At 42.8% G+C, this 288358-nt stretch overlaps 5 protein-coding genes across 16 annotated transcripts in view; 2 read left to right on the top strand and 3 right to left on the bottom strand.

Moving 5' to 3' along the window:
- Positions 1–378, bottom strand: part of LOC106583663 (E3 ubiquitin-protein ligase Itchy) — a 39189-nt gene extending 38811 nt beyond the window's left edge. The window contains exon 1 of one of the 2 annotated variants that reach the window (XM_014168119.3): positions 230–378. The gene's annotated coding sequence lies outside the window, so the exon portion shown is untranslated. The remainder of the gene's footprint in view (positions 1–229) is intronic. The other variant, XM_014168118.3, reaches the window with a different exon arrangement.
- A 3341-nt stretch (positions 379–3719) lies between these two features.
- necab3 (N-terminal EF-hand calcium binding protein 3) lies at positions 3720–60635 on the top strand. The gene is made up of 13 exons (XM_014168117.3): positions 3720–4013; positions 18884–18908; positions 27612–27720; positions 29893–29918; positions 33821–33918; positions 44192–44328; positions 50417–50538; positions 50904–50983; positions 52130–52183; positions 56319–56431; positions 57146–57223; positions 58339–58430; positions 59041–60635. Exons 1-13 carry the CDS (start codon positions 3897–3899, stop codon positions 59067–59069), a joined length of 1080 nt encoding a protein of 359 aa, XP_014023592.1. The 5' UTR covers positions 3720–3896; the 3' UTR covers positions 59070–60635.
- A 23156-nt stretch (positions 60636–83791) lies between these two features.
- Positions 83792–155736, bottom strand: LOC106583659 (CBFA2/RUNX1 partner transcriptional co-repressor 2). 7 transcript variants are annotated; one of them, XM_014168107.3, is made up of 12 exons: positions 155508–155736; positions 122836–123013; positions 110022–110192; positions 109178–109419; positions 108403–108492; positions 101639–101835; positions 100682–100935; positions 90777–90862; positions 89317–89569; positions 88258–88326; positions 87719–87909; positions 83792–87375 (listed from the first exon to the last, which is right to left on the bottom strand). In XM_014168107.3, exons 2-12 carry the CDS (start codon positions 122897–122899, stop codon positions 87055–87057), a joined length of 1938 nt encoding a protein of 645 aa, XP_014023582.1. In that variant the 5' UTR covers positions 122900–123013; positions 155508–155736; the 3' UTR covers positions 83792–87054. The 7 variants fall into 7 exon arrangements, with proteins under 7 accessions (XP_014023582.1, XP_014023581.1, XP_045561140.1 ...); XM_014168106.3 differs by lacking the exon at positions 155508–155736 and adding an exon at positions 139956–140443; XM_045705184.2 differs by lacking the exons at positions 122836–123013; positions 155508–155736 and adding exons at positions 114653–114835; positions 139956–140443.
- Positions 155737–170128: 14392 nt separating this feature from the next.
- Positions 170129–240951, top strand: LOC106583661 (alpha-1-syntrophin). Its single transcript, XM_014168116.3, has 8 exons — positions 170129–170492; positions 189099–189284; positions 227315–227507; positions 231149–231338; positions 233900–234030; positions 235722–235918; positions 237130–237317; positions 238114–240951. Exons 1-8 carry the CDS (start codon positions 170210–170212, stop codon positions 238204–238206), a joined length of 1461 nt encoding a protein of 486 aa, XP_014023591.2. The 5' UTR covers positions 170129–170209; the 3' UTR covers positions 238207–240951.
- Positions 240952–284532: 43581 nt separating this feature from the next.
- LOC106583657 (TOX high mobility group box family member 2) overlaps positions 284533–288358 on the bottom strand; it is a 227539-nt gene continuing 223713 nt past the window's right edge. For all 5 annotated transcript variants that reach the window (XM_045705771.2, XM_045705770.2, XM_014168098.3 and 2 more), the window contains one exon: positions 284533–286471. In XM_045705771.2, coding sequence (XP_045561727.1) covers positions 286429–286471 — 43 coding nt within the window. In that variant the 3' untranslated portion in view covers positions 284533–286428. The remainder of the gene's footprint in view (positions 286472–288358) is intronic.

Below are 288358 nucleotides of genomic sequence, written 5' to 3'. Positions count from 1 at the left end.
AGTTTCACAACATAAAACAATCATTAGTTAACTACACTCTTGATGTGGATAACTATCTTAATAATTAACTACTTGGTCAGTAGGGTGTGTCGTGAAGAATGAATTGCTCGCTTTGAATATCGATGTCACGAAGGTGAGCTAGCTAACGTTATCTACCCTATCTAACCATCTACGGATATCTTTGAAAATGGACAATTCCTCCATATAAAACGATTGGATTACACCTTACCCATATCAGAGGGAAGCAAATGTTTCTGTAAATGTCCTTCTTACGCCCACCAAGGAATATGGATGGTAAACAACGTCTCAGGAAAAACTAAGAAGCTGTATGACAAGTACCACTCAGTCTGAACTTCTTCCGGACCGTGTCATGTGACGCGGCGTCTAGAAACATACCACAGACAGAAGGGGTAACCCATAGACGTCACGGTGGCTATAAAACGGAAGGTTCCGTTAAGAACGTTTTCTCATCACCAAATATGGTACTGAGAGGAAGTCCAGTCGCGAGTACTGGTAAACTGATGATGGTATTAGGTGAAACTGGGCCGTCATTGTGCTACTTTTCTCATCTATGAAACATCTGATCTCAATGCACAATGACTACGTTTTATAGACATGACACTTTGCCAAAGTTTAAAACAATTGCGTTGTTTATGAGTGCAACGTCGAATTGAGTTTCTGCATATGCGCACTTCACAGATAAGGCGTTCCCCTTCTGAAATATGCAAATATATAATTCAACGCGCCAATGGGATCTCGCTAGCTTGTGCTTGGCTCTGCCCACCTCCTTACCCGTTTTCCCACTATGCTTCATTTGCTTCCACTGTAAACGACACAGGTTGACTATCTTGGATTAGTTATAAATGTCTTTGACGTAATAGGCCAAGTATATAGACAGAAATAGTAATGGCGTTTTTTTGTAGGCATTTACTCCGCCATGGTTCTTTGGACTATGCTATGAGTAAAATTAATGGCGTTTTTGTAGTGTCTTTAGATAAACGCAAAAAATAAGGTCTGTGGTAAACACAGGCTTATGAGATCTTAAAGGTTTTGTTCTTTGAGATTATCTTCAACAGCTAATGACGCTTTCAGAATTTGTAAAATGTTTTTGTAATAATAAAAACATAAACGACAAAGCCTTCATAATTCATAAAGGTAATGTTATCTGACTGCTATTATCTCATAGAACAAAACGTATAAGATCTCCTAAGCCTGTGTTCACCTCAGACCTTATTTTTGGAGTTAATTCCAAAACTTTATGGTAACTTATTTCAGGGTTTTAGGAGTACAAGCTGGCCTGTTCTATTGCATGTTATGTAAGGGGTGCGTTCGACATTGCATCCGACTTTAAAGGAGAGTTGGGACTGAATGATCTACAAATCACCTTGCACCCTAAATAACTATTCAATATTTTTGTCAATCAGTCAGTCACAATTTACCCATGATACATCAAGGTTTTGATGCTCTCGAGCACCAATCATTTCAAGAAATTTGAGATTCCCTCCCAAAATATAAATACCAAAAAATATTTTGATACATGGAAACAAAATGTTGTGGGAGATTTTAAAAAGTGAGTGACAGGGCACAGACCATAGTTTTAGCCAGAGTTTCCCCTGGGACTAGGGGTGAACATGTAAAATGTATAAAAGAGCTTTTGTCACCGAAAGTCTAGTGCAGAGTTTGTGAGGTGTTTGCTGTGCAAGTGTATTTGTATGAGAGCAATCATTTTAAGGGCTGTCTTGAAGATTATTGTTTGGTGATCAATTGTACTAAGAATGTAGGCTATGTGTTGAGCTTGATCATTAGTGTTAGTTTATTAAAGATTGACCATATTCACTGTTATCTATATTAAACACTTTTTCACTCTTATCTCCCCATTGTTTTGTAGCGACCTTTAACCTAACACCTAGTGACCTTGTCAAGAGGTTCGGACCTCTTGGTGTAGCAGTTAAGGTGTTGGCTAGACAGTTGCTTGACCTGGGTTTGAGTCCTGGTTGGGGCTACCCCCTGAATTCACTACATTGGTGCCAGAAGCAGGATGGTGCCTGTGACATCATTGGAGAGGCTTGTTCACGAGAAGGATTTGGTATAGAGAAGAGTGGGGACACGTTCTGCCAAAGGGAGGGGGTAATGTTTTTAATGTATCCTTTATTTAACTAGGCAAGTAAGTTAAGAACAAATTCTTATTTACAATGACGGCCTACCCCGGCCAAACCTGGACAACGCTGGGCCAATTGTGTGCCCCCCTATAGGACTCCCAATCACGGCCGGATGCGATACACTGAGATGCAGTGCCTTAGAACGCTGCTCCACTCAGTAGCCCGAGTAATGTAGCAACCTTAACCCAAAACATAATGATCTCGTCATGAGGTCAGGACCTCTTGGTTTAAAAGGTTAAGGTGTTAGCTTGAGAGTCGCCGGACCTGGGTTTGAATAACAGTCGGGGCTACCCCCGAATTTGCTGCAGCATTATTAGCTACCCTTACAAAAAAGATTGCAGTCAGAGTCCTGCAATTACTACGTCCAAAATAATGTTTTTTTTACTGCCCTAATTTTGCAGTGTAACTGCAGTTACAGTGCAGTATAACTGCACTTCAACTGCAGTGCACTGCAGTTATTCTGCAATAACTGCATCCAAAAGACCACAGTTACTGCACCTTTACTGCTGTTTCAAAACTGCAATCTTTTTTTAAGGGTATAGCAAAGATTTTTATAACTAACGAAAGATAGCCTGTCGTTTCCAATGGGAACAAATTAGATCCTATTGGCGCGTTCTAGCATATATTTGCATATTTCCGTTAGGGAACGCCTACTCTGTGAAGTGCGCGTGTGGAATAACTAAATTCGCCCTTGCATTCCTTCTAAACAATGCAATATTTTTTTTTACTTTGGCAAAGTGTAACATCTACAAAACTTTCTCCACTCTGTTTTGTGTAACAGAAAACTGTATTGAGATCAAACGTTTATTTGGCACGGGGTGGCAGGTAGCCTAGTTGTTAGAGTGTTGGGCCAGTAACCAAAAGGTTGCTGGATCAAATCCTTGAGCTGACAAGGTAAGAATCTGTTGTTCTGCCCCTGAGCAAGGCAGTTAACCCACTGTTCACCAGTAGGCCATCATTGTATATAAGAATTTGTTCTTAACTGATTTGCCTAGTTAAATAAAGGTCAACTAATTAATCAATGAGAACATTTGCATAATGTTGACCAAAATCCTTCTTGCTCCGTCTTCTCATACTGTTGGCCATTGGGCTTCCTCTCATCACCAAATTTGGTTGTGAGTGGAAATGTCAACCGGATGCTTATATTTTTACGTCCAGTGAAATATCTGGCTCATTGTTCTGTGGGCATAGTCTATCATCACCAGCAGATGGCAATGTCAGGCACAATACATTGCTGATTCACCTTTATAAGGGGAAGTGAAATAAGTGAAATACATGTACATGCATTTTCTTTATTTTCAAGAAAATCTGTGTTTTGAGGCGAAATATACAATTCATATTTAAATAAATGTAACCTATATGTAGAAGTAGTCCTAATTGTATTCCCATCCAACATCTGCACTGTAGGTTTATCAATTGTATTCTCTACTTTTGTTTGATATCGCCTGATTCTACTATTTTATAAGATTTATCTTGTAAAATAATGTTAATGCGCCACTTGGTATTTTTTCCTTCTCTTGCCTAGGAGGGATGCTCAACGAAGACACTGGCCAATCAGCTCTCGAGAAGGTGGGTTACCTACCGCAGAAAGTTGCAGAGCGACATCACTGTTGGAGCACGGTTGCTTCGGTTTGACAGCACAGGGCGACACTTTTGAACACCCCACACATTTTCAAGCTAGTAAAAGAAGCAGGTGTGTACAAGTCCGCTATACAACATCTTCCAAATTATTCAGAGATGTTGGCGTGCACGGAGATGATCACCATGTGCCTTCAGTCGGCAAAACAGAAGCATCTTCGCGCTCAGCAGCAGCCACTGCGTAGCCACGTTAATGGACTTCCAATTTTCAAAGATGTAAGTAATCACGTCTTAAGTAATCACGTCTTCGCGCTGATTGTTTCTGACAGCAGTGCGCGGGCCTATCAAGAAATTGAAATAATTTATTTACCTAGGAATGGTGTATATTCATTTAGGCTACAAGCATCTATATTTAGAAAGAAGGTAGCTAAATATTTATAGTTGCCCATTTCACATACACAATACAGAGCAATATTGTAAGCATGCATAACAACTATTGGGAATAATTTAACTGTGTGTGTGTGTGTGTGTGTGTGTGTGTGTGTGTGTGTGTGTGTGTGTGTGTGTGTGTGTGTGTGTGTGTGTGTGTGCGTGCGTGTGTGAGAGAGAGAGACTGTGTGTGTGTTTGAGGGATATAGGGAGAGGTACAGCTGCTGCCTCTGCATGATAAATTAAGCCTTCTCAGCTGGAGTGATCATGGGTCTGCTGTGGGGACCCCCCCCCCCCCCCTCCCCCTCCGCACACACACACACACACACACACACACACACACACACACACACACACACACCCCCCCCCCCTGTGGTAGGACAGAAAAGACTTGAGGCCAGTGTGTATAGTACAGTACTTTGCTGCAGAGATATTAGTGGTGCTCGGGTCAGCTGTTTGATTTTCTTGTTGTTGCCTGATTTAGATTTGTTTCTGCTTATACTGTAATTTCCAAAATTTTGGTAAGCTATTTGTAAGTCAACTTGTCTATAATTATATACTTGCAGCTTCTCTTCTGTCAATATATATATTGCTCTAGAACAGCATTTCCCAAACTGGGTCCTGACCTAGAATACTTAATAAACCCTTGCTCAACAGAATAATGTCATAAATCGATAGAACGAATGCTTCAATCAAAGGTGCTTCTTTAGGAATCGGGGATAAAATGCACTAATTAAAACAAAAAACTGAAAATGTCCAAATGACATCAGTTTGATCAGGTTGTAAGGAAATAGAAAGCTGTAAAAATGACCCAACATGTTTCTAAGCTTTCAGTTCGGCTTGGGTGCATATTTTATGTGGTTGAAATACTGTCAGCTTTTATGATGCTGATAAAACCATCTCTACAGACAGTATCTAACTGCACATTCACATTCTCTCAAGATGCTGAAAGAAATAAATCATATTTTTTCCACTTCATTTGGTGTAGGCCTATCATTTCACTGCAATAACTGTTTAATTCTGGAGGAGTTAATATTAAAGGCTATGTGAGAGGTTATAGGACTACATTCTGTGTCCAGATTTCAGTTTCCATTTAACCCATCTGAACAGTAGGCTACAGTTCCCTGAAGTGCCATAGGCCTATTTAAACTCCTCTTCTTGTGACTGTCAAATTTGTATAGCACCTCACTGCTATCATCCTCTTTTACCACATCACCAAAACTTTCCCTAATCCTAGGCTACTTTTCTGTCCCTACCTACACTTTAACTCTCCATTTTGCAGCTTTTCTCTTATTGAATTAATCTCTGACATTGTCCTTTTTGCCTCCGTGGATCGATCAACCCACCCTCCACCCACCCACCCTTCATCCACACAATATTACATGACCCTAAACCCACCTGCCCTGCGGATATAACCGCGGGGACTGCGGGTTATGAGTCAACCCACCCATCACTACCAGTGTGTACAGTACAGTGCGTTGCTACAGAGACCTGCAAGCTAACCCATTTCTCTAGTCCCTACCCATCACACCCAGGTTGGTTGTCATTAGTGATGGGGGGGAAAAAATCTATAGTTACATATCAGGATATTATTTTTGACAATATTGCAATATTATTTTTGTGCTAGTCGGCTGTACCTGCGCCAAAACTCCAGTATTTTTCCTTCTATAGCTTGTTCTCCATCTGCTTTTTAAATGGTGAGCCAACATGTTTTTACCACTTATTTCCATGACTGATTAAAACTTGTTTTCTCATGGCTCTCTCTTGACTCTGCAGCAGACATGGTGAGCGATATGTTTGTAACTTTGAATCGCAATAAAATATCAGTGTCTGTAATATCTTTTAGGTTTTATACACAACATTCGGAAAGTATTCAGACCCCTTGACTTTTTCCACATTTTGTAATGTTAACAGCCCTATCCTAAAATTGATTAAATATTTTTTTCCCCCCAACATACCTTTTTTTCTACACAAAATACCTCATAATGACAAAGCATAATGACAAAGCAACAGGAATTCAGACATTTTTGCAAATGTATTAAAAACAGAAATTTCACATTTACTTAAGTATTCGGACCCTTTACTCAGTACTTTGTTGAAGCACATTTGGCAGTGATTACAGCCTCAAATCTTCTTGGGAATGAGGCTACAAGCTTGGTACACCTGTATTTGGGGAGTTTCTTCCATTCTTCTCTGCAGATCCTATCCATTCTTCTGCTGCACAGAAATGTTCAGGTCTCTCCAGAGATGTTCGATCGGGTTCAAGTCCGGGCTCTGGCTGGGCCACTCAAGGACATTGACACTTGTCCCGAAGCCTCTTCTGCATTGTCTTGGCTGTGTGCTTAGGGTCGTTGTCCAGTTGGAAGGTGAACCTTCACCCCAGTCTGAGGTCCTGAGCACTCTGGAGGAGGTTTTCATCAAGGATCTCTCTGCACTTTGCTCCTTTCATCTTTCCCTCGATCCTGACTAGTCTCCCAGCCCATGCCACTGAAAAACATCCCCACAGCATGACTGTAGGGATGGTGCCAGGTTTCCTCCAGACGTGATGCTTGGCATTCTGGCCAAAGAGTTCGATCTTGGTTTCATCAGACCAGAGAATATTGTTTCTCATGCTCTGAGAGTCCTTTAGGTGCCTTTTGTAAAACTCCAAGCAGGCTGTCATGTGCCTTTTACTGAGGAGTTGCTTCCGTCTAGCCACTCTACAATAAAGGCCTGATTGGTGGAGTGCTGCAGAGATGGTTGTCCTTCTGGAAGGTTCTCACATCTCCACAGAGGAACTCGGGAGCTCTGTCAGAGTGACCATCAGGTTCTTGGTCACCTCCCTGACCAAGGCCATTCCCCGATTTGCTCAGTTTGGCTGGGCGGCCAGCTCTAGGAAGAGTCTTGGTGGTTCCAAACTTATTCCATTTAAGAATGATGGAGGCCACTGTGTTCTTTCCAAATCATGCCCAATCAATTGAATTTACCTCAGGTAGATTCCAATAAAGTTGTAGAAACATCTCAAGGATGATCAATGGAAACAGAATGCACCTGAGCTCAGTTTCGAGTCTCATAGTGAAGGGTCTGAATACTTATGTAAATAAGGTACAGTTGAAGTCGGAAGTTTACATACACCTTAGCCAAATACATTTAAATTCAGTTTTTCACAATTCCTGACATTTAATCCCAGTAAAAATTCCCTGTCTTAGGTCAGTTAGGATCACCACTTTATTTTAAGAATGTGAAATGTCAGAATAATAGTAGAGAGAATGATTTATTTCAGGTTTTATTTCTTTCATCACATTCCCAGTGGGTCAGAAGTTTACATACACTCAATTAGTATTTGGTAGCGTTGCCTTTAAATTGTTTAACTTGGGTCAAACGTTTCGGGTAGCCTTCCACAAGCTTCCCACAATAAGTTTGGTGAATTTTGGCCCATTCCTCCTGACAGAGCTGGTGTAACTGAGTCAGGTTTGTAGGCCTCCTTGCTCGCACACGCTTTTTCAGTTCTATGGGATTTGAGGTAAGGGCTTTGTGATGGCCACTCCAATACCTTGACTTTGTTTTCCTTAAGCCATTTTTCCACAACTTTGGAAGTATGCTTGGGGTCATTGTCCATTTGGAAGATCCATTTGCGACCAAGCTTTAACTTCCTGACTGATGTCTTGAGATGTTGCTTCAATTTATCCACATAATTTTCCTGCCTCATGATGCCATCTATTTTGTGAAGTGCACCAGTCCCTCCTGCAGCAAAGCACCCCCACAACATGATGCTGCCACCCCCGTGCTTCACGGATGGGATGGTGTTCTTCGACTTGCAAGCATCCCCCTTTTTCTTCCAAACACAACGATGGTCAATATGGCCAAACAGTTCTATTTTTGTTTCATCAGACCAGAGGACATTTCTCCAAAAAGTACGATCTTTGTCCACATTTGCAGTCTGGCTTTTTTATGGCGGTTTTGGAACAGTGGCTTCTTCCTTGCTGAGCGGCCTTTCAGGTTATGTCGATATAGGACTCGTTTTACTGTGGATATAGATACTTTTGTACCGGTTTCCTCCAGCATCTTCACAAGGTCCTTTGCTGTTGTTCTGGGATTGATTTGCACTATTCGCACCAAAGTACGTTCATTTCTAGGAGACAGGACGCGTCTCCTACCTGAGCGGTATGACAGCTGCGTGGTCCTCTGGTGTTAGTACGCAAGTATAATCGTTTGTACAGATGAACATGGTACCTTCAGGCGTATTGAAATTGCTCCCAAGGTTGAACTAGACTTGAGTTCCTTTGATTTTCCCATGATGTCAAGCAAAGAGTCACTAAGTTTGAAGGTAGTCCTTGAAATACATCCACAGGTACACCTCCAATTGACTCAAATTATGCCAATTAGCCTATCAGAAGCTTCTAAAGCCATGACATCATTTTCTGGAATTTTCCAAGCTGTTTAAAGACACAGTCAACTTAGTGTATGTAAACTTCTGACCAAATGGAATTGTGATACAGTGAATTATAAGTGAAATAATCTGTCTGTAAACAATTTTTGGAAAAATTACTTGCCAAAACTATAGTTTGTTAACAAGAAATTTGTGGTGTGGTTGAAAAACGTGTTTTAATTAATGACTCCAACCTAAGTGTATGTAAACTTCCGACTTCAACTGTATTTCAGTTTTACATTTTTTATAAATTCGTAGAAATGTATAAAAAAGTTTTTCGCTTTGCCATTATGGGGTATTGTGTGTAGGTTGATGACAAACATTTTTATTTAATCAATTTTAGAATATGGCTGTAATGTAACGAAATGTGGAAAAAGGGAAGGGGTCTGAGTACTTTCCGAATGCACTGTATTTATGTTGTTGTTGAAGGAACACTGCTTCCATTGAGTGTCAACAACTCTGACAATCCCTTTGTACCTACTGTAGGTATGCATGAAAAGCTGTTTCAGGCAGAGCTTGACACAATCACAGATTTGAAGCAATTATGGAAAAGCTCCCTAGGAAGACAGCTAAAATCCCAAAATATCCCTTTAAATACTAACAAACTGAAGCATCATAGTGTTTTCTATTGTCTGACAATCATGCATCCCTTGTTGGTTTGATTGTGAAAAGCTGTTTCTGCAGAGCTTGACACAAACTGAGATTTGAAGCAATTATGGAAAAGCTCCCTTGAAAGACTTGTGTTTACATCGGCTTGTAGAGTAACCTTGAGTACTAACACACTGAAGCTAGGGGTGTCTATTGTGTCGGTTGTACTGCATTGTTTGTTGGTTTGTTGGTTTTTGATTGGTGGTTGGTTGGTTGGTTTTATTTGTTTGTTTGTTTCAGGATCATTACAATGAGTCAGCATCTGTTCATTTGTGGATATCTTATTGATATACTGTAACACACTGACGTTCTGAGGTTTCTAACGTCTAGTTTTTATTGGATTCCTTGTTAGTTTCTTTGTTTGTTTCATCACAGTGAGTCGGGATGGGTTCATCGTGGATCATATCTTATTTATGTGACAGCAGCAATGCACTAACCTCAGGAAGAGTAATGCATGCAGATAAATAAAAATCTATTACCTTTGCCTTCATCTCCTTGTTTAAATTGCAGCTCAGAAGATACATTTATTGAGATGCATGCACTCCTGAGTCCTACCTGATAATACATACTGATGAACTTAATGAATGAGAAATAGATTTTCTATCACCCTCGAGAGATAAACAACCCAAACAGTGTGAGAGAATGTTTGGCTAATTAATTAGGTTGATATGTGGGTGAGCTGATATGAATATATTACAAGTCTAAATCGTTCTGAGGTATTTTTCCCTTGGAAATGTGTCATCTTATATGGCATTAGAAAAAGTTAGCCTGTAATGTAGCCAAGGTTTATAAGTGGGTGAGCGAGCTACAATATGAAGTATTACAGTAACAAGCTAAATAGTTTCAAGATATGTTGGCATATACTGTATTTTTCCCTTGGCATCATACAAAAGTCACAGTCTATGATAGCAATTTGAATTCATGGGAGTGTGAAGCTGTGCATAATGAAATTCTTGTTTGTTATCTGAACACAACGCGGTAGGCCAGACATAATCACGGTCTAAACTCCAATCTGAACACAAGGCTGCAGGCCGACCATAATCACAGTCTAAACTCCAATCTGAACACAGTAGGATACACCCTTAGATCTCAACTGCTTAAATTAAGCAGAAGTAGATGGAGAAGGATGACGCTTCAAAAGGTTTCTCATCTGAAGGTTGTCTTCTTCATTGACTGTGTATAGAATATGGGAGGTGTGGGTGTGTGTGTTTCCTTCCACTGAAAAACAATATGAGACAGTGAAGGAGTTCATCCTCATTCACTTACGGTGAAGGAGATCATCCTCAAGTCACTTGGGGACCTATTTAGACTCTTCCAACCTGAGGTATAACCTGATGCCAGTCTCCTCCTCCTCCTAACCTGATGCCAGTCGTCTCCTCCTCCTAACCTGATGCCAGTCTCCTCCTAACCTGATGCCAGTCTCCTCCTCCTCCTAACCTGATGCCAGTCTCCTCCTCCTCCTAACCTGATGCCAGTCTCCTCCTCCTCCTAACCTGATGCCAGTCTCCTCCTCCTAACCCGATGCCAGTCTCCTCCTCCTCCTAACCTGATGCCAGTCTCCTCCTCCTAACCTGATGCCAGTCTCCTCCTCCTAACCTGATGCCAGTCTCCTCCTCCTCCTAACCTGATGCCAGTCTCCTCCTCCTAACCTGATGCCAGTCTCCTCCTCCTCCTAACCTGATGCCAGTCTCCTCCTCCTCCTAACCTGATGCCAGTCTCCTCTTCCTCCTAACCTGATGCCAGTCATCTCCTCCTCCTAACCTGATGCCAGTCTCCTCTTCCTCCTAACCTGATGCCAGTCTCCTCCTCCTCCTAACCTGATGCCAGTCGTCTCCTCCTCCTAACCTGATGCCAGTCTCCTCTTCCTCCTAACCTGATGCCAGTCGTCTCCTCCTCCTAACCTGATGCCAGTCTCCTCTTCCTCCTAACCTGATGCCAGTCGTCTCCTCCTCCTAACCTGATGCCAGTCGTCTCCTCCTCCTAACCTGATGCCAGTCTCCTCTTCCTCCTAACCTGATGCCAGTCTCCTCTTCCTCCTAACCTGATGCCAGTCTCCTCTTCCTCCTAACCTGATGCCAGTCTCCTCCTCCTAACCTGATGCCAGTCTCCTCCTCCTCCTAACCTGATGCCAGTCTCCTCTTCCTCCTAACCTGATGCCAGTCTCCTCTTCCTCCTAACCTGATGCCAGTCTCCTCTTCCTCCTAACCTGATGCCAGTCTCCTCCTCCTCCTAAATTGAGGCCAGTCTCCTCCTCCTCCTAACCTGAGGCAGGCCGGTCTCCTCCTCCTCCTAACCTGAGGCAGGCCGGTCTCCTCCTCCTCCTAACCTGAGGCAGGCCGGTCTCCTCCTCCTCCTAACCTGAGGCAGGCCGGTCTCCTCCTCCTCCTAACCTGAGGCAGGCCGGTCTCCTCCTCCTCCTAACCTGAGGCAGGCCGGTCTCCTCCTCCTCCTAACCTGAGGCAGGCCGGTCTCCTCCTCCTCCTAACCTGAGGCAGGCCGGTCTCCTCCTCCTCCTAACCTGAGGCAGGCCGGCCTCCTCCTCCTCCTAACCTGAGGCAGGCCGGCCTCCTCCTCCTCCTAACCTGAGGCAGGCCGGCCTCCTCCTCCTCCTAACCTGAGGCAGGCCGGCCTCCTCCTCCTCCTAACCTGAGGCAGGCCGGCCTCCTCCTCCTCCTAACCTGAGGCAGGCCGGCCTCCTCCTCCTCCTAACCTGAGGCAGGCCGGCCTCCTCCTCCTCCTAACCTGAGGCAGGCCGGCCTCCTCCTCCTCCTAACCTGAGGCAGGCCGGCCTCCTCCTCCTCCTAACCTGAGGCAGGCCGGCCTCCTCCTCCTCCTAACCTGAGGCAGGCCGGCCTCCTCCTCCTCCTAACCTGAGGCAGGCCGGCCTCCTCCTCCTCCTAACCTGAGGCAGGCCGGCCTCCTCCTCCTCCTAACCTGAGGCAGGCCGGCCTCCTCCTCCTCCTAACCTGAGGCAGGCCGGCCTCCTCCTCCTCCTAACCTGAGGCAGGCCGGCCTCCTCCTCCTCCTAACCTGAGGCAGGCCGGCCTCCTCCTCCTCCTAACCTGAGGCAGGCCGGCCTCCTCCTCCTCCTAACCTGAGGCCGGCCGGTCTCCTCCTAACCTGAGGCCGGCCGGCCTCCTCCTAACCTGAGGCCGGCCGGTCTCCTCCTAACCTGAGGCCGGCCGGTCTCCTCCTAACCTGAGGCCGGCCGGTCTCCTCCTAACCTGAGGCCGGCCGGTCTCCTCCTAACCTGAGGCCGGCCGGTCTCCTCCTAACCTGAGGCCGGCCGGTCTCCTCCTCCTCCTAACCTGAGGCCGGCCGGTCTCCTCCTCCTAACCTGAGGCCGGGCCGTCTCCTCCTCCTAACCTGAGGCCGGCCGGCCTCCTCCTCCTAACCTGAGGCCGGCCGGCCTCCTCCTCCTAACCTGAGGCCGGCCGGCCTCCTCCTCCTAACCTGAGGCCGGCCGGCCTCCTCCTCCTAACCTGAGGCCGGCCAGCCTCCTCCTCCTAACCTGAGGCCGGCCAGCCTCCTCCTCCTAACCTGAGGCCTGCCAGTCTCCTCCTCCTAAGCTGAGGCCAGTCTCCTCCTCCTAAACTGAGGCCAGTCTCCTACTCCTTATAGAAAACCGTGTCAAAAGGACACATGGTTCTTACTGGCTTAACACCTGCTGACGTGCCATCTGAAACAGAGACGCTCTGGAAAGCAAGGCTGACCTTTATCTGCACATTTTAAATGATGCATTATCCTCTCAGAACACTGGAGTAAAATGCGGGGCTGTGCAACTTAGACAATCTCAGAGCTGTCTAGGAGCAAATGCCAAGTAGATCATGTTTAGACAGATAGGAGAATGTGTGGGGCCTGTTATATTTAATAGGCTTCTTTCATACATTTTCTTTCAATCCTGAGGTAGTAGACAGGAAACTGCATTTCAGCTGACGGCAATATACACGTGTTCCTTTCACTATCAAGTTTTCATTGAAGCGTAAAAATATGTCTTCAGATCCCAATTCCTTGTGTCATCTTTCATTCAGACAAGCAAAAAGGATAATGGGAATGTATTTCGATCATAGTAAACACAAGAGCAAGACTTATCGGCCAGTCAAGTCTAATCAAACCAAATTTCATTTGTCAGATGCGCCGAATACAACAGGTGTAGTAGACCTTACCATGAAATGTTTACTTACAAGCCCTTAAAACCTCTTAAAGATCTCCACAGATCGGTGTCCCACCCTCGGGATGGTTGAGCAAATGTGCGCTAATGTGATTAGCATAACGTTGTAAGTAAGGAAGGCACAGTGATGCCAAAACATTGGTAAATACCCATTAAATTGCTGGGAGTTTATACATGGAGTGTGCGACTTTCTTTATTTTGATAGTTTATAGTTGGAAGAAAATTTCCCAGGACATAGACATATCTTCTGTGGGCAGAAGGCTTAAATTCTTGTTAATCTAGCTGCACTGTCCAATTTACAGTAGCTATTACAGTGAAAACATACCATGCTATTGTTTTGAGGAGAGTGCACAGTTATGTACTTGAAAATGTATATACAGACCAATTAGTCATATTTGGGCAGACTTGATACAACATTTTGAACAGAAATACAATGGTTAATTTGATCAGTCTAAAACTTTGCACATACACTGCTGCCATCGCCATAATATAAATTGCACCTAAGTCAGATAATGGCCTTTCTTTTGCATTTGAAAGATGGAACAAAAAAACTTTTTTTTCCCCTTTGTATTATATTTTACCAGATCTAATGTGTTATGTTTTCCTACATTAATTTCACTTTCATTTCCACAAACTTCAAAGTGTTTCCTTTCAAATGGTATCAAGAATATGCATTTTAGTGAAAATGGAAAGAAAGGCGTCCGATCCTTAAGAGGTTTTAACCAACAATGCAGGTTTAAGAATATAGAGTTAGGAAAATATTTACTAAATAAAGTAAAAAATAAAATTAAAAAGTAACACAATAAAATAACAATAACGAGGCAATATACAGGGAGTACCGGTACCGAGTCAATGTGCGGAGGTACAGGTTAGTCGAGATAATTTGTACATGTAGGTAGGGGTAAAGTGACTATGCATAGATAATAAACAGCGAGTAGTAACAGTGTAAAAACAAGGGGGGTGTCAGTGAAAATAGTCCGGGTGGCCATTTGCTTAATTATTCAGCAGTCTTATGGCTTGGGGGTAGAAACTGTTAAGGAGCCTTTTGGACCTAGACTTGGCACTCCAGTATTGCTAGCCGTGCGGTAGCAGAGAGAATAGTCAATGACTTGGGTGACTGGAATCTTTGACAATTTTTTTGGGCCTTCTTCTGACATCGCCTAGTATAGAAGTCCAGGATGGCAGGAAGCTTTGCCCCAGCGATATACTGGGCTGTACGCACTACCCTCTGTAGCGCCTTACGATTGGATGCCGAGCTGTTGCCATACCAGGCGGTGATGCAACCTGTCAGGATGCTCTCGATGGTGCAGCTGTAGAACCTTTTGAGGATTTGGGGACCCATGCCAAATCTTTCCACTCTCCTGAGGGGGAAAAGGCATTGTCGTGCCCTCTTCACAACTGTCTTGGCGTGTTTGGACCATGATAGTTTGTTGATGTGGACACCAATGAACTCTCGACCCCCTCCAATACAGCCCCGTCGATGTGAATGGGGGCGTGTTCTGATCCAGTTGCAGAGGGAGGTGTTTAGTCCCAGGGTCCTTAGCTTAGTAATGAACTGGGCACTATGGTGTTGATCGCTGAGCTCTAGTCAATAAACGGCATTCTCACATAGGTGTTCCTTTTGTCTAGGTGGGAAAGGGCAGTGTAGAGTGCGATTGAGATTGCATCATCTGTGGATCTGTTGGGGCGGTATGCAAATTGGAGTGGGTCTAGGGTTTCTGGGATGATCGTGTGGATGTGAGCGATGACCAGCCTTTCAAAGCACTTCATGGCTACCGACGTGAGTGCTAAGCTTTCTAGGGTGCAGGGACTATGGTGGTCCGCTTGAAACATGTACAGTACCAGTCAAAAGTTTGGACACACCTACTCATTTCAGGGTTTTTCTTTATTTTTGACTATTTTCTACATTGTAGAATGATAGTGAAGACATCAAAACTATGAAATAACACATATGGAATCAAAATATTTTATATTTGAGATTCTTCAAAGTAGCCACCCTTTGCCTTGATGAGTTTTTTGCACACTCTTGGCATTCTCTTGGCATTCTCTCTTGCTCACATCGGCTACAGAGAGCGTGATCACACAGCCATCCAGAACAGCTGGTGCTCTCATGCATGCTTCAGTGTAGCTTGCCTCGAAGCAAACATAAAAGGCATTTAGCCGTTCTGGTAGGCTCGTGTCATTGGGCTGCTCGCGGCTGGGTTTCCCTTTGTAGCCCGTAGTAGTTTGCAAGCACTGCCACATCCGACGAGCATCAGAGCCGGTGGAGTAGGATTCAACCTTAATCCTGTATTGACGCTTTGACTGTTTGATGGTTCGTCTGAGGGCATAGCGGGATTACTTATAAATGTCTGGATTAGAGTCCCGCTCCTTGAAAGCGGCAGCTCTAGCCTTTAGCTCGGTGAGAATGTTCCCTGTAATCCATGGCTTCTGGATTGGATATGTACGTATGGTCACTGAGGGGATGACATCGTCGATGTACTTATTGATGAAGCCGTTGACTGAGGTGGTATACTCCTCAATGCCATTGGATGAATCCAAGAACATATTACAGTCTGCGCTAGCAAAACTATCCTGTAGTTTAGCATCCGCGTCATCTGACCACTTCCGTATTGAGTGAGTCACTGGTACTTCCTGATTTTAGTTTTTGCTTGTAAGCAGGAATCAGGAGGATAGAATTATGGTCAGATTTGCCAAATCGTAGGCGAGGGAGAGCTTTGTATGCGTCTCTGTGTGTGGAGTAAAGGTGGTCTAAAGTGTTTTCCTCTGGTTGCACATGTGACATGCTGGTGTAAATTAGGTAAAACTTATTTAAATTTGCCTGCATTACAGTGCCGCTTCGGAATGAGCATTTTCTTGTTTGCTTATGGCCTTATACAGCTCATTGAGTGCGGTCTTAGTGCCAGCATTGGTTTGTGGTGGTAAATAGACGGCTACGAAAAATATAGATGAAAATCCTCTTGGTAGATAGTGTGGTCTACAGCTTATCATGAGGTATTCTACCTCAGGCGAGCATTACCTTGAGACTTCCTTAATATTAGACATTGCGCACCAGCTGTTTTTGACAAACACCACCACCCCTCATCTTACCGGACGTAGCTGGTCTATCCTGCCGATGCACGGAAAACTCTGCCAACTGCCACGACTCTGTGAAACATAAGATATTACAGTTTTTAATGTCCCGTTGGTAGGATAGTCTCGAACGGATCTCATCCAGTTTATTTTTCAGTGATTGCATGTTGGCTAATAGAACGGATTGTAGAGGCGGGTTACCCACTCGCCAACGAGTTCTCACAAAGCACCCGGATCTCCGCCCCCTGTATCTTTGTCTTTTCATCATGCGAATGTCGGGGATTTGGGCCTGGCATAGGAGAAACAGTATATCCTTCGCATCGGACTCATTAAAGAAAAAGTCTTTGTCCAGTTTGAGGTGAGTAATTGCTGTCTTGACATCCAGAACCTATTTTTGGTCATAAGATACGGTAGCAGCAACATTATGTACAAAATAAGTTACAATGCGAAAAAACACACAAAATAGCACAATTGGTTTTAAGCCCGTAAAACGGCAGCCATCCCCTCCTGCGCCATTATGATCTGACATCCGTCCAAAGTAGAACAAATTAGTGTTTGATTATTGTTCATACTATTTGACATGATCAACTGGTCTGGGGCTATATACGTTACAAATAGACATTGACAGCAGGGGGCATAGTTAAAAACCCTGAGCTTGTTGACTTCTGAAAGGTGATAGTCCACAAAGCATCTCAGAAAAGGTCCTAGGAATCCTATTAAAACCTGTTTTAATACTACGAAAACTCCCAGCTCAGAGTAGGTTTTAGAATGATGTTAAGACACTGCTAAAACTCAAACTCTCAGCCAGAAGTAAAATCAATTCATAAAAGTTTATCTTAGCTGGTAATCGCAACAATTTGAGGTAATGAAAAGATAATGATGATCATTGACATTGTTGCAAATTATGGGGAATAACCAATAGCGAGGAGGCTTCGCCAGCTTTGAACTCTACTGCACACTTCAGACAAACGCAGGGAATGTGACTGTACATCAAATGTTGCAAAGGTAAAATGTTTGATCAAATTTTCACCTGATATGATCACTTTGCCTACTATTAATTATTGCCTAATTTTTGACCTGACATTATCACTTTGCCAAATTTTTATTATTGTGCCTAATATGTTGGCATGAATAACCTTCTTCTTTTTTTTTTTTTTGCAATTCTGATGGTTGTAAAAAGTGGATATTTTTTGATAATATTAGCATTATATGAACACACTCGTCACTCCTGTTTAAGAACTCTAAATCGCTTTGGCACAGCAAGTATCAAGTCACTTGCCGATAATGTTACATTAAATGTTTGAAAGGGCTATCATTTTCATCGAAAACAATTAAAGTTAACATGGACCTCTAAATGCCTTCAATTGACCAATTTTTATAGGCATACCAACGTCATATTTAGCTCCAAAGCAATAACTTGAAGTAGCATGATATAGGTTAATTAAGTAATTGAAAGAAAAATATGTGATTATTTAGTAGCCCAGTGGTTATAAGCATGGCTATTTGGGCATATCATGTGAAATCAGGCCTCGTGAAATCATTACCAAAAGCGAAAGAGAAACTGTTGCATGTACAGATGTCGGATCTTAATTTGAGCCAGTTTGCTACAGCAGGATTTTAATGCTGCAGCAACAGGAAATGTGAATTATTATGTGGATTATAGTTCATGGACATTTTTGTATGGGTTGACACATTTGACACAAGTCGGAAATGTCAGAGTGGAAATTACACACTTCAGAAGCCTTTTTAAACCTCAAATACACTACACGTTTTAAATGTCCTGCATTTCAGGAAAGTTCTCCTGCAACAGTGGCGCAGGAACCACTGACATAAAAAAATGTATCATGTCACTTGCTGTTAACTCTTAACTGGTTAGGACAGCTCACGAGGTGTTCTAAGTGTCTGTCGACAAGGTGTGACTATTATGCCTAAAATGGCTTTATGTATAGCTTTTATTTCTACCCATAAGAGTAGGAGTAGAATGTCTCTACTCTCAGCACTTATGATCAATTGTCTACTCTGAGGCGCTTTGTGGACACAGCCCCTGATGTCTAAGGCCATTAGTTTTCATTTATCCCAAGTGATGGAGAAATCAGTTTGAGGATGAGCAATTGCTTGCCAAATGTAATGGATTGAGTTAGTTTTGATTTGTTCACAAGGTAATCCTATGAGTATGACTAAATGCCTAGACAAGTGGATGTACACATTTCTCTGTATGCTTGTTTCCTTGTTACGGTACCTCATTCAAAAAGGATTGGAATAGCCTGCCTATGAAATGCTCTATGGGCATAAAAGATGACCACAGCTCCTGGGAACTGTCTTTTTGATGAATTACCCTGATTTGAAATAGCTTTTAGAGAAAGCCTATTGTGATGCTTTTTAAAAGCTCTACCTAAAATGTTTCCCTTTTTATTTCAGATTTTCCGCCGTGCTGACAAGAATGGTGAGTATACAACAACTCTACTTGTCAAGCGATGATTCATTTTGTCTCATGTGAATGTGTTGTTTTCTCATTCACCCTATTCCATTTCTAAAGTATCGCCCTCACACAGGATACCATTTATGGGGGAATATGCAGTTGTTATTATGTTTTGTTCAATCAAAGAGCCAAATGACTCACATGAAGGAAACAAGTGAGCCTCAAGTGAGGCTTTTCTCTCTTCATACTTCAGTGCGTCCCACTTTCCTTGCCCAATTAAAACCCTGGCAAGGAGGAGGAATATTGCTTTGACTGCAGAAAATGTGTTTTGGAAACAGTGTAGGCTACAGTAGCTTACTGCCAGACATTCAGTTGAGTTGGTACAGAAACCAATCAATTGGAATGGAAGTCTATTCTCATGATGTCATTTGAATAAAGGTTTTGATTTCATATGTAGAGCCGACTTCTCTCCATGAAATACTGATTGGTGAACAATTACTGGTAATCCAATCAAAGCTAGTCCAATCATAGCTAATCCATTCATAACCCAGGAGTGTTTCCTGGCCAGGTCACATGATCAGGGAAAGACTTCTGGGCTCTATCTCAATTAGTCTTTCCATGACTCCTCACATCCTATCTCCTAACCTCCTTCTCAGCCATATGGAAAAGAAGATTCAAGGTCCCGCCCCTCGAACCTTCTTCTTCAATATGTTTTGAAACTTGACAGTTTGGTCTGGGATGCTATTGAATATATTGATGCTGCAGTATTAACTATAGTAAATGGGCAATGGATATTGGTTTTTCTTAATTTTTTACTATTTTCTGCATTGTAGAATACTAGTGAAGACATCAAAACTATTAAATAACACATGGAATCATGTAGTAACCAAAAAAGTGTTAAACAAATCTAAATATATTTTATATTTGAGATTCTTCAAAGTAGCCACCCCTTACCTTGATGACAGCGTTGCACACTTTTGACATTCTCTCAACCAGCTTTTCCAACTGTCTTGAAGGAGTTCCCACATATGCCGAGCACTTGTTGGATACATTTCCTTCACTCTGTGGTCCAACTCATCCCAAACCATCTCAATTGTGTTGAGGTCGGGTGATTGTGGAGGCCAGGTCATGAGATGCAGCACTCCATCACTCTCCTTCTTGGCCCTTACACGGCCTGGAGGTTGAAAAACAAATGATAGTGGGACTAAGTGCAAACCAGATGGGATGGCGTATTGCTGCAGAATGCTGTGGTAGCCATGCTGGTTAAGTGTGCCTTGAATTCTAAATAAATCACTGACAGTGTCACCAGCAAAGCACCATCACACCTCCTCTTCCATGCTTCATGGTGGAAACCACACATGCGGAGATCATCAGCTCACCTACTCTGTATCTCACAAAGACACTGCGGTTGGAACCAAAAATCTAAAATTTGGACTCATCAGACCAAAAGACAGATTTCCGCCAGTCTAATGTCCATTGCTCGTGTTTCTTGGCCCTTTCACATCTCTTCTTCTTATTGGTGTCCTTTTGTACTGGTGTCTTTGCAGCAATTTGACCATGAAGGCCTGATTTACACAGTCTCCTCTGAACAGTTGATGTTGAGATGTGTCTGTTACTTGAACTATGTGAAGCATTTATTTTGGCTGCAATTTCTAAGGCAGTTAACTCTAATGAACTTATCCTCTGCAGCAGAGGTAACTCTGGGTCTTCCTTTCCTGTGGCGGTTCTCATGAGAGCCAGTTTCATTATAGCGCTTGATGGTTTTTGCAACTGCACAAGTTCTAAACATTTTCCAGATTGACTGACCTTCATGTCTTAAAGTAATAATGGACTGTCATTTCTCTTTGCTTATTTGAGCTGTTCTTGCCATAATATGGACTTGGTCTTTTACCAAATAGGGCTATCTTCTGTATACCACCCCTACCTTGTCACAACACAACTGATTGGCTCAAATGCATTAAGAAGGATTTTTTTTAAACTTTTAACAAGGTACACCTGTTAATTGAAATCCATTCCAGGTGACTACCTCATGAAGCTGGTAGAGAGAATGCCAAGAGTGTGCAAAGCTGTCATCAAGGCAAATAGTGGCTACTTTGAAGAATCTCAAATTGAGGTCGACCGATTAATCGGAATGGCCGATTAATTAGGGCCGATTTCAAGGTTTCATAACAATCTGTAATCAGTATTTTTGGCCACCGATTTGCCGATGAATTATTTTTTTACACCTTTTATTTAACTAAGCAAGTCAGATTAAGAGCACATTCTTATTTTCAATGACGGTCTAGGAACAGGGTTAACTGCCTTGTTCAGTGGCAGAAGAACAGATTTTTACCTTGTCACCTCGGGGATTCGTTTTTGCAACCTTCTGGTTACTAGTCCAACGCTCTAACCACCTGCCTTACATTGCACTCCACGAGGAGCCTGCATGGCAGGCTGACTACCTGTTACGCGAGGGCAGCAAGAAGCCAAGGTAAGTTGCTAGCTAGCATTAAACTTATCTTATAAAAAACTATCAATCTTAACATAATCACTAGTTAACTACACATGGTTGATGATATTACTAGTTTATCTAACGTCCTGCATTGCATATAATCGATGCGGTGCCTGTTAATTTCTCATCGAATCACAGCCTACTTCGACAAACGGGTGATGATTTAACAAGCGCATTTGCGAAAAAAGCACTGTCGTTGCACCAATGTACCTAACCATAAACATCAATGCCTTTCTTTAAAATCAATACACAAGTATATATTTTTAAACCTGCGTATTTAGTTAATATTGCCTGCTAACATGAATTTGTGTCACTTCTCTTGCGTTCCGTGCAAGCAGTCAGGGTATATACAGCAGTTTGGGCCGCCTGGCTCGTTGCGAACTGTGTGAAGTCCATTTATTCCTATAAAGGCCGTAATTCATTTGCCAGAATTGTACATAATTATGACATAACATTGAAGGTTGTGCAATGTAACAGGAATATTTAGACTTAGGGATGCCTCCCGTTAGATAAAATACGGAACGGTTCCGTATTTCACTGAAATAATAAACGTTTCGTTTTCGAAATGATAGTTTCCGGATTCGACCATATTAATGACCAAAGGCTCGTATTTCTGTGTGTTATTACGTTATAATTAAGTCTATGATTTGATATTTGATAGAGCAGTCTGACTGAGCGACGGTAGGCAGCAGCAGGCTTGTAAGCATTCATTCAAACAGCACATTCGTGCATTTGCCAGCAGCTCTTAGCAATTCTTCAAGCATTGCGCTGTTTATGACTTCAAGCCTATCAACCCCCGAGATTAGGCTGGTGTAACCGATGTGAAATGGCTAGCTAGTTAGCGGGTGCGCGATAATAGTGTTTCAAACGTCACTCGCTCTGAGACTTGGGAGTGGTTGTTCCCCTTGCTCTACATGGGTAACGCTGCTTCGAGGGTGGCTGTTGTTGATGTGTTCCTGGTTCGAGCCCAGGTAGGAGCGAGGAGAGGGATGGAAGGTATACTGTTACACTGGCAATACTAAAGTGCCTATAAGAACATCCAATAGTTAAAGGTATATGAAATACATATCGTATAGAGAGAAATAGTCCTATAATAACTACAACCTAAAACTTCTTACCTGGGAATATTGAAGACTCGTGTTAAAAGGAACCACCAACTTTCATATGTTCTCATGTTCTGAGCAAGGAACTTAAACGTTAGCTTTTTTACATGGCACATATTGCACTTTTACTTTCTTCTCCAACACTTTGTTTTTGCATTATTTAAACCAAATTGAACATGTTTCATTATTAATTTGAGGCTAAATTGATAGTATTTATGTATTATATTAAGTTAAAATAAGTGTTCATTCAGTATTGTTGTAATTGTCATTATTACAAATAAAAAAATAGTCTGATTAATCGGTATCGGCTTTTTTGGTCGTCCAATAATCGGGATCGGCGTTGAAAAATCATAATCGGTCGACCTCTAATCTCAATTATTAAATATATTTTGATTTGTTAGTATGTTTGAGTGCACATTTAGCCCACTGCTTAAATTATTTGCTCGTAACACTTACATTTCACTCAGAATGCCGAATATTCAATCAATTAATAACATTTATTTTATTACGTCCTTTTTACATCAGCAGTTGTCACAAAGTGCTATACAGATACCCAGCCTAAAACCCGAATGAGAAAGCAATGCAGATGCAGAAGCACAGTGGCTAGGAAATACTCCCTAGAAGGCAGGAACCTAGGAAGAAACCTAGAAAGGAACCAGGCTCGAGGGGTGGCAAGTCCTCTTCTGGCTGTGCAGGGTGGAGATTTCTTCCGGAGATTTGTCTGTTCAAGTGAGTGGCGTCGAAATGTATCATTATTTCTCACTGTCAGAGGATGAATGTCTTATGGACTCTGCAACAGTGGCGCTCCCTGCTTGGCCTTGAAGACTGTTGTCTGTAGGAGTATGCTGAGGTTACGCCTAGACGCTGATCATGCGTCAGTTTTAGCATTTTAGGATTGGGCTGGGGAAGCTGCTCCTAGATCAGTATGTAGGGGAAACTTCACAGCCGAAGCGTTGACTGTATGTCTCCCATAGGTTTTATCACATAACACAATCAGCTGGGTCAACTAATAGCTGTCATCCGCCTATTCGATTGGTTGTCTTTTCGTCAATAAAATTACAACAACATGTCAATCTGGATGTCCTTATGAAGACTTTCCCTCACATCTCCAAACATAGCAATGATGTAATATAATGAGACATGAGTAAATTGATGAGTAAATTGAATGGTGGGAGGAATGAGTCAGGACAATATTATTCGAAAGCTACTTCTCTGCTATGCCACATGTTCCTGCTCTGCAAAGTGACATCTTATTACTTTGGCCAGATTCACCAGTCCACCAGATGCTAACCTCAACTCGATCTCTGTCTCTGTCCCTCTCCCCTTCTCTCTCTCGCTCTCTCCCCTTCCTTCTTTCTCTCTCTCTCTCCATTCTACCTTTTCTCTCCCTTTCGCTCCCTCTCTCTCTTATCCCCCTCTTTCTTCGTCTCTTTCCTCTCTCTTTTCACAGTTGACAGACTTTCAGCGAGGCTTACTGGTACTGTTGTTGGGCACGCTTTGTGGGCATCTGTTGATGTAATCTGACAGGGCAGATTGGAGGGAGGGTGAATGTATAGCCGTTGGAAAGTAGCGAGAGGAGGAGAGTGGTCAGGCTTGATAGGCATCGTTCTGACTAAGATGGAGCTTGAGTCACTCCCTGATTAGCTGGAGGCTAAAGTGACAGGACAGTTAAATCATAGCTCATATTGGACCAGGATTTTTTCCTAACCATATTTAGGGCCAGGAGGTTTTCCTAACCGTGGTCAGGTCAAGTGGCCAGGAAACACTCCTATCATGTATACTGTAGGTTTCATAAATTGACAAGAAGGGCACTGTTAATTTAAGCACAATCAAGCCATGACAGGTGTAATATTATCATCTTACAATGAGTGTTACACAATGTTCCAAAGGCCTTGTGTTAGTTCCTGTATCACTGATGTAATTAAATATAATGAAAGTTAAAATGGTGCCAAGTCAGAGTAAGAGAGTATGAACTGCATAGAATACAGTGAAAGCTAAGGCAATGGTCTACAGATCCAGTCACAAGGGATTGCTGTCTTCTTCTGTCAAGTAAGGTACATTCCTATTGAGGACTTTCATCCCACAACAGGCTACTCAATCGCTTTTCCTTCATTCTGACACATCAGTAATAATGGATGAAATAAGCCGTAGTCATGGCAATAATATGCTCCTCTAGGTCGTCCTGGAACGACCTAGAAGAGCAACACATTTTAGTAAGCCATTTTAACTCAGAACTGTCAGAGAAGTGAACAAGCTCCCAGTAGTCACCATTAGGCTGCCAAAGAGCAAGGCATCAAATCTGGTGGCTTGACAGCGAAACCTGAGAGGTCTCCAATCCCCTCATCGAAATGAAAGAAGGTCAGAGTCAGATGATGAAGGCACATCTATATTATCTACAACAACATGTACGAGAACAAGCTCTCCTAGAACAACATGTACTAGAACAACATGTACTAGAACAACATGTACTGGAACAACATGTACTGGAACAACATGTACTGGAACAACATGTACTGGAACAACATGTACTGGAACAACATCTCCTAGAACAACATCTCCTACAACATCATCTCCTGGAACAACATGTACTGGAACAACATGTACTGGAACAACATGTACTGGAACAACATGTACTGGAACAACATGTACTGGAACAACATCTCCTAGAACAACATCTCCTACAACATCTCCTAGAACAACATGTCCTAGAACAACATCTCCTAGAACAACATCTCCTAGAACAACATCTCCTGGAACAACATGTACTGGAACAACATCTCCTAGAACAACATGTACTGGAACAACATGTCCTGGAACAACATGTACTGGAACAACATGTCCTGGAACAACATGTACTAGAACAACATGTACTGGAACAACATGTACTGGAACAACATGTCCTAGAACAACATGTACTGGAACAACATGTACTAGAACAACATGTCCTAGAACAACATGTACTGGAACAACATGTACTGGAACAACATGTACTGGAACATGTCCTAGAACAACATGTACTAGAACATGTCCTAGAACAACATGTACTGGAACTGGAACAACATGTCCTGGAACAACATGTCCTGGAACAACATGTCCTGGAACAACATGTCCTGGAACAACATGTACTGGAACAACATGGACTGGAACTGGAACAACATGTACTAGAACAACATGTCCTAGAACAACATGTACTGGAACAATATCTCCTGGAACAACATCTCCTAGAACAACATGTACTGGAACAATATCTCCTGGAACAACATGTACTGGAACAATATCTCCTGGAACAACATCTCCTAGAACAACATGTACTAGAACATGTCCTAGAACAACATGTACTGGAACTGGAACAACGTGTACTGGAACTGGAACAACATGTACTGGAACAACATGTCCTGGAACAACATGTACTGGAACAACATGTACTGGAACTGGAACAACATGTACTGGAACAACATCTACTGGAACAACATGTACTAGAACAACATGTAGTGAAACAACATGTACTGGAACAACATGTAGTAAAACAACATGTACTAGAACAATATCTCCTAGAACAACATCTACTGGAACAACATGAACTGGAACAACATCTACTGGAACTGCAACAACATCTACTGGAACAACATCTACTAGAACAACATCTACTAGATCATCATGAACTGGAACAACATGTACTGGAACAACATGTACTAGATTAAGTGTGTTTCCTATTATTTGATCCTGTTTTTGAAACCTAGCCACCTGTGACTGACATTTTGAAAAAAATAACTATAAAAGAGTGCAGACAGCCTCCCATTGTTTTCTAGATCAAGCATCACAATGTTGTACCGTATTTCCTGCATATCTACTTCGTATTATAAACCCTTGCCTGTTCTTCTTACTGCTGATCTGCACAAAGCCACTGACTGCATCAGATAGGACCGTGTTGAACAAAGAACCTTTTCATTATGTAAAAATGTCCCTCTTCCTATTACCACAACGAAGTTGTAAGCGATGACTTTGAATCTGTTTGATGCAGCTTGTATAAGTGTATTAGCCATTTGGTTGGGTCGTCGTTAGCTATTTCAGGTGAAAGGAGGTCGCGGTAAAGGCCTTGCATCGTCCTCCCAGCCAGTGCATTACAAATTCAGAACAGCCATAATGAGGTCTGAGCCGGAGCCCGGCCAAACAGATGGTCCTCAAATTTGCCCTTGAAATGAGGCGAATCAACTGGCTGGAACTTCTGGCACATTGAATTATATTCATTGTTACCTTGTCGTGTGCAATTTGGCCAGATTGGCCTGATTATTTGGGCAGTTTGCTGGAAAGCAGCTCTGACTGAGTTCTTTTTGATTGTTTGGATCATAGACATAGAATGATTCTGACTTCTATGGTTTGGGTATGGTTTGCCGTTTCAAATTTTGAGTCACAAATGGCATTCTATTCCATAGTGCATTACTTTTGACCAGAGCTTTATAGGTCCTGGTCAAAAGTAGTGCACTATATAGGAAACCGGGTGCCATTTGGGACATAACCAAAGTGTTATAAATCTGCTGATGACTTCCTTCTGTCCTTCAGCACGCCAGGTCTGGCCAACCAACGTTTGTCTGTCTAGTTCTCCTGCCAAGCGACAGATTGACACCAGGAACATGTTTGTCACAAATCAGACAACTAAGGGCACTAAGGCAACTAAGGGCACTAAGCTCTTCCTGTGCCTCCTGCTAGTGCTTAGTACTAAATGTAACAAACATCAACAACTGCCACTTGTGGTTTTATTCAGCAAAGTCATTGAATGCGTCCCAAATGGCACCCTATTCTCTCTATAGTGCACTACTTTTGACCAGTGCCCATATGACTGGGTGCCATGTGGGACAAAGCAATTGAAGCTATGATGTAGGCCAGTTCTATTTCTTCCAGACCTGGGTTCAAATAGTATTTGTTTTATATCAAATACTTTAAGCTGCACTTGATTGAGCTTGCATGTATGGAACCAATGGGAACCCAAACCATCTGGCTCTCAAAGCAGGACCATTAAACAGTCAAAGTATTTGAAAGACAACAAATACTATTTAAACCCTGGTTTGATTTCCTTTGGCCATGTGTCTCAGTCAAGGATGCACAGTAAACTGTGGTCTTGTGTTGTCTTTTCAGATGACGGGAAACTGTCGTTTGATGAGTTCAATGCTTATTTTGCCGACGGGATTCTCACCACTGAGGAGTTGCAGGAGCTCTTCTACTCCATAGATGGAAGGCAGAATAAGTATGTTCCCTCTCTGCAACATGGTTTGTAACATGGTTTGTAACATGGTTTGTAACATTGATTAGATTAAAGGCACACACAGCAGAGGCACATTTACAATTCCTGAACATGCAGTCTCCTTGTATGCTCGACCAAGTGTTTTGCAGAACTAAGCAACAACAGAGTAGATGGTGGATAATCAGAATCAATGCGATATTGTGTAATTTACCATGCATAGACCACATCAGATTTTTTTATGCTGTGTTCTACTTCACACGGCACTTACAATCCTTTTTTTGCAATCAAAGAAATCCCTCACTTGGTAATGACAACATGTAAAAGACTGTTGAGCATCAGTGTCATATAGCAACAACAACAGAGACAGTTGTTGTTGCTATATTTTGTAGTATACAAATTCAAATGTGTTACAATAATCGCTACATAAGTAGCTAAAGCTAGTTAAGGGGAAGTACAGGATTTTACAACTTGATGTTAAATGTCCCCTCACCCTGAAAGAAGTCTATGGGCCAGTAGAAACTGTATTCCATTCACTTCCATTGATTGTTAACTTGTGGTGGCTAAAGTTAGCTGAAGTTTGTTTAAAGAAAACTGAACCATGAATTACAGTTTCTCCTGGCCTACAGAGTACTTTTAGGGTGAGGAACCATCTAATATCAAGTTGTAAATCCTGAACTTCCCCTTAAAAAGCCTTTCTCTCCTGAAGTGGCAAACGTTTAACGTTCCATTGTTTAAGCCTGTTGACTTGATTGCCTTTGGCAGAATGGAAATGTAGATTCATTGAGCACTTAACAACTTGCTCCCCCAACGTGAACTATTTCACATTATAACATTTAAATGTCACGTCCTGACCATAGAGAGCTCTTATTTTCTATGGGAGAGTAGGTCAGGGCGTGACTGGGGGGTTTTATCTAGTTTATTTATTTCTCTGTTGGGTTCTAGTTTCTTTTTTCTATGTTGGAGTTATTGTATGATTCCCAATTAGAGGCAGCTGGTCATCGTTGTCTCTAATTGGGGATCATATTTAAGTAGTTGTTTTTCCCACCGGTGTTTGTGGGATATTATTTTGAGTTAGTGCATGTTGCACCTCTCGTCACGGTTTGTTGTTTTTATTTATAGTTTATAGTATGTCTTGCATAGTTTCACATATTAATAAAGATGTGGAACGATACTCACGCTGCGCCTTGGTCCTTCTCTACACACGAACGTGACATTAAAGTCCAAGCAAGCCCTTGTTATGGAGATTAGCTTGTCCATCAAAGTCCCTGCAGCTTAGATGAACAAATAGAGAAACACAAACAGAACACTCCCCGCAAACAAGGCCAGGATTCTCCCAGACTTCTCTCAAAGTAATGAACACTTCTGAACATTCTGTTCAATTTTGGGATTATGTTAATGCTTATGTTAATGAACACACAGCTGGAATGCCAAGGACATCTTCCCGCCACAGTGAAGATCAGTGTTACTCTTCTAGTGAAAACACATTAGCAGCTACAAGCTAATTCCCCTTGAAGTGACAAAGGGCATCGCAGCTTTCAAAAGGGCGGATTTTAGCATCAACGATGATAAATTACAGCGGAAGGTAATAGGTGTAATGCAGGTTGCACATTCCAATTACACAAGTCATTAACCAGGTTTACTTTTGCTCTTAATTTGGCCGTCCAAGCCGAGCCAATAAAAGGCTAGTAAATGCCAGCAGGGAAGATGCTTTTATAGGTGCATATATTAGGCTAATACTTAATGACAGCATGTTAAGTGGTTGTCTTTTAGGCGGTTGTTTCTGCCCAGCCATCCATTTCAGCCTAGAGAATTCTGACTTGAATAGTTCAAATATTGTTCAACAATGTTGGCTCCAATTAACATGGCAATTGCATTTCCAGAGAGGGGTTTACATTTCTTTAATCGAAGCCTGTGGGCTTCAATCAGACACTATGAGTGAAAAAGTGTGTGAGGTGAATTAATCGTATTCCTAGGATGAACAAGGATTCTGTTTTTCCAAGATGATTAGGAAGAAAGCATTGTAATTGGCACATTTTATCTAACTTTTATTGAGCTTATTAATTCCTGACAGTTTTACAGTACATGGGGTTTATGGCACCCGACATGCTTCCATGACTTAAATGATTCAATTAACTCTCTTTCTTTCCCCACTTTTTCTTTTCTGCTACATTGTAGCAACCTAGACACCGACAAGCTTTCAGGTGAGTGTTGGCCTATCCTTTCTTCACATTAACCCTGCAATCTCCCCAACATGCTTCCAGTTAAGCATTGGTCTCACCTGCGGAGCTTTGTGCTCAACCATGCTATGTCAGTATCTTATTGTTGTGATAGGCTGTCAAAACATTAGCATAATCTTCCTTGTTATCGTCATCACATCACCATTCCCATCTTCACCATCCTCATCATCGCCGATCATCATCTGTTATTATCAGTCTGGGTATAAACTGTAACCTGACAGACATCTAGATCTTCAGCTTATGGAGGTGAGTGGCAGATGGTCTGGAAAGCCAAGGAATAGTACAAAGACATGTAAACACTCACTTCCGAGAATAAATCTGCTGCATAATTTATTGAATGGCAAAAGCGTCAGTCAGTGCAGCAGCTTGACGTCAGGGGGAAGTTAACTATCTCTCATCACTGTAAGTGCCTTCGCTGCGTCATCTTGGAGTTAGTCCAATGGACATCGGTCAATGTCTGCTTCATAGGTGAAGGAAATCCAGGGCACTCTTCGATTGGTGAAAGTTAAAATGTCCTGATTCATTTGACATTACCATGGTCAAGTATGACTACAGTTGACATTACCATGGTCAAGTATGACTACAGTTGGAATTACCATGGTCAAGTATGACTACAGTTGACATTACCATGGTCAAGTATGACTACAGTTGACATTACCATGGTCAAGTATGACTACAGTTGGAATTACCATGGTCAAGTATGACTACAGTTGACATTACCATGGTCAAGTATGACTACAGTTGGAATTACCATGGTCAAGTATGACTACAGTTGACATTACCATGGTCAAGGACTACAGTTGGAATTACCATGGTCAAGTATGACTACAGTTGGAATTACCATGGTCAAGTATGACTACAGTTGGAATTACCATGGTCAAGTATGACTACAGTTGTCATTACCATGGTCATGTATGAGTACAGTTGTCATTACCATGGTCATGTATGAGTACAGTTGTCATTTCCATGGTCATGTATGAGTACAGTTGACATTACCATTGTCAAGTGTGACTACAGTTGGCGCACTGACACACTTTATTAAGCGTTTTGGCTTAAAGGTCGACTTTGGGCAAAAATGCAAAAAATAAACTGCATGACTGATCAATGCACCATAATACCAGGTCATTTAATGCTTAAAAACGAATTGTATGAATAAGATATTTGGCTACAGAAGTGCCATTTCTTACCAATCTCTACAGCTTCTGTCCAAAAACAAATCATGTCAACACAAAGGACGTCAACACATATTTTTATGTAACTAGGCAAGTCAGTTAAGAACAAATTCTTATTTACAATGATGGCCTCCTCCTGCCAAACCCGGACGACACTGGGCCATTTGTGCGCCACCCTATGGGACTCCCAATAACGGACGGATGTGATACAGCCTGGAATTGAACCAGGGTCTGTAGTGACGCCTCTAGCACTGAGATGCATAGACAAGTACAGTGAAATGTCTTGCAAATTCAAATCCCAACAATGCAATAATCAATAACAATATATTACTAGGGAAAAAAACACGAGAAATGGGAAGATGTATGAAGAACACAATAACTAAGTAAGCATACTATATTTACAATGTGCAGGGATACTGGAGTGATGGAGGTAGATATGTATGGGATAAGGGGACTACGCATCAAGGTATAAGATAAAAGCTCAGCGTATGGGTTTATGTGAGTGGGTGTTTGTAGAGTCAGTATAAATGTACGTGCATGTTGTGTGAGTGAGCAAATCATGGAGTGTGAGTGTGTAGGACCTGTGAGTGTGCGTAGAGACAAAAATAAAAAGGTCAATGAGGATACAAGATTGAGTCAGGTAGTCCATGTAGCTATTTTGTTAGCTATTTATCAGTGTTATTGCTTGGGAATTGAAGCTGTTCAAGAGCCTGTTTGTGCCAGACTTGATGCACCGGTACCGCTTGCCGTGCGGAAGCAGAGAGAATAGTCTGACTTGGGTGGTTGGAGTCTTTAACGGTTTTCCGGGCCTTCCTACCACACCACCTGACATAGATGTCCTGGATGGCAGGGAGCTCGGCCCCAGTAATGTACTGGGCTTTCCCCACCACACTCTCTAGTGCCATGCAATTAAAGACGGTGCTATCGCCGTACCAGGCAGTGATGCAGCCAGTCAATATGCTCTCAATGGTCCAGCTGTAGACCTTTTAAAGATTTGAGGGCCCATGACAAACTTTTTCAACCTCCTGAGGGCAAAGAGGCCTTCTTCACGACTGTGTGTGCGTATTTAGACCATTTTAAGTCTTTAGTGATTTTGATACAGAGGAACTTGAAGCTGTCTACCTGCTCCACTGCAGCCCCGTCGATGTGAACTGGGGCGTGCTTGCTCCTTCGTTTCCTGTAGTACACGATCAGCTCTTTGGTCTTGCTGACATTGAGGGAGAGGTTGAAGCACACACCCCTGTGGAGCCCCTGTGTTAAGGGTCAGCGTGCCAGAGGTGATTTTGCCTACCCTCACCACCTGGGGTCGGCCCGTCAGGAAGTCCAGGATCCAGTTGCAGAGGGAGGTGTTCAGACCCAGAGTCCTATGCTTGGTGACGAGCTTGGAAGGGACAATGGTGTTGAACGCTGAGCTGTAGTCCATGAACAGCATTCTCACATAGGTATTCCTCTTATCTGGATGGGTGAGGGCAGTGTGGAGAGCAATTGAGATTGCGTCATCTATGGATCTGTTGGGGCAGTATGCAAATTGAAGTGGGTCTAGGGTTTCTGGGATGATGGTATTGATGTGAGCCATGACCAGCCTCTCAAAGCACTTCATGATTACAGATGTGAGTGCTACAGGGCGATAGTCATTGTGGCATGAAGCCTTAGAGTTCTTGGAAACAGGCATGATGGTGGTCACCTTATAACATGTAGGGATTACAGACTGGGACAAGGAGAGGTTGAAAATGACTGTGAATACGCCTGCCAGCTGTTCTGCATATCCTCTGAGAACGGCCCGCGGCCTTGCGTGGGTTGACCTGATTTAAAGATCTTTTTCACCTCGGTCTCGAAGAGCGAGATCACCAAATCATCTGGGTCGGTGACGGCACTCACACCCAGTATGCTGTTGTTGTCAATGCATGCATAAAATGCATTGAGTTTGTCTGGTAGAGAGGCATCGTTGGGCAGATCACAGTTGGGTCTTCCTTTGTAATCCGTAATGGACTGTAGCCCCTGCCACTTGAGGCAGGCGTCGGAGACTGTGTAATATGATACCACTTTATTGCTATATTGTCCTTTTGCTCGTTTGATGACTCTTCAGAGTTGTAGCGGGACTTCTTGTGCTTATTCCTGTCCTTGGCCATAGCCTCAGGGTTGTCTACGAAAGCTCTGTATGTGGTAGCCCTGTCCTTTAATTTAGCTCCAACCTCAGTGTTAATCCAGGGCTTTTGATTGGGGAAGCAGTGAACCCTCACGGCGGGGACAACGTCGTCGATACTGGCTAGCTAAAGTGGCTAGCTTTGCTAATGAACTAACTACGTCGGCAGTGGCGCCCATGACCAGATTGACACATTGACGAACCACCAACGGCGCACACCACATTTCTGTTTGAAAATGTAGATGAGGGGCGAGCTTGGACAGTTTTTCGTGACCAAAGTCAAGCTTAAATTACTTTCCGACTTTATAAGAGGTTATAACATTTTATCCAATCAATGTCTACTCTTGTGTTTCAGAATGTACCATCTATTTGGTTCTTTGATCAGTCAATACATTTTTCAGAGACAGAGCAAAGATGTCATTATCAGGGAAAGCTCTTGCGATATCATGCACATTAGATATTCAACTGAATTTTAGGTTTATACCGCACTGTACAGTATAAGAAACTGGTGAGTCTATGTTAAATAAACAAATGTGGTTTGCTTATTTCAGATTACTTTGCTCAACACTTGGGGGAGTATATGAATGTCCTCTCTGCTCTGGAAACCCTAAACGTCGCCATCTTGAAGGCCATGGACAAAACTAAAGAGGTAAGCCTTTGTGTGAACTATTTTGAGACATCATACCCATCCATGCTCAAGGGTTACTGTCAAATGGATGAGTGAATGCAATAATACTTTGAAAATATACCCTTCTTTCCTCTGCACCTTCAAGTAATCACTGATGTAACAGGATTGCATAGGTGAAAGCAAGAGTTCACAGCTTGGTGACTGTGGACTACAGAATATACTCTGTACCTACAGTACTTAGTGAAAGTACCCCATATCTTTTCAAGTACTGTGGTGGCAGCATCACGTTATCGGTATGCTTGTCACCTGCAGGGACTGGGGACTTTGTCAGGTTCAAAATAAATATGAAAGGAGCATAGCCCAGATAAAAAGTGAGAGAGAATCCTACCTCAGTCTTCTGAATACCTGACGCTGGGATAGTTTTTTTATTTTTCAGAGGGACAATACACACATTGTAATGCCAAAGACACACCAGAATGGCTTTCCAAGAGGTGTTGAGTGTTCCTGAATAGTCTCAGACCCGACTTAAATCTGCGTGAAAATCAGCGACAAGGTTTGAATATTGCTGTCCATCAATGATTCCCTACCAAATGTACTGATCTTGAGCAATTCTGACAAAAACAATATGTTGCTCTAAGATTTGTGCAAATTTGGTAGAATCTTATTCAAAATGATTGACAGCTGTAATGGCTTCCGACGGTGCCACCACCAAGTATTAACTCTTGGGTGTGAAGACATACGCAATTAAGATATCTTCGTTTTTTATTTTTCATAAATGTTCTATAATTTGGCTTTTACTTTGGAAGTGTGGAGTAGCTTGTGTAGATCAATAAGGAAAAAAATGAATTTAATCAATATTTTAAATTTAATTTTAAGGCAGCAAAATATGAACTGTGCAAAGGGTGTGTAGACTTTCATTAGGCACTGTATGTTTTGTATTATGAACTGTAAATGCTACACAGTCCATTGAATGGGAGCTATAGAATATATTTTATAGGGTATAGATAAAGCCTGCTGAATATACCTTATGTAGAATATACCTTACGATATAGGCATCAGAATATACCTTATGTAGAATATACAGTGCATTCGGGAAGTATTCAGACCCCTTCCCTTTTTCTGCATTTTGTTACGTTACAGCCTTATTCTAGAATGTATTAAATAAAACATTTTCCTCATACATTTTTGCAAATGAATTAAAAAAAATAAAAAACGGAAATACCTTACTTACATAAGTATTCAGACCCTTTGCTATGAGACTCGAAATTGAGCTCAGGCACATCCTATTTCCATTGATCATGCTTGAGATGTTCCTACAATTTGATTGGAGTCTACCTGTGGTAAATTCAATTGATTGGACATGATTTGGAAAGGCACACACCTGTCTATATACTGTACCTTAAGATATAGGCTACAAAATATACCCTACCTATGTTATGTATTAACAGTAAATACTCCACAGTCCATGGACTAGGGGCTAGTTTCCCTCCATTCAGCTGATTCATGACTTTGAGACGAAAGGGCTCCTCTGCACAGATGGAGGCAATCTAGTGTGCCTCATAAAAACGATGAGTCAAGCAACAATATTGGTGTAGGAATAGTACAGCCAAGCATATTTGCATTCATTAGCATCATATTATGGTCTATATTATGCTTTTTTTATAGCTGAGACATTTTATCGAGCTTCCCGAGCCCATACAGGAACATTGGGAAGCTGGCTAGCTAACTGTAGAGTTTTGCAGTGCACAGTCAGCCCTTCCCATTGTGGCTAAAGAGGGAAAATGTAAAAGGAATTGTATGGCCAAGTGCTTGATGGGATTCCTAAGTCACTCATTGTAGCAAATGTACACTGCTCAAAAAAATAAAGGGAACACTTAAACAACACAATGTAACTCCAAGTCAATCACACTTCTGTGAAATCAAACTGTCCACTTAGGAAGCAACACTGATGGACAACAAATTTCACATGCTGTTGTGCAAATGGAATAGACAACAGTTGGAAATTATAGGCAATTAGCAAGACACCCCCAATAAAGGAGTGGTTCTGCAGGTGGACACCACAGACCACTTCTCAGTTCCTATGCTTCCTGGCTGATGTTTTGGTCACTTTTGAATGCTGGCGGTGCTTTCACTCTAGTGGTAGCATGAGACGGAGTCTACAACCCACACAAGTGGCTCAGGTAGTGCAGCTCATCCAAGATGGCACATCAATGCGAGCTGTGGCAAGAAGGTTTGCTGTGTCTGTCAGCGTAGTGTCCAGAGCATGGAGGCGCTACCAGGAGACAGGCCAGTACATCAGGAGACGTGGAGGAGGCTGTAGGAGGGCAGCAACCCAGCAGCAGGACCGCTACCTCCGCCTTTGTGCAAGGAGGAGCAGGAGAAGCACTGCCAGAGCCCTGCAAAATGACCTCCAGCAGGCCACAAATGTGCATGTGTCTGCTCAAAGGGTCAGAAACAGACTCCATGAGGGTGGTATGAGGGCCTGACGTCCACAGGTGGGGGTTGTGCTTACAGCCCAACACCGTGCAGGACGTTTGGCATTTGCCAGAGAACACCAAGATTGGCAAATTCGCCACTGGTGCCCTGTGCTCTTCACAGATGAAAGCAGGTTCACACTGAGCACGTGACAGACGTGACAGAGTCTGGAAACGCCGCGGAGAACGTTCTGCTGCCTGCAACATTTTCCAGTATGACCGGTTTGGCGGTGGGTCAGTCATGGTGTGGGGTGGCATTTCTTTGGGGGGCCGCACAACCCTCCATGTGCTCGCCAGAGGTAGCCTGACTGCCATTAGGTACCGAGATGAGATCCTCAGACCCCTTGTGAGACCATATGCTGGTGCGGTTGGCCCTGGGTTCCTCCTAATGCAAGACAATGCTAGACCTCATGTGGCTGGAGTGTGTCAGCAGTTCCTGCAAGAGGAAGGCATTGATGCTATGGACTGGTCCGCCCGTTCCCCGGACCTGAATCCAATTGAGCACATCTGGGACATCATGTCTCGCTCCATCCACCAACGCCACGTTGCACCACAGACTGTCCAGGAGTTGGCGGATGCTTTAGTCCAGGTCTGGGAGGAGATCCCTCAGGAGACCATCCGCCACCTCATCAGGAGCATGCCCAGGCGTTGTAGGGAGGTCATACAGGCACGTGGAGGCCACACACACTACTGAGCCTAATTTTGATTTGTTTTAAGGACATTACATCAAAGTTGGATCAGCCTGTAGTGTGGTTTTCCACTTTAATTTTGAGTGTGACTCCAAATCCAGACCTCCATGGGTTGATAAATTGGATTTCCATTGATTATTTTTGTGTGATTTTGTTGTCAGCACATTCAACTATGTAAAGAAAAAAGTATTTAATAAGATTATTTCTTTCATTCAGATCTAGGATGTGTTTTTTAAGTGTTCCCTTTATTTTTTTGAGCAGTATATATACACTGAAAACAAATATAAACGCAACATGCAACAATTTCGAAGATTTTACTAAGTTACAGTTCATATAAGGTAATCAGTCAGTTGAAATAAATTCATTAGACACTAATCTATGGATTTCACGTGACTGGGAAAACAGATATATATATCTGTTGGTCACAGGTATCTTTAAAAAAAAGGTAGGAGTGTGGATCAGAAAATCAGTCAGTACCTGGTATGACCACCATTTGCCTCATGCAGCGTGACAGCTCTCCTTCGCATAGAGTTGATCAGGCTGTTGGCGGGAACAAGAACAAGGTGTCGTACAGGTCGATCCAGATCGTCCCAAACATGCTCAATGGGTGACATGTCTGGTGAGTATGCAGACCATGGAAGAACTGGTACATTTTCAGCTTTCAGGAATTGTGTAGAGATCCTTGACACATGGGGCCGTGCATTATGATGCTGAAACATGAGGTGATGGCGGCGGATGAATGGCACGACAATGGGTCTCAGGATCTTGTCACGGTATCTCTGCATTCAAATTGCCATAGATGAAATGCAATTGTGTCCGTAGCTTATGCCTGCCTATACCATAACCCTACTGTCACCATGGGGCACTCTGTTCATGATGCAATACATGCTGTCTGCCATCTGCCCGGTACAGTTGAAACTGGGATTCATCCATGAAGAGCACACTTCTCCAGCGTGCCAGTGGCCCTCTAAGGTGAGCATTTGCCAACTGAAGTCAGTTACGACGCCGAACTGCAGTCAGGTCAAGACCCTGGTGATTATGCCGAGCACGTAGATGAGCTTGCCTGAGACAGTTTCTGACAGTTTGTGCAGGCATTTTTCAGTTGTGCAAACCCACAGTTTCATCAGCTGTCCAGGTGGCTGGTCTGACACAATCCCGCAGGTGAATAAGGTGGATGTGGAGGTCCTGGGCTGGTATGGATACACGTGGTCTGCGTTTGTGAGGCCGGTTGGACATACTGCCAAATTCTCTAAAATGATGTTGGAGGTGGCTTATGGTAGAGAAATGAACATTCAATTCTCTGGCAACAGCTCTGGTAGACATTCCTGTAGTCAGCATGCCAATTGCACTCTCCTTCAACTTGAGACATCTGTGGCATTGTGATGTGAAAAAACTGCACATTTTAGAGTGGCTGTTTATTGACCCCAGCACAAGGTGCACCTGTGTAATGATCATGCTGTTTAATTAGCTTCTTGATATGCCACACCTGTCAGGTAGATGGGTTTTCTTGGCAAATGAGAAATGCTCACTAACAGGCATGTAAACAAATTTGTACACAACATTTGAGAGAAATAAGCTTTTTGTGGATATGGAACTGTTCTGGGATCTTTTATTTCAGCTCATGAAACATGGGACCAACACTTCACATGCTGCGTTTTATATTTTTGTTTAGTGTATATCTCCCCCACACACAATTTTACCACTGCACATTGTCAGTGTTTCGGTCAGGTTTCCTTCATGATACACCAGAGGTTAGACAGTGCCTTCAGAAAGTATTCACACCCCTTGACTTTTTCCACATTTTGTTATGTTACAAAGTGGGATTAAAATGGATTTATTGTCATTTTTTTGTCAACGATCTACACAAAATGTCGAACTGGAAGAAAAATTCTAACGTTTGTTAAAATATACACTACCGTTCAAAAGTTTGGGGTCACTTAGAAATGCCCTTGTTTCTGAAAGAAAAGCAAATATTTCGTCCATTAAAATAACATGAAATTGATCAGAATTACAGTGTAAACATTGTTAATGTTGTAAATTACTATTGTAGCTGGAAACTGAAGATTTTTTTATGGAATATCTACATAGGCGTACAGAGGAGGCCCATTATCAGCAACCATCACTCCTGTGTTCCAATGGCACGTTGTGTTAGCTGGTCCAAGTTTAGAATTTTAAAAGGCTAATTGATCATCAGAAAACCCTTTTGCAATTATGTTAGCACAGCTGAAAACTGTAGTTCTGATTAAAGAAGCAATAAAACTGGCCTTCTTTAGACTAGTTGAGTATCATTACATTTACATTTTAGTCATTTAGCAGATGCTCTTATCCAGAGCGACTTACAGTAGTGAATGCATACATTTCATAAACATTTTTTTGTGTTTTTTTTCCATACTGGTCCCCCGTGGGTATCGAACCCACAACCCTGGCGTTGCAAACACCATGCTCTACCAACTGAGCCACACGGGACCTCTTGGAGCATCAGCATTTGTGGGTTCGATTACAGGCTCAAAATGGAACAAAAAACTTACTTCTGAAACTTTTCAGTCTATTCTTGTTCTGAGAAATGAAGGCTATTCCTTGTGAGAAATTGCCAAGAAACTGAAGGGCTCGTACAACACTGTGTACTACTCCCTTCACAGAACAGCGCAAACTGGCTCTAACCAGAATAGAAAGAGGAGTGGGAGCCTCCGGTGCACAACTGAGCAAGAGGACAAGTATATTAGTGTGTCTAGTTTGAGAAACAGACGCCTCACAGGTCCTCAACTGGCAGCTTCATTAAATAGTACTGCAAAACACCAGTCTCAACGTCAACAGTGAAGAGGCGACTCCGGGAAGAAAAAGCCATATCTCAGACTGGACAATAAAAATAAAAGATTAAGAAGGGCAAAAGAACACAGACACTGGACAGAAGAACTCTGCCTAGAAGGCCGGCATCCCGGAGACGCCTCTTCACTGTTGACGTTGAGACTGGTGTTTTGCGGGTATTATTTAATGAAGCTGCCAGTTGAGGACTTGTGAGGCGTCTGTTTCTCAAATGTGCTTTTCTTTCAAAAACAAGGACATTTCTAAGTGACCCCAAACTTTTGAACGGTAGTGTATATAAAAAATAAAACACTAAAATACAGTATCTTGATTAGATACTGTAAGCATTCAACACCCAATACATGTTAGAATCATCTTCGGCAGCAATTATAGCTGTGAGTCTTTCTGAGTAAGTCTCTAAGAGCTTGCCACAGCTGGATTGTGCAACATTTGCTCATTATTCTTTCCTAAATTATTCAAGCTCTGTCAAATTGGTTGTTGATCATTGCTAGGCAACCATTTTCAGGTCTTCCCATAGATTTTCAAGCCGATTTAAGTCAAAACTGTAACTCTGCTACTCCGGAACATTCTCTGTCTTCTTGGTAAGCAACTCTAGTGTAGATTTGGCCTTGTGTTTTTGGTTATTTTCCTGCTGAAAGGTGAATTAATCTCCCAGTGTATCACACCAGCCTTCGCTTTGGCTCCCCCTTCTGTCCAGCTCAGGCGTTCGGCGTCGCCTGCCTTCTAGCTTCTGCCGAACCTGCTACTGGTAAACGCCCTTCACTCTACTAGTATTTCCTGAGTACTTTATTATTTTGCACTTTGGGTTTCGTCCCGGTTTAATGTATAGTGCTTTAATAAATTTCAGTAGTTCTAAACCTGAGACTGCCTCCTTCCTACTCCTCTCTACACATGTGACACAGTGTCTGGTGGAAAGCAGAATGAACTAGGATTTTGCCTGTGCTTAGCTCAATTCCGTTTCTTGTTTCATCCTGAAAAAAATATATGCATATTCTTGGTACCATTTGAAAGGAAACACTTTGAAGTTTGAGGAAATGTGAATTGAATGTTGGAGAATATAACACAATAGATCTGGTAGAAGAAAATACAAAGAAAAAAACGAAAATAAATTCTACCACCATCTTTGAAACGCAAGAGAAAGGTCACAGTTCTAGCCATCACTCTGGTTGTAATTCCGATAGTGTCCACAAGAAGGTAGCAGTGTATGTGCAAAGTTTCAGATGGATAACTTGAAGTATGAGTGAACTACAAGACTTTTAGTGTGAAGCAAATCGTGAAGGAGACATTCGCATTCATATTACATTTTTCTGCAAGAATATCATCAAATCTATATACTTCGACTTTGATTTAGCTTTCCAAGTATTAGTAGCCATATTATAAGTTCAACATTTGCAAAACAACCAGTTTTCATAACTCTGAATATCCTTGTAATTTTTGTCCAAAATGAAAAGGCATGCTGTCGTACAAGGTTAGCAGCTACATTTTACGATATATACATGGTTTCCGGATACTTCCGTAAAGCCCAGCTCATTGGCTATCTAGCTAGCTTTGTTAGACCCCGGTTGGTGCTTATTTGACAAAGATAGTCGTTCAAGTGATGGCCGCCCGCGTCATCGGCGTGCCATGAAGGCGTCGCTCTCTGACCAAATATGGTGTCCTATAGGATATACTGCACCCCTAATGATATAGCGAAGTCTTGTTACCTTCTAGGATCTCTGAGGAATACATACGAACGTGATTTGACTCGTTGAAACAACGTTTAGGGTGAGATTTTCACAGATTCCTTTCTTTGCATATTGAACAAGTGGAAATACAAAATCAATTGTGCATGCTATATGGACCTTTTTAGGATATGAAAAGTGATTTTATCTAACAAAACAACACTTCATGTTATCTCTGGGACCCTTTGGATGATAAATCAGAGCAAGATTTCAGAATGTAAGTACACATTTCACCTTCCGAGGTGAATTTATCAAACCTATCGCGGTGAAAAAAGTGTTTTGTTGTTAGGAGCTCTCCTCAAACAATAGCATGGCATTTTTTCACAGTAATAGCTAGTGTAAATTGGACAGTGCGGTTATATTAACAAGAATTTAAGCTTTCAGCCGATATAAGACACTTATATGTACCGAAATATTTTGTTTCTCTAAAAACTGCGATCTTGACATAATGCGCTGCATGATTTTCAACTGTCTCGTTGACGCGACGCCGATCCTTAATGATGACAAGCATACCCATAACATGATGAAGCCACCACAATGCTTGAGGGTAGGCAATAACACATACGCCACACTGACCCTCAACACAGGGGCCCCTCAAGGGTGGGTGCTTAGTCCCTTCCGGTACTCCCTGTTCACCCAAGACTACATGGCTGTGCATGACTCCATCAACATCATTAAGTTTGCAGATGCACGACGGTGGTAGGCCTGATAACCGATGATGATGAGACCAGCTACAGGGATCACTGCTCGACTGAGGGACCTTACAGATAATTGGATGTGTGGGGTACAGAGATGAGGTAGTCATTCAAAAATCATGAGTCCATGCAACTTATTATGTGACCTGTTAAGCACATTACTCTTGAACGTGTTTAGGCTTGCCATAACAAAGGGGTTGAATACTTATTGACTTGACATTTTAGTTTTTAACTTTTAACTAATATGTAAAAATATCAAAAACCATAATTCCACTTTGACATTATGGGGTATTGTGTGTAGACCAGTTACAAAACAAATCTAAATGTAATCAATTTTAAATTCAGGCTGTAACACAACAAAATGTGGAAAGAATCAAGGGGTGTGAATAGTTTCTGAAGGCACTGTAACTGGCCTTACATTTCACTGATATCTTCATATGACCGCCAGCTATATGTTTTTGGCTTTATATTGTTAATTATTGCATACACGTTTTATACAGATAGGAATAGGTGAGAAACAAAGTAGACCTACCTTGGTTCGTAAAGGACATTAAAAACTCCAATGCGCTACAAGGTGCCTTTTCTTTCAGTTTCCTATTTATTATCCTTATGGTTGATATTATCCAAAAATAAAAATGTGAAGACCATGACAAAAATAAACATGTTGGACGAGCCTTGGAGTCTGGGATCTAAAGATCATAGTCATTTGGTTGAATCTATTGTAACACTTTATTTCAAGGTGTGACTATACATTTCTTACAAACCACAATTCATTCATTTTGTTCACCATTTGTAAGCTGTTGTAAATTATTGTTATTTGTCAATGTATTTTTTTACATTAGTAAGTAACTGTTTTATTTAGGCTACAAACAATTTTATGAGTGAGATCAGATTTCAATGATTAACCAACTGTACAATAATAAAGATAAGACTTTTATAATCAGACATTAAAAGAAAGTCTTATCGAATCTACCTCAAGAAGATACCTTTTTTATTTATTTTCTTATCTGTGATGGAAACCTATATTAGCCAGCCCAGGAATCAGTGAAGCACATCAGTGAAGGAAGGAGAAAATTCAGCTATCCCTGTTAGAAAAAGAGTGCTTTTACTGCATAATTATGCACCCTGTCACAATTAAAGCCCCATTCATTCATGCACTTTCTTATTCACTGTCAGAAGGAAACCCATAGAGGTTTTCGCTAGCGATTGTTAGCAGCTGTAGTCTGTCATAAATGTTATCACCAAGGCCCTAGACTAGAATTCCCCCATGGTATTAATCTACAGTAGCAAGGGCAGCCTCCTAAATTGCACGCTATTCACCATATAGGGCACTACTTTTGACCAAGGCTCATAGGGCTCTGGTCAAAAGTAGTGCACTATGTAGGGAATAGCGTGCCTTTTGGGACGCTGCCAGGTTGTCATTGTACATTCTAGTGTGGTGCTCCACTACAATTACTCCATTAACCATCCTGCACCATTCCTCTAGGTCGGCTTAAATTACAGTCTTGTTACGACGGGTCTCCCGCTAGTTAAAGATGGAATATATATATATTTTTTTTTAAATGAAAAACGTTCAATATTTGAAATGGCTAAGAATCATGCATGCTGTGAAACATAGGGATTGAATTGGAGTAAAACATCTTATGAGCTTTCGCCCTTATCTATAGCTCTTAGAATTAATTTGGGTTTTCCGAATAAAGGTTGCCAACCTGTTCCCTCTCGCTCCCTTTCTCTTACTCACCTCCTGTGTCTCCCCACCCCTGCTCCCCTCTCCCCCACCTTTCCCTCCTTATCCTCTCTGCCCACTCCCATCCCACTCTTCTACCCCCTCTCTCCCACCCCACCTACTCTCCTCTATCCCCACCTCCTCTCCCCCATCTCTCCCTCGTTAGGAGTACCAGGGCTCCTCTGTGCTGGGACAGTTTGTGACCCGCTTCATGCTGAGGGAGACCTCCAGCCAGCTGCTCTCTCTTCAAATGTCCCTGCAGTGTGCCATGGAGGCTGTGGAGGAGCAAAGCAGCCCTGCGCCGTGAGTCACTAGTGCTCAACACACCGAAAGACTATGGCAGCACAATACTACTGAATACCCAGTCTCAAATACACAACAGCACCTCAGGAATCAACACCACACCAGCTGCACCTCACTACTAAAAAAATGGTGGAATTACCTCACCTCTCAACACCATCCCAGCCACAAACTCACTACTAAATAATTCTGTAGCGGTATTGTTAGCGAGGGGCAGCGCATGGTGAAGGCTCACCACCTCATTACTAAATTCTATGGCACCACCTCATTACTAAATACTTTGGCACCACCTCATTACTAAATACTATGGCATCACCTCATTACTAAATACTATGGCACCACCTCATTACTAAATACTATGACACCACCTCATTACTAAATTCTATGGCACCACCTCATTACTAAATACTATGGCACCACCTCATTACTAAATACTATGGCACCACCTCATTACTAAATACTATGGCACCACCTCATTACTAAATACTATGGCATCACCTCATTACTAAATACCATTGCACCACCTCATTACTAAATACTATGGCACCGCCTCATTACTAAATACCATGGCACCACCTCATTTACTAAATACTATGGCACCACCTCATTTACTAAATACTATGGCACCACCTCATTACTAAATACTATGGCACCACCTCATGACTAAATACTGTGGCACCACCTCATTACTAAACACTATGGCACCACCTCATTACTAAATACTATGGCACCACCTCATTACTAAATACTATGGCACCACCTCATTACTAAATACTATGGCACCACCTCACCACTAAATACTATGGCACCACCTCACTACTAAACATTATGGCACTACCTAATTTCTAAAAATTATGGAACCACCTCATTACTAAATACTTTTGTCCTCCTTTCTGTTCGTCTGTGGTAGTCCTCTACGTGCTGCAGTGCCCTTTGGGGCTGCTAACTGGCCCAGCAGTAGAAGTGTCCCAGTCATACACTCCCTCTGCTCTGTCAGCGGGACAGGCAGGCACACAGAGTCTTAACCTGCTGGAGAAAACAATGTTTCTCCATCCATCTACTCTGTCACACAAATGCACACACAGAGACACCCACAGACTCAGATGCACATACACACACACACACACACACACACACACACACACACACACACACACACACACACACACACACACACACACACACACACACACACACACACAATTTACTCTGTTGCACACATACATAAACACACACACTTCATCTATGAATGGTTAGGGTCAGCCCTGAGCAGTCAACACCATGTCCTACACTTCCCAGGGGGATAATTACAATGTTGGGCTTGTCATTTGGAATTGGAACTATCCACAAAATCGCTTTCACCCTTCTTTGTTGTGTTTTGGTTGGACCAATGTACTGCTGCCTACTGTCTACTGCCTACTGCTGCTACTGCTGCTACCGTCTACTGCTGCTACCGCCTACTGCTTCTGCCGTCTACTGCTGCTGCCGTCTACTGCTGCTGCCGTCTACTGCTGCTACCGTCTACTGCTGCTACAGTCTACTACTGCTACAGTCTACTACTGCTACCGTCTACTGCTGCTGCCGCCTACTGCTGCTGCCGCCTACTGCTGCTACCGTCTACTGCATGCAACCGCCTACTACTGCTACAGTCTACTACTGCTACAGTCTACTACTGCTACCGTCTACTGCTGCTGCCGTCTACTGCTGCTACCGTCTACTGCTGCTACCATCTACCGTCTACTGCTGCTACCATCTACCGTCGACTGCTGCTACCATCTACTGTCTACTGCTGCTACCGTCTACTGCTGCTGCCGTCTACTGCTGCTACCGTTTACTGCTGCTACCATCTACCGTCTACTGCTGCTACCGTCTACTGCTGCTGCCGTCTACTGCTGCTACCGTCTACTGCTGCTGCCGTCTACTGCTGCTACTGTCTACTGCTGCTGCCGTCTACTGCTGCTACCGTCTACTGTCTACTGCTCCTGCCGTCTACTGCTCCTGCCGTCTACTGCTGCTGCCGTCTAATGCTGCTACCGTCTACTGCTGCTACCGCCTACTGCTGCTACCGCCTACTGCTGCTACCATCTACTGTCTACTGCTGCTGCCGTCTACTGTCTACTGCCGTCTACTGTCTACTGCTGCTGCCGTCTACTGCTGCTACCGTCTACTGCTGCTGCCGTCTACTGCTGCTGCCGTCTACTGCTGCTACCGTCTACTGCTGCTACCGTCTACTGCTGCTACCGTCTACTGTCTACTGCTGCTACCGTCTACTGCTGCTGCCGTCTACTACTGCTACCGTCTACTGCTGCTGCCGTCTACTGCTGCTACCGTCTACTGCTGCTGCCGTCTACTGCTGCTGCCGTCTACTGCTGCTGCCGTCTACTGCTGCTACCGTCTACTGCTGCTACCGTCTACTGCTGCTGCCGTCTACTGCTGCTGCCGTCTGTCTACTGCTGCTACCGCCTACTGCTGCTACAGTCTGTCTACTACTGCTGCCGTCTGTCTACTGCTGCTACTGCCTACTGCTGCTACCGCCTACTGCTGCTACCGCCTACTGCTGCTACCGTCTACTGCTGCTACCGTCTACTGCTGCTACAGTCTGTCTACTGCTGCTACAGTCTGTCTACTGCTGCTACAGTCTGTCTACTGCTACCGCCTACTACTGCTACCGTCTACTGCTGCTACCATCTACTGTCTACTGCTGCTACCGTCTACTGCTGCTACCGTCTACCGTCTATTGCCGCTACCGCCTACTGCTGCTACTGCTGCTGCCGTCTACTGCTGCTACCGCCTACTGCTGCTACAGTCTGTCTACTGCTGCTACAGTCTGTCTACTGCTGCTACAGTCTGTCTACTGCTGCTACCGTCTACTGCTGCTACCGCCTACTGCTGCTACCGCCTACTGCTGCTACCGTCTACTGCTGCTACCGTCTACTGCTGCTACCGCCTACTGCTGCTACCGCCTACTACTGCTACAGTCTACTACTGCTACAGTCTACTACAGTCTACTGCTGCTACCGTCTACTGCTGCTGCCGCCTACTGCTGCTGCCGCCTACTGCTGCTGCCGCCTACTACTGCTACAGTCTACTACTGCTACCGTCTACTGCTGCTGCCGTCTACTACTGCTACAGTCTACTACTGCTACCGTCTACTGCTGCTGCCGTCTACTGCTGCTACCGTCTACTGCTGCTACCATCTACTGTCTACTGCTGCTACCGTCTACTGCTGCTACCGTCTACTGCTGCTGCCGTCTACTGCTGCTACCGTCTACTGCTGCTACCATCTACCGTCTACTGCTGCTACCATCTACTGTCTACTGCTGCTACCGTCTATTGCTGCTACCGTCTACTGCTGCTGCCGTCTACTGCTGCTACCGTCTACTGTCTACTGCTGCTGCCGTCTACTGCTGCTAACGTCTACTGTCTACTGCTCCTGCCGTCTACTGTCTACTGCCGTCTACTGTCTACTGCTGCTGCCGTCTACTGCTGCTACCGTCTACTGCTGCTGCCGTCTACTGCTGCTACTGTCTACTGTCTACTGCTGCTACCGTCTACTGCTGCTACCGTCTACTGCTGCTACCGTCTACTGTCTACTGCTGCTACCGTCTACTGCTGCTACCGTCTACTGCTGCTGCCGTCTACTGCTGCTGCCGTCTACTGCTGCTGCCGTCTACTGCTGCTGCCGTCTACTGCTGCTGCCGTCTGTCTACTGCTGCTACCGCCTACTGCTGCTACAGTCTGTCTACTACTGCTGCCGTCTGTCTACTGCTGCTGCTGCCTACTGCTGCTACCGCCTACTGCTGCTACCGCCTACTGCTGCTACCGTCTACTGCTGCTACCGTCTACTGCTGCTACAGTCTGTCTACTGCTGCTACAGTCTGTCTACTGCTGCTACAGTCTGTCTACTGCTACCGCCTACTACTGCTACCGTCTACTGCTGCTACCATCTACTGTCTACTGCTGCTACCGTCTACTGCTGCTACCGTCTACCGTCTATTGCCGCTACCGCCTACTGCTGCTACTGCTGCTGCCGTCTACTGCTGCTACCGCCTACTGCTGCTACAGTCTGTCTACTGCTGCTACAGTCTGTCTACTGCTGATACAGTCTGTCTACTCCTGCTACCGTCTACTGCTGCTACCGCCTACTGCTGCTACCGCCTACTGCTGCTGCCGTCTACTGCTGCTACAGTCTGTCTACTGCTGCTACCGTCTACTGCTGCTACCGTCTACTGCTGCTACCGCCTACTGCTGCTACCGCCTACTACTGCTACAGTCTACTACTGCTACAGTCTACTACAGTCTACTGCTGCTACCGTCTACTGCTGCTGCCGCCTACTGCTGCTGCCGCCTACTGCTGCTGCCGCCTACTACTGCTACAGTCTACTACTGCTACCGTCTACTGCTGCTGCCGTCTACTACTGCTACAGTCTACTACTGCTACCGTCTACTGCTGCTGCCGTCTACTGCTGCTACCGTCTACTGCTGCTACCATCTACTGTCTACTGCTGCTACCGTCTACTGCTGCTACCGTCTACTGCTGCTGCCGTCTACTGCTGCTACCGTCTACTGCTGCTACCATCTACCGTCTACTGCTGCTACCATCTACTGTCTACTGCTGCTACCGTCTACTGCTGCTACCGTCTACTGCTGCTGCCGTCTACTGCTGCTACCGTCTACTGTCTACTGCTGCTGCCGTCTACTGCTGCTACCGTCTACTGTCTACTGCTGCTGCCGTCTACTGTCTACTGCCGTCTACTGTCTACTGCTGCTGCCGTCTACTGCTGCTACCGTCTACTGCTGCTGCCGTCTACTGCTGCTGCTGCCGTCTACTGCTGCTGCCATCTACTGCTGCTACCGTCTACTGCTGCTACCGCCTACTGCTGCTACCGCCTACTGCTGCTACCATCTACTGTCTACTGCTGCTGCCATCTACTGTCTACTGCCGTCTACTGTCTACTGCTGCTGCCGTCTACTGCTGCTACCGTCTACTGCTGCTACCGTCTACTGCTGCTGCCGTCTACTGCTGCTGCCGTCTACTGCTGCTGCCGTCTACTGCTGCTACCGTCTACTGCTGCTACCGCCTACTGCTGCTACCGCCTACTGCTGCTACCGTCTACTGCTGCTACCGTCTACTGCTGCTACCGTCTACTGCTGCTACCGTCTGTCTACTGCTGCTACAGTCTGTCTACTGCTACCGCCTACTACTGCTACCGTCTACTGCTGCTACCATCTACTGTCTACTGCTGCTACTGTCTACTGCTGCTACTGTCTACTGCTGCTACTGTCTACTGCTGCTACCGTCTATTGCCGCTACCGCCTACTGCTGCTACTGTTGCTGCGTCTACTGCTGCTACCGCCTACTGCTGCTGCCGTCTGTCTACTGCTGCTACCATCTACTGCTGCTACAGTCTGTCTACTGCTGCTACAGTCTATCTACTGCTGCTACCATCTACTGCTGCTACCATCTACTGCTGCTACCATCTACTGCTGCTACCATCTACTGCTGCTGCCGCCTACTGCTGCTACCATCTACTGCTGCTACAGTCTGTCTACTGCTGCTACCATCTACTGCTGCTACCATCTACTGCTGCTACCATCTACTGCTGCTACCATCTACTGCTGCTGCCGTCTACTGCTGCTACAGTCTGTCTACTGCTGTTACCGTCTACTACTGATACCGTCTACTGCTGCTACCGTCTACTGCTGCTACCGTCTACTGCTGCTACCATCTACTGCTGCTACCGCCTACTGCTGCTACCATCTACTGTCTACTGCTGCTACCGTCTACTGCTGCTACCGCCTACTACTGCTACAGTCTACTACTGCTAGCGTCTACTGCTGCTACCGTCTACTACTGCCTACTGTCTACCTTCTACTACCTACCTTCTACCGCCTACTTTCTACCACCTACTTTCTACTGCCTGCCTTCTACCATCATCATTCTCCACTATTCTCTTCTTCTCTGAATGTTATTCCTCCTCTCTTCGTCCCCTGTGACCAGTGCCATCCCTCCCTTTCTCACCTCTCTGACAGTTACACCATTTGTTTTGATGTTTATTCCTCTTCCTTTTCTGGTTCTGTCTGTTTTCAGGAGAGAGGTGAAGGTGGTGGAGCATCCCTCGGCGCAGAGGAACAGCAGGCGATGTGGCCGCAAGGTTCAGAAGAACATGTGCCTCTCCCCCACTGACCCCTACTCAGGCATTCTCACTACAGGTAATACCAATGCTTAATCCACACAATCCTGTGTGGCTCAGTTGGTAAGAGTGTGGCTGTTACATACGCCTCATGGAGGAGGGAACACAACACCCTGCTACATCTCAACTCCCGTGGAGTGAAAAAGTAGCAACGCCAGGGTTGTGAGTTTGATTCCCGCCGGTGTCAATAATACAAAAAAAAATTGCACTCACTGTTGTAAGTTGATATAAACAAACGTCTGCTAAATTATGTTGTTGTGGTTATTGAAAAGTAAAAATGCTATTTTAGGTTAGGGGTTTGGGAAAATAAGATTTTGAATGGGAATATATTTTTACTCCCCAGAAAATCATGACAAGTAACAAAAACGTGTGTGTGTTTCTTAGGATTGACCATGGAGACTGATGACCAGTGGTGCTCCCAGATCACCAGGCTCCAGTTGCTATTGGACAAGCTGGAGTGGCAGGTACTGGACTGTCCTGGGGATATCTCATCCTGACAACCTGAATACCTCTTGCTCTAATGCTCTCTGCTGCTCATTCCTTTAACCGGTTCTTGGCATATGTTCTCTCTCACTCACAACTTTAAATCCCTATGCTCTCTGTATCTCCTGTTCTATGTCTGTCTGTCATCCTTTTACTCCCTAAGCCCTTTCTTTCGCCTGCCTGCCTATCTGAATGACTGTCTCATTTGTCAATCAAGAGGAACCTGTACTGCAATATCAGAGCAATTCATAACCTGCAGCACGTCCTGTAGTGCAATATCAATCGTCACCTCACAGCCTCTCATTCCCTTTGCAGTGAGCTATATCACCTTTAGGTTCAACTTCATACTCTAATTTAATATGATAGCTTATATTGCTCTATTTCTCATGATTGAATGGAAATAGAGGGTTCTAAATGTACGGGCAGGGGTTGAAATAAACTGTAGTCAGAATGTGTGTCAATGATACAATGTATTGGATAATTATATTATATACCGTGCATGAGATAATTATATTCTAGTCAGACCTAGGTTCAAGTAGTATTTGTTTTCTTTCAGATAGTTTGAGCGTTTGATTGAGCCACATGGGTGTGGCTTACACTTTTGGGACTTTTCCATTGGTTCAATTCCATCATGAAAGCTCAGTCAAGCAGAGCTAAAGTATTTAAAAGAAAACACACGGGCCTCCAGAGTGGCACAGCGGTCTAAGGCACTGCAACGCCTTGCTTGAAGCATCACTACAGACCTGGGTTCGATCCCAGGCTGTGTCACAACCGGCCGTGACTGGGAGTCCCATAGGGCAGCGCACAATTGGCCCAGTGTCGTCCAGGTTAGGGAAGGGTTGTGGTGGGCCGGGCGCCTGCAGTCTGGGTTAAGCAGGCGGGTGTTAAGAAGTGCGGTTTGCTTGGGTCATGTTTTGTAGGACGCATGACTCAACCTTCACCTCCCGAGCCTGTTGGGGAGTTGCAGCAATGGGACAAGATCAAAATTGGGGAGAAAAAAAGGAGTAAAATACACAACAACAAAATAATATAACACCCACTTCTTGAACTCGGGTCTGATTCAAGTCCTGGTCAATATGAGTTTGAGCTTTTCCCATTATAAGTAGGTTTTTAACTTTTTTTTTCAGAGTCCAAAATTGGAACCCCTGAAAGAAGATACGATGGCCAGTACATATAAATCTGTGAGTGATGATTGTTGTTACTCTAAATTCGATTCAGTTCAATACAACTTCATTAATACCCTTAGGGGCACCTTGGGCCACAGGGTGTCATTGGAGTTTAACAGCACAGTTATCCAATGAAAGTACACTTTAAAAGTTAAATGTTTTTTTGAAGTCAGGGTAACTCAGGATTTTAAGTTGACATGTTTTTTTACAGTGAGTGCTACAGTTTCACTGTTCCATTTTCTATGATCCATCTTGTTTTTGATTTTCAAAGCGGAACGCACAACGCGCAACCAAATGAATTCACATAGCATCCGCCCCTGGGTGACTGTACTCAGAAAACCTCCAGACTTTCAATTTCATCATTCACACATTGAGCTTCCCCTCACAGGCACAAAAAAACACTTCCCCATCTGCTCCTCAAACCTGCGTCTGTCTTTGTAGCAGCCCAGCTGTTGCCTATAGCTCAGCTGTAGAAGCTCAGAGGAGTGTTTGATGTCGTCCCTCAAACACCTTACTGTTCTTGTCTTTCTTGCACCAACACTCATCTTTTCTTACTAGCACTGATTTAGCTGATAGCTGCTTTTTGAAAGATAAGACTGATATGTTTGTCTTACCTACCTACTGTATGTTGAAGCCTAATTTATACCTTATATATGTACGCAATGCAAGAAGGCAATTAGCTACTCAAAATGTCAATCTTGTGTACTTGCTTCGATGTATAAATTGCAGGCCTGCACACATCTACCTATATGTTGCTAGGCAAATATGCGCCATTGCCATTTTACATAGCTAATTGAAGTTATTGCGTTGTGTACTCTGTAGGGTATAAATAAGGCTTACATGGATAGTGTGACATTTTGGCAATTTTAGCCCTTTGTTCTACTGACAAAGTCAATTATCCTAGCCCTTTTTACTACATATCCAGAGTCAACTAACCTAGCCATTTTTACTACATACCCAGAGTCAATTAACCTAGCCCTTTTTACTACATATCCAGAGTCAACTAACCTAGCCCTTTTTACTACATACCCAGAGTCAACTAACCTAGCCCTTTTTACTACATACCCAGAGTCAAATAACCTAGCCCTTTTTACTACATACCCAGTCAATTAACCTAGACCTTTTTACTACATACCCAGAGTCAACTAACCTAGCCCTTTTTACTACACACCCAGAGTCAAATAACCTAGCCCTTTTTACTACATACCTAGAGTCAATTAACCTAGCCCTTTTTACTACATACCCAGAGTCAATTAACCTAGCCCTTTTTACTACATACCCAGAGTCAATTAACCTAGCCCTTTTTACTACATATCCAGAGTCAATTAACCTAGCCCTTTTTACTACATACCCAGAGTCAACTAACCTAGCCCTTTTTACTACATACCCAGAGTCAATTAACCTAGCCCTTTTTACTACATACCTAGAGTCAATTAACCTAGCCCTTTTTACTACATACCCAGAGTCAATTAACCTAGTCCTTTTTACTACATACCCAGAGTCAATTAACCTAGCCCTTTTTACTACATACCCAGAGTCAAATAACCTAGCCCTTTTTACTACATACCCAGAGTCAATTAACCTAGCCCTTTTTACTACATATCCAGAGTCAACTAACCTAGCCCTTTTTACTACATACCCAGAGTCAACTAACCTAGCCCTTTTTACTACATATCCAGAGTCAATTAACCTAGCCCTTTTTACTACATATCCAGAGTCAACTAACCTAGCCCTTTTTACTACATACCCAGAGTCAACTAACCTAGCCCTTTTTACTACATATCCAGAGTCAATTAACCTAGCCCTTTTTACTACATATCCAGAGTCAACTAACCTAGCCCTTTTTACTACATACCCAGAGTCAATTAACCTAGCCCTTTTTACTACATACCTAGAGTCAATTAACCTAGCCCTTTTTACTACATACCCAGAGTCAATTAACCTAGCCCTTTTTACTACATACCCAGAGTCAATTAACCTAGCCCTTTTTACTACATACCCAGAGTCAATTAACCTAGCACTTTTTACTAGATAGCCAGAGTCAACTAACCTAGCCCTTTTTACTACATACCCAGAGTCAACTAACCTAGCCCTTTTTACTACATACCTAGAGTCAATTATCCTAGCCCTTTTTACTACATACCTAGAGTCAATTAACCTAGCCCTTTTTACTACATATCCAGAGTCAACTAACCTAGCCCTTTTTACTACATACCCAGAGTCAATTAACCTAGCCCTTTTTACTACATACCCAGAGTCAATTAACCTAGCACTTTTTACTAGATAGCCAGAGTCAACTAACCTAGCCCTTTTTACTACATACCCAGAGTCAACTAACCTAGCCCTTTTTACTACATACCCAGAGTCAATTAACCTAGCCCTTTTTACTACATACCCAGAGTCAATTAACCTAGACCTTTTTACTACATACCCAGAGTCAACTAACCTAGCCCTTTTTACTACATACCCAGTCAATTAACCTAGACCTTTTTACTACATATCCAGAGTCAATTAACCTAGCCCTTTTTACTACATACCCAGTCAATTAACCTAGACCTTTTTACTACATACCCAGAGTCAATTAACCTAGACCTTTTTACTACATATCCAGAGTCAACTAACCTAGCCCTTTTTACTACATACCCAGAGTCAATTAACCTAGACCTTTTTACTACATACCCAGAGTCAAATAACCTAGCCCTTTTTACTACATACCCAGAGTCAATTAACCTAGCCCTTTTTACTACATACCCAGAGTCAAATAACCTAGACCTTTTTACTACATACCCAGTCAATTAACCTAGACCTTTTTACTACATACCCAGAGTCAATTAACCTAGACCTTTTTACTACATACCCAGAGTCAATTAACCTAGACCTTTTTACTACATATCCAGAGTCAACTAACCTAGCCCTTTTTACTACATACCCAGAGTCAATTAACCTAGACCTTTTTACTACATACCCAGAGTCAATTAACCTAGCCCTTTTTACTACATATCCAGAGTCAATTAACCTAGCCCTTTTTACTACATATCCAGAGTCAATTAACCTAGCCCTTTTTACTACATACCCAGAGTCAGATGAACTCATGGATACCATTTTTATGTCTCTGCGTGCAGTATGAAGGAAATTTAAGCTAGTTTCTAGAGGCATTTCTAACTAATAGCTGATGATCGTGGACTACAGAAAAAAAGGAGGGCCGAACAGGCCCCCATTAACATCGACAAGGCTGTAGTGGAGTTGGTTGAGAGTTTCAAGTTCCTTGGTGTCCACATCACCAACAAACTAACATGGTCCAAACACACCAAGACATTTGTGAAGAGGGCACGACAATGCCTTTTCCCCCTCAGGAGTCTGAAAAGATTTGGCATGGGTCCCCAGATCCTCAAAAAGTTCTACAGCTTCACCATCGAGAGCATCCTGACCGGTTGCATCACCACCTGGTATCGCAACTGCTCGGCATCCGACCGTAAGGCGCTACAGAGGGTAGTGTGTACGGCCCAGTACATCACTGGGGCCAAGCTTTCTGCCATCCAGGTCCTATATACTAGGCAGTGTCAGAGGAAGGCCCTAAAAATTGTCAAAGATTCCAACAACCGTAGTCAAAGACAGTTCTCTCTGCTACCGCACGGCAAGCGGTACCGGAGCGCCAAGTCTAGGTCCAAAAGGCTCCTTAACAGCTTCTACCCCCAAGCGATAATACTGCTGAACAATTAATCAAATGGCCACCCAGACAAATTACATTAACCCCCCCCCCCCCCCCCCCCCCCCCTTTGGTTTTACACTGCTGCTACTCGCTGTTTATTATCTATACATAGTCACTTTACCCCTACAAATTACCTCGACTAACCAACCTGTACCCCCACATTGACTCGGTACCAGTACCCCCCTGTATATAGCCTCATTATTGTTATTTTATCGTGTTAATTTTTATAAAACAATTTACTTTAGTTTATTTTGTCATTAACTCTATTTCTTGAACTGTCTTGTTAGTTAAGGGCTTGTAAGTAAGCATTTCACGGTAAGGTCTAAACCTGTTTGTATTTGGCGCATGTGACAAATAACATTTGATTTGAATTTGATTTAATAAGAGCGTCTACCAAATGTATGTAAATGATGTGTTTCCTTGTGGCGTCCGTGCCAACAGAACATCCTGCTGGTGCAGAGGCAGATGATGGCGACGGAGGAGGACCTCGAGGAGTTCCAGAGGGTACTCAAGAGCTACGTGGACGCCACATCCAACCACAGCGACAACTTGCAGTAAGTGAAATCAAAGTGCTAGAGAGTTACCTGGCTTAGATCCCAAAGCACAGTGGCTTGGCACAGGGCAGTGCAGGGCATGCGACTCGCCGCCGGGTGATTCACCTGACCTGGCCTGTAAAAATGAAACTAAGGCCCAGAGTTTTTATTTTAAATGTATCCTTTATTTAACTAGGCAAGTCAGTTAAGAACATATTCTTATTTACAATGACGGCCTACCCCGGCGATGCTGGGCCAATTGCATGCCGCCCTATGGGACTCCCAATCACGGCCAGATGTGATACAGCCCGGAATTGAACCAAGGACTGTAGTGACGCCTCTTGCACTGAGATGCAGTGCCTTAGACCGCTGTGCCACTTGGGAGCCCAGTTCTTCCTGGTTCTTCCTGGTCAGATCACATTGGCAGGAAAAGCCTATTCCTAGATGATAGAAAATGTGTCATCAATGAGATTGTTCTATTTGCTTTCCCACTATGGGATTCCTAAGAATTAGTTAAATGTACATTTTCAAAGGAAATATTAATTGATTGATTTTTCTGTTCATTTAAAAGAAAACAGACACAGTTATGCATCATGATGGATTTGTGCCCATTTAATGCAAATTAGATCTTATTGCTTTGGCCTGATTGACTAACTCTACCAGATGCTAATTTCAACTCTCTCGGTCTCGTTCTGTCTCTCTCTCCTCTCTCTCCTCCCTCCCGCTCTCTGTCAGTGTGTCTATCCAGAAGCTCCCAGGGAAGTCGTGCTTCATAATATATGAGTTTTGGCAGGATCGTATCTCCTGGATGAGGTGGGTCTGTAGTGTGTGTGTGTGACGCTGGAAAGTGGCTCATTTCTTTCCTCTGCTGATGATGAGCAGATGTCTCATCTCTAATATCATGATACACACGCAACCTGTTTCTCAGAGTTGATTTAAACACACGCAACCTGTTTCTCAGGGTTGATTTAAACACACGCAACCTGTTTCTCAGAGTTGATTTAAACACACACAACCTGTTTCTCAGGGTTGATTTAAACACACCAACCTGTTTCTCAGAGTTGATTTAAACACACCAACCTGTTTCTCAGAGTTGATTTAAACACACCAACCTGTTTCTCAGAGTTGATTTAAACACACCAACCTGTTTCTCAGGGTTGATTTAAACACACACAACCTGTTTCTCAGAGTTGATTTAAACACACCAACCTGTTTCTCAGGGTTGATTTAAACACACCAACCTGTTTCTCAGAGTTGATTTAAACACACACAACCTGTTTCTCAGGGTTGATTTAAACACACCAACCTGTTTCTCAGAGTTGATTTAAACACACCAACCTGTTTCTCAGGGTTGATTTAAACACACCAACCTGTTTCTCAGAGTTGATTTAAACACACACAACCTGTTTCTCAGGGTTGATTTAAACACACGCAACCTGTTTCTCAGGGTTGATTTAAACACACGCAACCTGTTTCTCAGGGTTGATTTAAACACACACAACCTGTTTCTCAGAGTTGATTTAAACACACCAACCTGTTTCTCAGAGTTGATTTAAACACACCAACCTGTTTCTCAGAGTTGATTTAAACACACCAACCTGTTTCTCAGGGTTGATTTAAACACACCAACCTGTTTCTCAGAGTTGATTTAAACACACCAATATGTACAGGGTAGATCAGACTCTGACACAGTCATATTTGTTCAATATCTTAACATTCAGTGTTATTACATTCTAATTCTCATAAATGCATGTGCATATATTTAGTGCAAAGAGACTAGGAATATCAATCCAAACATATTAGTTGTATTGTGTAATGTGGTTTACTAACCAAGCCTTTCTCCTATTGGACATTGATAATAATAGTGATTATGTCTTACTGTCATGTCACAGGTCTATTGATTGTTGCTGTGTTCCTGTCCTCCCTAGCTACCTGCAGTCCGATGCCAGTAAGAATTTCCAGCGCTGTGTCATTGATATGCTGGAGGATCCCAAGCTTGTGTCTACCATGCTGCTCCCAGGTGTGTGTGTGTGTGTGTGTGTGTGTGTGTGTGTGTGTGTGTGTGTGTGTGTGTGTGTGTGTGTGTGTGTGTGTGTGTGTGTGTGTGTGTGTGTGGTGTGTGTGTGTGTGTGTGTGTGTGTGTGTGTGTGTGTGTGTGTGTGTGTTTCAATCTATACCTACCTATAAGTACAGTGTCACTTGTGGTTTCTTGAAAATGTATGCTTTGCACATTATTGCTCACCCCGCCAAAAAATACATACACATCTAAAATGTTGCATTGTGGCAAGTACATAATTTCACACTGGTAGTTGAGCGATTTACAGTGGCTTATGAAAATACAAAATAATGATTTTGAGAGAGCAGTTTAAGCCATCCTAAAGGGAACACAACTTACCTTCTATGGATACGTACCAGAAAGCAGACCTGGGTCCAAATACTATATAAAATCCTTCAAATACTTTTAGCATTTGCTTTAGCCCGCCTGGAGAGCCAGGGTTTTGCAAATATTCTATTGGTTACATTGTGCCAGGCAAGCTCAATCAAGCCGAGCAAAAGTATTTGAACCCAGATTTGCTAGAAATGACATGTTATTTATCCCCAACTCAAACAGAACTCTCTTTTTCCCCTAGCATCCTGGTGGATCATGACTAACAACTAACAACAGAACACCATATCTCCCGCTCGCCCCCACACACAACACAACCCCAAGACAAGAGATTCAAAAGGCATCCAAGTGTTTCTGTGCGGACACAGAACACTGCGTTACTACAGTGTCGTTCTGCAACATATTTCTTATGTACCGTCAACTAATACTGGTCATTACCATAATGTGCTGTTTCTCAACAACAAAAAAAGGGTGCGAGGAAAAGCATCCAAATGTATAGACATGAAAGCGATTCTTTGCATTGTAAAAGCCAATGGCGCCGCTTTTGAAGCTCTCACTCCGATACCATGTTATAATCGATCACGTGGCTTGAATGAAATGATTCTAGTTTAGTCAGTGCATTTTCATTCCTGACAGCGATGGAGACACATACAGTTACTGCAATGTGATACACTACATGCTTTTTAATGACTACTTGCTATAACTTGCTTACACTTCAGTAGAATGTGAAGAGAACGACTGGAGCTCGCCATTTAAAATGCATGCAGACCAATGTTTGACCGAGCCTCAGAAATTAGTTGCTTTGCATTCTCAATGCGTAACCTACAGATAATTTATTTCGTGAGATAGGAGCCAATATGTGATGTGTTTCAAATGCTGAATGGTTCCTACTCTAGTCGGGGGGGGTAGTTGCACCCTGCTGCTGTCTTATTGTTACATAAGGGACCCCTTGCAATGGAATCTTTCTATTGTTAGGTTTTCTAGTGGTTTGAGTTACGTTGCCTGTCTTTAAAGGACTTTGTCCCAGATAATTAACCTGTTTAAAGAAAGTATGTATCTATTAAGCCTATAAAGGAGGATACTTTGCAATGACATTTCTTTGTGTGTCACCTTCAAGACATAGCTATCATAGGACTGTACCTTCAAGACATAGCTATCATAGGACTGCACCTTCAAGACATAGCTATCATAGGACTGTACCTTCAAGACATAGCTATCATAGGACTGCACCTTCAAGACATAGCTATCATAGGACTGCACCTTCAAGACATAGCTATCATAGGACTGCACCTTCAAGACATAGCTATCATAGGACTGTACCTTCAAGACATAGCTATCATAGGACTGCACCTTCAAGACATAGCTATCATAGGACTGTACCTTCAAGACATAGCTATCATAGGACTGTACCTTCAAGACATAGCTATCATAGGACTGTACCTTCAAGACATAGCTATCATAGGACTGTACCTTCAAGACATAGCTATCATAGGACTGCACCTTCAAGACATAGCTATCATAGGACTGCACCTTCAAGACATAGCTATCATAGGACTGCACCTACAAGACATAGCTATCATAGGACTGCACCTTCAAGACATAGCTATCATAGGACTGCACCTTCAAGACATAGCTATCATAGGACTGTACCTTCAAGACATAGCTATCATAGGACTGTACTTTTCCCCCTATCTTTCCATAGTTTACTTTATTTAAGAGAATAGTAAGAGAATCAGTCATGTGCAGATGGATGTGTTGTCATTGTGCTTTTGTTAATGAAGTATCTTTTCCATTTAGAAATTCAACATATTCACTTTAATAAAAGTCAATGGCCAGTCAGCTTACTCGACTCTGTTTTGAATTTATAGGTGTACAGGTAAGAACACAAAAGGGTTCTTCAAAGGGTTCTCCCATGGGCATAGAACTCATTTTTTCTAAGTGTGTACTGTCAATGAAATGTTATTACTTCAAACCTATTCACTACAAAGTATTTTAAAGTCCACTAGATCTGCAAAAGATAACACATTTAGCAACTTAATTTCATGAGGTTTTGGCTTGCGTCGAGCAAAGCACTTTCTTCCTATTTTGTCAACTTCTCGACAAAAAAAAACGATTCATCTTAGCCCCATGAATAATGGTTTCTTAGACACGGGTGACAAGACAGAGAAAGAAGCAACTCCCTTTGCATAGAAATGAAGATGGCTGGGAAAGAGCTCGACAAAACCCCCTGTCTCGACTTGACAGTGAAATTAGTGTAAGTGTCTCTCTGTTGCAATCATCGTCAAGTGCTTGACCCTGAGAGGCGGTGTGGTTATTGAGTCTAATATATGGTATATGGAGAGATGCTTGAGGAGATTGATTGAGCGCAAACCTGTAGGACCGGTTTCCCAGACACAGATTAAGAAGATGAAGAATGTTCAATAGAGATTCTCCATTCTACATGCTTTTTACTCCATCCGTCCCATAGAGATACGATACTACGAGGTGCTTTTTACTCCATCCGTCCCATAGAGATACGATACTACGAGGTGCTTTTTACTCCATCCGTCCCATAGAGACACGATACTACGAGGTGCTTTTTACTCCATCCGTCCCATAGAGATACGATACTACGAGGTGCTTTTTACTCCATCCGTCCCATAGAGACACGATACTACGAGGTGCTTTTTACTCCATCCGTCCCATAGAGATACGATACTACGAGGTGCTTTTTACTCCATCCGTCCCATAGAGATACGATACTACGAGGTGCTTTTTACTCCATCCGTCCCATAGAGATACGATACTACGAGGTGCTTTTTACTCCATCCGTCCCATAGAGATACGATACTACGAGGTGCTTTTTACTCCATCCGTCCCATAGAGATACGATACTACGAGGTGCTTTTTACTCCATCCGTCCCATAGAGATACGATACTACGAGGTGCTTTTTACTCCATCCGTCCCATAGAGATACGATACTACGAGGTGCTTTTTACTCCATCTGTCCCATAGAGATACGATACTACGAGGTGCTTTTTACTCCATCCGTCACATAGAGATACGATACTACGAGGGACGGGTTTTCCGGACACAGATGAAGCCTAGTCCTGGATTAAAAAGCAAACTTTTTCCTCTTTTTAGCATTAGGCTCATTGTGTGCATACCTTTGCTGAGATCATATGCTTTGTGTGTGTGCGTGCGTGCGTGCGTGCGTGCGTGCGTGCGTGCGTGCGTGCGTACTGTAGGCATGTGAAGTAGGATCATAATGTTAGAAACCTATGCTGTACTACAAAGGCAAAACATAATAACTAGGAATTTGGTGAAAAATCTTTGACCTGTTGTAATGATCAGGTATATTATCTGATTAATGTGGTATTAAGTTTCCTGACACAAGAACAAACCAGTTGATCAGAACATATCATGGAGTATCAGAAATTGCTATCTGTCTAGACAGAAAAAGACTGTAGTCTTTTTGTTAGTGTATTTTGCCTTCTGTAGGGCAGTATTGGGCATTCAGAATGCAGGTTGTCCTTCGATATCGTGATGTTGCTCCACAATTACTCCACAATAACCTGTAGAGTGTAGTTAATCACGGCCCTTAGATTTCCTCTACATAACAGGTTAATCCTCCACAATCATAACTAGCATTTCTGTACTTTAAATTATACACTTACAATGTCAATCATTTCTACTACATCAGTTGGATCTGCCAGCTTGGTTTGTGTATTTTGAGTCCTAGCCAATGGTCGTGATCACCTGTTAAGAGCAGCATTTTTCACAACAATACATTTATTCATACAACTCAACAAGATGAATAAAATCAAATGCGTCTTTGTTCTCTGACTATTCTCATTTCTATGACTACATGTATTCGGTTTCATACCAGGCAACATGCACTGCGTGCACAATTATTAGGCAAATTGTATTCCTCAGGATTCATTTTATTATTGAACAAACACAATGCTCTCAGTCAATCCAAAATGTTATTGAACCTCAAACCTGAATGTTTAACAAAGGAAAAGTGAGTTTTGTCTTTCTCAGGGAAAAATAAGTGTGCACAATTATTAGGCAACTATTAGTGTGCAGAATTATTAGGCAACTAAATTACAAAAATAATTTATCTCAACTCACTTGTTTATTCTCAATTTTTAGAATAAGTGTAACAGATAAGTAACACAAAATGACAATTTTATAACATTTTTGGCCTTTCAAAAATATTCAGTGACCAATATAGCCACCCTTATTTTCAATAAATGCCATGAGCCTTCCATCCATGGAGTCTGTCAGTTTCTTGATCTGTTCACGATCAATTGCTGTAGCAGCAACCACAGCCTCCCAAATGCTGTTCAAAAAGGTGTATTGTCTTCCATCACTGTAAATCTCATGTTTGAGAAGGGCCCACAAGTTCTCAATAGGATTTAAGTCAGGTGAGGAAGGGGGCCAGGTCATTATTCAGGCATCTTTGAGGCCCTTGCTGGTTGCCAAGCAGTGGAGTACTTGGATGCATGTGATGGAGCATTGTCCTGCATAAAGATCATGGCCTTCTAGAATGCTGAGGACTTCTTCCTGTACCACTGTTTGATGAAATAATCTTCCAGAAACTGGCAGTAGGTTTGGGAGTTGAGTTTCAGTCCATCTTCAACCCGAAAAGGTCCAACTACCTCATCCTCAATGATAGCAGCCCATACCAGTACCCCTCCTTCACCTTGCTGGCACCTGACTCAAAGTGGTGCCCTGTGTCCATTACTGATCCAGCCACGGGCCCATCCATTTGGTCCATCAAGAGTCACTTTCATTTCATCTGTCCATAAAACCTTTGAAAAATCTGTCTTCAGGTATTTATTTGCCCAATCTTGACGCTTCAACTTGTGAATCTTATTCAGTGGTGGTCTTGTTTCAGTCTTCTTGACCTTGGCCATGTCTCTGAGCACTTGACACCTTGTACTTCTGAACACTCCAGGTAGGTTGCAGTTCTGGAATACGGTGGCACTGGAGGATAATGGGTTCCTGGTAGTTTGACATTTAATTATTCTCAAGTCTTTTGCAGTTAATTTGCGCCTTTTCTTCCCCATGCGTTTTTTGCGCCCCAGTTGACTATTCGCAACAAAACGTTTGAATGTCCGGTGGTCACACGTCAATAGTTTATCTATTTAAAGAGTGTCGCATCCGTCTGAAAGGCATTTTACATTTTGGGTTTTTCAGTGTCAGTTAAATTTCTTTTTTGGCCCATTTTACCTGAGGTAATGAGGCTGCCTAACAATTATGCACACCTTGATATAAGGTGTTATTCACTTTCGCCACACCCTCCCTCATTACACAAATACATATCACCTGAAAATGATTAAATCCAATAAGCATTCAAGTTTATATGGTTTGGAGTTGGAAAATTTGAATAGAAACAATGATAAGATCAGAATACTCACTTGCCTAATAATTGTGCATGCAGTGTAATGGCACATCCACAGATGTACCGAAAACGGTTGTCTCATGATTAAAAGAGTTGCCTCATGATTAATAGAGTTGAGTCGTGATTAAAGCAGTTGTCTCTTGACTAAAATTGGGTTTTGAAATGAACCTACTCCATTTTTGTTTACATTTTAGTCATTTAGCAGAAGCTCTTATCCAGAGCAACTTATAGAAGCAGTTCGGGTTAAGTGCCTTGCTCAAGGACAAGACTCAAGTGAAGCATATGGTTGCACCTCATCTGGTTCTCAGTCACATTTCCTAATGAGGAGGATTAAAACCAAGGCTAAATAGTTTCAGCCACCCTTTAAATCGATGTCTATACATTTAAATCCAGATTTGTACATTTTCCATACAATGTGCTTGTAACGGTCGTCGTATGGAGTAGACCAAGGCGCAGCGGGTTGAGTGCTCATATTTACATATTTACTTTACATATTTACTTTAAAGAAATACACAACATAGAAAAACCATAAAAATACAAAACATAGAACAATACCCAAAAACCCAGGAACACATAAAATAAACACCCCTCTTACATAAGAACATATCCCAACAAACCCCGAACCACATAAAACAAACACCCCCTGCCACGTCCTGACCAAACTACAATAACAAATAACCCCTTTACTGGTCAGGACGTGACAGTGCAATGCTGTACAGTTTATAATACAGCTTCAGAAATAAAACATGAATAAAGAGAAGAACAACCGGTAAAAAAAAATGAAGTACAGTATGAATAAAATACACATCTAACATAAAAGTATGAAGAAAATACACACTTCTTAACATAACAGTATGAATAAAATACACACTTCTGAATAACAGTTGCAAACTTGAGCAGATAAGAACAATACATATTGAAGGGTTAGAAAGGATGGTCTAAATAAGGCCATTGTAACGGTCATCGTATATAGTGGACCAAGGCGCAGCGGGTTGAGTGCTCATATTAACTTTTATTAGAACACTTACAAAACAAAACAAGAAAACGAACGCACAGTATTACAGGCTAAACACAGCAGTGCAAAAACAACTTCCCACAAAGGACAGGTGAAAACAGGGCTACCTAAGTATGACTCCCAATCAGCAACAACGATGTACAGCTGTTCCTGATTGAGAGCCATACCAGGCCAACACAAAGAAATACACAACAGAGACAGAGCATAGAAATACAAAACATAGAACATAACCAAAAACCCCAGAATACTCTTAACAAACACCCCTCTCCATAAACACATATCCCAACAAACCCCGAACCACATAAAACAAATACCCCCTGCCACGTCCTGACCAAACTACAATAACAAATAACCCCTTTACTGGTCAGGACGTGACAGCCATGGGGAATAAAACACATATAGAACAGATGAAATACAGATTCAAAGAAGGATAACAGCTTACAGAAGATTAGGAATGTACATTTACTGTATGGGAAAATGTAGGGGAGAATCCTAATTCCATTTTAAGGATTTGCCTTGTTCATATTGGCAGTTGGATGTGACTCAAATCCACATTTTTTTGCATATCCGATTCGAATCTGTTCTTTTTCCTGTAGTCTGAACAGCCAAAAAGCACATGGAATCGGACATTTCATGCCATATTTTAAACCATCTTCATAGCTGGTTTTAGGACATACAAATCTGATTCCTGGCCATGCGACTTGTGTATAAACAGTCAAATCTGATTTATTTGCCCTCAAGTGGTTTTTAGACTGATATTTGACATACATTATCTTGTTGCTTGCTAGCTACTCTGCTGACAGTTTTACAGGAACATGATTAGCTTGTTAATTGTTAACAAACAAATGAGTGAATGTGCTAGAAAGCTGAACAGTTACCTAGCTAGCTGGTTGACTGCCTTGGCTAGCCAAAAATGACTTGTTTATAAAAGTTGGATCATCTTATCCTTTGAGGCTTTAAAAGTGTTCCTACACTATGATTTTGAACATTCAAAGCAACTGGGAAACATCTGGGAAACTGGGAAACATCCATGACAGGCGTTGTTGTCACCTTAGCATCGGGACTTGGCATTTGGTCCCAATTTGGTTACTTGTAACTTGCTGTTTGTACCGTCAGTATTCCAAAAAGGATTTGAAAAACAAAACTGACTGGAGCATTAAGGCCTACAGTTGGAACAAGGTTTTAATCTCCCATTGAGAACAATGCATGGCTAACTTAAATGTTGACCTAAGTGGCAGTAAGGATTCAACCCTTAGTCAACCATTGGCATCAATGTGCAGCAAACTGAAAATAAAAGCGATGTGGATGCCTCTCAACAGAATCAGAAAGGATAGTCTGAATAGGCTATTCGCTAGTCTCTACACTCTTGAAAAAAGGGTTATGAAAGGATTCTTTGGCTGTCCCCATAGGAGAACCCTTTTTGGTTCTAGGCTGAACCCTTTTTAGTTTGAGGTAGAACTATTTTGGTTTCTATGTAGAACCTTCTGGGGAAAGGGTTCTACATGGAACCCAATAGGGTTCTACCTGGAACCAAAATGGGTTCTTCAAAGGGTTTTCCTATGGGGACAGCCGAAGAACCCTTTTAGGTTGGGGACAGCCGGGGGACAGCCGAAGAACCCTTTTAGGTTCTAGATAGAACAAAATGTTGCTAACAGTATAGGATTCTCTATGTTCGTGCCCTAGTAAATCATTTTGAATTACCTCAAAGATACAGCAGGGATTTCTCTTGTTCTCTCTTCTTGCCTTTGAGAGACTACAGCAGCGTTTCCCAAACTCGGTCCTGGGGCTCCCCCTGGGTGCACATTTTGTTTTTTGCCCTAAAACTACACAGTTGATTCAAATAATCAAAGCTTGATGATTAATTGGTTATATGAATCAGCTGTGTAGTGCTTGGGCAAAAACCAAAACGTGCACCCTTTGGATTCCTGAGGACTGAGTTTGGGATACACTGGACTAGAGGGAGTTACTCTGCTCTACAGAAATAACTCAGTAACATAAATACCAATCCACTCATTATTCTTCGAGAACTCTGAGACTCAAGATAATATTTGTGTATTAGGTTGTGAATCATTCCAATATTCCAGTAGTGTACTTATTGCTTGGTTTATTATTATTTGAAACTGAATGCTTAATACATTGGGATTGTGTTGCTTTGGTTAATAAGCAATACAATGGGATTGTGTTGCTTTGGTTACTAAGCAATACATTGAACTTGTGTTGCTTTGGTTAATAAGCAATACATTGGGATTGTGTTGCTTTGGTTACTAAGCAATAAATTGGGATTGTGTTGCTTTGGTTACTAAGCAATACATTGGGATTGTGTTGCTTTGGTATACAGCTTTCCTTCCCTTAGCCATTGTCGAAAAGACACAGTTACAGATTAGAGTAACACTTTATTTAAAGCCGACAGGTATAATGATGTATTACTAGTTATAGGGATGTATGATTACAGTATCAACCAATAGGTATAATGATGTATTACTAGTTATAGGCATGTATGATTACAGTATCAACCAATAGGTATAATGATTTATTACTAGTTATAAGAGCCTGTTCAATGGCTGTATTAAACCAGAATCATTGAGATAATACGACAACATACTTATAACAAGGCTTACAGTGCATCATAACCGCATTATAATGAATTATACTGCTCGGCTTCAAGTTAAGTGTTATCCATATTGGTACTGTCCAATGTACACAATATTTAGTTGTCTATAGGGAGGAGTGTTGCCAATAGAGCTGTTACCTAAAGGTGATTCAGTACAATGGGTCCATCGAGGGAGTTGTTTCTTGGAAGAGCAGCGTACACGGTCCTTTATCTTCGCTTTCCGAGAACACTATGGCACTAATAGAGTTCTTCTCTTCATTGAAACAGCTGACCTTGCTGCTACCTTGTTCCTGATGGGAAAAAGACAAGCCTTCATTTCTGAATGCCATGCCAAGGGGTCAAGGGTGAGGGCTCGCAAAAATGTCCCATTTCGTCTCTCTCTATCTCTGTACGTACCGCCATCCCTGACGCCCAACACGGAAAGAACAAACATTTTGAGACAAAAGAATTTATCATCAGTAGAGGGGAGAGAGAAATACAGAGCATTGTATCATCCGACACACCATGCTTGACTTGCTTTATTTTCCATTTTCTATCAATTCCTTTCAGTCGTAACCTTAAAGCAAATGAACTTGTCAAGGTGTCACATTGTGAAAACCTATTTACACACACAACAATAGGAGAGAGAGAGTTGGATGTAAGTGTTGGTCCAACAGGATTCCGAAACTAATGTACTCTCTTTCTCTCTATATGACGAACATGAAGGGATACCCATAGTGTATCTGTGTTCAGTATATGTATCTACAGATGTGTCTGTTAATACGTTACTTTTCAACGGTAAATCATTAATGTGACAATGTCTTTCGCAGACAAAGCCAAGCGCCAAGTTTGTTTGCATTCATCTACAGTTTCAAGTCTGTTTTTGCGCATGTCACAGCACAGCGTGCCACACTCGCCTGGGTCAAAATCATTTTACCTGCATTAAATGTAATTAAAAAATGCCACGCGTCCTCATCATCACCAGGGAAATTACACAATTTTGGATTGTGACCCAGGCAAATGTGGCAATACTAACAATAACCAATGTAATGAAATGTGCCCTAAAATATTTCTGAAATTTACCCCCTGACATTACACTTTTTTTAAATTGTGATGCAGTGCAGGGACACTTTGTAACCGACAAATCAGCCCAATCAGAAGTAGCTACTATAACAAAGGTGCCAATATTGCTACACAAGAACATAATCGGCTGTAAACCCACCTCTCTTTGTAGGATATAACCTTTTGAAAATGCTCGGTGGGTCAATTAGAAGCTAAAATGTCCTTGAAAATACTGAGTCACACTGGGTGCATCCCAAATGGCATCCTATTCCCTTAATAATGTACTACTTTTGACCACGGCCCATAGGGAATAGGGTGCCATTTGGGGCGTAACCACAATGACAGATTAATCTGGGACCTAGTTGGATAATGTGTCTAGTAGCTTGCTCGAAAAGGCTGACACCCCTTTAATTGTCTCATCTAGAAGTAAATCCCAATGCGATGTCTTATCCATATCATGCCTTGCTCCTATTCCCCCAACGGGATTAAAACCCTATTACTGCAGAGAACACACATTGTTTAAATATGTCCCTCTAATTGTTGCACCAAAGGCTTACAATAGCAGCAGGTTGAATTTTACTGTCATGAATCTTGCCCTGGAAGCAGAACTGAGTGATTTCTGCTTGATTGGCCAGGGTTATGTTTACAATGTGATTTTATGACTTTGTGGCTGTACCAGCTAGTGACCACTCTGCAGAGCTGCCTCCAGTACATGAGTCATCCCATTAAGAGCCAACCTGCCTGATGGGGGATTTAATGTGTTCTTAGCTGCTGGCTAAGAAATTATAAGAGTTTGTTGTTTCTTTAACCATAATCCTCTGTTAAAGCAAACTTTACATTTACATAAGCCTGACGTACAGATGTCATAAGAGGTCATACCAAGTGATGTGTCAATACAACTGCATGACCATCCTCATGATGATGATGATGATGTTCATTATAATCAGGATAATCAGGATATAACCATGCTATTAGGTGATTAGATGGCGCCGGAGGAGAAGGCAGACATTTTACGTGCCCCCAAACTATTATGTTTTTTTGTTTGTTTATAACATATTTTTTTACTCTTTTTGTACATAATGTTGCCGCTACCGTCTCTTCTGACTGAAAATAACTCATAGACATCAGGACTGTGATTACTCACCACGGACTAGCAGAATCCTTTTTCTTCTTTCACGACTCTGACGAGCCCGAGGCGGAGGATATACGGCTCCCTCGGGAACAGGCCCTGACCCCAGTGATCTGCGTGAAGAGAAGGCAGAGAAAGAGAGGCCGGAGAGCGGGCTGCCTTCTGAGAAGTTGGAGGTATTGAATAAACCCCCACTTCCCTCAATTCTGTTAGCAAACATGCAGTCTTCAGACAATAAAATTAATGAGTTACTGGGAAGATTTAACAATCAATGGGACATTAAAAACTGTAACATTTTATGCTTCACGGAGTCGTGGCTGAACGACAACAATATCAACATACAGCTGGCTGGTTATACGATGTACCGGCAGGATAGAGCAACAGCGTCTGGTAAGACAAGGGGCGGCGGTCTATGTATTTTTGTAAACAACAGCTGGTGCACGATATCTTAGGAAGTCTCAAGCTACTGCTCGCCTGAGGTAGAGTTTCTCATGAACTTAAATCAGTTTTACCAAATTTCTATCAGCATGTTAAATGTGCAACCAGAGGGAAAAGAACTCCCGAAAATCTATACTCCGCACACAGAGATGCATACAAAGCTCTCCCTCGCCCTCCATTTGGCAAACCTGACCATAATTCCATCCTCCTGATTCCTGCTTACAAGCAAAAATTAAAGCAGGAAGCACCAGTGACTAGATCAATTTAAAAAAGGGGTCAGATGAAGCAGATGCTAAGCTACAGGACTGTTTTGCGAGCACAGACTGGAATATGTTCTTGGATTCCTCCAATGGCATTGAGGAGTACACCACATCTGACATTGGCTTCATCAATAAGTGCATCGATGAAGTCGTCCCCACAGTGACCGTACGTACATACCCCAACCAGAAGCCATGGATTACAGGCAGCATCCACACTGAGCTAAAGGCTAGAGCTGCCGCTTTCAAGGAGTGTGACTCTAACATGTAAACTTATAAGAAATCCAGCTATGCCCTCTGACAAACATCAAACAGGCAAAGCATCAATACAGGACTAAGATCGAATTGTACAACACCGTCTCTGATGTGCGACGGATGTGGCAGGGCCTGCAAACCATTACAGACCACAAAGTGAAGCACAGCCAAGAGCTGCCCAGTGACACGAGCCTACCGGATGAGCTGAACTACTTCTATGCTCGCTTCGAGGCAAATAACACTGAAACTTGCATGAGAGCACCAGCTGTACCGGAAGACTGTGTGATCACTCTCTCCACAGCCGGTGTGAGTAAGACCTTTAGACAGGTCAACATTCACAAGGCCGCAGGGCCAGACGGATTACCAGGACGTGTACTGCGAGCATGCGCTGACCAACAAGCGTCTTCACTGACATTTTCCACCTCTCCCTGTCCGAGTCTGTAATACCAACATGTTTGAAGCAGACCACGATAGTGACTGTGCCCAAGAACACTAAGGTAACCTGCCTAAATGACTACTGATTCGTAGCACTCACGTCTGTAGCCATGAAGTGCTTTGGAAGGCTGGTCATGGCTCACATCAAAACCATTATCCCAGAAACCCTAAACCCACTCCAATTTGCATACCGCCGCAACAGATTCACAGATGATGCAGTTTCTATTGCACTCCACACTTTCCTTTCCCACCTGGACAAAAGGAACACCTATGTGAGAATGCTATTCATTGACTACAGCTCAGCGTTCAACACCATAGTGCCCTCAAAACTCATCAATAAGTTAAGGACCTTGGGACTAAACACCTCCCTCTGCAACTGGATCCTGGACTTCCTGACGGGCCTCCCCCAGGTATTAAGGTTAGGTAACAACACATCTGCCACGCTAATCCTCAACACATGGGCCCCTCAGGGGTGCGTGCTCAGCCCCCTCCTGTACTCCCTGTTCACTCATGACTGCACGGACAGGCACGACTTCAACACCGCCATTAAATTTGCCAATGACACAACAGTGGTAGGCCTGATCACCGACAACAACGAGACAGCCTATAGGGAGGAGGTCAGAGACCTGGCCGTGTGGTGCCAGGAAAACAACCTCTCCCTGATCAAGACAAAGGAGACGATTGTGGACTACAGCACAAGGAGGACCGAGCACGCCCCCATTCGCATCGACGGGGCTGCAGTGGAGCAGGTTGAGAGCTTCAAGTTCCTTGGCATCCACATCACCAACAAACTAACATGGTCCAAGCACACCATGATAGTCGTGAAGCGGGCACGACAAAACCTGTCGTGTCTTTGGCATCATTAAAACTGAAGACGTATTTATCAAATAACTCTCTGTAATTATTATTATGTGATTAACCTGATTAATCATGTAACTGTAATTAACTAGGAAGTTGGGGCACAAAGGAAAATATTCAGATTACAAAGTTATAATTTTCCTAATATAACTTTCAGATATTTTTATATCTGATCAATTAGTCTTCAAATTAATTAATTATTATTTACCTCACGTTAGTCTCATTCCAAACGTCGTAAATTGTTGGTTATCTGCACGAACCCAGTCTTCACTATGAGTCATCCATGCATCAATTGTCTTAACCTCTATGGGCTAGTCCCACCTACTCAACAGCCAGTGTAATCCCGTGGCGCGTTATTCAAATACCTAAAAAATGCAAAAACTTCAATTTTTCAAAAATATGACTATTTTACACCATTTTAAAGACAAGACTCTCATTAATCTAACCACACTGTCCGATTTCAAAAAGGCTTTACAACGAAAGCAAAACATTAGATTATGTCAGCAGAGTACCCAGCCAGAAATAATCAGACACCCATTTTTCAAGCTAGCATATAATGTCACGTAAACCCAGAAGACAGCTAAATGCAGCACTAACCTTTGATGATCTTCATCAGATGACACACCTAGGACATTATGTTATACAATACATGCATGTTTTGTTCAATCAAGTTCATATTTATATCAAAAACCAGCTTTTTACGTTAGCATGTGACGTTCAGGACTAGCATACCCCCCGCAAACTTCCGATGAATTTACTAAATTACTCACGATAAACGTTCACAAAAAGCATAACAATTTTTTAAAGAATTATAGATACAGAACTCCTCTATGCACTCGATATGTCCGATTTTAAAATAGCTTTTCGGTGAAAGCACATTTTGCAATATTCTAAGTAGATAGCCCGGCATCACAGGGCTAGCTATTTAGACACCCAGCAAGTTTAGCACTCACCAAAGTCAGATTTACTATAAGAAAAATGTTATTACCTTTGGTGTTCTTCATCAGAATGCACTCCCAGGACTTCTACTTCAATAACAAATGTTGGTTTGGTCCCAAATAATCCATAGTTATATCCAAATAGCGGCGTTTTGTTTGTGCGTTCAAGACACTATCCGAAAGGGTAAATAAGGGTTACGAGCATGGCGCATTTCGTGACAAAAAAATTCTAAATATTCCATTACCGTACTTCAAAGCATGTCAACCGCTGTTTAAAATCAATTTTTATGCCATTTTTCTCGTAAAAAAGCGAATCTGCATTTAGGTAAACAGACGAAGGAAAATAAAGCATGGGGTCGACTCGGGCACGCGCCTAAGCCCATAGTACTCTGATCGGCCACTTGCCAAAAGCGATAATGTGTTTCAGCCAGAGGCTGCCTCGATATCGTTCAGCTTTTTCCCAGGCTCTGAGAGCCTATGGGAGCCGTGGGAAGTGTCACGTTAGAGCAAAGATCCTCAGTCTTCAATAAAAAGAGCCAAGATGAACAAGGTCGAAAGGCCACTTCCCATATAGAATCCTCTCAGGTTTTTGCCTGCCATATGAGTTCTGTTATACTCACAGACACCATTCAAACAGTTTTAGAAACTTTAGGGTGTTTTCTATCCAAAGCCAATAATTATATGCATATTCTAGTTACTGGGCAGGAGTAGTAACCAGATTAAATCGGGTACGTTTTTTATCCGGCCGTGTCAATACTGCCCCCTAGCCCTAACAGGTTAAAGTAATTTATTTACTAACTAGGTAATTCACAGAAATGCATAACAAACAGTAGATATGGTACAAAGAAATGATAGAGGATTGTGCCCTAGTGGGCAAAACAGGCATGGCGGCTTCTTAGACAAAAGGGGAGTGGGGGTCAGCTGAGAAGGCACTACAGAGTTGATAATTATAACAATTGAAATGCTAATCCTTTGCACATGAACGCTCACTCATTCGGGAATAATTGCAATCAATATATATATTTACGCTCAGTGTGTCGTCGGGATCTCTGTTGAAAAGTTTGTTTCTGTTGGAGAGTCTGTCCGCCCTCTCTCTCTCTCTCTCTCTCTCTCTCTGTCGTGGTTAGAATGGATAGTTCAGAGTAACATTCATTCATGTCGTTATAGAATAGCTGTTTCGGCGGTTGTCGGTCTTCGCGTTCAATGATACCGAATTCCTAGCTGCAGACTAGTAATTAATATCAAAGACTTGTGTCGGTATCGATAGTCTAAGAGTTTAACCACGTGGTATGGTTAAAAGTTCAGCAAGAGAAATGCATGGTCTCAAACCTTGGCCCTCTCATTATCGAGGTAAGCTGGTCTGGTGATAGAAAACCTAGGTGCGGGTTTTATTCGGAACATCGAAAAGGCTGTCTCATGACACCAGGTCCTGTCTGTGCCCCTGGGGGCGTGCCAAGGACTTAGTGATACTTTAAACAGAAATACAATTCTCTCACATTAACATCATTACATAGCATCCCATCATCTCACAAATAGCTTCATCCTTATTCATTCATTTTATACAACCATTAGATGTAAGTCTCATATCTGAGCCTCTTCTATAAACTTGGTTATGGTAATGTAGGCGTATTGTCTCTCCTGAGTTTCACAAAATTGTACCAAATGGACCAGTTCATAGCTGGATTCTTCACCAATCTTTTATACCTTCTCCAGAACATAAATGTCGTTCGGTTCTCCAGTTCTGTGAGGTGGAAGAAATTCCTTTGTTTTCTCTATGAAAACTCACTCTCTCTCTATACTGTGGCCATGAGGAGATAGTCTCCTCCAGGAATTTACGACCTCTCTGACCACAGCAGCCTGGGTGTAGGAGATAGAGGGAGATGGTGCAGAGGTAGGGGGATGGTGCTCGCTGTGTCCAAAGAGGGCAACGTCATGACACCTATTACCTCTCAGGAGACTGAAAAGTTTTGGCAAGGGTCCTCAGATTCTCAAAAGGTTCTACAGCTGCACCATCGAGAGCATCCTGACTGGTTCCATCACCGCCTGGTATGGCAACTGCTCAGCCTCCGACCGCAAGGCACTACAGAGGGTAGTGCGAACGGCCCAGTACATCACTGGGGCCAAGCGTCCTGCCATCCAGGACCTCTATACCAAGCGGTGTCAGAGGAAGGCCCCAAAAATTGTCAAAGACTCCAGCCAGCCTTGTCATAGACTGTTCTCTCTGCTACCACATGGCAAGCGGTACCGGAGCGCCAAGTCTAGGTCCAAAAGGCTTCTAAACAGCTTCTACCCCTAAGCCATAAGACTCTTGAACATCTAGTCAAATGGCTACCCAGACTATTTGCATTGCCCCCCCGTCTCCACACCACTGCCACTCTCTGTTGTCATCTATGCATAGTACATACTACCTCAACTAACCGGTGCCCCCGCACATTGACTCTGTACCGGCACCCCCCTGTTTTTACTGCTGCTCTTTAATTACTTGTTACTTTTATCTCTTATTCTTATCCGTATTTTTGATTAAGGGCACGTAAGTAAGCATTTCACTGTAAGGTCTACACCTGTTGTATTCGGCGCATGTGTCTAATACAATTTGATTTTATTAGAATAGCATTCCTTAAAGGGATACTTTGGGAGTTAGGCAACGAGACTCTTTACCTACTTCCCAGTCAGATGAACTTTTGGATACCATTTTCATGTCTCTTTCTCCCATATGGAGGATGTTAGAGGTAGTTTCACAAGCCAATGCTAACTAGCGCTAGCACAATGACTGAATATCTATGGGTATCTGCCAGCATACAGATACCCATGTTCATCTGACTCTGGGGAATTAGATAAAGGGCCTCATTGCCAAAATCCTGAAGTATCCCCATCAAGTATGGCCAACAGGCCAAAACCATAAGGTTAGCCTGCCAACAAGCCAAAACCTTAAAGGAATATTTCAGGATTTTGGTAATGAGGCCCTTTTCCCCAGAGTCAGATGAACAATGTGGATATCATTTTTATGTCTCTGTGTCCAGTATGAAGGAAGTTAGAGGTTGTTTCGCAATCCAAGGCTAACTAGCATTAGCACAATGACTGGAAATCTATGGGTATCTACTAGCATGCTAACAACTTCTGTCCGTAGCGTCCGAACAGTTTGGGCTACACACTAATGTGCAAAGGTGAGACTCTCACGAACACGTACATGTCGGTTGTTTTGCTCTAGGATGACCCACAGGCCTCACAAGACCCGCCTTAAGGTACCACAGTACCAGCTGAAAAACATTATGTAAGTATATATGGAGACAAATGTTTCCTGGTCTTTGTTACATCTCTCAGATACAGGACAGACACTTCAGAACAAACTTCAGAACAAACTTCCTTTAAATGTTTTTCTATGTAGTGAATCTGTTATTCAATGTGTTTGTATGGGCTAATAGCAGTAAGGCCATCTAAAAATTGTAATTCAATTATATGTAAATATATTTTTTTGATACTTCAAGGGGTCTTAAAATGTAAAATCAAATAGCAAAATAATCCTTGTTATGGCTTTCTTAAAACATGTGGCTTTGTAGAACCCCCCCGGCTTAGACAGGGTTTAGAGTGTTGAGTGCCAAAAATAAGGGATTAAATACATGTTTTTAAAAAATCATGATCTTTCTTATATGTCTGATATATAGGACAGACAATTCAAAACAAACTTCCTTTAGATTTTTTTATCTGTTGTTCAATGTACTGCATATGTTGTCCAATTTGTTTGTACAGGCTAATAGCAATATTTAAAAAAAAAAATCACCTTTATTTTACCAGGTAGGACAGTTGAGAACAAGTTCTCATTTACAACTGCGACCTGGCCAAGATAAAGCAAAGCAGCAATCAACAACAACACAGAGTTACACGTGGGATAAACAAAAGTACAGTCAATAACACAATAGAAAAATCTATACACAGTGCGTGCAAATAGAGTAAGGAGGTAAGATAGAGGTGCAGATGATGATGTGCAAGTAGAAATACTGGTGTGCAAAAGAACACAAAAAAAGTAAATAAAAACAATATGGGGATGAGGTAGGTAGTTGGATGGGCTATTTACAGATGGGCTGTGTACAGCTGCAGCGATCAGTAAGCTGCTCAGATAGCTGATGCTTAAAGTTAGTGAGGGAGATAGAAGTCTCCAACTTCAGTGAGTTTTGCAATTCGTTCCAGTCATTGGCAGAGGAGAACTGTAAGGAAAGGCGGCCAAAGAGGTGTTGGCTTTGGGGATGACCAGTGAGGTATACCTGCTGGAGCGTGTGCTATGGGTGGGTGTTGTTATGGTGACCAGTGAGCTGAGATAAGGCGGAGCTTTACCTCGCAAATAGATGACCAGTGAGCCAGTGGGTCAGGCGACGAATATGTAGCGAGGGCCAGCCAACGAGAGCAGACAGGTCACAGTGGTGGGTAGTATATGGGGTTTTGGAGACAAAACGGTTGACACTGTGATAGACTGCATCCAGTTTGCTGAGTAGAGTGTTGGAGGCTATTTTGTAGATGACATCGCCGAAGTCGAGGATCGGTAGGATGGTCAGTTTTACGAGGGTATGTTTGGCAGCATGAGTGAAGGAGGCTTTGTTGCGAAATAGGAAGCCGATTCTAGATTTCATTTTGGATTGGAGATGTTTAATGTGAGTCTGGAAGGAGAGTTTAAGGTCTAACCAGACACCTAGGTATTTGTAGTTGTCCACATATTCTAAGTCAGAACCGTCTAGAGTAGTGATGCTGGACGGGCGGGCAGTGATCGGTTGAAGAGCATGCATTTAGTTTTACTTGCATTTAAGAGCAGTTGGAGGCCACGGAAGGAGAGTTGTATGGCATTGAAGCTCATCTGGAGGTTAGTTAACACAGTGTCCAACGAAGGGCCAGAGGTATACAGAATGTTGTCATCTGCGTAGAGGTGGATCAAAGAATCACCAGCAGCGAGAGCGACATCATTGATGTCTACAGAGAAGAGAGTCGGCCCGAGAATTGGACCCTGTGGCAGCCACATAGAGATGGCCAGAGGTCCGGACAACAGGCCCTCCGATTTGACATACTGAACTCTATCGGAGAAGTAGTTGGTGAAACAAGCGAGGCAATCATTTGAGAAAGCAAGGCTGTTGAGTCTGCCAATAAGAATGTTGTGATTGACAGAGTCGAAAGCCTTGGCCAGGTCGATGAATACGGCTGACCAGTAATGTCTCTTATCGATGGCGGTTATGATATCGTTTAGGACCTTGAGCGGTGCTGAGGTGCACCCATGACCAGCTCTGAAACCAGATTGCATAGCGGAGAAGGTACGGTGAGATTCGAAATGGTTGGTAATCTGTTTGTTAACTTGGCTTTCAAAGACCTTAGAAAGGCAGGGTAGAATAGATATTGGTCTGTAGCAGTTTGGGTCTAGAGTGTCTCTCCCTTTGAAGAGGGGGATGACCGCGGCAGCTTTCCAATCTATGGGAATCTCAGATGATAAGAGAGGTTGAACAGGCTAGTAATAGGGCTTGCAACAATTTCGGCTGATAGTTTTAGAAAGAGAGGGTCCAGATTGTCTAGCCCGGCTGATTTGTAGGGGTCCAGATTTTGCAGCTCTTTCTGAACATCAGCTATCTGGATTTGGGTGAAGGAGAAATGGTGGGGTCTTTGGCGGGTTGCTGTGGAGGGTGCCGGGAAGTTGACCGGGGTAGGGGTAGCCAGGTGGAAAGCATGGCCAGCCGTAGAGAAATGCTTATTGAAATTCTCAATTATAGTGGATTTATCGGTGGTAACAGTGTTTCCTAGCCTCAGAGCAGTGGGTAGCTGGGAGGAGGTGCTCTTATTCTCCATGGACTTTACAGTGTCCCAGAACTTTTTTGAGTTTGTACTACAGGATGCAAGAATGGATGCAAGAGGGACACTTGGTCTACATGCGCCTCCCCTCTTACCACAGGCTCGTTGATTATAGCAATAATCACAACATAGTTAAATAAAGGTTAAATAAAAAAAATATTCAGTGGTGTCCTGTTCTTCCGTATGTGAGGGAACACCACAAACACTGTGTTGAGCCAAAATGATATCTAGACATGGGTAGTCTGAGCTCCAATTAATACATTTGCAAACATTTCTAAAAACCTGTTTTTTCTTTTGTCATTATGGGGTATTGTGTGTAGATTGATGAGGGGAAAAAAACGATTTAATACATTTTAGATTAAGGCTGTAACGTAACAAAATGTGGAAAAAGTCAAGGGGTCTGAATACTTTCCGAACGCATTTTATATGAGGGGAACACCAGTAAACACTGTGTTCAGCCAAAATGATATCCAGACATGGGTAGTCTGAGCTCCAATTGTTCTTGTATTAAATATACATAATAAAAATAAACAATTGTTATGACTAGTGTTTTGTATTATTTACTGTCAGTTTTGCATCTTATTGCTGAACATATCCTTGCTTTTAGCTGTATTTCTGTAATTCTACATATCTGATGGATGGTTTTGAGTAAGGAGGGAAGGTGGGGTTGGAAGGGGTTTTGAGATTGTATTTTTATATTGCATTACATCAATCTCCAACTATCCCTTAGAAATCAACTTCATGTATTTGCATGCATATACAGTATATTACTGTACCATATGTTTGTATTGTTGGACTATTTTATGCAACAAAAAAACAAGTCATATAATAATTGAAAACAACTGTCAATATCTTCAATGAACTGAATTGAAATGAATTTTCTTTGAACTGTGTTGAAATGGAATTGCCCCAAACCTATCTACTGTGGATTGAATTGTGTGGAAGTGTTTTACTACTACCTGCTGGTGTACTATGGTATTGTCATAAAGTCCCTCCAACGTGTTAACCTCCACCTTTGCATATGAATCCCTGATCACAGTCAATATCAAGGACTAGTAAATATGTATGGAACTCAGAGATGCAAAGCAGACTGCACTATGCATAGCAGAATAGGAAAAGAAAGAACATCTTCCAAATAAATGATTCTCAGGAGAAAGGACCTCGATCCTTCACTTGCCGTTTTGCACCTTTTCACTAAAGGTGCATCTTTCATATTTTATAGTGAGTGGATCAATGTTTCACTGCATTACCAAGATATACAGGCTCTAATAGGTGTGATATCCAGGCTCCAATAGGTGTGGATACTGTATATAACCCAACAGGCTCTAATAGGTGTGGATACTGTATATAACCCAACAGGCTCTAATAGGTGTGGATACTGTATATAACCCAACAGGCTCCAATAGGTGTGGATACTGTATATAACCCAACAGGCTCCAATAGGTGTGGATACTGTATATAACCCAACAGGCTCCAATAGGTGTGGATACTGTATATAACCCAACAGGCTCTAATAGGTGTGGATACTGTATATAACCCAACAGGCTCCAATAGGTGTGGATACTGTATATAACCCAACAGGCTCTAATAGGTGTGGATACTGTATATAACCCAACAGGCTCTAATAGGTGTGGATACTGTATATAACCCAACAGGCTCTAATAGGTGTGGATACTGTATATAACCCAACAGGCTCCAATAGGTGTGGATACTGTATATAACCCAACAGGCTCTAATAGGTGTGGATACTGTATATAACCCAACAGGCTCTAATAGGTGTGGATACTGTATATAACCCAACAGGCTCCAATAGGTGTGGATACTGTATATAACCCAACAGGCTCTAATAGGTGTGGATACTGTATATAACCCAACAGGCTCTAATAGGTGTGGATACTGTATATAACCCAACAGGCTCTAATAGGTGTGGATACTGTATATAACCCAACAGGCTCCAATAGGTGTGGATACTGTATATAACCCAACAGGCTCTAATAGGGGTGGATACTGTATATAACCCAACAGGCTCTAATAGGGGTGGATACTGTATATAACCCAACAGGCTCCAATAGGTGTGGATACTGTATATAACCCAACAGGCTCCAATAGGTGTGGATACTGTATATAACCCAACAGGCTCTAATAGGTGTGGATACTGTATATAACCCAACAGGCTCTAATAGGTGTGGATACTGTATATAACCCAACAGGCTCTAATAGGTGTGGATACTGTATATAACCCAACAGGCTCCAATAGGTGTGGATACTGTATATAACCCAACAGGTTCTAATAGGTGTGGATACTGTATATAACCCAACAGGCTCTAATAGGTGTGGATACTGTATATAACCCAACGGCATTGATGGAGTTAAGATACACTGAAGCCAACCTTGCAGCACTCATATTAAGCCTACATGTCCTTGCAATTGCCTAGCAACGAATTTGTGAGCGAGAAGTGGATGTTTGACTCACTTATTTCTATAAGGTTACATTCGATTAGACTGAAGTTAATTCATAAAACCCTTTAATGTATTTTATGTTATTTCTTGGTTCACTTCTACCTAGAATTGAATCATAACCAAAACGTACGGCATAATCTCTTTGTATAACCCAATGGCTGGGTCATTTTAACAATGTGGTAAATGAATAATGGATACCATCCTCAAAACGATAAGCAAGACAGACCACATTTCATGGTCTCATGGTCTGGATGTGGACCGCCATTTGATTTTCACTGATGTAGGCTGTATTAGTTGGCTTGCAGGAGAGCTCCTCGGGCATCCCGAGTGGCGCAGTGGTCTAAGGCACTGCATGGCAGTGCTTGAGGCGTCACTACAGATCTGGGTTCGATCCTAGGCTGTGTCATAGCTGTCCGCAACCAGGAGACCCATGAGGCGGCACACAATTGGCCCAGCGTTGTCCTGGTTAGGGGAGGGTTTGACCGGCCGGGATGTTCTTGTCCTATCGTGCACTAGCGACTCCTGTAGCGGGCTGGGCGCATGCATGCTGACACAGTCACCAGGTGTATGGTGTTTCCTCTGACACATTGGTGTGGCTGGCTTCTGGGTTAAGCGAGCAGTGTCTCAAGAAGCAGTGCGGCTTGGCAGGGTCGTGTTTCAGAGGATGCATGGCTCTCGCCTTTCGCCTCTCCTGAGTCCGTACGGGAGTGTTGCAGCAATGGGACAAGACTAACTACCAATTGGGGAGAAAAAGGAGTGCTCCTCGGTACCCTGGATTCTATATGCTAGAAAATACAATTATGATATAACTAGATCCATTTTGTCACTTGCCCTTAGTACACAACACTTGTTAACTAGGTTCTTTTTCACTATTAGTAAGCATTTTGGATCTATAGGTTTAAGCCAGGGTTCTATAGACTAGCAGAATACATGACTTAAGAAATGATGTTTACCACCTGCAGTGTTTAAAGAAGGTGAAGAAGGTATAGGGAAAGCTTGAAACTTATTTTGGTTTTAGCATTTGTCAACATCACATCACCTCGGTAGTTATAGCGCGATAGAAATGTAAGGTTTTCCGATTGACCCAACATATGCAAAGTTGACCGTGAATGCCGTCTCTGCTAACACGTGACTGTTACCTTTAAATTTCAATCACTCTGTAATGTTGATACGAATTGAATTATACTTTTTTTTTTTATAGTACTGCAGACTTGGAATATGAACACATGGTAAAGAATTTGAACCTAAGAGGTGTGTGTGTGTGGATGCATTACTCCTGCACTGTGTCTGTCTCTGTGGTCCTCGATCTAGGAACGTGGTCAACTCTAAGGAAAACAAATGCAAAATGTGCTATTAATATGAAACGCTACTACACTAATTTAACTATATTTCTGATAAAAGACCACAAGCTAGACATTTGAGTAATGTTGTCTTTATTTCAATATTATACTTCATTCTAAGATTTATTTTCACATGAAGTTATGCTCAAAACAAACGATGTGTTTCAGAAGGAAAATGTAGCTCACAAAATAAAGGCCTTCTTTCTAATAATCTGACAATGAACAACACCAGAATCATCTCCATGGTAACAGATATTAAATTAGTGAAAGGATCCTCTCGAAATGCTTGACTTCATCTAATGCTGAAAAGGTATTTATATATAATAATTCAATGTTCTGTTCATACATATACTCCTGAGATTCAGAGAGAGGGCAAGAAAAGAGTCACTCAATATGTTGAACTTTGAACTTTTCCCAGATTTAAAGAGGAAAGCAAAAAACAATAGGCTACTTAAATATGTTACTATCTTTATGTATGTTTATTCTATACCTCCTATATATCGCTGTGTTATTCATTTTTTTATTAATGAATTGTCAAATGCCCCAGAGAAATAAATTAATCAAATTCTTTTGTCATTTCGCTGGCGCTATTATCTAGAGCGACTTAGAATAATGAGGCATACATTTTCATACTTTTCTGTACTGGTCCCCCATGGAAATCAAACCCACAAACACCACGCTCTATCAACTGAGCAACATGGGAATACAATTGCATAGTTGCATTTGATTTGATTTTACTGTAACTACTACAGTATTTTATGATGGAAAACCGGTGCAAACCTCACAGCGATGTTAGCTCTAAAGTAAACTTGCCCAGAATTGTACAACGGGTGACATGAAGCTTAGCAATGCTGTGGTAGTCAACTGCAAATGGCCGAAAGTCTGTAGAAGTTTGCTGTTGTGCATTTTCATCTTTATACTATCTTACATTTGTATTCTGTAACTCTGGGTGTGGCTGGATGGCTGATATTGAAGATAGATGATATACGCATCATAGAACAAGACAAGTGTTTCTGTATATTTATTCTGTGAACAACAACGGACAGTTACAGGAAATGACACACTTGTTAGTGATTGAAAACTTTGGTGATGCATAACAGCTTGTAAATACCTGAACACTTTGTATTTTTATATTGCTCTGAAATTAGTCATAATGCTTTATTTTACAATGTCGAGCGACAGTTTTGACCGAAGCGTACATACAGTTGGAGTCGTAAGTTTACATACATTTAGGTTGGAGTTATTAAAACTAGTTTTTCAACCACTCCACAAATTTCTTGTTAACAAACTATAGTTTTGGCAAGTCGGTTAGGACATCTACTTTGTGCATGACACATGTAATTTTTCCAACAATTCTTTACAGTCAGATTATTCCAGTGGGTCAGAAGTTTCCATACACTAAGTTGACTGTGCCTTTAAACAGCTTGGAAAATTCCAGAAAATGATGTCATGGCTTTAGAAGCTTCTGATAGGCTAATTGACATCATTTGAGTCAATTGGAGGTGTACCTGTGGATGTATTTCAAGGCCTACCTTCAAACTCAATGCCTCTTTGCTTGACATCATGGGAAAATCAAAGGAAATCAGCCAAGAACTCAGAAAAAGAATTGTAGACCTCCACAAGTCTGGTTCATCCTTGGGAGCAATATCCAATCTCCTGAAGGTACCACATTTATCTGTACAAACAATAGTATGCAAGTATAAACACCATGGGACCACGCAGCCATCATACCGCTCAGGAAGGAGACGCGTTCTGTCTCCTAGAGATTAACGTACTTTGGTGCAAAAAGTGCAAATCAATCCCAGAACATCAGCAAGGGACCTTGTGAAGATGCTGGAGGAAGCAGGTACAAAAGTATCTATATCCACAGTAAAATGAGTCATATATCGACATAACCTGAAAGGTCACTCAGCAAGGAAGAAGCCACTGCTCCAAAACCGCCATAAAAAAGCCAGACTACGGTTTGCAACTGCACATGGGGACAAAGATGGTACTTTTAGGAGAAATGTCCTCTGATCTGATGAAACAAAAATAGAACTGTTTGGCCATAATGACCATTGTTATTTTTGGAGGAAAAAGGGGGAGGATTGCAAGCCGAAGAACACCATCCCACACGTAAAGCACGGGGGTGGCAGCATCATGTTGTGGGGGTGCTTTGCTGCAGGAGGGTCTGGTACACTTCACAAAATAGATGGTTACAGGAGGAATGAAAATGATGTGGTTATATTGAAGCAACATCTCAAGACATCAGTCAGGAAGTTAAAGCTTGGTCGCAAATGGGTCTTCCAAATGGACAATGACCCCCAAGGATATTTCCAAAGCTGTGGAAAAATGGCTTAAGGACACCAAAGTCAAGGTATTGGAGTGGCCATCACAACGCCCTGACCTCAATCCTATATAAAATCTGTGGGCAGAACTTAAAAAGCGTGTGCGAGCAAGGAGGCCTACAAACCTGACTCAGTTACACCAGCGCTATCTGGAGGAATGGCCCAAAATTCACCCAACTTATTGTGGGAAGCTTGTGGAAGGCTACCTGGAATGTTTGACCCAAGTTAAACCATTTAAAGGCAATGCTACCAAATACTGATTATGTATGTAAACTTCTGACCCACTGGAAATGTGATGAAAGAAATAAAAGCTGAAATAAATCAATCATTATCTCTACTATTATTTTGACATTTCACATTCTTCAAATAAAGTGGTGATCCTAACTGACCTAAAACAGGGATTTTTTACTAGGATTAAATGTCAGGAATTGTGAAAAACTGAGTTTAAATGTATTTGGCTAAGGTGTATGTAAACTTCCGACTTCAACTGTATGCACACTCAAAAGAGGAACCTGACGAATAACTTGTGCGAGCAAGAAAAGTAGGACAGCTATACTGTACATACAAACAGGATTGTGGAGGTGACTTTGCGATCATGTCACCTCCAAAATGTATTTCCAGACGTGAGATGCTCTAGACCTGGTACTGTTTATTACACTGTCAACACCGACCCATAACCCTCTTTTCTGTAGAGCTGGTACTGTTTACTACACTGTCAACACCGACCCATAACCCTCTTTTCTGTAGAGCTGGTACTGTTTACTACACTGTCAACACCGACCCATAACCCTCTTTTCTGTAGAGCTGGTACTGTTTATTACACTGTCAACACCGACCCATAACCCTCTTTTCTGTAGAGCTGGTACTGTTTATTACACTGTCAACACCAACCCATAACCCTCTTTTCTGTAGAGCTGGTACTGTTTATTACACTGTCAACACCGACCCATAACCCTCTTTTCTTTAGACCTGGTACTGTTTACTACACTGTCAACACCGACCCATAACCCTCTTTTCTGTAGAGCTGGTACTGTTTATTACACTGTCAACACCAACCCATAACCCTCTTTTCTTTAGACCTGGTACTGTTTATTACACTGTCAACACCGACCCATAACCCTCTTTTCTCTTAGCTTTATATACACAATGGTAAACTAGGAAATATGCAGTGAGTACTTCGACCATCACTCACCCTCGTGGGTATAAAAGACCATTCCAAAACTCATACACACCCCCCCCCCCCCCCCCCCACTGTCCCCTTAAAAAAAAGCTGGGTCTGAAGTCCGTCCTCAGTTGTCTCAACTCTACTGGGGATTGAGATTTTGGATGAAGCGAAACAAGTGTCCATCTGTCAGGTAGATTGTCTATTTGTCCAACTGTTGAAGATGGATCCTCCAAGTCCCAAAGCAGATGAGTCTGTCTTCTGCCCACCATTACCAAAGCAAACCCCTCCCAATCTGTCCTCTTTCTTTGTAACATGACTGGTGACATCAGTGACCTCATTTCCTCCTCCGCTCACTCAATGTCTGTGACATCACTTCCTGTCCATGATGTCACTTCCTTGGCTAAATTAAGGTTGGTGTCCAGAGCTGAGGGTCAAGTCTTAAAAACAGCTTTCTTCCCTTGTCTCCTCCCCCTTGCAACCGCTAACTTAAAGATACCTTTAGAACCTAAATAGCCAACTGCTAACCTAGATACCTTTAGAACCTGAAGAGCCAAACGCTAACCTAAAGATAGCCGACGGGTGACAGCCAAACGATAGAACAATGGAAACCAGCACCTTTCACCGTCAGCAGTTCAAGAGGAACGGGAAACAAAGAAAGGAAGCCATTTTGGGGCATACAGTCCTGGTGTCCATTTAAACAGTCAGGAACAACAGAATGGAACGAAACTGGGAAGGGAGGCCATCTTGAGAGCCAGTATCACTGGTCCTAGTCCTGGCTTTTACTGCCCGTTGGTCTCTAGCACTAATGTGGGAGTGGATGGGGTGGAGGAACGAGAGGCGACCGACCCCTTCTCCCCCCCGGGGCTGGCAGTGGTTGGTACGCTCTCGGGAGCCTTGGCTCCTGCGGTAACAGCGGCGGCGGCTGCAGCGGCCCTGGCAGCTGTGATGGCGGACACGGGCTTGGGCTGGGTCTGCAGGCCGGGGCTGCAGATGAGGTGGTGGCGCTCCCAGTCCTTGTGCTGGCAGAAGGAGCCGCAGTAGCGCGCCGCATTGCAGCCGCTGCACGTCTCGCTGGCCTTGCGACCACAGTTCCAGCAACACTGAGGGGGAGAGAGAGAGGGAGATGGAGAGTTTAGTAGAACTAAATAATATACTATGGCTATGCACGTCTGTGTATGTGTAGTGTAAACTACGTGCAGGGGGAGAGAGTTAAGTTCACTAATACGAGAAGTGTGTGTGTGTGCGTGTGTGGGGCAGGGACAGAGTTAAGTATACTGGGGGAGTAGTAGGTAAATACCACAGTAGTGTATCTACATGTCCTGCAGCTTTGACTATTATTCATATGTGCTCACTATGACTCTCACTATGACTCTCACTATGACTCTCACTTCACAGTATGTGTGTATACAGCGATGTACTTATCTAGTAATATATCCTCCATACCTCGCTTGAGTCCTCCTGCTCATTGATGACCTGGATGGCGTCCTCTGTGGCCTTCCTCTTGGCTTCGGACAGTGTCTTCTCCATCTTGGCCCGCTCGGACGCGATCATCTCGAAGGCCTTGTGCTCTGCCTCGGCCACTGCTTTCTGGACCTCGTCCATGGCCTGGCGCTTCACCTCGTTCACCGCCTCCTCTGTGTGGGAAAGAAGGGCGGCGGATTATATTGTTGTGGTACGTTCAGGTTATAGTAGAGACTTTGTAAGAGATCTTTGCATAAAATATTGTTAAATAATGTTTTTTAATGAGTGTGATAGAGAGAATGAGAGAGAGGAGGGAGAGAGAAGAAGAACACACACACACACACAGCCTCACACACATGCGCAGACACACACGCAGACACGTGCACACACACACAGACAGACACACAGACAGACACGCACACACGCACACACACACAGGCACACACACAGGCACAGACACGCACAGACAGACAGGCACAGACAAGCAAGTAAACACACACCACTGTTGTACAAGGCCTTACCAGCTTTTCTCCAGATCTCATCAGGCACGTAGCCCGAGCCTGGTCGCGGCGCAAAGTCTCTCTGGGATTCTGTGGCATGGAAAGAAGAGAGAGAAGAGAGGAGAGAGAGAGGGGAGAGAATTAGATTAGCATCATCCTCTATTTACTTAAAATACACAATCTCCCTCAATAGCTAGCCCCACCAAATTAAAACTTTCCCAGTTGTCCAACTGAACTGAATAGCTGGGCAGCTTGAATAGTGAGTACAATGGCTAGCACAGAGGGGCCAACAACCAAGCTGTAGCTACATACTGTCTGTTCTCTCTCTCTCTCTTCATCCCTCTGTTTTCTCTCCCTCTCTTCTCTGTCTATACTGCTCAATACCTGGTGCCCATGCCCAAGTTCTGTGATGCCCAGGCTGCATTTGGGCTGTGTACACTGTGGCCAGGCACACTGCTGAGCACACAGATGGTGCTCCGGCTGGGCTGTGGGCAGCCAGATTTGGGTCTTACAGGACGGCCTTCTGTGGCCGATCTGGACAGAGCAGCGCTGACACCTGTCTGGGGGCCACGGGGCAGCATGAGCCCCAGAGAGACGAGCGCTGAGAGATAAACACTGCCAGCAAGGCTGTGCTTGCATCCCAAATGGCACCCTATTCCCTACATAGTGCACTACTGTTGACCAGAACCCTATGGAACCCCGTCAACTGCGTTGCATTTCATAGGGAATAGGGCACCATTTGGGAAGCGTCCTGTCGGTGGCTAAGATCTAAATGTCTCAGTAGTAGTGTTGATGGGTGTAATTCTGCAGATGAACACAAGATGGCAGCCTATATGGTGACTATGTGAGGGCTCAGTAGCTGGTGGCAGTTGCTTCAGTTCAGCAGCTCACCATCAAGGGGACTACTAATTGCTATCACTTATCCCTTGATTGATTCGACAGGACTCACATATGACAAGATACACACCTGATCAACAAATCTATATAAAAGGACAAATCCTAAGGTGAGAAATGAACTTAACTTCTCATCCACAGTTTGATATCATAAGAGTTATAATGTAAAGATAAAATACCACCCACCACTGCTGAGTCCCTCGGTTGTGTGGGGGCTGTGGGTCTTGGAGAAGGGGGCGGGCACCGCTGCTGTGCGGGGGCTGTGGGTCTTGGAGAAGGGGGTGGGCACGATGGCGGCCCCTCCCTTGCGGGGGTCTTCCTGCTCGCTGGAGCGCCGCCGCCAGTAGTTGAGCTCCTCACGGTCCGACTCCTGACAGCGCCGCAGCACAGCCACCGACCGCCGCGTCTTCTCCACCATCTCAACAATGCAGTTCAACACCTAGGAGACGAGAGAGAGGGAGAGACGAGAGGGAGACAAGAGGGAGAGGAGAGAGCGAAGAAGAGACATTTCGAGGAAATTCAATTAGAATTCTTAATTGTTTTTCCTTTTAAAACTGCTCAGATACTGTGCAACTAAATATTAATATTGATAGCACATTTCTGCAGATACATGCATGGCCAGTAACAATGATTTGATTTGGTTTATAATTGTCTTAGTCTGAGTACATGATGAGTCTCAACACATATTGCCGAGAATGAGATATATATAAAAACATTTGCTTTATACAAAACAAAACATTAAAAACACCTTCCTAATATTGAGTTGCACCCCACTTTTGCCCTCAGAATAGACTCAATTGGTCGAGGCATGAACGCTACAAAGTGTCGAAAGTGTTCCACAAGGATGCTGGCCCATGTTGACTCCAATGCTTCTCACAGTTGTATCAAGTTGGCTGGATGTCCTTTGGGTGGTGGACCATTCTTGGTGCTGACAGAGAGGGCTGCCGTGCTTCTAGTTCTTAGGAAACTTTGCAGTATTATTTTTTTAATGTATTATTTCTTACATTATTAGCCCAGAAAATGTTTATAAGCATTTCGCGGCACCCGCAATAACATCTGCTAAACATGTGTATGTGACCAATAAAATTTGATTTGATCTGTTGAGCGTGAAAACCCCAGCAGCGCTGCAGTTCTTTACTCAAACCGGTGTACCTGGCACCTACTACCATACCCCGTTCAGAGGCAGTTCAATCTTTTGTCTTACCCATTCACCCTCTGAATGGCACATACACAATCCATGTCTCAAGGTAAAAAAATGTGTCTTCAACTTGTCTCCCCCCCTTCATTTACACTGATTGAAGTGGATTTAACAAGTGACATCAATAAGGGATCATAGTTTCACCTGGATTCACATGGTCAGTCTATGTCATAGAAAAAGCAGGTGTTCATAATGTTTTGTACACTCAGTGGATATCATTGCTTCATTTCATTGGGTAGGACTCCTACTTTGGGCAGTCAATCGCCACACAAGTCAATGCATGGCTCTCTTATGTTGACAGCAAATGGCCTTAAACAAAAGTCTGCCACTGTGAACGGGACACCAAGTGTGACAAAGCCTCGATGGCTCCACCAGACATTAAGAGTTGCTACAACACTAGTAGTGCCAGTAGTTGGCAGCGACGGCTGCTGTCAGCAGCAGTACTTACATGATCCAGATGCCTCCACTCGTCGGCCCACTCTCTGTCTGTCAGCCTGTGGTCCACGGGCTCCTCGCGGTAACCCCCGTTAGTGCCTGATTAGAAAGACGAGACAAATTAAAGAGGAACGTAATGTTACAGAATCCATCATAACAAATTACTATCACAGGAAGTGAGGTAGAGAGAAGAGGTGGGTCTATAGATCCCATACACACACACACACAATATATATAGTGCCTTTGGAAAGTATTCAGACCCCTTGAATTTTTCCATTTTGTTAGGTTGGGGCGGCAGGGTAGCCTAGTGGTTAGAGCGTTGGACTAGTAACCGAAAGGTTGCAAGATTGAATCCCCGAGCTGACAAGGTACAAATCTGTCGTTCTGCCCCTGAACAAGGCAGTTAACCCACTGTTCCTAGGCCATCATTGAAAATAAGAATTTGTTCTTAACTGACTTGCCTAGTTAAATAAAGGTAAAATAAAACAATTCTAAATTTCTATAATGTATTAAATAATTTTTTTCCCCCTTCATCAATCTACACACAATACCCCATAATGACAAAGCAAAAACAGTTTAGATTTTTGGCTAATTTATCACATAAAATAAACTGAAATGTCACATTTACATAAGTATCAGACCCTTTACTCAGTACTTTGTTGAAGCACCTTTTGCAGCGATTACAGCCTCGAGTCTTCTTGGATATGACGCTACAAGCTTGGCACACCTGTATTTGGGGAATTTCTCCCATTCTTCTCTGCAGATCTTCTAGAGCTCTGTCAGGTTGGATGGGGAACGTTGCTGCACTGCTATTTTCAGGTCTCTCCAGAGATGTTTGATCGGGTTCAAGTCTGGACTCTGGCTGGGCCACTCAAGGATATTCAGAGACTTGTCTCGAAGCCACTCCTGCGGTGTGCTTAAGGTCGTTGTCCTGTTGGAAGGCTCCGTTCATCTTTGCCTCGACCCTGACTAGTCCCCCAGTCCCTGCCACTGAAAAACATCCCCACAGCATGATGCTGCCACCACCATGCTTCACCGTAGGGATGGTGCCAGGTATCCTCCAGACGTGACGCTCAGCATTCAGGCCAAAGAGTTTAATCTTGGTTTCATCAGACCAGAGAATATTGTTTCCCATGGTCTGAGAGTCTTTAGGTGCCTTTTGGCAAACTCCAACTGGGCTGTCATGTGCCTTTTACTGAGGAGTGGCGTCCGTCTGGCCAGTCTACCATAAAGGCCTGATTGGTGGAGTGCTGCAGAGATGGTTGTCCTTCTGGAAGGTTCTTCCATCTCCACAGAGGAACTCTAGAGCTTTGTCAGAGTGACCATCGGGTACTTGGTCACCTCCCTGACCAAGACCCTTCTCCCACGATTGCTCAGTTTGACCGGGAGACCAGCTCTAGGAAGAGTCTTGGTGATTACAAACTTCTTCCATTTAAGAATGATGGAGGCCACTGTGTTCTTGGGGAACTTCAACGCTGCATAAATATTTTGTTACCCTTCCCCAGATCTGTGCCTCGACACAATCCTGTCTTTGAGCTCTATTTCCTCAATTCCTTCAACCTCATGCCTTGGTTTTTGCTGACATGCACTGTCAACTGTGGGACCTTATATAGACAGGTGTGTGCCTTTCCAAATCATGTCCAATCAATTACACTGACTACAGCTGGACTCCAATCAAGTTGTAGAAACATCAAGGATGATCAATGGAAATAGGATGCACCTGAGCTCAATTTCGAGTCTCATAGCAAAGGGTCTGAATACTTATGTAAATAAGGTATTTCTGTTTTTATTTTTTATAAATTAGCAAAAATGTTGCTTTGTCCATTACGGGGTATTGTGTGTAGATTGGTGAGGATTTTATTTTATCCATTTTAGATTAAGGCTGTAACGTAACAACATTTGGAAAAAGTCAAGGGGCCTGAATACTTTCCGCAGGCACTGTATATACTTATACTCTGGACTCCGACATTGCTCGTTCTAATTATTTCAATATTTCTTAATACCATCCTATTTACTTTACAATAACATCTGCTAAATATGTGCATGTGACCAATACAATTGGATTTGAAAGTCTATTAACTTGAATCATAATCATAATAGTTATGCCACAATGAAGCAGTGGATGGTCAGATTTCACAACAGTATTCCATGTCATGATCATAGCTTAGTGACAAGATGGGCTTTACCATCTCGCTCCCTTAAACACAAGAGAAAGAAAAAGAGTAGCCGACTCAAAGGAGAGAAGGGAGAAAATGAAGACAGTTGGAAAAGACAAAGCGATAGAGAGAAAAATAGATGTATCCTACTGAAGACAAGTGGGGGGTCGTAAAAACAAGGAAAGAGTAAAAGGAGGGAAAAAACAGAGAGAGGGGGGATGAAAGGTAGAGAAAGAGAGAGAGATTAAAAGACAGAAAGAGAGAGAGAGACTAAAAGACAGAAAGAGAAAGGCCTTTTGATGAGAACCAGACTCAGGCCCAGCCACAGCATGCAGCAGCGCTGAGACCCCACATCTGGAGGTCAGCTGTCAGTGTAAAACCACCACCACCCTCCTCTCCTCCTCATCCCTCATCTCTGCCCTCCATTGGGCTCCCTTGGCTGGGTAACTGTCTGGGAGGAGTGGGCCTTCCCTCCCCCTGGTCTGGAGCTAGCAGCATACCAGCGGGGAGCCGCTCGGGCTGAGTGGAGCAGGCCCACTTCTAAACACAGATGCCCCCTGGCTAAGTGGAGCTGACACCCGCTCTGATTAGGAGGAGCTGGGGGTGGGGGCACACACGCAAACACTCAGAGACAAATACACACATTACACAACCTAAAAAGACAGATAAACACACTCAAGCATTCCACATGCTTCGGATCGGCTGCCGCCTAGCCGAGTTCGGCTAGCCGAACCAGTGTGCTCGCATACGCCCTTAAAAAAGACCTTTGCTTGAAAAACAAGAAAACAGCGACAAGTTGTCCATCTTGAGACACCGTAGCAGTATACAGTTCCTCAAAATAGTCAGAATGAATCTCAGGTAACTCAAGAAATCTGTCATTCATTTAGAAGTTTTTGTTGAGGAGATCTTAGTCGCGCAATTTTACATCTAACGAAGATGTTTGGTGCAGTAGTGATGTGTGGGTTGACTCATATTCCGCAAAAACCAAAGTTGCGCCCATGCTGGCCATATACTGTTAGGTAAAGTGTCATGGTAGGGTGTTGGGTGTCGTGACAAACAATGGATGCTATGCCCAAATGTAAAGTACGTGACGTGCTAAAACCCTTCAACTCCGCGGTAACGTTAACGTTACAAGTCCTTTGGCTTTAGTGAAGCCCGCGAAATCTGGTGTGTTATATTTGCTTTGCGAAGGGTTTTTCTCAAACTCTCATTCAAATGTTTTCAGATACACAAAAAAACATAGCAGGTTACAAAGTAGCTCTTCATAGACACGTTTTGATGTATGGGTTGTCACTTGTCAGGGTCCAAATTCATGTTTCGCCCCCCTATTTCCATGGTGAGTTCTAGCTAGCTAGCCAGCTAACTAACTGTATGAGAATACTTGAAGCAGTTCACCGAAGGATAGTGCTATCCGGGATCCTTGGGGCAACCATACGCTAAACCCCGCTAAACCCCTACCCATAACCCTTACGCTAAACCCCGCTAAACCCCTACCCATAACCCTTACCTAACCTTAACCCTTACCGTAACTATATTAAATGTCAACTTCAATGGGGTATGGACGTCCCAAGGATCACAGATAGTAAGGACCGCTCACTGAGGCAACGTTTGGGGCGAGAGGTAGCGCTGTGCCAGCGGTGAATTTTTTATTATTTTTCCTTTCAAGTGATAACTACCAGAATTCTGTGGCTACAGCCCTATAATCGATGAAACGATAACTAAATACCAATACATTGAAAATGTGTCATATATTGTTGTTTTCCAGCTGGCTAGCATGAGGTAGATCAGTCTTCAGAGCCTAGGCAATTGTTTTGCTAGAATCAGTGCAGTTTATCCTCCTTTCACTAGACTAAGACAGATTGTCTTTCCGGTGCTCCTAAAATGTTCTTTCCTCAAATTTAAGAAATCATCTTTGAGTATTTTAGCAAGGCTGTTTTAAGCCCAATCCATACAGGAAAAGGGATTTCATTCCAGCTATAATAACAGATATATCTGGCAATATTTTTATCTGTGAAGAGTTCTACTCTACAATTGGAATCGTATCGGATCCAAAAATCCCATATCGGTCAGGCTCTGCTTTAAACAACGCCTCTTCTCTACTTTAAACAACACCCCTTCTCTGCTTTAAACAACACCCCTTCTCTGCTTTAAACAACACCCCTTCTCTGCTTTAAACAACACCCCTTCTCTGCTTTAAACAACACCCCTTCTCTGCTTTAACCTGTTAGGGCTAGGGGGCAGTATTTGCACGGCTGGATAAAAAAATGTACCCGATTTAATCTGGTTACTAATCCTACCCAGTAACTAGAATATGCATATACTTATTATATATGGATAGAAAACACCCTAAAGTTTATAAAACTGTTTGAATGGTGTCTGTGAGTATAACAGAACTCATTTGGCAGGCAAAACCCTGAGACATTTTCTGACAGGAAGTGGATACCTGATGTGTTGTATTACCTTTAAACCTATGCCATTGAAAAACACAGGGGCTGAGGAATATTTTGGCACTTCCTATTGCTTCCACTAGATGTCACCAGCCTTTACAAAGTGTTTTGAGTCTTCTGGAGGGAGATCTGACCGAACAAGAGCCATGGAACGATGATGGCCCATTAGACACCTGGCGCGCGAGTTCATGTTGGGTACCCTCGTTCCAATACGTTATAAAAGAGAATGCATTCGCCCACCTTGAATATTATTCATGTTCTGGTTAAAAAAGGCCCTAATGATTTATGCTATACAACGTTTGACATGTTTGAACGAACGTAAATATATTTTTTCCCCTCGTTCATGAAGTGAACTCCGGCGGGCTTAGATCATGTGCTAACAAGACGGAGATTTTTGGACATAAATGATGAGCTTTTTTGAACAAAACTACATTCGTTATGGACCTGTGATACCTGGAAGTGACATCTGATGAAGAGAATCAAAGGTAATGGATTATTTACATAGTATTTTCGATTTTAGATCTCCCCAACATGACGGCTAGTCTGTATCGCAACGCGTATTTTTCTGGGCGCAGTGCTCAGATTATTGCAAAGTGTGATTTCCCAGTAAGGTTATTTTTAAATCTGGCAAGTTGATTGCGTTCAAGAGATGTAAATCTATAATTCTTTAAATGACAATATAATATTTTACCAATGTTTTCTAATTTTAATTATTTAATTTGTGGTGCTGACTTGACTGCCGGTTATTGGAGGGAAACGATTTCCTCAACATCAATGCCATAGTAAAACGCTGTTTTTGGATATAAATATGAACTTGATAGAACTAAAAATGCATGCATTGTCTAACATAATGTCCTAGGAGTGTCATCTGATGGAGATTGTAAAAGGTTAGTGCATCATTTTAGCTGGTTTTATGGTTTTGGTGACCCTGTCTTTGACTTGACAAAACATTACACACAACTCTTGTAAATGTACTGTCCTAACATACTCTAAATTTATGCTTTCGCCGTAAAACCTTTTTGAAATCGTAAAACGTGGTTAGATTAAGGAGATGTTTATCTTTCAAAGGGTGTAAAATAGTTGTATGTTTGAAAATTTGAATTTTGACATTTATTTGGATTCAAATTTGCCGCTCTTGAAATGCACCTGCTGTTGATGGAGTGCACCACGGGTGGGACGCTTGCGTCCCACCTAGCCCATAGAGGTTAAACAACACCCCTTCTCTGCTTTAAACAATACCCCTTCTCTGCTTTAAACAACACCCCTTCTCTGCTTTAAACAACACCCCTTCTCTGCTTTAAACAACACCCCTTCTCTGCTTTAAACAACACCCCTTCTCTGCTTTAAACCTGTTGGGTCTAGGGGGCAGCATTTGCACGTCTGGATAAAAAAAATGTACCCGATTTAATCTGGTTACTAATCCTACCCAGTAACTAGAATATGCATATACTTATTATATATGGATAGAAAACACTCTAAAGTTTCCAAAACTGTTTGAATGGTGTCTGTGAGTATAACAGAACTCATTTGGCAGGCAAAACCCTGAGACATTTTCTGACAGGAAGTGGATACCTGATGTGTTGTATTGACTTTAAACCTATCCCATTGAAAAACACAGGGGTTTAGGAATATTTTGGCACTTCCTATTGCTTCCACTAGATGTCACCAGCCTTTACAAAGTGTTTTGAGTCTTCTGGAGGGAGATCTGACCGAACAAGAGCCATGGAACGATGATGGCCCATTAGACACCTTGCGCGCGAGTTGATGTTGGGTACCCTCGTTCCAATACGTTATAAAAGAGTATGCATTCGTCCACCTTGAATATTATTCATGTTCTGGTTAAAAAAGGCCCTAATGATTTATGCTATACAACGTTTGACATGTTTGAACGAACGGAAATATATTTTTTCCCCTCGTTCATGACGAGAAGTCCGGCTGGCTTACATCATGTGCTAACGAGACGGAGATTTTTGGACATAAATGATGAGCTTTTTTGAACAAAACTACATTCGTTATGGACCTGTGATACCTGGAAGTGACATCTGATGAAGAGAATCAAAGGTAATGGATTATTTACATAGTATTTTCGATTTTAGATCTCCCCAACATGACGTCTAGTCTGTATCGCAACGCGTATTTTTCTGGGCGCAGTGCTCAGATTATTGCAAAGTGTGATTTCCCAGTAAGGTTATTTTTAAATCTGGCAAGTTGATTGCGTTCAAAAGATGTAAATCTATAATTCTTTAAATGACAATATAATATTTTACCAATGTTTTCTAATTTTAATTATTTAATTTGTGACGCTGACTTGACTGCCGGTTATTGGAGGGAAACGATTTCCTCAACATCAATGCCATAGTAAAACGCTGTTTTTGGATATAAATATGAACTTGATAGAACTAAAAATGCATGCATTGTCTAACATAATGTCCTAGGAGTGTCATCTGATGGAGATTGTAAAAGGTTAGTGCATCATTTTAGCTGGTTTTATGGTTTTGGTGACCCTGTCTTTGACTTGACAAAACATTACACACAACTCTTGTAAATGTACTGTCCTAACATACTCTAAATGTATGCTTTCGCCGTAAAACCTTTTTGAAATCGGAAAACGTGGTTAGATTAAGGAGATGTTTATCTTTCAAATGGTGTAACATAGTTGTATTTTTGAAAAATTTGAATTTTGACATTTATTTGGATTCAAATTTGCCGCTCTTGAAATGCACCTGCTGTTGATGGAGTGCACCACGGGTGGCACGCTAGCGTCCCACCTAGCCCCAAGAGGTTAAACAACACCCCTTCTCTGCTTTAAACACCCCTTCTCTGCTTTAAACAACACCCCTTCTCTGCTTTAAACAATACCCCTTCTCTGCTTTAAACAACACCCCTTCTCTGCTTTAAACAACACCCCTTCTCTGCTTTAAACAACACCCCTTCTCTGCTTTAAACAACACCCCTTCTCTGCTTTAAACAACACCCCTTCTCTGCTTTAAACAATACCCCTTCTCTGCTTTAAACAACGCCCCTTCTCTGCTTTAAACAACGCCTCTTCTCTACTTTAAACAACACCCCTTCTCTGCTTTAAACAACACCCCTTCTCTGCTTTAAACAACACCCCTTCTCTGCTTTAAACAACACCCCTTCTCTGCTTTAAACAACACCCCTTCTCTGCTTTAAACAATACCCCTTCTCTGCTTTAAACAACACCCCTTCTCTGCTTTAAACAACACCCCTTCTCTTCTTTAAATAACGCCCCTTCTCTGCTTTAAACAACACCCATCTTCTACTTTAATCATTAAGAGTCTATTGAGTCACATGTGCGTCAGTCTAAGTAACATAATAAAAAAATCCCCATCATAATCTGTCAATTTAAGCTAGATATATTGCATGGGCTGCGTCTCAATCCACCGCATCCTCCGATGTCACCCTTCTGCATTGGACCATGTCAGACCATGAGACATCTTGAAAATTGGTCTTTTAACAAAAACGTCTGTAGCGTCCGAATGGTTTGGTCTAAAAACTATTATGACCATTCTATGGAAAGGGGAGACTCTCGTGAACACGATGGTGTTCTCTGTTTATTTAATCTGACGGTAACCCCAACAAACAAAATGAAAGTATGGAGATATATATAGATATTAAACCTTCATCTGAAGGTAAACCATCCATACAAACAAATGGAGTATGGAGGTAGTTTTGTGGCAAAATAAATAAGGGGTTAAATATGTGTCCAAAAAAAACTACAATATTTCTTGTGCTTTCTTATATATAGATATAGGACAGACACTTCAAAACCTTATTCCTTGGGATGTATTTTTTGACTGCCTTCCTTGCTTCAGCTTCAACACTACTGTCGTTTCCTTAGGGCACTGTATGTAGTGGGGGGGATGAATAGTGTGTGTGTGTGTGTGTGTGTGTGTGTGCATGCATGTTTGCCTCTGTGTTTATGTGTGTGTGCATGTGTGCGTCTACCTTGTGCGTATATCTGCGTCCCATCTGGCCATTGACAAGGACCAGATGGCACTCAGATCTACAATGAACTAGATACAATCCTCTCTCTCTCCATAGAGACTCAAAGGTACTCTACTTCCTGGGTAGTTGGGCACACTGTCTAAACACATGTGGGCCCATAGATTTATGATCTTCTGAGAGCTTCTATACACTTAGCTGTGCATGTCCATACACACGCGCGTGCGCACGCACACACAGAGACCACCCATTAGCAGCGTTCATATCGACCGTACTATAGGCTGTTTGTGTGTGAGTGAGAGAGTTCTGTTTTATGAGGGAACCTCAGTGTTGGTTGGTAAGAGAGTTCTGTTTCACGAGGGAACCTCAGTGTTGGTTGGTAAGAGAGTTCTGTTTCATGAGGGAACCTCAGTGTTGGTTGGTAAGAGAGTTCTGTTTCATGAGGGAACCTCAGTGTTGGCTGGTAAGAGAGTTCTGTTTCATGAGGGAACCTCAGTGTTGGTTGGTAAGAGAGTTCTGTTTCATGAGGGAACCTCAGTGTTGGTTGGTGAGAGAGTTCTGTTTCATGAGGGAACCTCAGTGTTGGTTGGTGAGAGAGTTCTGTTTCACGAGGGAACCTCAGTGTTGGTTGGTGAGAGAGTTCTGTTTTATGAGGGAACCTCAGTGTTGGTTGGTGAGAGAGTTCTGTTTTATGAGGGAACCTCAGTGTTGGTTGGTGAGAGAGTTCTGTTTCACGAGGGAACCTCAGTGTTGGTTGGTGAGAGAGTTCTGTTTTATGAGGGAACCTCAGTGTTGGTTGGTGAGAGAGTTCTGTTTTATGAGAAAACCTCAGTGTTGGTTGGTGAGAGAGTTCTGTTTTATGAGGGAACCTCAGTGTTGGTTGGTGAGAGAGTTCTGTTTAATGAGGGAACCTCAGTGTTGGCTGGTTATGTGTTATGGAAAACATCAGAGGGTTGAATGTCAGAGAATTAAGGAGCCCAGCTATATCTGTGTGTGTGTGTGTGTGTGTGTGTGTGTGTGTGTGTGTGTGTGTGTGTGTGTATATATATGTATGTGTGTGTATGTGTTCCTGTGTACCACTAGGTAGCTAGCTCCCATAGCTCCAGTATCCTGTAACTTTAACAGTGCAGTAGGTGTGTGGTCTCTCTCTCGCTTTGTCTTTCTTAAATTGCTTGTAAATATTGTATGTTTTTATTGCGTTGAAATTGTAAATGCTGTGAATTTGTATGATTGTGTGCAGGGCTCACTTGTAAAAGAGGCCTTGGTCTCAATATGTAATATAAAAAAATGAAATTTTAAAACGATGTACCATATGTATTTGTGTCTCTGTGTCTGTATGAACTATTTACCAGGTAGTCTAGGCCTGTCCTTGAGCTCGCGGAGCTCCAGTATCCGGTGGCTGCTCTCTCGGTGCAGCAGATGGGGGGCGCTGATGTCCTCAAGGGCGTAGTGCTGCAGAGGGGGCGGCGTGGGGTGCAGCTGAGCGCTGAGGGGCAGTGGGTTGGCCGGGCTATGGCGGGGCGCCGGGCTGATGGTGCAGATGCGCTTAGCCGGGGGCTCCAGGGGGGCAGGGGGGCGCTCGTGGAAGCCGTTCTCTTTTCCCCTGCAGGAGAGAGGGATGAGAGAGGAGAGGACAGGGTGAGGGATGACAGAGGAGAGGACAGGGTGATGGATGACAGAGGAGAGGACAGGGTGATGGATGAGAGAGGTGAGGACAGGATGATGGATGAGAGAGGAGGGGACAGGGTGATGGATGAGAGAGGAGGGGACAGGGTGGGGGATGAGAGAGGAGGGGACAGGATGATGGATGAGAGAGGAGGGGACAGGGTGGGGGATGAGAGAGGAGGGGACAGGGTGGGGGATGAGAGAGGAGAGGACAGGCAGAGGATGAGAGAGGAGAGGACAGGCAGAGGGATGAGAGAGGAGAGGACAGGCAGAGGGATGAGAGAGGAGAGGACAGGGTGGGGGATGAGAGAGGAGAGGACAGGGTGGGGGATGAGAGAGGAGAGGACAGGGTGATGGATGAGAGAGGAGAGGAAAGGAAAGGGTGAGGGATGGTGTTAGATTGGGAGTGAGTAGATGAGGGCATTGATGTATTTTGGCAGTTGTGTATGTGTACATGTCTCTGTCAGTTGTAAAATGTCTGGGGGTCCCGAGGAGAGGTTCGAAAACCATTGGTCTAGGTGACTGCCGCCAAATTGTTAGGACTGTGTCTCTTAACTGTCTGTTTGTATTTCTACTGAACGTAGCTACCTGTTAAGACTGTCTCTAAACTGTCTGTATCTCTACTGAACATAGCTAGCTACCTGTTAGGACTGTGTCTCTTAACTGTCGTGTTTCTCTCTCTCTCGCTGGGCTCCAGCAGCAGTTCTGAGGAGTCGGGGGGCGAGGCCAGAGTGGTGCTGAGTAGGAGGTGCTCGTGTTGGGATAGGTACTGGGCTGGGGTCTGCTTGGCCGCACGTGCACAGTGGAGCAACTCCCTCTGCAGCAGGGGCAGGTTGGCCTGGAGAGGGGTGGAGAGATGGGAGGAGAGGGGGAGGAGAGAGGGAGGTGAGTGTAATTTGAAACATGGTGTTGCATTAACACACAGCCAAAAGAGAGAGCGAGACAGACAGACGGAGAGAGAGAGAGGCAGAGAGAGAGAAAGGCAGAGAGAGACAGACAGAGAACCAGGAGAGAAAAAGACCGACAGATAGATAGAGAAACAGAGGAATAGGAGAAAGAAAGACAGAGAGAAGCTAGTAGGTAGAAGCTAGTAGCAGTATTTTCCTAATTTGTTTTCATATGGAGTTTCATCAAAGCTTCCACAATCCAACTACAGCTATCACGGCTGTCAAGGACGGCCAAAGTTAGTTACTTTAAGGAGCAGTTCTCTCTCTGTGGGTCTAACCCCAAGAAGTTCTGGAAAACTGTAGAATAAACCCTCCTCACAGCTGCCCATGTCCCTTAAAGTTGATGATGTGGTTGTTACTGACAAGAAGCACATGGCTGAGCTCTTTAATCACCACTTCATTAAGTCAGGATTCTTATTTGACTCAGCCATGCCTCCTTGCCCGTCCAACATTTCCTCATCTCCCACCCCCTTCTAATGCAACTAACCCCGATACTCCTCCCTCATTTTCCCCTGCCCCACTACAAAGTTTCTCCTTGCAGGCGGTCACTGAGTCCGAGGTGCTAAAGGAGCTGCTTAAACTTGTCCCCAAAAAACCACCTGGGTCAGATGGTTTAGACCCTTTCTTCTTTAAGGTTGCTGCCCCCATCATCGCCAAGCCTATCTCTGACCTTTTTAACCAGCCTCTTCTCTCTGGGGAGGTTCCCATTTCTTGGAAGGCAGCCACGATTCGTCCTTTATTTAAAGGGGGAGATCAAGATGATCCTAACTGTTATAGGCCTATTTCTATCTTGCCCTGTTTATCAAAAGTGTTGGAAAAACTTGTACTGTAAATAATCACCTGACTGGCTTTCTTGATGTCTATAATATTCTCTCTGGTATGCAATCTGGTTTCCGCTCAGGTTATGGATGTGTCACTGCAACCTTAAAGGTCCTCAATGATGCCACCATTGCCCTTGATTCCAAGCAATGTTGTGCTGCTATTTTTATTGACTTGCCCAAAGCTTTTGATACGGTAGACCATTCCATTCTTGTGAGCTGGCTAAGGAGTATTGGTGTCTCTGAGGGGTCTTTGGCCTGGTTTGCTAACTACCTCTCTCAAAGAGTGCAGTGTATAATGTCAGAACATCTGCTGTCTCAGCCACTGCCTGTCACCAAGGGAGTACCCCAAAGGCTCGATACTCGGCCCAATGCTCTTCTAAATTTACATCAACAATATAGCTCAGGCAGTAGGAAGCCCTCTCATCCATTTATATGCAGATGATAGTCTTATACTCAGCTGGCCCCTCCCCGGATTTTGTGTTAAATGCTCTACAACAAAGCTTTCTTTCGTGTCCAACAAGCTTTCTCTACCCTTAACCTTGTTCTGAACACCTCCAAAACAAATGTCATGTGGTTTGGTAAGAAGAATGCTCCTCTCCCCACAGGTGTGATTACTACCTCTCAGAGGTAGTAGAGCTTGAGGTAGTCACCTCATACAAGTACTTGGGAGTATGGCTAGACGGTACACTGTCCTTCTCTCAGAATATATGAAAGCTGCAGGCTAAAGTTAAATCTAGACTTGGTTTCCTCTATCGTAATCACTCCTCTTTCACCCCAGCTGCCAAACTAACCCTGATTCAGATGACCATCCTACCCATGCTAGATTACGGAGATGGAATTTATAGACCGGCAGGTAAGGGTGCTCTCGAGCGGCTAGATACTCTTTACCATTTGCCCATCAGATTTGCCACCAATGCTCCTCATAGGACATATCACTGCACACTCTATACTCCTCTGTAAACTGGTCATCTCTGTATACCAATCTCAAGACCCACTGGTTGATGCTTATTTATAAATCCCTCTTAGGCCTCACTCCCCCTTATATGAGATATCTACCCTAGCCCTCATCCTCCTCACTCACACATCCGTTCCGTATAGTCACATTCTGTTAAAGGTCCCCAAAGAACACACATCCCTGGGTCCCTCATCTTTTCAGTTCGCTGCAGCTAGCGACTGGTACGAGCTCCAACAAACAGTTTTATCTCAATTTCTTCATTCAAAGACTCAATCATGGACACTTACTGACAGTTGTGGCTGCTTTGCATGATGTATTGTTGTCTCTATAATACTTGTACCGTGTTTTGTGCTGCTACCATGTTGTGGTGCTGCCATGTTGTGTTGCTACCATGCTCTGTTGTCATGTTTTGCTGCCATGCAATGTGGTTTTCTTAGGTCTCTCTTTATGTAATGTTGTGTTGTCTCTCTTGTCGTGATGTGTTTTGTCCTATATTTTTATTAAATTGATTTTTATTTTTCATCCCAGACCCCATCCCCGTAGGAGGCCTTTTGGTAGACCGTCATTGTAAACAAGAATTTGTTCTTAACTGACTTGCCTTAAATAAAGGTTAAATAAATAAAAGTTCACACCACAGGAACAAAAATGCAATACCCTGATCTGATCTTGTGCAAATGCAAAGTAAAGGTCCTATTAAATCCAACTGACATGCCCACAAAATATCATAAAGTGATGTTTTCACGTGAAAATCCTGAAACGCGTCCACGACTTATTTACATATCGCGAGACGTCACGGAAACGGCATGGCGACACGGTGGAGACACTAGACAGAGATGTGTCACTGAGGAGGCCCAGAAGGAGACAGACATACAACAGATCTCTCCTTGAGAGAGACGCCTGGAGGACAGAGACACACACACCCTCTCACACGTGCACAAACACGTGCCCACACATTCGCACTAACACTGGCACACACACACACACTCACACATACCCTCTCTCCCTTGCCTGATAAGCGTTAGCCCCCTAACTGTTTCTGCCCCCTGACTGTTTCTGCCCCCTGACTGTTTCTGCAGCCTGACTGTTTCTGCCGCCTGACTGTTTCTGCTGCCTGACTGTTTCTGCCGCCTGACTGTTTCTGCCCCCTGACTGTTTCTGCTGCCTGACTGTTTCTGCCGCCTGACTGTTTCTGCTGCCTGACTGTTTCTGCTGCCTGACTGTTTCTGCCGCCTGACTGTTTCTGCTGCCTGACTGTTTCTGCTGCCTGACTGTTTCTTTCACTGAAAAACCCAAACACACAGTCCATCACTCATCACTATGTAGAGATGGACAACCACCCCAAACCACAACCGCAAACCACAACCGCAAACCACAACCCCAAACCACAACCCCAAACCGCAACCCGCAAACCGCAACCCCAAACCGCAACCCCAAACCGCAAACCACAACCGCAAACCGCAACCGCAAACCGCAACCGCAAACCGCAACCGCAAACCGCAACCCCAAACCGCAACCCGCAAACCGCAAACCGCAACCCCAAACCGCAACCCCAAACCGCAAACCGCAACCCCAAACCGCAAACCACAACCCCAAACCACAACCGCAAACCACAACCGCAAACCACAACCGCAAACCACAACCCCAAACCACAACCCCAAACCACAACCCCAAACCACAACCCCAAACCACAACCGCAAACCACAACCCCAAACCACAACCGCAAACCACAACCGCAAACCACAACCGCAAACCACAACCGCAAACCACAACCCCAAACCACAACCCCAAACCACAACCACAACCCCAAACCACAACCCCAAACCACAACCGCAAACCACAACCGCAAACCACAACCGCAAACCACAACCACAACCCCAAACCACAACCACAACCGCAAACCACAACCCCAAACCACAACCCCAAACCACAACCGCAAACCACAACCGCAAACCACAACCGCAAACCACAACCACAAACCACAACCCCAAACCACAACCGCAAACCACAACCGCAAACCACAACCACACTTCAGATCAGGGTTTACTTTAGGAAAATGTGGCGCCAGACTTTTGACTGTCCAGATTAACTTTTCGTCATCCAACAAGACGAGTAACGAACAGCAAAATCACTAACCTATGTCAATCTACTATAATAGAAAAGTTTAGGCTATCTATTCTATTGGTCAGCTTGTCGAGTAAGAAATAACCTATTTCAAACAGACTCTGGGACAGTTGTGGGACGATAGATCCCAAATTCATACAACCAGTAGGCCTAGGCTACATGAAACAAATGTTAAAAAGCAATGAGTCTGATGCAACAGATCAGAACGTTTAGCTTAAAATGTTGATAAACTATTCTTTCTTCACATTATAAGTGCAGCAATGTGCACAAGGCAGGAGGCTACGACAAATGTTTGTTCCATAATGCAACTAGCGGGAAAGCACCATTGTCAAAAGGGCACTGCACATGCGAGCAGTTTCATGTGACAGAGATGAAAATATCCATTAGAGATGTAGACAGAGAGGATATCTAATAGGCTACTTTGAAGCAAGGTAAGACATGCCTCATAATATGTATTAAAATCTTCAGGTTTCAAACAAATAATTATATGTTTTCAAAATGTTGCCGTTTGATGCCGTGTTCAAAACAACTGGAAACTTGGAAATCTCCGACCTTAGTGCGTTCAAGACAACTGAAAACTGGGATAAAAACGAACTCAGACTGGGAAAAATAGTTTTGAACGGTCATCCAACTAGTAATTCCAACTCAGGAACTCTGGCCTCTTTCTAGAGCTCTGACATTACAACCTGAAGATCACTGATGTCATGATTTGACCTCGTATTTTTCAGTGTTCCCAGTTGTCTTGAAAGCAGCACAAGATGCTGCAGCAGCAGCTCTTCCGCTGTCTGACAGATTTTCCACTCAAAGGCTCTGTATCTGTATGCTGTATGCAATCTAATTCCACAAAAGTATGCAAATTGACCTGTGTGTGTCTGTGTAGTAGTAGAAGCTAGGCTGAGTAGAGAGAGAGAGAGAGAGAGAGAGAGAGAGGGACAAGCGAAAGAAAAAAAGTGATGAGCAAAGGCAGAACGAAGTAAAGGAATCCCCCTCCCTCCCCCTCTCTTTCCATCCTTAATGAACAACAGGCCCGAGTGTGCTTATAATTACATGCACTTCCTTATTCCCCCCTTCTCCACTTAAGACCCTTACCCCCCTCTTTACCCGCCTCTCAACCCCTACCTAGGGCCTCTCGACACATATGTTGTCTGTCAGTTAAGCGCCGGTCTCTTTTTCTGTTGGACGGATGCGAGATTGGCGACGCCGGGCAAACCTGAATGACTGCCTTCATTTAATGCGACACAGAGCCCCATAAAAGAAAGGTTTATAGTCATGTTTCACACTTCCGAGCTCTCTCTCTCTCTGCCACAATGTTGGTACGGATGGAGAGAGAGAGAGAGAGAGAGAGAGAGAGAGAGAGAGAGAGAGAGAGAGAGGAGAAGAAGTTGAGGAGCATCGTAAATTACGAAAATGAATCTCTGATATGTTTTCAGACAGTTGTGGTTTCGGGAAAAATGAGGTAACCCGTGGAAAAAGAGCAGATTTTCACCGGCTGAAAAATCGAGCTATAACAGCGAGAAATGTGACTGGTTGGAAGATTTATGTTCAGGTCTCATGAGGGTAGCTCTTAAAAATACTACTATTTCAGGCCCCCATGTTGCAAAGTTACTCAAAAGCCCAATAAAACTTGCGCAACCCCTGTCGCTCGTTAAGTCAACGCATACAACTGCATTGTTACATTGGGAACGACTGAAAGGCAATAAATTAAATCCCCGATTCCAATTTCCTTTTTGTATGACAAACGTCTTGCTGTTAAATATTCAATGCGATTATAATATTTTTTTCTTCCATTCTAATTATGCTACCATCTACTTGCAGTTTCTCATGATTTGTTTGCATATTTGCGTTATTATTGGTTTATACTAGACAATGAAGTCCAAAGATTTCTGAGAGAATTGTAATTATAATCCTCTGTGCCAGAAGCTCCTCTACGCTTCATGAAAGGAATCCGTCCCAACTAACACCCTATCCCCTATATAGTGCACTTCTTCCCATAGAGGCCAGGTCAAAAGTAGTGTACTCTATAGGGAATAGGGTGCCATTTGGGATGAACTCTAGCTGTTACCTTCAATACAAACATCTGGTTTTTCCCACTCCTGATTTCATGACTAATTATACGCAGTCCTTGAGTCATTGTAAACCTCCTTCGAAACATCAAAGGCCTTGTGAGGAGGACAAAGAGGAACACTGTAGCAGCACAGGCCTGGATTCAGTTATGAATATTCACAGCACAGGGAGAAGGAAAGATAGAGGGGGGGAGAGAGAAGGGGGAGAGAGAGAGAGAGAGGGGGGGGAAAGAGAGTGTGTGAGAGAGAGAAGGGGGAGAGAGACAGAAAGAGTGAGAGAGAGAGAAGGGAGAGAAAGAGAGAGAGAGAAAGAGGGAAGAAAGAGAGTGAGAGAGGGGGAGAAAGAGTGTGAGAGAGAGAGGGAAGGAAAGAGAGAGAGAGGAAAGAAAAGAGAGAGGGAGAGAAAAGAGAGATGGGAAATAAAGAGTGGAAATAACAGAACGTAACAGAGAAATTGAGAGACGGGAAACAGAGAGATAGAGAGGAGGTAGGTGTTACCTTGAGGAAGGGAATGACGAAGGGCCTCAGGGGAAAGTTGGTGGCCTCCTGGAGCCGTGAGTGGAACTCCTCGATGGTGACTGTTGAATTCTGGGACACATAGTGGAGAGATCAGCCAATCACAATTCACCTCTCAAGGTTCAGTTTATTTGTCTCCAACACTGAGCTTGACATTGTGCGTGTTCCAGATTAACTACATTGCAGTCAACAGCTGCCACACTGAGTCCATTTGTAGATCAGTCCAAATATATTCTCTCAGACATGAGGATAGACTTGAATCCCTTTGAGTGACCAGAGAAATAACTATATGGCAGTTTCCCTTTCAACTGCTGATCAACCTGTTCATGGATGAATGATGTGCAACAGATGATACGTAGGTATAATCTGCAGCACAGGACTCAATATGTTGCAGATGGAGCCTGTCAAAACCAATACAGTGTGTCCATTTGGGCCACATATACTGAATATACTGCCATGTTCCATTGAATGAAAACATCTGACGAAATAAAATCCAGCCCAACATAAATAACACATACTGTCTTTTCTATTTTGGGCAGATATTTGTACTGGTTTTGAAAGTAACATATACATTTGTTTAAATATTTAATTCTACATATATCATTTCAATTCCATTTGACTCCATTCAATTCAGTTCAATCATCGAATCACATCTCAAAACAAATGCAACTATGTTGACATATCAATACAGAATAAGTGACAATGTTTTACGGGCGTTTCCATCCATCATTCCTAAAACGTTTCATCAACCACTCACCACGAGGGCCAGCACCAGGTTGCGGACACTCTCTCCGATCTCGGGCGAGATGTCGTTGCCGAACTGCTGCAGCGTCGTCAGGAAGCGTTTGAGCTTGCTGAGCTGTCGGGCGCCGCATGTGGCTGGGAGCTGCTGATTGGCCAGCGAGGAGGAAGAGGAGGAGCTAGGCCCATTGCTGTAGCGCTGGGGCGGCGAGGGCACAGCATTTAGGGTGGGCGGGGAGTGGTGGATTCCATTGGTCACTGGGGGAGGGAAGAGGTGGGACGGGGAGGGAAAGGAGTGAATGAGAGGTCGGCGTAGGAGGTCAAAAAAGTTGATCAAATGTGGTCCGACATGGGAGGTAGTGCTTCGACTGGATGGGCTGATGCAAACGCAACAGAGGGACAATACATATCACATTCATTATAGAATCACCAGATCTTTCATATGGAATCCTTATTTACACCTATCTGATCTAGGTCGGGTTACTGTACAGGCCTTTGTGACAACAAAGGGGGCTTTATAAATAGATTTTATTGATATATGGACATAAAATAAAGCAGACAAAAAAGGAAGCCTTTCAGATATATCAGAATACTCCAGAATCGTTTACCACACTGCTCTAACTCATCTATGGATCATCCTCTATGGGGGCTAGTGGTGGTAAGAGTCTTAACGTCCCTTAAATTGACACTCAATAAAGCACAAATTGAATACTGTACTTTCTTCTTTACTTCCAGGTTTATGGGTACACTTCCTGCTGTACTTCATGGTCCACCCACCAGGGCCTCATTGACTTGAATGGGGATGACTGCTCCAGTCATTCTATTTCTATGGTAAGAGTGCTAATATCTGTGGTACTCACGAGTGGTGGAGGAGAAGGAGGCTGGCCGGGGTCCGCTGGGGTTCACGGAGGGCAGGGGCGGCATGGCGGCGCTGCTGCTGCTGCTGGGGACTGGTCTGGGGACTGGTCTGGAATGAGTCTTGACATCCACAGGAGAGCCGGGCATGGCAGGGGTCTTCTTCTCACCACTGGCTGAGGAGACGGAGAGAGGGAGAGAGAGGGGAGGGAGAAAGAAGGGAGGGAGAGAGAGAGAAGGGATGGAGAGATAGGGGAGGAAGAGCGAGAGGAGGAAGGGAGAGAGAGACATGGTCAATAGGTGCATGACAGAGATGTTTTGTGGTCGAGGTGTTCAAACAGGCACACGCGCACGTATGTACGCACGTACGTACACACACACATTCACGCATATACGTACACATACACGCTAATGTGTAGAAGAGGTTTGCAGTCTGGTTTCCATCATCAGCCACTCAAATTACAAACCCACATAAACACACACCATCCTCAGCATCAATGTGTGTGTGTGCATCCAGGTGCTCTTTTCATGACATCGACCAGGGATGGGCAACTTTGATGGTGGTGGAAGTCATCATTAGTGGCTCGTGGGTCTGCCTACCCACATCCATATCCCACATTCGTTTCCCGTGTGAATCAAGAATGATCCACCACCCAAAGGACATCCAGCCAACTTGACACAACTGTGGGAAGCGTTGGAGTCAACATGGACCAGTATCCCTGTGGAACACTTTCACAATAACCCTGCGTCCACACCCTACGAATTCAGGCTTTTCTGAGGGCGAAAGGGTGGGGTGCAACTCAATATTAGAAAGGTGTACACCCTTTTGCCCTCAGAACATCCTCAGTTTGTCGGGGCATGGACTCTACAAGGTATCGAAAGCGTTCCACAGGGATATAAGGCCCACCCTCTGAATGGCACACATACACAATCCATGTCTCAACTGTCTCACTCTCCTGTCTCCTCCCTTTCATCTATACTGACTAAAGCGGATTTAACAGGTGACATCAACAAGGAATCATAGTTTTCACCTGGATTCACCTGGTCAGTCTGTGTCATGGAAAGAGAAGGTGTTCTTAATGTTTTGTCCACTCTGTGTGAGTGTTAAGATGAGTGACTGAACATTTCCAGACTCAATATTATCAATGACCTCACCTTTTTCATGGAAGAAAACAACAGCAGAACCTCCCCCTCCTCCACCCCCCTTCTGCCCCTGGTAGAGCAACCAGATGTCTTGGGGTCTAGCCTTGCCTTGACATGCTCAACCCTTCCATTGAGATCCATGGCAGAAGTGCTAATGAAGAAAAGCCATTGTGTTTGTGGAGAAGAATGGCCCTTCATTGAGCCAGTGGGGCCAGGGCCGAAGAGAGAAGGAAAAGAAGGCGGGAGCTATTTCACGCTTTACTAACAAGATCGCAAAAGCTTTTGAATGTTAAACGCATACTTCTCAATATGCCACGGCCAATGAATAGGACCACCAAATCAGGGGATGGGGAGAGAGGGAGAGGGGGAGTGAGGGAGAGAGATGGTAATAATCTTTAGATCAGAGGGCATCTGTGTTAGTCCAATCCCCATGAAGACTGGGTCTGGTCTCTATTTGGAGTGGATCAGATGCTTCCAACTGCTTTTAGACAGACGATTAATAGACAAGCAGTTTTAACGGGTAAAAGGTTGGCTGAGAGGTTCCTTGGTTTTAGGGCTTTTCTTTAGAGCCGGACTATTATGCTCTTTTGATGTCATGAACTGACCATCTGCCTTCATACGCAAACATATGAATGCAACAGCCAGTACTTCAGTGATTTTTAAGCGTGTTTGAAAATTCAATGGAGAGCGATATGGCATTTAATATGCCAGTATGTGATGATAAACAATTAGGGTAAAAACTAGGAAATCAAAAAACAGGCCACTGTAGGATGTGGTTCCAGTTATTTGGCATGTTGAAATAAACAATACGCCTCATGACTTGGTGGTTCGTAGACATACCCCTTTAGAAAAAGTAAAAGCAACCAAGGTATATGCTTGCTTACACCGAAAACATATGTGAGTTGTTAAATATAATACTAAATATTATTAAGTATTATTATATTATTTATTTTTTTGTTTACTCAACTTTTTGGTAAAAGTGGTGTATGAACTTAATACTTTTAGTTGGCCTAAACTTAGCTCCAACAAAAATTCTGTCAACTTAAGAATATGTGTTTGCTCAAATTGTCTCATATGTTCATTCAACTAGAAATGATTATTTGGGCATTTTACCTAAAAAAGGCTGTGGGACTAGTTACACACACAGTGCTTTTAACATACAATGTTTTCAACTTACATATTTGACAAACATAATTACATTGTGCATGTTCATTTATACAGTAATTAATAATCAACATGTCCTCATCTGGGATTTGAACTCACTAACTCTTGGTTCACTTTGCACTTCAAAGTAAATCTTATCTCTGTTTAAAGTACACTCAAGAAAAATTATTTTATTTATCATAGTGATTAAGGAGTAACATTAAAATATGCCATACCAACATCAAGACAACAACAGTATACAGAAAAACCTAAATTGCTTAAATAAGAAAATCGAATGGTTGCGTAGCAGGAAGATCGGGGTAGCCGTGAACCAAGAGGTTGTTTGTTCAAATCGCAGGTGAGGATATGTTGAATACATGGGTCAAATACGTAAGTTAAAAGCACTGTGTTTGTAACCAGTCACACACCCATTTTTAGTTAAGATGCCCAAATAATAATTTATATTTGAATGAACATATGAGACAAGTTGAGTAAACACATTTTAAATTGACTGGACCAACTAAAATGGTTTTATTAAGGTAAAAAGGCTGTGGAACCAGAGGGGGGGTGACGACATATATAGATATATAGATTTTTTTATCCAATCGGCTAAACACTCCAAACAGCCTGTAATGAATTGAACAACTAGATTTGTGGATGTACATATACTGTACATATACTCAAGTATATGTACAGTTGAAGTCAGAAGTTTACATACACCTTAGCCAAATACATTTGAACTCAGTTTTTCACAATTCCTGACATTTACTCCTTGTAAAAATTCCCTGTCTTAGGTCAACTAGGATCACCACTTAATTTTAAGAATGTGAAATGTCAGAATAATAGTAGAGAGAATGATTTTTTTCAGCTTTTATTTCTTTCATCACATTCCCAGTGGGTCAGAAGTTTACATACCCTCAATTAGTATTTGGTAGCAGTACCTTTAAAATGTTTAACTTGGGTCAAACATTTCAGGTAGCCTTCCACAAGCTTCCCACAATAAGTTGGGTGAATTTTGGCCCATTCCTCCTGACAGAGCTGGTGTAACTGAGTCAGGTTTGTAGGGCTCCTTGCTCACACACACTTTTTCAGTTCTGCCCACAAATTTTCTATAAGATTGAGGTCAAGGCTTTGTGATGGCCACTCCAATACCTTGACGTTGTTGTCCTTAAGCCATTTTCCACAACTTTGGAAATATGCTTGGGGTCATTGTCCATTTGGAAGACCCATTTGCGACCAAGCTTTAACTTCCTGACTGATGTCTTGAAATGTTGCTTCAATATATCCACATATTTTTCCTACCTCATGATGCCATCTATTTTGTGAAGCGCACCAGTCCCTCCTGCAGCAAAGCACCCCCACAACATGATGCTGCCACCCCCGTGCTTCACGGTCGGGATGGTGTTCTTTGGATTGCAAGTCTCTCCCTTTTTCCTCCAAACATAACGATGGTCTTTATGGCCAAACAGTTCTATTTTCATTTTCATTTGACCAGAGGACATTTCTCCAAAAAGTACGATCTTTGTCCCCATGTGCAGTTGCAAACCGTAGTCTGGCATTTTTATGGCGGTTTTGGAGCAGTGGCTTCTTCCTTGCTGAGTGGCCTTTCAGGTTATGTCGATATAGGACTCGTTTTACTGTGGATATAGATACTTTGTACCTGTTTCCTCCAGCATCTTCACAAGGTCCTTTGCTGTTGTTCTGGGATTGATTTCCACTTTTCGGGCACCAAAGTATGTTCATCTTTAGGAGACAGAACACGTCTCCTTCCTGAGTGGTATGATGGCTGCGTGGTCCCATGGTGTTAATACTTGCGTACTATTGTTGTACAGATTAACGTGGTACCTTCAGGCATTTGGAACCTGCTGTCTGATTTCTTTTGATTTTCCCATGATGTCAAGCAAAGAGGTACTGAGATTGAAGGTAGGCCTTGAAATACATCCACAGGTACACCTCCAATTGCCTCAAATGATGTCAATTTGCCTATCAGAAGCTTCTAAAGCCATGACATCATTTTCAGGAATTTTCCAAGCTGTTTAAAGGCACAGTCAACTTAGTGTATGTAAACTTCTGACCAAATGGAATTGTGAAACAGTGAATTATAAATGAAATAATCTGTTTGTAAACAATTGTTTGAAAAATGACTTGTGTCATACACAAAGTAGATGTCCTAACCGACTTGCCAGAACTATAGTTTGTTAACAAGAAATTTGTGGAGTGATTGAAAAATTTGTTTTAATGACTCCAACCTAAGTGTATGTAAACTTACCGACTTCAACTGTTGAATTAATAAAGCCAGCAGACAAGCATGTGCACACACACACATTCCCACACAACAGTAAGGGTTCACCTGAACTCTCTGGATTGCAGCGCTGCACCCTGCGATTTGACAGCTCCCTCTGCCCTTGCATCTGAGCCCCGCTTTGACTCTACCCTCCCTTCATTTCTCCCCCTCTTCTTGTCCTCCCCTCTCTCCTTCTCTCCATCTCTCGCTCTCTCTCCGCATCCCATGGTCTGCCTTCTATCGCTCCACCTGTTCAGGAGAGCAGGGGGGCAGGAAGAAGGGCTATACACAGCAATTTGGGCTTCTGTCTCACACACACGCACATGGCACAGTGACGGGCACACACAAGCATGCACACACACACCGTGCCAGCACTTGGCAGGGAGCAGCCTGGAGCACACACACTGGTTCCAATGCTCCACACGTCTCAATAACATGATCCATGGGACATATAGCTCCACAAGTCTCAATAACACGATCCATGGGACGTATAGCTCCACACTTCTCAATAACACGATCCATGGGACGTATAGCTCCACATGTCTCAATAACACAATCCATGGGACGTATAGCTCCACACTTCTCAATAACACGATCCATGGGACGTATAGCTCCACATGTCTCAATAACACAATCCATGGGACGTATAGCTCCACACTTCTCAATAACACGATCCATGGGACGTATAGCTCCACATGTCTCAATAACACAATCCATGGGACGTATAGCTCCACACTTCTCAATAACACGATCCATGGGACGTATAGCTCCACATGTCTCAATAACACAATCCATGGGACGTATAGCTCCACACTTCTCAATAACACGATCCATGGGACGTATAGCTCCACATGTCTCAATAACACAATCCATGGGACGTATAGCTCCACACTTCTCAATAACACGATCCATGGGACGTATAGCTCCACATGTCTCAATAACACAATCCATGGGACGTATAGCTCCACACTTCTCAATAACACGATCCATGGGACGTATAGCTCCACATGTCTCAATAACACAATCCATGGGACGTATAGCTCCACACTTCTCAATAACACAATCCATGGGACGTATAGCTTCAAATCAAATCAAATCTTATTAGTCACATGCGCAGAATACAACAGGTGTAGACCTTACAGTGAAATGCTTACTTACGAGCCCCTAACCAACAATGCAGTAAAAATAAATATATATATGAATAAGAAATAAAAGAAACCAATAAAGAGCAGCTGTAAAATAACAATAGCGAGACTATATACAGGGGGGTACCAGTACAGAGTCAATGTGCGGGGGCACCGGTTAGTTGAGGTAAGTTGAGTCCACCTGTTGTAAATTCAATTTATTGGACATGATTTGGAAAGGCACACACCTGTCTGTATATGGTCCCACAGTTGACAGTGCACGTCAGAGCAAAAACCAAGCCATGAAGACGAAGGAATTGTCCGTAGAGCTCAGAGACAGGAATGTGTTGAGGCACAGATCTGGGGAAGGCTACCAAAAAATGTCTGCAGCATTAAAGGTCCCCAAGAACACAGTGGCCTCCATCATTCTTAAATGGAAAACGTTTGGAACACCAAGACTCTTCCTAGAGCTGGCCGCCCAGCCAAACTGAGCAATTGGGAGAGAAGGGCCTTGGAACCTGAACCTGATTCTCACTCTGACAGAGCTCCAGAGTTCCTCTGTGGAGATTGGAGAACCTTCCAGAAGGAAAACCATCTCTGCATCACTCCAGCAATGAGGTGGAGTGGCCAGTCGGAAGCCTAAGTAAAAGGCACATGACAGGCCGCTTGGAGTTTCCCAAAAGGCACCTAAAGGACTCTCAGACCATGAGAAACAAGATTCTCTTGTTTGATGAAACCAAGATTGAAATCTTTGGCCTGAATGCCAAGCATCATGTCTGGAGGAAACATGGCACCATCCCCACAGTGAAGCATGCTGGGAGATCAGGGACTGAGAGATCGAGGGAAAGATGAACGGAGCAAAGTCCAGGTAGGCCGTCGTTGTAAAATAAGAATTTGTTCTTAACTTCTTATGGCTTGGGGGCAGTATTTCGACATCTGGATGAGAAGCGTGCCCAAAGTAAACTGCCTGTTACTCAGGCCCAGAAGCTAGGATATGCATTTGGATAGAAAACATGCTAAAGTTTCCAAAACTGTTAAAATAATGTCTGTGAGTATAACAGAACTGATATGGCAGGCGAAAACCTGAGGAAAATCCATCCAGGAAGTGGGATTTTTTGATGTGGGTATTTTCAACTGAATGCCTATAGAGTATCTAATGGGTTAGGACCCAGATTGCAGTTCATATGGCTTCCACTAGATGTCAACAGTCTTTAGACATTGTTTAAGGCTTGTTTTCTGAAAAATGAAGAAGAATGAGACCTTTCTGTCAGTGGACTGTATTATTTATATTTTATTTGCCTTTATTTAACTAGGCAAGTCAGTTAAGAACAAATTCTTATTTTCAATGACGGCCTAGGAACAGTGGGTTAACTGCCTGTAGCGATTTGTACCTTGTCAGCTCAGGGATTTGAACTTGCAACCGTTTCGGTTACTAGTCCAACGCTCTAACCACTAGGCTACCCTGCAGCTCCACTAGGCTACTGTAGAATCATGCAGTGCTGGGTTGCGCACGTAACCGAGTGCACGCCCTTCGTTGTTTTTCCTTTCTATTGAATACACTATTGTCCGGTTGAAATATTATTGATTATTTAGACAATTGACAACCTGAGGATTAATTATAAACATCGTTTGACATGTATCAACAAACTTTACCGGTACTATTAGGATGTATTCGTCTGCATGTTTTGACCGCCTTTGAGCTAGTGGATTACTGAACAAAACGCGTCAACAAAGAGTTTTTGGGATAAAAGAGGGACTTTATCGAACAAAACAAACATTTATTGTGTAGCTGGGACTCTTGTGACTGCAACCAGATGAAGATCTTCAAAGGTAAGTGATTCATTTTATCACTATTTCTGACTTTCGTGACTCTTCTACTTGGTTGGAAAATGTTTGTATGCTTTTGTAAGCGGGGCGCTGTCCTCAGATAATCGCATGATATGCTTTCACCGTAAAGCCTTTTTGAAATCTGACAAAGCGGCTGGATTAACAAGAAGTTAATCTTTAAGCCGATGTATAACACTTGTATTTTTATGAATGTTTATTATGACTATTTCTGTATTTTGAATTTGGCGCTCTGCAATTTCACCGGATGTTGTCGAGGTGGGTCGCTAGTGGAACGCCTGCGCCAGAAAGGTTAACTGACTTGCCTAGTTAAATAAAGGTTAAATAAAAAAAAATAGAAAACAGGGAGATGCTTGATGAAAACATGCTCCAGAGCACTCAGGACCTCAGACTGGGGCGAAGGATAACCTTCCAACAGGACAACGACCCTAAGCACACAGCCAAGACAACGCAGGAGTGGACAAGTCTCTGAATGTCCTTGAGTGGCCCAGCCAGAGCTTGTAGTGTCATACCCCAAAAAACTCAAGGCTGTAATCGCTACCAAAGGTGCTTCAACAAAGTACTGAGTAAAGGGTCTGAATACTTTTGTAAATGTGATTTCTGTTTTTTATTTTTAATAAATCAGCAAAAATGTATAAAAACCTGTATTTGCTTTGTCATTATTGGGTATTATGTGTATATTGATGAGGGAAAAAACAATGTAATCAATTTTATAATAAGGCTGTAACTTAACATGTGGAAAAAGTCAAGGTGTCTGAATACTTTCCCAATGCACTGTACAGCTTCAGAATAACAATATCAGTATTCATGAGGACGACATGTCAATAACACGATCCATTGGACGTATAGATTCATAATAACAATATCAGTTCCGCCAACACAATAGAGAGCTGATATGCAACTCTATCATCTAAGTAAACCCCTCCATTGCTTCCAATACATTGATTTGTGTTTAGTGGTCCATATGTACAAAGTGTATCAGAATATGAGTGCTGATCTAGGATCACTTTTTCATTTTATATCAGTTTGATATTTTACATCATAATACGATATGAACGGGAAGACCTGATTCTAGATCAGGACTCCTACTCTGAGAAGCTTTGTGAATATTGGTCAGAGTGCATCTATCTCAAGTCAAAAGAATAGACTATTAAAACAACTATATTTCTTTCCAGTTCCTTTACCAAGCACATTTAGCAATTAGTATCAACATTAGTATCAAGTCCTAATTAGTATCAAGTGCTAAAGTCAAATGAGATTGGAAATCCTTGGCTATGGCATAAGGTAATTGAGAAGACATCACATGGCGACGTTACAGATAATTCAATGTAACACAGAAAGAGACAGGCCTAATTCACTCAGTATGTCAGTTAGTGGGCCATTGCCGGATGACTTCCGGAGACCACTACTACTGTCAGTCTGTCACCTGAGACCACTACTACTGTCAGTCTGTCACCCGAGACCACTACTACTGTCAGCCTGTCACCTGAGACCACTACTACTGTCAGTCTGTCACCCGAGACCACTACTACTGTCAGTCTGTCACCTGAGACCACTACTACTGTCAGTCTGTCACCCGAGACCACTACTACTGTCAGTCTGTCACCCGAGACCACTACTACTGTCAGTCTGTCACCCGAGACCACTACTACTGTCAGCCTGTCACCTGAGACCACTACTACTGTCAGTCTGTCACCTGAGACCACTACTACTGTCAGTCTGTCACCCGAGACCACTACTACTGTCAGCCTGTCACCTGAGACCACTACTACTGTCAGTCTGTCACCCGAGACCACTACTACTGTCAGTCTGTCACCCGAGACCACTACTACTGTCAGTCTGTCACCCGAGACCACTACTACTGTCAGTCTGTCACCCGAGACCACTACTACTGTCAGTTTGTCACCTGAGACCTCTACTACTGTCAGTCTGTCACCTGAGACCACTACTACTGTCAGCCTGTCACCTGAGACCACTACTACTGTCAGCCTGTCACCTGAGACCACTACTACTGTCAGCCTGTCACCTGAGACCACTACTACTGTCAGTCTGTCACCCGAGACCACTACTACTGTCAGCCTGTCACCTGAGACCACTACTACTGTCAGCCTGTCACCTGAGACCACTACTACTGTCAGCCTGTCACCTGAGACCACTACTACTGTCAGCCTGTCACCTGAGACCACTACTACTGTCAGCCTGTCACCCGAGACCACTACTACTGTCAGCCTGTCACCCGAGACCACTACTACTGTCAGTCTGTCACCTGAGACCACTACTACTGTCAGCCTGTCACATGATGGACACATCAAGCAGCTGGCACATCAGCCAAAACACACGCACGCACACCCACTGACTAACAGACGGATGCAAGCCCCCCCCCCCCCACCCACACACACACACACACACACATTACTGATGGGGGAAAAACCGATACAGTTACTAGAGGTCGACCAATTAATCGGAATGGCAGATTAATTAGGGCCGATTTCAAGTTTTCATAACAATTGGTAATCGGTATTTTTGGCCACCAATTTGCCATTTCAAAATTACAAAAAAAATTTAACTGGGCAAGTCAGTTAAGACACATTCTTATTTTCAATGACGGCCTAGGAACGGGGGTTAACTGCCTTGTTCAGGGGCAGAACAACAGATTTTTACCTACTTTTACCTCCGGGATTTGTTTTTGCAACCTTCCGGTTACTAGTCCAACGCTCAAACCACCTGCCTTACATTGCACTCCACGAGGAGCCTGCATGGCAGGCTGACTACCTGTTACGCGAGGGCAGCAAGAAGCCAAGGTAAGTTGCTAGCTAGCATTAAACTTATCTTATAAAAAACTATCAATCTTAACATAATCACTAGTTAACTACACATGGTTGATGATATTACTAGTTTATCTAACGTGTCCTGCGTTGCATATAATCGATGCGGTGCCTGTTAATTTCTCATCGAATCACAGCCTACTTCGACAAACGGGTGTTGATTTAACAAGCGCATTTGCGAAAAAAGCACTGTCGTTGCACCAATGTACTTAACCATAAACATCAATGCCGGTTCTGTATTTCACTGAAATAATAAACGTTTCGTTTTCGAAATGATAGTTTCCGGATTCGACCATATTAATGACCAAAGCTCGTATTTCTGTGTGTTATTATGTTATAATTAAGTCTATGATTTGATATTTGATAGAGCAGTCTGACTGAGCGACGGTAGGCAGCAGCAGGTAGGCAGACTGCTCTATTTGATAGAGCAGTCCTATAATTCCTATTATAACTACAACCTAAAACTTCTTACCTGGGAATATTGAAGACTCATGTTAAAAGGAACCACGAACTTTCATATGTTCTCATGTTCTGAGCAAGGAACTTAAACGTTAGCTTTTTTACATGGCACATATTGCACTTTTACTTTCTTCTCCAACACTTTGTTTTTGCATTATTTAAACCAAATTGAACATGTTTCATTATTTATTTGAGGCTAAATTGATAGTATTTATGTATTATATTAAGTTAAAATAAGTGTTCATTCAGTATTGTTGTAATTGTCATTATTACAAATAAATAAATAAATAAATAAATAGGCCGGTTAATTGGTATCGGGTTTTTTGGCCCTCCAATAATCAGTATCGGTATCGGCGTTGAAAAATCATAATCGGTCGACCTCTAACAATTACATATTGGGATATTATTATTTGATGATATATCGTACTGTTTGACAATATCCCAATATTATTTTTGTACTAGTTGGCTGTACCTGCACCAAAACTCCAGTATTTGTCCTTCTATAGTTTCTATGTAATTTGTTCTAAAGGTAGGTGGGGACCTTGTCAGAAAAATGAAAATATAAAGCACTTCAAATACATTTGATAAAGAAATATCAACAACAACAAAAATATTGAACACTTCTTCTTAAATCTTTCATCTTCATTTCTTCTTGATAGATATATATATATTGTGCTCCTCTCCTGCGCACCAGGTGTTTCTAATCTCCCACTCTAATAAGCATGCAATCTAACAGCTGTGGAGGGAGAGAGAGAGAGAGAGAGAAAGAGACATGAGAGACAGAGAGAGCGAGAGAAAGGGAGACGAGAGAGAGAGCGACAGAGAGAGAAAGAGCAAGAGAGAGAGAGAAAGAGAGGGCGAGAGAAAGAGAGATGTTTTGAGAAACAGATGAAGCGGTGAACTGGAATGACTGACACATCCTCCCTGCTACAGTGTATTACCACAAGGCCAGTAAAAGAGTCACTACATTTAATAACTAGATCAAACGTGACACGTGTGGGTGTGTCTTGAGGCTATTTGTGTTATATTTCAGTAAGTAATCAGATGAAAAATGCAGATATAAGACAAAAGGTTTGTGTGATAAGAGTGACAACTTGTGTGGTACTGACAATTTGACTTTCAACAACAGGTCATCAGATACAACAGATCTGAGTCTCAAGGAAGATAAAAAAAATCTATTATCATGTCATTTCATGATCTAAATTCAGTGTAGAAGACCCATGCTGTCAGTTCTGTGCCCCCCCCCCAAAAAAACACACCCAGAGACTTTCAGGCAGTGCACCACTTATCACTGTCTGACAGCTTCCTCTACACACACACACACACACACACACACACACACACACACACACAGAGAGAGACAGACAGACAGACAGACAGACAGACAGACAGACAGACAGACAGACAGACAGACAGACAGACAGACAGACAGACAGACAGACAGACAGACAGACAGACAGACCCCAAGTCACAACGCAGGGACATTTCCTGCCATGTGGGCCATTCCGACCCACACATAGCCAACCTTGATGTTGTAACTTAAGGACACCTGACAGACAATGTGACTGTACAACAACAACAGCAAGAACAACAGCACCAATGTCTGAAACAACAAATAGAGAAGCGCTTCTAAAAGACGAATTATGCTTGTGATTTTAGGATACATTTCCATCAAAATACTCGCTAGTTCTAAGCTCTGAATGCTTAAATCCATATAAAATGAATTACAACACAAAAAAAGGAACATTGCACCCACCTACCTAACGCCCCGCACTCCTACCAACAAAACACCCAGGAGATATATAGAGAGAGAGAGACAGAGAGAGAAAGAGGGAGAGAGAGAGAGGGAGAGAAAGAGGGAGAAAGAGAGCGACAAAGGGAGAGAGAAGGAGAAAAAGAACGAGAGTCAAAGAGGACAAGAACAGAGGAAGAAGCCTGCCCACAAAGCCAAGGACAGGGTTTTAAGCTATCAGCCCCTTAGCACCACAACCAGTACCGTTGCTGCCTCGATTGCCCCGGCCCACTCCTCCTCCCTCCTTCCTCTGTCCCCCATCCTCCATATGGATCTAATCGGGCAAGAGGCTGGCCAGCTGGGACCCCCAACAGTCACCTGTGAAGGAGACAGAAGGGACAGAAGGGCCCCGGCTCCCCCAGCCAAGGGGAGAAACACAATGCTGTGTTCCAAGGGAAGCAGAGGAGGGGGAGGGTGGGATAGAGAGGGGGATAGAGTGAGGGAGAGGGGATAGAGGGAGGCAGAGGGGGATAGAGGGAGGATGGGATAGAGGAAGAGGGGTTTAGAGGGAGGGAGGAGGGGATAGAGGGAGGGAGAGGGGGATAGAGGGAGGGAGAGGGGTTTAGAGGGAGGGAGGAGGGGATAGAGGGAGGGAGGAGGGGATAGAGGGAGGGAGGAGGGGATAGAGGAAGGGGGTTTTAGAGGGAGGGAGGAGGGGATAGAGGAAGGGAGAGGAGGACAGAGGGAGGGAGTGGGAGATATAGGGAGGATGGGATAGAGGGAGAGGGGTTTAGAGGGAGGGAGGATGGGATAGAGGGAGAGGGGATTAGAGGGAGGGAGGAGGGGATAGAGGGAGGGAGAGGGGGGATAGAGGGAGGGAGAGGGAGATATAGGGAGGATGGGATAGAGGGAGAGGGGTTTAGAGGGAGGGAGGATGGGATAGAGGGAGAGGGGTTTAGAGGGAGGGAAGAGGGGATAGAGGGAGATATAGGGAGGGAGAGGGAGAGAGAGGGAGATATAGGGAGGGAGGAGGGAATATAGGGAGGGTGGAGGGGATATAGGGAAGGAGAGGGAGAGGGGGATAGAGGGAGGGAGGAGGGGATAGATTGAGGGTGAGGAGATAGAGGGAGGGAGACGGAGATAGAGGGAGGGAGACGGAGATAGAGGGAGGGAGGGAGAGGGGGATAGAGGGAGAGTGGAAGTAATGGAGGGAGGTTAAAGACATAAGGCATTGAATGCAGCATGGTGAGAGTAGACTGGAAACAAAGCCTGCACCTGGTCTCTGCCTGTCCACACATACTGACAATACAGATCACATCTCTCTCTCAAATATACTGTACACACACACACACACACACACACACACACACACACACACACACACACACACACACACACACACACACACACACACACACGAGCACATGAGCACACCAACTCCCCCATGACAACACACACACAAACACACGAGCACACCAACTCCCCCATGACAACTCTTCCATGACAACACACACACAAACACACGAGCACACCAACTGCCCCATGACAACTCTTCCATGACAACTCCCCATTAGAGGTCGACCGATTAATCGGAATGGCCGATTAATTAGGGCCGATTTCACGTTTTCATACCAATCGGAAATCGTTATTTTTGGCCGCCGATTTGGCCGATTAAAAAAAATATATATATTTTTTTTACACCTTTATTTAATTAGGCAAGTCAGTTAAGAACACATTCTTATTTTCAATGACAGCCTAGGAATGTTGGGTTAACTGCCTTGTTCAGGAGCAGAACGACAGATTTTTACCTTGTCAGCTCAGGGATTCAATCTTGCAACCTTACGGTTAACTAGTCCAACGCTCTAACCACCTGCTTTACATTGCACTCCACGAGGCTACACGAATGCATAAGAAGCCAAGGTAAGTTGCTAGCTAGCATTAAACTTATCTTATAAAAACAATCAATCAATCATAATCACTAGTTAACTACACATGGTTGATGATATTACTAGTTTATCTAGCCTGTCCTGCGTTGCATATAATCGCTTAGGTACACGTTTCTCCAACCATAAACATCAATGCCCTTCTTAAAATCAATACACAAGTGTATATTGTTAAACCTGCATATTTAGTTAATATTGCCTGCTAACATGAATTTCTTTTAACTAGGGAAAATGTGTCACTTCTCTTGCAAACAGAGTCAGGGTATATGCAGCAGTTTGGGCCGCCTGGCTCGTTGCGAACTGTGAAGACTATTTCTTCCTAACAAAGACAGCCGACTTCGCCAAACGGGGATGATTTAACAAAAGCGCATTTGCGAAAAAAGCACAATCGTTGCACGACTGTACCTAACCATAAACATCAATGCCTTTCTTAAAATCAATACACAGAAGTATATATTTTTAAACCTGCATATTTAGCTAAAAGAAATCCAGGTTAGCAGGCAATATTAACCAGGTGAAATTGTGTCATTTTGCGTTCATTGCACGCAGTCAGGGTATATGCAACAGTTTGGGCCGCCTGGCTCGTTGAGAACTAATTTGCCAGAATTTTACGTAATTATGACATAACATTGAGGGTTGCGCAATGTAACAGGAATAATGTTTTGTTTTCGAGATGATAGTTTCCGGATTCGACCATATTAATGACCTAAGGCTCGTGTTTCTGTGTGTTATTATGTTATAATAATTAAGTCTATGATTTGATAGAGCAGTCTGACTGAGCAGTGGTAGGCAGCAGCAGGCTGGTAAGCATTCATTCAAAATAGCACTTTTGTGCGTTTTGCCAGCATACCTTCGCAATGCATTGCGCTGTTTATGACTTCAAGCCTGTCAACTCTATTCTCCCAAGATGGCGTAGCAATTCAGACGTCCTTTGTCTTCCTCTTGTCGTGTCCCGTGTATATATATATATATATATATATATATATATATATATATTTACATATTTTCTTCGCATATCTTTTTACATATTTTTTTTTCTTCTAAAAACTCAACCTCAAAACACTCTCCTGCAACCCGCCTCACCAATTTAAAAAATAAAAGTATTATATACCTCAAATCTGAAACCCACAACAGAAGCTAGCCAGAGGTTAGCCAGTTCACTGGCTAACGTTGGAGTTCAGCTAGCCACGGTTAGCGGTCCTCAGCTATCCATTAGCTCGAAAAGCTATTGCCAATTTTTTGTACAGCGCGACTCAGACCAGAGCTTACCGGACCTATTCTCTCTCCATATCCCCGGATTTCTACCGCAGGCTCTGGACATTTACACCTGGATCTTGCAGCTAGCTAGCTGCTACCTGAGTGACTATTGGCAACGTTGGTCCCGGAGTTAACATAAATTATTCTGGAGCTAGCCAGCTGAAGAGTTTCATCAGCCTCTCCTGGGCTACAATCACCTATCCGGACCCGTTTTTTCTGCCGATGCGGAGCCCCATCGGGCCTTCACGACTGGACCACCGACGTTATCTGCCCGAGGGAGTTATCCAACTGGCCCCTCCGTCGCGACATAACCCGAATGCCCATCTGTGGCCCGCTAATCGTTAGCTGTCTTATCGGCTGCTATCTGAATAGGTCTATCGGACAATTTTTTTGGGCCACTATGACTAACTATTTTGCCAATTGGACTGGTCCCCCCTACCACACGGAACCCCACTAATCTACAGACGGAATCGCACGAGGTGGCTAAAAACAGAGCTCCTCCATCTTCTACCAGCTTGCTACCTATGGCTCGGCTAGCTATCTAACTCTCACTGGACCCTTTGATCACTCGGCTAAGCATGCCTCTCCTTAATGTCAATATGCCTTGTCCATTGCTGTTCTGGTTAGTGTTTATTGGCTTATTTCACTGTAGAGCCTCTAGCCCTGCTCATTATACCTTATCTAACCTCTCAGTTCCTCCACCCACACATGCTATGACATCTTCTGGTTTCAATGATGTTTCTAGAGACAATATCTCTCTCATCATCACTAAATGCCTAGGTTTACCTCCACTGTACTCACATCCTACCATACCTTTGTCTGTACATTATACCATGAAGCTATTTTATCCCCCCCCCCCAGAAACCTGCTCCTTTTTCTCTCTATTCCGGACTTCACGGACGACCAATTCTTATAGCTTTTAGCCGTACCCTTATCCTCATACTTCTCTGTTCCTCTGGTGATGTAGAGGTGAATCCAGGCCCTGCAGTGCCTAGCTCCACTCCTACTCCCCAGGCGCTCTCTTTTGATGACTTCTGTAACCATAATAGCCTTGGTTTCATGAATGTTAACCTCTGGGCGGGCTCCGTCCCGACATCCAGCGAAAAATCCTATCACCATTAGCATAACATTTTTTTTTCTTTCTTCAAATATAGGACTATGTTATATCGTTTTATAGATACACCTCTCCTGAATCGAACCACATTGTCCGATTTCAAAAAGGCTTTACAGCAAAAGCAAAACATTAGATTATGTTAGAGGAGTATATCGTAAAAGTAGCCACATAGCCATTTTCCAACCAACCACAGGCATCACAAATAACCAAAAAACAGCTAAATGCAGCACTAACCTTTGACAATCTTCATCAGATGACACTCCTAGGACATCATGTTACACAATACATGCATTCTTTTGTTCGATAAAGTTCATATTTATATAAAAACAACATTTTACATTGGCGCGTGACGTTGACTAACTATTTTCCCTCAAATGCATCCAGTGAAACAGCGCTACAATTTACTAAATTACTATTTGAAAACATTTTTTAAATTTAATATTGTCATTCTAAGATTTATAGATGAATATCTCTTGAAAGCACCTGTAATGCCAGATTTAAAAATAACTTTACTGGGTAATCACACTTTGCGATAAAAGAGGATGCGATACTCAGAAAAATAGGCTACCGTTACAGGTCAGCGCCATCTTGGAACAATCGCATATCAAATCTACTCTTGTATACTATTGTCAATAATCCCTTACCTTTGATTATCTCCATCAGAAGGCACTTCCAGGAATCCCAGGTCCACAACAAATTTATTTTCGTTCGAAAAAGTTAATCCTTTATGTTCCAATAGCTTGTTCTTGTTAGCGCGTTCTGAAGGCTGCTCCAAAAGTTCCGTCGGCCGCGGGACTCCTCTTTCAACAAAATGCATTTTTTTATTTTATTTCGGTTCGTTCAAACATGTCAAACGTTGTATAACATGAATCTTTAGGGCCTTTTTCAACCAGAGCTCCAATAACATTCAAGGGGGACGATTGCATTGTCTTTCAAAACGTTTCAAAAGGGGAGGGTAGCCAGGGGCGCCGGCTTCATAATGGTGATGGCCCTCCTCATGTGACCACATTCCACAGACTCTCATTGTGTCAGTTTTCACAGTAGAAGGCTCAAACCACTTTGTAAAGACTTGGGACATCTAGTGGAAGAAATGGGAAGTGCTCAATGAACCATTGCTCACGGTGTGATTTATAGGCAAAGTGATGAAGTTGAGTCCGCTATTCAGAATTCCACTTCCTGTTACGATCTGTCTCGGGGTTTTGACTGCCATATGAGTTCTGTTATACTCACAGACACCATTCAAACAGTTTTAGAAACGTTAGGGTGTTTTCTATCAACAAGTATTAATTATATGCATATCCTAGCTTCTGAGTTTGAGTAGGAGGCCGTTTAAAATGGGCACGAATTCTTTTCAAAAATCGCTGTAGCGCCCCCTATCCTAGGCGACCGTCAAGAGGTTAACATTAGAAGCCTCCTCCCTAAGTTAGTTTTTTTCACTGCTTTAGCACACTCTGCCAACCCGGATGTCCAAGCCGTGTCTGAATCCTGGCTTAGGAAGTCCACCAAAAACTCTGAAATCTTCATCCCTAACTACAACGTTTTCAGACAAGATAGAACGGCCAAAGGGGGCGGTGTTGCAATCTACTGCAGAGATAGCCTGCAGAGTTCTGTCCTACTATCCAGGTCTGTACCCAAACAATTTGAACTTCTACTTTTAAAAATCCATCTCTCTAAAAACAAGTCTCTCACCGTTGCCGCCTGCTATAGACCACCCTCGGCCCTCAGCTGTGCTCTGGACACCATATGTGAACTAATTTCCCCCTATCTATCTTCAGAGCTCGTGCTACTAGGTGACCTAAACTGGGACATGCTTAACACCCCAGCCATCCTACGATCCAAGCTTGACGCCCTCAATCTCACACAAATTATTAATGAACCCACCAGGTACCACCCCAAAGCCGTAAACACTGGCACCCTCATAGATATCATCCTAACCAATTTGCCCTCTAAATACACCTCTGCTGTTTTCAACCAAGATCTCAGCGATCACTGCCTCATTGCCTGCATCCGTAATGGGTCTGCGGTCAAACGACCTCCACTCATCACTGTCAAACGCTCCCTGAAACATTTCAGCGAGCAAGCCTTTCTAATCGACCTGGCCCTGGTATCCTGGAATGATTTTGACCTCATCCCGTCAGTAGAGGATGCCTGGTTATTTTTTTAAATGCCTTCCTCACCATCTTAAATAAGCATGCCCCATTCAAGAAATTTAGAACCAGGAACAGATATAGCCCTTAGTTCTCCCCAGTCCTGACTGCCCTTAACCAACACAAAAACATCCTATGGCGTTCTGCATTAGCATCAAACAGCCCCTGTGATATGCAACTTTTCAGGGAAGTTAGAAACCAATATACACAGGCAGTTAGAAAAGCTAAGGTTAGCTTTTTCAAGCAGAAATTTGCTTCCTGCAACACAAATTCAAAAACGTTCTGGGACATTGTAAAGTCCATGGAGAATAAGAACACCTCCTCCCAACTGCCCACTGCACTGAGGATAGGAAACTCTGTCACCACCGATGAACCCACTATAATTGAGAATTTCAATAAGCATTTTTCTACGGCTGGCCATGCTTTCCACCTGGCTACCCCTACTGCAGTCAACAGCACTGCACCCCCCACAGCTACTTGCCCAAGCCTTCCCCATTTCTCCTTCTCCCAAATCCATTCAGCTGATGTTCTGAAAGAGCTGCAAAATCTGGACCCCTACAAATCAGCCGGGCTGGACCCTTTCTTTCTAAAATTATCTGCCGAAATTATTGCAACCCCTATTACTAGCCTGTTCAACCTCTCTTTCGTGTCGTCTGAGATTCCCATAGATTGGAAAGTAGCTGCTGTCATCCCCCTCTTCAAAGGAGGGGACACTCTTGACCCAAATTGCTATAGACCTATATCCATCCTACCCTGCCTTTCTAAGGTCTTCGAAAGCCAAGTCAACAAACAGATTACCGACCATTTCGAATCCCACCGCACCTTCTCCGCTATGCAATCTGGTTTCAGAGCTGGTCATGGGTGCACCTCAGCCACGCTCAAGGTCCTAAACGACATCGTAACCGCCATCGATAAGAAACAATACTGTGCTGCCGTTTTCATTGACCTGGCCAAAGCTTTCGACTCTGTCAATCACCACATCCTCATCGGCAGACTCAATAGCCTTGGTTTCTACTCCCCATGACAACTCCCCATGACAACTCTTCCCATGACAACAACCCATGACAACAACCCATGACAACTCCCTATGACAAACCATGACAACTCTCCCCGTGACAACCCATGACAACTCCCTATGACAACAACCCATGACAACTCCATATGACAACAACCCATGACAACTCCATATGACAACAACCCATGACAACTCCATATGACAACAACCCATGACAACTCTCCCCATAACAACAACCCATGACAACAACCCATGACAACTCTCCCCATAACAACAACCCATGACAACAACCCATGAAAACTCTCCCCATGACAACTGTCTAAACAAAGGCTTAGAGCCCCTATATAGGGGCTGTGTGTATGTGTCGCCTTTCCAATGAGGCTCACGATGCTAGCTCCATTCAGCTCATTTGAAAACTTTATTTATAGTTTTTGCCTCTTGGGCGATGACAACTCCAATCAGCCAAAGGTACATTTAATTGTAACCTCCCCATTGTCCAATAATCAGGGGCTGTTCAAATAAAATGTACTATCTACAGACCTTCAAATATTATCTATAATACTTTGTGGGGTAATTTGGGCATGTCTAGTGCTCTATGTAGGGAATAGGGGACAATTTGGGAAAGTCTGTTGGACAAGCAACAACAGGGAAAATAAATGAGTCTGCATGTTAGAGGCGCCATGAAGGGAGAGGGAAGGAGAGAAAGAGAGGGAAGGAGAGAAAGAGAGATGGGGATGGAAAGAGACAGAAAGTGCGAGGGAAGGAGAGAAAGAGAAACGGGGAGAGAAAGAGAGAGAAAGAGAGAGGGAAGGAGAGAAAGAGAAACGGGAGCGAAAGAGAGAGAACGGGAGAGGGAAGGAGAGAAAAACAGAATGAGAAAAGTACTGTTTTCACTTGGTTTCATCAGAAAGGCAAGACTGTCAAGCGGCCAGTAGCGTCCCAAATAGTACCCTATTCCCTATATAGTGCACTACTTTAGACCAGAGTCCTATGGGCCTTGGTCAACAGTAGTGCACTAAATATGGAAAAGGGTGTCATTTTGGATGAAGCCTCGAACGGCCAGGCTGCGTGTTTGTGTTGGCTGGCCTTACATCTCCAGCCAGCAGCAGACTACATAGCTGGCCCTGGCCCAACGTCAACAGGGTACCTTTGTGTGTATGTGTGTGTGTGTGTGTGTGTGTGTGTCTGTGTAAGTAACAGATGTGTCTTCAACGTGGGCCCATCACGTTTCTCCGCGAGATGGGAGAAGAGAGGAGGAGAAAGAGAGGGGGCTTCTTCTTTGCCCTCAATTCCCCTCTAAAGAAATCCAGTCTATAACCTTGTCACTCAGTTATAATTACAAAAATACAAACGGCTGTCCTGACTGGAGCCTGTACAAAATGACTGCAGAGATGGAATAACACTTACTGGCACTGAATGACAGAGAGAGAGAGTCAAAGAGGACAAGAACAGAGAGAGAAGCAGAAAACAGAGGAATGTACGGCGGACAGACGACGGCTATAAAAGAGTGTGGCCCCATGAAAAAAGTTGAGTTCAAAGAGCAGGGAAGAAACGGGTGATTGGGAGAGACGACTCATAAATGCTGTAGGGCCCGAAGGGAAGGGAACAGCATCCACATGGACATGAAGTCAGCGCTCTGGGTTTGAATGGCCCTCTACACACCCTATTCCCTATATAATGGCTTAGTGTTGACCAGAGCTCTTAGGTCTCTGTTCAAAAGTAGTGCACTATATAGGGAATAGGGTCCCATTTGGGAGGAAGCCCCTGGCCTCTATTCAATCCTAACTGATAATAATTTCTGTGACCCTTCGCAGAGACAACGGAGGTTTGCATTCATATTGTGCAGTTGGTTGTCATTCTGTTCCACCGAGTATTGTTGGGTATGATGAATGCAGGAATCCAAATAACGTACATTGTATTCTTGCATTGCAGAAGGACTGATGTTCTCAGCTTAGGCCTAGACCCAGAAACCTGGTTAACGGATTTGATTGAACAAGGTAATTTTAAGTAAATCTCCATGCACTGCTTTATAATACAACAAGCCCTCTAATATGTTGGTATCTTGGTCATGTTTGTAACGGTGTCAGACACACACACACACACACACATCTGCAACCGATGGCTCCATTGTAATTTGGTGGCCCATTCCAGAGTGAAATACACAACTGTATCACAGAGCGGTCATATGGAGTGTTTGTGTGTGTGTGTGTGTGTGTGTGTGTGTGTGTGTGTGTGTGTGTGTGTGTGTGTGTGTGGAGAGAGAGGAGGGTAGGCTTCCAGGTGTTCCAGGGTCAGTCAAAAACAAATCTGAAATTCAGTGAACACACCTGCGCAAAACAAAAGCTTGTCCAAATTTTTTTTAAATCACACACTTGGTATAGAATAGTGACATAATCCCCATAATTCCCACCCTTCATCCATCCCCATTCAAAGAAAACCAGTTGTTCCCACAGCAGCAGCACTCCTTTCCCTTGCCCAGTAGAACAGGGCTACAGCCCTTCTCACCTCTCCGTGAATAACTGATATTCTTGCTCATCAATCAGCCGAGTCCCCACCATCCTGATGTCTCTTTCAACTCCAGCCTGAGCCCATGAAAAACTCCCTTGACACTGTCGTAAATCAGAGAGTACTGTGAGCTCTTCTGTCATTGGAAGGGTCAGACAAACCGGCTCCTATTCTTTAGGAACTGCCTGACAGTCCACTTAACCTGCCGGTCTCGACAGCAATCACTTTTTTAATCATGTCGGACATGGACAGAGTCAGAGAGAAAGGCAAGGCAGCTCCGAGGCAAAACCATGTGTCGTTTGACACTAGTCTACTATAGCAGACACAGCGTTGGCCATAAAACTGGATACGAGCTTTGGGACATTAGGAACAAGAGAGACTAGTAAGGCAAGCTCGTTTGAGACCAGGTGTGAAGAGGGAGGCTTACTGTGAATGGCTCTACCAAGGCAAAGAGGTCATTCAAAGCCAGATGTTCAATACGCCACAGGCCATGTTTAATGCATTAAAATGGCTCGGTTTTCACAACGCCGATTATGACAGTGGAATACTTGCACTTTGACAGAGGGAAAATGTCAAAAGACGAGTAATAAAAATGATAAATAGAGTCACATGTGGCAGACGTTGGGATTTTATCCCCTGAAGACAATTCAACATTTAAAACATCTTAAATGGTTGGAAACAAGCCAGGAGAATGAAGAGCATGTGTGTAAAGCATTGCAGTGAAATTTTGGCCTTCTAACATACTGTCTTGCATTGAAGTGTAGTTTACAGGCATTTTCACATTATTCTACATTGAAGTGTAGTTTACAGGCATTTTCACATTATTCTACATTGAAGTGTAGTTTACAGGCATTTTCACATTATTCTACATTGAAGTGTAGTTTACAGGCATTTTCACATTATTCTACATTGAAGTGTAGTCTATAGGCATTTTCACATTATTCTACATTGAAGTGTAGTTTACAGGCATTTTCACATTATTCTACATTGAAGTGTAGTCTATAGGCATTTTCACATTATTCTACATTGAAGTGTAGTTTACAGGCATTTTCACATTATTCTACATTGAAGTGTAGTCTATAGGCATTTTCACATTATTCTACATTGAAGTGTAGTTTACAGGCATTTTCACATTATTCTACATTGAAGTGTAGTCTATAGGCATTTTCACATTATTCTACATTGATGTGTAGTCTATAGGCATTTTCTTACTCTTCTCTCTGCAACTTCAACATAAACCCCTTCACCTATAAGGACTGAGGGTGGAGTGAATAAAAACACACATGGAGACATTGAACTATTTCCACTCACAGTTCTCCAATAAGCATCAGCCAGCCATGTGTGCCCCAGGTGTGGCCCAGAGTAGGCCCATGTATGCACTCATTCACTGGTGCTGAGCAGTGGGTTAGTCAGTCCTACTGCTCTGTGAGAGACAGATAGCAGTGGGTTAGTCAGTCCTAATGCTCTGTGAGAGACAGATAGCAGTAGGTTAGTCAGTCCTAATGCTCTGTGAGAGACAGATAGCAGTAGGTTAGTCAGTCCTAATGTTCTGTGAGAGACAGATAGCAGTGGGTTAGTCAGTCCTAATGCTCTGTGAGAGACAGATAGCAGTGGGTTAGTCAGTCCTAGTGCTCTGTGAGAGACAGATAGCAGTGGGTTAGTCAGTCCTAATGCTCTGTGAGAGACAGATAGCAGTGGGATAGTCAGTCCTAATGCTCTGTGAGAGACAGATAGCAGTGGGTTAGTCAGTCCTACTGCTCTGTGAGAGACAGATAGCAGTGGGTTAGTCAGTCCTACTGGTCTGTGAGAGACAGATAGCAGTGGGTTAGTCAGTCCTACTGCTCTGTGAGAGACAGATAGCAGTGGGTTAGTCAGTCCTAATGCTCTGTGAGAGACAGATAGCAGTGGGTTAGTCAGTCCTAATGCTCTGTGAGAGACAGATAGCAGTGGGTTAGTCAGTCCTAATGCTCTGTGAGAGACAGATAGCAGTGGGTTAGTCAGTCCTAATGCTCTGTGAGAGACAGATAGCAGTAGGTTAGTCAGTCCTAATGCTCTGTGAGAGACAGATAGCAGTAGGTTAGTCAGTCCTACTGCTCTGTGAGAGACAGATAGCAGTGGGTTAGTCAGTCCTACTGCTCTGTGAGAGACAGATAGCAGTGGGTTAGTCAGTCCTAATGCTCTGTGAGAGACAGATAGCAGTGGGTTAGTCAGTCCTAATGCTCTGTGAGAGACAGATAGCAGTGGGATAGTCAGTCCTAATGCTCTGTGAGAGACAGATAGCAGTGGGTTAGTCAGTCCTAATGCTCTGTGAGAGACAGATAGCAGTGGGTTAGTCAGTCCTACTGCTCTGTGAGAGACAGATAGCAGTGGGTTAGTCAGTCCTACTGCTCTGTGAGAGACAGATAGCAGTAGGTTAGTCAGTCCTACTGCTCTGTGAGAGACAGATAGCAGTAGGTTAGTCAGTCCTAATGCTCTGTGAGAGACAGATAGCAGTGGGTTAGTCAGTCCTACTGCTCTGTGAGAGACAGATAGCAGTGGGTTAGTCAGTCCTAATGCTCTGTGAGAGACAGATAGCAGTGGGTTAGTCAGTCCTAATGCTCTGTGAGAGACAGATAGCAGTAGGTTAGACAGTCCTACTGCTCTGTGAGAGACAGATAGCAGTGGGTTAGTCAGTCCTAATGCTCTGTGAGAGACAGATAGCAGTGGGTTAGTCAGTCCTACTGCTCTGTGAGAGACAGATAGCAGTAGGTTAGTCAGTCCTACTGCTCTGTGAGAGACAGATAGCAGTGGGTTAGTCAGTCCTAATGCTCTGTGAGAGACAGATAGCAGTAGGTTAGTCAGTCCTACTGCTCTGTGAGAGACAGATAGCAGTGGGTTAGTCAGTCCTAATGCTCTGTGAGAGACAGATAGCAGTGGGTTAGTCAGTCCTACTGCTCTGTGAGAGACAGATAGCAGTAGGTTAGTCAGTCCTACTGCTCTGTGAGAGACAGATAGCAGTGGGTTAGTCAGTCCTAATGCTCTGTGAGAGACAGATAGCAGTGGGTTAGTCAGTCCTAATGCTCTGTGAGAGACAGATAGCAGTGGGTTAGTCAGTCCTACTGCTCTGTGAGAGACAGATAGCAGTAGGTTAGTCAGTCCTACTGCTCTGTGAGAGACAGATAGCAGTGGGTTAGTCAGTCCTAATGCTCTGTGAAAGACAGATAAGGACAACAAAGGACAGGGCCAGCTGTGCTTAAAACAATGTAGAAAATGAGCGTGTGTGTCACCAGTGTGTGTGCATTTTGGTGTGTGTGCACATGATTGTGTGTTTCTAAGTGTGTGTGTGTGTTTCTAAGTGTGTGTGTGTGTTTCTAAGTGTGTGTGTGTGTGTGTGTGTGTGTGTGTTCTAAGTGTGTGTCTTGGTGTGTGGGGAGTGTATTATTTGTCTTCTATGTTCCATACTACTGATGCTCCGGGCTCAAAGCGGGCGGTGCGTCTCCCTTCCCTGTACAGTCAGTCACAGGGCCATAACTTACGGCTTAGGACAGGAAAATAGACAAACGGACAGCCGAGGCCCCTGAGAGTTTGTTTGCTCTCCATTATTAATGACATACTTGGCCACCCCTTCCCCCTCTCTCTCATCCCTCACTCTCAGAGAGGAATGTGAAACAGAAACCTGGCAGGGGAGGCACGTGCTGACCTGAGAGAGAGAGAGAGAGAGAGAGAGAGAGAGAGAGAGAGAGAGAGAGAGAGAGAAGCCCTCAAATTGAAATTGAATTGAGAGAGGCAGTTAGGGAATAAGGTAAAGAGGTTGGGGAGAGAGGCAGGGGGAAGAGAGAGGGCGAGAGGAGGGAAAGAGAGAGAGAGAAGGGAGAGAGAGAGAGAAAGAAAGAAAGAGGAGGGAGGGAGAGAGAGAGGGGGGTACCTCTGGATGTCTGTGGGTAGGCCCTGTGCATTGTTCTGATAGAGATCATGGTTCTGATAGAGATCATGGCTCTGATAGAGATCATGGTTCTGATAGAGATCATGGTTCTGATTGAGATTATGGTTCTGATAGAGATCATGGTTCTGATAGAGATCATGGTTCTGATAGAGATCATGGTTCTGATGGTGGGAGAGTGGCGATGGTAGGGATGGAAGGGATGGAAGGGAGGAAGGGGGGCACACCATTCAAACTCGGCTAGCCGAACTGAACAAGTGTGCTCGCATACTCCCTTAAAAGACTTCTGCTTGAAAAACAATAATAATACTGTTTGTCCATCTTGAGACACCGTAGCCTGTATACACTTCCTCAAAAGTCAGAATGAATCTAAGATAATTCAAGAAATCTGTCATTAATTTTGACGGTTTTTCCCCCCCAAAATTGCATGAAAATGATTTGTCTCTCGTTGAATTACTTATTGAAGAATCCCTACTGTTGACCAATCACCGACGAAGGGGCATTGACTTCGGCTCCGAACTTCGGCATTGCCTCCAGAATTTTTTTGTGTGTGCACAAACAACCGGAAAAAAAACCTCACGAAGTCCAAAACGTTGTCCTAATATATGCAGGAACTCTACCGAACTGTTTCGCTGGGAAGCATGCAGACGCCTTAAGGGCCACTTCTCAGGGGCCCAACGAGCCATTTAGCAACATCACTCCCGGAGACCCCCTCTCCAAGACGGGAGATACATACAGTATATTCAAACCAGTACAGTGAACAAAGGCATGCAGTTCTGGGTCACTAGGCCGGGCCACAAGACATTACCCTGAGCCGACCCTACCAGACCCCTGTATCACAAGACATTACCCTGAGCCGACCCTACCAGACCCCTGCCTCACAAGACATTACCCTGAGCCGAACCCACCAGACCCTGCCTCACAAGACATTACCCTGAGCCGACCCTACCAGACCCCTTCCTCACAAGACATTACCCTGAGCCGACCCTACCAGACCCCTGCCTCACAAGACATTACCCTGAGCCGACCCTACCAGACCCCTTCCTCACAAGACATTACACTGAGCCGACCCTACCAGACCCCTTCCTCACAAGACATTACCCTGAGCCGACCCTACCAGACCCCTGCCTCACAAGACATTACCCTGAGCCGACCCTACCAGACCCCTTCCTCACAAGACATTACCCTGAGCCGACCCTACCAGACCCCTTCCTCACAAGACATTACCCTGAGCCGACCCTACCAGACCACTGCCTCACAAGACATTACCCTGAGCCGACCCTACCAGACCCCTGCCTCACAAGACATTACCCTGAGCCGACCCTACCAGACCCCTGCCTCACAAGAAAGACGGTTGGGGGAGGAGTTACAATCGGGCATTCACACACACACACACACACACACACACACACACACACACACACACACACACACACACACACACACACACAGCTTAAATCCTTAGAAACGCTGCTCAGAATGCTCCCTTTATCTGTCTTTCCCTCCCTCCCTCCCTCCCTCCCTCCCTCCCTCCCTCCCTCCCCTCCCTCCCTCCCACACACACACACACACACACACACACACACACACTTACACTCTCATATTCACATTACTCTCACACACACACGCACACACACACACAAGCACTCCTACACACACACAAGCACTCCTACACACACACAAGCACTCCTACACACACACAAGCACTCTCTCTCTCACACAACAGCACTAACACACCACACAGATACAGCCGACATGCGAGAAACAGTTGTTTAGAGAGCAAATGGTTGTGATTGGGACCACTTCTGATCACATGATTAGGTCCCCCCTACACACCTCTCCCCTTTTCCTCCCCCAGGCCAGATATCACAGCCCTAGTCACTGGAACTAATAAAGAGCTTCCTGCTCCACAACCATTGAAGCAGCTGCTCGGGTCGTGTGTGTGTGTGTGTGTGTGTGTGTGTGTGTGTGTGTGTGTGTGTGTGTGTGTGTGTGTGTGTGTGTGTGTGTGTGTGTGTGTGAGAGAGAGAGAGAGAGGGAGGGAGGGAAAGACAGATAAAGGGAGCATTCTGAGCAGTGTTTCTAAGGATTTAAGCTGAGTGGACAAAGGTTAATGGTGTCAATGACTTCATGAAAGTCTGATCTCATTCATCTCAGCAATTCATCACTAATAACTGGTATAAACTAAGGCTGGGTATTTTCTCCCATCACTAGTATAAACTAGGGATAAATTATTATAAAAATGATAAGAAGCTAAGAGAATGTATGTAGATTTTCTAATGATAAATACTGCATTGCATCATAATAGATTTTTTTAAACATTTTAGTAAACACTCTTATCCAGAGTGACTTACAGGAGCAATTAGTGGCTTGCTCAAGGGCACATCAACAGTTTTTTCACCTAGTTGGTTCAGGGTTTCGAATCAGCAACCTTTCGGTTACTGGTCCAACGCTCTTAACCGTCTGGCTACCTGCTGCCCCTATATCAACCACTTTGACAAATGAATCTACTTTGAAACGGTTGAAAATTCACCAGTAAACAGAATCTCTCTCTCTCACACACTCACACACATGCACACACACACACGGCTCCTGCTGTCAGGAGTATGACAATGTCCAGCCGGCCTCCAGACCCGAGACTCCCTGTCTCCAGCCTGCCCAGTCCTTTCTCCCGACAGGCGTGGAGTCCTGCTCTACTTGGCTGAGACTAGCCAGGTTCTCTCTCTCTCTCACTATATGCCTCTCTCGTCATCCCCTGCACCCCAGCAAACATAAATACAAAGAGATGAGTCCACTCACCTCAAAACATGCCCAGGCATCACCCTTTGAAGCAGCAGAGCTCTTCATGAAAAAGATATAGCTTGCCCTACATTATAATGAATATACTACGTATGTACGCTATGGAACAGTGTGAGGCTTGCACACAGTGTTAGCAATAAGAGCATAATCTGGATATTACTCTTAACAATGTGTTGCCAGGTAAACTTTAACGCATAAGGAAAACATGAAAGATAGCAATATCCTTCTTTAACCTTCACTGACTCGGTATAGTAACTTGAACCTCACCTCAATATAAGCATCCATTTTGTTAACCTTAAAAGATTTTTCCACATGGAAGAAGCAACTAAGAAGCAATGTTCGAGTAGTAAGTAGTCCCACATTTACAGTGTCAGTGAATGTTCCAATTCAAAACCAGACCCAATGCCACAACAAACTCATTTCCAATACAGAGTTGACCGAATTGATCTCAAAAGGCAACAGTTTTCCAGTGCTAAGCTAACTGTTAGCCATATGCATCCCTGTCTTCCCCCAACAGACAAGGATAAAGAGATGAGGAGAAGATTACAGAGGGGATCATGCACCATCTGTACAGCCGGGAATTAGGCTAGACAAACCACACAAAATACACACACAATTAAAAAAAAGACTGATCACTTCAGCACGCAACAGAGAAAATGTGAAATACAAATAAAAAGTGTTTTACCTCCACCCTATTAGTCGGCTCTTGTCTGTCCTAATTCAGCTGTGGTGACTTTGCTTTCTTATCCTTCTCTTTTCTCTGTTTTTTGTCTCTCTCTCCACTCCTTCATATGTCAGGCATGTGTTTGTGTTCCCACATATGTGAGCCCCAGTGTGGAGGAGCCCAGAGCCAGAGGAACACAGATGGCTCCCAGATGGAAGAGGATATCCAGGCAGTCTAGTACTCCCTCTGCTGTTCTCTCTCTCTCTCTCTCTCTCTCTGACACACACACTGCTCTCTCTGTCACACACACACACACACTGTGTGTTCTCTCTCTACCTCTCTCTCTCTCTCTCTCTCTCTCTCTCTCTCTCTCTCTCTCTGACACACACACACACACACACTGTGTGTTCTCTCTCTACCTCTCTCTCTCCCTCTCTCTCTCTCTCTCTGACTCCTCCCCCCTTTTCCCACAGACTCTCTTCTCTGTTTCCAGGGGCAGGTTGCTGTGCTGATGTCACTGATGAGGCCACGCCCCTCTCGGTGGAGCTCAGCCAATGAGGCACTAATCTATTTAGTGTATTTAGCGACAGGCCTCGTAATAAACGTAACTAATTGTCCTGGCACCTACAGACTAAACAGAGCCAAGAAAGCGGGGGTCAGGGGGTATTACTTTCCTTTTGGGGGGGGGGCATTACTTTCCTTTTGGGGGGGGCATTACTTTCCTTTTTGGGGGGGGCATTACTTTCCTTTGGGGGGGGCATTACTTTCATTTTGGGGGGGGCATTACTTTCCTTTGGGGGGGGCATTACTTTCCTTTTGGGGGGGGGGCATTATTTTCCTTTGGGGGGGCATTACTTTCCTTTGGGGGGGCATTACTTTCCTTTGGGGGGGCATTACTTTCCTTTGGGGGGGGCATTACTTTCCTTTTGGGGGGGGCATTACTTTCCTTTTGGGGGGGGCATTACTTTCCTTTTGGGGGGGCATTACTTTAATTTTGGGGGGGGCATTACTTTCCTTTGGGGGGGGCATTACTTTCCTTTTTGGGGGGGCATTACTTTAATTTTGGGGGGGGCATTACTTTCCTTTTGGGGGGGCATTACTTTCCTTTTGGGGGGGCATTACTTTCCTTTTGGGGGGGGGCATTACTTTCCTTTTGGGGGGGGGCATTACTTTCCTTTTGGGGGGGGCATTACTTTCCTTTTGGGGGGGGCATTACTTTCCTTTTGGGGGGGCATTACTTTCCTTTTTGGGGGGGCATTACTTTCCTTTTGGGGGGGGGCATTACTTTCCTTTTGGGGGGGGCATTACTTTCCTTTTGGAGGGCATTACTTTCCTTTTGGGGGGGCATTACTTTCCTTTTGGGGGGGGGCATTACTTTCCTTTTGGGGGGGCATTACTTTCATTTTGGGGGGCATTACTTTCCTTTTGGGGGGCCCCGGGGGGGCATTACTTTCCTTTTGGGGGGCATTACTTTCCTTTTGGGGGGGGCATTACTTTCCTTTTGGGGGGGGGGGCATTACTTTCCTTTTGGGGGGGGCATTACTTTCCTTTGGGGGGGCATTACTTTCCTTTGGGGGGGCATTACTTTCCTTTGGGGGGCATTACTTTCCTTTTGGGGGGGGCATTACTTTCCTTTTGGGGGGGGCATTACTTTCCTTTGGGGGGGGCATTACTTTCCTTTGGGGGGGCATTACTTTCCTTTGGGGGGGCATTACTTTCCTTTGGGGGGGGCATTACTTTCCTTTTGGGGGGGCATTACTTTCCTTTGGGGGGGCATTACTTTCCTTTGGGGGCATTACTTTCCTTTTGGGGGGGCATTACTTTCCTTTGGGGGGCATTACTTTCCTTTTGGGGGCATTACTTTCCTTTTGGGGGCATTACTTTCCTTTGGGGGGGGATTACTTTCCTTTGGGGGGGCATTACTTTCCTTTGGGGGGGCATTACTTTCCTTTTAAACCCCTTCAAGAGTGGGGCTCAAACAATGTCTTATACCCCCTCCGTGGTCCTTTTACTTTTTGTTTTACCAACTTAATGCAGTCTGGTAGACCATTGAATGCAGTGTGTGGACATGTGAAGGGAGTTGAATGCAACCTCTTGTCCTCAAGCTTCACTGAGTTAAATGTAAGAGAGAAAGACGGATGGTTTTGCTTTCCACCAAAATGTTTGGGGCATGGAAGCCTCTAAAAATACATTTTTTTTGTGCTGACTTTAGATTGTCAAGCCCGAGTTCCTTTTTATTCAGTGGAGAGTACATTATTCATTATTAGGCTTTATAATTGACAACTTGCAAACCACGGTACACATAATCAAGGCTTTTCAAAGTTCTAGACAGGGATACTCTAAAATAACACACACAAATGCTCAAAACAACAACAAACAAACAGTAGTAAAACACAAGCAGTTCATTAAGAAGGTGATATAGCACACACACACACACACACACACACACACACACACACACACACACACACACACACACACACACACACACACACAGACACACAGACACAGACACACACACACACACACACACACACACACACACACACAGACACACACACACACACACACACACAGACACACATCCTAATGGCTTCCCAAGGTTCAGCTGATACTGCGGGTTGCACACACGCACGCACGCACAGCACAGCTTTATCGGATATCCTTGGACTGATAAAGAGTGCATCTGGCCATGGGAGAGAGGGCCAGAGCGCCTTGGTAGGGAGAACAGGAGGCGCAGCACTGACAGCGGGTGCTCTGCAGATGCTAACCCAGACGCTACGCTCGCTAGCCCTACAGGTTAGTGTGTCCATGCTAACTAGCACCTCATATCAGATAAACCACACCAACCAACCACTCTTAGCCTTTCGTTTTCTCTGCCACACTGGGTGAACCATCTATGGTTGGCCCATAATAGAGGGGGAAAGGACAGCATACACTTATGGCATCATTTTTTAATGAGGAAAGTCAAGACTGAATGTGGTATGGAATTGCTTTAGCTCCTTCTTCATGCAGTCTCCCACAGCTGTTAACCATTGTGCTGGGCTGTGCGGCCCGAGATTGAAAAAGAAAAGGGTCCGTTGCTAGCTGCCTACAAAATGAGATATCCCAGTGAACCTTGAGCATCTGGTTGTGTTCACACGCTCTCCGAACATCTACTTTTAGAAACATAAACAGAGCTTAAACGACAGCACCAGCACTCTCCTACAGTCCCGAGCTTGGAGGAACCAGGAGTATGGACGTTGGAGGGTCTGAAGGGGGTGGAGAGAGAAACATAAAATCATTACCTCACTCAATCACTCAATTTGCCTTGTGTTGGATGGTTTATTGTGCGAGCGAAAGCAATTTTTTTATTTATTTTTATTTCACCTTTATTTAACCAGGTAGGCCAGTTGAGAACAAGTTCTCATTTACAACTGCGACCTGGCCAAGATAAAGCAAAGCAGTGCGACAAAAACAACAACACAGAGTTACACATAAACAAATGTAAAGTCAATAACACAATAGGGGGATGGTTGTGGCCTTGAGTCCACAATGAGCTCAAATGATATAGCTACGGATCCAATGGATACAGCTGTGCTGGGCCAAAGAGTGTGTGTGTTCCCACAAAGCCTCTACCAAAGTGTGGTCACACCTCGGTGAGTGATAACGTATTTTGGATAACCTACTCTCAGATGCAATCATTACCCTCTACAGTACATTGACAGTGAAGAGTGCCAACGGTAGCCTACTCTGACAGGGATGGGGCATGTCATGTGGTCTCAAAAAACATCCTTCTTCAGCAAAAGACCCAGGCACAAACTGCTCCCCTCTTGGAGCGAACCCAAAAGCCTTTACACACACCAGCTTGTGCTAGGAAAACACAGAGGCCCCCGGTCAGCTGCGTTGACTACTGAAAGGTGACATTATCATCACAAAAGGTGGCCACGCAGCCTTGTGGCGGCTCCAATGCCCCATGAATGGCTGTGGTGGCTGCTGATGGGAGGCTCCATCTCAAAGGGGGCTGGAGTAAAAGAGCTTCGTTTCTGAAATGGGAATTATCTCCAGGCTTTTTTAACAAGCCCCAGAGGGCAACACAGCTGGGTCGAGCCCGGCAGTGCTGTGGGCCCCCTCTTCTCTGTGCAGAGAAAGCTGCCAACCACCACAACGCAGCAGGAGCCCCATTATTGCTACGGCAACGCACGCATGATCTGTATGCAACGGCTAATGTATTAGCCTTAGCGCTACGTTTGGTTTACATCTCTGACGGCTTAAGTCAAATGTTGGGCTGTATTAGCATACAAAGCCATTTGAGAACGTTTTCGGTGACGAATGTTTGCGAAGCAAGCAGGGAGGGAGGGAGGCAGCAGCATTTACTGCGAATTTCATTGGTGATAATGGCATAATGACTGCTAATACTTAGCAAACAAGCTAATGACAGACAGACATGGAAGCCTACTCAGGAAGTAAAGAAACAGACAGAAAACTACAGCCTTTTGTCAATTGGATTTGCTCAACTCCTGTGTCCTCTCTGGTAATCGAGGAGAGGCGGCAAGGAGAGGGAAAGTGGCTGAAAATGTGCTTGCATGAAATGAGACTCTCCTCCAATCATGCAAATTATGTTTACAGGGTGGACTCCCAAAATAAATGTATAAAGTGATAAAAACTAATTTAGCTAGTTATGCAAGACCTTATATAGTAAAAAGCATGTCGTTTTTTAAATGTTTGCATGCTTTCTCCGTAAAAAACAACAACAGCTGATTCAAAGGGCGTGTGGCAGGGCTGTCCCTGACTGAAAAACATATTTGTCGACCGAGAGTTGTCTGTTCTTAAATATGTATTTTAGCCTAGGTTGTTGCTCTGCAAACAACGTGTCCACTCCTACAATGACAACGTAAGACTGTAATAACAATATATTGAATGCATTAACAGAAAATACTGTAACCAAACAAACATGGTAGATTCGAAATCATGGGAATGAACGGTAAATGTACTACTGGTGATACTGGTGTGCCTTCCCCGCAGCCTCCACAGTGGATTAGTCCACTGAGACAGGCGTGAATCAGACAGGTGTCTTGTGTTCCATAAATGTTTTAATATATATTTGCCACTGCTCGACTAAAAACATCTCAGTCGACCAACAGCCTATCGACCTGTCGACTAAATGGGGTCAGCCCTACAGATTTCAAAACTCTTCCGTGAAGTACTAAAGTAGTGTACACTTGTACTTCCTCACCAAAAGGAGGCTATTGAGGAGGGGAGGACCGTCTTCTATTTGCCTACTAACAAATTGAAATCCTCCTCGACCACTCTACTACTTATTGGTTTCCGGGTCAAGGAGGAGAGGGGGAGGACAAACTTTTTACCAAATGAGAAAAAGCCTTTGAGGCAGCTTGAGTGTCTTACATGAGTAAATACATTTAAAATAACTGAAAACATTCATTACCTTCATTTGCAATAATGACTGCTAATGCTGCGCAAATATGCTGACGCTAGCCAACATGCTAATTTGCTAACAACATGAGAATAGGGCTCCATGCAGGAAGTAAACAAAAAACACAGATGCTGGTAAGTGAATTTTTTCTCCAGTCGTAAAGCACCTATCCCCCCACCTTGGTTCAAGTAGACGCAAGAGAGTGTTTGTGTGTGTGTATTTTTTTGGATTGTCTCTTGAAGGCCAAGCATGTCTTTGGACATTCACAGGCTTGAGAGCCAGCCAAAACAGATCACTCCTTGGCTTGCCTCCCACCCACCATATCTCAGGCCACAGGGGTTCCCTTGGAATCAATGAAGGCACAATGCACCTTAAGCTCCGTGTGTGTGTCTCTCTCTCTCTCAAAAATAGTGCACTATGAAGGGAATAAGGTGCCATTTGGAACACGTTTGCTCTCCTCTGCTCCAGCACCTCTCTATCTCCACACTACTGCAAAGAACTCAATGGACTATGTGTGCATTCTGGAGGAAATTGCCTTTTTTTGGAAAATGTGCTTATTTTTCTGTCCATTGTCCTGTGCAAATAATAGACAGAGGTAGAGAGACAGACGAAGAGATGACTTCTCACCTTAACCATTGTCTCTCTCTAACTCTCCCTCTCTAACTCTCCCCTTACCTTTTGCTTTTCTTTGCCGACTTCTGCTTTAGTTTATCGGAGGAGGAAACCGCAGGAGTCCCGTCTGATCTTTTAATGCTCTCTTTTCCATTACATCTGGTGTGGGGACAACCTGACAGGAGACATAATGATTTTCTCCATGTCTGCTAGGATCATTTAGGGTGAAGGAAAAACATGTAAAATAAATATGATGCTTGGCAGTGGTCTGGTCACACGCTAAAGTGAGGGACTATTTTCTTCACTGTATGCTTGGCACAATAATGATATCAAATCAGAACAGGCCATGTGAAGTCCTATGGATGGGGAGGGTGGTTGGGGGGGGTGTTCTCTCTAGGCCTCGTCCCCAAGAAGACTATATTCAAAGCTATTGATTCAATCAAAGGCTTGTTTGTAGCTCATCCCGGGGATATTAAAAACAAATGTGTGGGGTGGGGGGAGACACTTCGAGCAAACACACCCAAAAATCCATTGATTGCTACTTTAGCCACCCCCCCACAAGCTCCTCCTCTACCCTACTTTTCAGACACTCCTCCTATATCACCCAAATGGGTCCGCTATATTCTTTTCTCTCTCCCTCACCCCCCCTTCTCAATCCCTCTCTCTTCTGCATCCCCCTTCTCATTCCCTCTCTCTCTCCCTCATCCCCCCTTCTCATTCCCTCTCTCTCTCCCTCATCCCCCCTTCTCATTCCCTCTCTCTCTCCCTCATCCCCCCTTCTCATTCCCTCTCTCCCTCATCCCCCTTTCTCATTCCCTCTCATCCCCCCTTCTTATTCCCTCTCTCTCCCTCATCCCCCCTTCTCATTCCCTGACTCTCTCCCTCATCCCCCCTTCTCATTCCCTCTCTCTCCCTCATCCCCCCTTCTCATTCCCTCTCTCTCCCTCATCCCCCTTTCTCATTCCCCCTCATCCCCCTTCTTATTCCCTCTCTCTCCCTCATCCCCCCTTCTCATTCCCTCTCTCTCCCTCATCCCCCCTTCTCAAGCCCTCATCCCCCCTTCTCATTCCCTCTCTCTCCCTCATCCCCCCTTCTCATTCCCTCTCTCTCTCCCTCACTCTCGATGAAAGGCATGCATTGAGCCGGCAGTGGCATTCCAAAACCTCAGCCCACGGCTCCAGAGTGTCTGGCTGTTCAACACTGCTGGGAGCGATTAGTTTAAGTAAGGCCTGACCCGCCTACTCACCCATGGAAAAACGTCAGATCTCTTGTTACACTTTGGGTTGGAGAAGGGGAGGACTGTGTGTGCATTGTGTATGTATGTGTATGTTGATGTGTGTGTGGTAGTGAAAGAGAGAGAGAGTGCATTTGTGTATGTTTGTGTTGATGTGTGTGTGGTGTGTGTATGTGTATGAAAGAGAGCACATGTGTGTGCGTGTGCACACGCATAGAATTTACGAGAGGTGGGTCACACGCTCACTTGGCTGCATCTTCCTGAAGTTTCCACAGAGGAAGGCCAAGTGCACAGACTGACTCCAAACCTTTTCTCCAATAACTCTGTTAAACGATATTCAATAACCACCTTCTCCTTCTCTCTCTCCATTTAAACCGAGCACCAGATAAACCTACTGGGCTATCTGTGGCATATATAGTTAAAGCCTTACATGCTCCCACTTACAGTATTATAATCACTAAATGCACAATGCAGTAAGAGCTTGTCTGAAGTTTGTCCTCCTCTGCCAACCGTAGAAAATGTTCAAGTTTTCTCAAGTTGAGGAAGCGTGCAATTGGCATGCTGACTGCAGGAATGTCCACCAGAGCTGTTGCCAGAGAATTTAATGTTAATTTCTCTACCATAAGTCACCTCCAATGTCGTTTTATAGAATTTGGCAGTACGTCCAACCAGCCTCCAAACCACAGACCACGTGTAAGCACGCCAGCCCAGGACCTCCACATCCGGCTACTTCACCTGCGGGGGGAGGGGGGGGGGTTCTGAGGAGTATTTTTTTGTGGGGAAAAACAAATTCTCATTGGCTGGGCCTGGTTCCCCAGTGGGTGGACCTGGCTCCCCGCCCCTGCCCAGTCATGTGAAATCCATAGATTAGGGCCTAATTTATTTATTTCAATTGACTGATTTCCTTATATGAATTGTAACTCAGCAAAATCTTTGAAATTGTTCCATGTTGCATTTATATTTTTGTTCGGTATACTTAACAGCCACCTTGTAAAACAGCTTTTAAAGAGAGCAGACATTTCACAAGAGGCATGTCTGAGCAGTAGGACAGGTGAGGGTAGAAAGCAACAAAAAAAGTAAGAACCCAAACCGCATTTCTCTTCCTATTAAATGGTTTAACTTGATTTTCCTTCCATGGTGGTGGTTGGTTGTGTCGCCCGTTGTGCTTACAGGAAGGACCTGACAATAGTGCCACTTTCTGACCCACAAAGAACTGTATTGTTCCTGTCATGTCAGAGACGTAACAATAGGCAGGTGAAATTAAACATACATCAAAACGGGGGCCCGGGAAAGTCCTTGTCGTTTCGACTCAAAGGCGCGCTTTGACATGACCAGCCAGAGACCTCATCTCATCAGGGTGTACGGTTACTGTGACCGTGCGTGTGTGTTCCTTCCTCTACCTGCAGTTGATCCTATTATAAACTTCTCGTTATCCCCCGGGCAAGAGCAGCTGTGTTGTGCTATTGTGTAGCGACGGCCACACCTGTGTTTTGCAGGTGGCTCATCTGGAGAGCTGTGTTGGGAACACCTGACCAGGCAGAGACAGAGCCTGCTGGGGGATTTGTCAAGCGCTCAATTAAGCATTGTTCACACTGCAGGCCTTAATGCTCAAATCAGTTTGGTTTTTCAAATCCGTTTTGGAATACTGACTGTCCAAACAGCAAGTTACAAGTGACCGAATCAGATGTGTGTGTTCAGACAGCAGTCATTTGCTGACATGGCTACGCTAGTTGTCATAGTAACAACGGTTGTGCACGTAGTGGTGTAGGCTGATTGGTGGTACTACTCGTGCTTCATCTCACTCCGAAGTTATGCCATGGAAGTCTCCCAGTTGTTTTGAGTGTTCAAAATCATAGTGTAGGAAAACTTTTAAAGCCTCAAAGGATAAGATGATCCAACTTTTATAAACAAGTCATTTCTGGCTAGCCAAGGCAGTCAACCAGCTAGCTAGGTAACTGTTCAGCTTTCTAGCACATTCACTCATTTGTTTGTTAACAATTAACAAGCTAATTAGCTAAACATATTCTTGCTACTCTGTTGACAGTTTGACAAGTAACAAGATATGCCAAATAACAGTCTACAAACTAAATAAATCAGATTTGACCGTTCAGACACATGGCGAGGAATCAGATTATTATCTGATTTAAAACCCCCACAAAGGACTCGTAAGGGCTCGTAAGTACGCGTTTCATGGTAAGGTCTACACCTGTATTCAATGCATGTGACAAATAGAATTTGATTTGAGGAATCATGTGGCGTAATGTGGCGTAATATATCCGATTCCATGTGCTTTTTGGCTGTTCAACTGCAGGAAAAAGATCAGATTGGAATCGGATATGCAAAAAATGTGATTTGAATCACTTGCCAGTGTGAAGGTTTTACAGCTCAGCTAGATAAGAACTCTGAGGACTCGGGGCAGACACACATGGGCATGCCTTTGCCTTACTCAGGGTTCAGCCGCAGGGATGTTTAGACTTGTCAGAAGTGCGCTCCCCCTGAAGGTGTGTTTGTGTGCGTGTGAGAGAGAGAGACTCACACTAACAAAACAAACAGACAAGTTGTGTGTTTCTCTTTGTTGTCTAAAACTGATACAAGTTCTCTCTCTCTCTCTCTCTCGCTCTCTCTCTCAATTCAAAGGGGCTTTACTAGCATGAGAAACATGTTTACATTGCCAAAGCAAGTGAAATAAACAATAAACAAAACAAAAATGACAAAAACCAACAAAGCGAATTAAACAAAACAAAGATGTCTCTCCACAAAACTTCCCCACACACTAAGGATGATGAGACCACCTGCCTCGGCTTTGTGACCACAAGAGGCAAAGATAGGGCATAATAGTGTTAGGGTTGGCCTTGATGGTTATTTCAAACTAAGAGCATAATAGTGTTAGGGTTGGCCTTGATGGTTATTTCAAACTAAGAGCATAATAGTGTTAGGGTTGGCCCTCTCCTTGATGGTTATTTCAAACTAAGAGCATAATAGTGTTAGGGTTGGCCCTCTCCTTGATGGTTATTTCAAACTAAGAGCATAATAGTGTTAGGGTTGGCCCTCTCCTTGATGGTTATTTCAAACTAAGAGCATAATAGTGTTAGGGTTGGCCCTCTCCTTGATGGTTATTTCAAACTAAGAGCATAATAGTGTTAGGGTTGGCCCTCTCCTTGATGGTTATTTCAAACTAAGAGCATAATAGTGTTAGGGTTGGCCCTCTCCTTGATGGTTATTTCAAACTAAGAGCATAATAGTGTTAGGGTTGGCCCTCTCCTTGATGGTTATTTCAAACTAAGAGCATAATAGTGTTAGGGTTGGCCCTCTCCTTGATGGTTATTTCAAACTAAGAGCATAATAGTGTTAGGGTTGGCCCTCTCCTTGATGGTTATTTCAAACTAAGGGCATAATAGTGTTAGGGTTGGCCCTCTCCTTGATGGTTATTTCAAACTAAGGGCATAATAACACCACTGATCCTCTGCTATCACAACACACAATGCCAACAAGCAAAAGATACCACTAAAGGAAAGACACATGAACATCATGGTACAGGTCTGCTGATAAGATCACATTCCAACAAAAGAGAACAAGCATCGTTGTATAGCGTCTGGAAAGTTGGAGATAACAGCAGGGTTTGATTTCACTACAACTGGGCCCCTTTTCATGAAGCATCTCAGAGTGGAAGTGCTGATCTAGGATCAGGTTACCCCTGATGCTAATAATTGTATTCAGCCGATGATTTTAATAGGCAAAACTGATCCAAAATCAGCACTTTATGACTACAGATCCTGAACAGACCCCCTTCCCTGGGTGACACTGAAGCTCAGCAGGACTGGAAACAGAGCTGTGATAAATGGGGTGCAGTTTGATGAGGTAGCATCAGGAAGCATAAAGCGCTCGTACAACAGACACATGGGAAGACTTTGTCTGAACCTTCCATCATCCGTGATTTAGGTCTGCTGGTTAGCCAGAAAAACCGTTAGCGCTAAAGCAGGAGTGTCAAACTCCTTCCATGGAGGACCTAGTGTCTGCTGGTTTTTCCTTTCAATTAACACCTAGACAATCAGGTGAGGGGAGCTCCTTACTAATTAGAGACCTTAATTAATAAATGAAGTACAAGGGACGAGTGAAAACCCACAGACACCCGCCCCTCAATGGACTGAGTTTGACACGTGCGCTAAAGCATATAACGAGACAGACTTGGGACAGTTTTACACATTATTTTAAATAGCCGATGATGTGTCACGTCACGGTTATGTCATGTCAGTGTAAAGAATGCAAACAGTTATGACAATGTAAAGAATGTAAACAGTTATGACAATGTAAAGAATGCCTTGCGAGAGAAGGTTTGCATTTGAAAGATGTCCTAACTCTTGAAAGGATTGGGGGGGAAATTCTGAGAAGTCTTTTTTTTTGAGGGGGGGGGGGCTCCCAAAATAACTGACAACTGAGTTTCTCATTTGAATCCCAGTCCATATTGTGCTATCAGTCTTCAATGGGAAACTCATACAGGCATTGATTTGAACTCTCCTCTGGGTGCTGACAAGCCACTGCAGCTGGACTCCCCATCCCCATTGACCAGGAGAGAGAGTGCGAGAGAGAGAGGGTGAGAGGGGTAGAATATCCCGAAAGCTGTGGAGTATAGGGGGAACCAATCCTAACGAGGCTTTGTCTGGGCTGGAGGAGGGAAGAACGGGTATTAAAAAAGCATAATGTGGTGATAAGGTCCTTTCAGTTTTCTTTTTCCACTGTGACCGCTCTAATTTACTACTGGGTGATTAGTACTTTTGTTCTCTGTCAATGTCCTCTGCTTAAAGTAGGAGACTTAATAAATGCCCGCAGACAATAAGGCCCCCACGTCCCACCAGTCGAATGTCCGACAACACAGAGGGGTAGAAAGGATACATACATTTTCAATGACGGTTTTGAAAGAAACACTTTTCACAGCAGGACACAAAGGTATTAATCCATTTTGGGGAACTTTCAAAAGCCCTCTGAAATATGCTAAACACATTTTGAACCCCATAGCTGGTTTCAAACCTTAAACGTGTCATATGATATCAATGTGTAATGCAGATACAATGACACAGTACCAACATTATGAGGCTAGTTAGTCAAACAAAATGACAGCTCTGCAAACTGAGCCCTGTAGTCAACTCAACACCATAACAAAAAGCCTCTAAGAAGTGATAGTCTTGACCGTCCACAAAAAAAAAAGGGTTGAGATGGAGAGAGGAACGGAGCGGAGCGCGCCCCAGGCCCACTAATAGGTTTTGTCTCCTGTAGACTGGCATTCCAGAGGATTGTTATTGGCGGGCGATCCGAAGAGCAGGGCCCACATCTGGATCCAATCCTCCCACCCGGTCCGTGCAGTGCGCAGCAACAAGAAACAGCTGTGCGAACCTGGCGTCAATTAGCCTCACATTCTCCTGACAGTTAATCAGTTCCTCTCCCCTTTTTTCTTCCTCCCTCCTTCTCTCTCTGTCTCTCTATCACTTTTCTGTCTCTCTCCCTCTCTCTCCTTCGTTTCAGGTTGCCTCACAGGCTGAAATAATAGGGGTATGTGAAATAAGGACGGACGGCGACTAGCTCACAAAAACACTCCTACATGACAGGGTCTGTCAAGGGAGATTTATTGAGTCAGTGGCTCGCAACACACTATCACAGCTTATTGTGAAATAGACACAAATTGCTTATTCAAAATTTGTGACAGGCACACGAAAAGGTTCACTTTTTTGTGTGTCTTACACCATTTCATTACACGATTTTCTTTCTTCATAATGCATTTGTGTACATTACACGAACTCCAATTTGTTGTGGCTAACGTTAGATAGGCTAGCTAGATGGCTAACTTTAGCTAGGCTAGGAGTTAAGGTTAGGGTTTAAGGTTAGTGGTAGGTTACGGGTTAAGGTTAGGACTAGTTAACATGCTAGCTAAGTAGTTAAAAGGTTTAGGAGTTAGATTAAAGGGTTAAGATTAGGGGAAGGGTTAACTAGCATGCTAAGTAGTTGCAAAGTAGCGAAAATGCTAAAGTTATCCATGAAGAGATTCTAACACACAAACTCTGGGTTACTAGGTTCTGACTCGTGTTAACCCTTGTGGAGGAGATTTAGGGTAGACTTCAAAATGGATAGGAGAGATGGATGTTTGTGATTTCCTCTCACCAAAGGGAATAGACTGATTTATTAAGAGTAAAAGGTTGGTTTTCATTTAGACTTTTGGAGTTGGTATTTTAGTAGTTTATGACCCTCATTAATGAATAGAAGACTTTGGAACAGAATATTTTTGCGATTGTTTTTGTTGTGGCTCTAATTGATGAGGTCACGGAAAAGCGAGGCACCCTGATCTAACTCCACACCAAGCATGAAAGTGTGCTCAAGTTGTTTCCATTCATAACCACACTTTATAAATGACTACGTATGATCTGCCTGTGCACACAAAATGTAATCACCAATCAGTGATGAGTCAAACTTAGTTCACCTAAAAAAAAACAATTCAATTCCAGACTGCTCCACTTCACTCAAATCATCTGCGTTTCTGAATCAAACTCAGATTCATCCTCTGATAGTTATTAATGGGGGCCAGGCTTAGAGCAAACCTCCAATCTGATGGGCCTGACTACGGTCCTGGATGAGAGCAGCGCCATGGGGCCCAGTAAAGCATTAACAGGTGTTACTGGTGGAAAAGACCCACTCAGAGACCAAAGAGAGCTGTACATGAGAGACGATGAGAGGGGATGAGGATGCTGGGCTGACTCACTCCCAGCTACAGGCACCTCTCTCTCCACAGCGCCAGGGAAATTCTCCCACATGACAACACAACATAAAGGCGCCAGATCTGGCAACCCGGAGGAGCCACTCAAGCCAAAACCAATTAGGAGCCTAATGCAAACCTGCAGGGCCCTTTTGTAATTTATTTATTTCCCTTTAAAAAGTCAGGGGAATGGAATCACAAAAAATTTAGAAAAAATAAGGAAAAGAGGAAAATTGTAGTTGTGTCCAACTTGCCCACATGTTTTCAAGTGGATTTAATTGAATCAAGGGACAAAACAGTGATTGAGAACGAACGTGAGCGATGCTGTGTTCTCTTTGGCACGTTTGTCATCACACAACTATCTCCTTGCACACTATCTCCTAGCAAAACAACAGAGGCGCCACACTCCCCTCCATACTGTAAAACTATTCAAGTTATACCATTGACATTTTTTTTCTCTCAAGTTATACCATTGAGAAAACAACTACATTCAAACTAGCTGTATTTCAATATGTATTCGTTCTGGTCAACATTTTGGACCTAAATCCAAGAACACTAAGAACCATAAAACGGAAGATGAATCCCCATTACAGTTCCATCATGGATGCCAGAGGAGCTCTGCTGCTCTCTGCTGGTTACTGTAACAAACTATGTTTCATCATTAGGACTACTGTCTCTCTTTGTCGAGCCATCGTTTGTTATTCCGACATTGGGACAAAAGGGAGACGAATTGTTTCTCCCGGGTCAAACACACAAATACAGTTGTGCCTTGAGGCTGTGGCTAGGTATGGCGACCCCACTTGCATTGCATGACTGTGCCTTTGTCCCACAGGCTAAGTAGACAAGTGGGAGTTCTCTATTGGCAGTCTTTAGACCGCCTGGTGTTATTGTCTTGAAAAGCTGCAAAGCTCCAGATGGTGCAAAACTTTGCCTGGTGGATTAATTCCAAATCATCCACTGAAAAGGCACATTTAGAGTGGCGGCCTTTGCAGCATAATATCAGGATATTATCAGCTATACGAGGGCAAAGCTCACAACATCATTATATGCATGTTATTATAGCCTACAGTTAGGTTACTAATTTAATAAGCTAACGTTAACAACCATGACAACAAAGGTAATGCAAAAAAATAGTATTTATAATGAGACACATTTTAATTGACACCAAGACTGTGAACATAATTATATTTTCTTGATGTAGGCCTGCTTGGGCTATGTGTGAATGTCCCATTGAATGTTTGCGCTCTCTGTCAAAATATTGAAGTCAAATAAAAAATGTCTGCCTACTAAACGTCATAACATTACACTAGGCAACAAAACACCCAGGACAAAAGACACGTCTACTGTTGTGGATATATTATGGGAAAAAATAGACTAGACTTCCATGCAAACAGTTTCCGCATTTTTTAGTCTTTTCCTGAGCGCGCGCGACCAGTAGCTATTTGACGTTGTCCCATCTCCTCCAAACAAATAGCCATAGGATAATGTCAAAATAATAATAATACCCAAAATGGTCACAAAAAACGTTTAACATGTATTTTACAGCACTAAAACATAGATAGGTTAGTTACTTACATTGCAAAGCGCCCGTGATCCCGACCATGCTCTTCGCACTTTGAATGGCAATGTGCACGTTTCAAGATACAGCCTACTATAACCAAAATATTACGCTTATCGAGTCAACTGATATCAGCCACTGACTTGTTTTTCTATCAAGATAATAGACACCGTAACACTGCAGCATCAGGTATCAGGGGCATAGGCTGCTACTGTAGCAACATTGCACTGAATATTGGAGTGGGCGGGCCAATTGTAATCCTTTCGACAAAAAGCCAATACTCTGCTGCGTTGTTACACGGTCGTTAACAGCAGGGACATATCTTTTACGGCCGCTAAATCAGATTATGGGAAATACGACAATAATAATAATAATAATAATTAGTCTGTTCTGGGTTTGAACCAGCGACCTTTCGGTTACCACTCTCCTAACCGGTACGTTGCCTGCCGCCCAACAGACCACTACTTGTTTGCATATCAACGGTGTGTAGACAAAATGTTGTGAGCCATGTCTTTTAAATCAAGATATATATTATGTTTTTGGCTACCACTAGTCTGCAATGCATATAGGCCATATCCTACCGTAGTCACAAGAAGGAGCAACCAGTCATTTATTCTGAACATTTTATCAGTTTATCTTTGTTGAGAATATTCAGGTAATGTTTAGATTGATTCAGTGCTCTATTTTTGTCATGTTGTAGGCTATTTTTGGCATAGATGCTAATCCAGAATGTTCTATTTGATAATATAATAATAACTGATATTTGAGAGAGAGAGAGCGGTAGGTCTAGAGCACATCCACGTCTCTTTATTTGATGCATCCTTGTGCCATCTATACAGTGGTGTTGCTTTCTTGCCTCTCTGCAACACAACAACCTATTGAAGGCAAGGAATGACTAGCATTGGAACCCATCCAGGCCCTCATGTGTTGTTTCTCATGGAAACAGGATATATAATTCCCCCCCCACACACACACGCCACATGCTCCTGTCTCCCTCCCCCTCTTCTCCTCCCTCTCTCTCTCTCTCTCTCTCCTCCCCCATCCACCACCCCTGCGGAGGCTGCCACCTGCTCTCGGAGCATGCCGCACAGCTGCTGAGTTACAATAACAAATTAACACCCACCATGGCCCGGCCATTACCTACTGTTTGTAGACCTACTGCAGGCTGTAGCCCATCAACCCCAACCGGGGACCTACTGCAGGCTGTATCCCGTCAACCCCAACCAGGGACCTACTGCAGGCTGTAGCCCATCAACCCCAACCAGGGACCTACTGCAGGCTGTAGCCCGTCAACCCCAACCAGGGACCTACTGCAGGCTGTAGCCCGTCAACCCCAACCTGGGACCTACTGCAGGCTGTAGCCCATCAACCCCAACCTGGGACCTACTGCAGGCTGTAGCCCATCAACCCCAACCGGGGACCTACTGCAGGCTGTAGCCCATCAACCCCAACCGGGGACCTACTGCAGGCTGTATCCCATCAACCCCAACCAGGGACCTACTGCAGGCTGTAGCCCATCAACCCCAACCGGGGACCTACTGCAGGCTGTAGCCCGTCAACCCCAACCAGGGACCTACTGCAGGCTGTAGCCCATCAACCCCAACCGGGGACCTACTGCAGTCTGTATCCCGTCAACCCCAACCTGGGACCTACTGCAGGCTGTAGCCCGTCAACCCCAACCAGGGACCTACTGCAGGCTGTATCCCGTCAACCCCAACCAGGGACCTACTGCAGGCTGTAGCCCATCAACCCCAACCAGGGACCTACTGCAGGCTGTATCCCGTCAACCCCAACCGGGGACCTACTGCAGGCTGTAGCCCATCAACCCCAACCAGGGACCTACTGCAGGCTGTAGCCCGTCAACCCCAACCGGGACCTACTGCAGGCTGTAGCCCATCAACCCCAACCAGGGACCTACTGCAGGCTGTAGCCCATCAACCCCAACCAGGGACCTACTGCAGGCTGTAGCCCATCAACCCCAACCGGGGACCTACTGCAGGCTGTAGCCCGTCAACCCCAACCGGGGACCTACTGCAGGCTGTAGCCCGTCAACCCCAACCAGGGACCTACTGCAGGCTGTAGCCCATCAACCCCAACCAGGGCCCGACTGCTATCATAACTCAAGGCGAGACATAGATGCAGACACAGGAGGCAGATGGTTGGAGTCTTAGATGTTTAATAATCCAAAACGGAGTAGGCAAGAGAATGGTCGTGGACAGGCAAAAGGTCAAAACCAGATCAGAGTCCAGGAGGTAGAATGGCAGGCAGGCTCGAGGTCAAGGCAGGCAGAATGGTCAGGCAGGCGGGTACAGAGTCCAGAAACAGGCAAGGGTCAAAACCGGGAGGACTAGAAAAAGGAGAAATAGCAAAAGCAGGAGAACTGTGGCTCAGTTGGTGTTTGCAACGCCAGCATGGTGTGTGCAATGCCAGGGTTGTGGGTTCGATTCCCATGGGGGGCCAGTACAAAAAAAAAGGAAAACAAATCCATGAAATGTATGCATTCACTACTGTAAGTCGCTCTGGATAACAGCGTCTGCTAAATGACTAAAATGTAATGTAAATGTAACGGGAAAAACCGCTGGTTGACTTGGACATACAAGATGAACTGGCACAGAGAGACAGGAAACACAGAGATAAATACACTGGGGAAAACAAGTGACAGCTGGAGGAGGTGGAGACAATAACAAGGACAGGTTAAACAGACCAGGGTGTGACAACTGCAGGCTGTAGCCCATCAATCCCAACCGGGGACCTACTGCAGGCTGTAGCCCATCCACCCCACAGGATCCTTCACCTATCAGAGTGTGGCTTGTATAAGGAGAGAGGGGGAGAGAGAGGATATCATCTTTGGATCTGCTCTTTCTACAACATCTAACTGATCTCTTAGAGAGTGTGTTTGGAGCAGGAGAGAGGGGGCGGGAGATATTATGGTCTTATTCAACCAGATGTAAATGTAAGTGATTTAACTTTCCATGTCAATAAAGTTTATTGAATTGCTTTGAGAAAGAGAGGGAGGAAGAGAGAGGTAGAGAGGGAGGGAAAAAGAGGATGAAAGATGGAGAGAGGGAGAAAGATAGGGAAAGAGGGGGAAAGAGGGAGAAAGAAAGGGAGAGAGAGGAAGAGAGCAAGAGAGAGAAAGAGGGGGAGCGAGAGAGAGAAAGGGGGGAGAGAAAGAGAGGGAGAGGTTGTCACAACTGCATTTACAGCTTATCTTTGAATCTTCTAGAAGGGAACAGGCATCCCCTCAATCTCCAGATCTATCTTTATCATCTCCAGATGAAGAGATGACTAGGGAACAGATTAAGAAAAACTATGATGGATGAAGTTCAAAGTTGAGTTTGATAGTTCAAATTATCACACCATGTCGGAATTACATGTCACCAAACGAAGTAAAAGCAGAGTATCATAACCCAAAAATGTTCAGTTTGTCACACCCTGACCTTAGAGAGCCTTTTTATTCTCCATTTTGGTTAGGTCAGGGTGTGACTAGGGTGGGTACTCTAGTTTTTTGTATTTCTATGTTGGCCTGGTATGGTTCCCAATCAGAGGCAGCTGTCTATCGTTGTCTCTGATTGGGGATCATATTTAGGCAGCCTTTTCCCACCTGTTGTTTGTGGGATCTTGTTTTTTGTATTGTTGCCGTTGAGCCCTACAAGGCTGTACGTTCCGTTGAATGTTGTTTTGTTGCTGGTTATCATTAATAAATATGATTAACCTACCCCACGCTGCATCTTGGTCCGACCATCATTACAACGACAGTCGTTACCCAGTTTTGGAAAAAGTACCCAATTGTCATACTTGAGTAAATGTAAAGATACCTTAATAGAAAATGACTCAATAAAAGTGAAAATCTAAAAGTATTTGGTTTTAAATATACTTAAGTATCAAAAGTAAAAGTTTAAATCATTTCCTTATAATAATCAAACAGGATGGCATGATTTTCTTGTTTTTTAAATTTACGGATAGCCAGGGGCACATTACAACACTCAAGACAATTTAAAAACGAAGCATTTGTTTTTAGTGAATCCGCCAGATCAGAGGGAGTAGGGATGACCAGGGATGTTTTCTTCATAAGTGCTTGAATTTGACCATTTTCATGTCCTGCTAAGCATTCAAAATGTAACAAGTATTTTAGGTGTTAAAGTACTATATATAAATAGTAAAGTACAGATACCCCCCAAAAATATTTAAGTAGTACTTTAAAATATTTTTACCCTAGTACTTTACACCACTGACAATATTAATCAATGGGTTGAATGAAGGGATGATATATTGTTTACATGTTCAACTTCCGAGCACAAGAGCACACTGCTTGTTGTAGACACTGTCTAGCCACTCTGAACATAAACAAGCAGTTTAAGAGTTTTCTAATTATATTGTCCCAAATTATATTCTCCCAAACAGTAGCTAAAACCCCCAGTAAAACAAGTTTCAGTAGAGTAACTAAACAGTACCTAAAACCCCTAGTAAACAAGTTTCAGTAGTGTAACTAAACAGTACCTAAAACCCCTAGTAAAACAAGTTTCAGTAGAGTAACTAAACAGTACCTAAAACCCCTAGTAAAACAAGTTTCAGTAGTGTAACTAAACAGTACCTAAAACCCCTAGTAAAACAAGTTTCAGTAGAGTAACTAAACAGTACCTAAAACCCCTAGTAAACAAGTTTCAGTAGAGTAACTAAACAGCACCTAAAACCTCTATTAAAACAAGTTTCAGTAGAGTAACTAAACAGCACCTAAAACCTCTAGTAAAACAAGTTTCAGTAGAGTAACTAAACAGCACCTAAAACCTCTAGTAAAACAAGTTTCAGTAGAGTAACTAAACAGCACCTAAAACCTCTAGTAAAACAAGTTTCAGTAGAGTAACTAAACAGCACCTAAAACCTCTAGTAAAACAAGTTTCAGTAGAGTAACTAAACAGCACCTAAAACCTCTATTAAAACAAGTTTCAGTAGAGTAACTAAACAGCACCTAAAACCCCTAGTAAAACAAGTTTCAGTAGAGTAACTAAACAGCACCTAAAACCCCTAGTAAAACAAGTTTCAGTAGAGTAACTAAACAGCACCTAAAACCTCTATTAAAACAAGTTTCAGTAGAGTAACTAAACAGCACCTAAAACCTCTAGTAAAACAAGTTGGTGACACGTTAACAAAAGCTGGCTAGAGTCCAAGAGTGAAGCTAAGAGAGCAGAGTCAGACGGCCGGGATTTGCCCGTCATTATTGCCCTGTGTGTGACAGCTGGCCTCTGCGTCTTTGTCACCGTTCCCTTAATCACACACCAGCAGGTCTGCTGCAGCCTGCCACTGAGCTGTGGGTGACCTGGCAGATTGCACGCCCTGAAAAAGAACTGTTCACCCTGCCACACTTCCTGCTCCTACTGACAGCTGACTGACTGGCCGGCCCTGGCCTGTTGACTCTTAACCCGGGCCGACCCAGGGCCGATTCTGGGCCAGGCGGCATTAGGTGGGGTTAGGGCCAAGGCCATGGTTTAGGGGGTTTGGGAGGCCAGCAAGATGGGTGGCCATTGTAATAGTTAATGTGGTCGTCATTCAGTGACCCTGAGCCTGCTGTCCACTTGTCTTCTACTTGTCTTCCTCCACCTCTTTCTTTTCCATTTGCATGTTGGGGCCACACGGCGGCACGCTTATCAGATGAGCTCAGGAAATGGTCGGTGTAAGAGGGGTCACACGGCAGACGCTGTGTTCATTCTCTAGAGTAAAGCCCCCCATGACCTTCAACACACACACACACACACACACACACACACACACACACACACACACACACACACACACACACACACACACACACACACACACACACACACATTCCAAATCCCGCAAGTACCCCATCAGTATGAGAAAGTGCAGAGGGCATCCATATCATTAGTAGGGGGGAGAGGGACCCCCAGACAGACAGACAGTAGGGATTACAAAATCTATGGTCCAGATGGAGAGAGCGATAGCCCATTACGTAGCTCCTCCCTCTGTCCTCATGCATATATATACACACCTTTACATTATTCAGGAAGAAAAAGACAGAGGAAATAATGAGATCAACCGAACACCGCGGGGACAATAGAGGACAGAGTTATACAGCAGAAGATGCAGCCGCCCTGACCTCGCGCTGTCACTTGACACCCTCATTGTCACCCAAAGTCTCACTCACAACTCGAGTCAACCGGGTGGGAAAGTACATATTGGTAAGTGGATGGGGTGAGTCGCCCTAACCTGCCCACCCCAATTTGTTACAACTAATTGCAATGTAAAGTAATTTACAGAACTGTAAAGCAATGTAAACTAATGTAAAGTACTGTAAAGTAACGTAAGATACTGCAATGTACTGTAAAGTACTTTAAAGGGCTTCTGAATGGCGCAGCGGTCTAGGCACTGCATCTCAGTGCAAGAGGCATCACCACAGTCCCTGGTTCGAATCCAGGCTGTATCACATCTGTCCGTGATTGGGAGTCCCATAGGGCGGCGCACAATTGGCCCAGCATTGTCTGGGTTTGGCTGGGGTAGGCTGTCATTGTAAATAAGAATTTGTTCTTAACTGACTTGCCTAGTTAAATAAAGGTTCAATATAAAAAATACAAAAAAAGTAAAGTCATGTAAGCACTATATACAGTACAGGGGCTGTATTAATCTGAAATCGGGTCTGTGTAACCCTGTATGAATCAGGCAGGCAGAAACCCCTCCACCCTCCATCCACCATCCTCCCTGACAGGCTGCTGGGGATCGGGGTAACAGGCCAGGCTGCCAGCCGTCCGCTCAAATGGACACACTGGCCCATATGGCGTATCTGCAGATCTGGAGAGGGTGGAGGGGGATTTGAAATGAATCAGCAGACCATCCCCAACTGTCCTCTACCACTACCTCACTACTACTACCACTACAACACACAAAATCACAGTCAACTGAAATGTGTGTGTGTGTGTGTGTGTGTGTGTGTGTGTGTGTGTGTGTGTGTGTGTGTGTGTGTGTGTGTGTGTGTGGAGAATACAGTTAAGCCTCAAGTGTGTGTTTGTATCTATGAGTCTTATGAACCCTGCAGGTGTTCCATTCATTGCAGCTTTTAGGAATATTAGATTGGATCCTTTAGAATGGCTTGGGGTGGCCACATGCCATACACATTACGAAGAAGCAGCAGTATGACAGATGCATGAAGAGCAGGTTATATGGTCAAAGAATTTGTCATAATTCCATTGTTGTATGTGCCACTCAAATCAAACAGCATTGTCCACTTGGATAGATCATCTGATACTGAGATGATAATAATAATAAACTCTTTTTCAGGACCTTGTTTTTCAAAGATAATTTGTAAAAATCCAAAGAACTTCACATATCTTCATTTTAAAGGGTTTAAACACTGTTTCCCATGCTTGTTCAATGAACCATAAACAATTAATGAACATGTACCTGTGGAACGGTCGTTAAGACACTAACAGCTTACAGACGGTAGGCAATTAAGGTCACAGGTATGAAAACTTAGGACACTAAAGAGGCCTTTCTACTGACTCTGAAAAACACCAAAAGAGATGCCCAGGGTCCCTGCTCATCTGCATGAACGTGCCTTAGGCATGCTGCAAGGAGGCATGAGGACTGCAGATGTGGCCAGGGTAATAAATTGCAATGTCCATACTATGAGAAGCCTAAGACAGCGCTACAAGGAGACAGGATGGACAGCTGATCATCCTCGCAGTGGCAGACCACGTGTAACAACACCTGCACAGAATCGGTACATCCGAACATCACACCTGCGGGACAGGTACAGGATGGCAAAAACAACTGCCTGAGTTACACCAGGAACGCACAATCCCTCCATCAGTGCTCAGACTGTCCGCAATAGGCTGAGAGATGCTGGACTGAGGGTTTGTAGGCCTGTTGTAAGGCGGACAATGTTGCCTGTTGGCACAAACCCACCGTCGCTGGACCAGACAGGACTGGCAAAAAGTGCTCTTCACTGACGAATCGCGGTTTTGTCTCATTATGGATGATGGTCGGGTTCGCATTTATCGTCGAAGGAATGAGCGTTACACCGAGGCCTGTATTCTGGAGTGGGATCGATTTGGAGGTGGAGGGTCCATCATGGTCTGGGGCGGTGTGTCACAGCATCATCGGACTGAGCTTGTTGTCATTGCAGGCAATCTCGACGCAGTACGTTACAGGGAAGACATCCTCCTCCCTTATGTGGTACCCTTCCTGCAGGCTCATCCTGACATGACCCTCCAGCATGACAATGCCACCAGCCATACAGCTCGTTCTGTGCGTGATTTCCTGCAAGACAGGAATGTCAGTGTTCTACCATGGTCAGCGAAGAGCCCGGATCTCAATCCCATTGAGCACGTCTGGGACCTGTTGGATTGGAGGGTGCGTGCTAGGGCCATTCCCCCCCAGAAATGTCCGGGAACTTGCAGGTGCCTTGGCAGAAGAGTGAGGTAACATCTCACAGCAAGAACTGGCAAATCTGGTACAGTCCATGAGGAGGAGATGCACTGCAGTACTTCATGCAGCTGGTGGCCACACCAGATACTGACTGTTACTTTTGATTTTGAACGCCCCCTTTGTTCAGTGACACATTATTCAATTTCTGTCAGTCACATATCTGTGGAACTTGTTCAGTTTATGTCTCAGTTGTTGAATTCTGTTATGTTCATACAAATATTTACACATGTTAAGTTTGCTGAAAATAAACGCAGTTGACGGTGAGAGGACGTTTCTTTTTTTGCTGAGCTTATGTTCTACTGTACTTGTCTGTAACTATCAGTCAATCTATTTTCCCCTGCATATAATGTTGGTTAACCCATAACTAAAATATTGCGTAATTTGGTCAGAGATTACATCGCACAAGGTCTTTCAAATAACAAATAATTTTCACAGTGCTTTAACACATATCAGATCTGCAGTAGTAAATTGTATTGTCAGAACTGGGAAGATTATTCTGGGGTCCCACTTTATAAAAAACTACAACTCAAAAAGGCTTCATACCTTTATTTAACTAGGCAAGTCAGTTAAGAACAAATTCTTATTTACAATGATGGCCTACACTGGCCAAACCTGGACGACGCTGGGCCAATTGTGCACCGCCTTATGGGACTCCCAATCACGGCCGGTTGGGATACAGCCTGGATTCGAACCAGGGTGTCTATAGTGATGCAGTGCCTAAGACCGCTGCGCCACTCGGGAGGGTTATTTATTTATTTATTTATTTATTTATTTCTGCCTGCCTGCCTGCCTGCCTGCCTGCCTGCCTGCCTGCCTGCCTGCCTGCCATCTACACGTCTAACATATTCATTTAAATTACCTTTGGAGATTAAGTGTACAGTTGAAGTCGGAAGTTTACATACACCTTAGCCAAATACATTTAAACTGATTATTTTCACAATTCCTGACATTTAATCCGAGTAAAAATTCCCTGTCTTAGGTCAGTTAGGATCACCACTTAATTTTAAGAATGTGAAATGTCAGAATAATAGTAGAAATAATGATTATTTCAGCTTTTATTTCTTTCATCGCATTCCCATTGGGTGAGAAGTTTTTCATACACTCCATTAGTATTTGGTAGCATTGCCTTTAAATTGTTTAACTTGGGTCAAACATTTCAGGTAGCCTTCCACAAGCTTCCCACAATAAGTTGGGTGAATTTTGGCCCATTCCTCCTGACAGAGCTGGTGTAACTGAGTCAGGTTTCTTGGCCTCCTTGCTCGCACACGCTTTTTCAATTCTGCCTACAAATTTTCTACAGGATTGAGGTCAGGGCTAGACTGTGATGGCCACTCCAATACCTTGACCTTGTTGTCCTTTAGCCATTTTGCCACAACTTTGGAAGTATGCTTGGGGTCATTGTCCATTTGGAAGACCCATTTGCGACCAAGCTTTAACTTCCTGACTGATGTCTTGAGATGTTGTTTCAATATATCCACATAATTTCCCTCCTCATGATACCATCTAAATTGAAGTGCACCAGTCCCTCCTGCAGAAAAGCACCCTCACAACATGATGCTGCCTCCCGGTTCGGATGGTGTTCTTTGGCTTGCAAGCATCCCCCTTTTTCCTCCAAACATAACGATGGTCATTATGGCCAAACAGTTCTATTTTTGTTTCATCAGACCAGAGGACATTTCTCCAAAATGTACAATCTTTGTCCCCATGTGCAGTTGCAATCTGTAGTCTGGCTTTTTTATGGCAGTTTTGGAGCAGTGGCTTCTTCTTTGCTCAGCGGCCTTTCAGGTTATGTTGATATAGGACTCGTTTTACTGTGGATATAGATACTTTTGTACCTGTTTCCTCCAGCATCTTCACAAGGTCCTTTGCTGTTGTTCTGGGATTGATTTGCACTTTTCGGACACCAAAGTACATTAATCTCTAGGAGACAGAACGCGTCTCCTTCCTGAACGGTATGACGGCTGCGTGGTCCCATGGTGTTTATACTTGCATACTATTGTTTGTACAGATGAACGTGGTACCTTCAGGCATTTGGAAATTGCTCCCAAGGATGAACCAGACTTGTGGAGGTCTACAATGTTTTTTTCTGAGGTCTTGGCTGATTTCATTTGATTTTCCCATGATGCCAAGCAAAGAGGCACTGAGTTAGAAGGTAGGCCTTGAAATACATCCATGGGTACACCTTCAATTGACTCAAATGATGTCAATTAGCCTATCCGAAGCTTCTAAGGCCACAACATCATTTTCTGGAATTTTCCAAGCTGTTTAAAGGCACAGTCAACTTAGTGTATGTAAACTTCTGACCCATTGGAATTGTGACACAGTGAATTTTTTGTGAAATAATGTGTCTGTAAACAATTGTTGGAAAAATTACTTGTGTCATGCACAAAGTAGATGCCCTAACCGACTTGCCCAAACTATAGTTTGTTAAAAATAAATTTGTGGAGTGGTTGAAAAACGAGTTTTAATGACTCCAACCGAAGTGTATGTAAACTTCCGACTTCAACTGTATATATCTGTGCTTTGATTTCATGTCTCTCTCTGTGTGTGTGTGTGTGTGTGTGTGTGTGTGTGTGTGTGCGTGTATTTTGAAATGGACATCTATCTAGAAATGCTGTACTCAAGACACTATTGGGGTAAACAGTTAATCCTATAGTGCGTGAGGGGTTGGGTTACATGGGGTGCTGGTGGCGTTTACGTGACTCGGCTTAGTATCATATGAATATGTATCACCATAACAAAGTCAGGGGATAGCTGAAGTTGAACGCAGAGTCACACTGACAACACAGCCTGTATTACCAAAGAGTCTCAGAGTAGGAATGCTGATCTAGGATCAGATCCCCCCTCTGTCCATGTAATGTAATTCATTATTATCTAAAAGACAAAACTGCTCCTAGATCGGCGTTCATAATCAAATATCTTTTATGAATATGGGCCCAGGTTTTGTCGACTCCAAACTACATAAACCACCCAGCGGTGGGGCCCCCCTTATCCACATATTCTCTAATCTGTCTCCCCATTTCAGTCTTGCATAAAAAAAACATCAACATCTATTTTAATGTAAAGTACTGTAGTTATAGCTGAGGTCTGAGGTCAGCCCACATGGCTACATTTAGCTTTTCCTGGCTACTTCCAAATTTTCTCTTCTTCCTCCCAAAGTGTGCACTTGTTCACTTCCCTTCACTGAGTTAAAAATACAATGGTGGAAACTCCCCATCCACCTTTACATTTTAGATTGGGAACACTCGTTCTGTATATGCATTCGTTATGTGTCGCATTAGTGACACCCCAGGATGAGCAAAGACAGTCTCTCCTATGTAAAGATACCTTAGACTTACGTGGAGACACGCGATAGGTAGGTTCAACCACCAGAGGGTGGCAAAGGCTTGAAAATCCCAAGAAATACGATCAAAAAAGCTATTCAACTACATCGAAGTATTTCCGTGTCTTTCTTACTTTTTATTTTCTATTTGCCACAGATCACGAGCTATGGGCCAGTGAGCACAAAGTATCAGTTATTAGCCTTCCAAAAATGTATAGGTGAAACCATATACAGAATACGCATCTAAGTGTTTTGCACTGACAGATGTTCTATTGGAGTTATTTTACGGCAAACTTTCCTCACGAAGTGTATTATCGTGTCTTCAAGGTAGACTGCGTTCAACTTGAAGGGACTCCATTAGTGTAGTTCCTTCCTGTATCCTTGTAAGGGGTGTAGCAGTACAAAAAACTACATTAACTAGAGAGGGACAGAATTGCGGGTTGAGGCTCCACGTTCTAAATCGGGGTAACTGCTGTGCTGGTTCACCTGCTGCCTAGTAACAGATGCAGCGCATCAGCGCATTTACAGCTACACTATAGCTTGACAGACAAGCTCGTTTCTCGCGACTGTCTGGTTACGTTCCAAATTGCAACCCTATTCCCTAAGTAGTGCGCAGGTTAGCGTTTTTCGTCATGAATCTTGTTCTAGAGGAAGCTCTGCAGAGTAGTCACTAGCTGGCACAGCCACTAAGTCATACATACAATCAGATTTTAAACCGAACCATATACTTAACCACACTGCTAACACTAATGTCTATAACCCAAACCTTAAATTAAGACCAAAAAGCACATTTTTGTTTTCATGAATTTGAACAATATTGTCAATTTTGACTTTGCAGCTGGCCTACCTAAGGGGAAATCGCTCAATTCTGCCTCCAGGACAAGACTCATGACAATAAACGTCAACCTGCATGTAATGCACTACTTTTGACCAGAGCAACCAAAAACCTATAGGGGTCTGGTCAAAAGTGCAGGGAATAGGGTGCCATTTGGTACTTGCCCTCTGTTCTCTGTACTAAGAGCACACTCCTCTCGCCACTCAGGAATTCACATGTTGTCTGCCTCATGCTCTTCGGAGTAATTGGCAGATAGGTTTGGTATTGATTAAGTTTCAGAGCCTCATACTACATCCTCGTCTACAGCATGGTGTTAACTTCTTTAGAGGAAGGGCCGTATGCTAAGAGCCCAAGAAGAGGTCAATACAGGCTGTATCCCAAATGGCACCCTATTCCCTATAGAGTGCACTACTGTTGACCGGGGCCCATAGGGGTCTAATAGTGAAAAGAGTACCGTTTCTGGCCTAGTGAGATGGTTGGGATGGTTGTCTCCTATAAAACAGTTTATAGGTTATTGATGATCCTATTACACTGGCAATTTTAATCTAAAAGTGGACTGAGTTGCAATTTCTCAGCACTTTTATAAAGTAGGCCTATGTTTCACTTTCTTGATTGAATGTGTGTTTTTTTTCTATACTAAAACAAAATGGATACATAGCATGTCTTTCCTTTAACCTTTTGAGGTGCAAAACTGTAGTGGACTATTAGGCTATAATGTAAATGAATCATATAATGTTTCCCTCTGGTAGAATTCAATATCATCACTAAAGTGGGATTGTATTGTAATACATTTTGGTTAAAGATAATGGGATATTTAGATCTACCACCATTAGATACAACGCAACATCATACAAATCCTGTATGTTTCATACAAGTGTAAAGAACAAGTTAGAACTTGATATTGTGGCTACCGAGTGGCACAGCGGTCTAAGGCACTGCATCTCAGTGCTTGAGGCGTCACTACAGACACCCTGGCTCGAATCCAGGCTGTATCACAACCGGCCGTGATTGGGAGTCCCATAGGGTGGTGCACATTTGGCCCAGCGTCAACAGGGTTTGGCCGGTGTAGGCTGTTATTGTAAATAAGAATTTGTTCTTAACTGACTTGCCTAGTTAAATAAAAAAAAATACAATTGTGGTGACCTTAACCCAACACCTAGTGGCTGGTTAAGGTGTTGGCTTGACAATTGCTGGACCTGGGTTTGAGTTCCAGTTGGGACTACCCCTCCTGAATTCACCACACTGGTGTCAGAAGTGGGATGGCACCTGAGGCCATCAGAGCGGCGTGAACACGTGAGTGACTCGGGTAAGAGAAGCATGAGGACACTCTCATCCTGAAGGAAGGGATATTATATAACCTAGTGAACTCATCAAGTGGTTTGGGCGTAATGGTTAAGGTGTTGGCTGACAATTTATTTTATTTTATTAGTCAAGTCAGTTAAGAACAAATTCTTATTTACAATGACGGCCTATCCTGGCCAAACCCTAACGACACTGGGCCACCCTATGGGACTCCCAATCACGGCCGATTGTGATACAGCCTGGAATCGAACCAGGGTTTGTAGTGATGCCTCTAGCACTGAGATGCAGTCCCTTTGACACCTACGCCACTCGGGAGCCACAATTGCTGGACTGGTGTCCGAATCCCGGTTGTGGCTACCCCGAATTCGCAACAATATCAATATTTTTTTTATCAGAGAAAACATCAAACCTAAACAATTGTCAATAATATTAAAATATAAGATAACATTTTTTAACCCATCAAAAACATCGTTAGGAGTAGTTTGATTTGGTAGGCTACTGCAGCCTTTGATTCATGTTAAATCGGGATGTCTGTCAGTAGAAGGATTTCTAACACTTTATTGTGGTTTTTATGAAGAAATATGAAAGTCCAGCACAATTAACTATTTTCATCGACAAAAAACATGTTGACCACACTGCATCAACTTTGTTCATTAATGAAAAGAATTGTGCTCACTTAACTTTCGAGTATGACATTGCAAAACATCTTGGAATAGGAGAGAGGGAGTTGGAGGCGGGGGCTGGGTCTCCTGCCTTACCCCTATCTCTTTACACGACTGCCAACCCGTCTATAGAGTTATTCCAGGAATGTGTTGAACATGGCTGCCGCGATGAAGGCACAGAAAACTGGACTGTTGGAACTTCGAGTTACCGTGGACCGTTGGATCCGGGTATTAGCCACACTTACGGAGGAGACTTTAACCGTGAGCCCCGGAGAGGTCGCCGAAGAACCAGTGAAACCCAACCCAACTCCCGCCGGTGACATTAATGGAGACCCAGCCAACCTCAGCTCCTTTCCCGTCCCAGAAACGATCACCAACGTTAAGCGCACGGTGAGAGTTACAAAGCAAGATGTGGGAGGACTTGGAATTAGTATTAAAGGTAAGTCCAACATGGTGCGCTATTAAACAACACTCTAAAACATGTATTTGGTCCCTTTCCTAAATGTAACTATGTAAACTACCCGACACTTGGATTAGAATTACCTAAAAGTAAATGCTGAAAGTAGCCTACTAAAATTATCCCTCACCGAACCTTCAACTCTTCAAAGGTCAGTCATTGGGTTGAAGATTTTCGTGCTGTATGTATTGCACTAGATAGACTCCGCCTATTGATCTAAGTTTTAACAGCGGAAAACCTATTGAAAGAACACGTCACAAACTATTCTCACCAAGACCAGCCATATCAGTTCATCATGAAAGTATCCCAATAACCCGTGCAACGTTGCAAGCAACTGTATTTATTTAGACATTGTATTTTGATGACCTGACTCTCTCTCTAAACACGTTATATGACAGGGTAAAGATAGTCTCCCAGGAAAGTTCGAAGTTGGTAAGGCTGCATGGTAACTTTTAGTGAAAGCTAGCCTATCTGCCATGCAATAATGGCATGTAGTAAACTCTTCATATAGAAATAAAAGCTGATGTTATTCAAGCACCGCTGTGAAATAGTTACATGATGTCATGGGAGTGAAATGTTGTCTAATGTAGTCCCATGGGGATTTGGAGCCAGAGTCTGAAATCCATACCAAAAGCTGACATTTAAGATGATATGTCAGTCTACTACATCAAACAAGTAGGCTAAGGTCCATATGTCGTATTGAATTAGAAAATCTATTTATTACATGATTTTTCTTTCAAATACTGTGTTTACAAATTATTATTCCCAACATCAAAATGTCTCCGATTTGTCCATGGTCTTTTTGAAGTATTCCTCAATCAAAGTTATGGCTCAAACTTGTGATTGGGAAGCAATGATCTATCTGCTTATTGCGTCATCGAAATCGAAAGCAAGTCAACAAAACCCCTTTGAGACACACCCTTTTCATCTAGGCTACTGGATTATCTAATGTACACCACTCAGGGCACCATTGAAAATGAGACCCTGGTCTCAATTGGGCTCCCCTGATTAAATAAAAGTTAATAAAACATTTGTTTATATATATATATAAAAAAAACTGTAGCGTGCACATGCAATCAGACACTGATGAAACATGCTTGTAGGAAGAGCAAGACTTTTGAGGTCTCAAGCAGAAAATACAGTATTTCTAAGAATACTACCCTACTCCTGTTTGAGCTTGAGAAGGTGTGTGTGTGTGTGAGCAGGGGGTGAGGGGAGTTCAACCCCTTCAAAATCACTTCATCTAGAGAATAACATTCCTGTGCTCAGTTATGTTTAGTAGCTCCCAGGCTGATAAAAAAAACTATTTTCCTCCACAAGTTTCTGCCCACCTGCAAGAACAGGCAGCTGCCACTCAGATCTCCCAACATGGTGTCTCAGATCTCCCAACATGGTGTCTCAGATCTCCCAACATGGTGTCTCAGATCTCCAAACATGGTGTCTCAGATCTCCCAACATGGTGTCTCAGATCTCCCAACATGGTGTCTCAGATCTCCAAACATGGTGTCTCAGATCTCCCAACATGGTGTCTCAGATCTCCCAACATGGTGTCTCAGATCTCCAAACATGGTGTCTCAGATCTCCAAACATGGTGTCTCAGATCTCCAAACATGGTGTCTCAGATCTCCAAACATGGTGTCTCAGATCTCCAAACATGGTGTCTCAGATCTCCAAACATGGTGTCTCAGATCTCCCAACATGGTGTAGTGGGCTATAGTCTCAGCTGTCACTCAGATCGCCTAACATGGTGTGGTGGCCTATAGCCTCCCATTCCTTTTGATGTTTAAAACAGCAGCAGAGCTGGTTAGGAAAATACCTCTCAGTATAGTCAATAACACACACACACACACACAATAACATATGCACTATACACACACATACACATGGATTTAGTACTGTAGATATGTGGTAGTGGTGGAGTAGGGGCCTGAGGGTACACAGTGTGTTGTGAAATCTGCGAATGTATTGTAATGTTTTAAAATTGTATAAACTGCCTTAATGTTGCTGGACCCCAGGAAGAGTAGCTGCTGCCTTGCCTTGGCCTCAGATAATGTGGATCCATAATAAATACAAATAGAATCCAGTCTGAGAACTTCTATCATCTAAAAGAAGGCACCATCATCAAACATCAATGGCTGTGTTTATCATGGCTGTTGTGAATAATGCTTATCATGGAGAGACTAAAGGGCTATGGCAGGGAGCTGGGCGATATGCGCAAAAATCCATATTGCGATAAATTACCTGAATTGATGCGATAACTATAAATAGAAGGATAAGTTTATAACATTAATTTGCACCACAGTTTATTTTATATATTTTTTTATTATTCTTTAAACTACTACTGCCATCCAAGACCTCTATCAGGTGGTGTCAGAGGAAGAGACAAAAAATTGCCAAAGACTCCAGCCATCCAATCCATAGACTGTTCGCTCTGCTACCGTCTCGCAAACGGTACCAGAGCATTGGCTCTTGGACCAGCAGGCTCCTAGACAGCTTCTACCCCTAAGCCATAAGACAGCTAAATAACCAGACTGCTAAGTAGTCAATTAATGGTACCGGAACGATCTGCACTGACTCTGTCTTGCACTGACCCTTACACACACTCACTAGACTATATATAGACACTAAATTGACACTATCCAAAATACTTTAAAATGGCTTTCTAACAATGATCAACAACCAACTTGACAGAGCTTGAAGAATCTTTTTAAAGAATAATGGGAAAATATTGTACAATCCAGGTGTGGAAGGCTCTTAGAGATTTACCCAGAAAGAGTCACAGCTGTAATCACTGCCAAAGGTGATTTTAACATGTATTGATTCAGGGGGTTGAATACTTCTCTAATCAAGATACTGTATATTAGTGGGGGTTTTTCCATTAATAAAAAAAAACATGTTAGAATTTTACTTACACGTTGACAGAGTATTTTGTGTAGATCATTGACAAAAAACCTGACAATTAAATCAGTTTTAATCTCACTTAGTAACACAACAAAATGTGGAAAAAGTCAAGCGGTGTGAATACTTTCTGAAGGCACGGTACATACAGTTGAAGTTTACATACACCTTAGCCAAATACATTTAAATTAAATTTTTCACAATTCCTGACATTTAATCCTAGTAGAAATTCCCTGTTTTAGGTCAGTTAGGATCATCACTTTATTTTAAGAATGTGAAATGTCAGAATAATCACATTCCCAGTGTTTCAGAAGTTTACATACAATCAGTTAGTATTTGGTAACATTGCCTTTAAATTGTTTAACTTGGATCAAACGTTTCGGGTAGCCTTCCACAAGCTTCCCACAATACTTTGGGTGAGAGGACATTTCTCCAAAAAGTACAATCTTTGTCCCCATTTGCAGTTGCAAACCGTAGTCTGGCTTTTTTTATGGCGGTTTTGGAGCAGTGGCTTCTTCCTTGCTGAGCGGCCTTTCAGGTTATGTCGATATAGGACTCATTTTACTGTGGATATAGATAGTTTTGTACCTGCTTCCTCCAGCATCTTCACAAGGTCCCTTGCTGATGTTCTGGGATTGATTTGCTCTTTTCGCACCAAAGTACGTTCATCTCTAGGAGACAGAACGCTTCTCCTTCCTGAGCGGTATGACGGCTGCATGGTCCCATGGGGTTTATACTTGCATACTATTGTTTGTATAGATGAACGTGGTACCTTTAATTGCTCCCAAGGATGAACCAGACTTGTGGAGGTCTACAATTTTTTTTCTGAGGTCTTGGCTGATTTCATTTGATTTTCCCATTATGCCAAGCAAAGAGGCACTGAGTTTGAAGGTAGGCCTTGAAATACATCCACAGGTACACCTCCAATTGACTCAAATGATGTCAATTAGTCTATCAGAAGCTTTTAAAGCCATGACATAATTTTCTGGAATTTTCCAAGCTGTTTAAAGGCACAGTCAACTTAGTGTATGTAAACTTCTGCCCCACTGGAATTGTGATACAGTGAATTATAAGTGAAATAATCTGTCTGTAAACAATTGTTGGAAAACTTACTTGTGTCACGCACAAAGTAGATGTCCTAACCGACTTGTCAAAACTCTAGTTTGTTAACAAGAAATTTGTGAAGTGGTTGAAAAATGAATTTTAATGACTCTAACCTAAGTGTATGCAAACTTCCGACTTCAACTGTATCTACCTCAAATACTTCGTACCTCTGCACATTTATCTGGTACTAGTACTCCCTGTACAGTGCATTCGCAAGGTTTTCAGACCCCTTGACTTTTCCACATTTTGTTATGTTACAGCCTTATTCTAAACTGGATTAAATCGTTTTTTTCCCCCCTCATCAATCTACATACAATACCCAATAATGACAAAGCAAAACCCGGTCTTAGAAATGTTTGCAAATGTGTTAAAAAAAACTACTGAAATGTCACAATTCCATAAGTTTTCAGACCCTTTACTCAGTACTTTGTTGAAGCACCTTTGGCAGTGATTACAGCCTCAAATCTTCTTGGGTATGACACTACAAGATTGGCACACCTGTATTTGGGGAGTTTCTCCCATTCTTCTCTGCAGATCCTCTCAAGCTCTGTCAGGTTGGATGGGGAGTGTCTCTGCACAGCTATTTTCAGGTCTCTCCAGAGATGTTCGATCGGGTTAAGTCCAGGCTCTTCCTGGGCCACTCAAGGACATTGAGACTTGTCCCGAAGCCTCTTCTGCGTTGTCTTGGCTGTGCTTAGGGTCATTGTCCTGTTGAAAGGTGAACCTTCACCCCCAGTCTGAGGCCCTGAGCACTCTGGAGCAGGTTTTCATCAAGGCTCTCTCTATACTTTGCTCCGTTAATCTTTCCCTGGATTCTGACTAGTCTCCCAGTCCCTGCCGCTGAAAAACATTCCCACAGCATGATGCTGCCACCACCATGCTTCACCGTAGGGATGGTGCCAGGTTTCCTCCAGATGTGACGCTTGGCATTCAGGCCAAAGAGTTTAATCTTGGTTTCATCAGACCAGAGAATCTTTTGGCAAACACCAAGCGAGCTGTCATGTGCCTTTTGCTGAGGAGTGGCTTCCTGTCTGGCCACTCTACCGTAAAGGCCTGATTGGTGGAGTGCTGCAGAGATGGTGATCCTTCTGAAGGTTCTCCCATCTCCACAGAGGAACTTTGGAGCTCTGTCACAGTGACCATTGGGTTCTTGGTCACCTCCCTGACCAAGGCCCTTCTCCCCCGATTGCTCAGTTTGGCCGGGTGGCCAGCTCTAGGAAGAGTCTTGGTGGTGTGCGTAAAGATAGGTAGAGGGCACCAGAGAGGGAGAGCGGGAGCAGGCGTGATCCAAAGAGCACTCTCGGCGGCTCTCGCAAAGCTACATTTAAGGCCGGCTAGGCTTGAGCTCTAAAGTTTGACTTGACACCATATGCTGTGAGTAGAAGTAGACCAGTGTGTAGAAATGTGTGCACAACTCAGATGTTCAGCTCATGCAAAAATTCATATGTTAAATAGTCAATAAGCTTTAATAAGGGGTGGCAGGTAGCCTAGTGGTTAGAGCATTGGGCCAGTAACCGAAAGGTTGCTAGATTGAATCCCCGAGCTGACAAGGTAAAAATCCTTCGTTCTGCCCGTGAACAAGGCAGTTAACCCACTGTTCCTAGGCCATCATTGTAACTAAGAATTTGTTCATAACTGACGTTCCTGGTTAAATATATATTTTTTAAAATAAGCATTGGTTGTATCCCTCAGGGGAGACAGTGAATCATGTCAATTATAAATCTCCTTAGAGATTCTAGTCCTCATTGAATTGTTAGTCAAACTGTCTATTCACACTGTGGGAACAAAGGAGTCCTGAAAGGTTGTAGTTTGCCCAGATACAGGGACAAGACTCTGCAGCTGACTTAAGGGAAATTCTGAAGAGCACTCTTCTCGTGGTTTATACTGTACTATGCAGATGATATAGTATGTTAGCGCGTCCGTCCAGGGGTTTTGGCAGCCGACCCAGCCAGTTAAGCATTATATGGGTGAAAGTGTACTGACCAGGTCCTGGGGTGATTATTGGCATCCAATGGCTTGTATTTGCACTGTCCTGGGGGCGGGGTAAGAGGTCCGGAGTGTTTTGTGTAATACAGTGAAAGAAGCTTACATGATAATTGGCTATAGTTTCTCTGGTACAAATGCTCAATGAAAAAGCTTAAGACACTATTTTAAGATTCACGGTGTGGGCCCTTGGACCTTTGAGACTTATACGGTTAAGAGGTGGCTCAAGTCTGTGCATAAAATATTCAGAGACACTTATTGTCCTCTAGACTCTCACATGCAAGCTTTTCGAAAGATCTATGTTAATGTAGGCCTCAGCATTACAAAAGATCTGAGTTAATGTAGGCCTCAGGAGCCGAATTCCTAACAAAGGCTGAATTCCAAACATCAAACACATCAAGTCCTGCTCCAGGTGTTTGAAACAAGAATCAATATTATATATGTGAGATGTAATTCAAAAAAACATGTAAGACGTCCTTTTAAGTGTGATTCATTTCCCTTATAACTAATATGACGCATGGTGAAATAGCGTGGACATAATGTTAAAATCAGAAAAATAACATCTGATTATATTTCTTTGGTGAAAATCACATTCAATAAACTCCTTGGGGTATGAATGCTTACTATTTAAATATTGCGCAATATTCAGTGTGATTTCTTTGTTTAGAATTTCACATTCCACTTGATTGCCAAGAATGTAGTCAATGAAATATTGCCCCAAAAGCATATTGCTTATGATTGGTTCATGATCTAATCTAAAAGTCTATTTGGAGTTTGTTCCTTGGTGATTTCGATTTGATCACCTGGTGATATTACAGTCTGGATACATTTTTTCTGCAATTTCTGTTTTTATCAGTTGAATCACTGAGGATATTTTTTTCCGCTGTCTCTCGCCTCATATGCCTCTCACACAATTCATCAGAGCGTAGAATCTCAACTTGGTGGGCATTATTTCTGCACCTCAATCACCGAACAAACAAACATGAAATGTCACTCTAGCGTGCACCGCTAGACCCAGACAGACATAAAAGGCATAGATCATGTTGACAGCGGAGGGAGTCGCCGTCTGCGCCGATGCCACTGGGATTGAGATGCATGGGCGAGGTGTATCAACCCCAGAATTTTTTATTGAAGGCACCTGGTTCTAGTCTCAGAAAGACGGTGCACGATGTAAATCTGTGGAATCGCCCGTATGAGCCAACCTGTGAAAGATATATTCTGAATTCATTTGATTTAATCCTCTTTCTGTACATTTCTCAGCCACTTTAAGGCCGAGACCGAACTGGCAGTTGACATTATTGACAATATTTACCAAGAATGGGCCCCGTGGAACTAGCAGATTCATCAGTCTATGAACTGAGCTTCATTATCCTGTTAGAGAGAAGAGACTGCAGCGGGGCAATGTGGATGACTGGTGTCCTCGTATGTTCTACAACTGCAGTTTTAATGGGAAACTTATCCCTTCCTCAGCTTTTCGAAAAAACTGCTTGAGCACTGCTTTGCCTTCAGAAAGTATTCAAACCCCTTGACTTAAGCCACATTTTGTTATGTTACAGCCTGAATTCAAAATGGATTAAATATACTTTTTGCCCACCCATCTACACACAATACCCCATAATGACAAAGTGAAAACATGTTTTAGAAATGTTTGCAAATGTATAATCTCATTTACATAAGTATTCCCACCCCTGAGTCAATACTTTGTAGAAGCACCTTCAGCAGCGATTACAGCTGTGAGTTTTTCTGGATATGTCTCTAAGAGCTTTCCACACCTGGATTGCGCAACATTTGCCCATTATTCTTTTCAAAACTCTTCAATCTCTGTCAAATTGGTTGTTGATCATTGCTAGACAACCATTTTCATATCTTGCCATAGATTTTCAAGCAGTCAATGAGCAAAAGTGCCCTCTTTGGCCTTGTGGGTGGAATGTTATTCATATTTTTCCGAATTTAATCATTAATAAAGATTATTTAGAAAACCTGACGAAATTGTGGTATTTCTATGTCAAACAGTTTTGTTATATTTTAGTCTTCTGTGATGTATATAAAGTGTAATATTGGGATGCAAACTCAAAATTGAATAAATGTCAACTCAATATGTTTGTTCCTCTCTGGCAACTGAGTTTGGAAGGACGCCTGTATCTTTGTAGTGACTTGGGTGTATTGATACACCATCCAAAGTGTCATTAATAACTTCACAATGCTCAAAGGGATATTCAATGTCTGTTAATTTATTTTTTTACCCATCTACCAATAGGTGCCCTTCTTTGCGAGGCATTGGAAAACCACACTGGTCTTTGTGGTTGGATCTGTGTTTGAAATTCACTGCTCCATTGAGGGACCTTACAATTATCTGTATGTGTGAGGTACAGAGATGAGGTAGTCATTCAAAAATCATGTTAAACACTATTATTGTACACAGAGTGAGTCAATGCAACTTATGTGACTTGTTAAGCACATTATTTTCTCTTGAACTTATTTAGGCTTGCTATAACAAAGGGGTTGAATACTTGACTCAAGACATTTCAGCTTTTCATTTTTAATTAATTTGTGAGGATTTAGAAAAACATAATTCCCCTTTGACATTATGGGGTATTGGGTATAGGCCAGTAACACAACATCTCTATTTAATCCATTTTAAATTCAGGCTGTAACACAACAAATTGTGGAATAAGTCAAAGGGTGTGAATAGTTTCTGAAGTGCCCACCTGAATTATTGGCACCCTAGGTAAATATTAACAAAAAAGGCTGTGAAAAATGTCATTGTTGTTTCTCAGCTTGATCTGGCACTCCAAATATCACATGACTTTAGCATTTTAAGTTAAAATTGTTCAAATAAAATACAATTGTCATCAATAAATAATTATTTAGTTCAAAAACATGCATGTCACAATTATTGGCACCCCTGCATTTAGTACTTTGTGCACCCCCCCTCCCTTTGCCAAGATAACAGCTCTGAGTCGTCTCATATAATGCTTGATGAGGTGGGAGAACACACCCTCCCTTTTCCAAGATAACAGCTCTGAGTCGTCTCCTATAATACTTGATGAGGTGGGAGAACACACCCTCCCTTTTCCAAGATAACAGCTCTGAGTCGTCTCCTATAATACTTGATGAGGTGGGAGAACACACCCTCCCTTTTCCAAGATAACAGCTCTGAGTCGTCTCCTATAATGTTTGATGAGGTGGGAGAACACATAGAAAGAGATTTGAGACCATCCTCCATACAGAAACTCTAGATCCTTCAGAGTCCTTGGTACTCCTTGGTACCGCCGAAATTGTTGCAACCCCTATTACTAGCCTGTTCAATCTCTCTTTCGTGTCATCTCAGATCCCCAAAGATTGGAAAGCTGCCACGGTCATCCCCCTCTTCACAGGGGGAGACACTCTAGACCCAAACTGCTACAGACCTACAGTTGAAGTCGGAAGTTTACATACACCTTAGCCAAATATATTTAAACTCCTCAGTTTTTCACAATTCCTGACATTTAATCCTAGTAAAAATTCCCTGTTTTAGGATCACCACTTTATTTTAAGAATGTGAAATGTCAGAATAATAGTAGAGAGAATGATTTATTTCAGCTTTTATTTCACATTCCCAGTGGGTCAGAAGTTTACATACACTCAATTAATATTTGGTAGCATTGCCTTTAAATTGTTTAACTTGGGTCAAACGTTTCCGGTAGCCTTCCACAAGCTCCCACAATAAGTTGGGTGAATTTTGGCCCATTCCTCCTGACAGAGCTGGTGTAACTGAGTCAGGTTTGTAGACCTCCTTGCTCGCAGACACTTTTTCAGTTATACCCACACATTTTCTATAGGATTGAGGTCAGGGCTTTGTGACGGCCACTCCAATACCTTGACTTTGTTGTCCTTAAGACATTTTGCCACAGCTTTGGAAATATGCTTGGGGTCATTGTCCATTTGGAAGACCCATTTGCGACCAAGCTTTAACTTCCTGACTGATGTCTTGAGATGTTGCTTCAATATATCCACATAATATTCCCTCCTCATGATGTCATCTATTTTGGGAAGTGCATCAGTCCCTCCTGCAGCAAAGCATCCCCACAACATGATGCTGCCACCCCCGTGCTCTATGGTTGGGATAGTGTTTTTCGGCTTGCAAGCCTCCCCCTTTTTCCTCCAAACATAACGATGGTCATTATGGCCAAACAGATCTATTTTTGTTTCATCAGACCAGAGGACATTTCTCCAAAAAGTACAATCTTTGTCCCCATGTGCAGTTGCAAACCGTAGTCTGGCTTTTTTATGGCGGTTTTGGAGCAGTGGCTTCTTCCTTGCTGAGCGGACTTTCAGGTTATGTCGATATAGGACTTGTTTTACTGTGGATATAGATACTTTTGTACCTGCTTCCTCCAGCAACTTCACAAGGTCCCTTGCTGATGTTCTGGGATTGATTTGCACTTTTCGCACCAAAGTAAGTTCATCTCTAGGAGACAGAACGCTTCTCCTTCCTGAGCGGTATGATGGCTGCGTGGTCCCATGGTGTTTATACTTGCATACTATTGTTTGTACAGATGAACGTGGTACCTTCAGGCATTTGGAAATTGCTCCCAAGAATGAACCAGACTTGTGGAGGTCTACAATGTTTTTCTGGGGTGTTGGCTGATTTCTTTTGATTTTCCCATGATGTCAAGCAAAGAGGCACTGAGTTTGAATGTAGGCCTTGAAATACATCCACAGGTACACCTCCAATTGACTCAAATGATGTCAATTAGCCTCTTAGAAGCTTCTAAAGCCATGACATCATTTTCTGGAATTTTCCAAGCTGTTTAAAGGCACAGTCAACTTAGTGTATGTAAACTTCTGACCTCCTGGAATTGTTATAAAGTGAATTATAAGTGAAATAATCTGTCTGTAAACAATTGTTGGAAAAATTACTTGTGTCATGCACAAAGTAGATGTCCTAACCGACTTGCCAAAACTCTAGTTTTTTAACATGAAATTTGTGGAGTGGTTGAAAAACGAGTTTTAATGACTCCAACCTAAGTGTATGTTAACTTCCGACTTCAACTGTATATCTATCCTACCCTGCATTTATAAGGTCTTCGAAAGCCAAGTTAACAAACAGATCACCGACCATTTCGAATCCCACCGCACCTTATCCGCTATGCAATCTGGTTTCAGAGCTGGTCATGGGTGCACCTCAGCCACACTCAAGGTCCTAAACGATATCTTAACCGCCATCGATAAGAAACAATACTGTGCAGCCGTATTCATTGACCTGGCCAAGGCTTTCAACTCTGTCAATCACCGCATCCTCATCGGCAGACTCAATTGCCTTGGTTTCTCAAATGATTGCCTCGCCTGGTTCACCAACTACTTCTCTGATAGAGTTCAGTGTGTCAAATCGGCGGGCCTGTTGTCCGGGCCTCTGGCAGTCTCTATGGGGGTGCCACAGGGTTCAATTCTTGGGCCGACTCTTTTCTCTGTATACATCAATGATGTCGCTCTTGCTGCTGGTGAGTCTGATCCACCTCTACGCAGACGACACCATTCTGTATACTTCTGGCCCTTCTTTGGACACTGTGTTAACTACCCTCCAGACGAGCTTCAATGCCATACAACTCTCCTTCCGTGGCCTCCAACTGCTCTTAAATACAAGTAAAACTAAATGCATGCTCTTCAACCGATCGCTGCCTGCTCCTGCCCGCCTGTCCAGCATCACTACACTGGACGGTTCTGACTTAGAATATGTGGACAACTACAAATACCTAGGTGTCTGGTTAGACTGCAAACTCTCCTTCCAGACTCACATCAAACATCTCCAATCCAAAGTTAAATCTAGAATTGGCTTCCTATTTTGCGACAAAGCATCTTTCACTCATGCTGCCAAACATACCCTCGTAAAACTGACCATCCTACCGATCCTCAACTTCGGCGAAGTCATTTACAAAATAGCCTCCAATACCCTACTCAATAAATTGGATGCAGTCTATCACAGTGCCATCCGTTTTGTCACCAAAGCCCCATATACTACCCACCACTGCGACCTGTACGCTCTCATTGGCTGGCCCTCGCTTCATACTCGTCGCCAAACCCACTGGCTCCAGGTCATCTACAAGACCCTGCTAGGTAAAGTTCCCCCTTATCTCAGCTCGCTGGTCACCATAGCAGCACCCACCTGTAGCACGTGCTTCAGCAGGTATATCTCTCTGGTCACCCCCAAAGCCAATTCCTCCTTCGGCCGCCTCTCCTTCCAGTTCTCTGCTGCCAATGACTGGAACGAACTACAAAAATCTCTAAAACTGGAAACACTTATCTCCCTCACTAGCTTTAAGCACCAGCTGTCAGAGCAGCTCACAGATTATTGCACCTGTACATTGCCCATCTATAAATTAGCCCAAACTACTACCTCTTCCCCTACTGTATTTTTTATTTATTTATTTTGCTCCTTTGCACCCCATTATTTCTATTTCTACTTTGCACTTTCTTCCACTGCAAATTTACTTCGCCACCATGGCATTTTTGCCTTAACCGCCCTTATCTCACCTCATTTGCTCACATTGTATATGGACTTATTTTTTCTACTGTATTATTGACTGTTTTACTCCATGTGTAACTCTGTTGTATGTGTCATACTGCTTTGCTTTATCTTTGCCAGGTCGCAATTGTAAATGAGAACTTGTTCTCAACTAGCCCAACTGGTTAAATAAAGGTGGGGGAAAAAAATATATAGGGCCCTGCTTTAGACTGGGACCGGTTCCCTATATAGGGCCCTGCTTTAGACTGGGACCGGTTCCCTATATAGGGCCCTGCTTTGGACTGGGACCGGTTCCCTATATAGGGCCCTGCTTTAGACTGGGACCGGTTCCCTATATAGGGCCCTGCTTTGGACTGGGACCGGTTCCCTATATTGGGCCCTGCTTTGGACTGGGACCGGTTCCCTATATTAGGCCCTGCTTTGGACTGGGACCGGTTCCCTATATAGGGCCCTGCTTTGGACTGGGACCGGTTCCCTATATAGGGCCCTGCTTTGGACTGGGACCGGTTCCCTATGTAGGGCCCTGCTTTGGACTGGGACCGGTTCCCTATATAGGGCCCTGCTTTGGACTGGGACCGGTTCCCTATATAGGGCCCTGCTTTAGACTGGAGCACTATGGCCCTGGTAAAGTAATGCATTATAAAGGGATTGAGAATAGGGTGGCATTTGGGACACAACTTTTGTCATCATCTTTAATGCAGTGTTTGTCTGTGTCATGCTGCCTCACCCAAGCCCCTGTACTCCTGTATCCACCAACGATAACAGCTACACACCAGCTAGTGCACTTAGTAGCATGTTCCAGACCCCTGCATCGTAACAGAACACGGACGCTGTACACACAGCACTGTCTGAAAGACCCTTTATCACAGTAACAAGCAGAACAACAAAAAATGGCCGACTAAAATGGGAAACTTAAACCTCCAGTCAAACTGAGGTACTTCCTTCTTTCCTCCTCCTTCTGTGTTTGTCATTGGTTTAAATAATCACTTCCAACCAATCGTTGTTTATCATGGTCGTCGTTGGAACTGAAGGCTGTCTCAAATGTCCCGTCCATTTGATGGGAGTTATTCAAGCAGCATGTAATCTTCCCAAATGGCAATTCCATATAGTGCACTACTTTTGACGAGTGCCCTATGGGATCTAGTTCACTATATAGGGAACAAGGGTGCCATTTTGAAGACGTTTTTTTTTGAAAGGTAGGAAAGTGCCAGGTTGGTTAAAATGATATCAAGGATCTTTAGTTTTAGAAACAAAAAAAATCTGTTCTCTCTAGGGCTGACCCCATTTAGTTGACTGGTCGATTGTTGGGTCGATAGACTGTTGGTCGACCGAGAGATTCTTTAGTCAAGCAGTCGCAATTTTGACTTTTTTGCTGCACAAGCCAATTGGCTGATTCGTACCTGTCTCAGTCAGGTAGCCATGGGGATGGCATGGTACATCACTCTAAGAGGTGTCATACTGAAATAGTAAATGGTTGTATTATGCTAAAAAATAAATATCATTTTTTTATAACGTGCTCTTTCTCCTGCGTTAGATACGGTCGCTCTCTGCGGTTCTGAAACATAATCTTCAGTGCGCCTTTTCTTTATATTGCTATGTGCATAATAACAAAGTTAACATGCGTATTGAGATTGATAACCCAAGGTGGAGGCAGCAGAGATGAGGAAACAGGCCTAATTGTCTTAGAAAATTGAGGAGAGCGCAAACCCCAACTTAATTAGGTCTATAATCAATAGCCTAACTGTTGAATGTGCCTGGCTTTATGAGTCATATATCTACAGAAATAAGACAGATCCTCAATCTGTTGCATGTTTGTTTAATAGTGAGCACCAAGCCTCATGTAACGGCATAATGTTGGATAAAGCAATTTCACAGTTTCGGCTGTTTTTTTTAGATCTTTGCAATGCTGTAATAAAGGCTTTACTTTTTGTTTTCGTTAGAACAGACTGCTATTACGTATAATTTATTTAGTGTTTACACTGTTCCAAACAGGCGCAAGAATATTGTAATCTGGGATAGGATTAAGTAATCCTTCTAACCCTCCCCCCCAAAAAAGATATAGATGTACTATTGTAAAGTGGTTGTTCCACTGGATATCATATGGTGAATGCACCAATTTGTAAGTCGCTCTGGATAAGAGCGTCTGCTAAATGACGTAAATGTAATGTAAATGTATGATTTTTCAACGCCGATGCCGATTATTGGAGGACCCCAAAAAAAAGCCGATACCGATTAATCGGACAATTTTTATTTGATTTATTTATTTGTAATAATGACAATTACAGGAATACTGAATGAACACTTATTTTAACTTAATATAATACATCAATAAAATCAATTTAGTCTCAAATAAATAATGAAACATGTTCAATTTTGTTTAAATAATGCAAAAACAAAGTGTTGGAGAAGAAAGTAAAAGTGCAATATGTGCCATGTAAGAAAGCTAACGTTTAAGTTCCTTGCTCAGAACATGAGAACATATGAAAGCCGGTGGTTCCTTTTAACATGAGTCTTCAATATTCCCAGGTAAGAAGTTTTAGGTTCTAGCTATAATAGGAATTATAGGACTATTTCTCTCTATACGATTTGTATTTCATATATCTTTGACTATTTGATGTTCTTATAGGCACTTTAGTATTGCCAGTGTAACAGTAAGGCTTCCGTCCCTCTCCTCGCTCCTACCTGGGCTCGAACCAGGAACACATCGACAACAACAGCCACCCTCGAAGCAGCGTTCCCCATGCAGAGCAAGTGATGTTTGAAACTCTATTAGCGCGCACCCCGCTAACTAGCTAGCCATTTCACATGGGTTACACCAGCCTAATCTCGGGAGTTGATAGGCTTGAAGTCATAAACAGCGCAATGCTTGAAACATTGCGAAGAGCTGCTGGCAAAACGCACATAAGTGCTGTTTGAATGAATGCTTACGAGCCTGCTGGTGCCTACCATCGCTCAGTCAGACTGCTCTATCAAATCATAGACTTAATTATAACATAATAACACACAGAAATACGAGCCTTAGGTCATTAATATGGTCGAATCCGGAAACTATCACGTTTATTCTTTCAGTGAAATACGGAACCGTTCCGTATTTATCTAACGGGTGGCATCCATAAGTCTAAATATTCCTGTTACATTGCACAACCTTCAATGTTATGTCATAATTACGTAAAATTGTGGCAAATTAGTTCGCAACGAGCCAGGCGGCCCAAACTGTTGCATATACCCTGACTCTTCGTGCAATGAACGCAAGAGAAGTGACACAATTTCAGCTGGTTAATATTGCCTGCTAACCTGGATTTCTTTTAGCTAAATATGCAGGTTTAAAAATATATACTTCTGTGTATTGATTTTAAGAAAGGCATTGATGTTTATGGTTAGGTACATTCGTGCAACGATTGTGGTTTTTCGCAAATGCGCGTTTGTTAAATCATCCCCCGTTTGGCGAAGTCGCCTGTCTTTGTTAGGAAGAAATAGTCTTCACACAATTCGCAACGAGCCAGGCGGCCCAAACTGCTGCATATACCCTGACTCTGTTGCAAGATAAGTGACACATTTTCCCTAGTTAAAAGAAATTCATGTTAGCAGGCAATATTAACTAAATATGCAGGTTTAAAAATATATACTTGTGTATTGATTTTAAGAAATGCATTGATGTTTATGGTTGGAGCAACATGTACCTAAGCGATTATATGGAACGCAGGACAGGCTAGATAAACTAGTAATATCATCAACCATGTGTAGTTAACTAGTGATTATGATTGATTGATTGTTTTTTATAAGATAAGTTTAATGCTAGCTAGCAACTTACCTTGGCTTCTTACTGCATTCGCGTAACAGGCAGGCTCCTCGTGGAGTGCAATGTAAAGCAGGTGGTTAGAGCGTTGGACTAGTTAACCGTAAGGTTGCAAGATTGAATCCCCGAGCTGACAAGGTAAAAATCTGTCATTCTGCCCCTGAACAAGGCAGTTAACCCACCATTCCTAGGCCGTCATTGATAATAAGAATGTGTTCTTAACTGACTTGCCTAGTTAAATAAAGGTGTAAAAAAAAAATTGCAAAATTCGGCCTAATTGGTGTCTAAAAATACCGATTTCCGATTGTTATGAAAACTTGAAATCGGCCCTAATTAAACGGCCATTCCGATTAATCGGTCGACCTCTAGTCAGTAGTTTTGGAGACTTGGTGACCCCAAGATGTTATCAACTTATGCAATTCTCCAACTGTGATCCTTGAAGAATTATTTTTGCCACTTGAACCATCCTTCTCATTGTGCGTGGAGGCAAAATACACTCGCTTCATCACAGCTCCAGTTGTTTTAAATATCTTAATTATTGCCCTAATAGTGGAGATGGGTATTTTGAGGCGTGTTGCTATCTCTATATAGCCATTGCCTGATTTGTGAAGGTCAACAACATTTTGTCTCATTTCACTTGTGTGTTCTCAGGCCTTTCCCATGTTGATGGATGACTAAGGGAGTTTAGTGTGTCACCTCATATTTATACCCCAGTGAATAAGGAAGTCATGGATTACCACTTAAGAGTTCCTAAAGACTCAGTTGAACTTTAAAAAGTAAAATATTAATCAGAATATACATCAATTAGATTTTGTTCATAAGAATTTCTAGGGTGCCAATAATTTATTTAACAATTTGGAAGATTACATTTTGTTCACAGCCTTTTTTGTTCATACTGTATTTACCTATGGTGCCAAAAATTCAGGAGGGCACAGTATATATTGTTAGTATGTATGTGTTGGGCTTTATAAATTGTTTACTTGTATGTGTTGGGCTTTAGCTGAGATTATTCTTTACACAGTCAAGTGTATTTGTCCAGGCTTTAATTGTTCCTAGAGTAGCACCATTTATTCTCACTGTGGATAATTCTTATGGTATAACTTCTAACAGGAACTGGATCCACTGCAGTATTGGGAGAGAGTGAGGTGACCCAATATTTGTTTTGCATGGTGCTGCCAGTAATAATCATCATTAAATAACATAGTAGATGCAAAGCATTGAATATTTACATTCATGCACGTTGAAATTAATTTTGAACACTTTGTCCTAGAAACATTTAACTGCAGGGCATCCCACATCATATGAAGGAATGTGCCTACCTAATTTAGGAGACACAGTCAACAGTTGGGAGTTGGGGCCAATTTAATTGTAAAACGTTTTCTTGCTGTTAAATACAGTCTGTGAACAAACTTAAAATGCATAGGTTGATGGTTCGAATTACAGGATGCCAAGGTCATATTTTATATATATATATATATCTCGAGGGAGAGAGAGATCAGATATATATATATATGAGAGAGATCAGTCCTTTTTGGGAGCCCAGATAATTTATTTATAAATCCCATCATTTGATGGTTCGGTACATATGAAAAGCATTTTCTCAATCACAAATATTCATACCACTTTGAACTGTCCATAAATAAAGATCCCTGTAAACAGTAGTGTCGTTTCAAGCAATTTATTATAGTTAGAAGGAGAACAGCGTCTTATCTTCTCATTCTGCAGCATAAATCCGACTGACCACCGACTGTCACAGTGCAGCACAAGTGAAAAATGAAAACTACTTTGAAATCCCGGCACGGAGTTTTTTACCTGACTGGAATAGTTGGATCAAATATAAAATGGGAAATAGAGTTCTTATTGTTGTCCACTGTACAATATCGAGCATGTGAGCTCAGAGATGTGAAATTGTGCACTAAAATCAAATTATGGAATTTTCACAATGCCCTCAAATGACATAATTTCCAAGCATTCCAAAGGAGCGTGTTGACTGGTTGCCTCCTTTAGTGTTATATCAAGGTTACAAAATCTAACCTTACCAAAATATTATTGCAGATCATTTGATGATGTATTTAGCTGTTGTATAATGAAAGGTTTGGAAAAACAGGAAAAAACCTTTGCGTGTCACCTTTAAGCCCTAGGAAAAAGCCTGTAGACCACCATATTTCATATTCACATCCCTTCTCCATTAAGAGAGGGGCACACACTTAGACCGGTAACCGTCTGGTTTATACTTTGTATGCGAAGCGAACCGTGTTCCTTTAAGATGAACTGAACCGATGCCATATGCTTTACTTTGCAGGTGGGAAAGAGAATAAAATGCCTATTCTCATCTCGAAGATCTTCAAAGGGTTGGCTGCTGACCAGACGGAGGCCCTGTACGTGGGCGACGCCATCCTTTCGGTCAATGGCTCTGACCTCCGGGAGGCCACACACGATGACGCCGTGCAGGCTCTGAAGAAGACGGGCAAGGAGGTCATCCTAGAGGGTAAGCACCACCAGGAAGTTTGCCAGGCCGGGGTTCCAAGAAATGTTCTAGCATGACCAAGTCGATTATCGACCAAAAGGTCGCTGGTGTAGAGGTTCAAACCCAGCATTGCATGCCATGAGGTAGATTGCTTCTCCTTCAGTGGATTAGAAGCAAGATGAACTGTAAGTAAGTGAACAGTAAGTAACTTTGGATAGAAGTAGCGAACAACTTCCAAGAAATAGAAATGTCTCACCTCGAGGAAAAGCCTCTTAGCACACTGAGATAGAGCCGGGCTGTAGAGGGGGGGTTACAGATGTAGGATCTTCATTTGATCACCCTGTTTGTTGCAGGATAACTTGTAGTGTTACATTTTTGTAGTGTATTTGAGGTTTAAAAAGGCTTCTGAAGTTTGTAAATGTCATATTTATCAACCCCTAGAAAAATGTCCATTAATTATAATCCACATAATAATTCACATTTTCTGTTGCTGCAGGATTAATTTTCTGCTGCAGCAAAATGGCTCAAATTAAAATCCTACATTTGTATCAGAGTCGATCCTATTGAACCAAAAATAATGGCTGCTGCAAATCCCATCACAACCCATCAAATGCCCCATTGAAACTAGCTAAAATGAGAACTTCTGGGCTGCCGGTCGGCACTGCAGGGGATCAATGTGCAGAAAGTCCTGGAGGTGGTCATGTAGGTGGTCACTGCTCTCTGTCAGTCAGCCAGGCCAGGCAGCTCCAGCAGCAGGCGAAGGGAAACGGACAGTGTTGAATGTGAGATAAGGTCTTTAACTGAGATCAATAGAAGGCTTGCATGTTGTCCATTGATTGCATCACAGGTGTTCTGTGACTCCCAATATTTTATGTGCGTAATGAATGTGCACATCATTGGACAGGTCTGTTATTCTACCCTCTACAAAAGGGACTTATGCTGTGCTCTAGAAGGAAGCACAATATCAACAGTGAATTTCTGTAGCGTTAAGTTAGGCTGTTGACCACCAACTTCTCCAGTACTGTCCAGATGGCCCTCTGAGACACGCATACAGTAGACGGATACACCAGTTTATTAATGTGAGGCGGGTTAGCTTGCTGGCACACAAATCCACAGCGCTCCACAGCCAGCTAGGCCGGGGAAATCCCTCTAAATCCCTCTGCCCTGTCAACACCGGAGCAGAAAAGGATCAGGCAGCTCATCCAACAGACCTGTGATCCATAATGTCAGAAATCATTTCATGGGTTACTCACCCTGAGGAGCGGATTTGGCAGGAAACAAGTCGAGAGGCTTTGGGACTTTGCTGAGGGGGAGGTTATTGAGAGGCTTCTGTTGTGTCTAGGAGTGCCCCAGCATTCTCCAACAGTTTCTAAACAACAGCGCTAAGCCTGAGGTAGTTTGGTTGTCTGATCTCAAGGCAACATGGTGTTGTATTGACTACTTTGTCCATAGTTACACCTGTGATAACCTTATGACTTCCAGAACATGGACAAGAGAAGTACTCTCACACTGTCTCTGTTCTCCTGTCTTAACAACTTAGTTGAAGATGTGTGAGTATTTTTCTTTATTTTCTATTGAAAAATTGATTGCATTTTGAAACTTGATATGTGTTGACTTCCATTACGCCCCTTCGTCGGTGATTGGCCAACAGTAGGGGTGGGAAATATGGACGGGATACTTCAATGAAGTGTTTGCTGTCATTCAACGAGAAAGACAAGAGTGCAGCCAATGATTTATATAAAGACGAGAGTGCAGCCAATGATGTATATAAACCCTGGATTGTTGATGTTATGTATTGAGACGCTTTGAAGCCACCAGTCAGCCATATTGGCACTCCTCAGAAAAGCAGCCTTCCATAGGAATTAATGGAATTCTACAGTATTTTATTGAAATATTTGAAGGACAAAATTACATGTATTTAAGTATTTTTTGATTGTAGTGGGAACAGTAACATTAGTACTTTGTAATATAAATATATATATACAGTTGAAGTCGGACGTTTACATACACCTTAGCCAAATACATTTAAACTCAGTTTTTCACAATTCATGACATTTAATTCTAGTAAAAATTCCCTATTTTTGGTCAGTTAGGATCACCACTTTATTTTAAGAATGTGAAATGTCAGAATAATAGTAGAGAGTGATTTATTTCAGCTTTTATTTCTTTCATCACATTCCCAGTGGGTCAGAAGTTTACATGCACTCAATTAGAATTTGGTAGCATTTCCTTTAAATTGTTTAACTTGGATCAAATGTTTTGGGTAGCCTTCCACAAGCTTCCCACAATAAGTTGGGTGAATTTTGTCCCATTCCTCCTGACAGAGCTGGTGTAACTGAGTCAGGTTTGTAGGCCTCCTTGCTCGCACACGCTTTTTCAGTTCTGCCCATAAATTTTCTATAGGATTGAGGTCAGGGCTTTGTGATAGCCACTCCAATACCTTGACTTTGTTGTCCTTAAGCCATTTTGCCACAACTTTGGAAGTATGCTTGGGGTCATTGTCCATTTGGAAGACCCATTTGCGACCAAGCTTTAACATCCTGACTGATGTCTTGAGATGTTGCTTCAATATATCCACATAATTTTCCTCCTCATGATGCCATCTATTTTGTGAAGTGCACCAGTCCCTCCTGCAGCAAAGCACCTCCACAACATGATGCTGCCACCCCCGTGCTTCACGGATGGGATGGTGTTTTTCGGCTTGTAAGCCTCCCTCTTTTTCCTCCAAACATGACGATGGTCATTATGGCCAAACAGTTCTATTTTTGTTTCATCAGACCAGAGGACATTTCTCCAAAAAGTACGATCTTTGTCCCCATGTGCAGTTGCAAACCGTAGTCTGGCTTTTTTATGGTGGTTTTGGAGCAGTGGCTTCTTCCTTGCTGAGTGGCCTTTCAGGTTATGTTGATATAGGACTCGTTTTACTGTGGATAAAGATACTTTTGTACCTGTTTCCTCCAGCATCTTCACAAGGTCCTTTGCTGTTGTTCTGGGATTGATTTGCACTTTTCGCACCAAAGTACGTTCATCTCTAGGAGACAGAACGCGTCTCCTTCCTGAGCGGTATGATGGCTGCTTGGTCCCATGGGGTTTATACTTGCGTACTAATGTTTGTACAGATGAACGTGGTACCTTCAGGCATTTGGAAATTGCTCCCAAGGATGAACCAGACTTGTGGAGGTCTACAATTGTTTTTCTGAGGTCTTGGCTGATTTCTTTTGATTTTCCCATGATGCCAAGCAAAGAGGCACTGAGTTTGAAGGTAGGCCTTGAAATACATCCACAGGTATACCTCCAATTGACTCAAATGATGCCAATTAGCCTAACAGAAGCTTCTAAAGCCATGACATCATTTTCTGGAATTTTCCAAGCTGTTTAAAGGCACAGTCAACTTAGTGTATGCAAACTTCTGCCCACTGGAAGTGTATGTAAACTTCTGCCCACTGGAATTGTGATACAGTGAATTCTCAGTGAAATAATATGTCTGTAAACAATTGTTTGAAAAATTACTTGTGTCATGCACAAAGTAGATGACCTAACCGACTTGCCAAAACTTTAGTTTGTTAACAAGATATTTGTGAAGTGGTTGAAAAACGAGTTTTAATGACTCTAACCTAAGTGTATGTAAGCTTCCGACTTCAACTGTATATACACACACAGTGCATTCGGGAAATTATTCAGACCCCTTGACTTTTTCCACAGTTTGTTATGTTACAGCCTTATTCTAAAAATGATTTAAAAAAATGTTTTGCTCTATTCATCTATCCCTCGGTCCTGACTAGTCTCCCAGTCCCTGCCGCTGAAAAACATCCCCACAACATCATGCTGCCACCACCATGCTTCACCGTCCTCCAGACGTGATGCTTGGAATTCAGGTCAAAGATGGTCTGAGAGACTTTAGGTGCCTTTTGGCAAACTCCAAGCGGGCTGTCACGTGCCTTTTACTGAGGAGTGGCTTCCGTCTGGCCACTACCGTAAAGACCTGATTGGTGGAGTGCTGCAGAGATGGTTGTCCGTCTGGAAGGTTCTCCCATCTCCAAAGAGGAACTCTGGAGCTCTGTCAGAGTAACCATTGCGCTCTTGGTCACCTCCCTGACCAAGGACCTTCTCCCCCGATTGCTCAGTTTGGCCGGGAGACCAGCTCTAGGAAGAGTCTTGGTGGTTCCAAACTTCTTCCATTTAAGAATGATGGAGGCCACTGTGTTCTTCAGGACCTTCAATTCTGCAGAAATGTTTTGGTACCCTTCCCCAGATCTGTGCCTCAACACAATCCTGTGTCTGAGCTCTACGGACAATTCCTTCGACCTCATGGCTTGGTTTTTGCACTGTTAATTGTGTGACCTTATATAGACAGGTGTGTGCCTTTCCAAATCATGTCCAATCAATTGAATTTACCACAGGTGGACTCCAATCAAGTTGTAGAACCATCTGAAGGATGATCAATGGAAATAAGATGCACTTTAGCTCATTTTTCGAGTCTCAATGCAAAGGGTCTGAATACTTATATAAATAAGGTATTTCTGTTTTTTATTTAAAAAAATGAAACATTATGGGGTATTGTGTGTAGATTGATGAGTTCTATTTTTTAAATTCAATTTTAGAATTGGGCAGTAACGTAACAAAATGTGGAAAAAGTCAAGGGTTCTGAATACTTTCCGAATGCTATCTATGTATGTATGTGTGTATATGTGTGTGTGTGTGTGTGTGTGTGTGTGTTTAATACAATTTACAATTATGCATTAAGGTGTCTGTAATAGAATAAATGAGGGGGGAAAAAATGTAGACATTTATAAATGCTTCTCTATAGCTTCCAAAGTATTTTTACATTGTTGGAGGAGTGCCAAGATGGAGGCGTGTGGTTTCAAAACAGCGCCCCCTGTCAGTCATCAAATGTACGTTGTGTATATACAAAAGTATGTGGACACCCCTTCAAATTAGTCAGAGTCTTTTAAGGGAGTGTGCGAGAGCACTCATTTGGTTTGCCTAGCCGAGTTCGGCTAGGGGCCAGCTGAACTGAAGCATGCTGACGGCTTAAAGAGAGAGAGACATTCGGACATTGCAGCAGCAGGCAGGCCTATAAAATATGATGGAGATTAGGCAAATAACTAGGTAGCCAATTCAAGACATACACTACATAGCCATGTCCAAAAGTACGCGAACGGCTAGGAGCAACAAAGGCTCAGCCGTGAAGTGATAGGCCACGCAAGCTCACAGAACAGGACCGTCGAGTGCTGAAGTGTGTAGCGTGTAAAAATGTGTCTGTCCTCGGTTGCAACACTCACTACCGACTTCCAAGCTGCCTCTGGAAGCAACATCAGCACAATAACTGTTCATCGGGAGCTTCATGAAATGGGTTTCCATGGCTGAGCAGCCGAACACAAGCCTAAGATCACCATGCGCAATACCAAGCTTTGGCTGGAGTGGTGTAAAGCTTGCCGCCATTGGACTCGTTCTCTGGAGTGATGAATTACACTTCACCATCTGGCAGTCTAAAGGACGAATCTGGGTTTGGTGAATGCCAGGAGAATGCTACCTGTCCGAATGCATAGTACCAACTGTAAAGTTTGGTGGAGGAGGAATAATGGTTTGGGGCTGTATTTCATGGTTCGGGCTTGGCCCCTTAGTTCTAGTGAAGGGAAATCTTAACACATACATAGACATTCTAGACAATTCCTGTTTCAGCATCACAATGCCCCCGTGCGAGGTCCGTACAGAAATGTTTTGTTGAGATTTGTATGGAAGAACTTGACTGGCCTGCACAAAGCCCTGACCTCAACCCCATCGAACGCCTTTGGGATGAATTGTAACGCCAACTGCGAACCAGGCCTAATTCGCCCAAAATGACTTGAATGGGATTTTTGCCACAAATGCAAAAATCTTAGCATTAGGAAACAGTGCCAGGGAACTAAACCAATGCATGTCATACCTTGTCCATTGACTGCTTTCAGGGTAAGGAAACCAGTAAGTTATTTTGTAATTTGGGTGAACTATCCCTTTAAGTTACAACATATATCTCTATTTTGAGCCTGTTGTATGTTACTTTAGATTATTGCACTTTATGTTCATAATAATATTGAATGATTGTGCAGGGCATAATGGACATGAACATATTTAAGGAGTGTAGAGGTAAAGGCTCTTCAGTATTCCTGGCATCCCTCCAATGGAATAATCAATCTCCAACTGGGTGACACAAACACCTTAGAAGGTCAGATACATATAACAGCAAAACATCACCGCTTAAATCGTAAAACTGCAGCAGGCTTTCATTTCTTATCTGAACTTACTGTGTGTGTGTGTGTGTGTGTGTGTGTGTGTGTGTGTGTGTGTGTGTGTGTGTATATGTATGTATGACAGAGAGAGAGTGAACAAGATGGAGAAGGCGGGCAGCACCTGATATGGTCATACTTTACACAATGTGTCTGTACGAGTCGAAAGTTTGGACACACCTACTCATTGAAGGGTTTTTCTTAATTTTTTTACTATTTTCTACATTGTAGAATAATGGTGATAAACATCAAATGAAATAAATAACACATGGAATCATGTAGTAACCAAAAAAGTGTTAAAGAATCTAAAATATATTTTGAATTCTTTAAGTAGCCACCCTTTGCCTTGATGACAGCTTTGCACACACTTGGCAATCTTTCAACCAGCTTTTCCAACTGTCTTGAAGGAGTTCCCACATATGCTGAGCACTGTTGGCTGCTTTTCCTTCACTCTGCAGTCCAACTCATCCCAAACCATTTTAATTGTGTTTAGGTCGGGTGATTGTGGAGGCCAGGTCATCTGATGCAGCACTCCATCACTCTCCTTCTTGGTCAAATAGCCATTACACAGCCTGGAGGTGTGTTTAGGGTCATTGTCCTGTTGAAAAACAAATGATAGTCCCACTAAGCGCAAACCAGATGGGATGGCGTATTGCTACAGAATGCTGTGGTAGCCATGCTGGTTAATTGTGCCTTGAATTCTAAATAAATCACTGACAGTGTTACCAGCAAAGCACCATCACACCACCTCCTCCATGCTTCACGGTGGGAACCACACATGCGGAGATCATCCGTTCACCTACTCTGCGTCTCACAAAGACACGGCGGTTGGAACCAAAAATCTCAAATTTGGACTCATCAGACCAAAGGACAAATTTCCACCAATCTAATGTCCATTGCTTGTGTTTCTTGGCTCTTCTTCCCATTGGTGTCCTTTAGTAGTGGTTTCTTTGCGACTGCACTTCAGGAAACTTTCCAAGTTCTTGAAATTTTCCCAGATTGGCTGACCATCATGTCTTAAAGTAATGATGGCGTGTTGTTTCTCTTTGCTTATTTGAGCTGTTCTTTACATAATATGGACTTGGTCTTTCACCAAATAGGGCTATTCTCTGTATACCACCCCTACCTTGTCACAACACAACGGATTGGCACAAACACATTAAGAAGTAAAGAAATTCCACAAATTAACTTTTAACAAGGCACACTTGTTAATTGAAATGCATTCCAGGTGACTACCTCATGAAGCTGGTTGAGAGAATACCAAGAGTGTGCAAAGCTGTCATCAAGGCAAAGTGTTACTACTTTGAAGAATCTCTTTTTTGGTTACTAAATGATTCCATATATGTTATTTCATAGTTTTGATGTCTTCACTATTATTCTACAATGTAGAAAACAGTAAAAATAAAGGAAAACCCTTGAATGAATAGGTGTGTGTAAACTTTTGACTGGTAGTGTATATTGGATGTATATATTATAACATAAAACAATATAGAGAATAATTCATACTATTATATAGTATACTTTACTTTAATACTGTATAATAGCAGTTTGTCCTGTTCATTCCTATAACCTCTGGCTTGGAGGAGAGGTGCTCTAACAAAAAGCACTGAACCAACTTCGACCTGGTTAAGGCAACACTGCCACTGACACATATCTCAGCCTGGACTTCATTTGGATTCTGCCCTGAGAATGCACTCATCACTGCCCCTGGCCAACCATGCAGCATTCCCACACAGTGAGAGGGAACCAGGTGGGGAGGATGGCAGCATGCTCCCCAGGTCAACCGGAGCCTAACAGGGTGTCACAGAGGCTGGCTGGGTGGCGGAGAGGTGACACCGTGACATGGACAGGAGAGAGAAACTGTGTGTGTGTGCCTGTGCGAGTGTGTGTGCAAGCATGTTTTTGTGTGCATGCATACATTCTGCTTACAGCGTACATACAGCTTGCATGCACTGTGTGTACGTACGGTATGTGCAGTGTTTGATGTGTCTTGGTGGGGGGGGTAAGAGTACCGGCAGTGCACCATGTGCTGTGGCATGGGGCAGAATGGGATGTCTCTAGGGAAAGGTGATGAGCAGGAAGTAGCTCTTCCTAAACCCCACCAGACCAGGAATCATTTGCTCCGCATACTGTGTGTGGTATCTACATGGTCTACCTTCTGAAAAGGACACTCTACTGTATGTGGTATCTACATGGTCTACCGTCTGAAAAGGACACTCTACTGTGTGTGGTATCTACATGGTCTACCTTCTGAAAAGGACACTCTACTGTATGTGCTAATGAGAGAATAGGGCTGCCTCCTTAATTGTACCCTATTCTGGTCAAACGTTGTGCCTTATGTAGGCAATAGAATGCCATGTGGGACACAGTCTTACATGTATTAAGTAGAGACCAACAGATGGGGAAGGTTACATTGTAGCGAGAGAAAGTGCTGCAATCGCAGCACCGTTCCTCAACTATAAGCAAGGGTATTTTCTTAATGTCAGGCTAACTTTTGGTTGAATTTTACTGGACCAGTCTCTGGCCAACGGCAGTAAATCCATGGCTGAAATGTGCTGGTGCCCATTGCCAAGACATTTAACGAGGAACACTGGTCACGACTGACAGAGCGGCCCAGCCTGCCTGCCTGCACACAGAGCTAAGGGCCCTATAGTGCACTGATGCAGCAGGGTTTAGAGTAGTTACATGGTAGCCTGGTTGCCAGACTCTTATTGCCTGAGACAACTTTTCATGGTCTTATGATGGATCGTTGTTGAATACACACTACCGAGACAATCAGGGCAATGTTCAGTAGCAAACACTAGCCAATCGTTTTGAAACGGACAACGAAAATAAGCATTATTAATTGGACTAGCCTTTTACAGGTTCCTCCATGTTTTAAAGCATTTTCTGGTTGTAGTGCATGAAAAATCTCTTGTTGCTTGTTAATATTACGACTATTGATGAACATCAAATTGAAGTGCATCGTTCCAAGATCAAACTTACAACTGCATTTCTCTTCTTTGTGAGCTAAGCAACCTCTTTACGTATAGGGTTTTTCTACAGGGGATCAGTTCCTGACTTGAACTGTTTCAGTGCCATAAAAAGTCTATACACTTGAATATATACACAAAGTGCCTTCGGAAAGTATTCATACCTTTACTTATTTATTCCACATTTTGTTGTCTTACAGCCTGAATTCAAAATGGATTAAATATATGTTTTATTTCATCCATCTACACACAATAGCCCATAAGTGAAAACATGTTTTTAGAAATGTTTGCAAATTATATAAAAAATGTAATACAGAAATATCTTATTTACATAAGTATTCACACCCCTGAGTCAATACTTTGTAGAAGCATCTTTGGCAGCGATTACAGCTGGAGCTTTCCACACCTGGATTGTGCAACTTTTGCCGATCATTCTTTTAAAATTCTTCAAGCTCTGTCAAATGGGTTATTGATCATTTCTAGACAACCATTTTCAAGTCTTGCCATAGATTTTCAATTATGGCAAGAACAGCTCAAATAAGCAAAGAGAAACGACAGTCCATCATTACTTTAAGGCATGAAGGTCAGTCAATACGGAAAATGTGCAGTCAAAAACCATCAAGCGGTATGATTAAACTGTCTCTCATGAGGACCGCCACTGGAAAGGAAGACCCAGAGTTTCCTCTGCTGCAGAGGATAAGTTCATTAGAGTTACCAGCTTCAGAAATTGCGACCCAAATAAATTCTTCACAGAGTTCAAGTAACAGACACATCTCAACATCAACTGTTCAGGCCTTCATGGTTGAATTGCTGCAAAGAAACCACTACTAAAGGACACCAATAACAAGAAGAGACTTGCTTGGGCCAAGAAACACGAGCAATGGACATTACACCGGTGTAAATTTGTCCTTTGGTCTGGAGTCCAAATTGGAGATTTTTGGTTCCAACCGCCGTGTCTTTGTGAGACGTGGTGTGGGTGAAAGGATGATCTCCGCATGTGTGGTTCCCACTGTAAAGCATGGAGGAGGAGGTGCTATGGTGTGGGTATGCTTTGCTGGTGACACTGTCTGTGATTTATTTAGAATTCAAGTAACACTTAACCAGCATGGCTACCACAGCATTCTGCAGCGATACGCCATCCCATCTGGTTTGGGCTTAGTGGGACTATCATTTGTTTTTCAACAGGACAATGACCCAACACACCTCCAGGTTGTGTAAGGGCTATTTTACCAAGAAGGAGAGTGATGGAGTGCTGCATCAGATGACCTGGCCTCCACAATCCCCTGACCTCAACTACATTTAGATGGTTTGGGATGAGTCGGACCGTAGAGTGAAGGAAAAGCAGCCAACAAGTGCTCAGCATATGTGGGAACTCCTTCAAGACAGTTGGAAAAGCATTCCAGGTGAAGCTGGTTGAGCGAATGCCAAGAGTGTGCAAAGCTGTGATCAAGGCAATGGGTGGCTACTTTGAAGAATCTAAAATATATTTTGATTTGTTTAACACTTTTTTGGTTACTACATGATTCCATATGTGCTATTTCATAGTTTTGATGTCTACACTATTATTCTACAATGTAGAAAATAGTAAAAATAAAGAAAAACCCTTGAATGACTAGGTGTTCTAAAACGTTTGACCGGTAGTGTTAGTCAAAACTGTAACTCGGCCACTCAGGAACATTCACTTTCTTCTTGGTAAGCAACTCCAGTGTAGATTTGGCCTTGTGTTTTAGGTTATTGTCCTACTGAAAGGTGAATTCATCTCCCAGTGTCTTGTGGAAAGCAGACTAAACCAGGGTTTCCTCTAGGATTTTGCCTGTGCTTAGCTCCATTCTGTTTATTTTTAATCCTGAAAAACTCCCCAGACCTTAACGATTACAGGCATACCCATAACATGATGCAGCCACCACTATGCTTGAAAATATTGAGAGTGGTACTCAGTAATGTAATGTGTTGTATTGGATTTTCCACAAACATACCACTTTGTATTCTGGACATACAGTTCATTTATTTGCCACATTTTTTTTGCAGTATTACTTTAGTGCCGTGTTGCAAACAGGATACATGTTTTGTAATATTTGTATTCTGTACAGGCTTATTTTCACTCTGTCAATTAGGCTAGTATTATGGAGTAATTACAGTGTTCTTGGTCCATCCTCAGTTTTCTCCTATCACGGCCATTAAACTGTTTTAAAGTCACCATTGGCCTCACGGTGAAATCCCTGGGCGGATTTGTTTTATTTTTACCCATCTATCAATAGGTGCCCTTCTTTGCGAGGCATTGGAAAATCTCCCTGGTCTTTGTGGTTGAATCTGTATTTCAAATTCACTCCTCAACTGAGGGACCTTACAGATAATTGTATGTGTGGGGTGCAGAGATGAGGTAGTCATTCAAAAATCATGTTAAACACTATTATTGCACACAGAGTGAGTCCATAAAGCTTACTATGTGATTTGTTAAGCACATTTTTAGGCTTGTCATAACAAAGGGGTTGGATACTTATTGACTCAAAACATTTCAGCTCTTCATTTGTAAACAAAAATCTAAAAACATAATTCCACTTTGACATTATGGGGTATTGTGTGTAGGCCAGTGACAAACAAATCCAAATGTAATCAAGTTTAAATTCAGGCTGTAACACAGTAAAATGTGGACTAAGTCAAGGGGTGGGAATACTTTCTGAATGTACTGTCATGAAAATGTGTCAGTACTCAGGAATGACTGAGCCGGAATTGGATATTAAAGGCGTTCATTTCTGCCTGTGATAAGTATTGGCTCCAGGGTTTCTTGTCAGCATTTCAAGTAAGAGCTAATACCCCTTAGCTAATAGGGCTCTGAGGACAGGGTAGGCCAGGCAGTGAAATGTAGACCATTTCAGTGTTACACTGACAAAGCAATGACAAATAGCTCTGGAGGTATTACAACCACAACTCTGTGCTCCTCGAACTAATCAGGTACTTGAAAAGTCCCTCTGTGTTTATTTGTGTGTGTCTGTGCATGTATTTCTCAGTCTACATGACAATGATGCTAATATGTCCTGGCCGAGTGTGTTTGGTTCAATGAATAATGTGCCAATAGAATCCCCCCTGGTTCTCCATGTTCTTCCCAGAGTTCTGCAGCCACAGCCACACTTCCCAGAGTTCTCCAGCTGGAGCCACAGCCAGATTTCAGTCACTGAAGCAACAGGTGATGGCGAGCAACTATGTCCACATCTCCCTTCCCCTTCCCTGCATATCCCAATCCCAGCCTTCCCTGCTGACCTGGAGATCAGCCAAACAAAAGAGTGCAAAGCCTTGGAATTGGGAAAGGCTAGGAAACCGGGAAGTACTGTTGGATCCGTGGTAATTCCTCTCATCCCACAATTCCTGTTCTTTCCCATGGCCGAAGTAAGAAAAGACGTAACTCCCCAGGACTTATGACATGAGCTACAGACGATTACAGGCTTGTTATTTATTTTTTTCGTAAAGTAATTGAGTCTCCGTGTCTTGGCACAAGCAGCAGTACTACTTCTTTTTCTCCCTTTTTAGGTTGCCAGTGAGGCAGCGCATTTTGATTAATTGGCAGTTGGGTGCCAGTTTTGTGCCCACGCAGCCTTGTCCCAGTCAGCAATGTGTGAGGTAGCAGCCGGAGCTAACCTGACCCTAAAGCTCTCGTGCGGCAGGGCTAGCCTTGGTAACATGTTAGCCTCGCAACTTAGCAAGGCTTGTAGCTTTACTGTAAGCTTAGTAACTGGCTGGTCCAACAGCAAGAATACATAGACATGAATTCGGTTGAGAGTTGCTAAAACCATCTTCAGAACTGTTTCTAAAAGGGTTAAAAATATCAAATGAAATGTTAACCAGGGAATCATCTACCTCCCTGGTAAGCAATGCCAAAGATGCTATTATATTATATTGGCAAGACAGTTGAGTGACCGCTCTACCAATGGAAACAAATGTCCTTAAAGATGGAAGGCAGGTGGGAGGAGGCGATCAGGTGGGACCATTCTAGCCAATGAGAGGGACAGATGCGTGTGTGAAATGCCATGTGTCCACTTATATAAGTGCATTCATGACAATCTAAACATTACGAAACGTATGTTCGATCAAATAAGCCTCACTTAACAAATTAGCAATTTAAATAAAAACATTTGTTGACCAAATTCAGCACTCATTGACCTAGATTCAAAAATTCCTGACTTCATGGTCTTACTTTCGTGGCCAAAAACCCTCTAGTTTCACCTCTTCCTCTCTGGCAACACCACACTGATTACTACATGCCAACAAACATACAGTTATGAATATAACTACCGTTCCCTGAAGAAGGGACTGAGGTATAACATACTATCGGGAGTCAACGACCAATCCTATTCACCTACGAACCCAAGACATTGAATCTGGGAAACCAGCGTGGCAGTGTGGAGATCTACTTATTGTCTTGACTCTGAATGACCAGCCTGTTTCTTGACAGGCGCTAGGACCCCGGGTAGGGAGGAGGAGGACGCACAGCGAACTGCAGACCGTATCCCCTCACCTCCGTCTTGGTCAACTGCGCATGCCCGTACGCTGCCAGTCTCCCATACAGTGCATTATCTCCGGGTAGAGCACCACCATTTTTGTTGTCCTACTTGTTTTCATATCCACCAATCTTGACAACCATGTGTCTGAACGTGGGGAAGGAACTGCGCGTTCTGATACCCGGCCCACACCGGGTTCGGGGACCTTGGCAACCAGTTACTTACCACCATTGACCGAGCCACTTGGGAGCACTAGTATGTTATACCAAGTGACCGACTGAAAGGAAACGTAGCTATGACATAACTATTGTTCCTTGCCACAGTAGCTAAGTAACTCGCCACATCGGCAACATTTTTAAACAGGGGTAAGTGACGCTTCTCCGCTGCAGGGACAGGAGGTAAATATCTTCCCCCAAACCTGGAGGAACTCTGCTGTGGGGGAAGAAAACTAATTCAAAGACACATTCACCAGCAATGTTTGTCTCCCCTGCCGAATCCAAAGCTGCCCCTGCCTGATGTCATCCGATTCACACTCTGAAATCTCTTAAGAGGGGATTGTATATCATCCCCGGAATCCGGACTTTGAACACTGCCAGAGAAACTGGAATGAGTCTCACTTGTCTGGGATGATACCCCTATCAACTCCCACCACCACTCATCCTCACAAAGTCAGACAATGGTCACACTAACTGGTCTGAGCCAAGGCCTCCTGAGTGTGTTTCCACCCCAAGGCAACAGGACAGCACTCGTGAGTATCTTTAATTTTCATTGTGAAACCACATGCCCTAGTGCATGGTCGGAGGTTCAAACTCGGCTGGGCTGCCTTTTTTTAACGTACTCTTACCACTGGCCAGCTTACTCAAGCAAGGAAGGGCTGGCTACACAAGCAGAGTAGAAAGTAGCTTTTAGCAAACACAAAAACCGTACTCTCTCCCCACTAAGAGATATCTAAATTGGAGCTGAATCTCGCAGCCTTCACGTGCTTGAAAAGTTTGGAAATTGCATGGTACGTTCTTTCAGGTGAGCTGAAAAGTGAAGAATTTAGGAAATGGATGCAAGGGTATTATAGCCAGGAAGGCGGGGCTTCCCGAGGGCGGGCTCAGCATCCGTTGGCTTGTTGTGCATGATTTCAGTTTGCTCCCCATAGTACGTTATAGAGTGTCCGACTGAAAGGGAATGGAGGTTGTTATGTTAGAGGTTTTCTGGTTAGCCTGTCAATCAAAATAAATTGGCTTGTGAAACTCAGTGACACTATCGCAATGGTTCACATCAAAGTAACAAAACATTGTGCCAACAAAATAGCGGATGAGCCAGTTACAGTATTACCCCACACAAATTCATTGGAGCTAACCTTTGAGGCATCATCATGCTTTTTTCGCTGAACTAGCCCTATGATGGTGCCCTATAGATCTGACGGTCCAGACCACCAATGCTTAGTAGCACCCAAGCTGTTAATACTTGAATACTTGAATGTCCAACTGTCTTTCAACAGCGTACACATAAAACAACCTATGACAACACAAACCACGTTTCCATCCAACCATTTCTTGAGGATGAATTACCTGATGCATGAAAAAAGTCACGACCGGGCTGATGGAAACACGAAATGCTGGTACAATGCCGACAGACAAATTGTTTGTTCGACATGGGTGGGATCTTTTTGTGTCTGTAAAATGTATTATGCGAGAAATGGCGATGGAAATGCCTTCATGTGCAAATATTTATATAATAACCATCATATGGAAGTAGCCTAAACTCTGAGTCACGCGATGATATGTTGTGTGGTCCTCCTCACTACGGAAAGCATGGAGTTAATTAAGGCTACAGATGAAATAGATTATGATGAATTTCATAGGGTGGTGAATGTGCAAGGTGATGAGCTTGATGCTCCTTTCAAATAAATATTGAGGGTCTTATTCTGGTGACATGATCGATGCTTGCCTGCCATTTGACAAATACAAATAATATCACTCTTATCCATAATAATCTCAGTGTTGGTAGCCTACCCTAATAATCTCAATGTTGGTAGCCTACCCTAATAATCTCAATGTTGGTAGCCTACCCTAATAATCTCAATGTTGGTAGACTACCCGCACTGTATCTGCGAGCTTTTGGCTAGAGCGCATGTGCCAAGACCAGAGTGGGTACATTCGCTATATAACATAACCGTTTTTTTGAGACAAAACCATCAGTAGAGTTGAAAATGCAATGGAAACCCATTTAACTTGTATTTTTCATTCAGTACATGGGAATTTAAAGGAAGAAGTTATTTTATGTGCACTACATCATCACGCATAGTTTTTCATCTGCAAAAAGTCAGCTTGATGGAAAAACATCTCTGGTGGGAAAATGTGCATATTGTTTTATGCCGATTTTAGAATATTCACATGGAAATCTATCACAAATTGGATGGAAACCTACCTACAAAGGCTCTTTTGATTCAAACTTGGTGAACTTTTGCTGAACTTAAAAGGCCAGTGGACAATGCCAGTTCACCTAACAGGCCTGCTACAATAGACGCGTAATTTTTGCAGACCATGAGATGCTCCTATTCATTTCTTACACTGCTCTAGTTCAATTTTCAAGATTTCGACACGCAGCTCTTGATAAGATTTCGACACTTGACAATGTGGCTCGCGCTCTCTCGCTAGCCAAACGTTACGCTTCCAGTGTATTGTATTTTTAGTGTTTAATAAGGATCCACATTTCAGCTACTCTTTCTGGGGTCCAGCAACATTAAGGCAGTTATATCAAATAAAACATATTACATGACATTACATTTCATAACACTTTTTACAACTATGACAAGACATTAAGTTATTAAGTTACTCAACACAATCCTCAGCATAGAAACATATAATGGCTACAACAATGAACCAAGTGCCAAAGCGCATATCTATCGCCTTATTAAAACATCCATGACAATATAATGATCACTTTCAATATTAACAAACCTCTACCTTATAGCTGGCTCTTTATTTGCACCACATTCCATTTAGCGCCAACTTCAAGGGTTCTATTAGCAGGTCTCGAGTCTCAACTCGTCTCTTGATAATGTATTTGCCCCACATGACTTACTTTGCTGTAAAGTGATAAAGACTTTTCTCTTGGCCACCTTTTAGTCTGATGTTTGTTTGGTTGCTTGCTATTTGCAAGGTGAGGGTCAATGCCATTTCAACTCAGTCCATAAATGAAAATGGAATTTGCCTATTTTCGCTGAGACTCTTACACAAAGTATAAGCTGTCTTCGGCAACAGGGCTTTGGTCCACTTAGAGTATACACCAGAATGTCATTTTGTAATGAGCATCTATTCATATAGGCCATATGTAGCAGAGGCTTAGTTTGGAGTCTGTTTTGGCTATAGTCACACTTTTGTGTTGTTACAACACGGCCAAGAGTTGGCTAAAGTTGAAACTTTGAAGTCAATGGTGAATGAGATATATATATATATATATATATACACACACAGAGAGAGATTTACTCAGCGTTTGCGCTTTGCACCACCTTTTCCCCCGGAATAAAACACCAAAAACAAAGCTAAAACATGAAACTGTGTTCTTTCTCATAACCTTAACCTGCTTCAGAGAGTTAAAATAATTCTTATGAAAATAATTAGTAGAAATACATTGCATAATTCTGCTAATGTTGTGCCACTGACAAAAATAACTATCTTCAAAACCTTATTGGGGTTGGGATGGCTCGGGCTTTCAACTAGTTTGTGTTTTCCATTGACTGAACCACCGGCCTGGAGGAAAATATGTGCGTCCTTTTCCCAAAGACATTCTGGCCTGTGTGCACATTCTGGTCAGGCTCATGGGTGGATTAGTACCACAAAAGAGAATGTTTCAATTAAATCACAACTCCTCCCTGACCCTTTCTCTTCCAGGGCCCCATAACCCCCACACCCCCCTCCAACTAGGCAAAGCCCCCTCAAGATCAGTGCCCCTACCCTACCTCCTAAAGCCTTCCGCATGCTTCGGTTCGGCACTATACTTTCGCTTGAAAACACGAGAAAGAGTGGCAATAGTACTGTTTATCCATTTTGAGATGCCGTAACCAGTATACGCTCCACAAAATAGTCAGAATTAAAGAGATCTGTCATTAATTTTGATGTTTTTGCTGAGGAGATCTTAGTCGTGCAATTTTGCATCTAACTAAGAAAAAATGTGCACGAAAGCAATTTCACTCTAGTTGAATGACAACAACGAAGAGGCGTAGACTTCGGCTTCCGAAACATCAGCTTGCTGTAGAAAAAATGTTGTTCACAAACAGACGAAAAAAAACCTTGCCGAAGACCAAAACGAGCAAAAACATCACAAAATGTTGTCATAATATATGCACAAACTGTTTCAGATGGGAAGCATGCGGACATCTTAAGAGGCCAAGTTCCCCACAATAACTCCTTAACTCTTGAGACGGGAAAACATGAAGTTGAATGGGAAAACATGAAGTTTGTTATAAAGTTGAACATGTGCTCTTTGACAATGTAAAAATGTTGTGAAATAAGTAGTTATTTATAAATATACCATGTACAGTGCCTTCAGAAAGTATTCATACCCCTTGGCTTATTCAACATTCTGTTGTGTTACAACATTAATTCAAAATGGATTAAATAGATGTTTTTTCTCACCCATCTACATTTTGCTAATTTATTGAGAATGAAATACATAAGTACTGTATTTAATTTACATAAGTATTCACACTTCTGAATCAATACTTTGTAGATGCATCTTTGGCAGTGATTACAGCTGTAAGTCTTTCTGAGTAAGTCTAAGAGCTTTCCACACCTGGATTGTGCAACATTTGCCCTTTTTAATATTTTCTAAATTGTTCAAGCTCTGTCAAATTGGTTGTTGATCATTGCTAGACAACCATTTTCAGGTCAAGTAGATTTAAGTAAAAAATGTAACTCGGCCACTCAGGAACATTCACTATATTATTGGTAAGCAACTCCAGTGTAGATTTGGCCTTGTGGTTTAGGTTATTGTCCTGCTGAAAAGTGAATTCATCTCCCAGTTTCTGGTGGGAAACGGACTAAACCAGGTTTTTGCTCTACGATTTTGCTTGTGCTTAGGTCCATATTTTTTATCCTGAAAAACTCCCCAGTCCTTAACATGATGCAGCCACCACTATGCTGGAAAATATGGAGAGTGGTACTCAGTAATGTGTTGTATTGGATTTGCCACAAACATAACACTTGCTTTGCCAAATTTTTTGCAGTATTACTTTGGTGCCTTTTTGCAGGATGCATGTTTTGGAATATTTTTATTCTGCACAGGCTTCCTTCTTTTCACTCTGTCAATTATGTTATTATAGTGACATAACTACAAATATGTTGATCCAACCTCCATTTTCTCCTGTTAAAGCCATTAAACTCTATAACTGTTTAAAGTCACCATTGGCCTCATGATGAAATCCCTTAGCGGTTTCCTACCTCTCCGCCAACTGAGTTAGGAAGGACACCTGTATCTTTGTAGTGACTGGGTGTATTGGCACACCATCCAAAGTGTAATGAATAACTTCACCATGCTCAAAGGGATATTCAATATGTGCTCTTTTTTACCCATCTACCAATAGGTGCCCTTCTTTGGAAAACCTCCCTGGTCTTTGTGGTTGAATCTGTGTTTGAAATTCACTGCTTGACTGAGGGTCCTTACAGATAATTATATGTGTGGGGTACAGAGATGAGTCTTTCAAAATTCATATTATTGCAACATATTATGTGACTTGTTATGCAAATCTTTACTCCTGAACGTGTTTAGGCTTGCCATAACAAAGGGGTTGAATACTTATTGACTCAAGATATTTCAGCTTTTCATTTCTAATTAATAAAATAAATTTAAAAAAGTAAAACATAATTCCACTTTGACCTTATGTGGTATTGTGTGTAGGACAGTGACAAAACATCTCAATTTAAACCATTTTAAATTCAGGCTGAGACAATAACATTTGGAAAAAGTCAAGGGGGTGTGAATACTTTCTGAAGGCAATGTACATGGCTCTTTATTGACTTTGTTCCTTTTGGAATTTCTTCACATTATCCATGAAATGCTTTTGATTTGTGCTTTGAAAGTTTCCCATAGGTACAGATCAGCTTCCCGTCCCCCAATGCTAACCTTTTAGCATTAGTGGGGGAAATGCTGAACTGACCCCAGGTCAGTGTATATAGAGTGTACAGTATATATAGAAACTGTAGCTGGATTTACATTAGTAAAATATGTCTAGTGAGATCGCTCTCTCTTCAACATCAGATTTGCAACTTTTCTGTTTACAGTAGCCTTGGATGTGGTGTGGCCAAAGCCAAATTCCTGCTTCATGTGTGAGTTCAGCTATTAGCATACTGTAAATACCTATAGATTATAGACAAACAGGTTTATAGACAAAGGTTAGCAATTCAAACTTTACAGGAGCTTCTCATCTTAAACATATTGCACATAGTGTTGCACACTTGATTAATGCAATGATTCACAAATGTGTGGATATTTTAAAAGCCTTTAATCTTCAATGCTGTCTACTGGTATTATAAAGGGATACTGCGAGATTTTGAGATTTAGGTCTTTTTTTTAAATTCACCCAGAGTCAGATTAACTCATGGATACAATTTGTATGTCTCTGCATGCAGTTAGGACATAATTGAAGTTAGCATATTGTTAGCTTAGAGCAATTGCTGGAAGTCTCCAGATACAGTAGCCAGCTCCTCTCAAACACAGGGAAATAAACTCTCTAACTACTTTAAAGCTGGGTGGTTGGTCATTTATAGTCTTTCAAAGTTATACGTAGAAACCAATATTTTATTAATGTATTAATTTGACTGATAATCATAAAAAAAACGACATATCAACTTTCTTATGGTGTCACATTGTCGCAGCTGGCCACTGTGTTGACTTGAGGTCATGCACAGCGGATTAATGGAATGAGAAAATTGTAAAAAATAAATGACTGCATTTAAAACAAAACAAATATAATCTAAATATTGTAGTTACATATACAGTACCAGTCAAAAGTTTCGACACACCTTCTCATTCCATACACCTTCTCATTCCATGATTTTTCTTTATTTTTACTGTTTTCTGCATTGTAGAATAATAGTGAAGACATCAAAACTATGAAATAACACATATGGAATCATGTAGTAACCAAAGAAGTGTTCAAATCAAAATTGATTGGCTCAAACGCATGAAGAAGGAAAGAAATTCCACAAATTAACTTTTATCAAGGCACACCTGTTAATTGAAACGCATTCCAGGTGACTATATCATAAAGCTGGTTGAGAGAATGCCAAGAGTGTGCAAAGCTGTCATCAAAATCTAAAATATATTTTGGTTTGTTTAACACTTTTTTTTTTGGTTACTACATGATTCCATATGTGTTTCATAGTTTTGATGTCTTCACTAGTATTCAACAATGTAGAAAATAGTAAAAGTAAAGAAAAACCCTTGAATGAGTAGGCGTTGTAAAACTTTTGACTGTTACTGTACTTGTAAACAATAAAAAGAGTACGAAGTGCTAACCACCCAGCTTTGGAGTACTTAGAAGGTCTATTTCCCTGCGTTTGAGAGGAGCTGGCTACTGTACCTGGAGACTATCAGAAATTACGCTAAGCTAACGATTTGCTAACTTCAAATATCTCCAAACTGCACACAGAGACATAAAAATGGTATACATGAGTTCATCTGACTCTGGGTAAGTAGAAAAATGTAATACATCTCAAAATCTTGCACTATCCCTTTGAGGTAATTATTTCAGGGACAATTCTTTCAGCCATTGTCTTTAACCCCCTCTGAGTAGTACAGTGTATGTGGTGTTTTTTTATTTTATTTAACTAGGCAAGTCTGTTAAGAACAAATTCTTATTTACAATGACAGCCTAGGAACTGTGGGTTAACTGCCTTGTTCAGGGGCAGAACGACAGATTTTTACCTTGTCAGCTCAGGGATTTGATCTAGCAACCTTTCGGTTACTGGCCCAATGCTCTAACCACTAGGCTACCTGCCACCCCGATGCTAGATTCTTAGTGTCCAACAAGCTTTCTCTACCCTTAACCTCTAAAACAATGTCTCCGTAATCTAGCATGGGTAGGATGGTCATCTGAATCAGGGTTAGTTTAGCAGCTGGGGTGAAAGAGGAGCGATTACGATAGAGGAAACCAAGTCTAGATTTAACTTTAGCCTGCAGCTTTGATATGTGCTGAGAGAAGGACAGTGTACCGTCTAGCCATACTCCCAAGTACTTGTATGAGGTGACTACCTCAAGCTCTACTACCTCTGAGGGTTTAATCACACCTGTGGGGAGAGGGACATTCTTCTTACCAAACCACATTACCTTTGTTTTGGAGGTGTTCAGAACAAGGTTAAGGGTAGAGAAAGCTTGTTGGACACTAAGAAAGCTTTGTTGTAGAGCATTTAACCTCTATGGGCAAGCGTCCCACCTACTCAACAGCCAGAGTAATCCCGTGGCGCGATATTCAAATACCTCAAAAATGCAAAAACTTAAATTTTTCAAACATATGACTATTTTACACCATTTTAAAGACAAGACTCTCGTTAATCTAACCACACTGTCCGATTTCAAAAAGGCTTTACAACGAAAACAAAACATTACATTATGTCAGCAGAGTACCCAGCCAGAAATAATCAGACACCCATTTTTCAAGCTAGCATATAATGTCACGTAAACCCAAACCACAGCTAAATGCAGCACTAACCTTTGATGATCTTCATCAGATGACAACCCTAGGACATTATGTTATACAATACATGCATGTTTTGTTCAATCAAGTTCATATTAATATAAAAAAAACAGCTTTTTACATTAGCATGTGACTAGCATGTGACTAGCATTCCCACCGAACACTGCCGGTGAATTTACTAAATTACTCACGATAAACGTTCACAAAAAACATAACAATTATTTTATGAATTATAGATACAGAACTCCTCTATGCACTCGCTATGTCCGATTTTAAAATAGCTTTTCGGTGAAAGCACATTTTGCAATATTCTCAGTAGATAGCCCGGCATCACAGGGCTAGCTATTTAGACACCCAGCAAGTTTAGCACTCACCAAAGTCAGATTTACTATAAGAAAAATGTTATTACCTTTGCTGTTCTTCGTCAGAATGCACTCCCAGGACTTCTACTTCAATAACAAATGTTGGTTTGGTCCCAAATAATCCATTGTTATATCCAAATAGCGGCGTTTTGTTCGTGCGTTCAAGACACTATCCGAAAGGGTAAATAAGGGTGACGGGCATGGCGCATTTCGTGACAAAAAAATTCTAAATATTCCATTACCGTACTTCGAAGCATGTCAACCGCTGTTTAAAATCAATTTTTATGCCATTTTTCTCGTAAAAAAGCGATAATATTCCGACCGGGAAAGCGTGTATACGTACAAAGAGAGAGAAAATAAAAACATCTCGTGCACGAGCCTGAGTCTCAGAGTACTCTGACCGGCCACTATCCAAACGCGATAATGTGTTTCAGCCTGGGGCTGCCTCGATATCATTCAGCTTTTTCCCGGGCTCTGAGAGCCTATGGGAGCCGTAGGAAGTGTCACGTTACAGCAAAGATCCTCAGTCTTCAATAAAAAGAGCCAAGATGAACAACAACTTGTCAGACAGGCCACTTCCTGTTCAGAATCTTCTTAGGTTTTTGCCTGCCATATGAGTTCTGTTATACTCACAGACACCATTCAAACAGTTTTAGAAACTTTAGGGTGTTTTCTATCGAAAGCCAATAATTATATGCATATTCTAGTTACTGGGCAGGAGTAGTAACCAGATTAAATCGGGTACGTTTTTTATCCGGCCGTGTCAATACTGCCCCCTAGCCCTAACAGGTTAACACAAAATCCGGAGAGGGGCCAGCTGAGTATAAGACTGTATCATCTGCATGTAAATGGAGAGAGCTTCCTACTACCTGAGCTATGTTCTTTTTGTAAATTGAGAAGAGTGTGGGGCCTAGGATTGAGGCTTGGGGTACTCCCTTGGTGACAGGCAGTGGCTGAGACAGCAGATTTTCTGACTTTATGCACTGCACTCTTTGAGAGAGGTAGTTAGCAAACCAGGCCAAAGACCCCTCAGAGACACCAACACTCCATAGCCGGCCCACAAGAATGGAATGGTCTACCGTATCAAAAGCTTTGGGCAAGTCAATAAAAATAGCAGCAAAACATTGCTTAGAATCAAGGGCAATGGTGACATCATTGAGGACCTTTAAGGTTGCAATGACACATCCATAACCTGAGCGGAAACCAGATTGCATACCAGAGAGAATATTATAGACATCAAGAAAGCCAGTCAGTTGATTATTGACAAGTTTTTCCAACACTTTTTTGATTAACAGGGCAAAATAGATGTCTCCCACACTACCCCCGGATCACTACTGGCTGTAAGCGAACGAGTGACGCTCGTTTGGAGCAATACTGGCTGTATCCAAGGCTCAGCCAATCGTCCACATAACAGCAGAATGCAGCGCTGCACGCGACTGAAGAAAGAAGAGACAACCAATTTACTAGTTACAGCGTCAGCGCGCGCTCTGGAAAGGCAGCTTGCCTGAACGATAAGAGGTAACGTTAGGTGAGGAGCCTGACCACAGAGACTGGGCTGAGAAGGTGATGAAGTGTACTTCATGAGCTGGAACTGAAAAACTACTGGCTTTGGAAAGTTTGAGGTGAGGGAGAAAGTGTGGTGGAACAAGTATTAGCGTTAAGCTGTATCGAATTCTCTGTTAGCTAGCCAGAGAAATGGTTAGCCAATTTATCTGATCAAATAATTGAGTTCATGGTGTGAAAATTAGCTTGCTAATAAAGTGACAGCTAACGTGAGCTTGCTAACGTTACAACATCAGATGAGCTAACGTTAGTAACCTAACCAATTCGCTGTAGTATTAACTGGTATATGACTCCTTGCCGTTACACGGAACCCAAACCGGCTGCGCGCATGCTCTATCGTCCATAGCTAATTTGCCCTATTTAGCTAGCTTGCTGTTGCTTGCTAATTTGTCCTGGGATATAAACATTGAGTTGTTATTTTACCTGAAATGCACAAGGTCCTCTACTCCGACAGTTAATCCACACATAAAACGGTCAACCGAATCGTTTCGGGTCATCTCTCCTCGTTCCAGGCTTTTTCATCTTTGAACTTATATGGTGATTGGCATCTACACTTTCATAGTATTACCATGACAACTGGCAAAACATTTCATCTTTCAATCACCCACGTGGGTATAACCAATGAGGAGATGGCACGTGGGTACCTGCTACTATAAACCAATGAGGAGATGGGAGGGGCAGGACTTGCAGCGCGATCTGCGTCAGAAATAGGAATGATTTCTATTTTAGCCCTTGGCAACGCAGACGCTCGTTGGCGCGCGCGCACGAGCAGTGTGGGTGCAATAATTGAATAACATAGATTTCTACATTTATTTTGCGACGCCCGCGACGTGTCCGGTCTGATCAGCATGTTACTCAAGTTATAATGAATTAGTTGCTTACTGGACCCTGGCAATCTGTGTGTAATGTTAACTAGCTAACGAACTAACCACTATCTGTTAACAAATGTTTTCCTTCTACAGTATGTGGTGGTTCATTTTCAGAATGAGAGAATTAGGTGAAAATGAGGCGTTGCTTGGTAAACAAGTGGATTCAGGGATCAAGTGTAGCTGGAGCTGGGCCTGGCTTAAATAGAGGTGAAAGGAACACCACACACTTTCCCTCATTCTCACTTCTGCTGGAACATTGTAGAACAGATGTCCACAGGCAGAAAGTGTACAATGTAATAATGTGCAGTGTAGCCCTAAGATATTGTTTTTGTTGTGTTGAACTTGACAGTAACACGTGTGTGTGTGTGTGTGTGTGTGTGTGTGTGTGTGTGTGTGTGTGTGTGTGTGTGTGTGTGTGTGTGTGTGTGTGTGTGTGTGTGTGTGAGTGAGGGGGATTATACCTTTTTTTACTCAGTGAACGTTATTTTTGCACACATCTAGTCTTGTGCATTTGATCGATGTCTATAGTGGCCACTATAATAGAGCAAACATAGAATGCCTGTTTGTTTAAGCAGGGACTTTTTGCATGGTTCAGTGCAACAAAAAAGTCTCACCTTTTTGGGCCCTCAGCAGTTTGCATCCCTGCTCCTTACAATACACAAGTACTGTATCTCTCCTGGACCTAGTTTGTCCTCAAAGTAGTGTAGTATAAAGAGGCCCATTGCTGTAGCCATGTCGCCACAGCAACCTGCTCTGGGTGCAACAAGAACCACCTCTGGCACCAGGGGGTTTACATAGATTGATAGTATTTACATTGCCTTTGACATCACCTTTGACTGCAAAGAGCAGTGTCTAGTTCTGAATAACAAAATAGAGTAGAACTAACAATTGAATTCCTTTGCCGGGAAGTTACACCTTGCAATGGCAACTTGCAATAGGCAAATATTGATATGGTTATCTGTGTTTAATTAATTTTTTAAAGAATAATAAATAACTGCTACAATGGAAAGTGGAAGGCTGACAGAATCGCCAGATTCTTATCGAAAAGTGGAAGATTAAGTGGAACCCGTTCCAGTTCTTCATTTTGTCCTCTGCTGCTGAATTCAGTTAACTTTCCTTACTTTGGTGAAAATGTATACAATTACCTTGACATTTTATGCAAGCAATCAAGTTTTTAAGTTATGTCGTATATCTGAATTAGTTATGAAGAATGATTCACTCCCTATTTGCATTCCAAATGGCACCCTATTCCCTGCTATCTACCCCTATGAGTCCTGGTCAAAAGTAGTGCACTACATAAGGAATCGGATGCCATTTGGGACAAAACCTCTTGCCCATGATTGTAATGAGATGGACTGTGTGGATGATCGGCCTATCCCACTTCGATCTAAATCATTTCCGGCGGTGGGAATACCTAACTTCCTTACCCACTCTAGCCAAGTGAGTCAGTCCACATAGTCTGACCCACATTACAGGCCTGCCTCTTATCAATCTTACCCCATTAAGTTCAGGAATACACACTCACTCCACATCACATGTGGCTTTGACTTCATTGCACATGTTAATAAGGAGAATAAATACTCTTTAGCTTGAACAATGGAAGTCTCTGTGATAATAACCCAACATAGTGTCTTGACTTCAACTATGACACATTTTTTACACACACACACAACCACATAGAAAATAGAACAAATGATAGTAGTGCTGTGTGTCTGGTGTAGCGCTGTGTGTCTGGTGTAGCGCTGTGTGTCTGGTGTAGCGCTGTGTGTCTGGTGTAGCGCTGTGTGTCTGGTGTAGCGCTGTGTGTCTGGTATAGCGCTGTGTGTCTGGTGTGTCTGGTATAGCGCTGTGTGTCTGGTATAGCGCTGTGTGTCTGGTATAGCGCTGTGTGTCTGGTGTAGCGCTGTGTGTCTGGTGTAGCGCTGTGTGTCTGGTGTAGCGCTGTGTGTCTGGTATATTGCTGTGTGTTTGGTGTAGCGCTGTGTGTCTGGTGTAGCGCTGTGTGTCTGGTGTAGCGCTGTGTGTCTGGTGTAGCGCTGTGTGTCTGGTATAGCGCTGTGTGTCTGGTGTAGCGCTGTGTGTCTGGTGTAGCGCTGTGTGTCTGGTGTAGCGCTGTATGTCTGGTATATTGCTGTGTGTTTGGTGTAGCGCTGTGTGTCTGGTGTAGCGCTGTGTGTCTGGTGTAGCGCTGTGTGTCTGGTGTAGCGCTGTGTGTCTGGTGTAGCGCTGTGTGTCTGGTGTAGCGCTGTGTGTCTGGTGTAGCGCTGTGTGTCTGGTATAGTGCTGTCTCTGTTATATTACTGGGCTGTATTAGGGACTGTGTTATGTTTTGTCTGCCAGGAACATTTTGCGAGGGAGGTAAAGGGACATTCCAGTGGCTAATGGGGCATACAGCATGCTTCAAATGTCCCAATGTAGCTAATGAAACAGAATTCCAGTCGCTCCCACGGCAACAAGGAAGCAGGGGGGCTCAGCCACAGAGGATTTTTGTCTTTGACTTGGCAACGGAGAGTTGTGTTTGCCAAGTTAAGACGTGAAACTAATGACCACCACTGTGCTGACTGACTATGCCAGGCTACACCCCCCAGTCACCAGTGGACACACATTGTGACATGGACACATAAAGTGTGCGTGACATGGTTTACCGCTATAGTATCTCCCCCTATGATAATAGCATCTTCCCCATTAATAACGCCAAAAGGGGATTTGGATTTTTTTTTAATCATTTTTTTTAAATTTCACCTTTATTTAACCAGGTAGGCTAGTTGAGAACAAGTTCTCATTTACAACTGCGTCCTGGCCAAGATAAAGCACAGCAGTTCGACGCATACAACACAGAGTTACACATGGAATGAACAAAACATTCAGTCAATAATACAGTACAAAAAAGAAAAGAAAAAGTCTATATACAGTGAGTGCAAATTAGTAAAATAAGGGAATTAAGGCAATAAATAGGCCATGGTGGCGAAGTAATTACAATATGGCAATTAAACACTGGAATGGTAGATGTGCAAAAAATGGATGTGCAAGTAGAGATACTGGGGTGCAAAAGGAGCAAAATAAATAAATAAAAACAGTATGGGTATGAGGTAGATAGATGGGCTGTATACAGATGGGCTATGAACAGGTGCAGTGATCTGTGAGCTGCTCTGAAAGATGGTGCTTAAAGCTAGTGAGGGAGATGGGAATCTCCAGCTTCAGAGATTTTTGCCGTTTGTTCCAGTCAGAGGCAGCAGAGAACTGGAAGGAAAGGCGACCTAAGGAGGAATTGGCTTTGGGGGTGACCAGTGAGATATACCTGCTGGAGCGTGTGCTACGAGTGGGTGCTGCTATGGTGACCAGCGAGCTGAGATAAGGCGGGGCTTTACCTAGCAGAGACTTGTAGATAACCTGTAGCCAGTGGGTTTGGCGACGAGTATGAAGCGAGGGCCAGCCAACGAGAGCGTATAGGTCGCAGTGGTGGGTAGTGTATGGGGCTTTGGTGACAAAACGGATGGCACTGTGATAGACTGCATCCAGTTTGTTGAGTAGAGTGTTGAAGGCTATTTTATAGATGGCTATTTTATAGATGACATCGCCGAAGTCGAGGATCGGTAGGATGGTCAGTTTTACGAGGGTTTTACGGCTTCCCTGTGGCTCAGTTGGTAGAGCATGGTGTTTGCAACGCCAGCATGGTGTTTGCAACGCCAGGGTTGTGGGTTCGATTCCCATGGGGGGTCAGTACGAAAAAAAAGAAAGAAATGTATGCATTCACTATTGTAAGTTGCTCTGGATAAGAGCGTCTGCTAAATGACTAAAAAATGTATGTTTGGCAGCATGAGTGAAGGATGCTTTGTTGCGAAATAGGAAGCCGATTCTAGATTTAATTTTGGATTGGAGATGCTTAATGTGAGTCTGGAAGGAGAGTTTACAGTCTAGCCAGACACCTAGGTATTTGTAGTTATGCACATATTCAGAGCCGTCCAGAGTAGTGATGCTGGATGGGCGGGCAGGTGCGGGCAATGATCGGTTGAATAGCATGCATTTAGTTTTATTTGCGTTCAAGAGCAGTTGGAGGCCACGGAAGGAGAGTTGTATGGCATTGAAGCTTGTCTGGAGGTTAATTAACACAGTGTCCAAAGAAGGGCCAGAAGTATACAGAATGGTGTCGTCTGCATAGAGGTGGATCAGAGAATCACCAGCAGCAAGAGCAACATCATTGATGTATACAGAGAAGAGAGTCGGCCCGAGAATTGAACCCTGTGGCACCCCCATAGAGACTGCCAGAGGTCCGGACAACAGGCCCTCCGATTTGACACACTGAACTCTATCAGATAAGTAGTTGGTGAACCAGGCGAGGCAGTCATTTGAGAAAGCAAGGCTGTTGAGTCTGCTGATAAGAATGTGGTGATTGACAGAGTCGAAAGCCTTGGCCAGGTCGATGAATACAGCTGCACAGTAATGTCTCTTATCGATGGCGGTTATGATATCGTTAAGGACCTTGAGCGTGGCTGAGGTGCACCCATGACCAGCTCTGAAACCAGATTGCATAGCGGAGAAGGTACTGTGTGATTCAAAATCGTCGGTAATCTGTTTGTTAACTTGGCTTTCAAAGACCTTAGAGATGCAGGGTAGGATAGATATAGGTCTGTAGCAGTTTGGGTCTAGAGTGTCTCCCCCTTTGAAGAGGGGGATGACCGCGGCAGCTTTCCAATCTTTGGGAATCTCAGACGTTACGAAAAAGAGGTTGAACCGGCTAGTAATAGAGGTTGCAACAATTTCGCCAGATAATTTTAGAAAGAGAGGGTCCAGATTGTCTAGCCCGGTTGATTTGTATGGGTCCAGATTTTGTAGCTCTTTCAGCACGTCAGCTATCTGGATATGGGTGAAGGAGAAATGGTGGGGGCTTGGGCGGGTTGCTGTGGAGGGTGCCGGGCAGTTGACCGGGGTAGGGGTAGCCAGGTGGAAAGCATGGCCAGCCGTAGAGAAATGCTTATTGAAATTCTCAATTATAGTGGATTTATCGGTTGTAACCGTGTTTCCTAGCCTCAGAGCAGTGGGTAGCTGGGAGGAGGTGCTCTTATTCTCCATGGACTTTACAGTGTCCCAGAACTACTTTGAGTTTGTACTGCAGGATGCACATTTCTGTTTAAAAAAGCTAGCCTTAACTTTCCTAACTGTCTGTGTATATTGGTTCCTAACTTCCCTGAAAAGTTGCATATCAAATCAAATCAAATCAAATCAAATTTATTTTTATATAGCCTTTCGTACATCAGCTGATATTCTCAAAGTGCTGTACAGAAACCCAGCCTAAAACCCCAAACAGCAAGCAAAGCATGTGAAAGAAGCACGGTGGCTAGGAAAAACTCCCTAGGAAAAACTCCCTAGAAAGGCCAAAAACCTAGGAAGAAACCTAGAGAGGAACCAGGCTATGAGGGGTGGCCAGTCCTCTTCTGGCTGTGCAGGGTGGATATTATAACAGAACATGGTCAAAATGTTAAAATGTTAAAATGTTCATAAATGACCAGCATGGTCAAATAATAATAATCATAGTAGTTGTCGAGGGTGCAACAAGCACGTCCGGTGAACAGGTCAGGGTTCCATAGCCGCAGGCAGAACAGTTGAAACTGGAGCAGCAGCACGGCCAGGTGGACTGGGGACAGCAAGGAGTCATCATACCAGGTAGTCCTGAGGCATGGTCCTAGGGCTCAGGTCCTCCGAGAGAAAGACAGAAAGAGAGAAAGAGAGAATTAGAGAGAGCATATTTAAATACACACAGGACACCGGATAAGACAAGAGAAATACTCCAGATGTAACAGACTGACCCTAGCCCCCCGACACATAAACTACTGCAGCATAAATACTGGAGGCTGAGACAGGAGTGATCAGAAGACACTGTGGCCCCATCCGATGATACCCCCGGACAGGGCCAAACAGGCAGGATATAACCCCACCCACTTTGCCAAAGCACAGCCCCCACACCACTAGAGGGATGTCTCCAACCACCAACTTACCGTCCTAAGACAAGGCCGAGTATAGCCCACAACGATCTCCGCCATGGCACAACCCAAGGGGGGAGGGGGGGGGGGGGGGCGCCAACCCAGACAGGAAGATCACGTCAGTGACTCAACCCACTCAAGTGACGCACCCCTCCCATGGACGGCATGGAAGAACACCAGTAGGCCAGTGACTCAGCCTCTGTAAAAGGGTTAGAGGCAGAGAATCCCAGTGGAAAGAGGGGAACCGGCAAGGCAGAGACAGCAAGGGCGGTTCGTTGCTCCAGCCTTTCCGTTCACCTTCACACTCCTGGGCCAGACTATACTTAATCATAGGACCTACTGAAGAGATAAGTCTTCAGTAAAGACTTAAAGGTTGAGACTGAGTCTGCGTCTCTCACATTGGTAGGCAGACCATTCCATAAAAATGGAGCTCTATAGGAGAAAGCCCTACCTCCAGCCGTTTGCTTAGAAATTCTAGGGACAATTAGGAGGCCTGCGTCTTGTGACCGTAGCGTACGTGTAGGTATGTACGGCAGGACCAAATCGGAAAGATAGGTAGGAGCAAGCCCATGTAATGCTTTGTAGGTTAGCAGTAAAACCTTGAAATCAGCCCTTGCCTTAACAGGAAGCCAGTGTAGGGAGGCTAACACTGGAGTAATATGATCAAATTTTTTGGTTCTAGTCAGGATTCTAGCAGCCGTATTTAGCACTAACTGAAGTTTATTTAGTGCTTTATCCGGGTAGCCGGAAAGTAGAGCATTGCAGTAGTCCAGCCTAGAAGTAACAAAAGCATGGATTAATTTTTCTGCGTCATTTTTGGACAGAAAATTTCTGATTTTTGCAATGTTACGTAGATGGAAAAAAGCTGTCCTTGAAACAGTCTTGATATGTTCTTCAAAAGAGAGATCAGGGTCCAGAGTAACGCCGAGGTCCTTCACAGTTTTATTTGAGACGACTGTACAACCATCCAGATTAATTGTCAGATTCAACAGAAGATCTCTTTGTTTCTTGGGACCTAGAACAAGCATCTCTGTTTTGTCCGAGTTTAAAAGTAGAAAGTTTGCAGCCATCCACTTCTTTATGTCTGAAACACAGGCTTCTAGCGAGGGCAATTTTGGGGCTTCACCATGTTTCATTGAAATGTACAGCTGTGTGTCGTCTGCATAGCAGTGAAATTTAACATTATGTTTTCGAATGACATCCCCAAGAGGTAAAATATATAGTGAAAACAATAGTGGTCCTAAAACGGAACCTTGAGGAACACCGAAATTTACAATTGATTTGTCAGAGGACAAACCATTCACAGAGACAAACTGATATCTTTCCGACAGATAAGATCTAAACCAGGCCAGAACTTGTCCATGTAGACCAATTTGGGTTTCCAATCTCTCCAAAAGAATGTGGTGATCGATGGTATCAAAAGCGGCACTAAGATCTAGGAGCACGAGGACAGATGCAGAGCCTCGGTCTGACGTCATTAAAAGGTCATTTACCACCTTCACAAGTGCAGTCTCAGTGCTATGATGGGGTCTAAAACCAGACTGAAGCGTTTCGTATACATTGTTTGTCTTCAGGAAGGCAGTCAGTTGCTGTGCAACAGCTTTTTCTAAAATTTTGGAGAGGAATGGAAGATTCGATATAGGCCGATAGTTTTTTATAATTTCTGGATCAAGATTCGGCTTTTTCAAGAGAGGCTTTATTACTGCCACTTTTAGTGAGCTTGGTACACATCCGGTGGATAGAGAGCCGTTTATTATGTTCAACATAGGAGGGCCAAGCACAGGAAGCAGCTCTTTCAGTAGTTTAGTTGGAATAGGGTCCAGTATGCAGCTTGAGGGTTTGGAGGCCATGATTATTTTCATCATTGCGTCAAGAGATATAGTACTAAAACACTTTAGTATCTCCCTTGATCCTAGGTCCTGGCAGAGTTGTGCAGACTCAGGACAATGGAGCTTTGGAGGAATACCCAGATTTAAAGAGGAGTCTGTAATTTGCTTTCTAATGATCATGATCTTTTCCTCAAAGAAGTTCATAAATGTATTACTGCTGAAGTGAAAGCCATCCTCCATTTGCGAAGGCTGCTTTTTAGTTAGCTTTGCGACAGTATCAAAAAGAAATTTCGGATTGTTCTTATTTTCCTCAATTAAGTTGGAAAAATAGGATGATCGAGCAGCAGTAAGGGCTCTTCGATACTGCACGGTACTGTCTTTCCAAGCTAGTCGGAAGACTTCCAGTTTGGTGTGGCGCCATTTCCGTTCCAATTTTCTGGAAGCTTGCTTCAGAGCTCGTGTATTTTCTGTATACCAGGGAGCTAGTTTCTTATGACAGATGTTTTTAGTTTTTAGGGGTGCAACTGCATCTAGGGTATTGCGCAAGGTTAAATTGAGTTCCTCGGTTAGGTGGTTAACTGATTTTTGTCCTCTGACGTCCTTGGGTAGGCAGAGGCAGTCTGGAAGGGCATCAAGGAATCTTTGGGTTGTCTGAGAATTTATAGCACGACTTTTAATGCTCCTTGGTTGGGGTCTGAGCAGATTATTTGTTGCAATTGCAAACGTAATAAAATGGTGGTCCGATAGTCCAGGATTATGAGGAAAAACATTTAGATCCACAACATTTATTCCATGGGACAAAACTAGGTCCAGAGTATGACTGTGGCAGTGAGTAGGTCCAGAGACATGTTGGACAAAACCCACTGAGTCGATGATGGCTCCGAAAGCCTTTTGGAGTGGGTCTGTGGACTTTTCCATGTGAATGTTAAAGTCACCAAAAATTAGAATATTATCTGCTATGACTACAAGATCCGATAGGAATTCAGGGAACTCAGTGAGGAACACTGCATATGGCCCAGGAGGCCTATAAACAGTAGCTATAAAAAGTGAGTGAGTAGGCTGCATAGATTTCATGACTAGAAGCTCAAAAGACGAAAACGTCATTGTTGTTTTTTTTTTTGTAAATTGAAATTTGCTATCGTAAATGTTAGCAACACCTCCGCCTTTGCCGGATGCACGGGGGGTATGGTCACTAATGTAACCTGGGGGTGAGGCCTCATTTAACACAGTAAATTCATCAGGCTTAAGCCATGTTTCAGTCAGGCCAATCACATCAAGATTATTATCAGTGATTAGTTCATTGACTATAACTGCCTTGGAAGTGAGGGATCTAACATTAAGTAACCCAATTTTGAGATGTGAGGTATCACAATCTCTTTCAATAATGGCAGGAATGGAGGAGGTCTTTATACTAGTGAGATTGCTAAAGCGAACACCGCCATTTTTAATTTTGCCCAACCTAGATCGAGGCACAGACACGGTCTCAATGGGGAAAGCTGAGCTGACTACACTGACTGTGCTAGTGGCAGACTCCACTAAGCTGGCAGGCTGGCTAACACGGGGGCTATTCGATGCTAATGCAGAACGCCACAGGATGTTTTTGTGCTGGTCAAGAGCAGACAGGTCTGGAGTGAACCAAGGGCTATATCTATTCCTGGTTCTACATTTTTTTGAATGGGGCATGCTTATTTAAGATGGTGAGGAAGGCACTTTTAAAGAATAACCAGGCATCCTCTACTATCGGGATGAGGTCAATGTCATTCCAGGATACCCCGGCCAGGTTGATTAGAAAGGCCTGCTCGCAGAAGTGTTTTAGGGAGCGTTTGACAGTGATGAGGGGTGGTCGTTTGACCGCAGGCCCATTACGGATGCAGGCAATGAGGCAGTGATTGCTGAGATCTTGGTTGAAAACAGCAGAGGTGTATTTGGACGGCGAGTTAGTTAGGATGATATCTATGAGGGTGCCCGTGTTTACGGATTTGGGGTTATATCTGGTAGGTTCATTGATAAGTTGTGTGAGATTGAAGGCATCAAGCTTAGATTGTAGGAGTTGTCCCAGTTTAGGTCACCTAGCAGCACGAGCTCAGAAGATAGATGGGGGGCAATCAAATCACATATGGTGTCGAGGGCACAGCTGGGGGCGGAGGGTGGTCTATAACAAGCGGCAACAGTGAGAGACTTGTTTCTGGAAAGGTTCATTTTTAGAAGTAGAAACTCAAATTGTTTGGCTACAGACCTGGATAGTAAGACAGAACTCTACAGGTTATCTTTGCAGTAGATTGCAACACCGCCCCCTTTGACAGGTCTATCTTGTCGGAAAATGTTATAGTTAGGCATAGAACTTTCAAGGTTTTTGGTGGTCTTCCTAAGCCAGGATTCAGACACGGCTAGGACATCCGGATTGGTGGAGTGTGCTAGGGCAGTGAATAAAAGAAACTTAGGGAGGAGGCTTCTAATGTTAACATGCATGAAACCAAGGCTTTTACTTTTACGGTTGCAGAAGTCAACAAATGAGAGCCTGGGGGATGGGAGGCTCTACATTGAAATAAAACAGTAGTTACAAACCAAAACAGCAATGGACAAGATGTGGTTTCGTTTACCCCATCTTTTTCAGTTTTTCGGCAATTTAAGTGGCGACTGCTGGGCTGTGTTTCTTGGCCCATTAGGTGATTTAGCGTGCCTTTTAAAAAACGCCTCCTGTTAAGTGAACAGTGTTGAACTGAATTGGGTAGGAAATGCATAGTCTAGATTTACGGGTAGAATGTGAAGAGTCCCAAAGAAAAGCTTAGCGGGGGATTCTGCAATTGGAGCAAAGAAACTACACACACACACACACACACACACACACACACACACACACACCACACACCACACACCACACACCACACACACACACACACACACACACACACACACACACAACTACTTGTTTGGCCTGCCAGATAAGCTAAAGTAATAACAGTACAGTCTCAGCTAATTTTAGCCCTGCTATGAATGTGCCCGCCACTGGTATTCATGGAAACTTTTGGATTCTGTTAAACATCTTTTGCCTCTGGTTGAATCGAGCTTAGTCATATTTTCTACCCCAGGATGCTTTCACTCTCTACAGCGCCAACCTATTCAGCGATGGCCTCCTCCCTTCCCTTTCCATTTGTCCTGCTCGGTTTAAATTATATATTTGTCATTAGTGATGTAGGGAAATAGAAAATACCTCATATTATTAATCTAGAAAATGCTCCTAGTTTTTGGATAATGGGAAATCATCCAAACTTATGTAAATCTACGTACCTTTTCATTTATCATCCAAGTCCATTCACTCAGTACCCACAATGCACCTAGGGGTTATACTGTATATAATAGGGCCGTGACAATACCAGTATCGCAATACTCATTAGTATCGTGGCAAGGAAACAAAACACAAAGCGGATTTAATTTCTTTAGGAAAACAGCTCTGTTGGAAACAAACGTCAATATGTTGTCATCGAGTTATTTTCCAAGCTATAGCACACAATGTTTACATACAGCAGGGTTTTGAAGGTTTTTAAGTCTGCTCCATGTTTTCCCATTTGAAGGCCCTCGGATCAATTTTCAACTCAGTTCGGGTCTCAACTCACTGTTAAGAGTTAGAATAGTAGAATACACAAGGTGCAATCTCAAAATGGGGTAGTGCATCAGCAGTTTTTCTCATGTTATGTCAGTCACTGACAGTCACTCAATTAGCCCATGTCAGCTAAAATGTGTCTTGGCTGTCAAGAGGGGGGCTGCAAAAATGTTTTGCTCCCAATGTGTTGGGGAGTGGGGGATATGTGTTGGGGAGTGGGGGCCACAGATTTTTTTCTGTGGCCCCCACCCCCATCCAAGTTACCCAAGTCTATTTTGGGACAACTTCACCCCCCCACCCCCCCACCCAGTGATACCTGAGTGGTGCTTCTCTGGTCTTTCCGTAGCATCCTCTGGTCTAAACCAGAATGTTGCTCCTCTGTTTCCTCCGTAGCATCCTCTGGTCTAAACCAGAATCTAAACCAGAGTCCAAAAGGCTCCTTAACAGCTTCTACCCCCAAGCCATGCTGAACAATTAATCAAATGCCCCACCCTTGATTTTGTTTTTACACTGTTACTATTCACTGTTTATTATCTATCTGTTCTTCAGCTTGCAAGCCTCCCCCTTTTTCCTCCAAACATAACGATGGTCATTATGGCCAAACAGTTCTGTTTTTGTTTCATCAGACCAGAGGACATTTCTCCACAAAGTACGATCTTTGCAAACCGTAGTCTGGCTTTTTTATGGCTGTTTTGGAGCAGTGGCTTCTTCCTTGCTGAATGGCCTTTCAGGTTATGTCCTTATAGGACTCGTTTTACTGTGGATATAGATACTTTTGTACCTGTTTTCCTCCAGCATCTTCACAAGGTCCTTTGCTGTAGTTCTGGGATTGATTTGCACTTTTCACACCAAAGTACGTTCATCTCATGTGTAGGAATAGGATACCATGTGTAGGAATAGGAGACCATGTGTAGGAATAGGAGACCATGTGTAGGAATAGGAGACCATGTGTAGGAATAGGAGACCATGTGTAGGAATAGGCCATGTAAGAGAGAAGGGATGCGTGGTGTGCAGGGTGAGCAGAGGATCAGGATTTGACTCAGTGACTTCATAAGTCACAGCAGTGAAAGAGAATACTTATGAAGTTCACAACATTGATAAGATCCAAGGCTATAATTCCAAACTCCAAGTTCATTTGAATAATGAACCTTCTAATGCACACTCCATTAGCTAAACATTGAGGGGTGGTTTGCCGGACACGGATCAGGCGTAGTTCTGAATTAAAAAGGATTCTCAATGGAGATTTTTAGTCTTGGTCTACAGGCTTAATCTGTGTCTGGGAAACCGACCCTTATAGTATCAAAGTCTGAATAGTTTTTACTCTCACTGCTTCCAATTCACCTGATATGATACCTTATATACCTTCCTTCTCCCTCTCAATATGAATCCTCCTTAATACAACTCCACCCCATCTCTTTTCCTCTCTCAGTGAAATACATCAAGGAGATGTCAGCCTTCTTTAAGAACACCTTGCCCGGTGCACCCCTACCCTGGGACTCCCCCCATGCCACGCCACAGAAGGGCGCAGATGCCCCCCCTGCCGAGCTGAAGGAGGCCAGGACCATCCCCCTGAATATGTCCCAGGTGACCAGGAAGCAGTGTCCCCCGGATACAGAGAACAGGTACTGTGGGTGGAACCCAGTTCAATGGGGAACTGAGTTAAATGATCAGAGAGAGGGAGAGCGAAAGGGAGAGCGAGAGGGGGACAGACAGAGGGGGACAGACAGAGGGGGACAGACAGAGGGGGACAGACAGAGGGGGACGGACAGAGGGGGACGGACAGAGGGGGACGGACAGAGGGGGACGGACGGAGAGACGGACGGAGAGACGGACGGAGAGACGGACGGAGAGACGGACGGAGAGACGGACGGAGAAACAGAGACAGGGAGACGGACGGAGAGACGGAGAAACAGAGAGACAGAGAGTGAGAAAGAAATGGAGAGAGAGAGAGAAACTGGGTACGATAGCTTGTATCTTGAATTCAGTAAGATTTTCATGAAGTCAGAAGACTCACAAGGTACTCCTTTTGGAATCTAAATCAAGGCTCCTTGAATATAATGAGCACTCTACATTTTAATATTTACCTGATGCAAAGTAGCACTCCTTTTTCTCACCAAGGTTTGGGCCTGTACCCACAAAGGTTTGGGCCTGTACCCACAAAGGTTTGGGCCTGTACCCACAAAGGTTTGGGCCTATACCCACAAAGGTTTGGGCCTGTACCCACAAAGGTTTGGGCCTGTACCCACAAAATGTTTGGGCCTGTACCCACAAAGCTTAGGTCTGGACCTGTACCCACAAAGCTTATGTCTGGACCTGTATCCACAAAGCATCTCCAAGTAGGATAACTGATCTTGGGTCTGTCCATGTAATCTTAATCAACATGATCTAAAATACAAAACTGATCCTAAATCAGCACTCCTACTCAGAGGCTCTTTGAGCTCCAGCTGTCCCCTCTGGTTAGACTTTTCGTAGCCTATGGCCAGACAAAGTCCTCTCTTGGATCCAAACGTTGTTATGCTAAGCCTAATTAAAGGCATGTAGTGGAGCAATAGTGTGTATGGGTCCTGCTTCATCTCTCTTCATAGCTCACACCTTATGGCTTGTTCCAGGTGAAAACGAGAATCTGCAGCACACTGGTATTGGGTTACCTTGTACCCTCCACAATGAGCTTTAATAGCTCTCGATGTGAACAAACCCAACGCAATGGTAAATCTAAGCTCTGGCGGTAGTGCTATAGGTCTGGGGGTGTGTCAAATATTTTAGCTATTTTCACTGCTGTTATTATGAGAGCAATCTCTGGCGGTGGCGTGAAATGACTGGGTTTTGATGAATAGACAAGTTGTAGGAGTGATACTGCATGCGTTTGTCTCAAGTTCTGTAGGTTATTGACTAGTGATGGGGGCAAAAATTGATACAGTTACATATTGGGATATTATTTTGGACTAATATATCGTATCATTTGACAATATAACAATATTATTTTTGCGCTAGTTGGCTGTACTTGCAATACATATTGTATCGGTTAAGAGTGTTGGGCCAGTAACCGAAATGTCGCTGGTTCGAATCAAAATCGAATCAAATTTTATTGGTTGCATACCCATATATAGCAGATGTTATTGCCGGTGTAGTGAAATGCTTGTGTTCCTAGCTCCCCCCCCAAAAATCTGTTGATGTGCCCTTGAGCAAGGCACTTAACCCTCATTGCTTCTGTAAGTCGCTCTGGATAAGAACGTCTGCTAAATGATTAAAATGGCAATTTAATACATATCGTATCGGCACCAAAGTATTGTGATAATATCATATCGCGAGGTCCCTGGCAATTCCCAGCCCTATAATTGACAGTCTTTGCGTTGTCATCAATTCCATTTTGTCTGGGAGCATGGAATATCCTCGTCCTAGTCCATTGTGGATTCATACGACAGTCCATTGTGGATCCATACGACAGTCCATTGTGGATTCATATGACAGTCCATTGTGGATCCATACGACAGTCCATTGTGGATCCATACGACAGTCCATTGTGGATCCATACGACAGTACATTGTGGATCCATACGACAGTCCATTGTGGATCCATACGACAGTCCATTGTGGATCCATACGACAGTCCATTGTGGATCCATACGACAGTCTATTGTGGATCCATACGACAGTCCATTGTGGATCCATACGACAGTCCATTGTGGATTCATATGACAGTCCATTGTGGATCCATACGACAGTCCATTGTGGATCCATACGACAGTCCATTGTGGATCCATACGACAGTACATTGTGGATCCATACGACAGTCCATTGTGGATCCATACGACAGTCCATTGTGGATCCATACGACAGTCCATTGTGGATCCATACGACAGTCTATTGTGGATCCATACGACAGTCCATTGTGGATTCATACGACAGTCCATTGTGGATCCATACGACAGTCCATTGTGGATCCATACGAAAGTTTACTAAATAGCATAGGTACGAGTAATAAGTGATAGCAACATTTGTTTTTAAATCCAGAGTTTTCTGTAATTGCCTTATGTAAGTATAGGCCTTTACGCATCGCAGTTCTCCTCAAATAAAAAATACTAAGCTCCTGTAAATTGAATCGTATGTGTGAGGCACGTTCTCAACAAGCAAGATATAGCCTAGGCCTACCGTTGATATGGCGTTATAGGACTGAACATTTTGAAAAGTCTATGTTTGGAGGAGTGTGTCTTTGGCGCTCTTTTGGAAATGTAGAGGGATAGAAGCCAAATGTAGTAATGCACTGCAGGTAGGCCTATGTGAATTGTAAATCATGCAGTAATGCACTGCAGGTAGACCTATGTGAATTGTGAATAATGTAGTAATGCACTGCAGGTAGACCTATGTGAATTGTGAATAATGTAGTAATGCACTGCAGGTAGGCCTATGTGAATAATGTAGTAATGTACTGCAGGTAGCCCTATGTGAATTGTGAATAATGTAGTAATGCACTGCAGGTAGGCCTATGTGAATTGTGAATAATGTAGTAATGCACTGCAGGTAGGCCTATGTGAATTGTGAATAATGTAGTAATGCACTGCAGGTAGGCCTATGTGAATTGTGAATAATGTAGTAATGCTCTGCAGGTAGGCCTATGTGAATTGTGAATAATGCAAAAGCTTCACCAGTAGATCACTTAGAAACCTTCTATGGACGGGCTACTTGGCTAATGCATGGCCAGTATAAAAAAACCCAACACATTGCTGTTGAACCAGCCTTCATTATAGTAGGGTAAGGGTAGCCAACTGAAAGCTTGTTTTTTAATCAAATGAAACCAAGAAAAATTGTTACAGGAAAATAACTTAAGTGTTTCTAAATATGAGAGTCACTGGATTATCTTATCTCTTGTTCCATGATGGACATATAGCCTACATGGAGTTTTGTTTTACATACATCTACAATAACAACAGAAGCGTCGCAGCTGGATAGGCTGCGCTTACATTGTCAAAATCCATGTCATAACCAACTGGGTTACTGCTAAAACCAGCTTTGTCCAGAGGTAAAGTAGAGGAGAATTTTAATTGTATGTAAGTTCATTTGTCACAGGAGGCAAGCTAATTGACCCTCCTCAACTTCAAGGGTCATCAAAATGGATTTTAGTGCATTCTCCAGGGACCTGTGTTCGTCTCTACCCTTTCTCTCCTTACCTCTTTTCTTTCTCCATGTCTCTCACTTCACCCCCCTCTCTCTCTCTTTCTGTCCCCTCTCTCTCCCCCTTTCCCGCTCCCTCTCTCCCCTCCACACAGGTACTTTGAGGTGATCTCGTCCAGCAGAAAGAGCTCGGTGTTCCTGAGGGCCAAGGACCCTGCCATGGCCCAGTCCTGGTATAACGCCATCCAAGCCGGGGTTTCGGCCCTGGTGCCCCGAGTCAGGGATGAGCTGAGGGCCATGCAAGCGGGCCTGGAGGTCAAACACATGGGATGGATCACTGAACAGGTACAAAGAGTCAAAGGTGAAATGTGAGTTTGTGTTAGGCTTTATGTATATCTATTTATGGCAGCCTGCCCTGGGTTCAAATAATAACTTTGAGCATTTGCTTTAGACTTCCTGTAGTCCCAGGTGGGCGGGTCTTTGTACTTTCGGGACTTTTCGCAACAGACAAGCTCAATCAAGCACATATAAAGTATTTGAAATAGTATTTGATCCCAGGTCTTGGCGCAATTATTTCTTTATTTGTTAGTTTTGACGAATGGTAAAAACCGAACTAAGACAGGCCTCTCTATTGGCTAGTCAGCTAATGTGTCTCTTGAGTGCATTCCAATAAACATTGTCTGTAACATCAGCTGTTGTGACTGAAAATGTAATCTGGTTTATATCTTGGCATTTTAGTGATGCGAAGGCCAGATTAGCAATGTCTAACTCAAAAGAATGTCTGACTCAAACACTGTGCTCTGTTTAAGTGCATTATCGAATAGTCTAGTGTCTGTTTAGTCTGTTAAGGGACTTTCTGAGAATAGTGTTTGCGCTAGCCTTGTGCTGAGGAGCTGACAATTAGTAAGTCATATGTGCCTTGAAAAGGGGAAAGAACGAAACATATACAGTTGAAGTGTACATGCACTCAATTAGTATTTGGTAGCATTGCCTTTAAATTGTTTAACTTGGGTCAAACATTTCGGGTAGCCTTCCACAAGCTTCCCACAATAAGTTGGGAGAATTTTGGCCCATTCCTCCTGACAGAGCTGGTGTAACTGAGTCAGGTTTGTAGGCCTCCTTGCTCGCATACGCTTTTTCAGTTCTGCCCACAAATTTTCTATGGGATTGAGGTTAGGGCTTTATGATGACCACTCCAATACCTTGACTTTGTTGTCCTTAAGCCATTTTGCCACAACTTTGGAAGTATGCTTGGGGCCATTGTCCATTTGGAAGACCCATTTGCGACCAAGCTTTAACTTCCTGACTGATGTCTTGAGATGTTGCTTCAATATATCCACATCATTTTCCTCCCTCATGATGACATCTATTTTGTGAAGTGCACCAGTCCCTCCTGCAGCAAAGCACCCCCACAACTTCATGCTGCCACCCCATGCTTCACGGTTGGGATGGTGTTTTTCGGCTTGCAAGCCTCCCTCTTTTTCCTCCAAACATGACGATGGTCATTATGGCCAAACAGTTCTATTTTTGTTTCATCAGACCAGAGGACATTTCTCCAAAAAGTACGATCTTTGTCCCCATGTGCAGTTGCAAACCGTAGTCTGGCTTTTTTATGGTGGCTTTGGAGCAGTGGCTTCTTCCTTGCTGAGCGGCCTTTCAGGTTATGTCGATATAGGACTCGTTTTACTGTGGATATAGATACTGTTTCCTCCAGCATTCCTCCAGGTCCTTTGCTGTTGTTCTGGGATTGATTTCCACTTTTCGGGCACCAAAGTATGTTAATCTCTAGGAGACAGAACGCGTCTCCTTCCTGAGCGGTATGACGGCTGCGTGGTCCCATGGTGTTTATACTTGCATACTATTGTTTGTACAGATGAGCGTGGTACCTTCAGGCATTTGGATATTGCTCCCAAGGATGAACCAGACTTGTGGAGGTCTACAATTTTCTTTCTGAGGTCTTGGCTGATTTCTTTTGATTTTCCCATGATGTCAAGCAAAGAGGCACTGAGTTTGAAGGTAGGCCTTGAAATACATCCACAGGTATACCTCCAATTGACTCAAATGATGTCAATTCGCCTATCAGAAGCTTCTAAAGCCATGACATCATTTTCTGGAATTTTCCAAGCTGTTTAAAGGACAGTCAACTTAGTGTATGTAAACTTCTGACCCACTGGAATTGTGATACAATGGAATATAAGTGAAATAATCTGACTGTAAACAATTGTTGGATATATTACTTGTGTCATGCACAAAGTAGATGCCCTAACCGACTTACCAAAACTATAGTTTGTGAACTCGAAATTTGTGGAGTGGTTGAAAAACGAGTTTTAATGACTCCAACCTTAGTGTATGTAAAGTTCCGACTTCAACTGTACAACGCATATTGTTGAAAACCCAACAACAAAGACGTCTAAAACCCGTTGATGGACGGAACAGGATCATTAAACACCTACAAGACATTGAATTTTCCAAGAAAATATTTCTGTCAATGTTTTTAATTGTCCTTGCCCACTGTGAATTCTGACAAATAGACGTTCTTTGGAATGAAAAGAGACAAATTTGAACCTTTTGATCAAATAGACACTAAGAAGACACTCATTGGTATGCTTCAGGAGAAATTTTGTTACACATTTTCCACGCTTGTACTTCAGTATGGAATTGAAATTAATATTTGATGTTAACCTTTTGTCAAGGAGGTATTTAAATATGTGACAGTGTGTGCATTACACTCATAGGGATGTGTAAATATGTTGTGATATGAGTCATGAAAAGTGTTTGTCGTGTGTCTGTGTGTGTATGTATGTTTGTGCGTGTGTCTGTGTGTGTATGTTTGTGTGTGTGTGGGTCTGTGTGTGCGTGTGTCTGTCTGTCTGTGTGTGTGTCTGTTTGTCCTCCTCTCCCTCAAGGCGACTCAGGGTCCAGAGAGACCAGTGCTGGCTCTGCTGACTGAGAGAGACCTGCTGCTGTACCCCACCCTACCTGACAGTAAAGACAGCATCAACAGCCCAGCCAAGAGCCACCCGCTCATCACAACTAGGTAGGATCTACACAATTACACTGATGCACTGCACTTAGACCAGGGGGTTGAATATCGTTCAAAGCAGCTAGTCAAATAGCCATTTTCACAAAACAGTCTCCATCGATGGCTGAGTTTAGTCCATGAAAAGGAGCAGTATATCTAAAATGGTCTATTTCTAGGCTGCAACCTCACCCCCAGCCCCCCAAGAGCAGCCTTTTCTTAAAGTTCTTAAGCCTTGTTCACACTGCAGGCCTTAATGCTCAAATCAGTTTGGTTTTTCAAATCCGTTTTGGAATACTGACTGTCCAAACAGCAAGTTACAAGTGACCAAATAGGATTTGTGTGTGTTCAGACAGCAGTCATTTGCTAACATGGCTATGCTAGTTGTCATAGTAACAACGGGTGTGTGCAGTGGTGTAGGCTGATTGGTGGTGGTGGTCCTGCTTCCTATCACTCAGAAGTTATGTGGCATGCAAAGGTGACAACAACGCCTGTCATGGATGTTTCCCAGTTGCTTTGAATGTTCATAGTGTAGGAAAACATAGTGTAGGAAAACTTTTAAAGCCTCAAAGGATAAGATGATCCAACTTTTATAAACAAGTAATTTTTGGCTAGCCAAGGCAGTCAACTAGCTAGCTGTTCAGCTTTCTAGCACATTCACTCAATTGTTTGTTAACAATTAACAAGCTAATCATGTTCTGGTAAAACTGTCAGCAGAGTAGCTAGCAAGCAACAAGATAATGTATGTCAAATATCAGTCTTAAAAACCACTTGAGGGCAAATAAATCAGATTTGACTGTTCATACACAAGTCACACGGCCAGGAATCAGATTTGTTTCTAACTTCAAACCATCTACGAAGATGGTTTGAAATGTGGCTTCAAATATCAGATTCCATGTGCTTTTTGGCTGTTCAGACTGCAGGAAAAAGAACAGATTCGAATCAGATTTGAGTCACTTCAAACTTCCAATGTGAACACTGCTTTAATGGACTCTTAAAGGGATGAGCAATGGAAATGTCTATGTCTATGGCCATATTTGATTTGCCAGTGCAAATAATGCAGTCAGAACTTGCAGATACATCATACAAATAGTAACGAAAAGACACGTAGAATGGTTTAACCCTATAAGGTTTTATAACTTTAAGTCTAAGCCCTTGGGGAGGTGGGGTTCTAAGCTGACATATGGAATTGTTTTAAGATGGTCATACTATGGATCATTTAGCTATTTGATTTAGGACCTCTTTAGGTATAAAATATTGAATTTGGCCTTTACTTACTAGCCCAGAGAAATGCATTGAATAACATGAATAAATGGAAAAAAAAGACAGTCAAAAAATAAATAATAAGAAACAAGGTTTTGCAGTGATGGTCCTATATCTAGGAGATATATCTAGGAGATATATCTAGGAGATATGAGAAAGCTCAGGAAATATACAGTACCAGTCAAAAGTTTGGACACACCTACTCATTCAAGGGTTTTTCTTTCTTTTTACTATTTTCTACATTGTAGAATAATAGTGAAGACATCAAAACTATGAAATAACACATATGGAATCATGTTTTAACCAATAAAGTGTTAAAACAAAATATATTTTATATTTGAGATTCTTCAAAGGAGCCACCCTTTGCCTTGATGACAGCTTGGCACACTCTTCTCTCTTCCAACCTCTTACCACCTTTACCCTCTATTCCTTCCCGTCTCCTCCAGACTGGTCCACTCAGGACCGGGGAAAAGCTCTCCCCTGCTGGACTCTGAGCTCTCCTTTGGGCTGCGCACCGGCACCAAGCAAGGCGTGGAGACCCACTTGTTCCGGGTGGACTCGGCCAAGGAGCTTTCAGCCTGGACCCACATGCTGGTGGACGGCTGCCACAACGCTGCCGAGCTCATCCAGGAGGTCACCACAGGTATAGATACAGGAGTAGCAGATTAAGATAGCCCACTGGGGGAGTTAACACGAGTTTTCAGATCTCAGACAAGGTTCCAGTTCGGGAATGAGGAGCCTCTGCCAAGTTAGCCCACTGAGCTAATGCATGAGCTCGGGAAGATAACACAGAACCATGCTCGCGTGACGAGGGGTCTGAGACTTGCGTTAGGTCTATGTGGACTTTTCCTTTAATTTAATGAATGTTAATTCCCTTCCTGAAAAGGAATTGAACCCATCTCTAATGTCAAATAATATGCCAGGTCCCACTTAATCAAAACAAACAGCTACAAAATACTACATACAGGGCATTCAAAAGTCAACCTGTACTTTCAAAAACATTGTTAATGTTGATTGATAATCAAGTTAGTGCATGGTGTCACCTACAAGAGTTTGTCACTTTAGCGATGAATCGTTGCTGCAGCACAGGTACTTTTTGGGGCGGCAGGTAGCCTAGTGGTTAGAGCATTGGGCCAGTAACCAAACGGTTGCTGGATCGAATCCCTGAGCTGACAAGGTAAAAATCTGTCGTTCTGCCCCTGAACAAAGGCAATTAACCCACTGTTCCTCGGTAGGCCGTCATTGTAAATAAGAATTTGTTCTTAACTGACTTGCCTAGTTAAATAAAATAAGAAAATATATATTTTTTTTTTGTTGAAAAGTTACATTTTACTGCTCCAACTGCAATGAATCATCATGAATGGCTGCAGGACAGCAGCAGATGGTCTAGCAAAGACCTACAGCAAGTATGCAGGTCTGGCTGTTTTATATAGGGTAGTACTGGCCTCTGCTGGCGTTATGGTGTTGCAACATTATAACAATAAAAAGTCACTCATTGCGTTCATTGGAAGCAGCCACATCTAAACTGCCTGAACCTACAAAATCTATTAAATCCAACTCAATCCATTCATATATTCACTGTGATAGAACAGATCAGTCAATCAGCCTTTAGTATTCAACCTTTAGTATTCAGTTTTGTAAATGGAGTGTTACAGAAACACAGAGCAACCTATAATCAGAACCTTTAGGGGCAGTTTCCTGGACACAGATTAAATGAACTCCTGGTCCTGGACTAAAAAACAAGAGAATCTCCATTGAGAATGCTTTTTAGTCGAGCACTAGGCCTAGTCTGTGTCTGGAAAAACCGGCCCTTAGTGACCAACCTTCCTAATGCCCATCTGTGGTCCCTGGCAGCCTGCAGCTGGAACGGGAAGGAGTGCAACCTGGGAGTGCACATCGACGAGGGCTTTAGCCTGTTCACTGAGGAGATGGGCATCAGAAAGACGGTGCTCCTCCAGCAGCCCTTCGAGCGTCTGCGCATGTCCTCCGATGACGGTGTACACATGATCTTCCTCGACTTTGGAGGGCCAGAGGCAGAGATTGTGAGTTGGATTGTTTTGGTTGGTTTGTCTCTCTCTCTCTCTCTCTCTCTCTCTCCTCTCTCTCTCTCTCTCTCTCTCTCTCTCTCTCTCTCTCTCTCTCTCTCTCTCTCTTGCTTCTACTCTCTCTTTCTCTCTCTCTCTTTCTCTTGCTTCTACTCTCTCTCTTTCTCTTGCTTCTACTCTCTCTCTCTTTCTCTTGCTTCTACTCTCTCTTTCTCTCTCTCTCTCTTTCTCTTGCTTCTACTCTCTCTTTCTTTCTCTTTCTCTTGCTTCTACTCTCTCTTTCTCACTTTCTCTCTCTTTCTCTTGCTTCTATACTCTTTCTCTTTCTCTTGCTTCTACTCTCTCTTTCTCTCTCTCTCTTCTCTCTCTCTTCTCTCTCTCTTTCTTCTACTCTCTCATTCACACTCTCTCTCTCTCTCTCTCTCTCTCTCTCTCTTCTACTCACTCTCTCACTCTCTCTTTCTTTCTTCCTAGCTCTATCTCCTTCCTCCTTTGCTGTTGGGTTCCTTCTCTTGATCACATGACCAACCTCATGTTTTGGTTCCTTCTCTTGATCACATGACCAACCTCATGTTTTGGTTCCTTCTCTTGATCACATGACCAACATAATTTTCAACCCCCCCCAAAAAGTTTCAATACAGAGTAAAGGTTTTAACAGAGTAGTCATTGTTTGCTATGCTAACATACTCAACTATAACAACGTCAAAGGTGATGATGAACTTCTCTCTCTCTTCCCTCTGCCTCCCCTTCCTCTCTCCCTCTCTCTCCCTCCTTTCCTCTTCCTCCCTTGCAGCAACTGGACCTGCACTCTTGCCCCAAGACCATGGTGTTCATCATCCACTCCTTCCTCTCTGCTAAGGTCAAGCGGCTAGGCCTGTTAGCATGATAACAGATTGACCTGCAACCCCTCTGCCCACCCTGAAAAACCACCAAACCACCGAAGCATATTTACACAAAGCCATGACTCTAACATTAGGAGGATGCGATGTCACTGCAGAGGACATGATGTCACCGCTCTATTTCAAACCGCCACCAAGCGGTTACAACAGACAGCATTGATATTACAAAAATCATGACGGCTTCGAAATTTGTTACAGAATTTTCAAATGTTACCTGCATTGTTTACTGATTGAATTATTCAGAGAGGTTAGTGTTTTATCATCCTAAATGTACGTTATTTTTATGTTTGGCCGCCATTTTGAGAAACATTATTTTATGTCTGCTATTAAGGATGTTTTCCAAGTGTTGATTCAGAGACATTTTGAGTGCAGCGAAAAGCCTTTTGAATCTCCCTGCATTTCTTTAGTAGATTCATAAATGTTTCCCATAGCCAATATCAACATGAAGATGAACTATATGTCATAAAGCTGATTTAAAGTTAACCCCTAAATCCAAGTGTTTAGAAACGGATTATTGCCACTGTTTAGTAATTTCACTTAACAAAAGCCCCACTCTCCAACTAACTTGAATGACCTTATGCATAAGAGTACTATGCCTTTGTATCGATACAATATATACATATTTTGACACTAACTTCAGACACGAAGTTCACCCTCTAGATCATTTTAATTTTGATGAAAGATCGATGGAATAGTTCTAACATTGGTATTACCAGAGCCTTATAGCTGTAGGTGTTTGGACCTAGAAACCTACAGTGCCTTCAGAAAGTATTTTTTTTTTTTACTTGTTCCACATTGTGTTGCGTTACAGCCTACATTAAAAATGGATTAAATATATATTTTTTCTCACCCATCTACACACAATACCCCATAATGACAAATTGAAAACATGTTTTTTGAAATTTTTGCAAATGTATTGAAATACAAAAATATCTCATTTACATAAGTTTTCACACCAATGAGTCACTATATGTTAGAATCACCTTTGGCAGTGATTACAGCTGTGAGTCTTTCTGGGTAAGTCTCTAAGAGCTGTGCACACCTGGGCTGTACAATATTTGCACATGATTATTTTTTAAATTCTACAAGCTCTGTCAAGTTGGTTGTTGATCATTGCTACACAGCCAGCCATTTTTAAGTCTTGAGGTAACTGTAACTAGGCCACTCAGGATCATTCCATGTCATCTTGGTAAGCAACTCCAGTTTATATTTGGCCTTTTAGGTTATTGTCCTGCTGAAAGATGAATTTGTCTCCCAGTGTCTGTTGGAAAGCAGACTGAACCAGGATTTCCTTTAGGATTTTGCCTGTGCTTAGAGGCTCCATTGCAGAGGACAAGCATACCCATAATATGATTCAGCCACCACCATGCTTGAAGATATGAAAAGTGGTACTCAGTGAGGTGTTGTGTTGTATTTGCCCCCAACATAACGCTTTGTATATAGAACATAACATTAATTTCTTTCCAGGTGTTTTGCCGTATTACTTTAGTGCCTTATTGCGAACAAGATGCATGTTTTGGAATATCTTTATTCTGTACAGGCTTTCTTCTTTTCACTCTGTCATTTAGGTTAGCATTGTGGAGTAACTACAATGTTGTTGATCCATCCTCAGTTTTATCCTCTTGCAGCCATTAAACTCTGTAACTGTTTTAAAGTCACCATTGGCCTCATGATGAAATCCCTGAGCGGTTTCCTTCCTCTCCTGCAAATGAGTTAGGAAGGATGACTGCATCTTTGTAGTGACTGGGTGTATTGGCACACCATCCAAAGTGTAATGAATAACTTAACCATGTTCAAAGGGATGTAAAATTTCAGCTTTTTTATTTTTACCCATCTACCAATAGGTGCCCTTCTTTGCGAGGCATTGGAAAACCTCCCTGGTCTTTGTGGTTGAATGAATCTGTGTGTGAAATTCACTGCACAGATAATTGTATGTGTGGGGTACAGAGATAAGGTAGACATTCATAAATCATGTTAAACACTATTATTGCACACAGAGTGAGTCCATACAACTTATGTGACATTTCAGCTTTTCATTTTCAACAAATTTGTGAACACTTCTAAAAACAATTCCACTTTGACATTATGGGGTGTTATGTGTAGGTCAGTGACACAAAATCTAAATGTAATCAAATCTAAATTCAGGCTGTAACATAACAAAATGTGGAAAAAGTCAAGGGGTGTGAGTACTTTCTGAAGGAACTGTATGTATATATTTAGGTCTGGGTATAACATTATCAATTAATACATTGATAGTGTTTCATATTGAAACAGCAATGAGTTCTCAGAATATATGCAACAGGTACCGAGATGATATATTGAAACCGTCCTTACAAAGCTAGTTGAATTTGTCTTAACGACTACAGCCAAAATCACAGATGCATTTGAAAGATATCAGCTTGTTGTGGAGTAATGGTGCGGTTTTCATACAGCTTTAGTCTTTTTTGTTTGTTTACAGAAATCATCGCGAACCAACTGAAAATGAACAAAAATGGCATCTATATTTTACATGACAATGTGTTCAATTGCCCCCATTTCTTTTGTGTCAATGGGATATCCACAATTCGTGGCCTTCTCTCTACAATGCTAAACAAACTTATATTAATATATTTCAAAACGAAAACTTTTTTGCTTTCAAGAATACAAATGTATGGTATATTCTTATTTAAACAAAAGGTGTGCCTTGCAGGATTGTTTGTATATAAAAGTGTAATAAACTTTGTTAACTTTTACTGTTCTTTATTGGTAGATCTTTACATTTTATTATTTTATTTAACCTTTATTTCAACAGGGAAGACAAATTGAGTACTAGGTCTCTTCAAATGCGCACTGTTTAATAAAACCTAAATATATATATATATATATATATATATACACACACACACACATATAGATACAGTGCATCCGGAACATATTCAGACCCCTTCGATTTATCCACATCTTGTTACGTTACAGCCTTATTGTAAAATGAATTAAATAAAACAATTTCCACATCAATCTATACACAATACCCCATAATGACAACGTGAAAACCGGTTCTAACATTTTTGCAAAAAACACATACAAAAATTAAATACCTTATTAACAGAAGTATTCAGACCCTTTGATATGAGACTCGAAATTGACTTCAGGTGCATCTTGTTTCCATTGATCATCCTTGAGATGTTTCTACAAGTTGATTGGGGCCTGCCTGTGGTAAATTAAATTGATGGGGTATGATTTGGAAAGGCACACACTGTCTATATAAGGTCCCACAGTTGACAGTGCATGTCAGAGCAAAAATCAAGCCATAAGGCCAAAGGAATTGTCCGTAGAGCTCTGAGACAGGATTCAAGGTCCCCAAGAACACAGTGGCCTCCATCATTCTTAAATGGAAGAAGTTTGGAACCACTAAGACTTCCTAGAGCTGGTCGCCTGGCCAAACTGAGCAACTGAGGGAGAAGGGCCTTGGTCAAGGAGGTGACCAAGAAACCGATGGTCACTCTGACAGAGCTCCAGAGTTCCTCTGTGGAGATGGGAGAACCTTCCAGAAGGACAACCATCTCTGCAGCACTGCACCAAACAGGCCTTTATGGTAGAGTGGCCAGACAGGAAGCCACTCCTCAGTAAAAGGCACATAAAGGACTCAGACCATGAGAAACAAGATTCTCTAGTCTGATGAAACCAGGATTGAACACTTTGTCCTGAATGCCAACTGTCATGTCTGGAGGAATCCTGGCACCATCCCTATGGTGAAGCATGGTGGTGGCAGCATCATGCTGTAGGGATGTTTTTCAGCGGCAGGGACTGGGAGACTAGTCAGGATCAAGGGGAAAGATGAACGGAGCAAAGTACAGAGAGATCCTTGATGAAAACCTGCTCCAGACCACTTAGGACCTCAGACTGGGACGAAGGTTCACCTTCCAACAGGACAACGAGACAGCAGGGTTTCAAACTGTAGAACCAAGTTCCTACATTTGAATATAAAAAATGATTTTATCAAACAAAACTATGCAACCTTTTATCTCTGGGACCCTCAGGATGATTCAGATCAAGATTTTTGAATGTAAGTAAACATCAAAAAAGACCCTGTCTTTCAAAGATAATTTGTAAATATCCAAATAACTTCACAGATCTTCATTGTAAAGGGTTTTAACACTGTTTCCCATGCTTGTTCAATGAACCATAAACAATTAATCAACATGCACTTGTGGATCGGTCACTAAGACACTAACAGCTTACAGACGGTAGGCAATTAAGGTCACAGTTATGAAAACTTAGGACACTAAAGAGGCCTTTCTACTGACTGAAAAACACACAAAAAAAGATGCCAGGGTCCCTGCTCATCTGTGTGAACATGCTTTAGGCATGCTGCAAGAAGGCATGAGGACTTCAGATGTGGCCAGGGAAATAAATGGCAATGCCCGTACTGTGAGACGCCTAAGACAGCGCTACAGGGAGACAGGATGGACAGCTGATTTTCCTCGCAGTGGCAGACCACGTGTAACAACACCTGCACAGGATCGGTACATCCGAACATCACACCTGCGGGACAGGTACATGATGGCAACAACAACTGCCCGAGTTACACCAGGAATGCACAATCCCTCCAACTGTCCTCAATAGGCTGAGAGAGGCTGAACTGAGGGTTTGTTGGCCTGTTGTAAGGCAGGTCCTCACCAGACATCACCGGCAACAACGTCGCCTATGGGCACAAACCCACCGTCGCTGGACCAGACAGGACTGGCAGAAAGTGCTCTTCACTGACGAGTCGCGGTTTTGTCTCACCAGGGGTGATGGTCGGATTCACGTTTATCATTGAGGGAATGAGCGTTACACCGAGGCCTGTACTCTGGATCGAGGTGGAGCGTCCGTCATGGTCTGGGGCGGTGTGTCACAGCATCATCAGACTGAGCTTGTTGTCATTTTAGGCAATAACATCGCTGTGTGTTACAGGGAAGACATCCTCCTCCCTCGTGTGGTACCCTTCCTGCAGGCTCATCCTGACATGACCCTCCAGCATAACAATGCCACCAGCCATACTGCTCGTTCTGTGCCTGTGGAACTTGTTCAGTTTATGTCTCAGTTGTTGAATCCTGTTATGTTCATACAAATATTTACACGTTAAGTTTGCTGAAAATAAACGCTGTTCACAGTGAGAGGACGTTTCTTTTTTTGCTGAGTTTACATTGATACATTCACCTCTGAAGGTAAATAAACCAGTTGCTGTGATAAAAGCGTTTTGTTGTTGTACAGTCTCCTCAAACAGTAGCATGGTATTTTCACACTGTAATAGCTACTGTAAATTGGACAGAGCAGTTAGATTAACAATAATTAAAGTTTTCTGCCCATATTAGACATGTCTATGTCCTGGAAAGTTTGCTGTTACGTACAACGTCATTTTAGTCACATTAGCGTACGTTAGCAACAACCTTCCCGGTTTAGGGACACCGATCCCATAGAGGTTAACCCCATCAATCATGATGGCCCGAGTTCTGTCACTAAGATAATCATGAAACCAAGTAGGAGTCAGAGCTCAGGCGTATCGAGGACAACTTATTCAATAAAATAGCATGATCAACAGTATCAAAAGCTTTTGACAGGTCCACAAACAAAGCAGAACATTTCATTGTAGTGTCGAAACCTTTGACAAGATCATTAACAACTAAAGTGGCCACTGTAATAGTACTGTACTATGCCCAGGACTAAACCTTGATTGATTTGCATTCAAAATACATTTCTCAGATAAAACAGCTGTAGATTTACCAAGGATTCAAAGATCTTAGCTAGATAATGAAATGGGGTGATAATGATTAAAATCACTACTATCCCCGTTGTCTTGGGCAAAGACAAGTTGAAACATGTTTCTCTGGCGTAATCTTTAAAATAATATCAATCAGAGACAAAAGGCTTGAAGATGGGTGGCTCAAATCTTTGGGCAAGGGAAATGGATTTCAGTAAAGCGACAGATAATTGTTTTTTGTATAGGAATGGCCACTCCACCCCCTCTACCCTTTCTGTCAGCTCTGAACACATTTTAACCCTCCATATTAATATCAGAGTACAGAATGTCCCCAGAGATCCACATTTCAGTCAATACCAAAATGTCCGGATTCATCTGCATAGCCCAGATGTGGATGTAATCCAGTTTAGGAAGCAAGCTGAACCCAAGTCTTTTACGATTTTTTAAAGTCATATGGAGTCTCCAACTCAAACAACTACGTTCAATAGACGGTTGCAGGGCCTTTCTGATGGTTGATATTGATATAGTTGGTATGGCTATAAGATTGTATAAAACTGCACCATTTGGTCTATCCCTATTAGTAATAGATGGAGTAGAAATGTGAATTACTTTTCCACCGTTAGCACCATAGGGCCTGAGGCTGCAGCCAATGTCAATAGGAACTCTCAGAGTAACCATTGATGGGATGTTATAAACTGACGTACATGGGTTTTGGCTGCTATCGAGCAACAGCCCAAGCCTCCTATGTGATTTGAAAACCGAGGGGGTATTCAAGTTTATGGAATTCACATTTGAACTTAAAGCACTGGGTGAGCAGACCACAGTGGGCTTTTCTTTTGAGCTTACAACAGCAGATCTAAGAGTGGAGTTCAAAAGAATGGGAACAAGATTACAACTGACAACACCAGTGGCAATATAGACAACAGTATGACGATAACGCTTAGAAAGGATGGGAAGTATTACCTGAGAGGGGCTTGGTCTGTCTCTGAGTCAATATCTTAATTAACGTGGCCTTGAAATCATATGAGTATGATTGACAAGCTACATATGTAATGAAGGTCCCGCTCCCAAAAGTGCAGTAATTGCAACGCACTGTTTTTTTGGACGCAGTACTTGCCACAATAACTGCAGTATAAGTTACACTACACTGTAACTGCAATCTTTTTTCCTAAGAGAAGTGCGGGATGCGAACCGCTGTCCACATCAACACTATATCAAATCTAATTTTATTGGTCACATACACATGGTTAGCAGATGTTAATGCGAGTGTAGCGAAAGGCTTGTGCTTCTAGTTCCGACAATGCAGTAATATCTAACAAGTAATCTAACAAATTCACAACAACTACCTTATACACATAAATGTAAAGGGATGAATAAGAATGTACATATAAATATATGTATGAGCGATGGCCGTGCGGCATAGGCAAGATGCAGTAAATGGTATAGAATACAGTATAAACGTACATATGAGATGAGAAATGTAAGATATGTAAACACTATTAAAGTGCCGTTATTTAAAGTGACTAGTGATACCTTTATTAAGCCCATTTATTAAAGTGGCCAGAGATTTGAGTTTGTATGTTGGCAGCAGCCTCTCTAGGTTAGTGATGGCTATTTAACAGTCTGATGGCCTTGAGGTAGAAGCTATAGGTGCTGTAGGTGTCCTGGAGAGCAGGTAGTTTGCCCCCGGGGATGCGTTGTGCAGACCGCACTACCCTCTGGAGAGCCTTGCAGTTGAGGGCGGTGCAGTTGCCGTACCAGGCGGTGATACAGCCCGACAGGATGCTCTCGATTGTGTATCTGTAAAAGTTTGTGAGTGTTTTAGGTGTCAAGCCCCAAAAAATGTCAGCCTCCTGAGGTTGAAGAGGCGCTGTTGCACCTTCTTCACCACGCTGTCTGTGTGGGTGGACCATTTCAGTTTGTCCGTGATGTGTACGCCGAGGAACTTAAAACTTTCCACCTTCTCCACTACTGTCCCGTTGATGTGGATGGGGGGTGCTCCCTCTGCTGTTTCCTGAAGTCCACGATCATCCCCTTTGTTTTGTTGACATTGAGTGAGAGGTTATTTTCCTGACACCACACTCTGAGGGCCCTCACCTCCTCCCGGTAGGCCATCTTGTCGTTGTTGGTAATCAAGCCTACCACTGTAGTGTCATCTGCAAACTTGATGATTGAGTTGGAAGCGTGCATGGCCACGCAGTCGTGGGTGAACAGGGAGTACAGAAGAGGGCTGAACGCACCCTTGTGGGGCCCCAGTATTGAGGATTAGCGGGGCGGGGATGTTGTTTCCTACCTTCACCACCTGGGGGCGGCCCTTCAGAAGTCCAGGACCCAGTTGCACAGGGCGGCGTCGAGACCCAGGGTCTCAAGCTTAATGACTAGTTTGGAGGGTACAATGGTGTTAAATGCTGAGCTGTAGTCAATGAACAGCATTCTTACATAGGTATTCCCCTTGTCCAGATGGGATAGGGTAGTGTGATGGCGATTGCATCGTCTGTGGACCTATTGGGGCGGTAAGCAAATTGGAGTGGGTCTAGGGTATCAGGTAGGGTGGAGGTGATATGATCCTTGACTAGTCTCTCAATGCACTTCATGATGACAGAAGTGAGTGCAACGGGGCGATAGTCATTTCATTCAGTACCTTAGCTTTCTTGGGAACAGGAACAATGGTGGCCAGCTTGAAGTATGTGGGGACAGCAGACTGGGATAGGGATTGATTGAATATGTCCGTAAACACACCAGCCAGCTGGTTTGCGCATGCTCTGAGGACGCGACTATGGATGCTGTCTGGGCTGGCAGCCTTTCGAGGGTTAATACGTTTAAATGTTTTACTCACGTTGGTCACGGACAAGGAGACCCCACAGGCTTTGGCCTTGTCAGTGGCACTGTATTGTCCTCAAAGCGAGCAAAGAAGTTGATTAATTTGTCTGGGAGCAAGATGACGATGTGCGCGACGGGGCTGCAGACCCTGCCACATAGGTCACGTGTTTGAGCTGTTTAATTGCGACTCTACTTTGTCTCTATACTGACACTTTGCTTGTTTGATTGCCTTGTGGAGGGAATAGCTGCACTGTTTGTATTCAGTCATGGTTCCAGTCGCCTTGCCGTGATTAAAAGTGGTGGTTCGCACTTTCAGTTTTGTGCGAATGCTGCCATCAATCCACGGTTTCTGGTTAGAAAAGGTTTTAATAGCCACAGTGGGTATGAGATCTTCGATGCACTTGAAAATAAACTCGCTCACCGAGTCCGCGTATACATCAATGTTATTGTCAGGATATCCAGAACATATCCCAGATCACGTGATCGAAGCAATCTTAAAGTGTGGAATCTGATTGGTCAGACCAGCGTTGGATAGACCTGAGCATGGGCGTTTCCTGTTTTAGTTTCTGTCTATAGGCTGGGAGCAACAAAGTGGAGTCATGGTCAGATTTGCCGAAGGCAAGGCGGGGGAGGGCTTTGTCTGCATCGTGGAAGTTGGAGTAGCAATGATCCAGAATGCTACCAGCTCGTGTCACGCTTTCGATATGCTGATAGAATTTAGGAAGTCTCATTCTCAGGTTAGCTTTGTTAAAATCCCCAGCTACAATAAATGCAGCCTCAGGATGTATGGTTTCCAGTTTACATAGAGGCCAGTGAAGTTCTTTCAGGGCTGACAAGCTATCTGCTTGGGTGGGGGGGTATACACGGCTGTGACTGTAATTGAAGAGAATTCTCTTGGAAGATAATGCGGTCGGCATTTGTAAGGAATTCTAGGTCAAGTGAACAAAAGGACTTGAGTTCCTGTATGTTGTTGTGATTATACCATGAGTCGTTAATCATAAGGCATACACCCCCGCCCTTCTTCTTACCAGAGAGATGTTTGTTTCTGTCGGTGCAATGCGTGAAGAAACCGGGTGGCTGTACCGACTCTGACAACATATCCCGAGTGAGCCATGTTTCCGTGAAACAGAGAATGTTACAATCTCTGATGTCTCTCTGGAAGGCAACTCGTGCCCTAATTTCGTTGACCTTGTTATCTAGAGATTGGACATTGGCGAGTAATATGCTCGGAAGCGGTGGATGGTGTGCTCGCCTTCTGAGTCTGACCAGTAGGCCGCTCCGTCTGCTTCTCCTGCGGCGACCGCGTTGTTTTGGGTCGGCCTCTGGGATAAGATCCTATGTCCAGGGTGGAGGTCAGAATAAAGGATCCGCTTTGGGAAAGACGTATTCCTGGTCGTAATGTTGGTAAGTTGACATCGCTTTTATATCCAATAGTTCTTCCAGGCTGTATGTAATAACACTTGAGATTTTCTAGGCTAACAAGGTAAGAAATAAAAAAAACGAATAACTGCTTAGTTTCCTAAGGACCAGAAGCGAGGCGACCATCTCTGTCGGCGCCATCTCACGTTTATGATCAAATCCACAAACCAGTGTGTTTACCCAAACGAACAGCGAAAATGCAGATTTTTTAAATCACCAAAACTGAGAGCTTTTTACTGTATTGGATAATCCTCTTAAAATCATAGGCAAAATTTGACGTGGCGTCACACAAAGTAACGATCGACTGAGTCCTCATTGGATGGACAAGGCTCCTTTATTCCTTTCCTCACCAGTAATTTAGTCTTCTTCCAGTTCAATACTGTGCTTCACGGTCAAAGACATTCACAAAATTGCTTTGCTTATACAACAGACATGTGCAGTCTCAGAACCAGTGGGTAGTCTGACAGTTTATTAACTCAAATCAAATTGCCCCCAGCCAAACAGCTAAGGTGGTGGTTACATTCTAAATGGCACCCTATTCCCTATGTAGTGCACTATGTAAGGATATGTAGTGTCCACTATAGGCCTGTGGTCAAAAGTAGTCCACGATATAAGGATATGTAGTGCACTATAGGCCTGTGGTGAAAAGTAGTCCATTTGTAATGATATGGATAGCCATTTAGGACAAACATGATGGCTTTACAGTCTACTGCTGAGGGAACAGTAGCATATCCATGAAGTTTAATAACCCTTGCCATTGTAAATCAGTATTGCAAATAACACCTCATTTTAGATTTTTACAGTAATGGCACAATATCAGTGAAGTACAGGTTGCGCATGCCAGTAAATCTAGTCTCAGTGGCTTCACCAGCTCCACGGCACAACAAAGAGAGGGAATAATAATACTGTAAATAAGACTAAATCAGGATGGAGAATCCATATTAGCCCCTCCCCCCTGCTAGCTGTAGTTGAGGGGTTGCCATGGCAACTGGGAGTCTAGGAGATTGGCAGCGGCCTCAGTCTTCTATCAGTTAGCTGGAAAAATTGCCAATCATCCCGTTAGATCCGCCATCTAAAAGGAAGGCCGCGGAAGATTGTGTAAATATATTTTTATTAAAAAATGGGAGGCCACTTACAAGAGAGTGAGAAGAAGAGGAAAATTGGTGGCAGCAGTGGAATCCACATCAGTATTCAGCAAAGGTCACATCAGGCTTTTTACAATTATAGCTAGACGTTGTCTGGAGCACTTGAAAAAAATACAGTCAGACAAAGGATTAGGATATTGATATATTGATATTAATATATTTCCAAACCTATAGAGATTCTCCCAATGTATTTGTCACTTAATTTGCCGATATTATTAGCTACTCTTCATGCGATGAATATAGAAACTTATTGGAATAAATACCTTAAACTGAATAAGGGAGGATAACGTACAGAATTTAATCTGTTGCCGCTACAGAGAGCTGGCAAAATATCTCATGGACTCTCCTTGTCAGGCTAATTGGTGTACAGCCATGTCCACCACCAGCCAAACACTGCTAGGCTTCAAAGGCCCCAGCAGAAGCTATACGAACCTCTCTACCTGTCCATACTAATCTCTCTACTTGTCTATACTAACCTCTCTAGCTGTCAATACTAACTTCTCTACCTGTCCATACTAATCTCTATACCTGTCTACAGTAACCTCTCTAGCTTTCTATACTAACCTCTCTACCTTTCTATACTAACCTCCCTACATGTCAATACTAAATACTAACCTCTCTAGCTTTCTATACTAACCTCCCTACCTATCTATACTAACCTCTCTACCTGTCGATACTAACCTCTCTACCTTTCTATTCTAACTTCTCTACCTGTCAATACTAACCTCTCTACCTGTCTATACTAAATACTAACCTCTCTACCTGTCTACACTAAATTCTCCACCTGTCTACACCAACTTCTCTACCTGTCAATACTAAAAATGAATCTCTCAACCTGTCTACACTAACTTCTCTACCTGTCTATACTAACCTCACTACCTGTCAACACGAACCTCTCTACCTTTCAATACTAACACCTCTACCTGTCTATACTAACCTCTCTAGCTGTCAATACTAACCTCTCTACCTATCAATACTAACCTCTCCACCTGTTATACTAACCTCTCTACCTGTCAATACTAACCTCTCTACCTGTCAATACTAACTTCTCTACTTGTCAATACTAACCTCTCTAACTGTCAATTCTAACCTCTCTACCTGTCAATACTAACCTCTCTACCTGTCAATACTAACTTCTCTACCTGTCAATACTAACTTCTCAACCTGTCTATTCTAACCTCTCTACCTGTCAATACTAACCTCTCTACCTGTCAATACTAACCTCTCTACCTGTCAATACTAACCTCTCTACCTGTCAATACTAACTTCTCTACCTGTCAATACTAACCTCTCTACGTGTCTATACTAACCTCTCTACGTGTCTATACCAACCTCTCTACCTGTCAATACTAACTTCTCTACCTGTCAATACTAACCTCTCTACCTGTCCATACTAACCTCTCCACCTGTTTATACTAACCTCTCTAGCTATCAATACTAAATGCTAACCTCTCTACCTGTCAATACTAACCTCTCTACCTGTCTATACTATCCTCTCTACCTGTCTATACTAAACTCTCTACCTGTCTAAACTAACCTTTTGACCTGTCTATACTAACCTCTCTACCTGTCTATAATAACTTCTCTACCTGTAAAAACTAACCTCTCTACCTGTCTATACTAACCTCTCTACCTGTCTAAACTAACCTCTCTACCTGTCAAAACTAAACTCTCTACCTGTCAATACTAACCTCTCTAGCTATCAATACTAAACACTAACCTCTCTACCTGTCTATACTAACCTCTCGACCTGTCAAATATAACATCTCCCTACCTGTCAATACTAACTTCTCTACCTGTCAATACAAACTTCTCAACCTGTCTATACTAACCTCTCTACCTGTCAATACTAAACTCTCTACCTGTCAATACTAACCTCTCTACCTGTCAATACTAACTTCTCTACCTGTCAATACTAACTTCTCAACCTGTCTATTCTAACCTCTCTACCTGTCAATACTAACTTCTCTACCTGTCAATACTAACTTCTCAATCTGTCAATACTAACTTCTCTACCTGTCAATACTAACCTCACTACCTGTCAATACAAACTTCTCAACCTGTCTATTCTAACCTCTCAACCTGTCCATACTAACCTCTCTACCTGTCTATACTAACCTCTCTACCTGTCAATACTAACTTCTCTACTTGTCAATACTAACCTCTCTACCTGTCTATACTAACCTCTCTACCTGTCTATACTAACCTCACTACCTGTCAACACGAACCTCTCTACCTTTCAATAATAACATCTCTACCTGTCTATAATAACCTCTCTAGATGTCAATACAAACCTCTCAACCTGTCCATACTAATCTCTCAACCTGTCCATACTAACCTCTCTACCTGTCCATACTAACCTCTCTACCTGTCTATACTAACCTCTCTAGCTGAAAATACTAACTTCTCTACCTGTCCATACTTACCTCTCCACCTGTTTATATCAAACTCTCTAGCTAGCAATACAAAATACTAACCTCTCTACCTGTCTATATTAACCTATCTACCTGTCAATACGAAATAATAACCTCTCTACCTGTCAATACAAACTTCTCTACCTGTCTATACTAACCTCTCTACCTGTCAATACTAACCTCTCTACCTGTCAATACTAACCTCTCTACCTGTCAATCCATTCTAACCTTTCTACCTGTTTATACTAACCTCTCTAGCTATCAATACTAAATGCTAACCTCTCTACCTGTCAATACTAACCTCTCTACCTGTCTACACTATCCTCTCTACCTGTTTGTACTCACCTTTCGACCTGTCTATTCTAACCTCTCTACCTGTCAAAACTAACCTCTCTACCTGTCTATACTAAGCTCTCTACCTGTCTATACTAAGCTCTTTACCTGTCTATTCTAACCTCCCTACCTGTCTATACTAACCTCTCTACATGTCTATACTAAACTCTCTACCTTTCAAAACTAACCTCTCTACCTATCAATTCTAACCTCTCTACCTATCAATACTAAATTTGTAAGTCGCTCTGGATAAGAGCCACTGCTAAATGACTTAAATGTAAATGTAAATACTAACCTCTCTACCTGTCAATACTAACTTCTCTACCTGTCAATACTAACCTCTCTACCTGTCCATACTAACCTCTCCACCTGTTTATACTAACCTCTCTAGCTATCAATACTAAATGCTAACCTCTCTACCTGTCAATACTAACCTCTCTACCTGTCTATACTATCCTCTCTACCTGTCTATACTAAACTCTCTACCTGTCTAAACTAACCTTTTGACCTGTCTATACTAACCTCTCTACCTGTCTATAATAACTTCTCTACCTGTAAAAACTAACCTCTCTACCTGTCTATACTAACCTCTCTACCTGTCTAAACTAACCTCTCTACCTGTCAAAACTAAACTCTCTACCTGTCAATACTAACCTCTCTAGCTATCAATACTAAACACTAACCTCTCTACCTGTCTATACTAACCTCTCGACCTGTCAAATATAACATCTCCCTACCTGTCAATACTAACTTCTCTACCTGTCAATACAAACTTCTCAACCTGTCTATACTAACCTCTCTACCTGTCAATACTAAACTCTCTACCTGTCAATACTAACCTCTCTACCTGTCAATACTAACTTCTCTACCTGTCAATACTAACTTCTCAACCTGTCTATTCTAACCTCTCTACCTGTCAATACTAACTTCTCTACCTGTCAATACTAACTTCTCAATCTGTCAATACTAACTTCTCTACCTGTCAATACTAACCTCACTACCTGTCAATACAAACTTCTCAACCTGTCTATTCTAACCTCTCAACCTGTCCATACTAACCTCTCTACCTGTCTATACTAACCTCTCTACCTGTCAATACTAACTTCTCTACTTGTCAATACTAACCTCTCTACCTGTCTATACTAACCTCTCTACCTGTCTATACTAACCTCACTACCTGTCAACACGAACCTCTCTACCTTTCAATAATAACATCTCTACCTGTCTATAATAACCTCTCTAGATGTCAATACAAACCTCTCAACCTGTCCATACTAATCTCTCAACCTGTCCATACTAACCTCTCTACCTGTCCATACTAACCTCTCTACCTGTCTATACTAACCTCTCTAGCTGAAAATACTAACTTCTCTACCTGTCCATACTTACCTCTCCACCTGTTTATATCAAACTCTCTAGCTAGCAATACAAAATACTAACCTCTCTACCTGTCTATATTAACCTATCTACCTGTCAATACGAAATAATAACCTCTCTACCTGTCAATACAAACTTCTCTACCTGTCTATACTAACCTCTCTACCTGTCAATACTAACCTCTCTACCTGTCAATACTAACCTCTCTACCTGTCAATCCATTCTAACCTTTCTACCTGTTTATACTAACCTCTCTAGCTATCAATACTAAATGCTAACCTCTCTACCTGTCAATACTAACCTCTCTACCTGTCTACACTATCCTCTCTACCTGTTTGTACTCACCTTTCGACCTGTCTATTCTAACCTCTCTACCTGTCAAAACTAACCTCTCTACCTGTCTATACTAAGCTCTCTACCTGTCTATACTAAGCTCTTTACCTGTCTATTCTAACCTCCCTACCTGTCTATACTAACCTCTCTACATGTCTATACTAAACTCTCTACCTTTCAAAACTAACCTCTCTACCTATCAATTCTAACCTCTCTACCTATCAATACTAAATTTGTAAGTCGCTCTGGATAAGAGCGTCTGCTAAATGACTTAAATGTAAATGTAAATACTAACCTCTCTACCTGTCTATACTAACCTCTCGACCAGTCTATTCTAACCTCTCTACCTGTCAATACTAAATACTAACCTCTCTACCTGTCAATACAAACATCTCTACCTTTCTATACTAACCTCTTGACCTGTCGATACTAACCTGTCAACCTGTCAAAACTATCCTCTCTACCTGTCTATACTAACCTCTCGACCTGTCTATTCTAACCTCTCTACCTGTCAATACGAAATACTAAACTCTCTATCTGTCAATACAAACATCTCTACCTTTCTATACTAACTTCTCTACCTGTCAATACTAACCTCTCTACCTGTCTATACTAACCTCTCTATCTGTCAATACTAACCTCTCTACCTGTCAATACTAACCTCTCTACCTGTCTATAATAACCTCTTTACCTGTCTATACTATTCTCTCTACCTGTCTATAATAACCTCTTTACCTGTCTATACTAACTTCTCTACCTGTCAATACTAACCTCTCTACCTGTCTATACTAATCTCTCTAACTGTCAATACTAACCTCTCTACCTGTCTATAATAACCTCTCTACCTGTCTATACTAACCTCTCTACCTGTCTATAATAACCTCTTTACCTGTCTATACTAACTTCTCTACCTGTCAATACTATCCTCTCTACCTGTCTATACTAACCTCTCTACCTGTCTATACTAACTTCTCTACCTGTCTATACTAACTTCTCTACCTGTCAATACTATCTTCTCTACCTGTCTATACTAACCTCTCTACCTGTCAATACTACATACTAACCTCTCTACCTGTCTATACTAAACTCTCTCCCTGTCTATACTAACCTCTCTACCTGTCAATACTAAATACTAACCTCTTGACATGTCAATACTAACCTCTCTACCTGTCAATACTAACCTCTCGACCTGTCAATACTAACCTCTCGACATGTCAATACTAATCTCTCTACCTGTCAATACTAACCTCTCGACATGTCCATACTAACCTCTCTACCTGTCAATACTAACCTCTCGACATGTCCATACTAATCTCTCTACCTGTCTATACTAACCTCTCTGACTGTCAATACTAACCTCTCTACCTGTCTATACTTACATCTCTACCTGTCTATGCTAATCTCTCTACCTGTCTAGACTATATACTAATGTCTTTACCTGTCTATTCTAGCCTCTCTAACTGTCTATAATAACCTATGTGCCTGTCCATACTAACCTCTGTATTTGTCTATACTAACATCTCTACCTGTCTATTCTAACCTCTCTACCTGTCTCTACTAACCTCTCTATCTGTCTATACTAACCTCTCTACCTGTCTCTACTAACCTCTCTATCTGTCTATACTAACCTCTCCATCGATCTATAATAGCCTGTCTATAGAGTGGTCCATACAGAAATGGTTTGTTGAGATTGGGGTGGAAGATCTTGACTCTTCTGTACAGAGCCCTAACCTCCACCCCATCGAACATCTTTGGGATGTTGGAGGCTATTATACTGTAGCAGCAAAGGGGGACCAACTCTTTATAAATGCCCATGATTTTGGAAAGAGATGTTCACCGAGTAGGTGTCCACATACTTTTGATCATTTTATTGTATGTTGTTCTAATAGAGTCTTGCTAACCTTAGACAGAACTGGGTCAGTCTGAAGCCCAGGAAGCAGAGTCAGTGGCAGTTTTCTCATGCTCTCTCTTTGTTTACGTTTAGCCACTTTGTTGACCTTCTGAAGGTGTCATGATTCACGTTGCTTCAATGGTGAATGTGCTCTGAGGTTAATCATTTTGGGATTCAAGTGGAAAATGGAGAGTAGATGGAATATTGGCAATGTTTACCAAGGGACTAGTGATACCGACAGTGGAATCTATTTTGGGAATCTTTACGACTGTAGTGCTGACCAGCTGCAACAGGTGCATTAGAGATACAATGACCTCTATGGACACATTTGTTCATGATTGGATAGATACAGCATGATCACGTACGACACTATATAAAGTGAGAAAACTTCAATGCTAGTAATGACCCCTTTTGGTTTATGAAATGTACCGCTGTGGGTCTCTGTGTCTCTACTGATCAGAACCACTATGGCAGGAATCATCAACTAGATTCAGCTGCGTAGACTGCAAATTGACAGCAAGAAGCAAAAACAGATACATTGTTTGACTAAAACATAATCATCTCAAACCTTGCTTACATTTGTATACGATCACGTGTCTCTCTACTATGTGTAGAAATAGTTGGGAACCGATTTCTTAAATAAAAATAACTTTTACAGTCGTTTATGTCTAACAATGAAGAAATGTATAAATATATATGTTTTTTTTTGTTGCTCAGAATACTTGGGGGGGAGGCTGCGGGTCAAATTCAGACCGGGCAGCCAGTTGGGGAGCCCTGCACTAGGCATCTCTGTGTCTCTACTGATAAGAACCACTAGGGGTCTCTGTGTCTCTGCTGATCAGAACCACTAGGGGTCTCTGTGTCTCTGCTGATCAGAACCACTAGGGGTCTCTGTGTCTCTGCTGATCAGAACCACTAGGGGTCTCTGTCTCTATTCATGTTGCCTCACAAAGAGGGTATTAGCGTTTGATGAGAGAGAGAGAGAACTTCAATGCTAGTAATGCCCCCTTTTGGTTTATGAAATGTACCACTATGGGTCTCTGTGTATCAACTAGATTCAGCTGCGTAGACTGCAAATTGACCGCAAGAAGCCCTCTGCAAAATATCCTCTGTGTACAACACAAAATACCAAATAATGCATGCTGAGCAGAATTAGAACGATACCTGCTAATGATCAAAATCCAGAAAAGAGCAGTTCAATTCTACAACCACCTTAAAGGAAGCGATTCCCAAACCTTTCGTAACAAAGCCCTCACCTACAGAGAAACAAACCCGGAGAAAAGCCCCCTATGCAAGCTGGTCCTGGGGCTCTGTTCAAAAACAGACCACACAGAGCCCCAGGACAGCAATGCTATTAGACCCAACCAAATCATGAGAAAACGAAAAGATAATTACTTGACACATTGGAAAGAATTTACCAAAAAACCGGAGCAAAATAGAATGCTTTTTGGCCCTAAACAGAGAGTACACAGTGGCAGAATACTTGACCACTGTGACTGACCCAAACTTAAGGAAAGCTTTGACTATGTACAAACTCAGTGAGCATAGCCTTGCTATTGAGAAAGGCCGCCATAGGCAGACCTGGCTCTCAAGAGAAGACAGGCTATGTGCACACTGCCCACAAAATGAGGTGGAACCTGAGCTGGACTTCCGAACCTCCTGCCAAATGTATGACCATATTAGAGACACATATTTCCTTCAGATTACACAGACTCATAATGAATTCAAAAAACAAATCCAATTTAGATAAACTCCCATATCTACTGGGTGAAATACCACAGTGTGCAATCACAGTAGCAAGATTTGTGACCTGTTGCCCCAAGAAAAGGGCAACCAGTGAAGAACAAACACCATTGTAAATAAAGGGAACACAACCTATATTTGTTTATTTATTTTCCCTTTTGAACATTAACTATTTCCACATCATTACAACACTGAATATAGACATAATATCTATAATATCTACAGTTACTGAACATTTTTATTGTTTATTTCATTTTTGTTTATTATCTATTTATTTTGTTTGGCAATGAAAACATATGTTTCCCATACAAGTAAAGCCCTTAAATTGAATTGAATTGAATAGTAGCGAGAATGATTTATTTCAGCTTTTATTTTGTTTATCACATTCACAGTGGGTCAGAAGTTTACATACACTCCATCAGTATTTGGTAGCATTGCCTTTAAATTGTTTAACTTGGGTCAAACGTTTCAGGTAGCCTTCCACAAGCTTCCCACAATAATTTGGGTGAATTTTGGCCCATTTCTCCTGACATAGCTGTTGTAACTGAGTCAGGCTTGTAGGCCTCCTTGCTCGCACACACTTTTTCAATTCTGCCCATACATTTTCTATAGGATGAGGTCAGGGCCTTGGGATGGCCACTCCAAAACCTTGACTTTGTTGTCCTTAAGCCATTTTCCACAACTTTGGAAGTATGCTTGGGTTCATTGTCCATTTGGAAGACCATGATGCTGTCACCCCCGTGCTTCACGGTTGGGATGGTGTTCTTCGTCTTGCAAGCGTCCCCTTTTTTCCTCCAAACATAACAATGGTCATTATGGCCAAACAGTTCTATTTTTGAATCATCAGACCAGAGGACATTTTTCCAAAAAGTACGATCTTTGTCCCCATGTGCAGTTGCAAACCGTAGGCTGGCTTTTTTATGGCAGTTTTGGAGCAGTGGCTTCTTCCATGCTGAGCAGCCTTTCAGGTTATGTCGATATAGGACTCGTTTTACTGTTGATATAGATACTTTTGTACCTGCTTCCTCCAGCATCTTCACAAGGTCCTTTGCTGTTGTTCTGCGATTGATTTGCACTTTTCGGACACCAAAGTATGTTCATCTCTAGGAGACAGAACGCGTCTCCTTCTTGAGCGGAATGACGGCTGCGTGGTCCCATGGTGTTTATACTTGCATACTATTGTTTGTACAGATGAACGTGGTACCTTCAGATGTTTGGAAATTGCTCCCAAGGAGAAAGCAGACTTGTGGAGGTCTACAATTTTTTTTCTGATGTCTTGGCTGATTTCTTTAGATTTTCCCATGATGTCAAGCAAAGAGGCACTGAGTTTGAAGGTAGGCATTGAAATACATCCACAGGTACTCCTCCAATTGACTCAAATGATGTCAATTCGCCTATCAGAAGCTTCTAAAGCGATGACAACATTTTCTGGAATTTTCCAAGCTGTTTAAAGGCACAGTCAACTTAGTGTATATAAACTTCTGACCCACTGGAATTGTGATACACTGAATTATAAGTGAAATAATCTGTCTGTAAACAATTGATGGAAAAATTACTTATGTCATGCACAAAGTAGATGTCCTAACCGACATGCCAAAACTCTAGTTTGTTAACAAGAAATTTGTGGAGTGGTTGAAAAACGAGTTTAAATGACTCCAACCTAAGTGTATGTAAACTTCAGAGTTCAACTGTGTGTATATATATATATATATTGTGATGACCCGCCCACTCTCTGCCGTATTCTTTCTCTTTTCTCTTGTTTTCCTTATTAGGATGTTGGCGGAGCTGGAAGGGTCGTCAGCGACATTTGACACACCTGGGCCCGGGTGTGTCCCGGGATAAATACACCTCTTCCCCATTTATTGAGGAGACTCTCTCCATGCAGACACACTGTTAGATTTTGGTTGTGGCATTTTTGTGACCGTTTTGTTTGTTTGCTTTGGCACCATTCAACCCCCCTCATCACATTTATGCATGCAACCACTCACTTACACTACTGATTACTGACTACACACACCATTGTTAATTGTATTTACATTGCTTCAGTTAATAAATATATTTTTGTTATTCCTTATCTCCACATTGTCTCCCTTTTTGTTACGGACTTCGAGCCGGTTCGTGACAAGATAGATATATATATACACACACTACCGTTCAAAAGTTTGGGGTCACTTAGAAATGTCCTTGTTTTTGAAAGAGAAGCACATTTTGTCCATTAAAATAACATCAAATTGATCAGAAATACAGTGTAGACATCGTTATTGTTGTAAATTACTATTGTAGCTGGAAACGGCATATTTTCAATGGAATATCTACATAGGCGTACATTGACCCATTATCAGCAACCATCACTCCTGTGTTCCAATGGCACGTTGTGTTAGCTAATCAAAGTTTATCATTTTAAAAGGACAAATGCTGATGCTCCAGATACTCAACTAGTCTAAAGAAGGCCAGTTTTATTGCTTCTTTAATCAGAACTACAGTTTTCAGCTGTGCTAACATAATTGCAAAAGGGTTTTCTAATGATCAATTAGCCTTTTAAAATGATCAACTTGGATTAGCTAACACAACGTGCCATTGGAACACAGGAGTGATGGTTGCTGATAATGGGCCTCTGTACGCCTATGTAGATATTCCATTAAAAATAAGCTGTTTCCAGCTACAATAGTAATTTACAACATTAACAATGTCTACAATGTCTTTCTGATCAATTTGATTGTATTTTAATGGACGAAAAAATGTGCTTTTCTTTCAAATACAAGGACATTTCTAAGTGACCCTAAACTTTTGAACGGTAGTGTACATGAGAGAGAGCAACTAATACAATAGGAGAAAGGAAAGACCGAGGGTGTGAGATTAATACTGGCAGTTTCCTACTGGAAAGCATGTTATCTTTTTCCCCCCACACTCTGTTATTGTGCTGTTGTTCCTCAGAGGTGTTGTCAAATCCAAACAGGACTTTTGAGAACCAAATAGAAGATGGCAGTTCGGTAAATATTCAAAAACAGGATTCTAGTACCACACAATGCATTACATTATCCCGGCATAAAGGACTCACTATCAAATCAACACCACTTTCAATAACAACGTCAAACATTTACATAGTGAAGAGCGACTAAAACAGCAACCCTTGTCCGTGCAGCGCAACTCAGCCAAGCTTAATCAACCATGTTTGTTTGATCTCATTCAAACTGGCTCCCGGCAAATGAAAAAGGAGGACAGAGCGAATCACAGAGAGCGAGCTGACTCGGCTAACTTTAACAAGACTTCTTTCACTCAACCCCCCTTTTCCCAGAGGCAGGAATTATGGCTAGTCATTTCATGCTAAGGCATGGCTGGGAGTTTTTTTTCTTCGATTTTATTATTGTTATTATTACAGTATGTACTAAAGAGCCAGGTTAGGGTTATTAAATATGCCAGATCGAATTGTATTTTTGCTCAAGTAAGCTTCTTGGAAATATTTCATCAAAGTCCTTTTATTCTTCAGAATATAGTTATGAATTTTAAAGTAGACCCGTACTACTGGAGGAGAGAGGGTTATGCTCTGAATTCTGAGTAATGTCGAGATTGGAAATTGTTGTTACACAGGCTCTAAAAAAGGAGAATATGACTGTCAACCATGAGGGCATATGAAAACCAGGGGTGTTTGATAACACCGACATCAGATAGACATTCAGGATTTTAAAACATCATTATTTTGTTGGAATTCATGAGCATATGTTCATTTGTAAAGTCCCAATAAATATCATATGCATAGTCCTTAATTGTTCCTTCATAATTAGGCTACAGTTCTGGGGGTTTTGGCTCAGGTCTACGAACAACCGCTTGTTATTTATTTTCTTGTTTTGGAGCCTCTAATGATTTCCATGACAATTAAGGGAGAGAGAGAAGGTGAGAAATGCTGGTGGATGAGAAGACAAAAAAAAATGCAAGAAAAAACGAAGGCCCAATCAGAATCTGGTGTATTAACAGTCCAAGCAAACAGATGGTGACTGCTAAACACAAACACAGAAATGACAAAAAATAAAAAATAAAATAAAAGAAACAGTAATTCAATTAGGAAGATTCCTGGATTGCACGCGGCTGCACATCGTTTGAGCCGTTTCGATTAATTTGATAATCCACTAGAAAACGTTCTGCCTTAGCAGTTTTCTATTATCTGGGGCTCCCATAGAGGCAAATTGAGTTGGTTGTGTGGGAGTTGAGTTTTTATTTATTATATATATATTTATTTTTTTATTTTTTTATTAACCCATCCACCACCACCCCTCTTTGGACGACAAATGTATTTTTTGTTTTATTACAGCTTTTCTGCTACATACATTTTACATATACATTTGACATACATGTTACTTTTATATGAAGCAGTCACATAACAATAATACATTACCAAACAGAAGCTCTTTAATCCCACCCCACAGCCACTCTCAGCCCATCCCTCCTGTCAACATAGACCACCCTCATTTGGTTTCCATGTGGCATATATTTTTCAATTGTGCTGTGATGTTTTACATACATGCTGAACCTTTCTAATAGTACAGAATCCACAGATTGTGAGCTGAAGATGAAAACCTTTCCTACAACTATTATTATATTATTTATTGACTGACTATGGCTTTCCATATCACCCAACTCTGCTATTTGTAAAGTAAATTTTAAGTGAATGTTTAGATTTTTTAACCATTCCTGAACCTGTGATCAGAAACAAGCTACATAGGGGCAATACTAGAATACATGATCTAGTGATTCGGTCTATTCACAGCAAAATCTACAGAGCTGTATGCCCCATACAGCACTCTGTTGGTGGCATTCATTTTGTATAATCATTTAAATTGAAAAACTCAAACTGTTGAATCAAGTGTTGTTTTTTATACCAGTTCATAAACCATGTGCCATGGAATCGTTACATCGAAAATCTCTTCCCATTTATTTTGCGACCTGTATGGGGCTGCTGTCAACATTTTTGTCCTCAAACGAAACTGGTATATTTTTCTATTTATGCCAATTTCTTTCAGCCAATTTGTATCTTCAATACATGGCAGGCATCCACTTGCCTCCTCCATTTTTGTGGTAGTGCTGCAATCAGTTGGTTGTAAGTTTGGATTGAGCAGACATTCCCATATATTTTCGATTGCTGCATATGTGACATAACTCCTCCATTTCTATTCACAATATAATTCATAAATATAGTACCATTTAAAAAAAATCCATAAGGAATGTTTTTTTTATATCAATCAGTGCATTTGAGTTTAACCATAACATTTTTTCTATATTTTCTGGAGGATAAAACAGAAATTGTAACCAGCTTTGTATGGCTTGTTTAAGAAAGGGCAATAGTTTAAATAAAATACATTTTTCAATTAGTCTGAAATGAGAAGTTGTAATCTGTATAAAGTCAAAAAGAAAACTTTTTAACAAAGGATGAACATTTCTTAATAATCTACTGGAGAACCATTTTGGGTTTAAGTATAACTTATGTATGAGTAAAGCTTTTAGTGAGAGTTTTAAAGCTTTAATATTTAATAATTTGAGCCCCCCAAACTTATAATCATTATATAAATAGGCACATTTAATTTTGTCTGGCTTAGCATTCCAAATAAAATGAAATATTTTTGCTCATAGGATTAAAAAATGAGTCGTCTGGAGTAGGCAATGCCATTAGTAAGTAAGTAAACTGTGATAGGACCAAAGAGTTAATCAATGTGATTTTTCCACAAGTAGACATGTATTTACCTCTCCATAGTTGCAGAATCTTATCTATTTTTGCAATCTTTCTATTGAAATTGATTGTGGTAAGCTAATTTATATTTTTTGAGATGTGAATACTAAGTATGTCTTCTTCACCATCCGCCCATTTTATTGGTAAACTACAAGGTAGTGTAAACACTGTGTCTTTTAACGATCCAATACGTAGTATGGTATACTTGTCATAATTAAGTTTGTCCAGAGAGGCTAGAAAAGTTATCAAGATCTTCAATGAGACTGTGCAGGGATCCAGATTACGGACTTAATAAAAAACTTGAGTCATCGGCATACATTGACACTTTTGTTTTTATCCCCTGGATTTCTAACCCTTTGATGTTCTTGTTTGATCTAATTTTAATAGCTAGCATCTCAATGGCCATAATAAATAAATATGGAGACAACGGACAGCCTTGTTTTACTCCACTTAAAATCTCGTTACTTTCAGAGAAGTAACCATTATTTACTATTTTATATCTGGGGGTGCTGTACATAACTTTAACCCATTGTATAAGAGATTCACCGAAACTAAAGTAATCCAGGCATTTATATATAAATTCTAGTCGTACTTTATCAAAAGTCTTTTCAAAATCTACTATGAAGACCAGGCCTGGTATCTTTGATTTTTCATAATGTTAAATTGTTTAAAGTAATTGTCATATACAGTTGAACTTAGAAGTTAACATCATTTTCTGGAAATCTCCAATCTGTTTAAAGGCACAGTCAACTTAGTGAATGTTAACTTCTGACCCATTGGAATTGTGATACAGTTGAAGTCGGATGTTTACATACACTTAGGTTGGAGTCATTAAAACTCGTTTTTCAACCACTCCACACATTTCTTGTTAACATACTAGTTTTGGCAAGTCGGTTAGGACATCTACTTTGTGCATGACACAAGTAATTTTTCCAACAATTTACAGACAGATTAATTCACTTATAATTCACTGTATCACAATTCCAGTGGGTCAGAAGTTAACATATACTAAGTTAACTGTGCCTTTAAACAGCCTGGAAAATTCCAGAAAATGATGTTATGGCTTTAGAAGCTTCTGATAGGCGAATTGACATCATTTGAGTCAATTGGAGGTGTACCTGTGGATGTATTTCAAGGCCTACCTTCAAACTCAGTGCCTTTTTGCTTGACATCATGGGAAAATAAAAAGAAATCAGCCAAGACCTCAGAAAGAAAATTGTAAACCTCCACAAGTCTGGTTCGTCCTTGGGAGCAATTTCCAAATGCCTGAATGTTCATCTGTACAAACAATAGTACGCAAGTATAAACACCATGGGACCACGCAGCCGTCATTGCGCTCAGGAAGGAGACGTGTTCTCTCTCCTAGATATGAACGTACTTTGGTGTCCGAAAAGTGCAAATCAATCCCAGAACAACAGCAAAGGACCTTGTGAAGATGCTGGAGAAAACAGGTACAAAAATATCTATATCCACAGTAAAACGAGTCCTATATCGATATAACATGAAAGGCCTCTCAGCAAGGAAGAAGCCACTGCTCAAAAACTGCCATAAAAAAGCCAGACTATGGTTTTCAAATGCACATGGAGACAAAGATCATACTTTTTGGAGAAACGTCCTCTGGTTTGATGAAACAAAAATAGAACTGTTTGGCAATAATTACCATCGTTATGTTTGGAGGAAAAAGGGGGACGCTTGCAAGCTGAAGAACACCATCCCAACCATAAAGCACGAGGGTGGCAGCAACATGTTGTTGGGGGGTGCTTTGCTGCAGGAGGGACTGGTGCACTTCACAAAATAGATGACGTCATGCAGGAGAAAAATTACGTGGATATATTGATGCAACATCTCAAAACTTCAGTCAGGAAGTTAAAGCTTGGTTGCAAATGGGTCTCCCAAATGGACAATGACCCCAAGCAAACTTCCAAAGTTGTGGCAAAATGGCTTAAGGACAACAAAGTCAAGGTATTGGAGTGGTCGTCACAAAGCGCTGACGTCAATCACATAGAACATTTGTGGGCAGAACTGAAAAAGCATGTGCGAGCAAGGAGGCCTGCAAACCTGACTCAGTTACACCAGCTCTGTTAGGAGGAATGGGCCAAAATTCACCCAACTTATTGTGGGAGCTTGCGGAAGGCTACCCGAAACGTTTTACCCAAGTTAAACAATTTAAAGGCAATGCTACCAAATACTGATTGAGTGTATGTAAACTTCTGACCCACTGGGAATGTGATGAAAGAAGTAAAAGCTGAAATAAATCTATTATTATTCTGACATTTCACATTCTTAAAATAAAGTGGTGATCCTAACTGACTGGGACTTTTTACTAGGATTTAATATCAGGAATTGTGAAAAACTGAGTTTAAATGTATTTGGCTAAGGTGTATGTAAACTTCCAACTTCAACTGTATAAGTGAAATAATCTGTCTGTAAACAATTGTCGGATAAATTACTTGTGTCATGCACAAAGTAGATGTCCTAACCGACTTGCCAAAACTATAGTTTGTTCAGAAGAAATTTGTGGAGTGGTTGAAAAATGAGTTTTAATGACTCCAACCTAAGTGTATGTAAACTTCTGACTTGAACTTTATTATCTCCACTATATTGTCCATGTAAAAATCCCATCTGATCAGGATGAACAATGTCCGGTAAAACCTTTTCTATTCTATGTGCTATGGCTTTCACCAAGATTTTTGGATCACAACATTGAAGTGTAACAGGCCTCCTGTTTTTTAAATGGACATTATACTTACCACCTGGGTCCAGTTTTAGTAGTAATGAAATCAGACCTTCTTGTTGCGTACCTGAAAGTCAACAATTGTCATAGGAGTAATTAAAACATGCTAATAATGGATCTTTGAGTTTATCGAAAAAGGTCTCATATACCTCTACTGGCATTCCATCAAGCCCTGGTGTTTTTCCAGACTGAAAATATTTAATTTGCTCAAAAGGTTCCTCCTCTATAAGTTGGCCTTCACACAGGTCTTTCTGTAAATGTGTTAATTTTTAATTATTTTTATTAGGAAAGAAATCCTTACAGTTAACATCATTCAGCTGAAATGGATGACACTGAAAAGAAAACACATGCTTAAAATGTTTAGCTTCCTCCTTCAAAATATAATTTGGTGAATCATGGATGAGTACATTATTTGTAATGAGTTTCTGTAAATTATTTTTGGTAGCATTTCCATGTTGAAGATTCAAGAACATTTTTGTGAATTTTTCGAATTTTTCATCCAATTCGCTTTATTTTTGTAATACATTACACTTGATCCTTCTTGATTAAGTACCGCCAATTCTTTTTGTTTTTCCTCTAACCTATGTTGTGCCTCTACAGTTCAGTTTCCATTACCATCTACCTACACTGTTACTTCCTCTATTTCCTTTATTAGTCTAATCTCTTTCGACCTAAACTGCTTTTGTTTTAATGATGAGTATTGTATTGAATGGCCTCTAAAAATACATTTAGGGGTGTACCTATGTTGTGCAGAAAAAAGTCAATTATGAATGATTTTGTCTTACTTAAAAACAAATTTCCATCCAATAGGCTTTGATTACTTTCCAATATCCCCGTCCACGTGCAAATTCTGTAAGAGTTATATGGAGGCCAATTAGATGGTGGTCCAATTGCATTCGGTCTCCTATTAATACTTTTTTTAACTTTTGATGCCAGCAGGAATGAGACCAGGAAGTAATCAAGGCGGCTAGCTTGAATAAGCCTCCTCCATGTACATATTACTAGATCAGGGTTTTTCTGTCACATCTGCTCCTGCTACGCCCTCTGGTGTTCATCCGGTGTCTTCTTGACCTGCAGTTACTCACCCTGTACACTCTTTCTCTTTCCCTCTCCCTCTCTGTGTGATTGTGTGGTTGGAGACAGGTGTGGTGGAGTCAGAGCAGGTCCCTACCAGCTGCAATTCGTTCCATAATCAAGACCTCTACAAATACTCAACCCTGCCACTTCCACTCTGCTAGATCATAATCTCTGCTCAGTCAGTTCATGATTCTAACCATTTATGATTATTCAAGATCCTGTTACTCTGCTGTGCCTGTTTCCCTGCCTGACACCATTTATCCTCTCATTGCAGTTACCGCTCTGTCTCTGGCTCCTGTCTCCTGTTCCACATCTCACCACCCAACTACCTTGCTCTGGATTTTACTCACTACCTTGGATTCCCCTCAGGACTTGTTTACCCTGTTCTACTCAGCTAACTCCAACCTTAGTCTCCACATCTGTTTTTTCTGCAACTCATCCGAGCTTCCCTGGATCTGCACTTCATATCTCCCTGTGTAACAATAAATATTTTGGTTCATTTATCCCTGTTTCCTCATCTGAGTCTGCTCTTGGGTTCCACTGTGTCGCTCCGCTTAACATTTTCAGCCTCCATATATCCACTAGTTCTAATGTATCCATGATATTCATGATCTCCTTAATGCTTGAGGGTGATAGTTTGTAGTGTGATTTCCTTTACGATCCATTGAGATACTTAAAACCGTATTATCTCCCACCATAATAATAGATTCATTCGTTGCTTGTGAGCTCAATAGATTATCATATATCTATTACTTTAAAAAAAATGTTATACTTTTACCCCTTTTTCTCCCCAATTGGTAGTTACAGTCTTGTCTCATCGCTGAAACTCCTGTACTGACTCAGGAGAGGTGAAGGTCGAGAGCCATGCATCCTCTGAAACACGACCCAACCAAGCCACACTGCTTCTTGACACAATTCCCGCTTAACTTGGAAGCCAGCCGCACCAATGTGTCAGAGGAAACACTGTACCCAACTAACTCTCAAAGTTCTCCTGACTCCAGAGTGGAATGGCTCTTTGATGTTGTCGGCACACTGCGTCGATAATGAAGGGGGATGTGCTTTTACTGGTTGGCTCTTCTCTGTGTCTTTCTCACTCAAACACCCACAGCCACATACAGCCCCCGAGCACCACCCTCTTCTATTACAACGGTTGGATTTTTAAATCCAAACAATGAGGTTCCAACCCCAAGGAAAAAAATACATTTGAGAGAGCCAATCAAACCCGTCGCACAATTTCTGAGCGAATATTGCATTTGACAAACAGCCTCCTTTCCAGACAAGTGTGTTCACAGCTCCCCCTGCGCTGTGAGTCACGTGGGTCAGCCAGGTTACAACCATACGGCTAAGGTTGAAGGTAATTATTAGTGCATGGGTTGGTTTGGCACCAGGAACCAATAGAACCGCAAATCTCAACACAGAGCCCACCAGTAGAACATATACTGTGTCTACATTATCATTTGGAGGGGTAAAGATCAATAGTTGGTGCCTCAACGTTACGACAACATCTCCTCTCACTTGTGTGCATGTGTTTAGTCAGTCAAGCAAGCCTTATCCCCATCAATATTTGCTGATTAAGCTATATTTACTATTCCCTACGCCCCTGTTTTGGCATTCCCATTCAGGCGCAAGATCCTTGAATAATATTGAAGTTTCAACAAAACCCCCAGACGGTCGGGATTATCATATCCTGTCAATCACCAATTCTCATTTCTACAATGAGAGCTCTCAGTTCCCCATATCGAGGCTTCTATTGGACTAAATCGGTCTATATACTATTGGTAGAACACCCATTTTGGGATTAGAAAATTGGATTCCTGCTATGAATATCAAAAATGTAGCTCCCCTAAAAGCTTTTAAGTGACTAAGGGGAAACCCCATATAGCCAAAGTATAAGCTTTGAGTAGAGATGATTATTGACCCTCTATGTGGATCAGAGGAGGCTGGTGGGAGGAGCTATAGGAGGACAGGCTCATTGTAATGGCTGGAATGGAATCAAACATATGGAAACTACGTTTGACTCCGTTCCAATCATTTCATTCCAGCCATTCTGATGAGCCCGTCCTCCTATAGCTCCTCCCACCAGCCTCCACTGTGGATATAGCTGTCTGAGTGAAGTCCTCCTGCAGCGTAAACTGTTCATCCTCTATTTTCAGATACAGTACAGTGCACCAGACTTGGCCCAAGAGCCTGCCAACAGCCCCTCACTTTAGACTCCAAGTCCATTCTCAACAGTACCGACCTGGGCCGTAAAGTGTCTAGCTCTGGAGTTCATCCAGCGCCATCATCAACCGTTCACTGAGACATTCCATCATTGTGATATTCCAGCCTGATGCTCTACAAGACTGAGTGACTAACTATAGGCCTATCTCATCGGTAAACGTAGACGTGAAATCTTTTAGATTTTTGTCAATCATAAAATTACAGTAGATTATAATGAAGTGGTATGTTTTAGAATGCAGCTTTGTGGTGCTGCTATGATGTGTTGGTGCTTGGAATTTGCAGGAAGGTTCACAGGACACATACCCACAAATGTCAGAAAGGAGCATGCACACAAAGGTAGAAGGTAAAAAGTACACTGTCAGTTTGAGCAAACTGTAAAAAGAGGCATTTTCACTCTTCTACCCTCTCATAGTGCATGCATAGACTCAAAAAGGGCTGTCATCACTAGCAATTCCCAAGTTATGGCCGTAAGATCGTGTACCCTCTGTAAGCATGGTATTACTTCTGGTATAATTAACGTGTAACATTTCAAACATGGTATTACCTCTGCTTTACTTTGATTGGCAATAATGACATTATCTTTCTCTTCTTGGGTTGATTCTCAATCCCACCCTCTTTCACCACATTATCTTTTAAAACACACAACCTCTGGCTTGTTTTGATAGAATAGTGAATTAAGAAACTTTTGAGTGGACCATCATCTTGAAGCATTCTTAAACATGTTATAAGTGAGTGTAGTGATTTGATTAATTGGGCAAACGATGGGCTAATTATTAAAAAAATGGCATAACACGTCATGTTTTTAACTCCAAAAAACACAACTTTGAACCAAAGCCCTGTTCACAAACATACAGTGCCTTCAGAAAGTATTCATACCGTACCCCATGACTTAATTCTAATTTTTTGGTGTTACAGCCTGAATTAAAAATGTATTAAATATTTTTTTTCTCACCCATCTAATCACAATACCCCATAATGACAAAGTGAAAACATGTTGGTTGTTGATTATTGCTAGACAGCTATTTTCAAGTCTTAACCATAGATTCTCTAGCCAATTTAAGTCAAAACTGTAACTAGGCCATTCAGGAACATTCCATGTCGTCTTGGTAGGATTTTGCTTTAGCTTAGCTCTATTCCATTTATTTTTATCAAAAAACTATATAGTCCTTGTCAATGACAAGCATACTCATAACATCGAGGTTACCTCGAGGTTACCTAGCCAGCTACACGTTCATAGTCAACAACGCAGCCACTGCTAGCTAGCCTACTCCACCAGCCAGCAGTACTGTATCATTTTAGTCAATAAGATTTTTGCAACGTAAGCTTAACTTCCTGAACATTCGAGACGTGTAGTCCACTTGTCATTCCAATCTCCTTTGCATTAGCGTAGCCTCTTCTGTAGCTTGTCTACTATGTGTCTGTCTATCCCTGTTCTCTCTCCTCTGCACAGGCCATACAAACGCTCCACACCGCGTGGCCGCTGCCACTCTAACCTGGTGGTCCCAGCGCGCACGACCCACGTGGAGTTCCAGGTCTCCGGCAGCCTCTGGAACTGCCGGTCTGCGGCCAACAAGGCTGAGTTCATCTCAGCCTATGCTACCCTCCAGTCCCTAGACTTCCTGGCGCTGACGGAAACATGGATTACCACAGATAACACTGCTACTCCTACTGCTCTCTCCTCGTCTGACTACGTGTTCTCGCATACCCCTAGAGCATCGAGCCAGCGGGGTGGTGGCACTGGAATCCTCATCTCTCCCAAGTGGACATTCTCTCTTTCTCCCCTGACCCATCTGTCTATCTCCTCATTTGAATTCCATGCTGTCACAGTTACCAGCCCTTTCAAGCTTAACATCCTTATCATTTATCGCCCTCCAGGTTCCCTTGGAGAGTTCATCAATGAGCTTGACGCCTTGATAAGTTCCTTTCCTGAGGATGGCTCACCTCTCACAGTTCTGGGTGACTTTAACCTCCCCACGTCTACCTTTGACTCATTCCTCTCTGCCTCCTTCTTTCCACTCCTCTCCTCTTTCGACCTTACCCTCTCACCTTCCCCCCCTACTCACAAGGCAGGCAATACGCTTGACCTCATCTTTACTAGATGCTGTTCTTCCACTAATCTCATTGCAACTCCCCTCCAAGTCTCCGACCACTACCTTGTATCCTTTTCCCTCTCGCTCTCATCCAACACTTCTCACTCTGCCCCTACTCGGATGGTATTGCGCCGTCCCAACCTTCGCTCTCTCTCTCCCGCTACTCTCTCCTCTTCCATCCTATCATCTCTTCCCTCTGCTCAAACCTTCTCCAACCTATCTCCTGATTCTGCCTCCTCAACCCTCCTCTCCTCCCTCTCTGCATCCTTTGATTTCCTCTGTCCCCTATCCTCCAGGCCGGCTCGGTCCTCCCCTCCTGCTCCGTGGCTCGACGACTCACTGCGAGCTCACAGAACAGGGCTCCGGGCAGCCGAGCGGAAATGGAGGAAAACTCGCCTCCCTGCGGACCTGGCATCCTTTCACTCCCTCCTCTCTACATTTTCCTCTTCTGTCTCTGCTGCTAAAGCCACTTTCTACCACTCTAAACTCCAAGCATCTGCCTCTAACCCTAGGAAGCTCTTTGCTACCTTCTCCTCCCTCCTGAATCCTCCTCCCCCTCCCCCCCCCTCCTCCCTCTCTGCGGATGACTTCGTCAACCATTTTGAAAAGAAGGTTGACGACATCCGATCCTCGTTTGCTAAGTCAAACGACACTGCTGGTCCTGCTCACACTGCCCTACCCTGTGCTTTGACCTCTTTCTCCCCTCTCTCTCCAGATGAAATCTCGCGTCTTGTGACGGCCGGCCGCCCAACAACCTGCCCACTTGACCCTATCCCCTCCTCTCTTCTCCAGACCATTTCCGGAGACCTTCTCCCCTACCTCACCTCGCTCATCAACTCATCCTTGACCGCTGGCTACGTCCCTTCCGTCTTCAAGAGAGCGAGAGTTGCACCCCTTCTGAAAAAACCTACACTCGATCCCTCCGATGTCAACAACTACAGACCAGTATCCCTTCTTTCCTTTCTCTCCAAAACTCTTGAACGTGCCGTCCTTGGCCAGCTCTCTTGCTATCTCTCTCAGAATGACCTTCTTGATCCTAATCAGTCAGGTTTCAAGACTGGGCATTCAACTGAGACTGCTCTTCTCTGTGTCACGGAGGCTCTCCGCACTGCTAAAGCTAACTCTCTCTCCTCTGCTCTCATCCTTCTAGACCTATCTGCTGCCTTTGATACCGTGAACCATCAGATCCTCCTCTCCACCCTCTCCGAGCTGGGCATCTCCGGCGCCGCCCACGCTTGGATTGCGTCCTACCTGACAGGTCGCTCCTACCAGGTGGCGTGGCGAGAATCTGTCTCCGCACCACGTGCTCTCACCACTGGTGTCCCCCAGGGCTCTGTTCTTGGCCCACTCCTATTCTCGCTATACACTAAGTCACTTGGCTCTGTCATATCCTCACATGGTCTCTCATATCATTGCTATGCAGATGACACACAATTAATCTTCTCCTTTCCCCCTTCTGACAACCAGGTGGCGAATCGCATCTCTGCATGTCTGGCAGACATATCAGTGTGGATGACGGATCACCACCTCAAGCTGAACCTCGGCAAGACGGAGCTGCTCTTCCTCCCGGGGAAGGACTGCCCGTTCCATGATCTCGCCATCACGGTTGACAACTCCCTTGTGTCCTCCTCCCAGAGTGCTAAGAGCCTTGGCGTGACCCTGGACAACACCCTGTCGTTCTCCACCAACATCAAGGCGGTGACCCGATCCTGTAGGTTCATGCTCTACAACATTCGCAGAGTACGACCCTGCCTCACACAGGAAGCGGCGCAGGTCCTAATCCAGGCACTTGTCATCTCCCGTCTGGATTATTGCAACTCGCTGTTGGCTGGGCTCCCTGCCTGTGCCATTAAACCCCTACAACTCATCCAGAACGCCGCAGCCCGTCTGGTGTTCAACCTTCCCAAGTTCTCTCACGTCACCCCGCTCCTCCGCTCTCTCCACTGGCTTCCAGTCGAAGCTCGCATCCGCTACAAGACCATGGTGCTTGCCTACGGAGCTGTGAGGGGAACGGCACCTCCGTACCTTCAGGCTCTGATCAGGCCCTACACCCAAACAAGGGCACTCCGTTCATCCACCTCTGGCCTGCTCGCCTCCCTACCTCTGAGGAAGCACAGTTCCCGCTCAGCCCAGTCAAAACTGTTCGCTGCTCTGGCACCCCAATGGTGGAACAAGCTCCCTCACGACGCCAGGACAGCGGAGTCAATCACCACCTTCCGGAGACACCTGAAACCCCACCTCTTCAAGGAATACCTGGGATAGGATAAAGTAATCCTTCTAACCCCCCCCCTTAAAGATTTAGATGCACTATTGTAAAGTGGTTGTTCCACTGGATATTATAAGGTGAATGCACCAATTTGTAAGTCGCTCTGGATAAGAGCGTCTGCTAAATGACTTAAATGTAATGTAAATGTAACATCATGCAGCCACCAGCATGCTTAAAAATATGGAGTGTGATGTGTTGTTGGATTTGCCCCAAACATAACACTTTGTATTCAGGACATATAGCTAATTTCTATGACACATTTTTTTCAGTATTACTTTAGTGCCTTACTACAAACAAGATGCATGTTTTGGAATAGTTTTATTCTTTACAAGCTTCCTTCTTTTCACTCTGTCATTTAGGTTAGTATTGTGGAGTAACTACAATGTTGTTGAGCCATCCTCAGTTTTCGCCTATCAAAACCATTAAACTCTGTAACTGTTTTAAAGTCACCATTGGGCTCATGGTGAAATCCCTAAGCGGTTTCCTTCCTCTCTGGCAACTAAGTTAGGAAGGAAGCCTGTATCTTTGTAGTGACTGGGTGTATTGATACACTATCCAAAGTTTTATTAATTACTTCACAATGCTCAAATGGATATTCAGTGTCTGGTTTTCAAAATGTTTACCCATCTACCAATAGATGCCCTTCTTTGCGAGGCATTGGAAAACCTCCCTGGTCTTTGTGGTTGAATCTTTGTTTGAAATTCACTGCTCAATTGAGGGACCTTATAGATAATTGTATGTGTGGGGTACAGAGGTGAGGTAGTCATTCAAAAATCATGTTAAACACTATCATTGCCCACAGAGTGAGTCCATAAAACCTATTATGTGACTTGTTAAGAAAAAAAATGTTTACTCCTGAACTTATTTAGGCTTGTCATAACAAAGGGGTTGAATACTTATTGACTGAAGACTTTTCATCTTTTTATTATTAATTCATTTGTAAAAGTATCTAAACACATAATTCCACTTTGACATTATGGGGTATTGTGTGTAGACAAGTGACACAAAATCTCAATTTTATCCATTTAAAATTCAGGCTGTTACACAACAAAATGTGGAAAAAGTCAAGGGCTGTGAATACTTTCTGAAGGCACTGTAAATGGATCAAACACATATTGATCCTTAACATTAAAACCAATCTGCTACAGAGTCTAAAATATATGTGTGGGTGATATTGCTCAAATAGTGAAACGTAATGCTTATTAAGTGTTTGAAATGACTACTAAACATCTGTTCCATCTTGACTTGTTGTAATTTGGGTTTATCTATGGCCATATCTGTGGTGAACATAAAAAATTATCTCAGAGAAATAACATAATCTTACTTTCACAGTACACAATGTGACAAGAAAATACTTATGTCTGCGGTTCTCCATTTGAGTCATCCTCAAGGGGAGCGTTAGCAACAACTGAGACTGAAAGAGAACAGAGGTGTTCTTCTTTTTCTCCTCAGAGTAAGTAAGCACGGCGGTTTCTCTGCTTGGATGTGGGCTTGTGCAGCCCGCAGCTAAATGAAACAGAGTTAATAAACGAACGAGGACTTCTTGTCAGTCAAGCCTTTTCCGGCCATCAATAGTTCAATGTTCTCAACCACCATAACCATTTCCAAATAGAATGAAAGCGCCAATTCAGCTTTTCACACTGTTTTTATGTGAAGATCGAAAATTCTCCCATAGAGATCAGTCAAAAATATTGACACTTCACAAAAGTACTTCAACCTAACAAAATAAGTTTGATCACATCACTAATTGCTCTTTTTGATGGCCAGATTTTGTTTAGGTTTGTTCTAACATTCCATACTACTAAGGATGCCCACATACACATTACATGAGATAATTCATGAACCTAACTAAGTTGACAGCGAGCTGAATAACATACAGAAACTTCCTCTGGCCATCTGTATAAACAATCATTGATGAACAATGCTGTTGATTTCCTGAAGTTGAAAAATGGCGGCTATTTTTATGTAAAATGGCTGGTATCCCCACTCAATGTGAAGAGTCTAAAGAACTTTAAGAGTGATACCGTATATGAGAAACAGACTATATGTAGTTCATTCATACAGTCATTGATCCTGAATTAATTCAATATACAGTACGTTGTGTTCATGTATTATTTTGTTAAGGCCATAAGTACAGTGCATTTGCAAAGCTGAGAAAGGCATTCAGTTGTCAGGAAAACAAGAATGGAGAAAAAGCAATAAACCAGGCAAGAGGCTAAAAGACACTTAACCCTTAAAAGTCTAAGACCTGTCTAAGCCGGGGGAGGGGGGTTTTACTAAGCTATATGGAATTGTTTTAAGAAGGTCATACCAATTATCATTTTGTGATTTGATTTTGAATTTTAAAACCCCTTCAAGTATACAAATATAAAAACATTATTTGATTAAAAATTATTTTTGGTCTTACTGCTATTAGCCCATACAAACACATTGAATAACAGATAGTCCCCCAAAAAGTAATCAAAAGGAAGTTTGTTCTGAAGTGTCTGTCTATATCTGAAATACATAAGAAAGATCAGGAAACATTTAATATTTCTATATATATAAAAAATGTATTTAACCCCTTATTTTTGGCACTAAACAGTTTCCATATACTGCGTACTTCCATAAATGTTTTCAACTGGTACAGGGGGAACCTTCAGACGAGGCCTGTGAGGCCTGTGGGCGTCCTAGAGCATAACAACCAACATGTACAGTATCAGTCAAAAGTTTTGACACACCTACTCATTACAGGGTTTTTCTTTATTTTTACTATTTTCTACATTGTAGAATAAAAGTGAAGACATCAAAACTATGAAATAACACATATGAAATCATGTAGTAACCAAAAAAGTGTTAAACAAATCAAAATATATTTTATATTTGAGATTCTTCAAAGTAGCTACCCTTTGCCTTGATGACAGCTTTGCACATTCTTGTCATTCTCTCAAACAGCTTCATGAGGTAGTCACCTGGAATGCATTTCAATTAACAGGTGTGCCTTGCTAAAAGTTAATTTGTGGAATTTTTGTCCTTAATGAATTTGAGCCAATCAGTTGTGTTGTGACAAGGTAAGGGTGGTATACAGAAGATAGCCATATTATTTCAAGAACAGCTCAAGTAAGCAAAGAGAAACGACAGTCCATCATTACTTTGAGACATGAAGGTTAGTCAATCCGGAAAATTTTAGGAACTTTGAAAGTTTCTTCAAGTGCAGTCGCAAAAACCATCAAGCGCTATGATGAAACTGGCTCTCATGAGGACCGCCACAGGAAAGGAAGACCTAGAGTTACCTCTGCTGCAGAGGATAAGTTCATTAGAGTTAACTGCACCTCAGATTGCAGCCCAAATAAATGCTTCACAGAGTTCAAGTAACAGATACATCTCAACATTAATTGTTTAGAGGAGACTGCGTGAATCAGGCCTTCAAGGTCAAATTGATGCAAAGAAACAACTACTAAAGGACACCAATGAGAAGAAGAGACTTGCTTGGGCCAAGAAACACGAGCAATGGACATTAGACCGGTGGAAATCTGTCCGTTGGTCTGATGAGTCCAAATTTGAGATTTTTGGTTGCAACCGCTGTGTCTTTGTGAGACACAGAGAAGCATGGAGGAGGAGGTGTGATGGTGTGGGGGTGCTTTGCTGGTTATACTGTCAGGGATTTATTTGGAATTTCACTAGCATGGCTACCACAGCCTTCTGCAGCAATACGCCATCCCATCTGGTTTGCACTTAGTGGGACTTTCATTTGTTTTCAACAGGACATTGACCCAAAACACACCTCTAGGCTGTGTAAGGGCTATTTCACCAAGAAGGAGAGTGATGGAGTGCTGCATCAGATGACCTGGCCTCCAAAATCACCCGACTTCAACCCAATTGAGATGGTTTGGAACGAGTTGGACCGCAGAGTGAAGGAAAAGCAGCCAACAAGTGCTCAGCCTATATGGGAACTCCTTCAAGACAGTTGGAAAAGCATTCCTCATGAAGCTGGTTGAGAGAATGCCTAGCGTGTGCAAAGCTGTCATCAAGGCAAAGGGTGGCTACTTTGAAGAATCTAAAATCTCAAATATATTTTGATTTGTTTAACACTTTTTTGGATACTACATGATTCCATATGTGTTATTTCATAGTTTTGATGTCTTCACTATTATTCTACAATGTAGAAAATAGTAAAAATAATGAAAAACCCTTGAATGAGTAGGTGTGTCCAAACTTTTGGTTGGTATTGTATGTGTTTGTGAGAGTCTCACCTTTCCACAGAGGAAAGTGTAGCCCAAACTGTTCGAACAATACAGACAGAAGTTGGCAGATCCGCTGAACACCAACGTGTTCGTGAGAGTCTCATCTTTCAATAGAGAGGTCATAATAGTTTTTAGGCCAAACCGTTCGGACAATACATACGATTTTGTGAAAAGACCGATTTGCGGGATGTCTCATAGTCTGATAAACAGCGCTCTTTCACCTCAGATGCAAAAGTGTGACATCGGCGGATGTGGTGGATTGAGATGCAACAAAAAACAGATTGACTTTAGGGGGTTCGAGAGCAAGCTGCAATTCTTTCTCTCCGAATGTACATTGTAGGAGGTAACATTATCTACAGCATATCTTAAAGAGATTCTGAAGGGGTGGTGATATGGTAATTCAAAAGCAACGGTAATATTCAAGCACATTGCTCTTGTGAGTGACCAGTCATAGAGAGAAGTTCAGTCTCACTTGAAGTTTCAGAATCTCTCTTAGGGGGATTTAGCATTTTAAACATGGCACCTTCTTAGAGAATTCTGTCACAATACTTGTCACGTCCTGACCAGTATAAGGGGTTATTTGTTATTGTAGTTTAGTCAGGATGTGGCAGGGGTGTGTTTGTTTTGTGTTGTCGGGGTTTTTGGGTTGTGTTCTATGTTTTGTTTTTCTATTTTCTATTTTTTCTATTTCTATGTCTAGTTTATTGTTTTGACCTTCAATTGGATGCAGCTGTTCCTCGTTGCCTCTAATTGAAGGCCCTATTTAGTAGGGGTGTTTTTTTCATGGATTTTTGTGGGTAGTTGTTCTTTGTATAGCCTAGTAGCCTTACAGGACTGTTTCGTCGTTGTTTTTGTATACGTGTTTATTTTTGTTTTCCTTCTTCAATAAAGAAAGAAGATGAGTATACACGTTCCCGCTGCGTTTTGGTCCAATCCCTACGACAACCATGACAATACTGTACATATTCACTTATTTACAGTGAACTTGACAGTGGGTTGGAAAAATAAGCTGTATGGTAAAACTGATTAGATATTTGCCATTATTGTTATGATGGAATAAAATAAATACACATCAAAGTGCCATGTCTGATATTATGCATGTTATAATACATATAACATTTGCTCTATGATAACTAGACATATTTTTTGCAGCCTGGTCATTTTACTGTAATAGCTGCATTCCTACAAAAATATTAGCTTCATGACAACTACATCCTGACATAGAACATTTACATGATTCTCTCTCGCTGGATTACTCTGTAGAAATGCAAGTAGCTCTTTTTGGAAACATTTTCTACTGTTGAATCTCCAAACCCCAAACAGAAGAAGTGAACACAAAGTGAAACCCTGTTCTTGTCAAAACTGCATACATTTCCTGTTCTTGCTCTGCCACAGAACCAAAGTTTCAACTTTTTTAGTCAGGTGGCCTTGTGACTTTGAAGGCCACACCTAACACTGACCATCTACTCTCTAACTCTCTACTGTGGCTCACTAGCTAGGCACCATCTCATGTGGTCGGTTGAGCTAAAAATGTTGATTTGTAAACCAGAGTTGGTACATTAGGAAACCACAACAGAGGAAGTAAAAAATGAATTAAAAACATGTTTGTGAGAAAAAAGTGGGTTAAAGTTGTGCACGTTGCATCACAATGAGAAAGGCCTCCATCGTGGTGGAAAAAGTTTCCGTTCTGATCAAACAGTTTCCGTTCTTGTCTCCATGTTGACATCTCAAAACCAAGGCCAGAAAGTCCAGCACACTGTGTCCACCTCAAATGTCACACCCCTGTACCTGCTTTAACAACGCATGTATGTCCTAATATGGACACCATACAGCTCAACACTACCAATCTCAACAGACAAACAGAGAAACTAACTCACCTATTGTAACTATCAATCAAAAAATAAATAATCAAATACAATTTTATTTGTTACATACACATGTTTAGCAGATGTTAATGTGGGTGTTGCGAAATGCTTGTGTTTCTAGCTCCAACAGGGCAGTAATATCTTACAAGTAATATCTAACAATACACACAATCTAAAGTAAAGGAATTAAGAATATATAAATATTTGGGTGCGCAATGTCAGAGCGGCATAGACTAAAATACAGTAGAATAGAATAGAATACAGTATATACATATGAGATAAGTATTGCAAAATATGTAAACATTATTAAAGTGACTAGTGTTTCATTTATTAAAGTGGCCAGTGATTTCAAGTCTATGTGTATAAGGCAGCAGCCTCTAATGTGCTAGAGATGGCTAATTAACAATATTCATAAAGCGTCTCAAAGTAGGAGTGCTGATCTAGGATCAGATCTCCCTCTTATTCAATATGATTTAAAAGGCAAGTCTTATCCTAGATGAGCACTCCTATTGATTCTCTTTGGGCTGGTTTCCCCGACACAGATTAAGGTTCCCTGTGAATACAGGCCCAGGTCCATGTGTACTTGATATGGAAAACTGTAGCTCTTTTAATTGTATGAATACAAGTGTTTTGACTCTTTACAATGACTTATTTTACTACAAACGGAAGGTTTAATTTGACTTTTCCCTTGCTAGTTTGACTTTGTGAAGGAGGATTGGATAACAGGACCTGACAAAATGATCAAATTAAGGCTAGAAGCTCAGTATTTGCTGTTTGGTTTAAACAATGACTGCCAGAATGTCCATGGAGAATAGTGAGCATCAAGGTTGAGAAACTGTCACATAGAAGAAGGGCATTGTGATTGCAAAGAAAGGGACAATAATGTCTATTTCAACATTCAACACAGAGGAGCAATCACCCCCACCTTCCAACACATTTGTGTTCACGCACGCACATATGGACACACTCACACAGACACAAAGAAACAGTCCAACGTGGCTGTCTGCACCAAAATAAAACTCCATAACCTGGCAATTAATTTAGAATGTACGACTGTGATTTTCATATAATGTGTGTCATATCATGAAGTGGCAGTTCACATTTTACAATTGTTCAATACTGATCTAGAGGGAGGGAGAGAGGGAGGGAGAGAGAGGGAGAGAGAGGCAGGGAGAGAGAGGCAGGGAGGGAGAGACAGGGAGAGAGAGGCAGGGAGAGAGAGGCAGGGAGAGAGAGAGAGAGGCAGGGAGAGAGAGAGGCAGGGAGAGAGAGAGAGGCAGGGAGAGAGGGAGAGAGAGGCAGGGAGAGAAAGAGAGAGAGAGAGGCAGGGAGAGAGAGAGAGAGGCAGGGAGAGAGAGAGGCAGGGAGAGAGAGAGAGGCAGGGAGAGAGAGAGAGGCAGGGAGAGAGAGAGAGAGAGAGAGGCAGGGAGAGAGAGAGAGGCAGGGAGAGAGGGAGAGAGAGGCAGGGAGAGAGAGAGATGCAGGGAGAGAGAGAGAGAGGCAGGGAGAGAGGGAGAGGCGGGGAGAGAGAGAGGTGGGGAGAGAGAGAGAGGCGGGGAGAGAGGGAGAGAGAGGCAGAGAGGCAGGGAGAGAGAGAGAGGCGGGGAGAGAGAGAGAGAGGCAGGGAGAGAGAGGGGCGGGGAGAGAGGGAAAGAGAGAGGGAGAGAGGCAGGGAGAGAGAGAGAGAGGCAGGGAGAGAGGGAGAGAGAGAGAGGCGGGGAGAGAGGGAGAGAGAGAGAGGCAGGGAGAGAGAGAGGCGGGGAGAGATGGAGAGAGAGGCAGGGAGAGAGAGAGAGAGAGAGAGAGAGAGAGAGAGAGAGGGCAGGGAGAGAGAGAGGCGGGGAGAGAGGGAGAGAGAGAGGCAGGCAGAGAGAGAGAGAGGCGGGGAGAGAGGGAGAAAGAGAGAGAGGCGGGGAGAGAGGGAGAGAGAGAGAGGTAGGGAGAGAGAGAGAGGCAGGGAGAGAGGCAGGGAGAGAGAGGCGGGGAGAGAGGGAGAGAGGCAGGCAGGGAGAGGGAGAGAGAGAGAGAGAGATAGGGAGAGAGAGAGAGAGAGAGAGGCAGGGAGAGAGAGGCAGGGAGAGAGGCAGGGAGAGAGAGAGAGGCGGGGAGAGAGGGAGAGAGGCAGGCAGGGAGAGGGAGAGAGAGAGGCAGGGAGAGAGAGGGAGAGAGAGAGAGAGAGGCAGGGAGAGAGAGAGAGAGAGAGAGAGATTCCAGCCACAAATTAATAAAACATCAAATGGAGCGGTAGTGACATGTCCCTCTCTTCTCTCCATATGAAAAAAAAATACATCCAAAAATATATTTTCTAATACATTTTTTTAGGATATTTAAAAAAATGTATATATATTTCACATTTTAAATACAGTACAATATACAGTACATATATTACGGAATGTATTTAGAGTGTATATACAAATGTAGGTCAAATGTACAGTATATCACAAAAAACCCAATAAACTTCACCCAGCCTGATACCACAAACGGATCGGTCAAAAGGCATGGACCCACTTTGTCCACGAGTCATACTCCCACTTGGCCAGAGTCACTTCTGACATTTTCCTGATCATTGGTGAGGCTCGGAAGCCTTCCCCTCACTTAATGGCGCAGGTTCTTCTTCTTCAGATTACATTTCATTATCCGTCACCTGCTCAGGGTTTTCAGGAGCGTTACATGTAATTATCTCTCCCACACTTGACTCAAAGGAGAAAGTACCCAGCATCTACAGTATTTCGCAGATGCCAGTTTGGGCATGATTCTTGCATGATTCTTGATTCCTTGATTCTGGCATTACACTTTCGCCAGTGGGTGGCCCAAAGAGAGCTAACCCAAGGCCACGCCTCCAACAAACCACTCCTCCAAACTCTCTAACGGGAGGCTGCAGCTACAATATATTTTGTCAAAATCTATTTTATTGTACTTGACACATACCAAAAGCACTAAAATGCATTTAAATACATTTAAATGTCTACAAAAATGACTAACCAACATGTTACACTATCGCTCATGTGATGACTCCATCTACATCCATCATGAGTGACACAGTGGTCTTAGGCACTGCATCTCAGCGTTAGAGGTATCGCTACAGACACCCTGGTTTGAATCCAGGATGTATCGTGATTGGGAGTCCCATAGTGCGGCACACAATTGGCCCAGCGTCGTGCCGGTGTCATTGTAAATAAGAATTTGTTCTTCATTGACTTGCCTAGTTAAATAAAGGTAATATTTAAAAATGCACTACATTTTTTCATTATTAATTAAGCTGAAGAGAGGCACTAACTTTAGTAATTAATAAAATCTTTTGAGATGGGAAAACATGTTTTTTTTATGATGTTGAACATGTGCTCTTTAAAAAAAACTCAGCAAAAAAAGAAACGTCCTCTTACTGTCAACTGCGTTTCTTTTCAGCAAACTTAACACGTGTAAATATTTGTATGAACATTACAAGATTCAACAACTGAGACATAAACTGAACAAGTTCCACAGATATGTGACTAACAGAAATGGAATAATGTGTCCCTGAACAAAGGGGGTGTCATAATCAAAAGTAACAGTCAGTATCTGGTGTGGCCACCAGCTGCATTAAGTACTGCAGTGCATCTCCTCCTCATGTACTGCACCAGATTTGCCAGTTCTTGCTGTGAGATGTTACCCCACTCTTCCACCAAGGCACCTGCAAGTTCCCGGACATTTCTGGGGGGAATGGCCCTAGCCCTCACCCTCTGATCCACCAAGTCCCAGATGTGCTCAATGGGATTGAGATCCGGGCTCTTCGCTGGCCATGGCAGATCACTGACATTCCTGTCTTGGAGGAAATCATACACAGAACGAGCAGTGTGGCTGGTGGCATTGTCATGCTGGAAGGTCATGTCAGGATGAGCCTGCAGGAAGGGTACCACATGAGGGAGGAGGATGTCTTCCCTGTAACGCACAGCGTTGAGATTGCCTGCAATGACAACAAGCTCATTCCGATGATGCTGTGACACATCGCCCCAGACCATGACGGACCCTCCACCTCCAAATCGATCCCGCTCCAGAATACAGGCCTCGGTGTAACGCTCATTCCTTTGACGATAAACGCGAATCCGACCATCACCCCTGGTGAGACAAAACCGCGACTCGTCAGTGAAGGGCACTTTTTGCCAGTCCTGTCTGGTCCAGCGAAGATGGGTTTGTGCCCATAGCCGACGTTGTTGCCGGTGATGTCTGGTGAGGACCTGCCTTACAACAGGCCTACAAGCCCTCAGTCCAGCCTCTCTCAGCCTAGAAGATCTAAGAATCTTCTGAAGTGCCAAACTATGTGGAATTAGGAACCACTTTGTCCACCCTGTAGACTAGATGTCGTAGCCATGCACTTCTGGAATTGTCAGGCATTACATGCATTTGAGTAAAAATGCAAGTGTATGTCCATGTATTTGAAATACATTTTATGTGAAGTTAAATATATCGAAATTTATATATTTTTTCCGTATGGGTCTATCTGGAAGACTTGTGTGCAATTGGGGGTAAAATCTGTATTTAGGATGGATGCCCGAGTTTGTGTACCTTAAGCCATGTATTTCTCTGTTCTCTTTATCTCTGCCGCCCACCACCCCACCACTTTCACATAGCAGCAAAGCAAATTCACTCCTGCATCTGTTCATGGTTGTGGAGATACATTGAGGACAACGTTCAGATTGGGATGGTGTTAGCTTTAGTGATAAAAGCTAATTAGTAAAGCCATAGTATTTGATTTGAGTCCAGCCATGAGACTACATTTAAGTATAGGAAACATGTTCTGGGTTGGAATAAAAGGAAGTGAGTGATATTATGTTTTAGGATATTTTCCAAGTGTTAAGTGGCTGATGTTTTAGATTTGGATACTTGACTGAAGGGAAGAAAATAACATGTTCTGTGTCGGAAAAAAAGAGTCGGTAGCAGCCCACTTCACTTTTCACTTTTTTTTTATTATGGAGACTTAAAATAAAAGAAGCATTGTGACACAAAATGATGTCACTGGCAAGGAAAGAAAGAACCAGCAGAAAAAAGAGGAAGAAACCAAAGCAATCCTCATCATCATCAAACCTAAAAGTTAAACAATACAATTTGAATAAAAATGCACATCCATTGTAAGAAGCAAAAAATGTACTCTTGTTCTTTCATAAATAGCAAACCTGTCAAATAGCTGATGGGCAACTTAAAAAAAAAGATGTTGATAACAATTACAAAATAAAAATAACGGCTTTACAAATAAAATAACTACAATTGTCAGGCTTATATATATATAACTTGAATGTTATTATATTTCCATTACAACAACAAAAAAAATTATGCTACAGTGAAAATAAGAACATCTTTCTCATCAAATGCATTCATATTTTTCACAGAACTTAAAGATGAGATCAACACAACAAAAACACCTAAGAAGATAGTGGAAACCTTGAAACCCACTACTATGTTTCTGTCAAGTATTCATTCACATATAGTTCGTTTTTTAGATCCCTCTTCATGTTGAGTGGGTGAATATTGACAATTTACACGACCAGGTGAATAAAAAAAATCTAATCAACAAAGACTGTAGCCAATGATTTTTGAGGCAACACGAGTGTTCACTATGTCTGTCTCGCTTTTCCTCATTCCCATTTTCTCTCTCTCTCTCTCTCTCTCTCTCTCTCTCTCTCTCTTTCTCTTGCTTCTACTCTCTCTTTCTCTCTCTCTCTTTCTCTTGCTTCTACTCTCTCTTTCTCTCTCTCTCTCTCTTTCTCTTGCTTCTACTCTCTTCTCTCTCACTCTCTATCTCTCTCTCTCTCTCTTTCCATTTAATGATCTGCAGGACACAGATTCTGTATTGTGTTTTTGATGTAACTTTATTGGAAAAATCATACCAGAGAGCACAGATTTAATGCAAGATCGAGTGTGTGAAGTACTTCTTTGAAATCCACCTGCACAGCCTGTTAAAATTCACAAAACACACACACACGCATACACACTCACATGCACACAGACACACCCAAATGCACACGCGTACACATACGCACAGTAGCACACGCATACACTCCCACACACATGCAGGCAGGCAACCGCACACACAAGATACACTTTGAAATACAAACCAATGACTTACAGGTAATACTAAAGAAGAAGAAGAAAAGCTATCTGGATTTCGAATTCCCAATTTGATCAAAGTGATATTTACAATCACACTGTGACAGCTTGGTAAACCTCCACAGGTCTTTCATTAAAAAAAGGTTGAATAATGTAATTATCCTTTCCCACCCCGTCACTTTGTATTATTATAAGTCACAGACCCTAAAGCAAAGCAACAGTAACATCAAGGCCTGTGTGCTGAAACCTACCAGAAAAGTATTTTCCCTACAGTACAGGGACTGTCATTGGCAAAAGAAAATGTAGCAAGCGAGAAAGAAATAAAAACAACAACAACAAGAAAAGAAAACAAAAGAAATAAAAAAATGATTCAATGAGAAGAAGAAGAAGGAAAAGAACAAGAATGTTTTTGCTCATTTTATTCCAATTAAAGCTCAGTTTAGTCCCTGAGGGGGGCTATTTTCATGGTACTTCAATTTTTCTTTACTCTGAGACAAAGATGAGAGCTCTAGAATCAGGCAGGAGAAGAAATACGCTGAGAGAAAAAAAATGAAAATCGCTAGTAGTCATCGGAACTTTGCACAAATCTTTCTAAAAACCGAAAAGATTACATTGACAAAAAAAGGGTGGTGGTTGGTGGTGGTAGGAGTGGGTTGGGGGGTTGGGGAGGTGGTGTATGTGGGGATGTTGAGGGCTGACTCCCTGGTGTCTTTTCTTGTCGACGGCGACCTCCCGTTTCAAGTGAGGTAGAGTGGCTTGTCCCTGGCTATCATGCTGCCACTGAAAACAAGAAGAGAGGGAGACGGTGAGAAGAGAAGGAGGAATCGGAAAACAAGAAGAGAGAGAGAGGGTGTGAAGAGAAGGAATAAATAAAACACAGAGTTTCCCTTCGAAGTACAGTAGGGACAATTATAAAACTAATATTGAAGGAATAAAGCATGCCATGTGTTTGTTGGAGTACATTCCAAACAGATGTGCCTAACAGAACTATTCAGGTAACACTAGAACCGCTAAAGCAGTCATTTTGACTGCACATTATTTATTTATTTTTATACTCCGCCATTTTTTAAGTCATGCCCCCCTCTGTCCTTGACTTTTCCTAAATAAATCTATATAACAAATTGTTGTTAGCATCTTAATATCACAAACAGAACTGGAGTTAGAACCAGTTTTAGGAGGATATGTCATGTTTTTGAACGGTTTCGCTCCATTGCCCCTCCTTCTCCCAACAGTAGGGTCTGTGCCCGTCCTTCACCCAACAGTAGGGTCTGTGCCCCTCCTTCACCCAAGAGTAGGGTCTGTGCCCCTCCTCCTCCCAACAGTAGGGTCTGTGCCCCTCCTTCACCCAACAGTAGGGTCTGTGCCCCTCCTTCACCCAACAGTAGGGTCTGTGCCCCTCCTTCACCCAACAGTAGGGTCTGTGCCCCTCCTCCTCCCAACAGTAGGGTCTGTGCCCCTCCTTCACCCAACAGTAGGGTCTGTACCCCTCCTCCTCCCAACAGTAGGGTCTGTGCCCCTCCTTCACCCAACAGTAGGGTCTGTGCCCCTCCTCCTCCCAACAGTAGGGTCTGTGCCCCTCCTTCACCCAACAGTATGGTCTGTGCCCCTCCTTCTCCCAACAGTAGGGTCTGTGCCCGTCCTTCACCCAACAGTAGGGTCTGTGCCCCTCCTCCTAACAACAGTAGGGTCTGTGCCCCTCCTCCTCCCAACAGTAGGGTCTGTGCCCCTCCTCCTCCCAACAGTAGGGTCTGTGCCCCTCCTTCTCCCAACAGTAGGGTGTGTGCCCCTCCTTCTCCCAACAGTAGGGTCTGTGCCCCTCCTCCTCCCAACAGTAGGGTCTGTGCCCCTCCTCCTCCCAACAGTAGGGTCTGTGCCCCTCCTTCTCCCAACAGTAGGCTCTGTGCCCATCCTTCACCCAACAGTAGGGTCTGTGCCCCTCCTTCACCCAACAGTAGGGTCTGTGCCCCTCCTTCACCCAACAGTAGGGTCTGTGCCTCTCCTCCTTCCAACAGTTGAAAGTGCAGTACCCAGCTGGTAATAACCCCGATAATTTCCTCGAAACTGAACCTAAACTCTACCGAAATTAATTTCACACATATAATAACAGGTGAAATAAATTAAGTAAATTATGATTGGGAGAAAAGAGGAGAATGAGGATGAGTTGATGAGCGAGGGGAAGCAAATGCATAATTCTGTAATCACCAATTGTGAATGAAGAACAGGGCGGGCCAGTCTATTGTACCGATCCATTTTAATGTGCCCCCTTCACATGTGCCCCCTTCACATGATGAGACATCTGGTGGCATGTCTTGTGGGGTATGCATGAGGGTTCGAGCTGTGTGCTAGTAGTTTAACCTGTTAGGGCTAGGGGGCAGTATTGACACGGCTGGATAAAAAACATACCCGATTTAATCTGGTTACCACTCCTACCCAGTAACTAGAATATGCATATACTTATTACATATGGATAGAAAACACCCTAAAGTTTCTAAAACTGTTTGAATGGTGTCTGTGAGTATAACAGAACTCAAATGGCAGGTCAAAACCTGAGAGATTCCTTTACAGCCTGTCTGAGCATTTCTGGAACTTCTTTGCCATCTCTATCGTTTACTAAGGATCTCTGCTCTAACGTGACACTTCCTACGTTGTCCATAGGCGCTCAGAGCC

The sequence above is a fragment of the Salmo salar genome, chromosome 22 (genome assembly GCF_965601325.2).
Source record: "Salmo salar chromosome 22, fSalSal1, whole genome shotgun sequence".
In the NCBI taxonomy this organism is placed as follows: Eukaryota; Metazoa; Chordata; class Actinopteri; order Salmoniformes; family Salmonidae; genus Salmo; species Salmo salar.
The sequence above is the reverse complement of the archived record's forward strand: the minus strand, read 5'-3'. Positions and strand labels throughout refer to the sequence as shown.

Coding starts and splice junctions, on each gene's coding strand:
- LOC106583659 (XM_014168107.3), bottom strand. CDS start 122,899: ATGGAGGATGGGGGACAGAGGAAGGAGGGAGGAGGAGTGGGCCGGGGC. Junction 90,863..100,681: donor GGACAGGCCTAGACTACCTG/GTAAATAGTTCA, acceptor CTTTCTAATCAG/GCACTAACGGGGGTTACCGC. Junction 87,910..88,257: donor TGAGATCTGGAGAAAAGCTG/GTAAGGCCTTGT, acceptor TTTCCCACACAG/AGGAGGCGGTGAACGAGGTG.
- necab3 (XM_014168117.3), top strand. CDS start 3,897: ATGTTGGCGTGCACGGAGATGATCACCATGTGCCTTCAGTCGGCAAAA. Junction 33,919..44,191: donor CCATGGACAAAACTAAAGAG/GTAAGCCTTTGT, acceptor CTCCCTCGTTAG/GAGTACCAGGGCTCCTCTGT. Junction 52,184..56,318: donor TGGCCAGTACATATAAATCT/GTGAGTGATGAT, acceptor CCGTGCCAACAG/AACATCCTGCTGGTGCAGAG.
- LOC106583661 (XM_014168116.3), top strand. CDS start 170,210: ATGGCTGCCGCGATGAAGGCACAGAAAACTGGACTGTTGGAACTTCGA. Junction 234,031..235,721: donor CACCCGCTCATCACAACTAG/GTAGGATCTACA, acceptor CGTCTCCTCCAG/ACTGGTCCACTCAGGACCGG. Junction 235,919..237,129: donor CATCCAGGAGGTCACCACAG/GTATAGATACAG, acceptor GGTCCCTGGCAG/CCTGCAGCTGGAACGGGAAG.